Below are 285,694 nucleotides of genomic sequence, written 5' to 3' on the forward strand. Positions count from 1 at the left end.
GCAATCCTGGCAGGCTGGAAAACTTCACCACTCTTTTCTCCCTCTTTTCCACCTTCCTTGCTGTGGGTCCAAACCAATCTCTCTCCCAATTAATATTTGGGCAAGCACCCCCCTTGGTAGAGAGCTCTGGGCTGGGTTCAGCTCCATGCACGGGCGCAGCGGGAGGACAGGGGGGAACGTGTGGGAAGGGGCGAGGGGCTGCAGATCAGGGCTGATGTGGCCTGGCATTTTGGCAGAATTTTCTAGGACAGTTTGTACAGTGTCTTCCCCATACAATGGTTATGTCTAGCCGCCGCGCTGCAGCTCTCATTTCCATGAGCAAGGAATTCAACCGAAAAGTAAACAGGAAAAAACGTTACATCTCACAGTTTATAAATATATACGGAATTATTTAGGCAGTCAGGCCAATTTGCACAGATGCCACATATATGCTGTGACAGATCTCTGTGTTGTTTTGGAGCCACCCCTTGTGAATGGGAAACAGGGCTGGTTTCTCGCCATGTCTGCATGAAATATCAGTATCCTCCTGCAAGCTGGCTGCCAGCAGCGAGTGCTCGGGCTCTTGGGAACAGCTCTGTGAGCTGATCTGAGCTATTTGCACGTAGTGCTCACAGACTCGAGCCCCCACATTTCCAACTTGGGCTGCACAAGGCCTTGGGAAGAGGCAGGGGAGTTTTTCCTGGGGATTGCATTGGGGATTTCAGCCTGGGATCCGACAGGACAAACGGTGCTTTGGTGGGATGGGGGCAGGATTGCCCTGGCACACACATCTCCATGAGGGTGAGTCAGCATTCTGGAGCCCAGTTTCCCTGTGTCTGACAGGCTGGAGCTGTGGGTTCCCAGGGCCTGGGGGCAGAGATGGGCACAGGCAGGGCAGAATTGCCTCCAACTCCACACTGCCCAGGGGAACAAGGGACCTTAGCCTTCATCCCATCAACCCCCTCCGCAGGGAGCATCCCTGCCCCGAACCTGGAGCCACAGTTCAGGTCAAAATGATGGGACTGGGCTTTTTCACTTCCTCCCCCTCTCACAGGCAGCCTGAGCCCAGAGGTTTATTCAACCTGACAGCCGAGTGGCTTGATCATTCGAAGCAATGTCTTAATTACAGGACATCCTCCATGGCGTTTTCTGGCTACGGCCGGTACAAGAAACTTCTCTTTGCCGTCCTCCCTCTGCCCCCCCAGCACCACTGAGCCGTGCCGAGCCACGAGAGCTGCTCAGACAGTGGAGATATTGTTTTGGCCATTGCCTGAATGGCCCAGCCTCCTCAGCTGTAAAATTACCTAGAGGATAACTAAACAAACCCCAGACAAACACTTCTTTAAAGGCACTGCTTACTTTGCAGCAGCCACTTCCCCCTGCCCGCCACATGTGCTCATGCTGGGTTTTCTTTTCCTCCTTCTCTCAAGGGTGACAGGGTTGCAATTCCCTTGCAGGGCCTTGGATGGGGAAGGAGGGACAACGAGACATGGGAGGACCTGGGGGATGCCATGGGCTCTTCTGGACCAGGCTCTGCTCAACCCAAACCCAGGATTTGGAGACCTTGCAATGCCGAGGTACCGGGAGGAAACAGGGAGGCAGGGAGCAGCTCCTTGGGCTGGTACCTGTTGGAGCTGGGAGGAGGATGGTGTTTCTAAGGGTTCAGCTCTGACCCATTGCCTGCAGGGTCTGGGGTTTTTTGCCAAAATAGCACTGCTGGCTCACAGGAATACTGGTCCAAAGTCCACTGAATCCAATGGAATTGGATTGTCCCAGGCTCCAGCACCAGGCATGACCCAAGGGGGTTACTGAGCTCCTGGGGACAAACTCAAGAGTTAAGGAGTGCTAAAACCCCTCGGGACTGTACTGGTTAAACAGGGAGGTCAGGACAGGTCCCCTCTGGGAGGTTTTGCTGTTTTCCAACTATCCTTTATAAATAGGAGAAAAGTTCTGGCCAAATCCTCCTTCAGAGTCAATCTAAGCATTTCCTGAGTCGGTGTTGATTTCACAGATTAAAGCTGATCAAAAACAACCTGGTTGCAATCCAGACAGCATTAATTTTTGGAAAAAGACCTTGAGGAATTTCATTTGAGTTTGTTCTGAGGGTAGGGGCTGCGCTCTTCCCACCCAGAACCTTGTTTCCTTTTGGAATACGTGCAATAAACACAAGAACATCGAGCCCCAGCTACAAGCAGAAGGGCTGCCTTCTGCTGCAAAGGCATTATTTTTATATTTTGATAAAAATATGGGTTACTAGTTAAGCTGAGGTTATGCCTTTAATTCCAAGTCTGCCACGGAGCCACTAACCCAAAGTATTACAACTGCACCCAAGTTTCCATGTTCACGAGGGCTGCAATAAAAGCTGGGGTTTTGGCATGGGGAAGCAAGACAGGAATTTAGGACCAAAAATCCCATTGATCCCATAATTAAGGGATGTTAAATAAATCCCTCTGTATTCCTGCAGCTTGTCAGGGGGACACTTTCCTTTCTGTTGTAGCTGACCCATTCAGGGAGAGTGTGCCCTTGCAAAGTCAGGGGTGGAAACCTAAAACACAACACCACAGTGTGCGCTCTGGAAATATGCACAGCCCAAGTGAGGCAGATCCCAAATTTTGGCAGATTCCTGAGACCAGGAAATTCCTTGAGAGTTCGGGAAGTTCTCCAAGACTGAACCCAAGCTATTTCACTTGCAGAAGATATCAAGTTCTCCTCCTCTTTTATTTTTTTGTTGATGATGGGTCGGTGGGACCTTGGCGAGCGCACGTTGCTGTACAGTGAGACAGAGGATTAGCAAACACTGCCGCAGGCCAAGCGCAGATGCAGGGCCTGCAGGAACAGCTGCTTGCAAAGGGAAGAGGGTGAAGCCAAGTATCAGCCATGAGCTCCAAGCAGGTCTGGAGGGAGCTCAAGCTGGTATCAGTTACGCTTTCTTCCCCGTGCATAAATAACCACCTGTTATTTATGGCCATTCTCATCGCACCCGCGTGCCTGTGGTGTCACCTCAGAGGATGGGGCAGAGCTGGCTGCAGCAACAGGACATGAAGGGCCTCCCTCTGAACCCAAAAATAGCTGCCACTCATCCCCTTGCCTCAAGTGATGTGGATGATGGCAGGGTTTCAGCCCAGCTGTTCTCACATTTGGTATATCCAGAGTCACCCAGAGCTTGGGGACATGAGGGAGCCCTGCTGCCCATGGCTTGGAACAAGCAGGTCATGACCACAGCCAAGAAAAAGCAGACCTGAGGTATGGGAAAACTTCCTGCTGTCCCAGGACCCCTTCTCCAGGCAAAATGTTCATGGCTAGGCAAAAATAAGCACAAAACAGAGAATCAGATGTGCAGGAAAACTTATCCCAAGTGGGCTGCTCTCCATCATTCACCACAGAAATACTCATTTGCTGCTGGGACAATCCTCATCCAAGCAAGCTGTTGCTGCATCCTGGGAAGTTCTATGTGATTTGTGTCTCTAAAATGCAGGAGATGGAGGAGGGAGAACAAACCTCAGGCTGATTCTTCACAGAGCCCTGCAGCAGCCTCTGCACTTGGCCATTACCCCTGTGATACACCACCACGTACAGGGAAACCTGTATCCACAGCTGTCCCTCATGTCCCTGTCTCTTGATGAAGTCACCCCAGCAGACCTGGCTTCCTGTCCTTCCCTTGCCTGCATGAACCCAGGTGCCTGTGGGTGAATTAAAAAAAAAAAAAATCACCTAGGAAGTTTGTTTGTATTATTGTCCTTCAATATTCCCCACATCCGAAAAGAAAAGTATTTTCTTTCTGCTCCAATGGTGCTTTTCTTCCGCTGTGTGCAGCAGTGAGGTCACTGAGCAGAAGTTTTGTGACTCAGTTGCTGGGTGGCTGCCATCATCCTGTTCCCAGGAAAGGCAGAAAGTGACTCAGCTGGACACACAGCTAAGGAATAATATGGATCTTCCTAAAATCCAAAGGCACAGCTCTGCAAAGGACCAGGCTGAGCCACGGAGAAGCAATCAAACATGTCAGCGGGCTTGGGCTGGAAGGCACCTTAAAGATCATCTACACAGTTCTGGGGCATTTCTTTAACCCAAAAGCAATGAAATTGTTTCTTGCACCAGGGACAGTCCCTAGAGAGGAACACTGACACAGGAGCCCTGAAGCCCCAGGCCCTGCAGACAGCCTGTAGGATAATGTGTTTCTGCTGGAGGATGAGCTGGCACCAAGCCCCTCTCCCAGATCCATGGGGCAGGCATCTCAGACATCTCTTCCCTGTCAGGGCATTGCAGCAGGGACACCCATGGCCTCATGACCATGAGCAAGCCCATGTCCTGCTGCCAGAGCCCTCTCCAGAAAAGCCAGGATGGACAGGAATTGCCTTGCAAGGACCCCTCCAGCCAAAGCTCCCCAGCTGAACCTTCCCTCACAGCACGTGGCTTCAGTCCTGCTCCTGCCAGCACAGCTCTGTGCCTGACTCAGCCTCAGCCTGCACTCTGAAGACGTTTTCCTCTCCCACCACTTTCCTTTGGCTTCAGGGATATCCTTTCAGGTAAGCAGGAGCAGATCAACATTTTTCCTTGCCCTAGGGATCCCTCCCAGATCTTTATCTGCCCACAGAGCAGCCTCTTCTCTCATACCCTGGATGCTCTGGGAAACAAAACCCCTTCTCCTCCCTAGCCCTGGGCTTTTACAGCATCCCCAGACTCAGCTGAGATCAGGGTTGCTCCTCCTTGGGGCTCACAGGTTCCCAGCACCCCACCATCAGCATGCTGGGGTTTACTGGGGGGGTGTCATCTCCTCCTTTCCTCCTCTTCCTCCTGACCTATGTGCTGCTGAATCCTGGGACTGCTCCTGCTCCATCTCCATGGCTGTTGTCTGTTAATGCTCTCATCCCTGCAGTCCTGGCATAGCTGGGAAAAGTTTTTTAACCACATCGCCTCCTTCCTGCCCCTCATCCTTGCTAAATCTCCCACTGCCAGTCTCCCTGCACATTTTCCTGAAGGAAAGACACTAATGGATATATAAATAAAGCAACCTGTGTATTCTTTTCCCTGCTCAGAGCTTGTGTAACCTGTGGTTGACCCCTCCTAGTCCTCCCCAAACCACAACCCCAGTATGTGCTGCCGCCGCCGCTGCTGCTCTGGCATTTTTATGAATGGCCGTGAGCCCAGGGAAGAGATGTGAGCGAGGATTTGGAACAGCTCCATCCCTTCTACCGCACGCGCTAATCTTGACAAATGATCAGCGTGTGGCTTTCGAAACCAGAGATAAGGCTGTCTGACCACTTCAAGTCACTCTGCTTTCCCACGAAGAAAGGGATTTTGTTCTCAGCCCCTGGTCGCAGCTTCCTCCGGAGCCTGGGCAAGCCCAGGTGCCCCCAGCTCACGTTTGGGGGACACACACTCTCCAATCACACCCCTGGGACCGGGCCAGGGGCTAGTTCAGAGCAGAACCGTGGCAACCTCCAAACAAGGCCAATGCTGTGACCTTGCCTGGGTTTCTGATGCACCAGGGATGCCTCCTGCCTGCCCTCCTGCATCCCCTTCCCGCTGAGACCAGTGGGAGGAGTGATCCATGCCCAGCAAGCAGCAGGGCAAAAGCATGTTCTGGGAGCCAAAAGGAGCTTCCTGTCCTGTGGCTGAATCATGAGCATGGTGGATTTCCCTGAGCTCTGTTTTAGCTGGGAACTGGAGCACCTGCACAACTATCACTGTTGTCAAACTGCACTGCTGTGGCATTTAGGACACACGTCCTGCCTGACAGTTTGGGCAACACAGTGTCCCCATCGCTCCCCAGGGCTGGGGAAGCAGTGTGGGATAGCTGTGGGATCTTCCCAGGGATTATGACATGGGAGAATGAGCCCTGAGTGGGTCCTGATGGATGTGCACCTGGGAAATCCAGGCCGTCCAGAAGGTTCTCCCTCTCACACAGACACAGAACTGCTGCCAAGAGAAAAGGCCTCTGTGAGTGCCAATTCAAGGAATGCCTTTGATCCAGTGGGAATCACTAGGGAGAAACTCTGCCTCTAAATAGAGCTGCTCTCTTGCCTTGCCACTTTGGGAAATGAATTTGTACTTGGAAAAACTCAGGCTGGGAGAGCTCTTGGGAAGCCATCCAATCCATTTCCCTACCCCAAATTGGTCCTGACAGGTTTTTTTTTTAATCTAACCTTTCCTTTAAAATCTCCAGATGGCTCAATACAATCTCCACCAGGGCTATATTATTTTTACTAGCAGATACTGTTTTATTATTAATATTCAACTTAAATTTCCCTTGCTGCAATCTGCTCCTATCCCACGGCAACAGAGAGAGCAACTACCCTCTTATTGCCCAGCGTGGTGGGAGGTTTTCCACCAGTGGAACCTATTTAAAGCTCAGCATTAGGGTGGGCAAGGCTGGTCCTGGCCAAGATGAAGCTGAGTTGCAGAGTTCCTGGGCTGTGCTACAACTTTTGCTGTCACTGTGGGTCTGGCGGTACGAGAGAGCACTCCCACTGCGCCCTGTGCAGGCACCAAACCTCCTGCCCAGATGGGAACAGGAGGTCAGGGGCTGCTGGCTTGTTGACCCATGAAGGGAGGCAATTACTCAGCTGATGAGGCCATGCAAGTGTTAATTAAAAAGCATGGGAAGCAGAACAGGTCACTGTTTGGTGTCATCCGCTCGTGAAATTAGCCTTGTGGTGGTTCCCCCAGCCCTCCCCAGGAGCTGGAGCAGGGCAGTAGCTGTCTGCAGTGCCTCTGCTCTTGCTCTCATCTCTTCCTGCTCAGCTCCTGTTTCTGGGTGCCTCCTGTGTCCTGCATAATGGATCTGCTGGATCCTTGGTAAGGGAAAACTTCTACCTGCTCATTTCTGGACTGGCTTGGAGCATAGCTGTGCAGGAGAGAGAGGTGGAACCAAAATAATCAGCTCCTGACAATCCAAATGGAGAAAGAAGCTCCCTAGGCACATGGTGAGCCTTTGCAGGATGTGCTCACATGGAATCACTGATGGACACAACCCTTCTGGTTAGGCAACTCCTTTTCCCAGGATCCAGATTTGAGCAGCAGCAGCTCCAATCCAATCCCTTTACTCTCCAGGTGAAGCCAGGGGAGAAAGCAGATCTTTCCTCTGGGAAGCACCAAGGGCTTGTCCTCCCTGACCAGAGAGCAGCAGTTCAGTATAGCAAAGCCCTTCCATTCTACTCAGCATGTGCTTCACAGCTCTGGGAGATGGGGATTGGCACCTTCTCTGTCAGCCCTGGGACATGGCTGTGTGATTGTTGGGAGGATGCCCTGGGAGTAAGGAGTCTCCTGTTTGTTCTCCACATGTCCAAAGCCAGGTTGCCGAGCCAGGCTCCTCACGGGCACCCTCCTGTGCCTGGCCAGGGCTTGCAGTGTGGTGGGAACTGGCAGCAGCACAGCTGAGCACCAAAGAGTTCAACCTGAGCTGCCCCTTGAGAAGAGAACTTCACAAATCTCAGTTTCCTGCTGCTCTGTCTCATGGCTGGATTAGCTCACAGCTAATGAGAGTTTTCCCTGTGGTTTGGGGCACCCATAATGGCTCTCTCCTGTATGGATTCCTTGATGTCTTACAAAAGAGTTGATGATGAATCCATTTCCTCAGCTGGGACCTAAGTTTGGCGTTCTCTTGTCTACTCAGATGTCTTTTTTCATAAACAATTAGACGATAGAACAAGAAAATGGGATTCAGTCTCTCTGAGGATCCTTCCTCACTCTGAAATCTGGCAGAAAGGGATCTGGTGCTTCAAAGGTGTGTTTAGACAGCAGTGACTGACAGACAGACAGACACACCCACCCAATGCAATGACCCCCACCTCCCTCCCTTTCCCAGCCAAGCTGGTGAGAATGAAGGAGCACTTTTAACCCAGCCCCGTTGTACCCATCAGCACAGCACAGGCTCAAAGGCCGGGGCCAAGGGCTCTCTCTGAAACCGTGCAACACCAGATGTTTTTTTCCGGAGGCCTCAGACACACACGTGCAGCATGCTGTTATTAGAACTGGCTCACACTCCCTGCGCACAGGGAAAAAGAATTAAAGTTGTGCTCAGGCTTCGTTCTCCACTTTGGCATCCAGCGTCAAACCAGGCAGGCTCGGTCGGCTTTTGTTTGTTTTTATAGAGTTGCTTATGGATGGTCCCTCCTGCAGCATCCCAGCGGAGCGGAACAATTCAGTGCACCAGCTGGATGAGGATTGCTTCATGTGCTGCCAAATATTCCACGTACAAACCACGCTGCAGCACCTCTGGGGTGCAGCCTGACAGGCACATGGCGGCTCAGCAACACCCTGCAGCAGCTTGAACCAAAAGGATGCACTGCTTCAGTGCTCAGGCTCCCTCCTCCTGCTTTTCTGCCTGCTCTGTCCAGCCTGCCTCTCCCCCCTTGGCCTTCTGATGGATTTTTGTCCTCCTGATAATGTTTCCGTACTCACCTCAGACCGAGCCAAAGACTCATTTTAACTGAAAAAGGCTGTTTGTCTCAGTATCTTATCATCTCTGTCTCAGCCCAAGCCTTGATGTGTCAGTGTCAGCCCAAGCCTCGATGCCTACTTCCCTCAGCAGCAGGTTTCACTCCTTCATTTGGAATTTCATCCAGCCACCTTTTCTTAGCCACCTCTTGTTTTCCTCCAAGAGTTTTGAAAAAGCATAACACACCTTGTCATGGTGCTTCCCTGACCTAAAGTTGGCTTCTGCCAGCCAAGACAGGAGTCTCATCAAAAAACCTCTGGTGAGGTTTTGGTGGGATGCCCAAGGGTGTAACTGCATATATCACAAAATCTCCTGCTCCCTGGCATGGCTTCACCTCTGCAGGGCTTCAGTATGACCTCCACTGGGTAGCACTGGGGATGTTCTCCTCTCCCAAAGTGCCCAGTGCCCCACGTGGGGGTCCTTTCCCCCCTACCTAACAGCTGTGGCTCACACAAAGGGTCTTGAAGCGCTGTGGTTAATGGTGTGGAGGCTGGGGAGGGCTGGCAGGGCAGGGCAGGGTGCTCAGGGTGCACCCTGTAGTGGCTCACCCGTGGGTGGGGGTGTCGGGGTGCAGGTTAGCAGGGATCTCTGCAGGGCACGGCAGCAAGGACACACAAACATGCCTCCCAGAGCAGTGAAAGACGAAATGTGCTTGGCTATGGGCGATCCAGGGGTCTGCAGGGAAAGGCGAGGGATTCCCCCCTCTCTCCTGGGGCCTGGTTCCAAAGCCAAAATCTGGGGAGGGCTCCAAAATAGCACCGCTTCCCTCTCCCCCTTCCTGCAGGTGCTGGGTTCGCTGGGGGATGCTCGATGTGCCAGGTTGGTGCCAGCCATGTGATTGACAGCTGCCAATCTCCAGCAGCACCGATGCCCTCGGGGGCAGAGTGAGGGTCGCTTCAGCCTTTCTCTCGCTTGTGCTCCGGGATGAAGCAGGACAGAGCTGGGGACGGGGGAACCAGGAGCCGGAGGGCTCCAGAGCCCGCTGCACCTGCTACCCCGTGGGGGCAAACGCCCCGTGCGCAGGGAGGGGGCATCGGGAGAAGGGGAGAAGAGGGAACCGGGGCCGGGAGAGGGTGCGAGCCCCTTCCAGCCCCCGCCGGGGTCGGCAGCGCGCTCCGCCCGGGCTGCGGCACCGCTGGCGAGGGCTGCACGGGGGGAGAGTGGGGGTCGGGGGGCTTCGCTTTGTCTCCCCGCCCGCGGGGCCGGGGTCGGTGGCCGTGGGAGGGCGGGAGGAGGAGCGCGGCCCGCCCCCTCCCCGCCGTACAAAAGGGGACGGGCGGGCGGCGGAGCGGCGTGTGCCGCCGGGCAGGGGTTGGGACAGGGACAGGCACGGGCAGGGGCCGGGCAGGGCAGGGCGCTCCGGTCCCCTCCGCAGCGCTGTCCCGGCGGGGCCCCGCGGCCGCCCCGTCCCATCCCGCCCCATCCCGCTCCGCCGGGCCGGGACCATGCGGCGGGCGCGGGCGCTGCGCCGCCGCGGAGCGCTGCTCGCCTGCCTCTCCCTGGGGACGCTGCTGGCCCTCGCCGACGCCAAGGGTGCCTTCTACCCCCCCGCCGCCCCCCTGCCCTTCGGCGGCAGGTACAGCCTCTACACGGCCGGCTCCAGCCCGCAGCTCGGCAAGCCCGTGGGCAAGCACAAGTAAGCGACCCCCGGCCGCGGCCGCGCAGCCCACCCGGAGGGCACCGGGAGCCGCAGCCCCGGGAGCGAGCCGGGTCTCCCTCGGGCATCCCTTACCGGGAACAGACCGCGGCCACCGGGCGCCGGCCACGCGTCTGGGCTCTACGGGCAGCATCCCCGGGGGCCGGGCTGCCGCGGGCTCCCAAAGCCCGGTGCCGACCATGGGTACCTTCCCCAGGACTCGCCTGCGGGCATCCCTGGCCGGGCAGGAGTCCCTGGGTACCGGCCGCGGGCATCCCTTGCTCCGTATCGTCTGCCAGGTGCTGAGCAAGGGCTGGCGGCAGCGCAGCCGTGTCCGTACATCCCAGTGCCCCCCTCCATCTAGAGGAGGGTCCGGGAGTTGTATTTCCAGGAGGGAACGGGCTGCGTGCGGTGGGGACACGTGTGCTACGGTGCGGGACGGGGCTGGGGAGGTGGCGATGGGGGTGCCCGTGGGTTTGGGGTGGGTGCGTGTACCTGCTCTGCGAGCCATGGGCCCGGGGGTGGGGATGTGCGGGAGGGAGGATGGCAGCGCACAGACCTAAGCGTGAAAACAGGTTGGTTTGGAGGGAATTTGCTTGTAAAATACGTACATACTGGAGCTTAAATAGGTTTTCAAGAAACCTGGGAAGCTCAGGCAGTGAGGAATGTGGGTTTTACACATAATGTAGCCTTTTTCCGTTCAGTTGCATAAGAGTTGTTACACTGAGGGCGGAGAGGGGGGTGTTGCTTCGCTCTCAGCTTGCTTGGTAGAGCAGTTTCTGCCGGGCTCCTTTGAAAGAGGGAGGATGTGGGGTTATGAACAAGCTGAAATGAATAAAGTAACACTCGGGATGAACAATACTGGCAGTGCCAGTGAGAGCTTTCAAAAACCCATAACATTTTCCAGCTGCTCACTCTAAAAACATCAGGCTGGAGTTATAGAACTGCCTGCCACAGGTGTGTGAGAAGGGACGGGGTTCTGGGAGGGAGAGTGAGCCAGAACCACACTAACCCGAGCAGTCACAGACAGGCAGGCAGTGTTTATTAGCAGTGGCTAGTAGATGTGCCTGCATTGGCTACTAGCTGCCTTAGAGGCAGTAGGTGGTGTGTTTGTAAGCTGGATTTATGGATAGACGGTGATCCTAAGTTTCCACATACACACATGAACTCCTTTGCCTCCAGCTAGGAGAAGTGGCTGGCCTTCCTTCTCCTGTGGTCCTGTGCATGGATGAATGAGTCACTTGTGGAGGAGCAGGGAGCAGCACAGGGCCCTGCTCATACTCTGAGCCAGGGCAGAGCCACTCAGGTCTGGCCAGGCTGGAAGTGCCACTCACAAACGGGAGCTCTGTGCCCATCCCAGGGCATCAGAGGGAGCCCTGGGTGAGGGGCAGGGGTGGATGTGCTGGTGCAGCTCCTGGGGGGAGCAAGTGGGATGAGCTGGGGGTGTGGGATCAGGGGATCCTGGCTGGAAGAGAGCAGGGAGAGGCTTGGAGGGAGGATGACCCTGCTCACACCTTGGTGCTTCACAGAGGGAGCTCCTGCCCCATGTGGGCTGTTGCAGATCGCGTAGCCTACTCAGGGCCTCTGAATGGGGACACTGGGAGGCAGCTGGGGTTGCTGCAGCTCAGCTGCCTGGTCACAGGCTGGGATGCAGTTGGAGTTCCCTGGCATGGCCATCACACAGCCTGTGGAGCACAGCCTCAGGGCTGAGCACAGGAGCGAGCAGCAGGGCCTCAGCCCAGCTCTCGTGGGCTTGCCATGATGGTCTGGGTGGTGTTGAGACACCTTTGGCAGGTGGAGGCAGGGGAAAGTTACTGTCAGGATAGAGCAGAAGGGTTTGGTAAGAAGGGCTATGGTGTCTCCTGTTGGAGTGTGTGTGTGTGCTTGCACAGGGTGGGTGTGCACAGCCCTCCCCCAGCCCCACCATGTCACACCCAGGGGCCAGAGCAGCAGGGTTTTGGCTCCCCCTGAGTGGGGAAAGATTGATGAAGGAGGGACAAGCACTGATGGCAAACAGGTGAAGACAAAGCACTTTCCCTACCCATCCATACCAAGCTCCCCAGCTGGCACGGGGTAAGCCACGTCCTCCCGCCTCACTGAACACCTCTCTGCACCTGCAGCTTGCGCTGGCCCATCTGCTCCATCCCGCTGACCTCCTGCCTCAGCTCTGCTCTGCACTGTGGGCCTGTGCCCTCCTCTCCTCCCGCTCTGCCGTCTGCCACATCCCCCTGTCCTTAATCCCTGCCTCACCACACATCCCTGCTGTCTCTGCCCCTGTGGACCAAGTCCATCTGCTCCTGCCGGCAGCCCTGCCTTCAGCTGGAGCAGCCTTGGCCTCCATCTGTCCTACCAGCAGTCCTACATCCTTCCCACACACTGCCTTCCTCCCAGCCAGCTTATCCTCAGCACCTTTGCTGCTTGGCTCAGGAAAGCTGGCTGGTACCTGTGGCACGCAGCTGCAGGTGGCTGGCAGGAGGGGAGAGGCTCTCTGTACTAACTGCCCTAGAGATCTGAAGGGGTTTCCAGCCTCCCTCCCAGATCTACTCCGTGATGGAGGGACCCACGATGCTGCAGCCCTGCAGAGCAGCATCTCCTCCCTGTGCCTTGTCTGTGGCAGCACCCACAGCAAGGGCTGGAGGCTCTTGGGTTGGCCCCTGCACTGGCAGCGCTCCAGGAGCTGCAGCAGGACAGACCACCCCTGCCAGGCACTGCTGGAACTGTTTCTGGGATTCTGATTGTCCTCACAGCCTGTCTCACCACACAGTCCATGCTGTGCCAAGCACAGCCCAGCTCTGGGGACACCACCAGCACTGGTGGCAACGTGGCTGTGACTGTGACAGGAACCACGCTCCTGCAGCATGGTTGTGATGCACCTCCCCAGCAGCTGCCCAAGCTGGGGGGCTCCTTCCAGCTCCTGCCCCCCAGACCTCACTGGCAGTGTCCAGTGCTACAGGCACTGCTGTCTGCTGGGCAGGGGGTGACAGTGTCTCGCTGTGTTTCCCCCAGGAGCTACTGTGCCTACGTGGTGCAGCGCAATGTGACGTGCACGCTGCAGGACGGGGCCGAGAGCTACGTCAAGGCTGAGTACCACAAGTGCAGCTGGGGACCCAAATGCCCAGGGAAAGTGCTGTGAGTATGGGGGACACCAGGCATGGCTCCCTTCCCCTCCCAAAGACCTCTTTCTCCTGAGATCCTGTGCCACCTTCCTGACCATGAGCCCCCACTTTTCAGAGAGCAGTGAAAGGGGCTGAAGGACTTTTCCTGGACATGGCAGTCAGTGGCAGGGCCCTGGTGTTGGGAGGAGGCAAGGTGGGATCTGTCAGGAGGGCGAGGGAGCTCCATCCCTCCTCAGAAATTGTCAGGGGAGGCTTTGATTGGATGTCATGAAAAGGTTTTCACCCAGATGGTGGTTGAGCCCTGGAAAAGGCTCCCCAGGGAAATTGGTCATGCACCAAACCTGACAGAGTTGAAGAAGCATTTGGACAATGCTCTCAGGCCCATTGTGGGATTTTTGGGGGTGTTCTGTGCAGTTGCTGGGCACAGTGATTCTTATGGGTCCCTTCAAATTCAGGAAAATCCATGATTCAAAAATAAATCTGGAAATCATGGGAAGTGGGGAGGTGTCTGTGCATGTGTGTAGGAAAGCAGTTTGTCACGGACCTGCAATGAGGCAGAACGATGGCAGCTCAGTGAGAACCTGACCGAGAGGATGAGGAAATGGAGCCTATGGCTGGGGATGGCTCCGTGCTTCCTGCTCCAGGAAAATACTTGCAAAACTCTTTTCCACCTCATCAGTGCTGGAAGGAAACATTTCACTGCTCCACAGCTGGAGCTGCAGACATTGGGGCTTTGTGCTTCACCACCCTCCCGGGATGCCACCCCATGTGGAAAAGCTGTTCTGCATCCTCCTCAGGCTTGGGGAGCAGAGCTGAGCACAGAGGAAAACTGGGATAAGAGAAGTTCTTGTCAGAGCCTAGTACCCATTCTGTGGCAGCTGGCTGGGACTCTCCTTGTCCTGGTGGTGCCATGGGCCCTGCTCTCATCCTCTGCTGGCAGAGATGGGCAGCCAGACCCCCTCACTCACTTGTTCTTTCCATCACAAATGTCTGAGCAGCATCTGGGGACTTCAGGACATCCTGCAGCTGCTGGTACCCATGGAGGAGATCTCCAAGGCTTCTCCATTCTCCACAATGTCCTCTGTTTCCTTCAAACAAAACCAGGGTGAAAACAGGGTGCTTTCTGAGGGCAGATGGACCCACAGCCAAATTTTCTGCAGAGCTTCAGATGCTTCATCCATGGACAAAAGGGAAACATGGATTTTCCGCGTGCTTGACCATCAGCTAATATTTGTGCAGCTGGCTGCAAATACTTCTCCTTGCTTCTGTTTGGTGCAGGGGTGAAAGATTTGGAGGTGCCCAAGGCTTGGAGCTCCTCTGTGGAGGCTGAGATGACACACAGGAGGTGCTGGGATGACACAGAGAAGGTGCTCTGCCTTTTGGATGCCATCCTCCTCCTTTCTTCACCCCCTGACAGTGGCCGGAGCAGCAATCTCCCCTGGTACATCCAGGCAGGTTTCTACACACTACAACAGAAGGAAAGCTCATTGAAACTCAGCAGTGCCTGTGAAGAGGAGTAACAAGAAGAGCTTGTTTTGAAACTGTCCCTTTGGGAAATTGATGAGTTTTGAAGAGATTCAAAGAGCAGAGGATTTGGGTTTGGATTATCCCCCTGCCCTGTGGTGTGTATGGAGGTGGCTGTATCTCACTGGGAATCGTGTGGAAGCACTGCCAGGGGCTGCAGCCTGGGCTGGGATTCGGACAAGGACATGGATGGCAGGGAATCAGCCCCATGTGCTGCCCTGACTGATGGATAAGTGCCTTCTGCAGCCCCTCTGCAGCATGGATGGCTGTGCTGCTCCTCCAAGATCTTCTGCTGAACATGCTGGAGAAGAACAAGAGGCTGATCGTGTGTGTTGTTGCAAAACAGCATATTTCAGGATTTTCAGGCCCTGGTAAATTCAGATTGGAAATTTCCAAAAGGAAGGCTTAAAGCATTGGTACTTAGAGGTGTTGAGAAAAGTGCTGTGTTCAGCTCTGTGCAGCTCAGCTGGTGGGGGGACACAGGTGCCAGCAGGGTCCTGTCCCATCACTGCTGCCTCACAGGGAAGTGGCACAGAGGAGCAGGGAGCAGCTGAATCCTCCCCCATGGCTGGTGGGACCCCATCCAGAGTGAGAGCAGAGGGGGGAGGTGTGGGCTTGCACCTTGTGTTCTGGGTGTGGGAGGATCAGTGCTGCAGTACCCAAATTCATGATGGAGATGCTTCCCAGGGCATCCCAGCTGGGGCAGGAGGCAGCGTAAGGAGCCATCCCTCTGTGCACATCACAGCATCACTCTGGAGACCCTCACCAGGCCATCCCATTAGGCTGCCCAGCAAACTGATGCCTCCACACAGAGAGAAAACACCTTTCCAAAGGACCTGCCAGACAGGATCGCAGTTGAGAAGAAGACTTTTTTTGATCCCACTAGAAAATTATATAGGTCAATTCAAAGTGCAAACCACTTTTACATGCAGTCCACTTTCCTCTTGGAAGTGATGTGAGCTTGCAGGGCTTTTGAAATCAGTTGCATCATTTCATCTTGTGCTGTGCTGAAGTTGCCAAACAGTGTGGCATTGTCACAGTGGTCACCTATCAGGCCAGGGACTGCAGCAATACACTTGGAGCTGCAGTTGTAAATCAACACAGTATCCTAGGTCAAAAAATACTCTCCCTAAGCCCCACTGTAATGCTACACTGAGCTGTGGTGCAGCAAGATCTCTTGGAGAAGATGGGCCATGGTCTGCAGGTGCAGCACAAGGGTTTCAGCCAGGCTTTTCCATGTGCCCAGATCTTCCACCTCCAACAGGACCATGACCCTGCTCCATTGCTTGATGTTGAGGTTCCTTCTCTAAACTCTCTTCTCTCTCCCTCCTCTCTCCTGGAAAGGTACCGCACCTTCTTCAGGCCCAAATACAAGATTGGATACAAGACCGTGACCGAGCTGTCCTGGAGGTGCTGCCCAGGCTTCATGGGAGAAGGGTGCCATGACAGCCCGACAGACCAGCCTGGCCTTCTGCCCCAGCATCCCAGCCCTAAAATGCCTCCTGGGCAAAAGATGTTTCCAATGCCCAGACTTCCTCCCTATCCCAAAAGCCACCCTGACCTGTTTCCAGGACCAAAGAAGAATCAATATGGTGAGATCTTGCTCCTGCTTCATGTCCCCAGGTCACCACACCATTGTCATGCACTCAAACCTCCATGTTCTCTCTGTTCCAGTGCAGAGCATGAATCTGGCAAAAATTCAGTGGGTGACATGTTTTCTGTCAGAGATCTGACATTTGTTTGCTTTGAGGACCACTTGTTTTTTAAGTCTTGTTTCTTTCAAAATATGCAGCTTCAAAATTGCCTTTCCTCATTGATTTAGGGCATTTTTCCATTAATTATGGGGTTGATAGGGTGTCTCAAGATGAAGCTCTCCTGGGCTGTTATCATCACCTGCTGTTGAACTTGGGAATGGAGGGCTGGATTCCAAGAGGAAAGAGGGTTTCCTGATAGCATAAGGAGAGGTGTGGGCTGAGGTTTTGCTGAAATAACAGAGGGCAGGACACAAGGTTATTATGGGAAAGGATTTAAAGGAGGGAAGTTAAAGGAGCACCAGCCCTCATTGTGCCCTCTCACTTTCCTTCCCTGTGCAGGCAGGAAGCTGCCTGGCCTCTTCGGGGACCGCCTGGATCGGCTGGAGGAGGAGGTGAGGCGCCTTTCCCAGTCCTACGACAGCCTGCACACCATGGTGAGTGGGCTGGGTGACCGCCTGCGGTTGGCCATCCAGGAGGACACCACCAAGATGATCGGCTCCCTGATGAACAGCCCAGGCACGCCAGACTCATCCGTGGGCTTCGGCATCATTCCCGACGGCCTGGTGGACGTGGCAGACAAAGCCGACATCGCCACGTACCCTCCCGTAGGGGAGATCCTGACCAAAGTGACGGAGGTGAGCGATGTGCTGAAAACCAAGGCGGATCTGCTGCACGAGGTTCAGGGCATGGTCCTGGACCACGATGGGCAGATCAAGCACCTGCTGGAATCCGCCAGGCCCTCGCCCCTCACCTCCATTGACCTGCTGGAGGAGTACGTGGACACGAGGCTGAGCAACCTGCGTGGAGAACTGCTCGACGGCTTTGAGAAGAAGCTGGGTAAGATCCAGACCACGTGCGATTTCCGCATCCAAGAGGTGCGGCAGCAGTGTGAGGAGGAGAAAGCTGCCAACCTGCGGCTGCAGCAGACGCTGGATGGGAAGGAGCTGGAGATCAAGAAAGAGATCTCTCAGCTGGAAACCCAGATCCAAGGGCTGACAGTGGTGGAAAGCTGCTGCAGCAACCTGGACTACCTCACCGATCGCATGAACATCCTTGAGAAAGGCCTTCACAGCATCTCCGAGTCCCAGAAGAACCTGCACTCACGCCTGGATGGAGAAATCTCCACTGTCACCCTAGGGAACCTCTTTGAAGGGCGCTTTGAGGACCTGGAAGCCAGGCTCAATGCTACAGAGAGGGAAACAGGGAGCTGCTGCTCTGGTATAGAGGACAGCATGAAAGGCACAGTGGTGGCAGAGGTGGATGGCATGAGGACTGCCTTTGAAGACAAAATGCAGACCCTGGAGGACAGGTTCATGACCATTGTGGGGGAGCTGAACAATGTCAGTTCTCCTATGGCCATGGATGGAGCAGTGGTGCCTGTGCTGGAAGGGGAGCTTGCCAACATGAGGAAACGAACAGATGAGACACTGGAGGTGCTGCAGAATCGCCTCATCACACTGGAGAGCACCTGCTCCCTGGGCTGCACCTCTGCCTCCAAAGATGTGGAGACCTTTCGGACAGAGATCGAGGACTGCCAGAGTAAGAACCAGGACCTGCTCCTCAGGATGGATAGCAATTACGACCTCCTGCGCAAGCTGAACGCCACCATCCTGGAGATCCAGCGGCGAATCGAGGAGGAAGCATCGGGGGCTTTGCAAGGGGAGATCACCTTGCTAAAGATCAACCTGAACACTGTAAGCAAGTCTCTAACAGGGCTCAAGAACTCCGTCTCCCAGTACTCAGACACTGTGACACATGTCAACTCCTCACTAGATGAGCACGAGCGGAAGATTGAGGATGAGGTCCAGTCCATCCAGGAGAAAGTCAACGACCAAGGCTCCCAGCTTTTCTTCAGCAACCGCCGTGTCCTGAACCTCAAGGGAGACCTGGAGCGACTCAAAGCCAGGATTGTCAGCGACCTGAGCTCCTGCAAGAACGTGGCCCATGGCCTGCAGCAGGAGGTCTCTCACTTCGATGAGCGGGTGGCGCGGGTGGAGAGCGCCTGCGGCAGGCTGGGAGCCATCACTGGCAGCCTGGACAACATCAGGGAGGAACTGGAGAAACACACGGGCAGTCTGTGGGACTACATGGACCACATGAATGGGACACTGGCTGCCCACTCTCAGGAAATAACGGGACTGAAGGACAACTTGCTTGACTGCCAAGCCAAGGTGTCTGAGCTGGCGGAACAGGTTGGGCACTTAGAAGAGAAGGCAGAGAGGAGGCAGCATTAGCCACACTGCCAAGCCATGTGTCTTCCTTCTCCTGCTGTGAAGGACAGGATTAAATTATATTACACAGACTTACTCCAATGTGACAACAGTTTTTGGGTTAATTTTTTTTTATGAAAAGCTGCTACATTTTTTTTTCCCCCTAATCTTGTTGGCCCCACTTCTCTTTAACTCCACCATTCTGGTACTTCCCTCCTGATGCTCAGCAACTCTCTTGACCCTGGTGCAGCAGTGTCACTGCCTCCTGGCTGGGGGTGTTGCTTTGGTTCCTGGGCTGATGACCACAGAAGAAAAATTCAAGAGTAAGCTGGAGGCAGAAGCTTTTTTTTTTAATTCTATTTTTGTGGATTTATCATTTCTTGAAGAATAAAACCCTATAATTATCAGCTGAGGAATAATTCCTCTGACCTAAAGACCACCTGCATCTTAATCCAGAGACTGAGCAGAGCCTGGGCTCCTCGCAGGGAATAAAACTCACCACAGGAATTGTAGATTTCAAAGAACACACGTATTCACATGTTCCTCCAGGAACTGGCTTCCTTTCTCCGAGATGGCAGCCCTCCTTATGTATGGTAAATCCATTTATAATGTTCCCCTTCTGTGCAAATGCACATGCCTTATGGAGCATATGACGGTGTGCATTAGGAAAATACATATGCATATGTGTATATATATGTATAATATATATATGGTATGTGTATGTATATTTTTGAACAATCCTGTTATGGTGCTCATCTGATTCCAGTTTCCTAATGCTGCCCCTGTGTCCTTTGCCATATTCCAAAGACCCACGCTGAGGAGCTGAAAGCTGTGGCAGCAGTGTTTGGAGAGAGTCCCGTGGTCCCTGGGGCTGCTGTGCTTTGCAATCCCACTTTGCTGGGCTCTCTGGTTACACCTGGGACTGACATGATTGGTTATGGAAAACACGTGTCTTCCCCAAGGAGAGGTGTGTCCAGGGGTCTCTGCTGAGACCAAGCTGGGCACAGAGCAGTCCTGTCCTCCAGCTCTAGTTCTTTCTGTTTTAGTTCTTCAACTGTGAACTCCATCATCTGGTCCCAGGCAGGAGAGTTCCAGCTGCTCCAGGGTGGGAGTGCAGCAGTGGAGGAGCAGGAGCCTGCATCCTCCACATCCTCTTCTGATCCCACTGGGATGCCAGTAGCCCGCAACACTGATGTGGAACAAGGCAGGGCATCTGTGAGAACACTTTTGGAGACCTGTCCTCAGCTCAGAATGAAAAACCCATGTCATTTACCCAGCTTGACTCTAGTTTCCCATGAATAGGTAGGCTGGAGAACGTTGTCCACTTTCCTGAGAATCTCCAGTCTTGCCCTACAGAGCTGTTGCTCACAGAATCCACCTCGCCCTCGGAGCCCACCATGGGCACCCTCCACTGATCAGCCAATGGGGACTTCATTACTAGGATGAGGAGGAAATTACAGAGCCTCCATCCAAGCAACTCTGGCACTTTATAGCAGAGGAACATATTTTTCTCTCAGCATTGTAGCTCATGAACCTTTCCACACAAGCCAGCCTTTGGCTCGCACACAGTGCCTGTCACCCTCACCAGGCTGTCCCTGTTCCTCTGCACAATGATTTCCTCCCTGATCCCCCCTGATTGCATAAAGGAGCAGCTCTGTGCTCTGACCAGCACAAACCAGCAGCAGCAGAGATGCATCTGGGCACCTTTTGTCCCCCAGAAAATCTGTGGGAGCTCCCTTAAACATGCTCCAAGCTAGGGAGGACCACAGGGATCACTGAGACCAGTAGCCACAGCATGTTGCCCTTGTGTAAAACCTTGTTCCCCTGCCAGAGGAGCACGAGCCATCAGCTGTGAGAGCATAGAGAGGACACGTGGCTCCCTGCCAGGTGCTCACAGCACCAGAATCCACTCTCACTGCTCTGGGCTTTGCTGATTTGGAGCTACCCTCCAGCTGCTGAGACACTTCTCCAGGTGAGGAATGACCTCCTGCTGCCATTGGGCATCCTGCAAAACCTGCTCTTAGACAATAAAACCTATTTTTTTCTCCAGCCTAAGGAAGGAGTCTCAAGCCAACCCTCAGTACTTTGTGATGGGCCAGAGGAGCCCTCATCTTGCATGGGGAGCTTTCTGCCTAAGCCCCTTCTCCATCCCCTCACACCAGGGAGAAAACCAAAGAGAAAACCAAGCCAAGGGCCAGCCTCCCTGTTCCCCAGCCAGGGCTGGGTTAGAGTGGCTGAACAGGAACAGCTTCCCCAGAAAAGAGGGAGCAAGGACTGGCCATAACAAAACTAGGACAAGGAAGAAGTCTGACCTTCCGGAAAATGGTGCTATGTTTGGACTATTCCTGACTAGTCACTTGAAGCTATGGACAGTTTGTTATTTCAGTTCTCAGCTATTCATGTTTAAAAAGTGAAAGAAACTTTGTACAAAACTGGGCATTTTTTAAAAATTGCTTGCAGACTAAGGAAATGCTGTCCGTGGGGTTGTCCTTGCATGGGCAGCTTTCTGAGGCAGTTGATAACTGATCCTGTTAAAAGACTGTGTTCTATTGTTTTTAAAACCATGTCTATTTGTTCAGATTTTAAAAGCTAAAAAACTGTTTGTACTGGAAAGGAAAAAAATAAAGTATTTCTTGCTGAGGTTTCCAAGATCAAAATTATTTTTGTGTGGCTTCCAGAAGTGGCAGACAAGGAGATGGCTTACACACAGGGGTCAGGGAAGGAGAAGGTAGATGCCAGACTGGAGGAAGGAGCCCAGCAGTGCTTCTGCCTTTGTTCTACTTTATAACCTCCCGTGAAGAGAGAGTTGGGGATGCTCAGCCTGGAGAAGAGAGGGCCATGGGGAAGCCTCACTGCAGCCATGCGGGACTTGAAGGGTCCCATAGGAAAGATGGGTCTGTGGTGGGAGAAGGGGGGATGGCTTTCAACTGTAGGAGGTCAATTTAGGTTGTATTTAAGGAAACTGGTATTTTAAACTAAGGGTGGTCAGGCTGGGCACAGAGGCTGTGGAACATCCAAGGGATGGGGCATCCATAGCCTCTGTGATCCATTTCATCCAGAGCCAGGATGAGGCCCTGAGCAACCTGGTCTGGGGGGAGGTTGCTCAGGTTGGAACAAGGTGAACTTTAGGGTCCATTCCAAGCAAAATCATGGAAGGATTCTATCATTTAACGGTCGCCATTGCCCCACGCGGAGTGATCCTGTGAGTCATGATGTGTGTTATTACACCATGAGGTAGCATTATGTCTTATTATCAGCGCTGTAGTCGCCACACCCTGTTCACAGTGCACCTGCAACCGCCAGTGCGCGGGAAAAATTCTTGGCACCTCATGACGTAGCATTATGTCTTACTATCATTGGCCCTGTAGTCACCACGCCCTGCTCACAGGGCACCTGCACCTGCCAGTGCGCGGGAAAAATCGACACTGTCGTCAGTCCTGCCTTCTCCCTGCGATCTGGACCTTGCCATCCACCCCTGCAGCGTGCTCGCTTCTGTCCCAGTGAAGGTACAGTGCCATTCCATGGAGGTGGAGACCCCTGGGCTTCCTGGGTGGGCTGGAGCTCTGTGGGGATGTGTGGGACAGGGCCCCAGCTCTGAGGCTTTGCTCCCGACGCAGGCTGTCCCAGACAGAGCAGAGGAGATGGAAATCAATATGAAGATTGATAGAGAAGAGAGTATGGCTATAGATGGAGAGGAGAATGCAGAGGAAGAGATGGAGGTGGCTGTGGAGGAGACAGAGGAAGAGATGGAAGAGGAAATGGAAGATGATGTTGAAGACATGGAAGTGGATGAGAAAGGTGAGGAGGAGGAGATGTTCTTGGGATGAAGATGGATCCCAGCAGCAGGACAGGCAGAGTGGGTCCCCTGCTGCCAGGCTGGGGCTGGGCTGGGTGGCTCTGCTCAGGGACACGGTGCGGGGGGGGCCTGGGTTCTGGCACCACCCCCAGCCTGCCCTGTGCTTGCTTTGGGCCACGCTTTGGGTGCCACTGCCTGGGGCCCAGCCCTCAGCCCCAGCCAGGCTCAGTGCTGGGGGCAGAGTCACGCTCTGCCAGCGTGTCCCAGCCTGGGGGCACAGGGAACAGCCCTCTGTGCCTGACTGGAGTGACTGTGTCACTTGCTTTTCTTCCAGGACTGATGGAGATGGAGATGCTGGGCAAGGATGCAATACTTCTGTATATATATTTTAGAGTTTTTTGTTAACTTTTCATCTGTAAATATGTTTTAGTTTGTTATTCCCTTGTGTACCTATGTTTCATACATTCCTGTATAGGTTTTTGTAATTTTATAGATTGTTGTTGTTATAAAGATTCTTACATTTAAAATATGTTATGAAATTCATTTTTGTTGCTGCTCTTCTGTAAATAAACAATCTTTTGTGTGAATCTTTATTCTTCACACCCCAGCTCTATTTGCATTTGCTTTGGGTGCAGGGAGCTTTTGCAAGGCTATGGGTGCCTGGGGCTGGATGTCCCTGGTGCTGTTGGCATGGCCACCCTGGGGCTACTTGTGCACGGAGGGGTCTCACTCACAGGTCCCACTTTCCTTGCAGTTGCTTTGGAGTTGCATGGTAAATGCAGAGGCAAATCCCAGAGAGCCTGGGCCCATGGGATCGCATGAGGGAGCAGGGCTGAGCCTGCATGGTCCTGCAGAGCCTCATCCAGGGCTCTTCCCTGGGTGTCCCCAGTGCCAGGGAGGCTGTGCTGGGCTGTGGGCACCCCCTGCTCCCAGGGACCCCAAGGGGCTGGAGCCAACCCAGACTGAGCCTCGGCACATGGGCTTCTGGCTTTTGCAAGGTCTCCTGTCCATTCAGCCCCATGTACATGCAGAAGAAGTCTGGATTTGTTTTCTGGTTTTAATTAATTTTGCTACCTTAGCTAAATGTAGGAATTAAAAAAAAAAAAGAAAAAAAAAGTGCCATTTTCTAGAAGCTGGTCCCATCGCCCTCAGGACACACTTGGTAGGATGCTTGAGCAGAATAAACCCAGTTACATTTTAGAGAGGACTTGGAGCCTGGCTCCCACCTCCATGCACAGGGCTAGAGCAGACAAGAGACAGCCTCGATTAAGGCACTATTTATTATTGCTTTTAGTTCAGAACACTCAAAACCCCAGCATCTTCCACTGACCTTTACAAGTTAGTGGACAGTTTCAACTACCAAACTGCAGGTAGCTGGACTGTCTGAAACACCGGTCATACCAGAAGTAGTAATAGCTACATCAGAGATTCATCAATAAATACAACAGTGAACAACCACCACCTTTAAAAAAGAGCCAGACTTTAGAGGAGCTACAAACACCAGAAGAGACCCAGCTTTCAGGAATTTGTGTTTGGCAAATGGAGTTTTTGTAAAGTCGGAGCTCTTTCTTACCCCCTCTGGCTTCCTGCTAAGGGGTGTCATGACCTCTATTACAAGTGCAAAATGCCCAAGCAGCAAACAGAGAAGATGAGGTGCACCTGGAACACTTAGTCCTGGCAAAGAGCATGCAGGAGAGCTCTGGGTCAGGTCTCCACAGGGATGGGGTTAGGGCAAGCCATCCAAGCCAACATCAAGCAGCGGAGTAGGTAAAGTGGCTGTACTCTGGGGACACCAGACCAGTGCCTCTCCTCTGTCACACAGGAGGGAAGAAGACTTCCACCAGCTCTGACAGCTGCTCGTATCTGTGGGGGTAAGAAAGAAATTACACTGGGGTCATTGGATTTGATGCCTCTGTGCATCAAAGCAGGGTCAGCCCAAAGATGCTGAGGTATAAACACTTCACTTACGTTGACTTTTGGTTCTTTGCGAGCTCCTGGATCAGCTCTCCCTTGTGGTTTACTGTGAATATGTGGCTCTCTGGCAGCCCCACTTGCTTGTAAGCGTACACATCCTGCCCAAGGAAGGCCGGCACAGCATGAGAGCTGCAGGAAGGCACCACCACCCAGCCTGAGCCCTCCCTGCACACCTGGAGATCCACTCACATTGGGCCTGTTCCCAAAACCAGCGTAGAAGGGACACTTTGTAGCAAACAGTTTTCGGATGTCTGTCAAGCAGGTGACCTTGAACACCTCTGGCTTCTTCTCAATCACCTCCCTGCAGCACAAGAGACACAGTGGCATCAGCTGGCCAGGATGGTGGACAGCAAACCTGTCTGGGGCTCAGGGAAGTGATTTGAAGGGTAAGAGGTTTTGTGCATCAGAAGCTTCACTGTGAAGCTCCAAGATCAGGCAGCTCCCCTGCTGCCTCCCACAAAAGGCATTGTGCACCAAGGAGGGCAGAACAGTTTAAGGCTGGGACATCCCTCAGCGTCAAGCTGTGGAACAGGGTGCTGTCCCCAGGCATGTAGGAGGTGCAGGAAAAGACAGTACCTGTGGAAGGCAGACAAGAGGCTACTGGGGGAAAGCAGCATGGGGCCCATGGGAAGGCCACAGCCTTGCTCATTGACCCATTTGAGGTAGCCTTTGGTGATGTGGGCCATGCCAATAGCCCTGGCTGAGCAGTAGAGGAACTTGTAGCCATTCCTAGAGAGAACACAGGGAGCCCCTCTGAGCTGTGACCTGGGCAAGGCATTCTCCTGCTCTGAGGAGAAAGAGGTAGCCAAGTACCTGGCCTAAAATCTTATTCCAGTAAGCAAGGTGGTTCCACAAACATGAATCCCTTATCTGGAAACCCAGACTAAGCCAAATCCCCACCTCCCTCACATTGGGAATCCCTGCACCACCCTCCATGCTTATCCCAGCAGCCACACACGCACCCAGCCCAGCTGCACAGCACCCATTGCTGCCCAGCATCCTCACACAGCACTTTCACCCCACAGCACTGCCTGTCAGTTGTGGAGGGCTGTACCCAGCCCTCACAGACGCCCGGGCGGGGACAGAGCTCGGCAGAGGTGGTACTGGGTGGCCAGAGGCAGCCGAGTGCCATCTTTGAGTTCTTGCAATCCCCGCGAGTGCATCCCTCCCATGCTCCTCCCAGGGCCAGAACGAGCCATCCACGGGCCCACAGTGCCTCTCAGTGGCCACAGGGGCCAGGGACCAATCTAGATACTCCATAGGGACTCACTGCTGGTGTCACCCCTCGCAGGTGAGTCCCCTGGGCTGTGGGAAGCGATGGCTGGGTACCCAGAGAGGCACCAGCGCCACAGTGCTGGGGACACCCGTGCCACCACTCTCAGGTGTGACCTTAGGTGGTCTTGTCTCTGCTCAGCTGTATCTCCCCAGCAAAGCCTCCACTGACACACACTCTTTCCAGGGAAGGTAATGCCAGCATCTGCTCCCAGGGGACCTTCTACTTTCACCCCTCAACATCATGTAGGCAGCACAGCCAGCATCAGCCACCACTGACAGCAGATAGTGCAGCTATCTGGGCCTTCATCATCAAGTAAGAAGCCCTGACTCTGACTCCATCAGCTTCCCACCTCCCCTTAGCCTCAGCTGATCCAATACCTACAGATGGATTTTGTGGAAGAGTGTAACAATCCCACGGTGAGTCCAATCTTTACCCAGTTGTGGCAAAATGTGTCCAAGAGCATCCGATCTAAAAGGAAAGGAGGCCGGGTTAGTGTCATCCAAGGTGGTGAGTATCCATCCCCCACCCCAACGGGGTTTGTGCTCCCTTGTGCCTGCTTATGCAAGCCTTTAAAGGAGACTTTTCCCTAACAGTGGAAAACAAGGATTTTTGGGTAGGAGAAAGGCCTTTTACTTGGTGATGGTGCCATCAATGTCTGAGATCACCACTTTTTCATTCCAGTTCCACAGGTAGATGGTGGCCTCACAGCGGCACGTGCCCTGGTACTGAGTTGTCACGCTGAATGCCACCTCATTGGGGCCATCCTGTAGATTCAACCTTCCCTGGGGTAGAGGAGCAGCAAAAGTGTTACACCAGCACCAATTCACACCACTCCAAGGCTTGCCAGAGGCCAGACTGCCACCCAGCCAGGCCAGAGATCCCAAGACTCTACAGGGTGGCCAACAAGGGCAAAATATTTGGATGTCCCATGAAAACACAAGGTCAGGAGTAGAGAAATCCCCGTTTAAGGGTTGTCTCACCCCTACACACACGGACAGTGAAGATGGAGGAATAAATACATACAATTTGTTCGGAGGAGAGCCGCAGGGATTTCTTGTAGGTTGGTAAATGCTTCTGAGCAGGGGCTTCCACTGTCAACATGTCCCCAGGGTCCTGGGGCTCACTGTCACTGGATGACTCCTCTTCCTCTTGACTACACAAAGAAGGGAAGGGATCAGCCAGAGTCTTAATGAAAGCTTTCTACCCTCTTTTATTAGGCAAACATAGGAATAATTGGTCACACAGGAGAAAAGACCAGGAGTATTCAGGCTCCTGAAGATGACCTGGGAGGGAGGCACTCACCTCTGCTGAGCAGGGTCATGCTGCAGTGCTCCCACGCTGGCTTTCCTTGGCCTCGGCTGCCGCTGCAGACAGAGAGGGGTGTGCTGGTTTTGGTGAATTTTCTTCACAGTGACTGGTATGGGGCTGTGTTCTGGATTTGGGCTCAACAGTGTTGATAACAGAGATGTTTCTGTTATTGTTGAGCAGTACTTGCACAGAGCTAAGAGCAAGAGCAGGGGCTGCTTTGCTTCTCTTCTGCTTGGAACAGCAATGCCAAAAGAAGTACCACTGCAGTCCCTGCCTTCACAGGGACACTGCCGGTGGAAGAGGAAGCACAGCCTGGTGCTGTGGTGGAGCAGGGAGACCAGCAAGCACACCTGTTGCCCAGGGACTTGGCATGATGGGCACACAGCAGGAGGTCTCACCACTACAAGGTCCACATTACTGCATTACCAAGTGTTGCTCTGCTGCTCAGGCATTAACAGACCAAAGGGGACAGGCAGCAACCTTAAGAAGTCACCTCGTCAGGTCCTGGATGTCCTCACAGTCAACCTCAGGCCATCCCCAGGACCCTGCTCCCACCCCTTCCAGTCAGCAGAATGATGTCTGCCCCTGAGGACATGGTTGTCACAACCACTGCTGCCAACATACCCCCTCTGCTGGGAATTCTCTTCTCCTCCAGGAGAACCACCACCTTTTGTCTTTCTTGAGCATCTTCTCCTTCACCAATTCATCAATGACGCTCTGTGAACATGGCAGAACATGGAATGAGGTCAGTCCTCAGCCCAGGCCCTGCTGAGAATCATAGACAGTAAATGTGTTGTACTACTGACCTCAGGAATGTTCCTCTGGAAAGCCTGCAGGGCCAGGACTATGGGACCAGCCACTGCCCAGTTGTAATACCTGGAAAAAGCGAGAGGATGGACACATCACCATCCTGCAGCATGGCCAGGTCCCACAGCTGCTTCGGTACAGTCATGCTCTGGGATGGAGTCACAATCCTACAGGAGGGTCTCCACAAGGACAAAGGGGCCATGCTGTCCATTGTGGGACGAAGCAGAAGGAAGAGCAGGCCACTCACTTCTTGTTTATCATTATCACCAGGTTTGGGTCATCGACGAGCCTTGGATTCTCAGCAAATTGCTGGTAGGAAACCATGTGTTCCATGAACTTCTCTGATGGGACAGAGGCTGTGTCATGCCATTGGAGGATGGAAAGGATTTCAGGGCTGCAGATTCTCCCTCCCCTCCTACCTACCATGAGAGATCTGCCTGTTGCTCCTGAGGCCCCCACACAATGACAGGGCAACTGTGGGCATCAAGTCAGAGTCCATGGGGCTGTTGTCAGGCGAGGTGGATGGCAACTGGATACACAGCGGGTTGCTGGGGTCTGTCACAGGCCTCAAACTTGGCTTTGTGTCACTGCCAGCAAGGGAAGAAATGGTGGTGACATCAGAGAATAGCTTTAAACATACCTCCATCCTTTGTGCCAGGGAAATTGCCCAAAAATGTCTGAGCTTGGCCAGCTGGGCAACTCATACCTCCTGGAGCTATACAGAGCCACTGGTTCATGGTCTGTCTCGGAGAGGTCTTCAAGGTAAATGGCACTGGGACCCAAGTGAGGACTTCTGATGGATCCTCAATGCATAGACAGAATAGAGAGAGCTTAGCTGAATTACCTTTCCAATCACCCCAGCATCTATCAAGAAAGCCAAAAGCATTTTCCTCAATCATATCTATGTACCATACAAACAGGGTAGCCATTTTCCTACTGGAAAAACTGCTGTAAGTCAACAGCAACAGAAGTGCTTCGAGACACCTGCACTAGCATGATCCTTAAATACACTGTGAAGGGGGGAACATAAATGCTGCTCTGTGATTTTCCCTGACTTGGCAAGCTCAGGATGAAGACACAAGTCAGGCCAGGCGTTGTCAGACACTTGAAATTAAGGTATGGCCTGTATTGCTGAGAAATCTTCTAAGTATGCAAAAGCATAGACATCAAAGGATGGACTTCAGGGAACATAAGGTAAGAAAGCCTTCCTGGGAGGTGGGTGGTCACTGAAAGGTGGACACCTAAAGGATGTCTCTTCAAAGCAAAGGAGCTGGTAGCACACAGAGAAGGCAAAACAAACATACCACACCTGGAACTCATGGAGTTACACTGAAGGGACAACCCAGGTGCTCATCTGAGTCAGACACATCTGCAAGCTCAAACACCACTTCAAGCAGCACCACACTCTCACCTTGCCTCCCCTGCCTCTCCAGCTGGGACTCAGGGCCTTCTGAACCTGCCTGCCTTGGAGCAGTGGCTCCCTCAAGGAGCTCCACATCTGGCTGAACCTCTGGCACAACATTCTCATCTCCCTCCTGTTTCTCTTGTGGGACTGAGTAGGCCCCCAAAAATCTCTTTGCCGTGACAGTATGGAGGATGTCCTTCAGCCTGGAGATGCTGTTCCCAGCCTGAGGTTCAAGTGTTGGCTCAGTTACAGACACATCCAAGGAACAGGGTGTGTCCTGAGGCTCTGCTGGGATTGAAACCCCTCCCAGATGTTCAGAGGTGGCAACAAGAGGGGTCGCTTCATCCACTGGGACCAGTGTCGCAGAGATGGTGGTTGCTGCAGCAGCAGTCTTTGTGGACTTGGCTGGTTTAACTCGCACCAATTTATTCACCTCAAGGAAAGCAGAAGAACAGGTTTGAGGATAGGAAGTTGCCCAAATCATCACACAGAAGAGGACATTTTCCCTAAGGCTGCCTGGCTACAGCCTCCTCTGCTTTCTGCAGGTCTTTCGGACACCCATTCCCAATAAAAGAGCAAGAGCAGGGACTCACTTGAGGGAGCTTTCCCCAGGTCCACCTCATGAGGGATTCAGCCCCTAGAGCAAAACTTTCCTGTGGTTTGATGTCCAGTTCAGAATCACTTTTGGGAGAAGATTGATGGCTTAACACGAAGCTGCAGGAAGAGAAGGTGATGTGGGGCCTCACCTAGACTACAGCCCCATGTTCTCCTATCAGTGCAAGGACATTTAAGGCCAAGAACCCTGTAATGCTGGTTTCCCATAGTCACTTCTACCCTCTAAGAATGTCACTCCCAAAGAACCAAGACCTATGGAAGCTGAGGCCCCAGAAAACAAAGTGCTATGCCAGCAGTTGCCCAGAGCAGTTCATCAGCAGACAGCCCTATGCACACAGGCTTCTCACACCAGTGACCACGGCCGCAAGTGTCCCTTATGGTCTCTGAGCTTTCCTCCAGCCACACCATATCGGCTAGGAAAACTCTCCTCTCCTGACACCTTCAAGTCACTTTTCCATACCTCCTTCCCTGCCATGAGGCATGTACCCTTGCTCTCACCAGAGCTGAGCAGAATACCTTGGCTCTGCCCATTACCTGTCCTCTCCAAGCAGCTCCCCATCAGAGTATGGGTATATCTCTCGGGGCTGCAACAACGCAGTTTCTTCAGGGAGATCAGCAAAGGATGAACATGCTGCATCACTGCAAAGGAGGAAAGAGGAAATCTGTGCTATTCTCAAGCAGCAGCCTCCTCTCCAGAAAGCTGGAAATACACAGCTTCACCATTCCCCCTGGCTTTCTACTCCTCAGGAGACTGGGCTCCAACTTGCAAACGCTTTCCCCCTGTTTCAGTACTGCTGGGCATCACCAAATGAACCCACAGGCTTGACCTACTGCATCACCCTGCCCAGACCAAGCAGCTCACCTTGGGGCTGGCAGCTCGCTTTTGATCTCATCACAGGTGTCAGAATCAGAGTCCAACAACTCCATCTTGAGCCTTCTCTTGTGTTGCCTCCTCTTGCACACAATCACTCCAGCGCTGGTGGCCTCCTGCCCACACAGAAGGGTTGAACAGCATCCTTTGGGCTCTGCTTCTTGCAGATGGGGGATGTGCAGAGCAAGAAGGGGATGCTGCCCTGGAACAGGGATGGAGAGGAGCCCATCAGCTCCCTCCAGCACACTCTTTTTCAGCCTAGCAGCTCTTTGCTCTCTATGGAGCATACTATGGAACAGCACAACCAACACCACTGAGCCCTCAGCTCAGTGGTGGTTTTGTGGCCTGGACTAAAAGAAAAGGATTTATACCCACATCATGTGAATAAAAGACCATTAGGATGATCCAGCCACAAGCTAAAGACATCTTTAACACAGGCAAGGAGAGACAGGCAGGAGATGGCACCAAAGACCAGAATTACCAAGGCTACAAATGGGATTTGACTTCAAAGACCTTTCCGACTTCCAAACCCAGCCCAAGCCAGCAGTGACCATAAGTGTGCCTGAGAGAAGAGCTGACAGGATTTCTGGAAGTCACAACTAGTCTCATCTCACTTCCCACTGGAGCAGGCAGCCTGCCACAGTCTATCTGTCTCATTCTCATCCCTGTCACAAGATCCCCTGAGAGTCCAAGCTCCAAGATATCCACCTGTCTGGCCAGCAGCCATGCCCATTGATGGGGACCAGTCTGGGATGCAGATATTTGGTCTAATACTCCCTCAGAATGCTCCACCATGTGAGTTGCAAGGTCCTTTAAGCAGGAACATTTCCAGACACAGAAAACATCAGACAGGACAATGGAGTCTCTCTGGGGAAGAGCAGCATTCCACACCTGGTCATTCCACCTCAACCCTGCACTTCCAGGTAGTCACACTGGGACACAAACATGCAGCACCTCCTCATAACCAACCTCATGCTCCTGTGACTCCTCAACAAAGAAGGCCTCTCCATTGTCTCCCAGCTTCATGTGCAGATTCACAGGCTCTCCGTTGATTTCAATGTCAACCTAGCAAGGGACAGAAGCAGCTTGTCCATCTGATCATCCCTGGAGCACTTCCAGATGGTGGGGGTGGGTTGAAGTTGCTCATAGGGCTGTCAGCCACACAGAGGCAAGGGACCTCTCCAAATTTTTCCTGGAGATCACATTACTCCTTGGAAATGGATGGGCTCCACTTGGGGGACATCCCCTCAAAAACATGGCATGCACCCCTTTCAGTGGGCTCTCATTCCTTCCTTTACACAACTTGTGGGATTTAGAAGATACTGGGTCTGGAGACACTGGAAAGGAAGCACAGCCCCAGGGCAGGCACCACTTACCACCTTCTCCTTGGAGCGCAGCACTCCCAGCTTCCCAAAGCGCACATGAAACGGGGAGCACTTGAAGGAGTTGTCAGGCTGCCTCACCACGACCACATCGATGCAGCCCGACAGGTTGGCAGGGTTTATATCCTGGTACAGCTCCTTCATGGTGACAAAGACATTCTCAGCCAGCTGCCCCACATAGTTCATGGTTTTAGACTGCAAGTGAGAGACAGGAAGAGACCCAGGTAGGGGAAGAGAACTCCAGCAACTAAAGGCAAAGTGAGTTTACTGAGGAGACTCATGTCATGGCTGCAACACAGCCCCATCATGGGGACAGGTAAGCCTCTAGAGAAAAACACCTGAGGACCTTGATGAAAAGCTAAGGCCTCTGTGAGCACCAGAAAACAGGTCAGAAGCCAGAGCATGAGTTATTGCATCCAGCTTGGAGGAGAGATGCCCTTGCCATTACATACACCATCACATTTTCTCCTTGAGAGGGCAAATACAACCTCACAGCAACACTGCACAGTCAAGCTGTCAACATCCCATTCAAACAAGAACCGGGCTGGCAGGAGACCTACTGTCCTGCACTGTCTGTTGTTTGGGTAGAAATTCCCAAACAACTCATGGCAGAGGTAGGAAACCTGAGCTGTTCCATACACCACACACTCACTTTATTTAAAGTCCAAACCTAACATTTCCCACCCAGAGGGAAAGGCATCCCACTTAGGCATTGCAGAATTGCCCAGGCATGGCTCCTGTACAAGCCAGAAGTCTTGTGGTGGGCAGCACAGCCAGGTGGTGGTGTGGTGTCCCCAGCGACTCTCAGCACAGCCCCCAGTGCACACTCAACCCAAAGGGCAGCTGGGAGAAGTTGGTTCCTTACCCAAAGTGACGATGACAAGCGTGTGCCACATGACAAACCCTCTGCCCCAGCAGGTACCCAGCCTCTCCGATCCATTTTGCATAAGCTCAGCCCTGTCCCATTCCCAGACATCCCTCCTGGAAGGCAGTCTGAGTGGACAGACATGGTTCCCGCTCCATGCCCCGTCCCCCACCTCTCCCTGGCAGCCAGGAGTAAGCCCAAATCCCAGATCCTCTCTGGAAGATGACAGCAGGGAAGTGCTAGCCAGCTCCCGAAGCTTCGGTGGCTCCATCAGCTCTGCTGTGAGCAGGGCCTGGATCACGGGGCCACTCACCAACCTGCTGAGCCCAGCTTTCCCAGGCATTGCTGCTGGGGTGGGCAGCCCTCCAGCTGCCTTCCCTGCTGTGCTGCAGGGCCTGGCACCAACAGGAGACAGCTCCTCTCTGCACATGGGGGCAGCTTTGGAGAGGAGGAATGATCTCACTGACCCTGGTGCTCCTCAGGCAGCACTGATGAGCTTCCAGTTGAGATATACACTGAAACAGACCTGTAAAGTGCATAGGGAAAGTCCTGGGCAGAGAAATCCCATAGGATTTGGGGTGGGGGCTCGGAAATTGTCCCCAGATGTGATGAACTGAGCACCATCTTCAAGAGCTCAACATAACACTGCAGCCACACAGCAAAACAAGTGCCAGGGCCATGTCCCCCGTGCAGAGCCACTGTCCCCCCTGCCTCAATGGGCAGCTGTCCCCTCCCCAAGCATCTCATTGCTGGAGACTGCATGGCTATGGTACAGCTGTCAGCTCGCTGAAATTTAATTCCCTGTGGGCCTCACCTGGGATGGCTGGAGGAAAGCAGGGAATGGAGAGAAAGAGGCTTTTCCCTGCAGGCCTCAGCCCCACCGTGGATGGAGCAGGCCCGTTAGGGAGGTGAAGGGTAGGTTATAGTCTGGAGAGAGATTAATAGGCAGACAGGGCAAAAGAAATGGTATTCAAGTCATATTCAATAAATAAACCCTCTAGAGGAAAGGGGCATCTCCAGCCCTCAGCCCCCAAACCAGCCAGGATCACAGCCCTCCACCACACAGCTCTTGTGGAGGATGAAGGGGACAGTCCTCCCCTGCCGACAGCTCGCATCAACCTCCAGACCCAAAGAGCTGCCCAAAATAAACCAGGTGCTTTGCTGACACTCGTCTGCTTCGCTCCTGGGCCGCCCTGCCAGCAGCACACCCTGCCCACACTCACACCCACACCCGGGCTCCATCCATCACACACCGAAAACCAACAGGACCTTCCCCATTACCTGCGCAGCTGCTGAGCCTCAGCACCTCCTCGACGTCGGGGCAAAACTAAACCCCAGGCGTGGCTGTGCGCCGACAGCAGCACTCACCCTCAGCTCCTCCTCTCCCTGCTGCTTCCTTCCCCTCACCTGAGCCAGGGGAGGGCCTGCTCTCCCAAAGAGCCCCGGGCTGGCTCCCGGCCTCCCGCCGAGCCTCTGAGGGCCCCGGCAGGCCGGCGGTGGCCCTGGGCTGGCCCCTGGGGCTCATCCAACAGCCCCTTTGCTCCAGCAGCCCGGCCACAGCTGCCTTGTGCCCATGGAGACCCTTCCTTCTCCAAGCCGCCGTCCCGCTGATGTCTCAATGGGACATAAAGGGCGACCAAAGCATAGGGGCTCCTCTGCCCTGCATCATCTCCATGGGGATGGGAAAAGAGGACACAGTGGAAGGAAAGCACATAAAAGCAGACACTTCAAGAAAATGGATGCTCTCCAGGTCTCAGGGAGCCTGTGAGCAGTGGGGAATTGATGTGGGAATAGCTGGGTGGACTGGGTGAGAAACAGGTGGTGGGGCTTTTTTGTGGCATTGAATCCCACCATACTGTAACTCCAGGGCAGGGATGTGGCTGCTGTGGGCTCTGTCCTGTATTTACCCGACTTCTGTGCTGGTGATTCCCCCACAGCCTCTCTGCTGGGTTTTGGAGTGGTGGGGATTGAGTGGTGGCACTTCAGGGATGGAGGCTCTCACTCATGGAGCTGACATTGTGCTGTGAGGGCAGGGAAGCACTAAAGCTGGAGGGTGGCTGGTCAGTACATCTTTACTCCCTAAGGAGAAGTATCCAAAGCTTGTTGGCCCCAGCTGATAGGTTGAGCTGCAGAAATGCCACAGCTCATTACCAGACAAGCTCTGTTAGCACCCAATGCCTCAGTTTCCTGATGGCAGCTAGAGGCACAGAGATCCCCCCTGTGCCTGTCCAGTGCCAAGCATGGCCTGAGCACAAGATCCCAGTCCCAACATGGGAACTTTCCTGAAGGCTGTGACAAATCTGCTGAGGAATGAAGCTTATTTTCCAGCAGCTTACTCTTCTGGGAGCTCTGGCCCTTGGTGAAATTGGACTGAAAGCAGCTGCTGTGGGTGGCCAGCATGGATGCGGTCCCTGGGGAGGGTGGGCTGGCACTGCAGGGCAGGCAGCTGCCACCAAACCCCACAGCCCATGGCCAGGTCATTGGGCACTTCTGCCCAGCGGGGAAGGAATCTGCTGGAACCTCCATGAAGACATCTTGGGTGTGACACTTCAGGTGATGCCCTTAGACTGGTGCTCGCTGATGCCACTGGAGTGGGTGTCACCCAGGGCAGGGGGTTACATTCTGCATGTCCTGAGGGTGTAACACAAACCCCAGGGCTGGAACACAAAGGCAAGGACAGATCTGGGCTGCAGATGCCTCCTAACTTGTGAAAAATGCTGCAGAGGACATCCAACAAAGGACATTTGAGCGCAGGACGCCATTTCTTCCTCAGCCAGCTGTGTGCATCTGCAGATGAACACAGAGAAGGAACAAAATGCCAGCAGGAGCAAACAGGCATCTCAGCCTTGCTGTGGCTCCAAGCCCCCACCCTCTGGACACAGAGATGAGCTCCTGGCTCTTGGGCACCCTGCAGAAGTACAGACCCCATCACTTACCTCCAAGGTTCCTTGCCCAGCTGCCTTTCCCCACCAATCCATAGCCCTGGTTCCTGACACACCAACCTTTGCTTGTGCCCCCATGCCCCTGCAGAAGATCCCCAGCTGTGCCATGGCTCTTGTGAGTGGTGGCTGTTCCCCTCTGCATCCTCCCCTGCAATCCAGGCTTTTACTTCCCTCTTCTTTCCTTCTTTCTCCTTCAAAAAGCTTAGAGCACTTTTAATTGCCGTGGTAATTTTTTGCAAAGTCATAAAATCATCCTTGGTTCCTGCCACCTGCTTTTTATACTCCCTTTTACTCTTTCCTCTTTTTTGGAAGGTGAGCTTTGCAGATCCATCCCTCCCTGTGCTTGTAACCCTTCACCCCCCAATTTCTCTGTGAATCTTGTGCATCCTCCCCCAGGAGCTGCTTCAACAGGGAGAAATTTCTTCTCCCTTTTGGGAACTCCACAACCCACAGATGTTTGCAACGAGCCTTTGCATAACAAGACAGGTTTTTTTTATTAGTCAACTGAGATGCAATATTTTAAGCTCCTTGCATTCCAAAAAGCTCACAGCCACATCCAACTTGGCAGCTTTTTTCCTGCATCCCAGCACTCCCCATCCTTCCTGGATGGCAGCCTTCACCTCTAACAGGGCACTTCTGCCTTGTGGGCTCCTCACTGATTGTCGTGCTGAAAGCCCTACAGCCTGAGATCCTGGGCTTCTCTAGAAAAGCTCCATCCATCCATCCATCCATCCATCCATCCATCCATCCATCCATCCATCCATCCATCCATCCATCCATCCATCCATCCACTTGGCAGATGGGAGCACCCACAAACTTCCCAGGAGCCTCCTTAATTTTCCTCTCTTCCCAAAAGCAAATTATGTCTTCAGTCACAGGATGGGAGAGTGGACAAGCTATGTCAAAAAACAAGCTTCTTCTTCCCCCTCTTCACATTTTGACAGCCAGGCCACAGCCAATTCTCCAGCTGCCTCTAAGGTGGGAGTTCATGAGGAGTTTGCCTCCTCTCTTCACCAATACATTATTTCTCTGTGATTTTCCCAGCTGTTTGATTTAATATTTGAGCTGCCTGGGATGCACCTCCTTGGATCCTGCCTTGCTCCATGCCTCTTCACAGGCCTGAAATGTCTGCAGGGAGGTCAGAAGATCCAGCAGTGAGGCAGACTCAAGGAGCTGGCCAACCCACCTGCCTTCATGTTGGCTGAGACCTGACACAGCTCAACTCCCCAGAGATGCTGCAGAGAACAGGAGGGGAACCAAGCTGATTTAAAAAGGGTCTTACTTTGCTTTTCAGGCAGAAAATCTGGGGATGGAACAGGAGAAATCCCTCCAGCTGTGGGGCTCAGCCAGTAGCTGGGGACACCAGTAGTATTTGATGGCTGGAAGCCCACACTGCAAACCCCTGCAGCATCTGAATCCTCTTTTCACCCCAGAGTCAGGAAGCTGCGTTCTCCTGTTCCCTTGTGGCACAATCCTCTGATGACCACTAGCCTGGCTCCTTTCTACCTGCTTTCTACTTTCTATCTGCTCTTTCTTTACCTTCACCAGCATCCCCTTTACACGGGGGTTTCCTGAGATGCTGGCAAAATCCAGGCAGCAGCCAGGCAGGCTGAGGCACGGCTGGAAGGATGCCTTTTCCTGAATGCTGTGCACTGAGCAGGATGCTGCAGGCACCACATGTCTGGTGAGGGACAGCCAGAGCCGTCGAGCTGGGTGACAGCAGTCAATCCACCCATCAAGTCCGAGGTCCTTGTGCCAGGCAGCTCCCTGGAGCAGCTGCCTGCTGCTGGCAGGGCTGTCATTCCTGACTGACATTCCTCCGCTGTGACCCTCCAGGGAATCCTGCCAGACGCTGGGATGTGAAAGGGCTTTCTCATTATCATGGCCCCTTTTTCCAGCAGGGAGAATCAGCGTTTTAAGATGAGGGGAAGGTTGGCAGAGCTTCTTGACCCTCAGCTGACTGGGCTGGGGCTCCCATTTCCTTTCCTGGATCAACAAAGAGCTCCAGAGGCTTGTGAAAGGAGTGATTCAGCAAAACAGGATGAGAGGAGAGACAGAAACACCAAGTCAGCACAGCTGGATGGGGTCAAATTCCCATCCCGTGAAAGCCATGGGGAGCAAGGCTCAGGTGTCCTACTCCCTGAGGCATAGGGACAACTCCTGAAAGTCCAGCTGTTCTGCATACCAGCCCTGGAGTCAGGAATAAAACAGGAAAACAGTGTTGTTGGTTTTGTTTCTCTCCCATTCTCAGAAAGATCAAGTCAGACTGGCCTGGCATGTGAAGGAGTGGGTGGGAAAGCCATTTTGCCTGAAGAGGAGGAAATGCCATCCTCAGTCCCCAATCACAAGCATTGAAGAAGCTGAATTACAGCCGCAGGACTGGTTGAAACCATCCCTTCTGGTTTAAAAACATGCTCTGCTGATTTTGCTCCTAGTTTTTGACCTGTTGGAAGTTCACATTTCTTCTGTAAACACAAAGGCTTCAAGCTTACTTTAGAAAAAAACAAACCAGAAAGCTGCAATTGCCACGCAGTTGTGTGGCTCCAAGAGCCAGGACTTGCAGAGAAACCCAGCAATACTTTCAAACCGGGAGAGCTGGGAGCCCTGAGCAAAAACACGGTTCTGAAAATTAAAGTCTCTGAACTGAGAACCCTCAGCTTTTGTGTCCCAGCTCCTGACAATCCAGCTAGGACATGCGCTGTGTTGGGGGTTAGGTGTCCTTCCTTTTGTTCCATCTTACCTATGGAATTTTTACCCATTAGTGGCGGGGACATCTGACTGCTGATACTTAGTGGATGCTTGAGAAACACAAAGAGTTTGGCTGGGCCCAGGGGGAAAGGAGGACAGGAAAAAGGGAGGGCAGGGGCAGCTGGGGGCTGGCTGGTTTCTTCAGCTTCAGAGCAGGACACTCGCTGGGAGCTGCTGCGGCTGAGAGAAGGGAATTCACCATCACACACACGGAGCTGCTGCTTCTTCTTCCTTCTTCGTTGGTGGCCTGGCACCCCCTGTCCTGCCGGGACGTGCCAGTGCCAGGTATCGCCGCGGAGCTGCTGATCCACCTCAGCCACCGGCCCGGGATCTCTGCTCATCCCTGCTGTTCCAGCTGAGTGTTCCTCAGAGCCCTGCCGGAGCACCGGCACTGCCCGAGAGGTTTGTGAAGCAAAGCCTCTCCTCCATCCCTTCCCATCTCAGCCGAGAAGGCTGTCACGGGGTCCCTCGTTCTGTTTTGTTGCTAACGCTGTAGTTATTGTTGTTTGTTTGCCTTGTTATGCATACTAGTAAATAACTGTTCTTCCTATCCCCAAATCTCTGCCTGAGAGCCGCTTGATTTTCAAAATTATAGTAATTCGGAAGAAGAAGGTCTACCCGGGGGAGGAGCTCCTGCCCTCCCTAGTAGACACCTGTCTTCTAAACCGAGACACACTCTAAAGCCCATAGCTTTAGATAAGCGATATATTTACATCAATGTAACTGCGAACAGAGTCTGACCACCGGCTCCAAATCCAGAGAAAGTGGGATAATGTGCACATTTAGACAGCTGGAAAATCTTTTATTTTTTGTCCAAAGCTGGTGTCTGATTTCAAGACAAGATCTTTCCAAGACACATTTTATTTAAAGTAAATCTTTGGTGTTTGGTTCGATTCCTGACCTGCTCACAGCAGGCTGGGAATGACGCTGCCAAAGCCTTGGGGTGCAGCAGTGTGGGCACCCCAAGCCCCTCTTCAGTCAGTGCTAGACAGCAGCCCTGGGCTCCAGCCTGTGGCTGGACCCCGGAGCCCCCCGCCCGCAGCAGCCTCCGTCCCTCACCGCGTGGGACAGTCCCACCCGCCGGGGGACAGCGGCTGCCAAAGGGAAGGGGCTGGGGGTTCCAGCCACCCAGCCATGCGTGCCGGCTCCACCGCGCTGGGCGCCGTGCAGGGCCGCCCGCCCCGAGCCGCCCGCGGCTCCTGACAACGCTGATGGAGCTCGCGGACCGACCGGACTCGTCGCCCTGCTCCGCTTCCACCGGAGCCCGGCGCCACGGGCCGGTTCAGCTCCCTGCGCGGACAGCGGGGTCCGGTGTGCAGCGCTCCGTGCCCAGCCCCCGGCGGTGGCCGCACGCTCCTCATCACCCTCCCCGTGCCCGCTGCTGCTCCCCGGTACGCGCACCCCACGGGCGCTCGGGGCGCTGCTACGGGCAAAGCCCCGCTGCAGGCGCCTGCCGCACTCCCCGGTGCCCGGTCCAGATCCCAGTCCCGGTTCCCTGTCCCGGTGGCCGATGCGGGACCCCAGATCCCAGATCCCGGGGCCGGTCCCGGCACCGTCCCGACCCGCCCGGGTGTCCCCGCGCGCACGCGCGCTCCGGCCGGCCGCGGTGACGTCAGGGCCCCCCCGCCCGGCGATGGAGCCCGGCTGATGCCGGTGTTTGTCGCGCCCGCCCGCCCCGCGCTCCCCCCGCCGATGCCTGGGCTCGGCGGCGCCCGCCCGCCCCGCTGCGCCGCCCGCCCCGCGCTCGGGGCCGGGGCCTCCGCCGGACCGCACCGGACCGGACCGCCCCGCTCCGAGCCCCGCCGAGCCGCCACGGACCTGCCGCGGGTGAGTGCCCAGCGCCCGGCGCGGCGGGGAGGGTCCCGCGCCCCGCGCTTCGCTCCCGCCCGCAGCCGCTGCCGCCGGTACCGCAGAGCCCCGGCAGGTGCGGGGCAGCGGGGCCGAGGCGGTCGCACCCACCCCCGTCCCCGTGCGGGGCGCCCACCCGAGGATCGGGACACGCTGGACCCTCCCCGCCCCGGAGCGCCCAGCCCTGCCCTGCCGCTGGCCGGGAGCGGCGGGGCTGCGCTGCCGTGGGCTCGCCAGCAATTAAAATTGAAATAAATCCGGTTAAAAATCGGGTCCAGCCGCTGTGGGAGCTTTGCGGGGCGGCCCGGGACCCACCCGGCTGCGTGGGGCGGATCGGGACCCCTCTCCCCCGGGGTGCTCTGGGTTGTTTTTCTTTTACTCTGGGTTTTTAGAGGAAGAAAAGTGCTTTCTTCTAGCCCTCACTGGCTGCTGGCTGTACGGACAGCGGGGCAGCAGACCCCACTCGTGTCGCGGGTGGGGGCTTGGTCACAGTGGGGATTTTTGGAGCTGTTGGTGTTGCGGCAGTGCCGGGTTTAAAGTGCCGGTGCTTGGGTCGAACCGGGCTGTGAGCAGGCGGCATCTCCCCGTTCTCGCAGGTAGGAAAACTGAGCGGCCGCTAAGTGACGAGCCCGAGGCCGCACAGGAAATCTGTGGTGGAGCGGGACTAAACCCCACATTTCCCGTTCGGTGCTCTTCTTGCCTGGCTGGGGACAGTGGTTTAACCTCACGCTCTCGGGCTGCTGGGGTAAAGTCCTGCCGGGGTTATGCCAGCTCCTAGCCAGGGCTCCTGTGGTGGCAGCCGGGCTTGTGGCCAGGTGCCAGCAGACTGAGGCCCCTCCGCTGTGAGAGGTGGATTTGGAGAGCAGAGATGTCCCTTTGGACGGGATGTGGGTCCAGGATGGACACTGGGTGTGTGCTGCTCGGGTGTCACATTGGCTTGGCAAACTGGCCTGCGTGAGAAGTGGCCCCATGCTGCTGCTCGGGGCACACTTTGTCTGCACCCTCAAATCTCAGACAATACGGTTTTCCAAATGAGTTCTGTGCTATTCTGATTACGTGATGGGAAACTTTTGGGGGTGAGGTAGGTGATGTGTCTCTTCACGCCATGTGGTGTACCTCGAAAAGCTCATATACAAACCTTTCTTGATCTGTTTTTTCCCATTTCTGCCCACTAAAGGCATGTACTCTGCCCAGCCATGGGCTTTCTCTCTGCCCAGTGCTGCAGAATGGCTCCAGTTGAACAGGGAGGGTTTCCCTGCTTTTCCCCCTGACCACCTACTCTGGCTGCAGCCCCAAAGAAGGATCATAGTGTCCTGAGGAACACTTCTCCATGGATAGGAAGCCAGAAGTTTACTTCATTATCTGGAACAGCTTATTCTAAACTAATCTCTCTTTAAGAGATGAGGAGGAAGGGAAAACCACCCAGATGCTCAGATGCATTTTATTTACCATAAAAGAAAACAGCAATTTAACGATAACTTCTATTAACTAGGTTGGGTCTATGACCTTGATGTATTTTACAACATAGCTGAGAAGAGGGAGCAGACTGTTCCAGTCTGTTTATTGTTTCCTCTTAGTGCATCCCAGTAACTTGCAGCACACGGATGCCCACACAGTTCTGGAGTCCTGACCCACCTTTGGGGGTGGGAAAGAGGAGGCTGTTGGATCTGATTTGCTTCAGATACAGCCTAATCTGTAGCTGGTGTTAATTGTATTATAGATGGGTTGGGGTTTAGCATAGGTTTTTCTGACAGGGCTCAGCCTCCGCAATTCTTGCTACTGTAGAAAAGCTGTAGTAACTTGAAGCCCTGAAGTCACTCGTGGGAGCACATCCCTATCAATAAATTCCTTGTTGTAAAGCCAAGTGAAACCAGCCCCATGGGGCCGCTGGCTTTCCACAGAGAGGTGCAGGGATGGATGCAGGCAGTGCTGACAGCCTGGAGTGGGGTAGCCTGGAGCAGGTGAGCCAGGCTGGTACTGAGAGCCATCTGGGTTGTCAGTGTGGGGAGATTTAAACAGCAGTGTAGCTCCAGTTCTCGTTTATATAAATGTGTCTCCATGCTCTGCAGGGTTTTTCTTCAATTTAGACCTCCTGCTCCTCCTCTCCAAAAATGCTGTCCCTCTGTGTATGCGAGCTTTTCCCTCTGCTTTGGTTACTATGGTGTTACTACATAAAAACAGCTCATCTTGTAGCTCCTGGGTGTATCTGCAACTTGGATTTGCAGTCCAGCCCTGGGACACGGGCCTGTGTCCATCCCTTGTCCAGCCTTTCCGTGTCTGTGTGACGGGATGGGTCTGGAGGCACGGTTGTCTGCAGGGCACGGCTGTGCCTTGATCCCACGGGACCTCCTCCAGGTTTCTGGGCACCAGGATCCCACTGCTTTGTGCGAGGCTGTCACACTGATCATCTCTTGCTGTTCCTGAATGTGGGACAGCATCTGGGCTGTGATGAGACCTGCAAGACTCGCTCACATTCATCCCCTCCAGGGACTGGGCCAACTGCAGGCAGGGCATCAGCTCCCTCTAAAAACTGTTGGGAATGGAGACAAACAACTGAGAGTCTGTAGAAATCTGTGCAAACAAAAGGCAGAAGGTGGGAGCAGATACCTCCCCCCATCCTGCTCAGCACCCCCAGCTTTGTGCAAGTTAACCCCCATGGGCTGGCTTGTTGCTGCCTGCTCTGCTGCAATGGGTCCCTTGCTTCCCATCGCCTGATATTATTATTCCTTTCTGGTTTTTCCACCTGATTTGCATGTAAAAAAGCATGAGGGAGGTTCACCCCAAGGGAAGGTCCTTGGTTTGCTCACAGCCAATGTAAATTATTATCACCCTCATTCTTGTGGGGGCTGGGGTCATCCTGGAATAGAGGGATTTTGTTGGGAAAGGAGGAGCCCAGAGCCAGGTCCACATTCCCCCCTCCTTGCTCATGCTAAGGGTGATTTGCCCCATACAGACACAGAATCATGCTGAGTTGCCTATCTCTTTGCATTAACTACATAGGAGATCAGGAGGATGATCTTAGTAACTTAAACACCTGCTCCAGGTAGAATGAGTCTAGTCTTGCTATAGAGGCTATTTTGGAGAAGATCCTTCTTGCTGGTACCTGATGGTCTTTGTGATGAAGGTCAGCAGCCTCCCTCCTTCTGGCAGCTGTGGTGGCTCTTCTGCTTTGTTAAGTAGGAGCGGGGTGATGCTTCTAATTATAAAGGAAAAAGTCTTGTACTTCTCCCCTCCTTTGTTTGTTTGGTTTTTTGTTTTGTTTTTTGTTTTTGTTTTTGTTTTCTTCTCTTGACAAATGTTGTAAATAACAATGCTTAAAATGCAAACGGAGCAAGCTTCCATGAGGTGTCTGTGAAGGCCTGGCTGGGGTGGCTGTGGTGGAGTTCAGGAGCTGGTGACGATGACACATGGCACAAGAGCAGAGCTGGGATGTCACCAGAGCGGTCACAGCCATGGCAGCCATGGCTCATCTCCACTCTCATGTGCTCCAAAGGCTTTGTGGTTGCTCTTTGCTCTCCCCATTCAGAGGGACACTGTGAGGGTGCCCTCTCCTTGTTCTACAGGCACAATAAGGGGGGCATTTAACTGGACTCCCTTTTATCTGTGTGCTCTTCCCTCCTTATTCCCGCTTTTTTTAAAATTAGAAAAATTAGAGGATGAGCTTTCTAAGCTGTGTCCAGTTGCAGTCATGACATCTTAAGGTTCCTCCTACTGTGGGTGAGTGCTGCCCTTGCTGTTCCAGCCAGGTGCCTCATGTGTTTTAGCACTTGCTTGGGGAAAAAAATGAAATAAAATAACATGGTGTTGAGGTTGCAAAAGTTTCCATCATAGTTCCACCCAAACACTCCTGCCCAATAATGCTCAGAAAATTCAGTCTGGGTAATGGGGCTTTCCTGCCTGATTGGAGGGAAGTGGAACAGCTTTTGGTTTTGTTTTGGTTGTTTTCTTTTTTCCCCTTTTAATACAGAGATGCTTGAGAGTGTCAGGAATAGGGTGGGGAATGAGCTCTGGTGCCTGGCTCCTCAATAAAGAGCCTGGGTGGCACAGGTTTAAAGTGTGAGCACTGAAAAATTCACTGAGCAACAGGCAGATGGATCAGTAGAAAGGGCCTTCCAGGGGGGCAAGGTGGCTCTTTGCTGTTTGGCTCACTGTTGTTTAGCACTTCTTCTCCTGAAGAAGTGCCTTGATGTTGTTTTCAGGCTTATCTTGTCCCACTGGTGTAAAGACATCAGTTTGCTCCTCTGGGAAGGATAAGAAGGGAGTTAGCTGCTCCTGGAACATGGCTTGGTGTGCGGGATGCTTGCAAATGCTCTGCTCTCATGCCTCAGTAAATAAAGAGGTTTTCATGGGACTTATAAAAAACTTGTCTTTTGGAAATAGGTCAAGCAAATATTTATTTCCCTAAGGTGTCATGCCAGTGTTGCACAAATACTTGAATGGGTAGTCATTTTATTTTTCACTGCTTTGTTTCTTCCTAAGCACAGTCAGTTCTTTTTTTCCAGTGCTGTAGGGACATGCATTAATAATTGTATGTAATCAGTCCTGTCCCTCTCTCCATCTGGAAGTCTGTGCATCTTCTCTGGGCTTGTCCTCTGCAATTGCAGTGCTGTAAATCAGAAGCTGTGACACTTTTTTCTTTACATCCAGGTGCTTCTCAGCTGTGGGGATATATTTGTCGTCCAAAAGCATTTCAGGTCAGTGGTGGACCAGCTGCTGCAATGAATTGAAAAACAAAACTCCCAGAATACAGCAAAGTTCAACAAAATGGCCATACTGGTGTCTTGCTTTCCTGTCCCAAAGCCTCAGCTGTGCTATTGCTGGTGTCCTTTTGGAAAGTAAGTCCAATGCTTGGGTTATCCCACAGATGGAGAGTGTAGTTACTGCCAGAAGCTGTATCTGCCCTGCTGTCTGGTGGAGCTCCTGTCTTCCCCAAATAATCAGGGATCAGTTGACATTTGTCTTTAAAGAGGGATTGAAACTTCTTGTCTGCTCTTAAAATGGTAAAAATTAAGGGTTTAGTAAAGAGGGTCAAAATTAGGCTTGAAATCTTGGGTAACTGATCTTATAGCTCTTCATCTCCAGATGTCCTGGAGTGTAGGGGTAGCAAAGGTCTGTGCTGGAGAACACTGGAGTACTTGGAGTATACTTTGTGTAAGAGGATGTTTCAGATGGGGTTGTCTTGGATGCTTTTTGATGTGTAACATATTTAATGAACTGAAGTCTTGGGTGTCTGTGGGAAGGATCCAAATGTACTCCTGGCTCCTCATGCTTGTACTCAGGGCAGTCTGCAGTGGCTGGAGACCTTCCTGGTGGCTCCAGGTCCTACCTGGGGGTGTGCAAAGCACAACTATCATTCCAGCTTCCAATGATAGAAAGCACTGGGCTTTACAACCTGCACCCTTCAGCTCTAGTCAGCCTTGCAGAGGTGGTCACCTCTCAACCAGCACCTTGAGCAGGTGGCTTTGGAGACCTTGAAGGGTTGAATATGATGCCATTTTTCACAGGCCTGCTAAGACAGGTGTTTACACTTTGCATTAAAGGTTAATTGGCTCTTACATTGTTTCCTGGGTGTGGGGTGGCCCTTAGAGACAGATCACCCTGACACCTGTGTTGTGCAAGCCTGCTGTGTGTTGTGCTTTGATTTGTTAAACAGGATGTAAAAGCAATCTCCCCTTCTGAAATGTATCCTGCTCCTTCTTTCTTTGCTAGGAATCATTTCCATGTCAGAAAGCATTTAAGAGAGGGGGAGTGTCTCTGTTTTATAGAGACAGAGCTGACTTAAACCCAAAAATCTAAGCACAGACCCCCCCTCAGCTGTGCAGGCACAGGGGAGGCAGGCTGTGGTCTGGGCTGTGAACAAGCAAATAATGTGAATATTTCATAATCCACCTGTTGGGCTTTGCTCCCCCAGCCCTGCATGCACTGGGAAGTGTAGCAGATGTTTTAAATGGCAGCCAGCACTCCCTGCTCCAGTGTCTGGCATCTCCCTGTTGCTTTACAGGCAGGAAAGATGGAGACTGAGGATGATGTAGCCACCGCTGCAGGTTTGCAGGTCTTTTGTTTTTCGTTGTTTTCCCTCTGTTGTTCTGTCTGCCTTGGTGGTGTGGTGTTGTCCTGCTCTCCCAGCCTGTGCTGAGCTGTGGTGGTTCTGCCATGTGCCAGCATCATTCCTGGAGGCTGGAAATTTGGCCCTGGGAACACAGTAGTGCTTGTCAGTGCATTAGAAATGAAGGTGCTGTAGGGGAGATATCTTTAGAGTTGGTGTACTGGGGGTTGATCTTACAAAACCCCTCTCCTGTGAACAGTCACTGTGTGTCCACCTGCTCCTAACCCTTTTCCAAGCTCCTTTTGCTACTCTATGCTCTCCTGATTTTCCTGGCATCTCTCTTTCTTTGTCAGTCCTTCAGATGTGTTTTTTCAATCTTATTTTCTGCTGTGGGGTCACCTGTGTGTTTCCCTTTGCTGTTGCAGGACACTGCTTTTCATGTTACCTTCAGAGTAGGTCTCAGAGCAGCTTGTGGGTGCCCAGCAGTTTGTGGCATGCAGGAGACTGGGGTGTTTAAAGGAATTTTAAAGCCTTCATGTTCCTACTTTGATCTTTTCTGGCACCTAGAATAGGTTTTGATTGTTTGTTTGTTTTTTTATTGTAGTTTTCAAGGGGATGATTGGAATGGGGAGGGTGGGGGTGAGAAGCAACCCTAGCTTTGAGAGGTAACCACAAATAAACGTTGCATGGCAAACACTACATCCCTTGTGTGCTCAAAGCCCTGCTGATGACAGTATTGTTGTGCCTGTCCAGGTGAAAAGAGATGGTAAATGGGATTTGAGATGCAGTAGTGAAATTAGGGACCTCTCTGCTGAGCATCTCTGAGAAAAGGGTTTCCATCAGAAGACCTGATAGCAGGATAAGGTGGTCCTTGCTGCTGGGTGTTGTGGGCTGGTGTTGCTCTGTCCCTTGTGCTCTTCTGGTGTGAGGAAGAAGCCACCCCAGCCCACCAGAGCTTGTCATGGGCAGGGGACATCATTCCTGCCTCTGTGTGGGCATTTCAGCATTGCTGGAGCCTTGGCTTGGAAATGGGGGCTCATTTCCCACGTGTGGGGGGATTTCCCTTCTTAATTGCAAATGTCAGCCAAGTGGAAAAGGATATGGTTGGTGTGAGGCAGTGGAGGATGGGAGGAACAACAGAGGTGTTGATGAACATGGGAGGGTTGTATTGCCTCCCAAAATATCTGCTCTGTGGATTTCATTTCCAGTCCTTAAAGCTGGGAAACGCTGCCTTGTGCGTCTGCTCTGCTGGGGCTGAGTTTGTCAGGGCATTGTAGGCATGAGGCTGGGAACAAAATGGAAAACAAAAAAACATGTTGAATGTAAAATGTCATTGATTTCTTTCTCTATTTTTTGGTATTTTTCTTCTAATTTAATCAATTCCCTACTGTGTTGTAAATTCCAAATGTGAATGGGAAATAATCTCACCAGCACAATAATTAGCATGTAACCAGCAGATGAAGAAAACCCAAACTGCTGAGCTGATTGGTGAATGCTGACTGTTTTCCGAATTAATTTCAATAATCACATCTCCCATTAAAAAGAAGATGGGGTGGGGAGGAAGTCTTAAATTTTCGTCAAGCTCAATGTAGCAAAAAATGGTATGTGCAGTGTAGCTGTTCTGCATGTGATTAGAAAAAAGAGCTGAGGGAGGTTCTTGGAACTGAATTAGCAACAAAGTATTGCTAATTTTGCAACCAAGTAGCTCAATTTCATCTGCTTTTTCGGGAAGAGAAATGGAATTTTAAGTCAAATATCCATAATTTTATGTAGGTGTCTAGCAGTAAATAGTCTACTAGAAGAGGAAAACATTCCCTTGCAGTCGTGCTTTGCTGCAAGATGCAAAAACAAGTCCACTGGAGACCATTTGTAGTGAAATATGTTTACTGTGCATCCATCCAGCTCCCAAATATTTTGTTCTTGGGCTTTGGAGGGAGAGATGGAAATTGGTGTTTGGGAAGGGGCGATTTCAGAGCATCCAGGAGCTGCACACCCTCTTGGCACAGGAATCTGCAGCCCTGCTCTGCTCTGCCTTCCTCTTCTGCTTTTGTTTTTGGCTGGTTCTGCCCCAGAGGTGGGTGGTGTTTTGAGGAGGGAGAAATCTTCTCTCAGCCTTGCTGCCTCCATGGTGCCACATCCAGACAGCACCAGGAAAGGTCACCTCTGCAGAGCTGTACCTGGCAGCTGGTCTAATTCCACCTGAATTCACAGTCAGGATTAGCAGGGATGATTTTATCTCCTAATGATGTTTTTCCCCTCATGGCCATGGCCACCTCACCCTCAGGGTTTATTTTGCAACAGCCAAGCCCAGGTGATGCTGCTACCAGCTGTTGGACCAGAGCATCACTTTAGAGATGCTTTTTCATTCCAGTTTGAACTCAATTTTAGGAACATTTGTGAAGTTGTGATAGAACTTGGTACTTGTAGGCTTAATTTTTTCATTTAGAAGGGCAGGGATGGGCTGCTGAAACCCTAGGCATGCAAGAGGTGGATCCACGCTGTGCTGCAGTGGTGAGAAATCCTGGAGTGTGTGATGGAGCCACCTTTTAATTAATGCAAAATGCTCACTCTGCCATGAAGCTGGTGATCCCATGTGATCTCTGTTTTCAGTGTGGGGAATGAAACCTGCCCAGAGCCCCCTGGGGTGTGACAGCCAGGAGGGAGACCAGGTCCCACAGAGCATCTCTGGTGTGTGGCACTGGGCTCCTGTCCCTCCCAAAGCCTCAGGATATGATATTATTGTCATATATTATTTTAAAAACAGTTTGAAAAGGCCAGGCCAGCCCAAGTGCTTTGAAACAGAATTTGTTATTGTATCAATTTGAGCTTGGTGCGCTGTGGGAAGGTCTGCAAGTGGATCACTGTGGGATTTTCTTTGCATGTTTTCCTAATGTTAGACACTGTCTCAAAGAAGTATCACATGGTTTCATTTCCCCTCCACACTTCATTTTTTTTTTTTTTAATAAAAAACCAAATGCCAACAACCCTACAATCACCAGAGAGTGAATGTGCACATTCTGCACCCAGTTTTTTGGGGTTTGGTTTGGTTTTGGGGTTTTTTTTTTTGTTGTTTTTTGGTTTTTGTGAAAAGTAAGATTTAGCTGGCAACCATGTTATGAGCTATGGACAAAAATGTATGTTTTAAACCACCTCACTGATGGCTTTTGCTTTTTGACTCTTTAAAATGCCATTAATCAAGTTAGAGACGGAAAAAAAAAAACCCAACAAAGCAGAGACTGAGAAAAGTCATTTGAGGTGAGTAAACAAGCTGGCTTTTTTGTTTAATGAAAGCTCAAAAAATGGCCCACTGCCACTGTGTATGTTAAGAGTACCTTAAACACAGAGTGTCCTTCAGTGCTGACAGGCATCCCAAACACCTTTTATAATAAACCTCTAATTATAGCTTAGTGACTTTGTAGGTTCTCTGGATGAGCTTGGGAATATCGCAATGAAATCAGGGAGAATATTTCTATTTTTTGTGTCTTATGTGTGAACCAGATTTAGAGCTGGACTTGGTGAGTGTGGTACAGAGTGATGTATTTATGGTGTGTTAGAGAGTTGTGCTTGCTGCTTCATGATGTAATTTTGGGGTTAAGCTCTGCATTTTGGGAAGTACTTCCTGTATGCAGCAGTGTGGATTCCCAGCCCCAGCCCCCAGCTGAGCTGGTTGGAAAAGGGTCCGGCTGGTGGCCAGTGCCTGCAGCCCATCACTACCTCCTGATGTCTGGCTCTTGGGGCTCTTGGACTGCAGCCCAGCACTCAGAACCAGAGACTTCAGTGGAAATCTCTGCTTCTTAAAGGGAAACAAAACCCCCAGAGCTTTGTGGTTGTGGAGAAAAGCTGGAAAATGGGAATTCTTGGGCAGAGAGTGGTAGGGAGATGCAGTAGCCTGGTTGTTTCCCAGTATCCCAGACTGGGAACTGTGCCATGGGGTCCTGGGCTTGACTTTTGGCTTTAGAAGTTGGCATGGCAGACTGCTAGGTTGGTTCTTTTCTCCTCTGTTTATTTGTTTCTTCCCTCCTTCATTTTAATACTGTCTCCTGGGAGATTCCAGCTGAAGTCTATTAATTGCTGAGATGTTTCTTTTCCCCTGTGTCGTGGATGCTGCGTCCAGTTTGGCTGGATGGTTTCTGGCACAAAGGAAGGAGCAGCAGGACAGAAGAGCTGTGCTGGTGCTGGGTGTGTGTTTGTACATCCTGCAGAGGTGTCCTGGAGCTGTTACACACTCGTCTTTGTGCTCAGCCAGGCTTCCACAGCAGCAGCAGAGCCCCTGCTCTGTGCCACCAGGGCTTGTCCCCCATCAGGAGCTCTGTGTGTCCCCCAGCTTTTGATGGACTTTGCTGAGTCAGAGTGGGGTTTGATTTCAATTTATATTTCTCTTGCAAGCCTAAGTTGGAGGTCTGTGAAATGGCTGTTCTGATGCTAAGGGATGACTTTTCTGTTGGTCCAGAAACTCTTGGAGAGGGTCTGGGAAGTTCCCCTCAAAAAGTAGACACCAATGGGACACTGTAAAATCCTGAGCATGGATCAAATCAAGTGATAATTCATCAAAGCTTTCTTCTGCTTGGCCACGAGTCCTTGAAAATCTGTATGGCTTTGTCCTCCTACTTGAGAGATTTTCTCCAGAATTGTGTCTAGATGCTTGTGGGTTTTTTTGCCCCATCCTGATCAGTCTGAGGTGACCACAGGAGATGAAGCTTCTCTTATGCTGATGCTCCCTGCAAGGGCATCTTTTCTCTCTCCAAGTATTTTGGAGCTCATGATAAAATTGCAAGGCTTTGGCAGTGCCCGTGTGGGTGCTATTTGTGTGCCAAGCCCTGCTGAATACATCTTTTATCACAGATTTGTAACAGTAGCTGTTGGAGGGGAGCTTCACGGGAGAAGTGCTTTCAGAAGAATGCTTTTGTAAGGGAACACTGTCCTAAAAAAAAAAAAAAAAAACCAACAAAAAACCTTGCAGGCAAAAAAGAAAAAAACCCAACATTTTTCATGTCTTCATGTTGTAAAATTTGCCCATTAATTCGGGTGAATCAGGTTTTGCTTCCATTTCTAGACTATTTTGTCTGTCCTCTTTGTACAAACAAGCGCTGTTACGCTCCAGGCATTTTTTTGAGGGGGGAAAAAGACATTTAGGTTGAGCTAAGAAATGCCAGAATCCTTGTTTTGTGTAACTCTCCTCAGTCTGAGCCCCAGCCAGGTCCCTGCAGGAGCTGGGATTGGCACCCAGCATTTTGCTCAGGCTGGCCTCGTTCGTGGTGAGGAGAGCAAACTCAGGACATGGGTCTGTTCATCTGGTCCATCTTAATAGGAGAATTTAAGGAGGAGAAAAAGCAGGAGGGTTTCTGAGCAGTAAATGGAACAGTAATGGAGTGTGTGCAGCCTCTGGGACAGGGCTCTGGTGTGCTCAGCTCTTGTCTCTGCTCGGGTCCCACTGGTGGTTCCTTTGTGGCCACTGTTGAGTTGAGCTGTGTCTGGTCTCTGGTGTTTCTCCATGGCAGAAACATAAAGCTTGTCCTCCCACATGTTTGCCTCACAATTATCAGTGCTTTTCCTTTAATAAAAGGATTTTTCATGGGAAAACCTTGCTTTAAAATCACACCAGTGTCTGGAAGTGTTCTGGCTGCTGAGCATCCCGCCTCCAAGGAGGTGGATACAGCACTGTGCTCCATTTCCAGTTTTGGTTTGGATCATCATACATTGTTCTTAAGTAGCCATTTATTCTCCTTCCCATGTCTCTGGCACAGGAGCAAGAGAATAAAACATTAAAAGAGGAATGTGATTATAATCCTGTAAAAACTGTCAGAGGAATTTGGCAGTGGTTGCAGCCTGTGAGTGTAATACATAATATTATATTCATTTTTAAAAATTATTAGTTTTCAAGCTGACAGTTTAAATGACAAGTCACCTTAAAAAGATATTATGGACAGTGTAAAGACTGTCAGTGTGTTTTTTCCTTTGCTAACTGTGGAGTTTTCAAGGTCTGTGTACCCCCCCAAAAATAGGAGCCTTTGGCTTTTGGCAAGCTTCATGAAGCTGAGAGCAATGAGGTCCCTTGTATTAATAATTTGTATTATAATAGCATTGTCACTGCTGGCTCCCAGGCTTTTTTTTGTCCCTGAGTTAATGGCAGGGCTGCCTGTCAAAGGGAATTTTTGTTGGAAAAAACTTATTTTTGCTTTTGTTGTCTCTTTGCTCCCACAAAACTGTGTGAACGGCACCAGTAACTGCAGCTGGGAGAGGCTGGAGATGAGGGCAGAGGAACTGTTCAGCCATGTCATTGAATATATTGACAGTTTAAATATGGTATTCTGCATGGAAAGCAGATCCCGGGGGACTGACAGAGTTCCCCATCCCAGAATATCCCAGCTCACAGCAGCAGCTGAAGCTGAAGATGCCAAAACCTCCAGGCAGTGCAGGAACAGAGCCGCAGCTTCCCACGTCCTGCTGTAGTCCTGGGGTTTTTGGATAAAAGGGAAACCAGTGCTCTTCTCTTTCCTCGAACTGGATAATCACGTGGATGATCAGGGCCCCATCAGGCCTTGAATAAAACATGGAACAAAGTGATGATTACTGCTCTCAAATAATAGATACTTAAATTTAGCTCTTTGTGTCCCCTGTGGTCCTTAGAGCATCCTTTGGGCAGTGAGATGAAGATGGGAGGAGTGGGAGTCTGTTGTTTGCTTTTCTTGGATAGGAAGCTGACTATCATTCACTGACTTTTAAAGCTCCATGTTGTATATACCTGTTTAGTTGCTTTTAAACCCAACCTGAATAGGATTTGAAATTTTAAAAACTCTGCAATAGGAATTTTTAGCATCATGGGAATATTCCATAAGGAATAGTGGAATATTTCCTTCTTGCAATGGAAAAATTCATTCCAGTAGACATAGGTTGGACCACGATCTGCTTGTAAATTCTTGGAGATTGGACATAAAACTCAGCTGAAAATAAACATTAGCATCAGGAGTATAGTGCAGAAGGATGGGGAAAAGTGTCCTTGTCTGGCTCTGGCAGGAGAGAGGGGAAGAGTTTGGCTGGAGGAGATACAGAAAGTTGTAAAGAGATTGACTGGAGGTCTAGAAATCCTTGGTCTGATCAAACCTGAGCTGTCTGGTTCTAGATGGGAGAAGAGCAAGGCAGGAAATACATCTTCAGGTGCCTAAAAGGGAAGGGGATGGTTGCTCTCTGTTCACAGCAGGAAGAGTAAGAGGTCACAGTCCTAAAATTGCAGAGAAAAATGTTCAGGTTAAATACTGGGCAAAATTAGGGAAATACTTTCCCTGAAAGTAACAGTAGAATTTGGTGGTCTGAAGAGCTTGTGGAGCACCAGTTGTTGGAGGATAAAACAGCTTGGAAATATCTTTCTGGTATTTCTTGATGGACATTGTTGAGTTGTTGCTGTTGTTCTTTGCTCCCTTCCCTCCTGGCCTGAAGTGGTGAGGCTGGAGAGGGCTGGTTTTGGTCTAAAATAAGACAGAGATGAGAAATGCTGTTCTGTGGCTTAAATTTTCAGGCACTTAAAAAGATTGAAGTTATTAAACATAACGTAAGTTTGCATGTCTCCCTACAAAAGCAGATGTTGCTTAGAAATATTTTATGCTCTTTGGTTCTGAAATTGAATGTTATGGACATTAAATTGTACAACTTGCCCCTCTTAGTGATGAAGCTTTTCCGTAGGATGCTGGTTCACTTGAGTTGGAAGAGACACAGAGGGGAGTGAATGATGTTGCCTTTAGTATAGCTATTTCTCTTTAAAGAAATACCAGTGAAATCGAGTTCCCAGCTCTGTAAATACTGGAGAAATAAAAAAAAGCCTCTTTAGAGATTCTGAATGGTAACGTGTCAGTCCTTTAATTGTACCTTGGGGCATGGTAACTTTTTAAATCAGTGTTCCACAAGCAGCAGAGGCTGCAGGGCCAGACAGTCTCTGCTGGGCAGTGTCTGGTCTTCTCAGAATAAGTCTGAGAAGTTTCCTTCAGGTCCATGTGGACACCTCAGGAAGGTGCTCATCTCTGCCAAAGCCTGCAAAGTGCCTTCACAGCTCAGCTATTTCCTAGTTCTGAGAAATAGCAAGAAAAGGTAAAGAGTCCCTTTTGGAGACTGGTGAGCAGAGGAATTGTTTTTGTCTTTTTCTGTATCATTTTGTTCTTCCTCAGCCCACCCTCTGGACAGAGAGGTGGATTCGGGGCTGCTGTGTCTGCTTGTGTGAGTCTCAGGTCAAACCAGGCTTTGCTCTGCAAGGAGGATTTATTCTGGGACAGCCTAGTTCCCTTTTCAGCCACATTAAAAAAAAAATAAAAATCCCAAAGAAGAGCAAGAAGATCTGTTAAGGTCCCAAAAGAGAGCTAATGTCTGTTAAAAAAAATAAATCTGCAGTGGGGTTGTGAGGTAAAAGGAAAATAGAATAATCTCTATTTTTGAGCCTTTGCAGTGGATTTGATTTTGAAATGTTCAGTCCCTCGGTGGATCTCACACAGGGGTATAGTAAGATGGCTTACTCTGTATGTTGAATTTGCTGTTTGAGGAAGAAATTCTCCATTCTGGAACTTGTTTGCAGGTTTTGAGCTGCTCAGTCAAGCCTTGGGAAGCCGTAAGGACAGCAGTGGGATGGGAATGATGGCTGTGGTTCTGGCAGACAGTGCAAATAACTGAGACATAAGGACCTCAGTGTATCTTGGCTGTTGGATGCTGGGATTTTAATATCTGAAAGAAGTTAGGGGGAAAAAACATGCCTTGGTTGTCCTTGTTGCTGTTCCAGTTTCAGTGATAAGCAGCTGAGCTGTTCGCATGTTCTGCTTGGAGGAAACCCCAGTCCCTGCGCCCTCGCCCCAGCTCGCTCTGTTATTCTTCTTGAAGCAGCAATTCCAGGGAATTCAAGGAGGAGCTGCCAGGGTAATCATAGCTCATGGTGCCAAATTTGCAGGGGCTTTACTCCATATTTCAGAACAAGGTTTTGGGAGACTCAGATTTATCTCTGCCTCCAGCTTAAGTTTCTATTTAAGCCACCTTTAATTTCTAGAAGCGCGAAGCTGTTCTGACTGCTGTGATCGAGGTCACTCTTTAATTTAGGTACTCCAAGGAATGCAAAATCTTGTTTGTTAAAGTCTTTGGCATATGCTGAATCCCTAAAGGAGTGTGTGAAGGATATTAAATGTACCATGGCAAAATGGAGAGGAGCAGCAGTGTTACAGGAGGAGGAATGGCAGATAAGCAGTGGGGCCAGGCTGTTATCACTCTCTTTGGGAGGTGCTGGGGTTGTGCAAGTCAATATAGGACATTTATACAAGTTGCTGGAATAAAAACCACTCCATCAGCACTCTAGTATTTGTTTCTTATTATATGTTAAATTTTTTCTGGCGTAGCAAAGTTTGTCACCTGTTATGTCAAGGTCTCGGCATTCAATGCTGGGATCTTTCCAAGTGTGCTGAAACCTAATTGGTTAGGGGTAAGCCTTCCCTTCATTTTAGGGGAGGAAAAAAAGAAAAGTGAGTTAAAAAAGAAAAAGCTGTGGCATCTAGCAGGCATTTAAAGCATTTTTCTTGTTCTCTCGTCTTGTGATTTGCCAAACTTAGGCCTCCTGATTTCCTCCCCCCTGCCCCCCCACCCCAGTTCTGGGCTTGCTTTGCTTTTCCTGTGAATTAAATTGGGAGAATAACATACAGCAAGTAATGTATAACAAATAACATAGAGCTGCCAGCACTGCAGGTCTGGGGAAAGCTTTCTTCAAGCCTGGCTCTGCAGCAGGCAATGTCAAGACACCTGAGTGCTTAGGGAGGGAAAACCTTTGTGTCCTTCTACGCTTGTCCAATTGTTTTGCCTTTTTTTAATTATTCTCTTTCCTTTTTGAATCCTGCTGAATTTGGTCTGTGAAATTACAACCAGAGTGGAAACTTGTCTGCAGGATTTTGGGGAGCCCTTTCCTGAGTTGAAATGCATCTGTGCCAGTTACTTGGTGAAATCTTACTGTGCCACTTATTTAATCCAAGAAACTCAGCAGCTGTGTGCAAAGGATCCAACTTGGGAAGCAAATCGGTGGGGCTCAGGCAGGGAACTTTAGGGAACAGAGGTGGCTGAAGCACAGGGACACTTCATAGAATCACAGAATGATTTGGGTTGGAAGGGACCTTAAAGATCATCTAGTTCAGCCCTCCTGCCATTGAGCATGAGACACTTGGGACATGCTGCTGGGAGAGGAGGGCCTGTCACTGCTTGGGCAGGAGCAACAAACAAGTTTAAATTTTACTTTACTTGGGCAATCACAACCTAATTTTCCTGGTTTTCATCCTTGTTACATGCTCTGGCTCACCCTTTTCAAGGGTGACTCTTTGTTTTTCAATCTGCTGTTTTCTGCCCTGGTCTGAACTTAATCCCAGAAATCCACTTGGCTGGTTATCTCTTTAGACAGTAAGGTTTAGAAATTAGGAAATACATGGAGCTGGCTCTGTTGCTTCTCCAGTGGTGAGGGAGCAGGGATTGGATGGCAGTGGGGGGAAATGAAGGGGAGAAAAGAAGGCCACAGCTGCAAGCAGAGCTGAATGTTATATTTAGCTGCTGCTGTGGCAGTGGCAGTCAGGGTGCTGTGGTTGCTGCTCTAAATATGTTCTGGCCAGTTGAGGTTTCCAGCCCTGTAATGGAGCACAGGGAGCTGGGCAGCAGTGTCACTGGTTTCCAGCACACTGCAGCTGGGGGATTGCTTTCACTGGGTTGAGGCCTTGGTGATTAATTCAGCAAACTTGGTTAACTGATAAATAATGTCTTTACTTATTGAGAGGGGAAAAAAGCCCCAAAGATGGGTGTTTAGGGTGCTTCGGTGGGGATGTATTGTGGGAGCATGGCAGGGTGGGCGCCTCAAACTGAGCAGTGTTTTATTTTTGCTTTTAGCTTCTGCTACCCAAGAGCTGCCTTCTCCTTCGGGGGTAATCTCCTTCAGCAGTAATTTTTGGTGTAATGTCTTCTCTTCCAGCTCTGAATCCTGGTGCTGCTGGGGCAACTGCAGGCACTTTAAAGATGTGGGTGAGCACAGAGGAGGGGCAGGAGAACGACAGGCTCAGGACATGGTCCCTCATGCAGGTAGGACACTGCTGTCACCTCGGGCACTGTGTGTGATGTAACCTTTCTGTGCAGCCTGGACAGGGAAATGTGGTGTGTTCAGTGTATCACACAGATCTCTGTGCAGGCTGTTGCAGCCTGGTGGCTGAAGGAAATGATCCTGCAGTGACTGGCTCCATTGTCTAGAGATCAGGGGTTGCTCTATGGTCAGATCAAGCTTGGCTTATGCTTCCAGGTGTCCCTGAGAAGGGCGAGATTTTTATTTTCCTTGCTTTTGGATATCACTCCTTGAACAAAACAGAGTTCAGATAGCCTGTGTGTTTGTATTTTTCTCCTGGCTGGCTCCTCTATCTGTGTGCTAGTCGCTGATTTACTTTATTTCCATGTAACTTAATAAATATCCATCTGTCCCATGGTGTGGATGAGGGGTCAGGAGAGCGATGCTTTTTCCTTTTGGCTTCTCTGGATGGAAGAAGTGTGCTTGGAAATAACACTCCAGTTTTCCATTACACCCTTCCAGGCTTTTGAAGAAGAAATTGGGTCTCATAGCAGAGCCAAGCCATTTTATTTGTACAAAAAGTAAGCTCCATGGTTGAACATTAGTGAGTAGACTGGCAGGGAATTTGTTCACCCAATTCATGGCTGTGTGATAAATGACAGTGTCCCCGTGGAAATGGGGATTTTTCAAACCCTAGAGTGGTTTCTACCCAGCTTATGCCGCATCTGGAGACTGCTTGTTTCTAGACTTTATTGAATAATCAGTGTTGGGAGTACAGTGACTGGACTGATGCTGTTTGCTGCAGCTTTCCTGACACACTTCCAGTTCTGCAGCCTGTTAAACTGGTAGGAATAAACTAAGGCACCCTGCTGAAGCATGTGATGTGCTGGGATCCACGTGCACCCTCAGCCCCCTGAGAGCTGTCCTCCTTGAAGTTCTCTCCATTAATTGCATCTAGGTGGGTACTCAATTCCTTATGGCAGTAACTGTGCAAATGCAGTGAACATTGTGTCTCTCTACTTGTCTGACTATTATAAACAGAAAAATTTGCTGCAGGAAGAGGGTGAAGCTTTTGTAGCTTCGCTTTGCGTTTGTTAACAGAGTTGGTCTCCTAGGAGGGAAAGTAGGGAAAAGGGCATTAAATTTTATATCCCTTAGTATCTGCCACGGAAAGACAGCATAACTGATGTGGATGGTTTGTGTGGAAGGTGTCTGGGTAAGTAAGAATAATTCCTTTGTGTTCCATCTGCAGAAAAAGACTTTGTTCATTACTGAAGGGCCAGCACCCAGAGATGGACTGTGGCCTTGTAGCAAAGTGTGCCATCCTCCCTGCAACCCCACGGTCCTGTGCTGGCCCACAAAGGCTTTTCAGTATCTTCTGAGGGAGCTTTAAGAACCAAACTGAGGATTTTTGCTGCAGAAGTTGGTCCCTTTCTCTCTGCTCCTCCTTGTCCCCCACCCTCCTGTGGTGTCCTCTCCCTCCCAATTAATTTGTTTTTAAAACGATTGTGCCATTGTGTGCATCAATAATGCGCATGGCCTGTCTTGTTTTTCTCTTGGCCTGAAAGTGCAAAGCAAATCTGTTTATGGTTTTGGTGAGCTAATTCTTCCCCACCCTAGATTTTTAAATAGACTCTTTCTTTACCAAGCTTGCAGAGCTCGCAGGATGTATTGAAGTAATGGGAAAAATATGCTGTGTGTTAACCTTCCTTTTTTGTAAAACTTTATTTACAAGACCCTATTCCTGGCAGTGCTGGGAAGTGAATATCTGGATACTGGAGAAAGTCGAAGACTTTGAAATAGTAAAATGGGTGTTTAATGCATTCGGGGAGGAAATGTTTTGAGTTTTTCACATTCAGTGCTTGCATTGTGAAGCAAAGTCTAGTGAGCTGTGCTCAGTTGTCCCTTTAATTATTTAGCTGCTCCTGCAAATCCCAGTTTCTAGGCTTGGCTGTTCCCTGGGCTGTCTGTTACCTTCAAACAGGCTCCTCCAAGGCAGCTGCTGACCCAGACCTTGCAGCTGAAGGTAAGAGCAGCAAGGAATGCTCTTGGCCTGTAAATAGTGCCTTGGATTAAGGGCTTGCTATGTCACTGGTGTGTTGGAAATGTTATTTTTGCCTCTTGATTTCATCCTTCCTGAGAATCAATCTCAGACCTGTCTGTTTAGGTTAACAGCCTTCTCTGCATCCTTGTGGGGGTTGCAGAGCTCCGTGTGCAGCGTTTTCATGGGGTGTTTTGGCTGCTGGAGGCAGGGCTCAGCTCTGCCCTGGGAGCACTAGAGAAGCTCCAGGGACACCCCTGTCCATGATGCCTGGCTGCTGGCTTGCTTCCCAGCCCTTGTGCTGGCTGTCTCCTGTACCCTGCCCTGCCACAGCAGCTCCTCACCTCCAACCTGGCTCTGAGTTATTTCTAGTGAAAGCTCAGAGCTGCTCGTGGCTCTCTGTGGAGATGTGGGGCTTTGTGCAGCCTGGTGTAGTGATGGTCTCCCTGCCCATAGCAGCAGGGCTGGACTGGTGATCTTTAAGGTCCCTTCCAGTGCAAACCATTCTGTGATTCTATGGCCATTACATGTGCAAATGCACTTCTCCAGCCCCAGCTCTGTAGGGCTTGGCTGAGGCTCCTGGGTACTCCTGTAACATAAATAAGCAGGAGTAGGATTTCAAAGCAAGCAAATTTTTGACATAGTTGATGTCACGCCTCTTCAGCCCTGTGTTTAGGGCCCAAGGATCTGCAGGCCCACAGCTGCTAGTTTGGTCTTGTTGCTAATAACCCTCTGGAGGTGTTTCTGCTGAGCTGGTTCTTGCTGAGGGGTTCACCCTGATCTGACGGTGTTAGGGCAGACAGGACCTGTGGCAGGAAAAACATGAGGTGCTTTCACAAAACTGGATGTCCTGCATGAAGCTGCAGCACTGGACGTGCTCCTCGCTGGGATTTATGGTGTGGAGTGACAGCAAGGACTTGTGGTGAGTAGCCTAAAAGCAGAAAGGGCTGGGACAGGGTTATCCCACTTGTACAGCCCTTCCACCCAGAGCCTCTGCTCTGCCAGTGAAGAACAGAAGGGGAAAAGAGACTTCATTTCCTCACCCTGAGAGGTAAATGTTTCACAAGAGTTTCGTTCACCTGCAAGTCTGCAGCAGAGCTCAAAGCAAAGAATTCCCTACACAAAGGCTTTACAAAACAGGATTGTCCTTTGTCCATGTAATTTGGTAGCACATGGGATTTCTTTCTGTAGCAGAGCCTTAGAAGAGGTGAAGCTCTCTCTTTTTTCCTTTTCTCTCTTTCTGTTAAGCTGGCAGTGTTGGTGCTCCCCAGGAAGGTGATGGCTGGGGGCTGGCACTGACCAGTGCCCCTCAGTCCCTAGGCAGTGGCTGTAGCCCTGACCATGAGCTGTGAAGCCTTTCTTACCTGCCCTTTTCCTATCTCCCCAGTCAGTAATCATGTGTAACTGTAAAGATTCCCAACTTGCAGATCAGACAGTTTTCCAGATGCCCTTGCATCTTTTTCCCTCATTCTTCCCTTCCTACTCTTACTTCTTACTGACCTATTTGCTCAGGACATGTATACAATATCAGTGTGACAAATTAAATTGCTTGTACTCAGAAAGATGAGGCCACTGGATGCCTAAATGCTGCATAAACTTCTTGGCTAGCCCCACACTAACAGTTTTGACTCTTGCCCCCCATTATATTTTGTGAAAGGCAAATTCCATCCTGTGTGTCCCCTTCCAAACCTATTGCCCAACACTTCCACTATTTGTCATCAGCTGAAAAGGATCTGAGCACTGCAGATATCCACAGATGTGGTTCTGTTTGTTGTGTTATAAACCACATCTGTGTATCAGGAGAGTTTGGGTTTGCTGTTCCCCTTTGCAGGGCTTCTCCCCATGCTGGGGTTTGGGATGTGCAGTGGTGCTGCAGTGGCTCTGCTGTTCCTCTGCTGAGGTGAGGAACTCCTCCTCCTCTCCAAGAGCAGGAGACTCCCAGGAGCAGCCAGGCTGGAGGCCCCAGAGATGCCTTCAGCCAGCTCTGTCTGGCAGGGGTGCCCTGAGGCTGTGGAAGGCTCCAGTGGAGGCTGTGTCCAGTCTCTGTGAATGGACTGGGGTATGCTTGAACAGGTTTTCTTTATGAAGGGAAAGAACTGTGCCTGTGGTCTGTGGAAGTCTGGATAAAGTCCATTCTATTGTTTTGTACCAACACAAACTGGTGGCACATCAGGTTCAAGGAGAGGCCTGCTGCAAAGGGAGAGGCTTTGGGGTGTCTGGCTCAGAGCTAAGGCTGCAATATTCTGTGTTGTCAGAGGTATTTGTGAAAGAAGATGCAGAGCCAAGGTGAAATGGTGAGTTCTTACCACCCTTCAAACTGTGGACTGCAGGCTACCCTTAAAACAAAGTGATTCACTGCAGAGGAAAAACAGCTTATTTCCCAGCTTGATCTGGAGCCTTATAATCACTTTGGTGGTTCAGCTCTGTGCAGCGCTGAGGAGCTGTCTGTTCCAGCACGCTGAGCATGCTGCAAATTTTATTTCCAAAACAGCCCTTTAAGCATGTTGGGCTGTAAGGGAAACTTGTAATAATTCCCTCTGCCAGTACAATTCAGTGGCAGCGCAAAATAAGAGGGTGTCTGGCTAAAGGTGACCCATTAAACGGTGATTTCTGATAAATAACTAGACTGGGGACTCACAAGTCCTGAGTTCAATTACTGACTTTTCTATAAGCTTCCTGTGACCTTGGGCGAGTTATTTAGAATTGCTTTGTGCCTCATTTCCCTTTCTGTAACACACTGGTGACAGCATTTCCCTTCCAGCCAGGAGCTGTGTCAGTGGGAAGGTGTCCATACCCTTTTCCATAGCTGCTGTGTGAAGGACCTGGATGTGCTAGGAAGCATAACCATCTCATGGGCCTCTCTTCTGTTTTCCTGGGGAAAACATAACAGGATGATCCATTTAAAGGGTCTTACAGGTACCTAGAGAATGTGTTCCATGGGGTCCTGGGGCTCCTGGCATAACTGCACTGCAAAGTGGTTGCTCCTTGAGCTGTACAGTCTTCCTTAGCACTGCTCTCAGCTCTTGAGCTTTAAATTGATGGCCAGTTTGGGCAGAGCAGGTTTCTGGTGCTCCTGTGCTGCCTTTCTGCTTTAAACCCAGGTGAATGTTAAGGAGAGGCGATGGCTTTGGGGACAAAGATGATGGCATGTGGTCCTGCTCCTCATGGCAGTGTGTAGACAGACCTCAAGCAGATCATGTCACCTCTCCCTGCTTCTTCCCTGTCTGCTCCTTCCAAGTGTGGGGTAACAGCACTGACCACTCCCTAAATGTCAGGAGAAGCTTTCCATCATCCCTGAAATGTGCAAAAACCTCGTGGTTGGAATAGCAGACAGCTGGGGGGAACAAGGGGCTGGCTGGCTGCTGTGTGGTACTGTGAAGGCTCCCTGCCATTCCCATGGGATAAGCTATGGGAATCCCTCCCATGACAGCTGTCCAGGGGGGAGCTGCCTCTGTTTCAGGTACAACAGAGCTGAGGAGTGATGCTGAGCCTCCTTTGTCCTGGGGGCATGCAGCTTCTCTTCCCTTTGCCATATCCAGGGGTGGATCTGGGAGAGCCAGGGGCCTGACACCCCCACCCTGTGGCAGTGAGTGAGCTCCAGCTGCTGTGGGATGCTGTGCTTGGATGGAAATGATCATCTTTGGGAAGTGGCAGAAAATCAGGCCTTGTGGTGGTTGTGGGTGGGAAAATGCTCTTGGGGAGTATCTGACTATCCAGAAATGTTAAAAATACTGTCATCTCCCTCTGGTGACACAGATGGTCCAGTGGCTTGTGCAGGCTGTTGAGAACCAGCAGTGTGAATTGTGGCCACTCTTCCATCTTTGGTGTGGGTATATTGTATGAAATTTCTATCACCTGTGCAAGAGGCATGGCCCAGCAGCTGGAAAAATCCATCCATTTTGGACAGACACTTTGATTTCATCTCCATCCTTCTCTTCCCAAGAGCCAAAACCCCAGCCTCCTTCTCCTTCAAGGTATTCTGAGTTACTGACTGTTCTGCTGGCTGGGATGCTGCAAAGCTGCACAGCAGCATGTGGCCTCCAGGGCACAGCAACAGGCTGGGGCTGCTTCTAGACCAGGGTTTGTAAATCTCGGGCTACAGGTAGGTCTGGCTGTAACTAGGAGTAAAAACATCTTGAACAGCACTCCTGACACTAGTGAAAGGGAAGAAATTGAATTCTCAATGTACAGGATGTGGTATCATTAAGCACTTCTGCTGTCTAACCCACTTGTTTTTCCCTTTTGTGGTTTGTATGATCTTCCTGCTGGGACAAGAAACATTTAAGGCTGTGGATTTTCCCCCAAGTTGTGAGACTTTTAGTTGGTTCAAGCCACTTTATGTGTGGGGGAGGGTGAGCTCCAGACTGGTATGTGTGGAAGATCACATGGATGTGTGACTTCTAAAGGTCTTCAGGGTTGTCTGTTGGAGGATCTTGGAGCTCTGAGGAGAGGCTTTGCACACGTGTCTTGGGAACTTCTAAAAGGCCATGGAAATAACTACTGACCAAGGAAGGGAGGGATGTGGGGAAGATGCCAGGCGTCAAGGAGGAGGCTGGCAGCAATTTCTTAATAGAGCTGAACCCTGGTGAATGGTTTCAGAACACTGATGTACTCTGGGGGATGGCAAGTGACTGTAACCTGAAGATGGCACAGACAGGGAGCTGCCATCCCATGGGACTTGCCCAAGATTGCAGCTTGAGTCATTTAAACAGTGAGGGTGTCTCCTGCACTAGCAGCTTCTCAGCACTCACCAGCACTTGCAGGTGATGAGACTTGGGCCAGATTTTAGCAGGGTGGAGAGGATGAAGGGTATGGATAGGAGCAGCTGGCTGTGAATTTTGCGTGTTGCCCTTACGGTTGCTGATTGCTTTTGATGTGAAAACAGACGGTCCAGAAGAACCCCAGACGTGGTGGCAGTGCAGCTCTCCAGTGCTTTGGACAGTGCTGCCAACCACTTTCCCAGCTATCCCTGGAATGTATGTGCAGTGTTACAGCAGTAATCCATGGCCAGCTCAGTGAAGGAGCCCTGCTGCTCGCTGCTGTCCCTTTGGGAAGCAGCTCAATGTGACAGCTTGTGGAATTCATCACAAGGGTGCTGCTCTCTGGGGTTTCTCTGAGGAGCTGAGAAATTGGGTCTTTTGCAAAACATGTCTGCTCCTGACGGATCAGGGATGAGTCCTGCAGAGTGTGAGCACTGTCCCCTGGCTGTCCTGTCATGGACATCTATTCCCTTAATCCTCTGCTGGCGGGTGTTACGGGCTTGTGCACGGAGGGAGTTCCCGCTGTCCTTACCCAGTGTGACACGCTGTCATTTTGGTGCAGTATCATTAAGATGCTCCCAACTCTGTTCACTCCTAGCCCAAAGAAGAGTGCAGGTGCCTGGAGGACCATGTTCTCCTAAGCTGACTGTGATTTGGGCTGCTGGCCTAGAAATGAAATGCTCCATCAAGGCATTACCAGTCGGTCATCCCCATTCCTGTGTTTGCATGCTGCCTGCTGACACAGCATGGACATTTTCACCTTACTGTCCCCTGTGCTGACCCCTGCAGTTTACTTTATCCTGCTGTTTTCTTAGTGCTATGAAACAGACTTAATGATGTTTCTGTGCCCTTTACCCTAATGAGGATAATGAATGTTTTAGACTGGTATAATGAGATCACCCTTCATTTTTTCTGAAAAGCTAGGAAGGATTCTTGATTTGTCTTGGTGAAGTTATGACATAGTCTGTGATGCCTTTGGTATAAACCAGAAATATTTCTCTTATTCATGGGACACTTTGCAATGAGAACTTTTCCATGTTCATTTAAAGGACTAGGAAATTTTAAATTTGCAACAGATGTATTTTCTCCAAAGGCTTCAGGTAAAGTCACCTCTAAGGAAATGATAGTCTTCATATGACAAACTGATTTTTTTTTTTTTTTTTTTTTAATATTGACTCTCATTTCATTCCCTCATTTCCATGAAGGATGTTGTTCCCCTTTGCTACTTCTGCACCCCATCTAACATAAGTTCATGCAATTGTTTGTGAAGGGTAGGATGGTTTCAGGAGGCCAAAATGCAGCAGTCAGCTCTCCTGTGAGCACTGTAATGATAGAAAACAGGCACAAATCCTTTTTGTTTTCTCTCATCACTCCCCTTTGTCACCTGTCTGCAGCTCTGATTTGGCGAATAGAGCAGCTATTAGTGAGCTCCCCACTGTGAACTGGTGGTGAGGTGGTAACAAAGTCTCTTTGCACACTTATGAACATATAAAATACTTAGAAAAGTATCTAATACAGCTATTGGAGATGTACTAGTAGGTTCACACCCGGCTGCATGTGCAGAAAGTGAGGATTTCAGTAGGCTGTCATTTCCAGGGGTGGATTTTTGAAGCCTGTGGCCAAAACCTGAGGATAGGTTTGCTATCAGTTGGTGGTAATTGGGCTGTACTTGCATAATGATAGTAATTTCCTTCTTCTTGTATCTTAAATTTGATTTATAAGACCATGCTGCAGTGTGGCTTAAAGCTTTAAGTGTTTGTCTCTGTTGGCAGTTGGCAATGTATTAGCTGTGATTCTTTACAGAAATAAGTGTTCAGTGTTGGAGCTAAATTGAATAATATGGTGGTGTTTGTATCTTAATCTTCCAAATAGCTCTGTCAAGTTTGCTACATTGATGTCTGAAAGGATTAAAAATAATAAACTCCATTGTACAGAGCTTTGAATACAGAGTGGAAGCTTAGTAATTGCTGGCAGTTCATGTACAGACTCACGAAAACATGGCAAGGAGGCAATTCTCCCAGCACGCCTGAATTTTTTAAACGAATCTCCTTGTATCAAGGCCTTGTGCTCCACAAGGTACAAAGTACATCATCATGAATTCAGGCTTGCAGGACTCAGTCCAAAACCCCAAACCCTTTAGTTGCACTGTCATATCAATTTAAAACACCTTTTGTGTTCTTCATCAGTCTGCTGGGAGCTGTTTGCAACCCCAGCTTTTGGGCAGGGTAGGTGGAGTGGGCTCATCTTGGTTTTCAGCAGAGAGCTCAAGTCCTGAGCCCCCATCCCAGTTCCCAACCTTTTGCTCTTCATAGGAAGTGGGGAAAAAACCCTAAATACATGGTGGTATGTTTCTTTTTAATGAGGTTCTCAGGGAATCAAATGTCAAAGGGAAAGTTCTGAAATCAGGGATCTGGCTTTGCTGTTTTCTCTCAGAAGATGTCTGTAGTTCCCCTGCATCCTTGTGAATGAGTTTTTAAATAAGGATTTGCAAAGAGCAGCTAAGGAAAAGGCTGATTGAAAAAACAAACAACAACCAAAAAAAACCCAACCAACCAATTCCCACTCGCCCCACCCCCCAAAAAAACCCAATTAAAAAAACAAAAACAAAATAAAACAGGAGAGGGAAGGGAGGAGAATGTGATTTGTTTATCACGACTGAACTTGAAACTAATTTTAAATGTCTGTCTTCTGAGAGTAAGGAAATTCCTTTAGCTTCCAGCAGTAAATAACTGGGATGCTTTCAGCTCACAGCTGATCTAGAGAATGGTGAGTTTTCAACTGAAAAATAATTGACTCTCCAGTAACACAAATCTATTCCAAGTATCACTAAACAGCTGGAGGAAGAGGAGAGTCCTGACTGGCACGGTTCATATCACAAATAACCCTTGAACTTTGTTCTGTGTCTCTGAGTTCTGTCCAGACTGTCTTGACAAATGGTTTTGAACAAATACAGTTTCTAACCAGGGAGCAAATGACTGTGATCCAGATGTCCAGATTTTGCCCAGAGATAAATCAAGTCCGAAATCCATTTTTCTCTTGCTATTAATCCTAAAAGACATGGTGAGTGTTTCAGAGAAAGGGAGAAGGTTGTTGCGTGGGAACTCTTGGGGGTCAGTGAATGAGGGTGTGGTGCTAGGGACAGTGTTGTTCTCTATGCCAAGCTCTTCTTGGCAATTGAGTGGTGTAGGGTTTAATGCTGGCTGTGGTGAGCAGGATTTGTGAAATGCAGCTTCTCCCCAGGTTGCTCTCAGCAAAGGGTTTGGCTGTCAGAGATATGGAGCTCTCAATGGTCTGCCCTTCTCTATGCCAGCAGGGCCTGTCCCGTGCTGTCCAGTTGGGACTTCTGGAATTCTGTCACTTATGTAGGTGCTAAAAAGGAACTGAACTTATTTGGGAACTGGTTTTCCAGCTCAAGGAGCTGAGCACTTGCCAGTCTAACCATATGCTTCTGAAGTTCTTGTGGTTCAGTGCTTTAATCCAGGATATTGCCTATTTAAGGCAATGCAAGAATACCCTGTGCCACTCTTGCAGAGTAGGTATGTGAACTTTAAGTACCAGGACCAAATGGTAGTTCTAGAATTAGATGGTGTCCCTAATTTCCCTCTTCAGTTTTAAGTGGATGCAGCATTCTTCACTTACAGCCTCAACTGTTGTGTTGTATTGTTGTATGGGGTTGAACATCTGCCCCTTCCAGCCACAAAAGTGGCTGTGTTCCAGTGGTGGGTGGTTTCTTTCTATTCAGGGATCCTCTGAGGCCTGGAAAAGCTTGAGTATTAGGCATGACATACTGTCAACCTCTGCAGATCCCCTTGGCTCCCTCCTCCCAACATCTGCAAGGCCCGAGTTGTCCGTCTTGGCTTGTCCATGTACAGTGCACAGAGCAGAAAGACCCAATTCCTACCAGCTGCTGCTGCCAAGCAGGGGGTGAGGCCTCACCAGGAACCTGCCCATCCTATGCAGAAGACATTTGTAGCAGAAAAGAGGGAACATCCATCACCAGCTCCCTCAGGAGGGCTGTGTTGCTGGACCACAGTCCTGGGATGTTTCCCTGCTTGCAGCACCGTGGCTCGGGATGCTCATCCTCCATCCAGCAGCTCTGCTGTAGCCCTGCTGTCCTGTGGGGTGGCAGGGATGGAGCAGGCAGAGCAGCAGACCTGGCAGCAGCACCGTGCACCACATTAAAGGTTTGGATGCTAAAGCAGAGCCGTGGTGAGGAACAAGGTGCCTGTCTCACACAGGTCTCTCAGCCCAGGCGTTTTTTCCCCTGCAGCATTGTTTCCCTGATTGACTGGCGCTGGCTTGGCAAAAGCCTTTTGAATATTCATTTGGCTGACGGGAGATGAGAGTGCGGTAGCTCCTTGAAATCAGCTTGGGGAGGGGAAGCAAATAAGACTGCCTTTTTCTCACTCCTAGTGCTACTTGAACTCTCTCAAATGCATGCTTCACATGGATAAATGATTGTGGAGGCCTCAGCCTACCTAACAAGCCTGCTGTTGTACAGCAAAAATTACAGTGCCTGCATACTTGTCATCCTCATTTAAAAGCCCATTCCTCATTAATATCACTTTATACATATAATTGCAGCTCAAAGTGCCATTCCTTTTCTCCCCACCCATTTCCTTGTCTGGCTGTGACATACAGGAACTACACCCAGTGCTTGACTCGCCTCTCCTGACCTTTTGTAACTTGGCTCCAAACTCCTTTTTTTGGGTCTTTTGCAAAACACTGTCAGAAGGGAAAAATCCTTTGTTAAAACACAGCCAACTCCTGCCTCAACGTGGAACAGTTTGTTCTGCTGAAAGAATGAGCCAGTTCAGTGAGCAGAAAAACATTGCCATAAACCAGCGGGCTCAATAAGCTGCAAAAGCCATCGGCTGCGCGCAAGGTTTGAAAGGACGACTCTGAGGCAGAATCCATGGGGATGGAAAAAAATAATCCACGATCCCAACCTGTCAAACCCTGTTTCTTTGCTTTCAGACAAAGTATTTTGCAGTTTTCTTTTTGATTATAGCAACTGTGAGTGGAGGAATGGGAGATGAGGCTGAGCCAGGACGTAACGCAGCTCTCGAAGCTGCATATTGCAAAAGGGCACGGGGATGAAGTAATCCAAAAATGCTCAGCTGGGAAGGGGCTGCAGCACTTGTAGTCATCAGGCTGTGCTGCAGATGATCAGCTCCAGCGCCTCTGGTACTGTTTAGTAGCTTGGTTTAGTCCTTCCCACCCACATCTTGTTTTAAAGCTCTGGGCACTCTTTACTTCCCTGGAATTGCTGCGGGTCTGTCCCTTATGCGGCTGCTCGGTAACTGGTGATCAGCCTGGCTTCAGCAAGCGGTTCTCCATTCCACAGGGGACTTGGATGCTCGGTGAGAAACCTGTGTGACAGGCTTTTGGGTTTGTGTCTGCAGTGGGATCATTTTGGTGCTGGTATAAAAGCTGACACTGGTTCTCTTTTAACAGTAAGTGTTGTGCTGGCATTAGGGCTGTGGTTCCCAAATTTGGGGTGATGGCCCCTCGATTAAGGTCACCCGTATAGAGGTGATATTCAATCCTTGGCAGTGGGGTTGGGAGCAGGGGTACATCAGAAAGGTGGGCTCCCCAAGATGATTCCTTGGGAAGGGGCAGGCTGTAGCAGCACTGAGAGCACAGTGGGGCTGTGGCTCTGTGGGTGCTCACAGCCTGTGGGCTCCTCACCAGCTCAGCGTTCCCTGCTGATTTAAAAGTCTCAAATATCCTTGTTGGAAATTTGACATGGACAAAGTTCTACCTCTGGTATTCATTGTTCTGAGCTCCCCAGTAGATTTTTGTCTTTGAGCCAGTTCAGCAATTTCAGATAATAAAAACACAAAGTGTATTTTAGGTGTAACCTATTCATCTTCACATACATTCTGAAGGGCTGCATCTGCCAGAGCTGGGCTTGTCCTACAGAAATGGTGGTGCTTGACAAGGAGCTCTGAGGGTGGGATCATGAGGCATGTGGCACATTTGAAGGTGGTGTGGCAGGATAAAACAGATGTGTGAGGGGCTGTTTGAGGTGCCTGTGTTTCAGATCAAATCACAAACAAAGCCCTGACAATGCAAGCAAAGACTAAACATCCTAGAGAAAGCATGAGGGGCTGAAATGGGGACTGCCAGTGTGTGTTTACAAGCATGGTCATACTGTCCTGTCCAGGCACAAAACAAGCTGCTGGCAGTCACCAGCTGAGTGTGAGGTGATGGGACACCCAGATACTGATGAGCTGAGGGACTTCTTGAAGCTCCATTAATGCTGTCTGGTGTCCTCTGCTGGTAGTGCTAACCTCAGAGCTGGCTCTGTCGAGATGTGCTTATCTGTCTGTTGGGCCTTTTGCTCTGGGGGAATGCTGAGAATGATTTGCAGCCTGGACAAAATGTGAGGATTGAAGTTATGGAGGTGGGTCCCTGGGATGTTGCAACTGTGAACCCTGCTAAGGTAGTGCAATGCGGAGCAAATCTGTAATGAAGCCTCTGTGCCAAAAGAGATTATTACTTTTTTGGAAGATGTTAATGGTATGATTACATAACATTTATTTTGTGCTCAATCAAATGGATGAGGGCAGAGGAAAAGGAGTGAATTAATGTTAGTGATGTTCAAACAGAAGCACGCAAAGCTCCGAGGGATGATCAGTGGTTTTGTTTTGATGTGTGTCGTGGTGGTTGTTTTTTATTCCTCACATTCTCCTGAAATATAGCACACAGGCTTGTCTCTAAGGGGGGCACATTGCCAATAGTCTAAAGGTTATATTATCCCAGTGACCTATTTTTATACTCTAATCGTGTTCTGTTTCAGCTGGCTCTTTCTAACCTTCCATCTTGCTCAGTTTTGTGCTTGTCTGGGGAAAAAAAAAAAATAAAAGGAAAGCAGAGATAATTGCCCTTAGTCCCCAAGTGCTGAGGCAGCCTCTGCCCAGATACCAACACACAGGAGAGGTGCTGCTGTTACAGTACAAGAGAAATCCAAAGACACAGCTTGGAAATGGGTGGCTACTTGAGACAGGGGGATGAGGAGCCCTGTGGGGCAGAAGGGAGGAGAGGGCTTCTCTTAAAGGCAGGTTTTAAATGGAGAAGTCCAGCAGTTCGGAGAAGGGTGAAATTTTAATGAATAGCTCTGTTTAACTGGTCTAAATGGAAAAGACGCTTTTCTGCTCTAGGCCTGCCAAGGAATGGAGAATGAATACGATTGTTCGGTCAACCGGCTCCCACTGCATTTAGACTGTACCCGCGGTTTCAAAGCCAGGCTTAAGCTACAAAGCACCCTGACCAGTTGGCATAAAGAGAAATTGTTCCTTAGTACAAACGTTGACTGTGATGCTGCTTGAAGCTCAAAACTGCTGAAGTTTGTGCGTGCGTTTGTACATTTGTGCAGCGTGAAATAATAAGATGTGAAGAGCTTTTCTTGCCAGCGTGGCCTCTCTGGGGCTGTGGTTATTGTATTGCTGGTGGCTCTGCTTGTTCGTGTTAGGATCACCTGAGGATTGAGTGCTTGCAGAGTTAGTGTAGTATCAGTCTGCTCTGGAAAATCTCACTAATTGCTCATTGATGAGTTTGCAGTCCTGAATGGGGTTAAACCCCAAAAGAATTGTGTCACGACTTTGGTCTGGGTTATGAACCAGGCTTTGGGTGGCAGATGCTACTTCCAGGTGCAAGGGCATGGCATGGGGATGTGTGCCAGCAGCCAGGGTGATGCTCTGCTGCTGGCATTTTTAGGCTGCTGGAGATGTTCCCATCCTGTGACTTCCTCACAGCTGCAGCCTTTGCAGAGTTACTCGGGGAGGATGCTGGACTCAGCTGGCTGGGATGGGATGCACAACTGCAGAGCGGGAACAGAGGAGCTCAGCCCTGCCAAATCTTACCCTTTCTCCTCCTTCAGCGCCATGCTGGTACAGCTGGCAGAGAGGTCCCACCCACACCTTGGAAGTTCCTCTGGAGAGGTGATGTGTCCCTGCTGGCTGTGCCTGTCTATATTGAATTACAGGGATATGACCTGGAGAGGTCTTTGCTGGGATGTCCCAGGGATGGATTAGCAGCAGCTCCCACTGGGCATGTTTCAGCCATAAATAATTCAAAGTGGTGAAACTCTTGCATGACCTCTCATGAATGGACTGCAAAAGCAGAAGGAAGGTTAATGCCCAGCCAAAGAGGAAGAATCCCAGGACTGCCCTGGCTGACAACACAGTGGCCATGGGTCTTTACCCCAAATACATGGACCTGCTTATCCTCCCTTGCCCAGCACCACGGTAAATGCACCCAGTCCCAGGTGGCTGAGCTGGCTCCAAGGGCAAACTGGGTGCCTGTCATGCTGGGGGCATCTGCTGTCAAACACAGTGGGATGTTTGTGGGGGCTCAGCCCTTAGGTTTGGGTTGATGGTGCTGGCTACAGGGATCATTTATTTAATGGCCTGGTTAATTACAGTGTGACTGGGAAGTCATCTGGAACTCCCAAAGACAGCACTGCAGCTTCTGACCCTGGCTGGAGGTAGAGCCTGAAGGGGAGAGGCAAAAACTCAAGAACATCAACTTTTTTTCCTCCTTTGATTTCTTCTTCTCTTTCCCTTCAGATGATGCTATCAGCTGGGGCCTGCAGAGCTTCAACTTAACAACAAACCGCTTTTATTTAAAGTGCCAATATTGTGCTTGGCTCCATATGAGACAGAAACATTAACTTTGACCTGGGGAGCCTGTCTGCCTGCCTAGCAGGCACTGAAAGTGTTGAGAAAACTGTTATTTTACTTCTATTTTGGTGCTGATTTTTCAAAATCTAATTTTTTATTAATTTAATTTTATTTTAACGGAGCATTCCCTCTTCAGCAGAGCCCAGAGAACATGCAGCCATCCTTTGTGTCCCCATGGAGTTTTGTCCCTGGTGTCAGCGTTGGCACCCAGGAGCTGGCAGGGCTGGGGGCAGGGGAGGGCAGCTGTCCCTGTATTCCTGTGCCTGGGCAGTGGGGCTGGAGCTGCTGTGTCCTGGCTGGTGCTGCTGCCTGCTGGGTTTTCTGGTTGCTGTTTCTAGGCGAGGTTTGCAAAAGGTCACAAAAAATTAATCTTCTAACTGGGGACCTTGGCACTGCACGCAGTGAATGTTTTGTATTAACAACCCAACTCGTTAATTCAGTGAAACATTTAAAACCAAACCAGTTATATCCAGCCAAGCTGGAAAAAGCTGAAAGTTCATACTCAGCAGTGCAGATTTCGAAACCTCCCTTTGTTAATCGCTGCAGAAGTAAATTTTCTGCTATTGCAGAGCTCACTGTGACTGGTCTGGGCATTGTTTCCCTCAGCAGAGGCAAAGCTGCTCTGCAGAGGGTTGGTTTTGTACCTGGAACTGCCACCTTTCCCTCCAGCCTCAGTTTCTGTGAGCATCACTGGGAAAAAAATTGGTTTACTCTGCTTTAAGTCAGTTTACCCTCAAATTTCCAGCAGCAGGGATGGTTTAGGTGTATTGGGCATTTGACCTGCTTACTCTGCTGCCTCACAATGAAATTAACAGATACAAATGAAATAGGAACCATTAATTTAAGTACAATAACTTTGTCTTCCTGGCTCCAGGTAGCTCTTCCATTTAGCTTTGTCTCTTTGTTCCAGTTAATCATAAAATAATACATAGGAAATAGAGTTCTTCACTCATGGCTGTGCAGATGGGTGTGAGGCATCTGCAGTGCTGATATATGCACTGAGATCAGTTGTAAGGGTCTTTTTCAATTGATTATTTTTGCTGCCATTAATTTACCCTATCCATTAGAACAGTCTCACTTACTTTAATGAGGGAGAAACCAGTGAATTATCCATTTTGTTATATATTAGTGGTGTATTAAAGTATTAAGTGCATTCCAGAAGGTGAGCAGTGAATAAAACATGCTCCCAACATGTGGTTATGCAACTGTTCCATGGAAATGAAATGGACAAACAGTACACTTGATTAATTTTTTTTTTTTCCCCCAGTAAATTGCCACTGTGATTCACTTCCAGCTAAAATTTGCAATCTGTGTTCTCAGGTGGCATTAATATTGGAGCCCCGCAGGAGAGCTGTGGTGGCTGGGGCTGCTTTGATTGCATTTTTAAGGCAAGTTGTTGGAGAGAGCACAGAGTTTGATGCAAATGTGCTGGTAAATGAAATGCAGAGCTTTTAGGTTCTCTGTAGGTGGGTCAGGCCATTCACATTTACCCAAAATAATAGCGATGGAGTGCTCGGGAGAGGCACTTTGTTAACGTGGCACAATGGGGGTCTTTGTGTGTCGCCGTTGCTTTGTATCAAATTTACTCTGCTGAGAGATAAAAATCATCTTTTTGATATCTGGAGACTCCATAAACACTGGGTCAGATCTGTTAGGGACTGGAGCTGTCTCAGTAATGGACACTCTGGGGTTTGCTGGAAAGAAAAAAGCTCACAGAGGGCCCAGCAGCTTCTCCCTGTGTTAAAGCTGCAGGATAAAATGAAAAAAAGTATTCCCTTTTAGCATTGCTTTCCTGACATGAAACTCCTCTCAGCCTTTAAAGCTGTATTTTGTAGCCTTCAGGCTGATCTTATGCTTTTTCCCTAATTGACTCGACTTGGAAAGGTCATCACAGCCTGCTAGACTGTGTAATGTTTAACTTAGCATCAAAAATGAGGATCTCGGGATTGGTGTCAAATGGATGCTGTTCCCCTCTGAATAGCACAGCCCATTCATAATCATCCAAATATTCCACTTGCTAATGTTAATGAATAACTTTCTGGCCCTCTGCAGAGGGCAGGGCTAACCATGAGAAGGTGGGATGAGAGTGACATAAAGCAGGTATTGAGATGTGCAGTCCACACTGTCTAAATCCAGCTCACTTTCAAACCCGTTTTATTTACATTTTTTTTTTTTTTAAAGTTATACCTTCTAGCTCTTCATGATGCCTTAGCATAGCAAGCAGTCTTTTCTGATGCCAAGTTCAGTGATGACTAACACTGTTTACAGGACTGTTTTGTAATCTCAGATCAGCCCACATTAACGGGAAGTTACGTTTTCCCGTCAGTCTTTCAAACGGTGCCTGAGAGTTGCTGAGGCCAGAGCCAGCCATCCAGGCTCTCCTGTTTGGAAAAAATGATGTCAGCTTTCAGAACAAGCTTTTTTAAAAAACATTTAATAAAGTTAGGGAGGTCATTTGAAATTGAACTTCCTTCATTTGAATTTTTTTTCTTTTTTTTTGCATGAGGATCTTTCATTCCTCTGTTCTAAAAACTACCAAGAAAACTAAGCACAGGAGGTATTGCATAAGCACCACTAAACCATTTGCCTGATCTGCATTTCTCAGTGCATGAGATCAGCTCCAAATATCTGATCTGAGAAAGCTGCTGGTGCACAACTGCTGTAACTGATAGGAATTACCTCTGTGAGTCATCTCATAGGATGGTAAGTCTTTTTTTTTTTTTTTTTTTTTTTTTTTTTTTTTTTTAAAGTTCAAGTTTTTATGAGTGTTTTTATAAAGCTCAGTTGCTGTTACTGTAAATCTCAGTGAAATCTGGCACAGAATCTTTGTAATATGAATCAGTGCATCCATATGCTTCCAAGTGACCTTGCAGTCTGGAAAAATACCATTTTATCCCTCTGCTGAAGAGGAAAAAAAAAAGCAGAGTTGCTGTAAAAAAGGTTGACAGAGGAGTGTCACCAGGCAAATGACTGCTGGTGCCAGCTACAGCAGCTTTACTGCCCTGGGGTCATGATCTCAGGCACAGAGCATTTGCTGTGCAAGTGGGAAAGCTCCATCAGGCCAGGAATAAGGTTGTGGCTAATGCCTCAGCCAGCCCTGGCCTTCCAGGGGCTGGAGCACTTCAAGCTCTGCTTTAGCTTCAGAGGAGGAAAAAAAAAATAAAGCAAAAAAGTCATTGTCGATAACTTGGTTGGTTTTGCTTATTTTTGTTCGGTTTTGGTTTTAAATGTAACAAATCTCTGGCTAGAGCAACCCCAGCGAGATGGGCTCGCACTGAGCAGAAATTACACTTTGTTAGGGAATACCCCAGTGCACTGGGTGGTGTGGCTGCCAAAAGCTGCCGAGTGGTGGGAGGGAAAGGCTGGGAGCCAGGAACATTGTGATGCTGCTCTTGAGCCTTGGGGCCTTTACCTTGTCTTGTGGCTCCAGACAAGGACTCACAGATGTTGTTGGAACAGTGATGAAGTGTCCACAGGATGGGAAGGGCATCTCCCAAATGCTTTGCAGGCTTGCTGAGCACGAAGGGCTAAAATACCTCAGCCTCCTCGCCCCCTGCAGCAGCTCTGGGTGTCTGCAGAGGCTCTTGGCACGGGCACAGTGCTCTGAGCTGGCGAGAAACTTCCCAATGGTATGGATGGAGAATGCTGATTTTGAAGAAATTGAAATGATCTGTGAGGAATATGTGGATTTTTCATCCTTTTTTTTGTGATGGAAAGCAGGCAGCTTTCCCAGGTGACCCTGCCTGGTGTCACCTCCTGCATGAGGCTGAGCTGGGACCTGGGCACACAGGGAGCCTAGGGACTGCTCTCCCTGCTGAAACACCAAGGATTGGTCTTGACAGGACAGAATGAGGGGCAATTTCCTCCTTAAATGAGAATTTGATGTGGGCTGTAAAAGTGGCATGTTTGTGTGTTGGGTTTGAAACAGACAGTTCACAGGTCTAGGTGTGAAAATACAGTAAATCTAAGGTCAAGTTAGATTTTTTTTCAATGAAAAAAGAAAAATTATTTTTTGAATGAAATAGTTATAATATATATGTATATTATATATAATACTAGAGCAGTCGTGCTTTGTCTAATACCAAGGGAACTAACCCCTCTTCCCTCTCCTTATCCTCAGGTTCAGTGGCAAATATGAACATTTGTCAACAGCTCCTCGGGACATCATGAGCTTGCTGGAATCTGGACCACAGAGCACTTGCAATAGCGCTTTCTAAATTTGAATTTCATTTAAATGAAAGAAAAATAGTCCTCTGGATCAATTGTAGCAATGGCTAGCAAAAGGAAATCCACAACTCCCTGCATGATACCAGTAAAAACACTGGTGCTTCAGGAGACCGAACAGGATGCTGGAGAAGATGATCATGAAGGAACACAACCAGAGGCTCCTGCAGAAGGACCAGCAGCGAGCGATGCTGGGGCCAGCACCAGTAACAATGGAGCTTTGTCCAACGGGCACCGCGGCATTGCCGACGGTGACACTTTTATCTGCAAGCCTTGTGACTTTGGATCTCAAGACCTTCACCAGTTCTTCGGGCACTTGGACTCTGAGCACTCAGACTTTAGCAAAGACCCCGCGTTCGCGTGTGTCGGGTGCAGCTTCCTGGCCAACAGCCACGAAGGGCTCTCACACCACAACGCCGAGTCGCACGCCGGCGAGACCAGCTTTGTCTGGAGGCTGGTGAAGCAGGACAGTCGTACAACCGTGGAGCAAAGTCTCTGTGAGGCCACCAGCAGCCATGAGCTGCCGGGAGAGGTCCCTGAGGAAGGGGCAGACGGCCAGTCTGAAATTATCATTACCAAAACCCCTATCATGAAGATAATGAAGGGTAAACCTGAGGCCAAAAAAATTCACACACTGAAGGAGAATGTGTCGAGTCAGTTGGGTGGTGAGTCAGAGGTGAAGGATGGAGAACATTCATTCCCAAATGGGTCCGTGCCAGTCAGCCAGCCCACTGCAAGTTCAACAAAGTCATCCCACATAGTGAATGGCTCCATCATAGGAAACGTGCCTGTTCTGCAGGCAGGTGTTGCACAACTTGTGTCGCTGCAGCAGCAGCCCCCCTTGCATCAGCAGCTTCCTACATCCAAGTCCCTTCCCAAGGTGATGATCCCACTGAGCAGCATTCCCACATACAATGCTGCCATGGACTCCAACAGCTTCCTGAAAAACTCTTTCAACAAGTTCCCCTACCCCACCAAAGCTGAGCTCTGCTACTTGACTGTGGTGACCAAGTACCCAGAAGAGCAGCTGAAGATCTGGTTCACTGCCCAGAGGCTGAAGCAGGGCATCAGCTGGTCACCAGAGGAGATTGAAGATGCCAGGAAGAAGATGTTCAACACTGTTATTCAGTCTGTGCCACAACCCACCATTACAGTGTTGAACACACCCCTGGTTGCAAATCCTGGGACTGTTCCCCATCTTATCCAGGCAACTTTACCAGGCCACGTGGTGGGGCAGCCAGAGGGGACAGGGGGGCTGCTGGTCACACAGCCCATCATGGCAAACGGGCTGAAGGGCACCAGCTCCTCCTTCACCTTGGCAGTGACTTCTGTCCCCAAGCCACAGCCAGCAGCACAGCACAGCACCGTGAGCTCCAGCAACACATCAGGGGTCAAGGTGGTCAACAGCGCCCAGTCCCTGCTCACCGCCTGCCCTGCCATCTCCTCACAGACCTTCCTGGATCCCAACGTCTACAAAAACAAGAAGTCCCACGAGCAGCTCTCAGCCCTCAAAGGCAGCTTCTGCAGAAACCAGTTCCCTGGCCAGGCTGAAGTCGAGCGGCTCACAAAGATCACGGGCTTGTCCACCAAGGAGATCCGAAAATGGTTCAGCGACAGGAGGTACCACTACAGGAACGTAAGAGGCGGCCGGGCCATCTTCCCTGGAGACAGTGCTCTCGATTCCCTGCCCGAAATGACCTTTGACGTCCCACCCAGAGGAGCTGAGCTGGGTCCCGCGGCGGCGGCGGCCACGCCGGCTCCTCACCACCCACCACGGCGACAGTCGTGGCACCAGGCGCCCGACTTCACCCCAACCAAGTACAAGGAGCGAGCGCCCGAGCAGCTGAAGGCCCTGGAGAGCAGTTTTGCCCAAAATCCCCTTCCTGCGGAGGAAGAGGTGAACCGCCTGAGGGGGGAAACGAAGATGACACGGAGGGAGATCGACAGCTGGTTCTCGGAGAGGAGGAAGAAGAAGGTGACGGAGGAGAATAAGAAACTGGAGGAGGTGGCTCAACAGGAGGAGGAAGAGGCAGAGAATGGCGGCGGGGAAGGGGAAGACTCCTCGGATGAGCAGAGGGCCACGAGTGAAAACGGCTCAGTGGATGCCTCCGGCAGCAACCCCAACTCGGCGGAGCGGAAGGTGAGTCCCATCAAAATCAACCTGAAAAACCTGCGAGTGACCGAGTCCAACGGCAAAATCGAGGTACCGGGGACCGGCGCAAATGAAAAGGGGGACGGCAGCTCCAGCCGGCCGCCCACCCCTCCCAAAACCAAACTGAACTTCAAAAAAACGGCCCAGCAGCGGCATCTGCTGAAGCAAATGTTCGTGCAGACCCAGCGCCCCACGAACCAGGAGTATGACGCCATCGTGTCCCAGACGGGCCTGCCGCGGGCCGAGGTCATTCGCTGGTTCGGGGACAGCCGCTATGGCTACAAGAACGGGCAGCTGAAGTGGTATGAGAACTACCGGCGGGGGGTTTTCCCCCCGGGGCTGGTGGAGGTCAGCCCCGCCGGCCGGGAGGTGCTCGAGGACTACTACGAGAAGCACAAGGGGCTGCGGGAGGAGGACGTGCCCGGCCTCTGCGAGCGCGCCCGCCTCGGCGCCCAGCAGCTCAAGGTGTGGTTTGCGGTGAAGGCTGAGGAGGAGGGCAGGGGCTGCGGCCCCGAGGCGGCCGGCAGCCGGAAAGGGCCGTGCGAAGCCGGCGCGGAGGCGTCGGAGAGCAGCGAGGCGTGGGAGCCGGGCGGCCGGGAGGGCAGCGCCGGGACCCCCGACGCCCCCGGCCCACCGCCCGCCACAGGGCTGGGTAAGGCCCCTGCCTCGGCGTGGGAGGGCTCGGGGTGGCACGGGGCGCTGGGCCTCTCCTGTTTCGGAAGCAGAGAAGGGGTCGGTGTTTGAGCTTTAACTGAGGAAGTGGTGAGGAGCTCGGTCTGTGAAAGAGAGGCACGAAGGAAGGAGAGTGAGGAGGGTCTGGCAGGATGACACGAGTGCTACTGCCTGCCTGCCCTTTCCTGCCTTGGTCACTGTGTGCTGGCATCTCTCAGAAGCCAAATCCGGGCTTTTTTTCAAGCTGGAGTAAAACTTTAGGAGTGTCCGGTCATTCTACCTGCCCTGTGGGAAGATGACCCATGGATTGATTTATTTATTTGGGAAGAAAGGGGCCTGGCTTCTTGTCCTGTGCTGCTGGTTCCTTCCATGTCCTTGCCTGACCTCCAGCAGCAGACACAGCCCTGCCTGCCTCTCTCCTGCATTCCAGATGTGCACATCCTTCTTTGGTGTGGAGAAAGGCTCAGGTGGTGAAGGTGGAGGCTGCAAAGGCAGGAGGAGACATGGAAGGAACTCCTCTTCCAAAACTCACTCTTGGAAGATGTGTGTCTGTGTGTGCATGGTGGAGAGGAGAGGTGCTTTCCAAGCCCTTTGTGGGTTTTTCTGCAGTGCAGCTGGGGGTTGTTTCCTGCCTGATAGAGATGGCCAAGTGCTGGCCCTGTCCCATGGTGGTCCACATACACAGCTCCTTACTGGCCAGCTGGGATCTTCTTCAACCCCACTGCGTTGCTTTGGACCTTCCCACATATCTCTACCATGGCTGCAGGCCTTAAAAAATAATTATAAAAATCTAGTAAAATTCATTGCTTCCATTCCCATCTAATTTGAAGAAGGTAGAGCATAGGTTTGGATGGATCCTGCCTTTGCTGCACATCCTGTGTGCTTTGCAGGGGAATGGTGGGTTTGGGGACTGACTGGTGGGGGGACAGCTTGTGTGTGGAGGAGGAGGTGGCTGTGCCCCTGCTAGTGCCCTCTGAGCATGTCTTTCTGCCAGCCAGAGCGAGGGATTCCTGTCAACCCTCATGGCACAGAGACAGGAGGTGCTTAGCAAAGGTGCATCCCTAGGGGTGCAAAGCCAGCTCCATTCCCTCAAGGATTTTGGGCTTCCTGGCCCCTCTGAATGTTGCTAGCTCTTCTTTGCAGCTGACTATCAAGGCTCCTGACCTTGCCTATCCTGAGGCACTCCCTTCCTCCCTACCCAGCACCCCACCTGGATCAAGGCCAGGAGCATCTCTGACAACTCTGTTCTTTTTCAGAAACAGACTGAACTCAAACCACCAGCCCCGGAGGATCCGCTCTTACCCTTGAGAAGAAATTTGTGATCTTTAAGAAACCCATGGGCCGGCCTGCTGCAAGCCTGAGGCGCAGGACGTAGTGATGAAGCACTGCCATACATGAGACCTTTGAGCACAGCACACGAGACAGCACAGGCACAAACTGGGTGCTCGGTGCTGAGCTCTCGGTGGCCCAGCTGAGGAGACAGCTGGGAGCTCACACCCAGGAAATAGGATGCTCCTGTTTGCTTTCCAGTGACAGACTTTCAGATTTCATATTCATATACCGATGCCTACAGCTGCCTATACAAGCATAACAAATCTCAGACATTGTGTAAACAAAGTCATTGTTTAGATATGGACTATCATGGCATAGTACTTGTTTCTTTTTCCTTTTTTTTTTTCATCTGTCTGTTAAGGTGTTTGTTCTCTAAAGGTTGGCATGGTTGCATATATCCTCTCTGCCTTTTCTGGTCCTTAAGCCCTGGCAGTAAAGGGCTTTGTGGGCACACAAGTGTGAGTGTATTATGAAAGGGAAGGGATTTGAGAAGAAAACTGCCAATCTTGAATTTGAGTGAGATTCTTATCCCTCCAGATGAAGTTAGTGTGAGCACTGCATACTCTCTGATAAGCAGCAGGTTCCCAGGCCTGGGCAGCCCAGGAGATGGAGTTTGGTGTCATTTGTCCCTTGCTGACTAGAACACTTTCCCTTGTGCTCCTGGAGACTGACTTTAAGTCTCTCTTTAATCTCAGAACTAGCACATAATAATTTTTGCATCCTGACCTGGAATCCTTTTCATTGTTTGGAGAGAACAGTCTGTTCTTCAGAGAACAAATGCAGAGTCACAGTGTGGCTGTGAGTGGTTCAAGTCATTGTTGTCTCCAAGGCAGCGGCTCTGCTGCCATTGGGAAGTTTCTTTCTTGCAGCCCTACATGGCAGATCCTCCTACAGCACTGCTGGTGATTTCAAGTGTTTGATCCAGTTCTTTTTGTTATTCTTTTCTTATTTTTTCCCCCTTTTTTTTACCCCAGGCCATGTGCAATAGTTCTGGCAAAAGAGCAAAATAAATTCCCAGTTATCCTGCCTGGTACCTGTCCATTTTTAATGCGTGTTGTCTTGGGTGGTTGCTGTGCGATGCAACTGCTTGAACATTTTTGCTTTAAATATTCTTTTCTAATAGGAAACAAAGTCTAGAAGGGAAACTCTTGAGCTGAATAGTCCAGCTAAATGCTGTGTCAGATGATTCTGTCACAAACTAATCAAATCCCAGCTCCAAATTGGTTCCATGTTTTGCCTTCACTTTTGCTCTTGCAAGGCTATTCTAGAAATTGACTGCCTTTGAGTGGTTAGAAACTGTATTTAAATTTCTAGTTTGAATTAATTCATGGCTGGTTCATTCCTGGTTTGTTTTGGAGCCAACATTGTCCTTTAACTTAAATAGTTTTTGGTGTTTATCTGCTGATGTATTTATGGAGAGTAGTCACAGCTCCTTATTTTTTGCCAAGCCAAGTCAGCCAAACTTTTTCAGTAGAAGGTTTTTATTTAGTGAGAGCTTTTTAATGTGGGAGACTTTATTGTTAGTGGTAAATGATATTTATTAGGAGGGTGGGTAGCAAACCCCAAAGGATCGGATCCAGAGATTTACAAAAAATCTGGTTTAAAACCAAAAAAGCTCTTTCAGAACCTCTTCCAAAGATGGTGTCTGATTTCTACCTTTAATTGTGCTTGCTTTTGCAATTCTTTCTTTGCCTTCTCTTCAAGAGGCCGCCTTGCTCAGCTGCTGGAAGGGGCTGTGGCTGCTCAGTGCTTTGGCAGAGGCTTCCCCTCGCCTGGTGGGATGTGCTGGATGCCTGTGCCTGAGGTCACAAGGTTCCCTGGCACACGCTGTGAGACCCTGGCCAGGTGTGACCATGTGCTCCAGATGGAGGTGACCACACCCACAGAGAGTGAGGTGACGCCTTGGATGGGGCCACTGTGCATCCCATAGCCAGCCCAACCGTCCCACCACACTGTGAGCAGGGGTGGCACTGACCTGGAGCGGCCTGTGTGGCACCAGGCTCCCTAAATTTGCCCTGTGGAAGCACTGCTGATGGTCATGACACAGTTGGAGGCATGACCAGCAGCCATCCCACCTTGGCTGGTGAAGGCTCAGCCAGTGGCCTCCCCGTGGCTCTCTTTGGGGACTGGGGACAGCTGCCCCGTGGTGACAGCCCCAGGGCAATCCTGTGCACCCCAAAATACCAGAGAGGGTGGGAGAATCTGTGTGGTTCTAGAGCTGAAAGCAGATCTGGGAGTCGTGCAGCCTGAGAATATGGATGTATGTACAGTGTCACCTTCAGAGAACAAATACAGGTAGGTCAATTTACTCTGTAGTGTCTATGTACATGCAGGTTTATTTAACTACACATATATACAGTTCAAATATGCCATTGATTCTTTATTTCATTAAGATGTACATTAAAAATGTACACTTTTACTAACTACTTGCTATATAAATACGTTGGAAGTGTAGTTTGCCCATTCAAGGTGATTTTCTGTGGGATTTTTGGTGTACACTTAAGGGCCTATGGCTGATTGGAAGAGTGATCCCCGCTCCATCTACAGGAATGCTTAAGGACTATGGTATGAACTGGTCCCTTCAAACCATGTTTTGATGCACTAGCTGAAATATTTTGCACTTGGATTGTGTTCAGCCAGTTTTCCAGAAAAATTGAAAAGAAGTCTTGTGAGCTAGAGGGAGAATTTCCCGGTGTACACAGAAAAACCAGCCTTGAGGGTTGGAAGCTGCTGAGGTTTTTGAGCTTTGTTTCCATGCATTCATACAAGCACAGCAGGAGTTTTCTTTCTTTTGGGTCGGAGGAATTTTAAAAAGTGGTTCCATGCAGACTCCCCTCGGACATGGCAACGGGGCTGGCAAATGCCTTTGCGTGGGGAGGGTAAGATTTAGAGACAAAAAAGAAATCAAAAAATGATCGAGTTCCCTTTCTAACTCCTACATTCCTTGTTATCTGCATTTTTTAGTTGACTTGAAATCTCCATAAAAGTATAAGCTGAAGATTTTTGAGGGTTTAGCTCTGTGGTCTTCTGTTCCTCTGCTGAGGAGGAGAAACAGGTGCCATCTCCGAAGAGACTCTGGTTTTGGTGCAGGACATTGGAAAAATGTCTGCATCCAAAACTGAAAAGAAAAATCGAGAGGTGGCTTTACAGTCCCAACAGCAGCTCTTGTGGTGTTGAGAGGCTTAAGTGTCACCACAATTCTTCACAGTGTGTGAATATTTATCATCATCTAATCAAAGATGACTATTTTGACTTGAAAGGGGTGTAAGATCAAGGTGATGTAGCCAGCATCAGTAAGGAAGGGAAATTAAATTCTCCACCTCCATCCGCTACGCCTTAGCTTGGGCTTGGCAGGCACAGCAGAAACCATCAGTTTTAATCCATGTGAATCTTGTTACTTATGTCTCCGAGGCTGCTTAGATTAAGGGCACAATCCAATTGCTTAATAACCCGAAACCCTGATTTGTGCTGGCCTGGCTTGCTCATGGAAAGGGCTGCTGGTTCTCCTGGTGCAGGGAACTGAGTTTCTTTATTCACTGATATCAGCAGCCCCTGTCATGAGATTTCTAGACATTGCTCCACATTTCATTTGGGTACCTTATTTTTCAGCTCTGTAGTTAGCATCCTTGGAATTTTGTGGGTTTTTTTGTTTTTAGCAGAACACTAAACAAACCGTGATCTACAGGCTCCTATCTCCACTTGTCTGGGAGCTGAGTGATGCTGCACATCAGGCCTGCAGTGTGCTGGGAAGATGGGCACAGGTGCTTGCAGGTACTTAATGTGACTTCATGTCCCCTCTCTGAGTTGGTCACCAGAAGCCACCAGCAAAAGCAGTAGCTGCTGGCAAAGAAACACTGTAGTCCTTCACTTGGATGGAGGATGCTCACAGGGGAGCTGGAAGATACCTGCTGGGTTATTTTTTGTTACATGTACCCTGACAGTTCAACAGAAGGAAGCTGGTAGAAATAGGCTGGTTTTTCAATTAGGGTTTGGGGTATTTTATTTTAATTGGAAAGCAATACATTTTGGTTACCTGCAGAAGTGTTGTATTATTTTACCTGTAGCCCCTCTCTTACAGATATAACAGAGGCAACCTGATCAGAAGCTGGCTCATTGGGAATCAGAAGAAAAAGATTATTTTCAGCACTTGGGCACAAAGTGGATGTGATGCTGCACATTCTCATCAGGGTGACAGAATTTAACATGCTTGTAAACTTCTTTCCCCTGTTGCCCAGACAATTTTGGTTTTGTTCTCTTCAAATCAATGTCTTGATGTGATTCAGCTGACCTGTAAACCTCTGGTGTCACTTTTCAGCTGATCCCAAAACCAGCAGGGTAAGATTAGGCAACACAACACATGGAGGGGAACAAGGCACTTGCAGGCTATCCCTGTTCTTCTTTTTATTGGGAAATTTAGTTTATGCTGTGTGCTTTATTGGCAGTGGTGTGTGCCAGGAATGTTGGATTGGCATCACAAAACTTTAAAGCAGAGCAAGGGAGCTCTGTTATGTAAGCAGTGAATTTTTTGGAATTTTTTTCTTTAAATTTTGGGTTTTCTTGTTATGGCCCAAGTGTTCTGTTGGCTGACATTTGACACATTCTGGTGGCACAATTAAAGCCCATTTTTCCCTGGACTGATGGGAGGTGGTGTTAGGAGGATTCTTGCTTACTGGTGCTAGTGAAGGTTGGGCTAGGAATCCATGGCATAGAAAATTTCTAGCTAAAATTGCACTTTCTCTCTGCCCCATCTGGCTCGTGGTGGTGTTATGGGTACGTGGCTGTGATTCCCCTTGCACATACTAACATTGCACTAAAAGAGAGACTTTGGGAACAGCGTGTTGATCACTTTGTTTCTAAGCAGACCACAAAGTCAGCCTAACGGGGTCTCTTTTTTTTTTTTTTTTTTTTTTAATTATTGTTATTTAGAAATCATGCTGGTGCTGAATGACCTGGAATTTTTGCTTGGATTTATCCAAAGGAAAATGTAATTGTAGCTGCAACGGGACCTTTCATAAGGGTGGCCGGTGCAGTGAGGGAGCAGGGTGAGAGCTCTGCTGTGTAAAGCTGTCTTTGTACCCGGGGAGGTGTGGGGGGTTCCAGGGGGTTGTTACTTTGGTTTTTGGTTTTTGGTTTTTTTTTCAAGACCACAATTTTAAATGGTCACCTTGGCAATCGTGTGAAACAGGAAATAGTTTTTACTTTTGGTAAAGGTTTTAAAGAGGAAACAAAAAAAGAAGCTGCCTGTGATTGTGGGCTGTAGCTATTATTAGGGCTAGGGTAGCTTGTATGTGCTATGGACTTTACCTGCTCTTATTCTGAGGGCAAGAACTCCCTGTAGCAACAATGCCACTTCTGAGAAGTGAACGGCAAGATTCCCTTCCTTTTGTATATGTGGATGTGAGGGTGGGCGAGGGGAAGAGCTTGCTTGTACAGTTTGTTGAAATGAAACCAGACATTTTTGGTTGTTCCTAAATAAAGAGTGTAAAAGACAAACATGAGTCCACTGCTGCTTGTACTGGCATTGGGGAGAGCCCGGGGTGGTGCCCTTAAGCCCAGGAATGGCTGTGCCTGCCTTCCAGCTGCTGGGTTGGGAGTGCTCCAGCACAACCTCCTTGTTTATTTTAAAAGAATGACAACTTTTCCATGGGGTAAGGCCATGAGTGAGTGTTCCAGCAGGATGCTGAGTCCAGACACCTCTGCCCTAGGGGTGCTTCTTCATCCCAGAGTTCTGTCCCCAGGCTGCCCCAGAAAAGCACGGGCAGCTGGAGCACATAACTTTGTTTTACACTTTTGAGTGAACAGCATAAAACCTGGGGCTGTTCCTGGTTATTTTTCCTCCACTAAAGCCAGGAGGGAGCAGTGCAACCTCCCCTGAGGAACAGCTGCACCTCAGCTCTGCCCTGATCTGCAGGGCACAGACCACCAGACACCTGAGCCAGCACACATGTAATACTGACACTTTTATTGTCGTTTAAAGCTAGAGCGGCCCTGTAAATGTAGAGTTTCACTACTGGACCCTTCGGCAGTGGCTATACAGGTCAGATCTGGTGTCACCAGGACAGACAGAGGGGCTGCTGTGGTCACTGCAGTCACGCCTGGCTCAGAGCCCTGGGACTGGACACAGCACGAGCTGGCTGCAAACAGGCTCCAGCAGCTGCACACGATTGGATTACAGGCAGAGCAGAGGCTGGATGGGGATGTTTTAGGTCTCTTCTTGTGATTATAGACAGTTTGGTCTCTTCCCTCTGGCAGCCTGTCCGCACCGACGCGCTTCTTAAGGGCTTCGTGGTGAAGGTTGGTGGGTGCTTGGGGTTGGTTAGGGGTGGGGTCTATTTCCAATATTTTTAATTTTTTTTAGTTCTCCACTTGAACACACTTCAGCAGAGAAACTGGAAAAGCTGCCTGAAAGTAGGCCATAGCAGTGCCGTTTCCATAGAAACCAGTTCACAGCGTGCTGTGAGATTCACAAGCACTGGAGGTGCTTTCGCCCGCCGGGGTGGGCTACAGCCGGTTGTCCCCGTTGACCCGGGTCCTCCGCAGTACCCTGGAAGGGGGCACAGACAGGGGACACAGCTCAGCCTCACCCTGGGATGGCCAAGGACAATGCTCTGCTGGTCTCAAGTTGCCCACTGGAGGGAAGTGGGGGCTCAGCCACATCCCCCATGACTGGGGATAATGCCACCAGCTGTGGTGTCCCACCCTACTCCCACAACAGTGACACTCCCACAAGCACAGGCGCGACTTGCAGCTCGAATTTAGGGTTTCCAGGCAGCAAACGAGGCTGCAGCTCCACTTTGGGTTAGGGGGAGGCTGCATTCATCTGCAGGGAGAATTGTGCTGCAGGAGAAGAGCTGAAGGAGCACTGGCCTCACCTTCGCTCCCGGCTCTCGAAGTGGTCAGCGAGCTGCTCTGGGGACACACGGAAATCCTCAAAAGGCTGCTGGTACCGCAACTCAAAGGACCCCTCTCTGCCTCTGCTTGCCAGCAGCTGGCTGGAGCCATCCCCTGCTCGTTCCCGTAGGGATGAAGCATTGAAGAGGTTTATTTCTCCATTTTCCTGCTTGGATGAGGAAAAAATCCTGTAGTCAAGGGCTTGTGATATCAAAGCGTACATCCTGAAGTAAGGGCAGTTTTGGTGCAGGGCCCAGGCTGCCCTGCAGGCTGTCCAGGGCTCATGAGGGCTTGGGTTTTGCAATGTGCAGCTGCTCTAACAGCCATTGCTGGCTCCCACCAGCACCATTTTAAATGAAGAAATAAAAGAACCATCTGTCTCAGAAGGAGCCCTGCCCTCCATTTATGCCAGCAGGGACAGCCCCAGGCCAGCCAGCTCTGTGATCCTGAGCTCAAATGTCCCTGGAGCAGACAGGAACTGTGGCAAACCACCTCCTCCAGCTTTTGCTGAAGGGATTTCCAGGCAAGTCAAACACAGTGCAGGCAGGACCATGCCTGAAACACCCTGACTGCTGCAGGAGGCAGACCCAGTGCTTGCTTTCCTGCTGGGCATCATTATGGAGCAGCACTGGGAATTCAGCCATCCACAGGCACTCAGAGCAGGCAGCACTGAGCCTCACTGCCCCAACTAGAGCAGAACAGGGGGCAGGGCCAGGCTGGGCTCACTGGCTCTCAGCCCTGCAGTGCAGTCACCTTCTTGTGTGGGCAGCTGGTCTCACCTTGCAAGGGAAAATGTCTATCTTGACAAGCAGAGAAGCCAGCTCCAGGTTCTCACTGTAGTTGTTCTTCAGGGGAACAGCTCGGAAACCTATGGCGAGACAGCCCTGGTGTCACTCACTGCACAGGTCAGGTGTCAGTGCCCTGGCACAGAGCTGAAGGGGTCCTTCTCCCACAAGACCCTTTTTCTCTTCTGCCAAGAGAAGCTGTGGCTGCCCCATTCCTGGAAGTGGCCAAGGTCAGGTTGGACAGGGCTCAGAGCCACCTGGGGTAGTGGAAGGTGTCCCTGCCCATGGTAGTGGGGCTGAAACAAGATGGCCTTTAGGGTCCCTTCTAATCCCAAGCAGTCTATGATTCTGTGATCCTCCAAACCCCCAGATTTCCTTCAAAGTGCCAGGTGGCCCCAAGGGATCTTAGCAAATGGCTCTGCCTTCCTTTGACTGGCTGGGGATGTGACCTGTCATGGGGACAGGAGGGACTGAGCCAGCCTGGGGCCCAACAACACCCTCCCATGAAATGCAGCATCCCCCTGGCTAACAGTGTGAATGGGTGAGAACCACCATGACCCCTCCCTGCTGTCCCAAGTGCTTCACCTGTCTTCAAGCCTTTCACCAGGAAGGTGGCCTGTGCCAGGAAGTTCTCATCGCTGAACATGTCCTCCTCATAGACCACAAAGCGGAGGAAGGCAAAGTCAGGGTTGCTGACCTGAAAGTGGAACTGCTTCGGGGTCCAGAGAGGGTTCAGGCCGTTGTCAGCTGCTCACAAAACAGAGCTGTCAGTGGGCAGCCCCACTGAGTCCTCCCACTGCCCCCATGGCTGATGTTGGGCTCGGGGGCAGCATGAGGGCAGCTCCCAGCTCAGTGCCAGGCTTTGCTGCAGAGCCCAGGGCTCACACCAGGATCAGGAGTGCTGGTGCATCCCTCTCCCTTCCCTTCACCACCCCACTCACCCACAATCTCTGTTTTCTGCTTGGCATTGTCGTACTCAGCACCAGACACCTCCACCTCCACAAAAGGACAAACGATTCCCCTTCCATTTTTGGGAAGGTGCCGGGCCCCCAGGACCTGAGCAGAGAGCAGGAGAGACTTGGTAAGAGACAGGAACAAAGGGGGAAAAAATGTGTTTGCATACCAAGACATTTTCTTCCCAAATAAATCACCCTGGCTCTGCTAATTGGAGAAAGAAGCAGCAGAGCCAGCCAGCCCAGCCCAGCATCTTGGAGAGAAACAGCTCCCACCCCTGGAAGCTGCTATAGTGTTCTTGAGCCCCAGTTTGACTTGCAAGCCATAAAAAAAAAGCAGTTGAACTGCTCCAGGTTCCTGCCTGCTGCCAGCACAGCCAGGCCTGGGCCACAGCATCCCTCCCCCAGCTTGCCAAGCTGGAGCTGGGCTCCCAGCCGAGCGCTGTTCCCTGCCAGGAGCGCTGCGCTGGACCCCCGCATCCTTGCTGAAACTTCTCAGCCCTCCTGCCTTGCTGCAAGGAGGAAAAGGAGCTGCTCTCCACCACTGCTCTGCCTCGTGTCTGCAGCACAGTCTGTGCTCCACTCAAATGACAACCTGCTTCCTCACAGGAGAAAGCAATCGCAGCTCCCTCTTGCCCGTGGCCATATGTCGCTCCAGCGTGCTGTCGGCACGCTGCTGCTGCAGGGGAAGGACCTGCTGCCAACACTGGATCATGTGCTTTGAGTCATGCTGAGCTCGAGATGGCTTCTCCATCCATGAGAGCTGGCTTTGGTGGGGACAGCAGGCAGTTTTGCCAGAGAACAAGAGGCTGAGCCTGTCTCTTAAAGGCGACAGTGACTGCATATGGCACAATGACTCTTGACGCTTGGTGGTAGCAGCCACATCCTGAGGTGCAGGAAGAGCTTGGAAAACAGAGGGGACAGGGAATTTTTAGGGAGACAATGGGCATGAGGTCAGTTGTGCAGAGGGCACATGATGGGGTGTCCTCATGGAGAAGGGCTGCAGCTTTTTTAGGTGGGGTCACCCCAAAACAGAGGTGGCTGCAGAGGAAACTTGTGAGCACCTAAAGGCAGGATCTCCACTTCATCCTCTCCAAGGTCTACACCAGCTGAGGGGACTGCCAAGGGAGACTTGACCCATAGCTTGGTTCCAAGACCACAGAGAATACCTGTACAGGCTACTGGACCCCTCTGATCCAAACATGAGAGCCAGCTGGTTTGGCACAGCCCTCCAAGAACTTTGCCTGGTGAGCTGTCCCATGTCCCTGCAGAGCCTCTGCTGTGCAGCTCTGAGAGCTGACAGGAACAATCCAGCCTCAGTTCCACCATTAGGGAAGTAATAAAAACTCATCAAGCATCTACAGCCCATCCTTTGGCACCCCCCCATCCTCAGCACAACACAGAAATGGCCTGAAAAATTTGCCCTGACCTCCAGCATCCCTCCAAGAGGGGCCATGAGCAAGGGGAAATGGAAACATCGAGCCTGGAGCAAGTGAGTGACAAGGACGGGACAAGGCACGGCTCTTGTGTTGTTAGCCTGTGGATGCAGTCCCAGCCAGGCTCAGGGGACAGGGTTGCCACCTCTATGGCTCATGGATGCCATCTGCTGGCACTGGGACCTGGACAGGAGGAGTCCTGGGGGGAGCATCCAGGGATGCTCCTGCTGCTCCTCTCCAGGGACCCTGAGCAGCACTTGTGGGTGCCCCTCTTCAGCAAAGGCTTTCCCAGTCTGTGCTGTGGGACAGGGGCTGAGGGGGTTTGCTGAGGAGCCCAGAAAAACTGTTCTCTCACCCCAAATCTGGTATAAGCACTGGGGTCTGACCCTGCATTCCCCCACACCAGGAGGAGGTACTGACCTCAATGGAGATGGAGAGCGGTTCTGTGCCCCGCAACGTGCTCTTGTCAAAGGGGTCAAAGACGTCGTCCCTCATGTTGGTTGGCTGCAGGACATACCCACACTGGCCACTGGACATGAACAAAGCCTGGTTCATCTGCATGGGCTTGTCTGGAGAGCACAGGCAGGAGATACAGGACATGAAGGAGGCACTTTTCACAAGCTAGACCATCACCCCCATCATAGATGCTTCACAGGAAGCCCTTGGCAATGCTGAGCAATGTGTCCCCACTGCAGCCTGTGCATGTGTCAGGGCCATGAGGTGACTTCTCATGCACAATCTACTCAGTACTCCATGGGTCATCCCCCTCTTTTCCTCCTGCTTTTTGCAGCTTTCCTTGTGCTGACTGTAGGGTTTGCCAAACCCCCTGTGAGATGCTTGAATTCACAGAAGGAATGAAAAAGCCGGCAGGAGAAGAGGCAGGTAGATTGCTGGTGTGCCGGTGAGCTGAACAGGCTCACAGCAGGGCTTGGCAAAGGCCAGGGAAAGGAAGGCTGGACTGCACGGCAGGAGCAGGAATGGAAGCTGGGGAAAGGCAAGAAGAGCAGCCAGCTGGACTCAGACCATGCAAGCAGCTGGTGTCCCAAGCCTGAGGCTGCACCATCCCCTTTGGCACCTTCCCTGCCTGCCCTGCTTGTCACCAGGGACCTGGGAGAACTCCCTGCCTCCTCTCCATTTCCTCTCATCCTCATGGCACAATTCCCAGCCTCAGCCCAGCTCCTTGGCTCAGTCCAGCCCTCTGGAGCATATTAACCCAGGTCTCACTGCCTGCAGAGCCCTTCCAAGACCCAGAGCCCCTCCCAGCGCCCCAGTTGTCAGGAGCAGGTGGCTTGGAGGGGGCACAGGGCACTCCCAGGAGCCAGCCTCCCCTCCCGGCCTGCTGCCCTCACCTGGGGTCTGGAAGTTGAGTGCCACCAGCTGGCTGCCACAGATCCACATGGGCAGGGGGTCGTAGTTGGAGGAGTCGAGGCGCTGGCCCTTGGGGTAGATGCGGGAGAGCTGCAGGCGGTTGTACTGCAGGAACTTCTTGCCCTTGATCTTGTTGACGTACTTCTCTGCCTTGGTCTCGGGAAAGGAGGACATGTCTCGGTAACAGGCCCTCTCTGTGCCGATCTCTGGGAGGGGACAGCACTGTGTAAGCCAGCAGCACACTCCCTTTGCTGACACCTAACCCCCAGCTCCTTCCTCACACCATCCTCTCACCCTGGCACAGCCACCAGCACTGTGCAGACCCTGCTCTGCCCCAGTGGGTGTTTGCCAGGTGCCCAACACCAGTGACTGAGAGCACCAACACAGCTCCCACTGACCAGGCACGATGCTCCCCAGCCCCACTCTCTCAGCAGCTGCTCTGGGTGCTGACAGACACCAGCAACAGAGGGACAGGGAAGGGAACTTGGACTCTCTGGAGCTACCCAGAGCTCCAAGGTAAACTGGTGATTTGGACACCTTGGGCATCTAGCCTCTGCTGAGACCTAGCCAAAGCAGCCCCTTGGGGCACACCACAGGGTCTGCAATGCCACAGTGACTGCCTGTGATGGCCACCAGCTCAGCAGATGCTCACTCTCTTCATCAAAGGGTACAGGCCGGCAATAGACCACCAGTTCTGAAAGCTCCAGGGCAATCTTCTTTCTCCTCTCCATCATCTTCCCTTCAGAGAGCTGCCAAGAGAGGGTGAGAGAGGTGTCAGGCCAGGTAGGAGCAGTGGTGATAGATGACCCAACTCAGAAACTGACCCTCACTGCGGGGTGTGGCTCCTACCCACACTGTGGGGACCACCAGCAGATCTGCCAGGTCTGCATGGGGGACATCTCACAGGTAGGGCCTGGGTAGTCCTACATCCTGCCCAGAGCAGGACTAGCATTGGTACCAGCACAGGGCATCTGTGGCCTTGCCACCCTCCACAGATGGAGATTCCCCACTTCCTGAGGCTGTAGCACCCACCCAGTTGTCCGATTTTCCCAAATATCCAGCCTGAACCTCCCAAGCCGTGTGGTCACCACCCTTTGCCACACTGTCCAAGGTCACAGGCTGTCACCTCTCCGCCCCCCACCAGCCTCCAGCTGCTCCTTGGCTCCTGGAAAATGCAGCACTCAGCCAGAAGATGCCTCCTCCCCTGCCCCAGACTCCCCAGGCTCACCCTGGCATCAGCTGTCTGAGCTGCCTCCCGGATCTTCTTCACCCAGTCCAGCAGGTCCTCGTGCGTGTCGGCTGCCACGTCCAGGGACAGGCGTGACACCGAGGACATGCTGATGGAGAAGACGAAGAGGCGATTGTTCTTGCCCTCAGGGCGGATGGCTGTGTGGGACAGGGAGCAGAGGGCAAGGTCACAGCAGGTGCTGAGCCAAGCCCTTCACAGGGAGGAAGGGAGAAGACAGACTCCTGGCTACCCTGGCACCCTGCAGCTACAGCAAACTCCCATTTCTGGCCACTGGAGGCAACCAATGGAGGAGCCCAGGAAGCAATCAGTGAGGGGCTGAGAAGCCTCAAGGGGCCTTTGCAATGCTCCCTCCCTGGCACTCACCGATCTGGCAGGAGGGCACGTCCAGGACTCCTCCGAGCAGGTCTCCCAGGGGGCTGTTCTCATCCAGCTGCTGCTGGAAGGAAGCACAGCAGGATGGTGCTGGGCACGGTGGGCAGAGCAGCCAAGCTCAGGGGGCACAAACCCTCCCTGCTGCACTCATGGCCATACTCACCTCCCGCTCTGGCTCCAGGCTAGTGGGACTTGTAATTTCCTCTACATAGTTGGAAGGGAACCACAGCTGCTTTTTGCCACCATAATCTCCTCTCCACCTGGAAGGGAGGGAAGGGGCAATGTCAGCATCTGCCACGGGACCCCAGAGTATTCTGAGTGGGGGTGAGGGGAACAGGCAGCTCTTTCATCATCTGCTTTTAGGGTTTGTGGGGCTCTGGAACTGTGCAGCTCATGGGTAATCCCCAGACAGACCCACTCCTAGAGTGGACACACCTTTGTGTGGATGGTGACAGCAAGGTTTGACCGTATCCCCCAGGAAAAAGGAAGGCTCAGGACCAACTCACCAGCCTCCTTCCTGCTTCTCCACATTCTGGATGATGGCATTTTTGGTGAAGGTGAGCTCATCCTCCCTCTGTGCCTTGTAGTCAAACAGGGCTTTGACTGCACACTGCAATGAGGAGGGGTCCCATGAGGCTGGGCAGGGAATGGACATGTGGACAACGAGCCCACAGGATGAGAGATCAGCTCCCACCACAGATGTGTTTGCTGAGGGGCTGTGAGGCACATCATGTGCAGGCAGGCAGCATCCAGCCCTGCTGCCAGACGCTGCCAGACCCTAGTGACACCTTGCTGAGCAAATCAAGGCCCTCATTTATGCCAAAGCAGAGCTCACAGTCTGGTATGGCCCCATACAGGCACTCTCTTCTGTCCCAAGAGCCTCTGATGGGCTTACTTTGGAGAGCTGAGAACAAGACGCAGCCCAGACTGGGAACCTGGAGGTTCAACCCCACTGTATCTCTCCTCATGGTCTAGAAACAAGTGTGCAAATTAATACAGCTCTTGGAAAATAAAAAGGCCCTTGCTAAACCTGCCATCCCCACAATTTGTTTTGTGCCAAACAGTGAGAGTGTACCTTGAAGGTGGGCATGGGGTTGGCTTCCACATAGAACCCAGGATGGCGTCCCTCGTACAGGGCTCCATAGTCAGGCTCCTGAGGAAGCAAAGGGACAGTGGTTACAGCAGTGACTGCAGGAGAAAAGGTTCCCTGCCTTGGGATAGGTGGGAGAATGCCCCAGGAAGGCACAAGACCAAAGATGATGCTGCAGACAGCAAACAGCAGCCCAAGCCTGGCGCAGAGGGGCAGCACCAAACTCTGCTCAAGTGTCAGGAAACCCCAAGATGAGTGGGCTGCAAACCACCGAGATGGCTCACACACCACTACCCTCAAGGTACCAGCTCAAAAATGACCTGTTCATCATCCTTTGGCTCCTGAACTCACCGCTGTCCCGATCTTCTCCAGGGTCTCCTCGTTGATGGGGTAGCGCAGCTTCATCTTGCGGTACAGCGGGTGCTTCTCGTAGTAGCTGATCAAGTCCACCAGGCTCTCGAACTCAGAGTTGCCCAGCAGCACAGTCTGGCCCTCCTGCTGCACCCGGCAGTGCTTGATCTTCCCTTCTGCCCTGGAGGGAGGAAACACGGGGAGAAGCCACTGAGCACCTGGCAAGAGAAGGTCTCTGCCAAAATAAAGACACCAAGGAGAAGGTGCCCCTAGTGCGTGGCTGAGCACAGCCATGTCCCACTGGAAGATGGGAGGAAGGGCAGGATTTCAAGGATTTATTCAAGGGCCATCCCAGAGCAAGAGGAGTTCTGGGGGGGCTCAAGTCTGGCTGATGGCACCTCTCCTGCTCTCTCACACACTGCAGCATCCCAGCATCCCACGCTGCACACATCTCCAGCAACACCACCCCTGTACCAGGGACACACCTGAAGGAGATGGCGTAGGAGCTGGGCTCGCTCCTCTTGCGCACCAGGAAGGCTCCGTCGCGGGGCACCCGCATCAGCATGTGCTCGGCTTGGGCCCGTGTGAGGTTGGCGTGGTACCACCTGGCAGGGGAAACACAGCTGTGCACAGGTCACACACACCCAGCCCACCCCACAGCTTGGCCACAGCACATGGCTTCCCCTCCAGCCCCTAAAATGCATCTTGAATCCTTCAGAGGAAGACAGGGACTGCAATGGGACAGGCAGGATCAAAGCCCTTTGGTGAGGTGTGGCATGGGCAAGGGCACCCCAACCAAACCCAGCAGCTCTGTGCTCTGCACTGAGCCTCCATGACACTCAGCTCGATGAGCAACAAAGCTGGCCAGCATGGCTGCTGTGACAGAGCTCTGTGGGGAGCAAGTGAGGACCAGAAAGCTCCAGCAAGGGAGGAATGGCTGAGGAGAGATCTGGGAGAGCTTCCTCCAGTGTCCCAGCTGCCCAATGGACACATGCACTCACTCTTTGCTCTCGTGGGCATTGGTCTGCGGCACTGGCTCTGTCAGCCTCATCTCAAACTCATTGCACCTCAGTGGCACCTCCTGGTAGTGTGTGATGAGGTCGTAGAGGCTGTCGAACACCAGGTTGTCCGTCAGGAAGAACTTGGGGCTGCCGGCGTCCTGCCGCGAGTGGATCCGGCAGTGCTGCACCTTCCCATTGCGCCTGCAGAACAGGCAGGGAGGGGAGGGCTAAGCCATGGCTGTTTAGCACCTGCCTCAGGCACAGCTCCAGCCTGATCATGGCATTCCTGCCCCACAGGAGAGTGATGCATAAGGATCCCAAGAAACTTGACCCTTCTGCACTGGGACAGGGAGCTGACGTGATGCTGGGGCACAGAAACAGGGGAGAAACTGCTCACAGGCCACCCAGGAACGGGACCCCACCACTGAAGAAAAAGTCAAGAGCAAACAAGCCCTAGAGCAACAGAGCAGTGGACTGGTGCTGGGGCCCTCACCAGAAGGAGAGGGTGTAGTCTCCCACAAAGGTCTCGCTCTCCCTGACGAGGAAGGAGCCATCGGGGGCCCCTGTCTCGATGCAATATTCCGTCAGCAGCCGCTCCGCGATGTGCCGCCCGTCACGTCCTGCTCCCAGCTTCCCGTGGAACCACTTCTCCGTGGAGTGAAGCTCGGTGCTGTTGCTCACCTGGCAGGGGGAAAAAGCCATCATTGTGGGTTACCGAGGGCAGGCTCATGGTGCTGGATTCTGCTTTGCTCAGGGGTCTTCCAGCTGGGAGCAGGGAGCTCCTGAAGCAGCTCCATCCTTCCCACCACAGGATCTCCCCCTGAAGTCAGCTGGCAATGGCAATGCTCAGCCCCTTGGGCAGTCAAGTCCTTTCCTTAGGGAACAACTCACAATCACACAGGAGAGCCCTCACCTCCTTTTGCTCTTCCTCATCCTCGTTTCCTTGGTCACTGGTTGTCTCCCCAGAATAATAGATCTTGCTGCTGGTCAGCACAAAGTAATGTGGGTTCCACTCCTGCAAGGAAACAAACTCTGGCAAAGAGACCCCTGGGGAAGCACCAAGCTGCCCACCACCCACCCATGGGATCATCTCCTCCTGACCAGCACAGGCAGGGAGGGATGATCAGGTTTGTGAAGGACAGCCACCAGCACTGATTCCAGTGAGTCACAGGAGCTTCCAAGACATCCCCCAGATCTGAGGCATGGATTTATCAGTAACAAAAAACCCAGCATGTGACAAATCACACTGCAAACACTCCAATACTTAATAAAAGGAGATGACCAAATGAAGAGCAAATCAATGCAAAAAGGAAACAGTGTGCATGGACTCAGCCCAGGGGCAATCTGAAGTGAAGATACCAGAGATAGTTATGTGGATTTACCATTGCACTTCACTGTTTTTTAACAAAAACATGTTCCATTTGCATGTGGCTTTGTCAGATAGATCCTCAGCAGAGTAAAGCTGCTGAAGGTGGGCTGTGAGTAAATGCACACCGCAGTGAACACTTGGTGCTTTATAAAGCTAAACCCTTGCTTAGGTGTATCAAATGTGCACTTGGCAGGAGACAGGGCTGGAAGCACAGCCATCCCCAGAAATTCCTGCAGCACAAATCACAGGCTGCAGTGCCTTGGCCCAGAGCTCCCTCTAGCTCAGGCTTCTGCCTCTAGCAAAGGCCCACAGGAGATTCCTAGGGAAGACCATAAAACATCCCCAGCCTTCAAGGACACCTGAGAAACCAGACAGACCAACAGCCTCTTCAATCACTTGCACCACAGCCCTTCCTTCCAACACACACAGAGCATGTGACAGAGCCACCACGTCACTGAGGGAGCCCTCAGAGCAGGGACTGGGTCACCATGGCACAGACATACGTGATTGATGGGGTCTTCCAGGTAGAGGATCCCATTCTTGATGGAGTTGCTGATGTCATTCTCTGAGTACATCACGGACGTGGGCAGCTCCTCGTAAGCGCTGCCCTCTGCCAGCTTCTTGTGCTGTGGGATGAGAGAGGGGGACAGGCACCTTGAGGGGAGCAGGCACCCAAAAAGCAGCATAGCTTTCCCAGTGGACAGCCCTGAAAGTCCAGGTCTGCTGCAGTGGGATCCTCCAGATTAGAATAAACAAGACCCATGCCACAGGGATCACCAAACAGCACTGAAGTCCCACACCTGCTTCCCAAAGGTGCTCTCTGAAACAGAAATACCAGCCTCCCCCATGCCCTCAAAGGAAGGCAGCACCCAGCTGCTCATTTCCCACTAGATTCTCTGAAGCAAGAGAGCTTTTTAGAGCTTTTTTGTGTCCAGTTGTTCTTAGCATCAGCTCTCCACTTCCACCCCTGCACTGCCAACCATCCCCTTCCAAAGGCAGCTGCCTTCAGTCCCACACTCTCACCCTATTCCCTCACTTAGGAGCCTTGCTGGGAAAAGGAATTCACCTTGATGAGAATCTTCCTCTTGAGCTGGTTTGGAGATGGAAGGCCATCAGCAGAAATATCAACTGGTTTGGTCAAGAGCATGTCCCCAAAGACCTTCTTGAAATTCTGAGCCATGTTCCTCTGCTGAGCAATGCTGCAGTGGTCCTCAATGGACAGAATGACGGGGAAACTAGGAGAAGGAGCAGAGCCATCAAAGCCAGCCATGGGATCTGGATGGAACCAAGGATTTCTGAGCTCTGTCTCAAAGCCTGGCCTCTGTGCCTCCAGGAGCAGCTCACATCAACAGCCATCTGTGCTGCCATGAGCACCCAGTGTAGCCACTCTCCAGGAATGCACAGGGTGGAGAAGGACTGGCAAACCACTGGGGTTTACCCAAAGCCCTCCCTGCCACAACATTTTTCTGGGAAAAATCTCCCTTTGGCTGGGAGACATGACATGCTTTCTTCCCACCACATCCAGGCCTTGTGCTGCAGCTCTGGATAAAGTGAGCTTCACTTTGCTACAGCCCTGGCTCCACCCTCTCTCTGCTCTGCCAGCTGAAGTCCTGCTGTACTCACTCAGAGGTGACAAAGGCATGCTCCTTGATAGTGACCAAGACATCAGAGAACTTGATCTTGGTGGTTAAGGTGTGTCCGTGGTAGATGACCGGCATGCCATCGGGACCATCCCAGCAATCCACTGAAAGAAACCCACAGGGGAAACTCAGCCCAAAGGTTGGAATAGAGGCAAGACATGGACCTGAGATGGACTGAGCCAGGTGCTGCTGAGAAATGTACTGGAAGGCAATAAAGGAGCAAGGTGATCAGTGAAAGTTCTGATCTTTCTGTGGGACCTTGGGCACAGATCACCCAGTCCCACAAAGCAAACAACCTCAGCTCTTTCTGCCCATCACAGTGTTAACATTGCCACTGACCACGCCAACCTTCAGCTCTGCCTTCCTTGCAAAGCCTCCCCTGAGCACCACAAGCTGTGGTGATGGCAGAGACAGTGCTGGGTACTCACGTTCGATGCAGCGGCAGCCCATGCGCAGGCAGCGGGCGTAGGCCTCCAGCGAGGACTCGCTCGAGAACTGATCCCCCGTCAGGTACCTTCCAGGTGAGACAACACATCAGCACAGTGACAGGCCCACTGGGGCCACAGCTGTCTGCTGGGACACTGCAGACCTGCCTCTGCCACGTGGGAATGGCAGGAGAGGAGTCTCTCCACACCTGCCACTTTCCCCAGGTGAGGGGTTCAGCCCTGCCCCAGCTGCAAGAAGCTGCCAGCACTCCTCTGAGGTGCTGCCCCAGCTCCTGAGATAAACCTCAGATAGCAATATCAGCACTGGTGCCACAAAGAGCCCCCTGCAGCCTGAGAGCAGGGCTAGACGAGCTCTCACAGGCAGACAGGATCTCACTGCCTGCCCTCAGGGCTGCTCAGATGGCTTTGGCTCTCAGTCCTTTAAATTTGGGTTAGCATGAGCACAGAGCACAGACAGCCTGTGCATGGGAAGCAGTTCCTGCAAAATTATTCTAGCAGCAGAGAGCAGAAAATGGGCAATTTCATCCTGACAGGGTTTATGACATCTGTCCTGAGAGGCTCTGGAGAATGACATTGTTAATGGTGAGAAATCACCAGAGTGACAGCTCAGGACGGGAAGGCACCTGAAGGCCTGTGCAGATGTGTGCTGCTGACAATGTCTGAGCAAAACATCTATGGCTAAATGACAGAAGGGAGTGGGGCACCAGGAGGAAGGTCTCTGATATACTGGCCTTGGTTTGGAAAAGCCTGCTTGACCCATCACTGTAATCAGGCAAAATCAGGACACTCTCACCTTGGCATGAGAAAAGCTGGGTGGAGAGAGCCCTCCCCTCATCCTTACGTGTTGTGTGAGGAGGAGATCCAGTAATGGGAGAGAGGGTTGTTCATGTTCTCCAGACACACCATGTCCAGTTGTGAGTTCCAGATGCTGTTCTCTTTGGAAAACAGGAAGGTGAGAAACTGCTCAGGAAGAAAGAGAAACGTGTTAATGATGCAGAGGAGCTGGCTGCTGTGGTTTAGCTTCAGACACATCTCCCCTTCTGTGCCAGCAGACATCCAGCACAGACTGACCAGGGCTGCCCCACAGCTACCTGAGCCAGGGTGCCTGAGTGACCCCAGCTTGGGGACTGCCACCTACCCACTGAGCTCTGCCAGATATATCTGCCAGATATTTGTGTGCCAGACCCTTTGACCCAGCTGGAGACAATTAATGGCTCTGCATTTTATTTTGCAGCTCACATGGCAGGCAATAGTTTACTAAGGCCATGTGGGTCAAGGGACCTTGGCTTAGTCCAGAGTGCCAGTGACATGGTCATCTCTAGTTGTTTTTATTCTTTATTCGGCTCTTCTTTGCTTTGAAGAGATCCTTACATAGCCCAAGGCAGCCTTAAGCCAAAGGCAGCCCCTCTCCTCCTCCAGATGAACTGCCTGGTGAGTACTCCCAGCTGCACACACTCAGCACAAAAGGACACAAAGCCATTCCCTTTACCAACCACATCCATCTCCCAGGGCCACGCAGCTCACAGGAGCTGTGACCCTTCCAGCACCCCCAGCCTGCAGCAAAGGCACAGACAGCAGAGCTGTCACACCACAGCACACATCGCACCAGGGATGTCATCCCCCACCTCACCCCACTCCACACACGCCACCTTCACGGTGCCTTACTTCATCCAGGGAGAAATAAGGCTCGTCAATCTCCCTCAAAGGGTCTCTCAGGAAGTTGAACATGAATTCCTGTACCTGAAGGGTATCTGCAGCCCAGAGCTCCTGCAAAGCCCAGGGGAGACATAAAGAAGCCATTTCAGAATGTATTACTGCAAACCACATGCAGTTCGAAGCTTTAACCATTAAGGAGGTGGTTTTTGATGCAAGATCATCTCTGCCAGGAACTCAACTGTCAGCACAAATGCTGGAGAGCACACAAGGAGGAAATCTGCCTTGCTTCTGAGTGGGCTTCATTTTCTCAATGCCGTGCATTTTCCTATCTGATGGCTCCTTCAAACACATCTGCCATCCCTCTTCCATTGGCAGCAAAACCAACCCAGCTTCCTTTGGCCCTCTGTCCCTGGGTTTATTTCATTAGCCACCAAAATACTGCATCTCCCCACTGGTTAACTCCCTGAGGGCTGCAGACCACAGGCAGGCAGGTGGCAGTGAGGGTCAGGGCAGAGCAGGAGCCACGAGCCACAGCAGTGCTTCTGCCAGCCAGCTCTGCCCTCCTGGAGGAAACCAGCAATGAGCCAAGGAGTCTGTGCTGCCCACAAATGCACTGCTGGTGCCTGTGTGTGTCTGCACATGCATACCATGCTTCTGAGTGACCCAAGATTGCTTTTAATTGAAGAATCAGCAGCTGAATCCATCAGCTACTCCTCAGGAATGCTGACACCTCCTGAGCCACAGGATGGACATGACCTCTTGGCTGCAGCAAACCTTTGGTAACCAGCTGAGGTCATGGGGACTGGGCCAACCTCCACTGATCAATTCCTGCTTCCTGAGACCCCCATTCCTCCCACATCTCCTGGTTCCTTTTCTGGACAGGGTGCCTGGCTGAGTTCAGGTTTGCCCTCCCCAGTGCTTCCCCTACAACACCTCCTGCTCCAGAAGGATGTGCTGTGCCAGGCAGAGCAGCCCACAGCCAAATGCTCCCAGCTCCACAGCAAGGCTATCCTCTGAGCACTGGACCCCTAACACCATCAGTGCCCACCCCACTGTCCCTCCCCACTGCCTGTGTTGAGCTCACCCTCTGGTACTCCAGCAGAAACTTCTGCAGCTCCAGCAGTGACACCTTGAAGTGCTCAGACCTTTCTCCACCCCTGACAAGCAGAGAGAGAGAAGCTCCAGTCAGTAGTGCAGCACATCATGTGAGATGCCATCTGCCACCCCCCTGGCCCTACAGCCAGACGTGCCCTGAGCATGCAGCACCGCAGGAGCAGAGTGGGGTGAGCAGAGAGCTGAGCAGAGCAAACACGTGTCCCCATCTCAGAAACAGGTACTACTGCAGGAGCAGTACAGGGTTCACACTGTCAAGGGCATGGTAACGTGAAACTCTGGTGAAGGGCAACAAAAACCATTAGAGGGAATGGAATAGCAAAGAAAAAAAAAAAAAAAAAAGAAAAAAAAAGAAAGAGGGTCCGGCTTGTACCTGAGTGTAAAGAACTAAACAGGTGAAGGGCAGTTGAGGGGTGACTGCAGACAGGACAGACCTACAGGTATGCAGAGAACATGGACTCGTGGGGGCAAGACACAGGGAATGAAGAAGGGAACTGTTTGTAGCTGATAATCTCAAAAGACTGGTCCATGACTGCTGTAAATCACAATGGACAGCCAAGGGCCATGCTGGGCATAAACACAACAAAATCCAAAGTGGACTGGGCAGTGCTGGCTGCCCTGGGCAGAGGGATGAGCCAGATGGTCTGCTGAGGATCCTGACATCTTTTTTCTATGGTTATAGGAAAAAAAGGAAGGAAACCATTGGGAATTACCTGGACAAGTCAGTAAGTATTTCACTCTTTAGCTCCTGTGTTTAAATTCAAGCTCCTTCTATCAAGGCCAAGGTGAGCAGAGGGCAGGGAAGGGCACAGCTGGTAATGGCACCAGGGGCACTGCCTGGGTGGGGAGGGCTCTGCAGCCACCACAAACATAATCCCTGGGAGATGACTCGAGGTCTGATCCCTTCACATCAACTAGCTGACGGGAGCTGGATCCCACTGGGTTGTCTGGGAGGGAGAGAGCCCTCCCTGCCCCGAGCTAAAGCGTCTACAGCAACGATGCTTGTTCAGAGCACAGAACCACAGGCAGCACAGGAGCAGGAGGAGTGCATAATGCCTCATCCCAACATGCTGCTGCAGCCTCCAAAGCACATTATGGAGCAAAAACCCCAGCCCCTTCCCCAGAGAATAGAGAATTATCCACCTTTCCAGGAACGGCACATCCATCTGCAAAAGAAGAAGCACAAGCATTTGGTTTGCACTCAGTAACTTCTTTACTCCCAAGAGACGAGCTCACCCCGAGGGCAGCAGGGTTAAAAAGTCAGTTAAGTGGGAAAGCCCAGTAACAAATAAGGTTTTTCCCTTCCCTTTCCTCCCCTGGAGAATTCAGCTCTTACTGTTTTCTGAGCACTGAACATCAGGCTGCGGTAGAGTTGCGCAAACTGCCCGTACGTGATATCCCCGTTCCTCTGCTCCACGTCCTGAAAAAGAAACCAAACCCAGAGGTCTTACAGAGACCACAGGTAACTCTGCATGGCTTAGGGAATGTCTCTTCCCACCAATATCCCTGGAGTAAAAAGGAGAGAAAGGCCAAAACCCATCCAGATTTTGCCTCCTGCACAATGGACTCAAGTTGTGCCAGGGGAGGATTAGATTGGATATTTTGAAAAATTCATGAAAACAGTGGTCAGGCATTGGAACAGGCTGCCCAGGCAGTGGTGGAGTCACCATCCCTGCATGTGTTCTAAAAACATGTGGCTGTGGCACTTGGGGACATGGTTTAGTGGGCATAGCGGTGCTGGGTAATGGTTGGACTCGATTTTAGAGGGCTTTTCCAACCTTAACAGATCTGCCACAGTCTCTGCTGTGACCAGGCACAGACCCTGCAGTGCCCAGGGCACAGGCACATCCTAAAATGAGTTCCACAATTCCCCAAACTCACCCATACGAAGGCATCACCATGCTGATAAAGTGTCACCACTTACTTGAATACTTACAAAAGGATAATTTGATTTTTCGTTTGCCCAGAGTACCTGAGGTGTCTGGAAACTGTGAGACCCAAAGTGTGTGCTCTCCTTGGGATACATCACTCTTTGGCCTCGAAGTTCTGTGCTGGTGGGAACAGCTGGTCACCAGGAGATGACCCTTCATCCCTGGTCAGTGGTGATGCTGGCAGAGCATCACTCGGTGGCAGGGCGTTGCAAGAGCAAGGATGCAGGACCTGGTAGCTGGTCTGCACTCTACCCCAGCAGCACCAGCCCATGACTGGAGCCAGGAGCAATGAGGGGAATGTGGGAGGCAGGGTGGGGTAAGGAGAGGGTGCTGGCCACAAATTGGCCAGGGTGCGGCACCCAGTGGGAGCTGGCACCTCTTCAGTCACCACCGTGGGTGGGGGCCCTCCCAGGAAAGGCTGGGAGGCTCTGCAATATGCAAACACTCCCTGGGAGTTTAACCACCACCAGGTTTTGCTCAAAGGCAGGCAATGGACTGCTGAGGGTCCCTAGTGCTGAGGGGGAGAGCGGAGGGGTCACACACTCACCGTGAGTCTCTCCCGCAGGAACCTCATGTTGGGGACCCGGTAGTTGACCTGAGACAGCATGTTCTTCAGATCCTTGGCAGAGATCCTGGCTCGGCAGGGGAAAGAGGGGAGATGTGTTCAGGAGGTCTGGGATGGAGGGGCCTCCCCCTGGGGCAGGATGATGCACAGAGAGGCTGTCCCCAGAGGGACATCAGCTGTGACACAAGGATGGACACCTGACCCCAGAACGATGCTGAGGGAACAGTGGGGAAGATGTGAGGAGCAGAGAGAGATATCTACACATCAGTGGGGACTGCAAATACTGCTCCTACAACTCCTGACAGAGCAGGGTGAGCCCAGCACCCTCTGCCCCCTCGAGCTGATGCCACAGCTGGCAGGCAGCACCCCCTGCTTCAAATGAATGACTGGGAAGAAGCATTTTTCAAGTATTTGTGCCCCAACATGGATGCTGAGTGACCAACTCCCTCCCAAAACCCCCTCCCCAGCCTGCTGGAGGAGGACAGGCTCTCTTAAGTGGTTAGGACTCAGCTAATTTTATCTTCAGCAGAGGAAAAAAGCAATTTTGGTCCCCAGCCACAGCACTGCCACTTGGTGCCCAGCTGTGCTCTCCAGCCACACAAGCTGCAGGCAGGGAGCAGCCAGCGTGGCTGTGCTTCCCAAAGCCCTCCACACCAAAGGTGCTGGTTCCTGGACCAGGGAAAGCTCCACTGCCAACCCTGAGCAGGATCCCACACCCCAGCAGGCAGAGACAGGCAGGAAGAAGCTCTGGGCTACCCTTGCCTGTTCCAGAGCTGTCCCCCCATGGGGTAGCAGCCCTACAGCAAGGAAAAATGAGGATGCCTCCCATCTGCAGGATTTAGAAGCTGAGGGGTCTGTGTCCAATCATTTTCTGGCAGCTCCTGCCTTAAAAGCAAGTCCTGGGAGTCCACCCCTGCAAACACAGATGGTGCTTCTGTCCCCCACTGAGCACGTGGGAACACAGGATTCTACAGGATGCTCCCCCATCCCACAAAGTATAGGGCAAATCTGGAAATCCTTATGGCTTTGGGGCGAAATATAAAAAAAACAGGGAGGATGTCCTGCACAGGGGATTTAACCTGGGTGCATGCTGGCATTTACATGTGACCCACATCTTTTTTACGCTTTTCCCTGAAAGCAGGGTGATCTCAAACACCACAGGAAGGAGGAGGGATGGAGAGAGCTCCATGGAGAGGGAGAAACCGGCTGGTGTCAGGCGCTGCAGAGATGAGGGCTGGGCAGCCTCGGGACACAGAGAGCCCTTGTTCCTGGGCTCAGAGCCCTGGGGATGGACACACACGGCCAGAGCAGGACCTGCCCCAGCTCCTGTGCCCTGCCCAAGGCCAGCACCCGGCCATCCAAGGACTCTGCAGTGTCCCGCTGCTCACTGGCAGAACAGAAAAAGAAGTAAAAAAAAAAAAAGCTGGGAAATGGCCCCAGGTTCCCCTTCTCTCACGGCTGTACAGTCAGCAACACACACCCAGCACTAGTACCTCCCCCTGCACCTCTATCTCCCTGGGCAGGTGAGGTTACCCTGGGGGCTCAGAGTGAGTGTTCTGGGAGGAGATCCCTGCTCCAGCACACCCAGCACCCCTCATCATGTGCAGGGTCCTGTGTGACCCCCCTGGGGTCCTGGCTGAGAGCGAAATGCGTGGAGCAAGCCAGGAGTGCAACGAGAGATCCCTCACACGTCAGGAACCACAGCATCTAACAGCAGTCATGGGACCCCCAACAGGACACACAGAGTCCCCAGGGCTGCCCAGCAGCAATCCCTCCTTGGTGAGAGCATGAGACTGCAAAACAGCTCAAGCAAAAAGAGCAGGAGGGGCTGGAAGAGCAGAACCAGCAGCAGCCATCCCTGGAGACTCCCTGGAGCCGACACTCAGCTCTGGTGATGCTGAGCTGTTTCACAGGAGCTGCTGGACCACAGCCCTGCTCGCTGATGTGACAAGAGCAAGCCCTGTCAAAGCTGCGACCAGCATTTCCCTCTTGGCTACAGGAGGACAGGGTATGAAAGGATTTATATATTATGTGTTATTCATCATGTTAAAGTGCTGGAGACCTTGGATAAACAGCTTGGTAGTATTTTCAGACTAGAAAGTAAAAACAAAATAAACTAATTTTTTCTGTGGAACTTTTTGAAGGTTTCATGACAAACAGGCCAGAGGCCCAGCCCTCTCACAGGGGATGGAAACATTCCCCTGCCAGCCCTCAGTGCTGTAAAACGCTTCCCCCAGCCATGGGCAGCTCTCCTGGCCAGAGGTGAAACAGTCTCCTCCACAGCAGTTAGAAAAAAAAACCCCAGCATCCTGTTATCCTCCTCTTTCCACCTAACCTCCTGTGGAAAAACAAATACCCAAAGGCCCAGCAGCCAGTGGAAACAGCCACGGTCTGCCGGTGTGCTGGGAGGGACGTGCACCCAGCCAGGGATGGAGGAAAGGAGAGAGAAGAAAGGGCACAACAGGCTGGGCATGGGGTACACAAATGCTGGGAATGATTTCTGTAGCTGCCAAAACCCCGTCTGTTCTGGAAAGGATCAAGGACGGTGTGAAAGTGGTTTTTTTTTGTTTTTTTTTTAAATAAATAAAAAATCACAACTCACTGTTCCCTTTGAAAATCCACTTCCAGGCTGAGAAGCAAAAGCAAAGAGCTCAGTGACATTAAATTTAATGCTGAAATGCCTCACAAGGGCCAAGACTTAATCCAGGAGATGTGTATGTCCCATAACTGTAGCCTCTACCTTGCAGAAAACACATGGATGCTTGTAACATGTTTGTAAAATGGGAAGAACCCAAATCTTTCCACCTCTGTTGCTGTTTCTCTCCTTTCTCTGCCTGGGCTGGGACAGCAGCTCTCCTAATTAAGGGTTTTGCACTGAAACCTTTCCCTGTGGTTGACAGGTAATATATTGGATTTTGCTGCCTTAATTCTAAATGCTAATAGAAAGATGATATCAATAGAAACAACAGGGATGCAACAGGCTCCACTGACCTGCCTTGGGCAGACAGATCTATACATGCAATCTCTTTCTGTACTGTTGGGATGTCATTTCATCAGTTATACTGCATCACCAGAGGGGAAAAAGGACCAATTATTTCCACTTTTCCTGCAATCCTCCTCCAAAACCTCCACACAGCTACCCCTGCACCTACCTCTGCTCTCCATTGCAGAATTAGGAAATACTGTGCCCAGTCATCACTGTGTCTACAACCCAAGCCTGGATTCAAAAGGTGTGTGGCTTATACAGAGCAGCTGCACCAGATTAAAGCTCCTCTTCTTCCCTTTCTGCCTCTGTGAGGATTTATCCCTCCTCCACAAAATCCCCGTGCACCCAGCAGTGCTTTTGTCATGCCACAGGATAAATCACTGCAAAGGCAAAAATGTCCAGTGCTGCAGGATCTTCCCCATGCAACACAATCCTGCCCTGCTCCTGGACAGGCTGAATTTATCCCCTGGCTGGCTGTCCTGGGAAGGACACAACAAGGACAAAGCAGAGGATGCTCTGGACCCCAGTGTTCTGCAGCCAGTCCTCTCTGGATATCAGAGCATGGAAAGGGGGCAGGTGGGCCCCACGTGCTCCACAGCAGCTGGGGGGCACGGGCTGATGCCCCCAGGGGAGCACATGAACATGGGAATCAATGCTGAGAGGTTAATGGGCTCAGTTAACATCACAGGGGAGAAGCATGTCCAACAGCAGCTCAGTGGGAGCACGCTGGCAGCCAGCACTGGGACTGCAAACTGCTGATGGCAGTGGGACAGAGAGCAGAGCACGGTGGAACTCACCTCCCCAGAAGGAAAACCCTCCCTTATCTCATGGTGAATCATGACCCAATTCCCTTCCCTTACCTCCTCATGACAAATGTGACATTTTACTTGCTAGGGCAACACTGAGTATTCACCCAAGAGCCCCACCAGCCAGGCAGTGGGATGATCCACAGCCTCATGGGCCTCAGAAAAGGAGAACAGAACAAACAGGGTGGAGAGTAATAATCACAACCCTGATGGGGTGCCCTGAACTGCCTCTTGGCTCTTTGATGGCTGCTTCCTTGGGTGGTGCCAGGTGGGGGGAAGGTGTTTCTCAGCTGTGGGCTCTCAAGGTGTTACTGGGTCTAAACACCTGAGAAATAGGTCAGGAAAACAAGACAGGTTTTTTTTATGGTTTGTTTTTTGTTTTTTTTTTAATTCAGTGAAAATCAGCCAGGGAAGTTTGGGACTTAGATTAAGGCTCCTTGGACATTAAAAGCCTAAAGAACCCAACAAAAAATCCAAAGGCTGGGGTTTCAAGTCAAAGGTGAACCCTTCCAGCTCAAACCCTTCCCTGAGGATGACTGCAGGTTTCTCCCTCCTTACCTGTCTTCCCGGTTGCGATCCAGGGAGTAGAACTGCTTCCGGAGCCACCTAGGTGGGAAGGCACAAACAGGCACACACCCTCAGCCCCAGCTCCTCAACAACCAGCCCAGTCCCAGTCTCTCTCTGGAAGATGCTCAGTGCCACACCATCCACTCCCACATCCCTCCTTCCCACCAGAGAACCCGGCTCTGCCCCCTCTCAGAGGCAGCTCACCCTGTTTTTGTGCATGTGACAAGTTCTGCTTTAAAAATGCCTCTGCAGCGAAGTGCTACAGACAATACAGGCTGTGCACACACAGAAACATCAATTTGTGGTAAAACTCCTTCTCCCTGATGCATGAGATCAAAGTCTGGGTCAGCAGGATGAAGCCTCTGGAGTGCAGAGGCAGAAGCGCTGGGTCAGCAGGGCTCAGAGAAGGAATGAGATGTCACTGCACTCACCTTTTTCTGTCAAAACAGACAGAAAGGGGAAAACAGAAAGCAAGTGCAGGAAAAGGATGGTTTTTCCTCACCTTTCAATCTGCAGAGGAGTGGGTGCCCTCAGAGTGTCTGCCACCAGCCAGCTCAGCCCCTTGATCCACATATTGACCTCATCCTCGGAAGTGGCTGTGGAAAATTCAGAGGAGAGGTGGGAAGAAGGGACTCACAGGTTTGATCACCAAACCAAACCTCTTGGGACCATCTCCAGCACCTTATATGCCTTATTCCTTGCTTCATCCCCTTTCTGGTAACATTTCAGCCCCATGCAAGTGCTCTGGCTGGCTCCTCTCCCATGGGATGGATGTGGCTGGCTGGACCTCTTGCCCTGCATGTCCCACTCCCTCCTCCTTCAGCTCCCGAGAGCTGGGAGTTATCTTTGTCCCCAAGCAGCGAATCTGTTTGGCTCCTGTGAGGATGAAGTTCTGGCTCAACCCCAGGGCCACGAGAGCTTTACCTTGCAAGCTGAGGGTCTTCAGCCGGAATTCTGTGCCATAGAGGACAACAAAGCAGTGAGAGTGGTCTGGTCGGAAACACGGATCCTCCTGGTACCGGTCGAAATCACGGGAGTTCTTTCCTGGACGAATCTCTTTGATTTCACGAATATCCACTAAGAAAAAAGAAAAACAAAGGGGATGTTCAGTGAATAGCTTGGAATTCCCACGGTATTGGAGAGGGAAGGGCACAGATGAAGTGGATTTAGTCATCTGAAGAGCTGGGTTTGCACCTATTACATGCTGGCAGCCCCAGGCCTGCAGCCTGTAAACACAGCCCCCTCTTACTAATTCCCTAGGAGGTTTCACCAGCCAGCACACCCCTATTTATCGCTGTAAATAGGTAATAAATTCCTCAAAAACGTCTGAATGTCTCTCCCACAGGGATCCCCTGGAAGGGACAGTTGTGAGCATGCTGCAGCACTAGCACCAGGCAAGGAGAAGAAGCTGAAGAGACAGTGGTAAGGGATCATCTCACAGCCTCCCTCCCTAGAGGAAATTCTGGGAAAGGACTCCTATTGCCGTAGAACAAAGAAAAAACAACAGCAGCAGCAAGGCAAAAAAAAAAAAAAAAAAGAAACCCAACCCAAACCCAAGAATTTTTGCTTCCTGGAAAAATAGTTTCTTAAATGCTCGTGGGAATCAAATAACAACATTTCTGAGTCACGTTTCCAAAGCAGATGATGCTTCTGAGCAATGCAGGATGGAGATTACTGCAAACCTGGCATGTAATTCATCCCAATTAAACTCCATTTACAGCACTCACTGTGGATCGTCTTGCCTTTCATTCCTACTTACTGCAGCTCAAAACTAGACAGAAATGTGACCTGCTCATCACCCACCGACAGCACTAAACCGCATCATGAGAGATGATGCTCTCTCCAAACCCCACAGCAAGGCAGACACAGGGATTGACTTTGGGAGGACTTGTAAAGCACAAAGAACCTGGGATCCTCTCTTGGATCTGCACTGTGGGTGCATCTGGAGACAGTGGCAGCCTGCTCATTGCCTTGCACAGGACATATCCAGACTGACCACTTTGTGAATTTTGGGGGTGTCCTGTGCAGAGCCAGGAGCTGGACTTTATAATCCTTGTGGGTCCCTCCCAACTCAGGATATTCTATGAATCTAATAACCCTCCAAAGCTCATCAAGTTGTGACAAGAGCACAGAAAGACCCTGTTCCTTGGGGCTGCAAAGGAAGGACAGACAAGCTTCCTAAAATAAGCAGGAGTGTGACTTTTTGAGGCATCATCCACCTTTTGGAAAGGAGCTGTCTGGCAGTTCAAATGTTAGCATAACCTTACCCATGTGCTCATATCCTTAGTGACACAGCAGGTTATTTTAGCCTGTAAAAACCCCTATCACAGTTCAGCTCTTTGCATCCAGGACACGCACAGTGGGGTTGAAGGCTAATCCTGTCCTTGGAGGATGCAGGGTTTGACCAACACAGTGGGGGGGAAACCTGTCAGATGGGTTTTCATGGTAATTTACCAAGCAATAACCACCAAAGGAAGGTGCTGGAATATTCCTGGCCTGCCTTTGCACCACGCTGCAAGCAGAGCTGCCCTGTGCTCACCCACTCCCTGCACAGAGCACCAGCAGGTCACTACCTAGTGAGGCAGAGCTGTTGTCATGAAGTGCACACCTAAAATCTGCGCAGTGGAGAGAGCCCCGGAGCAGGTGAGGTGCTTATCAAGGACAAAAGCACGCAGGGAATTCCTAGGGCAAAGGGCAGCCTCCGTGAGGATCAGGCAGGAACCTCCAGCCCACGCATGCTTGCAGCTGCTTGCTCCTCTCTGTCGTCCTCCCCGACCTGCCCAAGTGTGCCGGGGTTTGGTTAGTGCAGCCCTCTTCTCACCACAGAGCAGCAGAGCAGCCTCTCCCAGCCACTGCCTCCAGCACCTTCCCGGCCCCCTGGCAGCTGGAAGGAAGTGACTCTGAGCAGGAAGCACAACGAGCACAAATGCCACCATCCCCAAGCAGCAAGGGCTGCAAGGAGGCTTGCCTGCACCAGTCCTCTCCCTCTGGAGAGTGGGACCGTGGCAGCAGGGAGAGGAGGGGTGGAGGGGTTCTGCTCTAGCCCAGCTCTCACAGAGACACTCTGGGGGCTCTGCCACACTCAGCACCAGCGAGTTTCCCACTCAGTGGTGGCACAGGCTCCGTGACATGACCCACGTGTCCCACCATGGGGCTGCACCTTGAGTCCTGGGAAAGTCCTACCAGGGATGTGGGCAAAGACACAGGGTTAAGCTCCTGGTGGGATCCCAGCTCCACAGGCCACATGCACACCTGGGCAGGGGAACGAGGGCAGGTGACCTGGGTAAGCCCTCCAAAGACAAGTCCTCTGTCACCAAGGCGAGCCACATTTCCTCCTGCCCGAGCTGCCCGCTCCCAGGGCGTGCTGGGGGAGGCAGAGTGTACAAACCAATCCCTATCCCATCTGGGATTGGCAAGAGATGAAGAACTTGGTCCCTCAGCGATGGCAGAGGGAAGCTCTGACGGCACATGAACCCTGCTGCAGCCTGGCAGAGCTGGATGCCCCAAGGAACCAGCAGCAAGCAGGGATGGATGAGCAGCAGATGAGATGGGAGGCCAGGAGCAGGCTGGCTCCTCTCCAGCCCTCCCAGGCGGGTGTGCAGACAGGAGCCAGGAGAGGCTCCGGGAAGGAGGCAGCAAAGCCCATCCAGCCAGAGATGCTCTGAGCTCCCCACATGGTTCCATGCTCCACACTGAGCCTTCCCATGGCTGTACAAACACTTGTGCCCTTCACAACCTCCCAAACATCCACTGCCAGAAGAAACAGCCTGGCCCTCCCTTTGCCTCCAGCACTGGGGAAAAAAAAAAACAAAAAAAGAAGAAAAAAAAAGAAGGGTAACATTTCTGGGCAAAGAGCCCTCCTTTCAGCAGGAGTGGGTTGCATCAGAAAGAAAAAGCTGACCCCAGATCCACCTCCCTCACCATGTAAGAAAAAAACCCACCAAATTACCCTCTGGTTATGAGAAAACCAGATCCACCCTTGAAGTCATTTAAAACTGAAACTTCATCCAAGCCTCATTTACCCGCTGATGGATAGGGTGTTGTAACGTGTAAGGATAAGGACAGTCTGGAACAGGCTCTGAGGGTTGCAAAATCACCACCTCCAGAGGATTTTTGGAATGATGGAAAACTGATTTTTTTAAAAAAAAAAAATTTAGAAAAAGCTGACCAAAAGAACATTTAGCCAGATTACTTTCCAGGATGGGTTTATCAAGGACAGCCTCCAAACAAACACCCACCCCCTCAACTGGCATTGCTGGGTCTATGTTTCCCTGTGGAGAAATGGTGCAGCGAGAGCCACAGGGTCACTGCCAGCCCAGCCTGACCTCAGCTGGCTGACATGGACTGATCCTGCCCAGGGGCAGCAGAAAAGCCTCCAGCCTGCTCATTCTGGCAAAGAAAAAGAGGTTTAAAAAGCCAGAGTCTTCCTGCTCTTTAGCACTGTGGATCCCCCTGAGCACAGCCATGTGGTCATCCCCAGGCTTCCCATCACTGGAAGGGGCACCGGAGGGTCAGGCGGCCCCCAGGGAGAAAGAGGAAGAAGACAGGTACGTGCATGTGAGTAAAATACAAGAAAAATCTATTATGCAACAGCGTGGACAGTAAAGCAGTGCCACTTCCCTTGTAATATTTCAGTGGAAGCCCCCTGGATATTGGGGCCTGCAGGGGGATCGCGGCTCACCTGCTCCTGCTGGCACCCACCAGCCGGGTGATGCCCCCCGAGCAGCCCCGGCCCTGCTCAGCACCTGCAACCCAGCACCGCCTGCCAGGAGAACAAAAACCCCACCACAACTCCCGGGTGAGCTCGGGAGAGCTCTAAGTGCTTGGCTGGCCGGGGGCCAGAGCCCTCAGCACCTCGCAGTCTGGAGCCTGTCGCCTGCCCTTCGCTGCTCTGCTTTGCCCCTGCACGGCCCCATCCCGTGTGGGGCTGAGGGGGAGTCGGGCAGGCCCAGCCGGGCCGGGATCTGCTGTGGGGTGGAAATGGAGGCAGCTCTTAGGCCACGCGTGTCACACCCGCAATGAGGACACCAAACCCTGCCCTTCGCCAGAAGCCAAGCAGTCAGCCCCACCAATTAGGGGTACATCTCACATTAGTGCTGGTGTTCAGAGTGACAACAGCTCAACCTCTCAAGGCCACAGGCTTCCCTTCAGCGACAAGCCCAAGGCAGACAGGGAAATGGTGAATCGAGCATCCTTGCTCGGTTACCGCATCCCCCTCGCGCTGCTCAGCATCGGCTATCGGGTTTCCAGAGGAAGAGCTGGGGCCATTAACAGATGGCTTATCCAGACAGGACAACAAGAAACCAGCTGAGGCCTCTCATTTGACCTTAACTTGTTTTTCAGAGGGCAGGGAGCATGGCTGAGGCATCCACGGAGGCCAACAATCACCAAACCAGCAGCACCCTGTGCCCCAGAGCATCCTCACCCCCTATGAACTAAAAAGGCGACTCAGCCCTTTCAATTAAGCACTCAAATTCCCCTAAAATGTTCTCTCACTTCCCTTGTTGTTCCAGGGAGGAGCCATCCTAGTGCCCAGGGGTCCAGTGGGTGCCACTGCTCTTGTTGCTACAACATGCAGGTGGTACTTCTGCCTCAGGAAAAGATGCAGGTAAAGCTCTTTTCCCCTCCAGACTCAGCTCAGGCTGTCTCCGGTTGTTCTAAAAATGTGCTTCATCTCATCTGCATCAGCAAACTGGATTTTTTGCTCCAAGCCACTGGATTTTGCTATGAAGCAACTGTCTCAATATCACTACCCCAGAGCCAGCACATCCATGCAGAAAGCACCTTGGGAAAGGAGATGCTGGGGGGGAAAAGACCTTGATGGGCTAGAGATGGGACAACGAGGAGTTCCAGATTAGCCAGGGTGACTGGGGCTAGCCTAGGCCCCGACTCAGATCCTGCCTCACCTCTCAGCAATCCCTGTCACTCAGTGTGGAGTGAGAGGATCTGGCAGAGAGCTTAAACACCACCTGGGCAGTGGCACCTCAGCAGCCCATGCGGGGCACATGGGAACATGCTGCCTGCTCTGTGGGCACCGGGGCTTCCTGCCTGAGCCTCTGCTGTGCCCCCCGGTCACATGTCCTGTGGCTGCTGAGCTCCTGCTCCTCCCTCCCCTGTTCCCACCTCCAAAATCCTTATCACCTGCAGAGGAAGCTGCAGGAGATGCGCAGGGAGATTAGGGGATGCTGCGCTGCCGCATCGCTCCGCGGGCTGGGGGAGAGGATGTGAGGAAGAGACCTTCCCTCCTCCACCCCACACATATCCCACATTAGGGGCCAGAGCAGGGAGGCAGAGGTCAGGCCTAGACTTTGCTTCTACAAGGCATGGTGGCCTCTTCCCAGGCTGCCTTGCCAGCATCAGCCTCACACAGGTGGCCTTCAAGAGCTCTTGAACATCCTCTTGATGTGAGAACCAGAGGCAGCTGTGGGCTGGCAGCTGCCTGACCTCTTATCGTCAGCACATCTCTCCCACTCACCCCCAGCTGCAAGAAAACACGAATAAAAAAACAGAGCTGATCCTCCAAGTGAGCAAAGCAGGATGCTGTTACCTCACAGTCTCTGCCTACAGCCAGCGGTGGGGAGCTCAAGGAGACAGGCAGCAGATGGCAAATGCCAGGCAAGGGCTCCAGAAACCCTCCTCCTCGAATGTGCTGGGGCTCCCTTTTGTCCTCCATGGAAATTTTGTCTTTGTGGAGCTGTGGGGTTTTGTCCCAAACCCCAAGCTGCTGGTTGTACCCACTCCCACATGCAAGGCTGGCACCTCTGAGAGCCCTGGACTTGCTGCGCTGTCACCATACAGGACATGGGAGCACATTTCCACCCCAGAGAGAGGCAGAGCTGCTCCAGCTGAGGCAAAGCCCCAGTTTTTGCTTGCACAGATGCTGCTCTGAAGATGTTGGTGTCCCTGTCCCAGATGAAATCAGGCCAGTGGCAGCAAGCAGAGAGACCCTTCAGTCATCGCCCTGTCTGAGAGGCACAAAGTTCCACTGACTCATCTGGAAATGGGAAGCTCAGCTCTGGTGCTCGGGACAGCCTGTCTTGGGAAGGCTCCACAATCCACCCCCAAGGTGACCTTTCTTCTGCATGGCATTGCAGGCTCCATCCCCCGCAGCCCTGGGTGAGAAATGTAATGACCTTAAAGGAGCAGAATAAACCAGAGGGAGGATGGGATGAAGCTGTGAGCACAGCTCCTGCCTCTGCCACTCTTCCTCCCTCCAGGGAAGGAGATCCACAGGTGGGCAGGGGCAGATTGATGCTGTGTCTCAGCATGGAAGAGGGTGAGAGGCTCAAGGAAGCTGCAGGTGTCCTTCATGGAAGGGCTGAACAGGGAACCCTTCTGTGCAACATCTCCGCATCCCTCTCCTGGGCCTTACAGGGTCACTGATGCCCCCAGGCTCTCAGCCAGCCAGAGTGCTCACTGCCAGTGAGGAGAAGGGATGGGACCAAGCAGACTGGCAGAAACCAAGCAGGACAGAAGGGCAGAGGTGGCAATCCAGCAGTTGTGAATGCACAGCTCACAGCCTGACAGCCAGGAGCCTGGCAGGGACAGTGAGGAAGCCCTGGCAGAGGAAGATCTGGGGACCCGAGTGTCCAACAGCAGCAAGCTCTCCTTGGGGATTTTGGGGATTTCTGCACTCAGCAAAGGTGCCCTCCCAGCCCATGCCCAGGGGTCATGCCCTGTCACAAAGCAACTGGAGACAAGAGTGACCACACATTGTCCCCAGGACAGGGCACAAAGGCGAGGAGTGAAAACCAAAGGACAGAAAAGATTTGTCACTGTCAGTGATGTTCAAATGCTGTGACTCAGTTGTCATCCACCCCACCAGACGATACAATCGAGTTTCCGTGACAGCAATTTACAGCAGAGGTGCCTGCTGGCCAGGACCCTCAGTGGGCAGCAGGGAAGTGGCTTGTCCCTGTCCCTGTCCCTCTCAGGGCTTGAACTCTGCAGTGTGAGGGCAACACTGGGGAGAGAAGGATGGGATAAAGATTCCATCTGCTGCTGAGCTGTTCATGGTCATCACAACAGCCTGACCCCTTCCTATCCCATGCTCAGCTCAAAAGCTATTCTGAGACTGGCAGGGTTGAGTATTTGCCAGAGCACAGCTGTGACTTACAGATGTGTGCCTTCCCCTCCATCTCCCTCTGTGCCACTCTCTGCAGAGAGCCCCAGGGGCTGGACCACCTCAACCAATAAATGCAGGGAGGCACCTCCTCCTGTCACCTCCTCCTCCCTGGGTTCTCCACCTGAGTCACTTCTACCCACCCCAGCATAAGCCAGACACAGTTACCAGAGCAGCTGCTGGTGAAATCAAACTGTCCCAATGTGGTTAGAGATGGAAACAGTGACTCTCCCCACCAGATTTGCTTTTGCTGCACTAACCATGATGGGACCCCCCCAGGGCTGGCATCACCTTCCAATGCCAAGGCAAGATTTTGGGGGATAACCAGCCAGCAGCTCTTCCTTACAGCACCATCCAACTGAAGATGTCCAGGCACTGAGCAGACACTATCCAAGCCACACACTGCCCTGGCAGGTAACAGCATTTTCAGTTTATGGGGGAGAAACAGAAGCTCTTGGTGATGGTGTGAAACCACTTGGGATTGTTTGTTGTTTTTTTTTTTTAAATGACCTCACCTGGGATTTATTTGGTCCCCAGAACTGGAGACCTCTTCCTGTTTGTACTCCAGCCTGCTGCATGGTTCATATCAAACCTGATGTATCAATGCTCCAAAAATTTCATTCCCTCACCTCTAGACCTCTTCATAACACAGCCCAGAGCCTGAGCTGCTGGAGATTACAGGGACAATAGTCCAACTTGAGGCAAGACCTTGAGAACAGACAGACACAAAGCACTACTGGACATGTGAGACATGGAAGAGGAGAAAAAAAAACCAAAACAACAAAAATCAATTTCTGCTGCTTTGCTGGGACACAGAGACAAGCAGAGCCAACTCCCCACTGCCCTGGCACTGGATGGAGTCTGCTCAGGAACCAGGGACACGGCTTTTTGGTCTTCTGAAGCTGAGGAGGGCAGTGAGCTGGCAGGGATTAAAAGGACTGCAAGCTCAGGAGAGATGGAGGGTATCCAAAGTGCCCTGGAATCCTGGCAAGAGAAGCCAGAGGTGGATGAGTGATGTCTAGGGGACAAGTGTGCAAGCACAGGAGCTTGGAGAGATGAGGCAGCAGGCTCTGTGTTCTGCTCTGATGAGCCCAGGGGCACGAGAGCCTCACACCAAGAAGGATTTTGACAGGCAGTGTCCAAATGCTCAGCAAACAAACCCAGCCAGTCCCCGCCCCACCTCCCGCCAGCTGGGAAGCAGATTTATGGGGCACACATTTCCAGGGCAGGGAGCCAAGGGGGTGAAAGTCCTCTCGGACATTCCCTGCTCCCAACATGGCCAAGCCCCCACCTGCAACCAGCCCCCTTTTCTGACCTAGGCTGAGGATTACACTGGCAGCGGTGAGGAGGAGGAGGAGGAGGAGGAATGAAGGATGCACCGGCACATGCAGGGGGGGATGTCCTTTAATCACCACACCATCAGCACTTCTGGGAGCAAGTAAACAGGAAAAAGACTCTCAAGCAGCTGCTGTGCCCAGCGTCCCGCGGAGCACAGCCCACAGTGACAGCTTTCCTTGATGTGGCGATTTCCAGCTCTGGCTCCTGCAGCCCTACCACGGGCTGATCCTCAAAGGGATGGGGCTCTGCACGGGGCAATCCCAGGAGGAGAGGAGCACAGGATACCACACAGGGAATCAGAGGAGCTCCAGCAAAGATGGAGAGCAGGACAGCTGGAGCAGCTCCCAGAGCCAGGAGGCAGCAGAGCATCCACAGCATTGCTGTGTCACCCAGAGCACAGCTACCCTCTGCAGCCATGCCTCCAGCACCGGGATCCTGGCTGTGCAGGGGACACCCCACACATCCAGCTCATGGGGATGGAGCTTGGAGCTGGCAGAAAAGGCAACTCTTGTCCCTAAGGCAATTCCCAGTAGGTCACTTCCCAAAGGAGCATGACTGGGAAGGCAGGAGTTCTGCACACCCCCTGTATGGAACAAAGGCTGGGGGTGAGCTGCAGACACAAGGCAGCACAGCTCTGGGACTCCATATGTCAAGGCAGGAAAAAAAGAGAAATATTCTAAGAAAAATAAAATAAATGCTTTTGTAATGGGTTGAGGAGAAAACACAACCTGTAAATCACAGTCCTGCCCCTTCTGCTGTGGCTTTTGGCCACAGCATCCTTAAGGCCAGTGGGCAAGCAGCTCAGCACAACATCCCACATCACAGGAGATCATGTCCTGGACCATGAGCTTCCCTGGGATGATTTTAAACCAGTACCATGGGATTGCCTGGCTTGGGCAGCCAGGAATGCTCTGGGGAGATGGGACTGACCAAAACCTCAGAGCAGAAGGGAGGACCTGCAGAGGAAAACAAGGGAGACATCCATCCAGATTCTGGAAGGCTTCCCATGGCTCCTCATCCAGTCAAATTCAGGACCCCAGATCAGGCTAAAGAGCCACCAGACCACAGGGACAGCAGAGATGGAGCTAAAAAGCAGTTTGAAAATCACAGAGACTTTCAGAGCATGGGCTGGCAGCATCCTAAAGCTCTGCTGACTTGTTCAGGTTTAGAGTGGCCAGCTTCTGCTAGAGACATCAGCCCATGGCTGTTTGGGTGCACGATCCTGAATCCACCTGCCATCCAGTGTTTCAAGGTGTTCAATAAACACCTTGACAAGGACAGATCAAGAGGCAGCAAGGTGCTCAGAGATAAGGACACCTGGGATAGCAGGGGTGAGCCTGGAAGATCAGAAGCAGACAGCCCTGGCTTAGAGTTCCAGGTGCTGGGGGATCTTCAGAAAGGCTGAAAATTCTCAGAAATGAGGATGTTTCTCATTGGAATCAATGTCAAAAAGCTTCTTCCAGAACTACAGAGTCCCTTTAGGAATGGCTGCTGTCACCAAGTCCCTTCCTGAGGGATCTCCCTGGTCTGGAAGATGCCCTCCCACCACTGTCTGATGTAACACCTCCAGCAGCAAAACCACGCTGGGTGGAACAGATGAGCAGGGAAAAGCCATGAGCTCACCCACCCACCCCACGTGGGCAGGACATGGTCACTGGCAGAGGATGTGCCCCACTGGTCTCACATGGGACAGCAGCAGCAGCAACCACCACGGCCAAGTGCCCTGAGGAGCCTCACAGGTTTGCTGGGGTGGTCACAGGTTTCTGTGAGCATCCCCAGATGTCAGGCACCACACAGCTCTTGCCACACAGCCGCTGTACATCTGTTGAACACCCAGAGCTGCTGTCTCCTTTTATCCTTCTCTAGACAGGGATCCCTTTAGTTGCTCTATTCCAGCATCATCTTCCACCATCCACTCACCAAGCCTGTTTGGCCAAGGAGAAGAAGGGAGGTTGTGGGGGGGAACTTTTCAAAAGCATTGTAAGAGCTTCAGAATTTTCTGATTTCTACTGCCCTTAAACCTCAGAGAACACTAGTAAGTAAAAATTCTTCTCCCCTGACTTCCCCCATTTCCTTCTACAGCATAGTAAGGTGCAGCCAATGGTTTTTAAACCCAGAGCTGCTTGGGTTTTCTGTGCTCAAAGGCCCACACCTCCTCACCACAGCCTGCAAGTTCTTCCTGGACTCCCCACACCCTCCTTCACTGTGAGCTTCTCGCTGGGTCTCACAAAACCTGCAGCAGCTCAGGAGCAGGGACACAGCCTGAGGGCTGGCTGCAGCTCCTGGAGCCACTGTCACACACCTCTGAGCCCAAACCCAGCAGCCCAGCTCTTGGCTGAGCCAGCATTAAGCACAGACTGTCACTGTTGGTCTCTTCATCTCCCAGAGCACAGCCCACCACCAGAGTAGTGCTGGGGTACTCCTACAGCCCTGCAGAACAGCAACCACTGGCTGATCTCAGAGATATCACAGCTCCTGCCAGCCAGTCCCACAGCCTGGAGGAGATGCTCAGCACATACTGTCTATCAGGCCAACCCCGACAGGATCCCACTTTGGCAGAGACAAAGAAGCTGGACACACAAACATGTTCCACTTCCAGCAGCTTCTGAAGCTGCCATCCACAGCTGAGCTGCTGCAGCTCATCGATGAGCCTGCAACTCAAGCAGAAGTTTGTGTGATGTAGCCAAAACTGTAAGGCAGTCACAAGTGAGGGTCTGTTCTGAGAGCTCCTGCTCCATTCCAAGTGTTCCCAAGTTTTACATCCTGGCCAGGCTGCCCATCACAGCCTACTTTGATGTGGGTCAGCTCCAAAAGGACACAACAGCCCCAGTGCTCTCTGGAGGAGAAGGTCCCAGCCAAAGAGCAGTGCCCAGGTTCCCAGGAACACAGAATTTACACCAAGTCTGCACTCCTGGGCACTTGAGTGGCCAAGCCTGCTCTGCCATACACAGCACTTGGGGACTGGGACCTCAGGACTGCTCAGGGCTAGGGACTTTAGCCCTGACTCCCACCAAGGCTGCAGAGCCTCTCCTCCTGCGTCTGGAATCTGTAAGATATGCAGGAGGTCACAGGGCTGCTCACGTGGGGACAGGACAGGCATCAGTGACAGTCAGCACGTCCTGGGGATGTTCACAGTGCAGCCACTGCCATCAGATAACGGAGCCGAGCAAATGCTCTCAGATAAGGAAAACCCTGTGCAGGCAAGGCAGCTCAAACAGAGCAGCAGAGAGATCCCAGACTGGGCTGGAGAACTGCTGGCTCAGCTTGGAGATGGGGCACATTAAAGTCCTGTATAAAATCCCACAACAGAACAGCCCCCGGTGACGGGAGGTGACGGAGCTGAGCGTGGCACCCCTTGGCACGCACTCTGCAAGGCCAGATGTTCACACCCAGCTCACTCAGGTGCTCCTGCCACCACACATGGTGTCCAGCCAACAGGCAATGAGAAAGCCAAGCCCTGAAAAACTCAGCCCCTTGATGTTGGTGAGAAATAATCAGTCCAACACTTTGCAAAACCTCTCCAGCACATTCTAATTAGTGGGCTTGAGCCCCACGAGCTGATTCCTTCCATGTGGCTGACTGGCAGAGGAAGGAACCAGATGGATGGATGACGTGGGTGCAGGTACTAGAGGAAATCACTGGCCTCCCAGCCAGCCAACTTCCAGCTGCTCTCCAGGTTGCAGAGAAGCTTCTGAGATGCCACAGGAGGAGGTAACATGTCTTACTGCATGGGGAGGGGTTTTCTAACCTGCTCCTCCTGGAAGACGCTACCAAGAGTAAAAATGGGATGACAAAGGGATGTGAAGTGAGAGGCTGACTCAGTTTGGAGGTGAAGGCAGAGCAGAGCTACACTTGCTTTGTGTGTAGCAGAAACACCCTCATAAGCAGAAAGGAGGACACAAAAAACCTGCCCTCGAGAAACTCCCACAGCAGAGCATCAGCAGGGGAAACTCCAACGATCCCGACAGTCACAAGCCACGCTCTCCCCTTCCCACCCCAGCCCTTCTGCAGCCCCCTGCTCCAGGCACCTCAGGAAAGCTCCCTCCTCCCGTTCCTGCCCATGGCTGGGGCTGCATCCTGCATCCGTGGGAGGTGGAGCAGGAGGGGACCCTCCAGTGCAGGTGCTGTCCTGCACCCCAAGAGGAGCTCACTCTGAAGCTATTTCATCCTTGAAAACCATTTCTGGCTCACTCACTTCTTAAGAGCTCCAAGCTCCTCAGCTTAAGCAAATGGCCCCAAAAAAAGCTGTGCCCCAGTGGACTAATGAAAGAGGTTGGCGCTTGAAATGGCTGAGGCAAGTACGAGCCACACTTCAGAGCCACTTTGCATTAATATTTTACAGATCATTTCTTTTCTTTTACACAGGCAATGGCTTTTCTCCACCTCCAAGGGACTGAGCTCATTTCACTGAAAGCAAGAATGCAACCAGGGTTTTTTGAGGTAGTTTTTTTTTCCTCCTCTCTCTCCTCTATAAAACAAACATCTGCTCCAAATTTTCAGCTCACTCTCTGAGCAAACTCTCTGAATTTTCTGACGTGTTTCAAGGCAAACAGTTCAATTTGAAGCTGGCCTATAACCCCCTCAGCATGAGAAGGTAAGAATGCGAGACCCTTTTTTATTAAAAATAAAGAATCAGTTAACACAGGAAGTTTAAAAGAAAATAAATGCATAAAAGACAATTGACTTGAGGGATTAGCTCTACTTTGCTCTGGTTGCTTAACAAAAAGAATAGAAAATTATTAGCACTCTTCCTATTGTAGCAGGCAGGCCCTCTGCAGAGTTGATTAGCAAGAAAGCAATGCGTTGGTAATTAAACCTGGCTGGAACCCTATGGATAAAAACAAGTATTAATTGAAAAAAAATGTTGGTTTTTTTTTTTTTCCTTTGGCACAAACCAGGATTGCATTTTGCATGGTTTTGAAGAAATAAAGGAGAAGGAGGCAACTGCTTTGGAAAGGGAAAGGCTCCCTGCTCAGGGGAGCTTACCCCTCCTCCCCAGTCCTCGGCTCATGGAGTCTCATCACTCTGGAGTGAGCTGAAGAGCTCAGCGAAGAGCGGGGTCCTGTCCAAGAGAAGAGGCTCTTCATGTGTCCAAGAGAAGAGGCTCTTCACGGGGCAGCCCAGCTGTCTGGAGGCCCTGCTCTGCTGCCCAGCCAGAGCTGCCCACGGAGGGGAGATGTGGGGGACACACACAGTGTCTTTATGCAGCGCTCACAAAGCGCTACACAAGGGTCACAAAGCAGGGCACCAGGAGAGGGCTGTCACACCAGCCAGGGCTCCCTGCTCGCAGTCCCCCAGCACCTCCTGGCTCATGGGCAGGCAAGGCTGGTTCCCTGTTCACCTGTGGTGATGCCACCCAACCCTTCACAGAATCACAAGGGTAGGAAAAGTCCTCTAAGACCATCCAGTCCAAGCATTAACCCAGCCCTGCCAGGTCCACCACTGAACCATGTCCTGGTGCCACACCTACACAGCCTCCTCCCCAGCCAGGTGCCCGTGGTCCAGCCTCCCTGCTGTTAGGAGATGCTGGAGCACAGAGAGGCCTTCGTCCTTAAGTGCCAAAAGTTCCTTGCAGAGGCCAGTCAGGCCCTGCTGGCTTCAGTAGCTTGAAATAAAGGGTGGCACATCACCTCTGGGCACGGCAGCATGGCAGAGTGAGGGAACGCAGACCAGCACCATGCTGTCGAGGCACCAAAGGCACAGAGGACAGGGGGTCCCTGGACCTCTCTCCAGCAGTAGAGTGACCTTCAGCCTGCTCAGGCTCTGCTCCCATCTAAGCTCCACATCAGTGTGCACACAAAGCCAAGCACCACACAAACATTTTTTTTAAGGCAAAGAACTGGTTGCCTGTTGCAGCCCTCCAGAGTTCAGCAGAGATCAGAAGTACTGACAGACGAGCCCCCGCAGATCCTGGGGCTGCAGCTGCTCCACGACACCTCTGACAGTGATGGCAAAGCTCCAAAATGAGCACCACCACACCAAGGGATGATGGCAATGGCTGTGCCCAGTGCAGTGCTCTCCTCCAGCCCAGTGCTCTCCTCCTGGCACACTGCAGCTTTAGCCCACGTGCTTGAGGCCACCTGCAGATGAGCCAGCTGAGCCTCTGTGCCTTCATGCACTGGCCACCATGCAACAGGAGCTGCCCAGGCTGCAGCCACTTCCCAGCACTGTCAGCCACGGAGCCAGGTACCATCCTCACACACCCCTCCCTGGGACAAATACACATCTCCCTTCTGCACAACCCACCAGGAGCAGAGAAAGGAGCTCAGATCCTCTGTACTTGGTGTCCATGGAGACAGACCTCTCCAAGACATGGCCATTCACACAGACATGCCCTGAGCCCAGAACCTCTACGTGTGATACACTGTGGATATTCACCTGTTCTGAAATGGATAAAAACCCAGAATCATTCCTACTTAGATAATTAGCATGTATCCAGGGTGGTTTAAAACTCCATGGTGGTCTCCAGCTCTCAAGAAACACAAGAACATCCATTACTGACCCATGAGCACAGCAATCTTTGACCTGTAAGTCCTCAGACACTGTTTGGTGGAGATGCTGTTCCATGGGAAGGAACACCTCACCTCCTGACAGCTGGCTACTCTCCTCATAGTGCAAGCTGGGGCCAAACCAGTACCACCACAAAAATCAAGACCCAGTCTTCCTACCAGACCCAACCTACCTCTCGCTGTGCTGGCGTGGCTTGTCTTCATGTGAAGAACTGGATCAATCATTGCCCATGGTTGAAACTACCCTGCACTGAAAGTGATGAGCTCAACTCCAGATTACTTCACCCTCTGGTTCAAACCATGGCCATGGCAATCTTGGCCTTAAAGGGATGAGCCAGGAGGGGAATAGATTGGTGTATTTGCCACATGAAGTGGAGCTGTCACACACCTGGCTTTTCCCAGGCATCCTCTTTCTGCCCAGAAAGCACATCCAGATAAAAATAGGGAAGCTAGCCAAGAACCTAGTACTGCTGGCCATCGATCCTGTGGCTTTGCCTTGCCTGCCTAGAAACCCAGTCACTATTTGTGTACACAGGCTGGTATTTCCACCTGGAGCCTCACAGCTCTGTCCAGGAAGTATTAAAGCAAAACTCTGCTCCTCAGCCCTGCAAGCTCAGGGTGCTGGGTGACACCAGAGGAGGGGACTGAGGACAGGAGAGATGCTCTGGTGAGAGAGGATGCCGTGGGGAAAGCATCTGGCATCAGAGAGATGGGGCTGAAGATACAGCAGCTCCTCAGCCTGATATCCTCTGTGTCCAGCAATGATGTCCTTGCCCCTTGGGAGGGTCACACGTAATGTGGGAACACCATGAGCTTTGGGAGGCACATGTGGGGAACCCAGAGCCCAAAACCACCAGCCAGACAACCTGCCTGTGGCACAGTAGAGAAGCCCCAAGGAATTTTCCCCAGTGACATTAAAAGAAACACAATCATCTCGGTCCCTGGGACACTCTCTTTGCTTTCACTGGTCTGCTCAGTACAAGAATTCCTTGCAGGCTTTATCACTGTTAGGCCCACAGTTCTGGTACAGAAGCTGAAGTTCTCCAGATGTCCCCCAAGTTCAGCTCCCAGGTTACAGTGACACACCTAGGTCTGTCCCCAGGAACAATTGCCCATGCAGACACCAGTGGGGACCTCTGTCCACCACGGGCACACATGGTCTGGAGGCTCTGCCCGAGACCAGAATCTCCCCAGAAAAACCAACATTTGCTGTGCCTTAGTTTAAGAACAACTTAAGCCCAGGGTCAGTAGAATCCTGCTCTTTCCTCCCTCTCACACTGCCTCATCATTCCAGAGGCCATTCTAGGAAAGAGATGGGGGAGCTTCACATCCTCATGATGCTAAAGGACCCCAAGGCTGCCTCCACATCTGCCTGGAGACACCAGGGCAGGAGGTCTTGAAGGGACTTGAAGGGTCTTAAGGCAAACCAAAGCCCCAAACTGGCATTTTGTGGACCTGCCACAGAGATGTGGCCACCATCTCCATGCCCTTTCCTCATCTAAGCTCCTGGTACTAACAGCATCCCACCTTTCAACCCTGGACCAGCAGCACTTGCCAGGAGAGATGACAAGCCCTCCCTGGCCTTGCTGGGCCTCAGTCGCACCCCTGAGGATGGGGAAGGCCAGTGCCATGGCCAGTACCAGCTCTCCCACCACTTGGCCTTCGTGCACGTCCCCTCTTCCTTGCGTCCAGCACAAACAGAGACCCCGTCCTCGTGCTGGTGCACACGGGGAAGGGAAGGATAATTTGAGAAAGCCTGGGAAACCAACACCAAGAGTAAGAGAGCAGAGCGTGCCAGATCTCACCCCCTTCCCACCCCATCTTTCTGGCTTTACACTCAGGTTCCTTATGTATCCTTTCCTCTGTCCTCCTTGACCCCATCCAGCACAGGACCCCAGGGCTCGCCTGACCCTGTGCTATCACCCTCGGGCCGACGTGCAGAGGGCAATGGGGAAGACGACGGAACTACAGTACAACATTTTGGGTTGGTTTTCCTACTTTATAACCTTTTCCGTTTGGTCTCATCTGCTGCTCCGAGGTGCAACCGCAGAAGGGCTCACGCTAATCCTGCCTCCTTCTGAGGCTCCCTACAGCCCTTAGGTGCTGCTTGCCAAGGCACCACCCGGGAAAACACCTCGTTTATCCCAGGGGAAGTTTGGTGCCGAACAGGGATGCGGAAAGTTGGGAGGCGGCGCTGTGCGGGCGCAGTGGCGGTACCGGCCCGCGCATCCCCCGCGCATCCCCCGAGCACAGGGCGATCCGGGCCGGCCCCACGCTGGGACCCGCACCCCTCTCCGCCCCGCAGGCTGCCCGCGAGGAGATGCCGGCCACGGAGAGCGTGGAGGTTCATTATTTTTCTTTTTTTTTTTCTCCTTCCTCCTCGCCACCGAGCCCCCGGCGCTCCCGGGAGGGCTCCGGCCCCGCACCCCCGCCCGGGGAAGCGCAGCCCCTCGGCCGCCCCTTCCCGCGGGCTCCCCGCACTCACCGGCCCCCTCGACCTTCTCGGAGCCGCGGCTCCAGGTGACCTGCCGCGTCTCCAGCTTCACCTGGAAAGTTTTCCGCTCGGGTCGCTGCGACTTTTTGGAGTAGAAGAGGGTCATGACGGTGCCCACCTCCAGGCTGCGGCAGAGCTGCGCCGCCTCCGCCTCGCTGGGCGCCCCGGGGCCGCCGCCCGGCCCGGCCGCCATCGGAGCGGCGAACAAAGGGGAGCGGGAGCGCCCGAGCCCCGCCGCGCCCCGCGCCGCCGCCGCGGGAGGGGAGCAGAGGAGGAGGAGGAGGAGAGCGAGGAGGAGGAGGAGCGAGGAAGGAGGAGGGAGGAGGGAGGGGAAGGGGCGGAGCGTGGCCGGGGCGGGGGGCGGGCGCGGGGCGCGCAGCGCGGGGGCTCCGCGGGGGGAACCCGCACCCGGTGCTGCGGTTCGGGGACTCGGAGCATCCCTGCCCAGTGTCCCGCGGGGGGAACCTGCACCCGGTGCTGCGGTTCGGGAGCTCGGAGCATCCCTGCCCAGTGTCCCGCGGGGGGAACCCGCACCCGGTGCTGCGGTTCGGGGTCTCGGAGCATCCGTGCCCAGCGGGGCAGGGGCAGGTGGAGCCTTGCGTGGTGCGGGATGGCGGTACCGCAGCCCACCCAGCACGCCTGGGAACCGCGCCACCCCTCCGCGAACCACGGCTTACCGGGGGGGACAGGGGGACTCTGCACCCCATGGCTCTCCTGGGAGACCACCCTAAACCCCACAGGTCCCCACACACCCCACAGGATACTTCAGGGCCCCGGCATACACAGCAGGGTTTGCGTGAGATGCTGGCGCAATACATATGGGGTCCCAACGCTGCGTCCCACGGTGGCTTTTCCTGGGGATAGACCCCTCCTTACTGCTGCCGCTGGCACCATGGTGTGGCCAGCTCTGCGTTTGCTGTAGGTGCCTCCACACGGATGCCAGCTGGATCCGTGCTGGCACGGATGGGACTTGCAGGGTGGCCTGTGGCATCCTGCCCCTGGGGGATGTGTAGGGAGCCGGGGGTCACTGGACACTCTCCAGCTGCTCTCCGGCCCCACAAAAAAACAGGGTTAGAGACCACACAAAAGGAGAGTTAGCGAGGGGATAAGTGCTTGAATTGAGAAGCCTTTCAGTGCAGTTTGCTCCATTCATGTGGTTAAAGCCTGCAATTTCCCTTTCTGTGTGCCACTGAGCTTCTTCCCCGTGCTCTCCTTTCCATCAAGGCACTCCATGGCCCACTGGCTGCTCAGGCTATCCCATTTATATGTATAAATGTATACATACATATATATGTGTGTATAAATATACACACATGTATAAAATATGGGTTAATGCTTGGACCTGATGGCCTTAGAGGACTTTTCCAACTTCATTGATCCTACGATTTTTTTTCTCTTTCCCAAACTTCACGATTCTGTGAATACACACACGTACATACACACAGGCCCATGGCAAGGCAGCCTGTGCTCAGCAGTTCTTATCTCACCCCCCAGCTCATGGCTGGGACTGGGAGGGGCATCATTTTCTAAGTGAGGGGCCCATCCCTGAGTGGATCCCACATGTGAGCAGCTCCCTCTGTCCTACTGCTTCGCCTGCCTCCACAGGGACATTCCCCAGCACACACAGTAGGAGCCCTAAAAGGTTGTTTAGGATCCTACCTGGCATCTGGATATCAAACAGGCAAGGACAGACACACCGGAGCGAGAGCCTGCCGTGGTAGAAATGAGCAGTGTACAACGGCACTGTAAGGATGCTGGGGATGTGCTCAGCTGAGCCAGAGCTTCTGGAGCCTGTGCTTGGTGCGGGCACAGCCCTCTGGGCCTCACTCTCTCCGGGGTGAGCCACCGTGGCCTCTGGGGAAGTTGCTCCTGGGTTGTGGAATGGCCTCGCTTGGGACCGGCAGGAAGCAGCCGGCTCCCAGTGGTCCTAAAATAGCTGAGCATTATGGGCACACCCTTGTTTTTTGAGGGCAAAACCTGAGAAGGGAGTGTGGCCATCGAAGGAGCAGAGAAGGTTACTCCGTCTGTCCCAAGCACTGCCTGTTCCTGCTGATGGGGAGCACCCGGCAAGGTGTGTCCTCAGCTCCGGAGCTCAGGGCGGCTGGGGCCAGCATGTGGAGGATGTGGTTCACAATGAGCTGTTTGTGATGGATATTTTTTATTTTCCAAGTTTGACTGATCACCTTTTAACCTTGCATTAGCTCTCTAAGATGCTACATGCCAAGGAATTCCACTGTTAAATTTGACAGCACAGGAAATTCGACAGCCTTTGTGTGCCTGCTGCCTGACAGCCCCATTTGGTGGTCCCAGCTCCTGTACCAGCCAGGCTGTGAACAATCACCCCCATCCCTCAGGTCAGCAAAACTTCCATTTATATTCCTGTTTTGCTTTTGAAGAAATTCCCTGGATTGTGTTTATCATGTGGCTGTGAAAACCTGGGGGTTCTGCAATATCCCCTTGCAAACACCTCAAGGAAAAGGGGGATTTTCCCCTCGGAGTGGCCCCAGCACCTCCCCCTTCACATTTCCTAAGCACGGGATGCTATCTCCCATATCCTGCAGGATTCATGGAGCAGCTGCATCCTCCCACCAGGAACAGGCCAATGGCCAGGTGACCTCCGGCTTAAGGACATGCTCAAGGCCTGGGGAACAAAATCCAGGGAAAATCTGAGACCACCCCACAGGCAAGTTCAGGGGGTCCCTGCAGCCCAGCAGCCTCTGGCACCACGGTCTGGGGATGGATACATCCCTGTCCTGCCCTGGGATCACACACTGACAGGAGGTGCCGATACTCATCCAAAACAGCAGTGCAGTCCCTGGGAGAGATGCCCCTCTCGGGTTATTTATTCATTCCTGCTTGCTCTGCGCTACCTGGGGTGGGAAAAGACAACAGCAGCTGAGAAAATCCCCACGGGGGAAGAGCTTCCCTGGCGCTGCAGGAGCAGGATCTGGAGGGCCCTGAGGGAAGGTGCTGGGAGCTGCCCGGGCTGGTGCTGGCAGATGCGGTGTTGTGTCGGGGATGGAAAGCAGAGCCGCCCGGGGCTCGGGAGCTGCTGCGGATGCTGGCGCGGTGCCGGCCCCGTGCCGCACGCTCTCCGGGGAGCTGGGCAAAGCCGTGCCCGCAGGCTGCCTCCCCACACAGCCCCTGCCCCTTCCAGGCATTGTGAGATCCCTCTGGATGGCACCTGCTGAGAAACCCACTGCAGCTCCGGGTTCCCTGTCCCCACTCCCCAGCGCTGCGTGGGGAGCATGCGCTTTTTTAATATCGAATTCACCTGGTTTCAATTTTCAACCCTGGAATCCTTAAGATTTCAAGGGGGATGGGGCTGCATCCTGCAGGGCTTTGCACCTCCCCTTGGCTGCCAGGCCCTGTCCATGGGCTTGATGCACCAGATCCAGTTCAAACCCATTTTACCTTCCTTCTCCACCAGTCATATCACTGCTGCCTCAGTTTCCCTGGCTGCCAAACACAGGCCTTGTTGTGGGACAGGAAAGCCCAAGTGGGGTGGTGGCAGTGGGGCAGGCGAGCACAGGCGCTGCAGTGGAGGGATGCAAGACAGGATGTGGCACGTTTGTGGCCATTTCTCTGTTTGCACAGTGAGTCAGTGGGGTCTGGGGATTCTCCATGGAAAGCGTGGGGTGTGTGGTCCTCACCCTGCTGTGCCACAGGGAAAAACACCCGATTAAACCCTTCTCAGCTCCCTGAGGGACAGAGCCTGTGCTCCCCAGGACTAGGAGGGAGCTGAGTGCATTTCCAAGGGTGGATTTGCACCAACATCCTTCTCCTTCTTGCAGACACACAACACACACTCCAGCCTTGGACACCAGCCTGGCCTTGCACTTCCAGACAGAGCAGAGCTCTCCCAGCCTGGCCAGAGCAGCCCTCCATGCCCAGGGAGAAGGTGGATCTGCCACCAGCAATGCTCAGCTGGGGGATCCCCTCTGTGGGAAAGCATCTCTTCCCACTGCATTCCACAATTCCCCGTTCAGTGGTGTAAGATACTGGAATTTGTAAGATGTGGGATAATTGGGCCAGGTCTGCAGGCGGGAAGGAGGGCTGTATAAATAGAAATGATATTTTTACAGGCTGCATTGTTCAGGCACGGGCAGGTCGGGAGCACAATGAGCCCCTTTCCCTCTCTGCTGGCATTTTCACCACTGCACCTTGGAAAGGCCCCAGAGAGCGAACGGCAACTCCTGCCAAATTCCAAGTCTGTGCAGCCACAACAAAGTGCCTGGAAGATCGCAGGGAGCAGCAGGAAGCCCTGCTCAGGGCTGGCTGCCCAGAGGCTCCTCAGCTGGCTGAGCCTGACCCCACAGCCACCCTCGGGGGTCGGGGAGCCCACCCCAGCTCTGGGGTCACGGGGAGGTGCTTGCAGAGGAGCCAGGGCTGTGTCTGCTCCACAATCCCCAAGGACACCAGGGCTGCTCCCAATGCTTGGGAGGAGAATGCATCCATCACCCATGTCCCTGCCCAGCCACGAAGGGGAAGGGAGCTGCTGTCCCTCCATCCTGCTCTGGGCAGAGGGCTGGGGCTGAATAAAAGGCAGCAGAGAAACCAGAAAAGCAGCTCTGGTGTCACTGCATCCCCCTGCTCTCTGCTGTGCTGGGCAGAGCTTTTCCCAGGACAAAGCAAACCGTGACCTGTGCCTGCCTGGAAACCACAGTGACCACCACAGAGGGTGCAGCACAATCACAGCAAGGCAGGGATGGGCCACATCCTTCAGGGAATTCCTGCTGGGGCTGAGAACAGGAACTGCACCCCACCATCTCCCCCAGCCCAGCGACCACGGGGGCCCCGCGTCCAGGGCCGGAGGTGAAAGAACACAGAGACACCAACACTCAGTTAAGTTGTAGGAATTTATTTTAAATAACCTACAGTTGATTAAAAGGGAATTCATGATAAAAATAGAAGATACTTGTTGAGGAAAGGCTGCAGGAAATGGTCTTGCACACACACTACGCTAACAATGCCTCTAAGACTAATGATTATAGCAAAAAAAGGTTTCACATTAAAATTCTGCTTTTTAATTTTTTAAAATTTTTTTACACAATTACAAAAGAAAAAAATAAAAGCCCTAAAATCTTGATTATTTTCCTTTTTTGGACCAATGCTCATTTCCCTCGAAATTTATTGACCTGTGAAACTTCTTTTTACACAATAAAATCTTTCAAGTAAAAGAGGGGAGTTGGGCTTAGAAAAAAAGGTGGGGGGGAAAGGTAAAACAGTCTGACAAACCTAAAAAGTAGATAATTGATGGAAGTGTACAGAGCATGTTCAGAACAAAGGGTGATGGGAATGTCATTTGTTTCAAATTTCACTTGTCCTCAAATTCCACACACATCTTTCCATCACACGGCCCCCTCCCCCCACCCGCTCCCCAAACCTACACGATCTTTAAGATCATAAAGAAAGAAAACTGTTTAAATATTTTAAAATAATTAAAAAGAAATAAAAATTCACATTTAAAATAGGAACACTCAAGTCAGGAGGCCGATTTCCCATCATGATTTGCTCTGAACAATTGTGGTGGATATTTGTAATTCATGTTCCAATGCCACGACTGTTTCAAGTGACAAATTGAAAAAATTTGGGTATTTCCATGACTATAGTGACAGCTGTAACAGGTGCGTTGGGTTCCTTAAGTTTTGTTTATTTGTTAAATTCTGAAATGGGGCGGGAGGGGGAGGGGAAGGGCAGGGGTTAAGGAGTCCATTTTCTATTAAAATATAGAAGTTATTGCAAAACCCTAACTGTAAAAACGCACCAATATAATTGGATTTTGTATACAGTAGCTAAAGATTCCCACGCTCTCAGTGTGATGGTGAATTTGCCTGGCGGAAGGTTGACAAATCCCCCATCCACTTGCCCTGCCTCAAGAGAAAAACCACACAAACCAGACAGCTAGAATTTGGATCTCTGAAACATTTTTTAAATAAGTTGTCCATAGGACAACTGGCTCAGCTCCTTTAAGATATTTCCAGGTTATGCTTTCTGCAAGATGTTGGCTGTTTTATCTGATGCTCACTTGCCCCTTTCTTCCCCCTTCCCCAGCATCCAAGGACAAGTAAGGCTCACAGTTTATCAATCTCCCTAAAAACCAGGCTACTCCCTTTTCCCATAAAATTCAGCTCAATAAAAACAGGTTAAAACTCATAGTCTTCCTCTGCCATGTCGATAGCCCAGGCAAATTTCTCTCGCTGGGTTTTGTTATAAATCTTCTCTATAGGAATTCCCCACTTCTTACACCTGCAGGAGAGGAGATGCTGTTAGAGTTAGGGATAAAAGCAAGGCCAGAGACCCTGCCCTTGTTGCTATGTGGGGGGACAAGACAGAGGTGAAGGGGTGGGGTGGATCACCCCAGCACAGCCCAGGCAGGTGCTTACCAAGCAACAGAGATCCTGGGATCCAGATAGTTGAGTTTGGAGGTGCCCAAAGCAATCTGCTTGTTCTCCTCCCTATCTGTAGCCTGAACCTCCAGCTTCATCAGTTGCTCCTCGATCCTCTGCACTGCTTTCTTCTTGCTCTCCACTGTCCTGGGGTGGCAAAGAACAAAGCACTGAACTGATGCCCTACCAGCAGTGTGAGAACCCAAAGGGATTCTGCTCGAGGTAAGCAATGCCACCAGCCACACAGGGCAGCTGTGTCAGCACAGATGGTGGCAACACAGTCAGCACATGCAATTAAGAACTGACATTTTCCAAGAGGCAGAGCAGGAATCTTAAGCAGCAGTTTTGTTTTAAAGGGTTGGAAGCAACAGCCTGAACTGTTCTGATGCTACACCCACTCCCAGAGCAGCCCATCTATCCCTCAGTAAGTCATGCTGTGATCCTGCTCCCAGAGCTCCTGTAACTCAGCTCCCCCGTGCAGAACTCACGGAGGTGCCTGTGCAGTAATTATTTGTGCAGCCCTGGCTCCCCAGGAAGACAGCAATGCTGCACACTGGTCCTGGGCAGCAGCAGGGTGGGTGAGCACTGGCAGAGGCTCAGCTCTGAGGGCTGGGCATGAGTGACCACATCAGGAACTGCAGGGTCAGACCACTCCACAGGGGGCCATTTCTCCATGCACAGAATGAAAAGGGCAAAAGAAAGCCTTCCAAATCACAGGCCAGGAAAGTGGAATATGGGGTGAAGGACCCCTTCTGGGGGTATTGCACAGCCCAGTAACAACAGCCTTACTTTTTAGACTTCTCATCCCTCCGGACCTTGGCATCAGCTTTGGCGCTTTTCAGTTCCCTCCTGGCATCAGCTAATTGCTCCTTCTTGGCATCAATCTAGGAGAGGCAAAACCAGATGGCAGCGCTGAGAACAAGCTGCTGACAGCTGTGTCAGTCACCCCTGGGCAGCATGACCCAGGAAGCCACTTTGTGACCATGTTCAGAATCTATCAGCAGTAAGACCCACTCCTGCAAAGCAATCCAGCCAGTGGCCACTGCACAGCCAAGTGTGGTGAGATACCACCCTCAGAAAACAGGACCTCACTCATTTCCAAAGACAAGCTCTGCTGGGTGCTTTCTCACACAGCTACAACCATGCAGGCCAAGGAATTGGCTTGCTCTGGCCTGGCCAACAAACCCCTCCTGGCAGCGTGTTTGCCTTCACTGCAACCCAACACTACCAGCTCTCTGATGGCTACATGGAAGGATGATGATCCCTAATTCCTCAGCAGGAATCAGCCCCAAATCTTACACGCTGAAAGGTGTTAATGCTTCAGGCAGCTCTTCAGTAAGCTTGGGATTCAGGGAGATTCAGTACTTGCGGCCCCTGTTCAATCACTCCCCTTAAACATCCCCAAGCTCTAGGATCTAGGGTGAAGGCAGCCATGTTAGGGGTTATGGAAGCAGGGAACACTGCAGTGCCAAAACAGAACTCTTTATTGTGAGGGTCACTCTAAAGCCAGACCAGGAACTGACCTAACCCCTTTGGACCTCATGGCCTTCACCAGAAACAATCTGCAAAGAGGTCAGGCCAGAGGGGCATCATGTACTATGTACACACAGACAGTGGCCTGGGATTCACACAACAGCGGTGGATGCCCACTCCAGGTTCTTTAGGGGACACAGATCAGAGCCAGAGACTGCTGCTCTCAAGTTTCAAATGCAGCAGAACACACAGCTATAGGATGAAGGCAGAAAAAGGGCCTGGTGTTGTTCTTTACAGGTAAAAAACAACTCAAGAGAAGCCCCTTCCAGCTCAGCACTCATCTCCGAGCAGGTCCATCTCTGATGCACACCACTGATTCCTGACAGGGAAAAGCAGGCCCTGCTTTCACCCCAAGGGAAAGGACTGACTGAGATGCAGCACTTGGAGCCCTGCTGCCCCAGAGCTGGGCAGGGGGAGGTACCTTGCTCTGCAGATTCATCATGGACTTCTCGAAGGTTTTGGGTGGAGCTCTCTGGTGGTTACACAGAATGGCCACCGCTCTGTTGGCACGGTTGTAGGAGAGGATCTTTGCTGGGATGTTGTCATCCGCTGTGAAGGACAGGAGAGTGGTGAACAAGTGAGTTCTCCAGGGTGTGGTGCCCCAGCCAGTGTCCCACAGCCACTGCAGAACCAGCCTTCCCCTCCTATGGCCTGTCTCAGCACCACTCCAACTACAGTCCCAAGCCTGGCCACTTCACCCCAGCCCCTAACCCTTTCTGGATGTTTTTCATCACTGCTGACACCATCTCAACAGAGGGGAAGCAGAGCCAGAGCAGGGGACAGTGGGACCACCCTGCCCAGGACACCGTAGGGCTTCACAGGTCCAACGTGGCCACTTGGTAAAGCTGCAAAGTGCAAGGCAGCACAGGGGCTGAGGATGAGCAGCCAAGAAACATGGGGCAGTTACACATGCATCTGTCTTGCCTGTCATCAACAGAAAGCAAACAGATTTGGTAAAGGATAGGCATAACCTGGAAAGCACACCCTGCTGTGCTCACAAGTCAGTTCTGTTCTGCCCCAGTGCTGAGCTGCTCAACTACCCCGAAAGTCTGTCTGACAACAGATTTTTGGTCAGACCTCAGCTGCCTGACATTTGCACTGGGAGAACTGTAACAAGGAAGTGGTGAACAGATATAAAACTTGGGGCTCAGCCAAGGAAGCCAGGTCGGTATCACAGGGTAAGATCTGTTCCCCTCACAGCTTCAGGGGCAAGACTTACGATTAGTGAGCTCCTTGAGCTGCTGCTGTAGCGTGATGGAGGCATTGTAAGTACGGAATACCTTGGCTGTCAATCCCTCCATAAGGTCTTGAAGGTGTTTATTTAAGATACTGGTCTAAAGAAGCAGAAAGGAGATGACAGTGAGCATTAGGAATGACTACAGTGTTTGTGAAACCCCTGGATCCATGGCTGACACAGATGTGCAGCTCATGGCTGAGGCCTGGTGTACTCAGATCTGACCACAACAAAATAGCCACAGCTTTACTGAAACCACAGTAAAAGTGAACAAAGAACCAACAAGTATTAGATTGGTAACAAGTACCACAAGTGGCCAAAAAGGATGTCTTTGGTGGGGAGGTTTTGGTTTCCAGCAACAATAAACATGCCTGGACCACCACAGTGCTCCCACAGAGCCAAGTGTGCAAACAGGGAAGGCATGTGAAAATCTGTCACCTCACACATTCATCATCTCTCAACTCTGATAAAACCTCTCCAGGTCAGAGCCAGGCAGGCTCACCAGGACCAAGGCCCATCGCTTTGGGAACCTGTGGGCACAGTGGATAGTTCAGACACCAGACTGAGACAGACTCTCACTGCTTTGAGGCTGCTCTGGAAGAAAAGTTCCACTGAAACCATTTCTGGAACGGAGCAGCTGTTACTGCCTGGTGCAGAGCAAGCCCGTTCAGGGTCCTCCACCTCCCTCAGCATGAACTATGTGCTTACATTGAGGCGGTCAAAGAGGTCATCCTCAGGCTGCTTGTTCTCCATGAACAGCTGAAGATTCTTAAACACCTGCAGGAAAAGAAAACCAGGAACATCAGGCACACAGACCAGACAGCACTGGGCAGTACCAAGTTGTATGAGAGCAGTCTGCCAGGGAAGTCATCACTGCTTCCAGGGAACAGTGCTGGATGTACTTGCCATCAGGCAAAGACCCATCTCTCAATGCCATGCTTGTGCTGCAGGTTCCTCCCCAGCAACAGGAGTTCTAAGCCTTCAATGCCCTCTCATCCTTTCAGCCAAAATTACAGTCAGGAGACTTGACTGCTCTGCTGTACCTGCCTAACAGAGAAAGAGACCCTAAAGCTGCTGTCTTTTCCTTACTCTCCCACTATTACTTGAGCATTTCCCATGGACTGAAGCTCCAAGAAACCAACCCTCCTCACTGCTGCATTGTTTCATACAATTTCATCCCAAACATATTCCACTGGGGTAGGGAGAATAATCAAAGCATCTTTGATTATAACAGAGACCACAAATCCCAGCTCTGCCTGCTCCAATTCTCCAGCTTCTCAACAACACACGTTCTTCTACAGATACCCAATATACAAAGATTTCTAGTTCCACAATAATCAACTCCCCATTTTAAGCACTGAAAAAATACCAAGAGATACCAATAAATTTAAATAGAAAAATGTTTTCTTCTTTACACAGGGAGACAAGAATTCCAGCACACATTAATTTCCAGAGCAACAGTAGTTTGATTTTTTTTTTAGTTGTTTTGTTCCTCAAGGGGCCAACATTTACTGCTGACTGTCATGACAATTACCACAGTATTATACACAGGGTATCTAACTCAGACCACAGAGCTGTGGGCCAGATGCAAAGCTGTTACACCCACAAAAACATTTTGGATAGTGCCCTCCAGGTTCATGCTGCTGGACAGGGATTGATTCTGAAATGAGGCCAAAATCACAGCAAATTTGAAACTGGTGGATGACAGAAATAAAGGAATTGACATGGCATAAGAAGTCTTGGCTGGCAGACACCCAAGTTCATGGGCCAGAGGTATCAGGCACCTTCTCCATATGCTCTGGAGACAGAGGTGCCTATTATCAAAGCCCCAATCAAACTGCAGCTCTGCCAGTGCCAGCAGTATTTCAGAACCATTTATGGTGTTACTTGTCACATGGGCCTGCAACTCCACCATCTATAGGTGACAAAACCAACTCTGACAATGAGACTGAGACCCAGGAAGCTTCTCTAACACAGCTGTTACAGTTATGTCAACTCTTCACACTGAGACCACAGGGAAGAGCTGCAAGATGTCTGAACATTTCATCTGCTGGGCTGTGTTACACCACAAGGATGTCACATTAACTGACTTATTTTCTGGCTCGGTATCTGAGCAGTGATAAAGCAACCTGTTAATGCCACCCAGACTGTGCTGATCACATCTCTGTGCTATTCAGTCTGTGTATGTGCTTGTGGAGGTGCCTTACCCTCTTCTCCACAGGGACTTTGTTGTAGTATCGGATGGAGTCCTTCCCGAGGAAGTCGAACTCAACCACGTATTCCTGCCCATCCAGCTCAGGATGCAGCTTGATGTGCTCTACTCTCAGAGAGCAGCAGCCCACGGTGTCAGCTGTCTCTCCTTCTTCTTTTTCATTACCAGCTCTCAGGGCAAGCTACATTTATATCAAGACAAGAGAGGTAAGGAATTCAAACTGTCCCCAGAAAAGAGAGATGCTGCAAACCTTCAGATACAGGCCTAGAACCAGCAGTGTCCAAAGGAGTGTATCTCCTTTTTTTTAATAAGTTTAAGCCAGGATCCTCTACCAACTTTTGCTCATTGAGTAACTCAAACTGATTTACTGAGTGAGACAGTTCTGACTAAAGAAAATTTATTTCAAGAAGTGTGGCAGTTTTTAAAAATCAAATTGACTTCCACGTGAACTCTACTTGAAACAATTCATATGGTTCAGTTGTTCATCTTCTATGATTCTACCTATTCACTGCACACTAAATACATTTCAAATAGCATACAGGTTATATAAATATTGACTTGTATAAATTATCTAAAGGCTACATTTGGCTGCATAAAAACACATATTTTAACAGTGCTGGCTAAAACAATTTCTAACTTTTGAAATCTTCAGTGGTCATATGAAACCACAATTTTTCACATCAAAGTTCCCTTGTTTACATCAAACCATTTGGAACAAAACCTGTTAATTTAGTTAGTCAAGACACCTACTATGCTACTAGGGAACAGCTCTCTGGGAACTGGTTTTATGTTGCTTTAAATGCATCAACACAACTGCAGTTTTCTTTATGCTGTGGTGAAAAAATTAACATAATTGCAAAACCTCACAACTGTGACCACATACTGAAGAGGTGACAAACCAGCAGAAATTCCCAGCAGGAAAAGTGGAACAGCTGGAGACAAAAGGCCTACACAAATTTCCCAGTAATCCAACTGGGTGATTCTGGAACCAGGCTGTGAGCCTTGCCTGAACTAAACAATGCTGCCTGAAATAGCCGTGTTTAGTACAATAGTTCATTGCTCTGGATTGCAGGTAATGGGAAGGAAAAGGAGCCTGCCTGCCCACCAGGAAGTCTCAGGATACCTTAGTAAATGGGCTCAATTCTGCCTTCAAGACAAACACACAGCATTCCCAAGCACTCCCAGCAGGACAGGGAAGGTGGGAGGGCCAAGGAAGGAGGCTCACCTTATCGATGAAGTACAGCGCCACAGCCCTCTGCCGTACTTTCATCTCTTTGGATTTCCAGTCTTCTCGGTATTGATTCCGGATTTTATCTACACACTTCTTCAACCTCCGAGCTGTCTCGTACTTCTGCCAGTCCTTCTCGCCCTGCAGGGAAATTGGAACAGAGTCAGCACTACAGAGCAGGCAGAGGACTGGCTCCAATCTGCATCTCAAGGCTTTGCAAGCCTGTGTGTGGCAAATGGCCTCGCTGTACAAAAGTGCTGAGATGCTGCTGCTGCTGCACAGCTCAGCTTCACACTGTGCTGCCACACAGCTGCAGGTCATTCAGATTTCCATGATGTTAAATACTTCCATGGAAGGAACTAGAGAGAGACACAAAAGATACATCTTCCCTGCTTCTCAAAATACAAATGGTTTCCTTTGCTTTATTCAGATGGCACTTATGTTCTTTCAGCTGTGTAATTAACTACCCATAAAAGGCAAAAGCAACATCAACAGTTCATCATCATTGTTATACATCCAAGACAGAGCAAAAAGAGGGTAGGAATTCACAAGGAATATAGATATTTTTCCTCCTCTATTTGTAGGACAAACTCCTTGTTTCCAATCCAGGAAAAAATCTCTCAAAAAAGACTTCATGAAAGGAGCTTAAATTCTTGCTTTTATGGACTTGATCCACAGACTGAGTATTTGCTCCCACAGCAGGAGTTTGTTTTCCTTCAGTCATGAGCTCTTTACCAGCCTTCTCAGCCAGGAGCCTGGCTGGGCTTTTAATTTTACAAACAACTAATTAACAACCCATGGTTAGAACTTCACTACAATAGCAGGCAGGGGAAGTTAAGACCAAATGTATGTGAAATATCCACCAGAGCAAGACTGTTCTTGGATAAATCGTTTCATTTTAGGTTTACAGAGGTTACAAGATTTCTTCTAGAAATGACACAATGATGCTTTTCGGGAGACACTTTCCAGATTCCACCTGCTCTGCTGGACAGAAACTGTATCCCCTCTTTCCAAGGGGGAACAGAAGCACAGAAGCTTCCCTATGTTTTTCAACCACTATAGGATGGAACAATCAGGCAGCTTTACCTCCTATCTCTTTCCTAACCCAAGAGCTCCATTTGCTTCCTGGAAACATGACCAGGAAGATTGCTTCAGTTTTGTTTTTTTAACTGGATCTTTACCTTAATTCTTGAGCTAGGGTTCAACATGATGTATTTGATAGAGCCTTGGATGTTCTCAGTCCATGACACCAGCCAGGTCACCTTGTTATCATGCCGGACCTCCTTCCACTTGTGTCCTGGTGGAGGGGCAGGGATTTTGGAATCCCTACAGAGAATTAGGAAACAGACAATAAAAGCTATTTAAAGAAAATCTCACCAACATCAAAAAAAGAGAAGGTAATGAAGTGCATTACACAAAGGAAGTGTAGGGAAAGGAACAGAGGCAACAGAAGTGCATTATCTCCACAAGCAGGAAACCAAGTAAATCAAAATGAACAAAGATCAGGGATGTAACTGTTACCAGCAAGTACTTGCTGAAGAATTATACTGTAGGTGGCACACATTGCTAGGACCAGTTTTTATCTGTGAACACTGTAATAGTGTGGACACTTATGAGGACTAGAGAGAGTGGTGAGAAGCCCACCAACCCTAGCCTTCAACATCAAGCAAGGGCAACCTATGTAGAAGAAAATGATTTTCTGGAAATACTAGCAGGGAAGGCAGTTTAAGCAGATGTAGGCTGTAGGCGTGAGGAGGAAAATATGTTGTAAAAGTTCTACATGAAACCCATGATTGCCTTGCTCAGTCTTTGCTTTTATGACTCAGTTTCTTATCCATATGAGAACAAGATAAGCTGCATCACTAGTTCTACATATTTGAGTATCAGCTTATACAGGGTTTTAAAAAATGAGCTCTAGAAAGCAAAGGCAAGGTGTGAAGCATGCACTGCTCACTTGCTGCAGTTAATGATGATGTCTTCAGGCATGATGCGTCTCTTCAACATTCCCATTTTGGGATGGTTCCCACGACCTCGGAAGAGACCTGGGGGTTCAATCTTAAAGTTGGCAATCCTCTCCTTGTGGTTGTCCATCACACAGTAACCATACTCCTTCAATAGCCGCTCGTTCTCCTCTTTGATTTTCTGGGAAAAGCCAAAAGCAAAGATGACATGGCACACGCAGCACCACACGCACCTTTATATGCCAAGGCTTGAAAAATTTTTATACTTGTGACACACTAATGCTTAAGACCCAACCAAAAACCAGATCCCATCATGGCAAGTGTATCAGACTGGCCAGAAAAAGAATTCATAAAACACACACAGCACAAATAAACTGGAGAAAAGAAAGAATGTGTAAAAACTCTCTGAAAAGTTTTATTTCAGGAGAACAGATCAGTGCTGATGAAGGCAGCTACAGTGCCACAATAGAGGTGGGTATCTCTATCCATATGTCTCAGCTTCAAGGGTATCCCCAGCACAGTACTGCTATTTTCTATTTTATACTGAGCATTTGACGTCCACTGGACTTCCTATCTTGTTGTTTATATATAAAAATTCTTTGTATAAAAGACTTCTATGTTTGAAGTCAGCATCGGAAAGCAGGCAAAGGAATGTCTCCAGGCTGCTGCATGTCAAGCCTGTGTCAGCAAATGGTTTCACAAGGAGAACACAGTCTTCTAAGAAAGAATGTGCTGAGATTTCACTGCATACTTCTGTGCCTGAACTCTAATTATATAGAAGGAAAAATAAAAACATTGCAGCTCAAAATAAAACATCTGACCCACAGACAGCACTGCTGCACTGGCTAAGAAACAGAAAAGGCCACTTCTGCTCCATTTTAAGAGCTACCATGGACAGGAACTGAAGGGCTCACCCACATTTATCAAATGGAAATAGCAGGAAGACAAGGGTTCTCCATTTTGATGGGATCCCTCTGATCCCAAAGGCTGTAATTCCAAGCTGCCAGGCCCTTCACTCAAAGGATCACTACTAGAGCATTGCAGAAGATCAACTGAGAACGTGGGGAGTTTTCAACTTCCAACACCCACTGCAGTTAATTCTTAACCTATGAAACACTGTAGCCATGCTACTGGATAATAAAGTTCATTTTGTATTAAAAAAAACCAGCATTACTTGATGTTTAATATTTATTTTCTCATTTTATTCACTAATGCCATTGCTGCATTCTTTCCACCATCCTGATTTATTCCATCTTTAACTGAGAATCCACTGCTCATTATTTCCCAGGGACCAAAGAACCCAGAAGCAGCACCTCTGATTCTCTTTATTAACTTAAGCAGTTACTTAACTTTACTTAAGCAGCTACTTACTTAACTTTACTTCCTTAATCAGGATCAGCCCTATCAATATCATTTCAAGTCAGGATGAAGATTCAGCTGTAAACACAGTGCTTTGCCCTACCTGAGCTGCACAGTGCAGACTCCTACAGTTCACATGAAAGCTATCATCTGAAAGCTGGTGAAAAACACTGACGTACGCACAGCAAGGAGAATGACTGCACAAAGATGTTTACAACCACAAAGTCTCCTAGAATTCCCACTGGTACCTGTTTCTCCTCCTTGGACATCTGTTTCCTAGCTTCCGACTGAGCTTTGAAATACTGGCTCATGTGGGTGAAGTCACACTTGCTGAGGTTGGTGATAGTGCTCTTCTCTTCAGAGGTCATTTCCTTGCAGAAAGAAAGCAGTGCTTTAAGTTTACACACACAAAGTTTTCATGCATAGCAGAGCATACCCTACTCCAGGCAGCCTAAACAGAAACAACAGGCAGGTTCTCACAATAAACCCCTCAAGAATCCCCAAATTCTTGTACAGGCTCACTCCAGCTGAGGTCAAAGAGGAAAGGACAAGCAGCAGATCCTATGCAGGGTTCTAATCTCCCTGGGCAATGCTGCACCCCTTTCCAAAGAACTCCCACACCCTGACTGGTGTGACACCACACTCCCTCCCCTGCTGAGGGATGGGGGGAAAACCCAGAAACATATCCAGAAAAACTGTATCAAACTAATCTAAAGGTTTGCTGCCATGGCTGATGACTGAGGTGAACATCTCCATTTTAGTTCTTTGGAATGAGTTTCCTTCTAGTACATCTGGCTTTACACAAGGCATGTAACAGGCAAGTCAGCTACACCCCATCGTGCTGCAACAGAGAAACCTGACTTTGTTGGTTCAGAAAGGCATTTATCACAGGGTCCTTCCTGGTGAAACTACAGGAAAAATGGGAAACTTTACAGCTAGTCTGAGACAGCTTTTATTTGCCTCAAGGCAACTTTTGTGTGCATAGAACAGCAGCCCCTTTTCACTGGTCAGTGCTGAGGAGACACTCGCCATGTCCATAGTGCAGCCCAGGACTATGTGTATACCTTTCTCCAATCCTTGAAGAAGTTTTTCCTGAAGATCTCCTTCGTAGTGTACTCATGATCAAGCATTTTTGCAAAGAATGTGGCAACTTCTTCTGCTTTGGTACTCAGCTTCATGACTTTACCTACAAAGAAAGGTTTTCTTCTTAAAGAAAATGGTAAACAGGAATCAAAGTCATAAGGAGAACATAGTAACTACCCTAAAGGATTATATTTTTACTACATAGAAGTTTGTCTTAAAATGTTACATAATACAGCAACTTGAATGGACAAAGGAAACAGAGAAGCACAATTGCTTGACTTCCACCACAAACATTTCGAAAAAAGTTTCCTCTGGAATCTAAACATTAAAGAAAGCAACAGCAATCTGATGTGAGGCAGGTCTGGGCTGCAGGGCAGGAAAGGGAAAAGGCCTACTGCAGGAAACCTTCTGCTGAGCCACCCCCGTGCTGGGTGTGCTCCTGGGGAGACACTGCTGTTTGATGTCAAAGAGGCAGGGATTTTATTAAATTTCATATTCCAGCACTCAGACATATGGGAAATACAGTCCCTGTATTCCTTTTCAATGCACAGACAGACTCCACCTTGGAACACCCCTTCCAGCCTTTAGCTATTTCTAGGCAGGAAGAGCCCTTCCTCTGGATACACTACAAATAAGCTGGAAAGAGATGCCAAATATTGAACTCTCCTTCACTGCAGGGAAATGTGTCAGGGTTCTGCTAATTGTTCCCTCTGCTGTGGGAATGCACTCCTGCATCTCCAAAGCAGCCTCAAAAGCCAGTCATTTTTAAGGAAGACTGAGCTGTCAGTGAATGGAGGAGTCACATTCCAGCTTCTCTGCATGACTGCAGCACAAAGTGGAATTGCTGCAAGGGAAGACTGAAACACAAGGGAACAGAGGCTGCTGCAGCATCGAGACTGTGGATTCCACATCTAACATTCCTTTCGAGTATTTTTTGGTCCTGACTGCATTCCTGATGAAACATGGGGTGCCAGTGATCCCTCTGAAGGATTCTGCATGCAGCTCACATCTCCAGCTAGTTTAGCTGCAAGAAATAAAGTTCCAGGGTTGGCAAACATTCAATACCTGGGGATTTTTAACAACCATTTTACCGCACAAAAGTGAACACAAGAAACTGTTCAATCTGTGCTCTCAGGGAAAAAAAATACCACGCTTTGGATTTACTACATATTTTCAAAAGTTGCATCATCTCTAAAATTAAAGCATGGGAGTCAGCTATAAAACCTTAAGATCTATAAATCCTCGTAAACCAGGACTTAGCAAAAGGCCCTCCCAATGATCTGAGAATATTCCACAATTAAATTAAGCCAACAGTAACTCTGCCAATTTTTAAGCTGTAACCTAAAATACAGCATTTGTTTGCTTGTAACAGGAAATGGGGGAAGGGAGAGACAGCAAGGGAAACTGTTTTTCCAGGCTGCAATTTTAGCTTGACAGAGGCTATCGAGTTAGTAACATGTTATGGAGCTAAAATCTCTGATATTTTTCCCAGCTAGCTGAAGGCTCAGTCACCTTTATCTAACCACTTTAGAATGTATTTCATTGGACACTATTTCCTTTTTTTTTTCATAAAGGTTTGAAAAGGCTGTCAGTGACAGAGCTGGTAGAAAGAAAGGATTTATTGAAGAGTCATGAATATTAGTTATTTCAAAACAGAAAACCAGAGAGCAACCAAGAGACGTAATGAGCAGAAGAAACCCCATGGCCACGACTGCAACTGCCACCACCTACACTCTTACCTTGCCCCATCTAGAGAAAAATAATGTGCAAGTTTGAGTCACCTCTGGACTATGAGCAGTGACTGGTTAACCCACAGGCACTGAAAAAGGATGGCTTTGGCATTTCAAGCTCCTTCCCCGAGTCGGTATTGCAGACACTTCCAAGAGCCCCAGCAGTTGTTACGTGAGATGAAAGCAGGCAGTGAATCCCTAGGCCAGGGACAGATCCCTCCAGTGTGAGCCGGCTGCTGGCCAGCCACAGCCTCATTACTGGGCTCTACAAATCACCCTGGGATAATCTTGAAATGAGACAATGCCTTGTGAGCACAGACAGAGGCTCTCAGCAGCTGCTGTGTAAATCAGACATCTGATTTTTTGCCTAGTTTCTCAAGGAAGACTTATGGGATGTCTTTATTTGCCAGACCCCCTCCCTGCCCAGTCCACGGCTGTTGAGCTTATTGATGAATTTCTGTGATGACAGAGGCAGAGGTTGCAAAAATCCCTGCAGAGGCTCCATGAAACAGATAGCTGGAGAGACAAGGAGTTTATTGCTGTCTGCACTAAGGGATAGCACAGTGCAATCTGCCCCTCCCCTTCTCTAGACAACAGGAGAGATCATGCATTTTTCAATACAGGGAAACAATTTCCAACTTTGTATCAAGTTCTTTGTATCAAACCCTAAGAAAGAAGGCTGTTGACATCAGACATCCTTGATCATTTGTGCTACTTGCTTGAAGATGGCCTTTAATAGCATATTTATTTCACTACATTGCTGCTGAAAATGTAATGCCACCTATTCCTCAGTATTTAAAAACACTGTGTCATGTCACATGAAAACAGCACGTTGCTCCTGGACGAGTTCCATGTGCAGATGTCCCCATCACCAAAAATTACAATTTCATCCATTCAAATACTTCCCACTTATTTCAATCCTGGGTTAATTTGATCCTTCATTTAACATGATCACAGACTAAAAGGAAACACACAGGTCATAAAGTCTAGGCTCCAACAGGCATCACATCATATAATCCCTTCCACATGAGCCTCCACCAGCCAGGCAGCCCAGGAGACTTGAATCTCACACCAATTAGTTCTACCACACGCAGTGGTCAGGGAATGGGACCATGACTTACATTAGAGGGCTGTGTCCTTGAGACCAGGGTCATCCTATTCATTCCTACAAGATCCTAATCATCTGTACCCAAATTCAATCATCTTTTATATTACTCACATCACCAAATGATGATGAATTTCACCACAGATGATGGAATTTGCAGTTCTTGAGGTTAAAGAAAACAAGAGCAAGCCTAAAGGTGACCAGTGATGAGGCAGCTACAATTACATACTCCACTGGTCACTGCTACTCTGAGGCACCAGACCCCTCATTCTGCAAAGGAACCTGAGAGATTCAGGGACTGAGAGCAGGTTCATGCCTGTGTCACTTCAGTGAGCAGAATTCAGCAGGCTCAGGTAAATTCCTCTCCTTCCATGGATCTCACTTCACTGCTGAGGAGCTGATTTAAGTGAACCACTAAAACACAACCACCTCCTCAGCTCTTCAGTCCCCAGAAGAACACCGCAATGCCCTGAGATGTTTATTTCTCTTCCTAGCAAGTAGGAACACAGATTAACTCACCATCATAATAAAACTTGACATTTTCAGGCAGAGGTTCATATGGTGGAGCAAATACAGGACCTTTGTGCTCTAGGAACTTCCATTTAATGCCTTCAGGGTAGCGCTCTTCTTCCCACCTTCAAGAGAGAAATATGAACCAATACAATTTTAAGCTCTCAATCTTCATTTTATTACTGTGTGGGTATGAGAGTATGCTAAACCAGCAAGAAATCACTGCTTTGTCAGGTACAGACCAGCAACAAATACTCAGTGTACTATCACCATTTAATTCCTTTTTGTTTTTCTCCTTTTTCCAAAAGCACAGTCATATCCATGAGCAGAACACCTTGGGCTGCAGATTATCTGATGCCATCCTATTCCTCACCTCCCATTTGCTCCTCTTTTCACAAAATCACACAGCTGAAATTGCTTAGATCTTAAGAAAATAAGACTTGGACCCTGTAAACTAGCTAGGATCATGCCAAATTAGTTTCAGCTGTGATCTAACATCAGGTCCAGGATGCCTGCTCAGCAAAGTCAAACAATTGTGGTATATTATGCAGCTGCTTTCAGATGTGGACAATATGCCGTTAAGGGAAGAGATAAAGAAACAGATGTTCATTTATGACCTAAATGAGAACAAACCTGCTTGGACAAGAAAGACCAAAACCTGCTCTGTCATTTTAAATTCACTCCAATTCTCTGGGTAAGAAAAGCATATTTGAAGAAAAACAGAGCAGCCCAGAAAACTGCATGTCTGCCTTAAAGACGATCTATAAAAATGCTCTGCAAGTGATGCATTTGGTATCACAACACACCAAGGCAGGCACCACCAATCCCACATTCCAAGGGAACAGGGTCAGCAATTCATCTGCAGAGAAAAGGGTCCTGCCAGTCCAGGATCCTCCCTCTCCCCAGTTCCCAGTGCCCAGGCCACTGATTCCACACTCCTCCCCTCCGAGCTCCTTTCATGATTACCACAACATTACTGCTACATGCTGCTGGCACAGGATTCCCTGCTGGGAAAGGCTATTTCACCTCAGTGATCAATCAACTGCAAGACCATTAACCTGTCACAGCACTCAGTCTCTGAATTGCCCAGACAACTTTTTTGAGCAGCCATGACAAAAAAAAAAACAACCCAGGAGTTTAAGCTTCAGTCTGGTGTCAGCCCTAAGGAGCAGCATTCCCATTCCAGGTGCCACAGCAGATGAGGAAAGATGTGCATGTACTGCTTGCATCTCAGGAGTTGTGATGCACTGGCAGATTGTTTCATCTCTACCGAGATAAAAGTCACAGCATGGAAGATAAACACTGTACAGAGACAAGAGTTTCTGCTAGAAGACACTCAAAATCCTTCACTTGTGTCTGTGCATCAACAATTTAGTAACAGCAGCAACACAGCAGCTGGCTGGAGTTTGAAAGGCACTGTCTTTGACCACACCACTGGACCTGACTTCTGATGAGAAGCAACAGCTTGAAGAGCAAAGCACCCAAACCCAGCTATCAGTACAGAACTGCATGTCAGACTTCAGGCTGGGAAGAAGGCTCGAGTAAACTATGTTGATATAAGAAACCAATATTGACACAGATTCCAAATATTTACATTCCTAATGATTGTTGTTTTTTGTTTATTTAATTAATTAGAAGCTAGAAATAGAAATATTTTGTCAAACATAGGCCTAGGTTCTTCCACCCAGAAGCTCCTTTCAGCAAAATAAACCTAAACCACTCTCAGCCAGAATAAGCTTCGTCTCTCTGACAATGAGCAATTTTATTCCAGTAAGAACAAAATAAGGGCATCATTCACAGCAGTTACTGCTTTTCAGGACAGGTTTGTCATTCTAGTTTTTTAAAATTTATTCCTCTGGTATTTACTTGGTGAGAAATTCAGTACCTCTATCCCTTCCTGTTCTTTAACAAAGGACACCTATAAAAGCAGTACTAGAAAGGCAGCAGTTTAAATAGCTAGCAGAAGGACACTGTGTCTTCTGGGAAGGCTACAAGGAAACATGGGATTCATGGGGTAGTTTCTAACCTTGAAACTACCAAAAAGTGTAGCACAAAAAGACCACAAACCATCCCCAATCCCACTTCCATCTTCCTAAATATCACACATAAGCTTTAAGACAAAAGGTAAAAGTGACTCTCCTGAGTATAGCTGATTTTTCAGCCTCATTTAGTTTCAAACAGAAAAAGCATTACAGCACCACTGCCCTTGGCAGCTTCTGGTTCTAAAGCAATGTTCTACACATGATTTTGTGGAGAATGCTGCCTATTAGCAAAGCTGCCTCACTGATTCCAGCAACAACTCATCAGTCATACAGGCTTCTTAATTAAATCCCACATCTAACTTGTCTAAATATGCCAGGGTGGCTCAGGAAGGAAAAGTTGGGGAAGATCTTTCAAGAGGAATGAAAAGAGAGAACATTCTTGGGAAAAAACCCAGAATATACCTCAGGGATATGTTATTTCAAGGAAATGGACTTGCTGTAACACAAGGTGGGGGAAGTGCTGGTAAGGTGCACCTCTGGATCACATTCTTCACACACTGATGGGGCGTGAAAATGACCTCTGCAAGAGCTCTGCTCGGTGATGAATGAGGCCAGTGCCTTGGGGATGTCTGCATCAAGCACTCACACAAGTGAGGATGAAAATGCTCAAGGCAGCAAGCACTTGAGGAAGCAGCCAAAAAAAGGTATCAGACGCTCAGAAAATTGACTCAGATGGAACATAAAATGCCCTTAAGAGAAACAAGTGAAGTGCAGATGAAACCTCGTCCAGCAAAGACACGATACACAAAGCTGCAGATGGATGACAGGAACATCAAGCAGAAGGATGCAGCTACCTCATGCCAAATTCTGCAAAACATGCTTTCCAAGGCACTTTTCCTCAGCAGTAAGCACAAACTGCAGAGCTTAACACTGCTACAAGGGCCTGTGCTGCCCAGGCAGGTGAGGGGAGAACAGCACAGCTCTTCAGTAAAGGTCTGCTGTTCAAGGATGTAGCCCACAATAAAAGAGAGCTGGGATGACAGAATTTTAAGTTAGACAGAACCAGTAAGGGGAGCTGAGACAAAGCCAAAAAGACAACAGATCGTTAAGGCTTAAAAAGACCTTCCATAGCTTCCTACTGTATCGTGTCCCTGTAGTTTGGTAATGGTACAGCACATTAAAAATACACTGTCAAAATATCTGAGAAAAAAGAGGATTGCTCAGGAAAAAGGAAAGTTTTGGGGAGGGGCTGGAAACCCACGTTTCTAAGGGAGTATTCAAGTATGAAAAAGATTTGCAAGTGCTGATGTTCTGAGGAAGTTGTGACAGTCAAAGAGAATAATGTAGACTATAAACACACAGAAGATGTTTTTCTTTTTAAAGATGAATCAATAATAGTGTCAATAAAGGGTAAAGGACTGAAGCTGAAAGGATTGAAGAAGATTGGAAAGACTTTCCCCAACTCTACACATCTAGTAAAAAAAGACAAATGATCTGAGAAAAGATCAAGGAAACCTCCCTGGAAGGTCATAAAAATACATATAGGTGGGGAGAAAACACACATGCTTTTGAGAAGTACATGTGCACTAAATGAGGGAAGTACTAAGGCCAAAACTTCAAAACACACAAATGGTAGCTCCCTCAAATCTAGGAATAACAGCTTAAATTACTATGGACAGTTAAAAAAAATCCAGCAGGTTTCTTATACAGAGCACTACTGATCCATCACCGGTCTGTCTTCCAAATGAACCACAAAGGTCAGACTTATTTAAAAAAGGTTCTAAAAAAATGTAAGACTGGGGGGTACAACTTCAGTGATGTTACTTAAGGATCCTGGGCAAGACAGAAAGTTTTTAATTTAAAACTCATTTTCAGAAATCATTTGTCGAACAGGCTGAGCTAACTCGTCATTTGATCAAGTGTCATTTCTGTGCCAGAGGCAGGAGCAGTTCTGAGCTGACACCCAGTTAGAATGAAAAGGCAGACTCTCACTCATGCTGGATCTCTATGTGACACATGTAAATTCTACTAGAATACTGCTTAACACATCTGCACTCATTAATATATATTCCTTAATCCATTTACACCTATTAATATATTCCTGCTGACACCCCCAAGCCTACAAGCTTTCGTCCTGCTCTGAAGAGTGTGAGCACAGAGCAGCTTCTGGGCACAAGTATATTGGTACCTGATCAGTATAGGAAGCCTCTACACGACACAGATTGGGGGAAAAAAAACCCAAACCAGACAACTCCACAAAACACTTATTTCCTGTTTTAGGGATATTACTCCTGCTTCAGAGGATGAACACAGTGAATGAGGTATTTATTTAGAGCTTACCAGAAAGTAAGCCAATTATTCAGAACAAATCCTCATGAATCAACAGAAGAGAAAGCCAGATGTGCTTATTCAGCCAGCATGGGAGGTACAGGCAAGTCCAGGTGCAGATGGGAGCCCACAGCACTGACTATATATAGTTACCATTTCCATTTTTGCTCCTCTTCTTTTTTCGGCTTCTTTCTTTTGTCTGCTTCAGGGACTTTCTTATCTTTGCTCTTGACTTTCTTTGCTTTGCTCTCCTGCAAAATGAGTAAGAATCTGTTAGAACAAGCTATGGAGTTTTCCCCTCCCCTGAAAAGATGTGTTAAAAGTAAAAGATTCTCTCTTGCAGTATACAAGAGCTGAAACTCCTATGGCTTCACCACATAAATGTGCTCCTAGATCATGCCATTAAGTCAAAGGCTGCTGATGGTCCCAGTCAAGTTTTCAGCCACATTCTTTTACTTTACACTGGGGACATGCTAAATGCACACAGCCAGTTATCACCTGGTAAGGGGCAGGTGTGGGCCATGGGAAGGGAATTGCTGCTTTACAGAACCTCCTCCCTGGCCTGCACTGGTGTGTCCGGTGTGGCAAATACTACAGAGCACAACCACCAGTCAGGTGGCTTCCAGGATTATCCTGGTGTTTGCTGAGCATAGAGACATTTCCTTTGAAGGGAAGAATCAACCCTGTTGCTTGGAGGTGCTGCACCATGTGCCTCACAAGGCTGTCTTTGCTAAATGTGTAGTTTGTCAGTCTCAAATTATGGCTAACCTTTTCCAAATCCCTCTCCAAAGAAATTTCCACCTAGGCTCCTTCTAAATGCATTAAGCTTCCTTCTAGCATCTAATCTCTTTTTCATCTCCCCTGCCTCTGAACCCTGCTACATCATCTGTGCAATTACCACATGTCATGAGCAAGGCTCCCCTGCCCCCTGCCAGCTCCTTAGCAGAAGGACTGTGAATTGCCTGGAACAGCCTGGAAGTTCCATGTCCTGAAGGCATCTTCACCCATTGTTTTAAGGGTAAAAAAGAAAGTTTCCCTGACCTATTATACATTATAGTTCAGATAAGTTGGTATCTGCACCCTAAGTGTGGATCTATCACACACAGCTGTTCCAGACAAAATCAGATTCCCCCTGCTCTGCATAATCCCACACCAAATAGCCTGGCTCTCCTTTATCATAAAAATAAACTTGTCTGTCACATTACCTCTTCTTCCTCTTGTTTCCTTTTCTTTGCTTTCTTGATGTCTTCTGTTTTGATTTTCTTGGGTTTGTAGTCAGCACTAAGAACAAAAAGACTTGCTGATGAAAGTGATCCATTTTCCAGTACAAATAAAGTGAAATCATAGACATACACAGTTTGTGTGCTCAAACTTGCAGCATAGCTGGCATTTTTAATTTCTAAAGAGTATAATTCATATCCTGCTCTCTCAGAAGACTCAATAATCCCAATCCAGCACAACAGCCTACAAAACCTACAAGATGTTATTATCTATACCTCTCCACAAGTTTCACTGCTGAAACAAACACCTTCCTCGATGAAGAAACGATTCAAAAGCATCAGTAGCCATGCAGTGATTCCATGGGATGGGAAAAATGGGTAAAACCTTATTGGCATGTTCTATCCCAACTCTCTTTCCAACCATCAGTCTGGGATCTTGCCCACAAGGCTCACTTTTTCCACCCCCCACTAGTTCAAACAATAGTGAAATTGAGCACTGGCCAATTACAGAAACACAACCTCGTTTCCAGTGAGGCTGGAAAAGACCTCTGACATCATCCAGTGCAACCTATGACTCAACAGCACCTTGTCAACCAGACCACGACACTGAGTTCCACTTCCAGTCTTTCCTTAAACACCTCCAGGGAAGGTGATTCCACCACCTCTCTGAGCAGCCCATTCCAATGTCTAATCACCCTTTCTGTGAAGAAATTCCTCCTAATGCTCAACCTAAACCTCCCCCTGGTGCAGCTGAAGGCCATGTCCTCTTGTCCTACCCCTTGTTTCCTGGGAGCAAAACCCAACCCCTAGCTGGCTGCATCCTCCCGTCAGGGAGTTCTGGAGAGTGATAAGGTCATCCCTGAGCTTTCTCTTCTCCAGCCTGAGCCCCCCCAGCCACTCCTCATCAGACTTGGGCTCCAGACCCTTCTCAAGCTCCACTGCCTTCTTCTGGGCTTGCTCCCACACCTCAAAGTCCTTCCTGAATTGCCAGGCCCAGAAGTTGAGGTGCCTCTCACCAGTGCCCAGTAAAGGGCAGAATCATCTCCCTGGTCCTGATATAGGCCAGGTGCCACTGGCCTTCTTGGCCACCTGAGCTCATGTTCAGCTGTTCTTGACCACCATGCCCAGGGCCTTTTCTGCTGGGCACTTTCCAGCACAGCAGCACAGGCTGCTCCTGTGCCTTCAAGATTTCTTTCATAAAGTATGTCCAGCCTTCCTGGGCCCCTTTGTTTTTAAGGGCTGTTTCCCAAGGGACACTCTGAATCAGCATCCCAATTAGGCCAAAGTCTGCCTTTTGGAAGTCCAGGCTAAGGGTTTGTTGACACCCCTCCTTCACCAAGTATTGAAAAATCCATAATTTCCTGATTGTTATACCCACGACAGCCTCCAACCACCACATCTCCCACCTGCCCTTCTGTGTGTAAACAGCAGGTCCAGCAGGGTAGTACCCCTGGAAGGCCACAGCTGTCCTTACCAGCTGAGACAGAAAATTCTTTTCCACACACTCCAGGAACCTCCCAGCCTGCCTCCTCTCTGCTGTGCTGAGTTTCCAGTAGGTATCTGGCAGGTTAAAGTCTCCCACAAGAACAAGGGCTGGCAATGGTGAAACGTCACCCAGCCACTCACAGCGTAGTTCATCCACCTCTTCATTGTGGTTGGGTGGTCTGGAACAAGGCTTCCAACAGGATATCTGCCTTACCAGCCTTCCCCTCCCCTCAATGCTCATCCATAGGCACTCAACCTTATTGTCACTACTCCTGAGCTCTATAAAACACAAAACACTCCCTAACGTATGGAAACACCCCAATTTTTAATCTTTCCACTGCAGATGTGAGAGGGGGTCATACAAACCTAGCAGAAGGCAGCAAGTGATTACACAAAAGAAAAGATATCCCACCCATGTCTCTTGGAAACTGAGACATGTAGGAATGGAGTGCCACCATGGTGAAACCCTTCCAACCCTTTGACTCCTGACTGCTGGTAAGGACAGGCTACCTGAAGAGCTGGATGGGCACAGCGGCAGATCACAGCCAGATGGAGCTGAGCTTGTATTTCAGTGGCTTCTGTGTCAGGCAAACATCATGGGTGTTTCTCTTTGAGACAACAACCCTCAGCATAGCTTATGACACACTGAGACTCCAGGCAAACCACGCCAGGCAGTGCAGGCAAACCTCCCTCTGCCTCCAAACAGGCTGACAGTGCATTTTCTGCCTCTTGTGCAGTCATTTCCTTGCCCAACAGAAACCACTGCGGCCACTTAGCTACGTTAATACCTCACGTGCTCACGTTTCTGTTTCATAGTCTTCATCAGTCTTTACCTGCCTTCTGGGGTTTTTCTTTTTTATTTACTAGTTCTGCAACATTTCACAGCACCATCTGTAGAGGCAGGTAATGACATTTTGCCTTGCACAGCACAAATACTATCCCTGCCCCACTCAGCAAAAGGAGTCTGGGCTCAGATCTCCAGTACCCATCTCAAAAAGTCTGTGCTGATCACTTGGAATTCCACCTGCTCCCTCAATGTTCTCCTTTTAAAATTAAAAGCAAACATCCAAGTCACCAGCACCCAAGCTACTTACTCATCATCCTCTCGAGGTCTCTTCAGGGGCTTGGAGTCCTCTTTAGGAGATGCATAAAACCCATCATCATCTGGTTCATCTTTAATACGTGGCGGACTACAAGAAGAAGCAAAGAAACACAGTTCTACTTTCAAAGAAGGAGTTTCTTGGAAACCAGCAACAGCTGAGTTTTAAGAAAGAATCATCTGCAAAATGGGCACGTCTTCCACAGAATGTGCTGCCACCACAAGACCCCAAAACCTTGAGATGTGTCATCTTCTGAATACTCACAGACAGTGTAAGGAGAGCAATTCAATATCTAAGCATTTGCCATTTCTCAAACAGCATCAAGTTCAATTTCAACAGCTTAAAGTTTGTTTTGTTTCTCTGAGGTTTTGAGTAAAAACAACTGTAGCTTCCAGCACTTTCAAATACACTTAAAAACTAAAATGTCTGTGTGGAGTCAAATACAGGATGTTATTTAGTTTCAACTCAATATTCTTATTGAGGCTTTTAAGAGAGAAAAAGATTATCAACAAAGATTTGAAAGCTATTCCCTGGAATATTTTGCCAACTAAATACTGAGGCATGTGAAAACCAGAAAAGGAAACAAAAATTTGGCAAAGTTAAACAGATCAGTCTCTTTTCACTGTCCAAACTGCAGGAAGCAAACAATCCTGTCTCTTTCAACAGACCACAAAGTTAGGCTCAATGTTTTCAGCCATAACATCCCAAGGCATTAGCAATAAGAAAAAAAGAGTGAGACTATTCTGTTAGACAAACTCATTATTTCTAGATTTCAGAGAAGCATTTCACTGATCTTCATAAAGAAAAAGATGACTCAAAGAGTCCAAAATGACATTTTGAAGCACTTAGTGCCATCTTGGGCTTCCTTATTCATGTCCCACCAACAATTTCTTTATCAAATTGACTCAGTTTCCAAGCCAACATGCAGATTTTACATTCAGATGAAGTAGGAGTTAAAATAAGCAGCATTCAGCTTTGTAGACCACAGTCAGCAGGAGACATCAGGGAGTCTCGTGTTAGCTGGCAGTGTGTCCATGAAGCAGAACAAGCAGTTTGCTCCTTCACAGCTCTAAAGCCACTGCAGTGCTGGAAGATGCAGCTCAGGGGAGATACAAACAAGCTGCTCTGTGAAGCCATTTCTGTTGCATGGCCTGGAATTGACTAAGACACAAGTCTGCAGCACAGAGACAGTTGCAAAACACCTACAGAAAAAAAAGGGTAATTGTCCCACTTAATATATTCTTCCTTTCAGGCAGAAATGCAGAACTACAGTGTGTAAAGTCACCAGGAATTTTATCTATTTTAACACTGAAATATTTCACAATGTTTTGTAATGGAAGAAATAACGTGTGCGACTGTGAAAAGAAAGAAGCTGTATTGCCAAGCTGAACCTTGACTTGCATTGTTTCCAAGACTGTAATGCTGCTCATCGTACCAACTCCTAAGGAAGAAAATCAAAACCATTTGAGTGAGGACATTTTTTTCTGCAGAACTTGTAAAAGAATATTTCAGCAGGGGAAAAAAAAAAAAAATAAAATAATTACTTTACTCTTAACCAGCACTTGGGCCCTGAAGAAGACACAAATGCAATGGCTCCTCCAGGCTTTTCTCAAACACATGAAAAAATGCTCTTGGACCTAAGGAGGATTTGGTTATCTTGATATGAGAGCATCCAACATCTCTGGTGAGATTAGCACGTCATGCAATTCTGCTGAACAGCAGAGGCTAGAGACAGTTATTGACTGTCTGCTACACCATCAAACACCTGACCATCACTGCTTTCTACTTCCAGAGTATTCCCCAAAGGGCCTGGAGATGGCGCCTCTGCCCTGCGCCAAGCCTGACTCCTTCCTCTGCATTTTTAAGTAAGAGCAGGGAAATGAAACAGATGGAAAAACTCATCTCAGAAGGACACATTCAAAACAAACAATACCTAAAAGGCACGAGCCAGGCAGGTGCCTTCTTCCCAACCTCTCTGTATCCACATAACATGGCGAGATTGGAAAGATTTGTTTTGATTTTTAAGTAGACTCATAAAGTGAAAGAATTCATGAACCAAGTGCTGTTCTTGACTAACAGAAATGGATGCATGCATCCACCAGACCACACACCTTCAGAAAGTTAGTGGACTGAATTTAGCACCTTAAAAATAATCAATGGCTGGACTGTAAACAAGTCACAAGAGATCTTGGTTGACTATTAACAAAAAGTACTCTTCTATCAATTGCTCACTTCAGGTTTTTAATAAGACTACTTAGCAATGACTGATACAACACTCAAGTCCAGGAGGTTCTGTTATAAGCAGGAATTTAGTACTAGAGTAGGATATCTATGCATTTCCTGAAGGTACTTCTGATTTTACATGTCGCTGTTGTCAGTCCTCTGCAAAGGCTTCAGGCTGCAGTCACAATACAGGAGAGACACACAGAGGCAATCTGGACTTGCTTTGCTGGGTCCTGTCTCCAGCAGACTGTCTGCAGGGTTCAACTTCCAATTTTACAACAGAGGTTCTTTCAAATCCAGCTACCAATGTTCCCATAGTTCAATCTGTTCTCAGCTGAATCCAGCTCCTGAATACTTAGACAAACCCAGCATGTGCAGGCAGACACCAGGTACTCAACAGCTCCCATCTCCAATTACTGAGTACACAGATCTACCCATTCTCATAATTGAGAAGAATTTATCTTCTGAAGAGCTTAAGAGTGCCCCAATTTTTTCTCAAGACCAAGTGAGAGGATTCAAACACTGAGCACCCATGAAAATCAAACTGCAGCTTTTTCCAAATCATAGACCTGATTTTCTTACCTGGAGAAACCATTTTCCTTTTCCTTCTTTATTTTTATATCACTAGAAGATGACTTCATCTGAAAAACATAAAGAGTAGGAGCGGATTAGCATTTTCCAACATACAACATGAAGTATTTAACTTGCAGAAGGAACTGTGACTATCTCCATCCCCTGTAGTCTTTAGTGACCTACATGACAGAAAGGCAATATCTTCTCCAAGTCTTAAGTCAATTCAGTACTTTTTGGCCCTCCAATTTCCTCAGCAAATTGGAATTAAGTATGTAGTTTGTTCTTGCATGGACTGAATGTGATATGACTGATTTTTCTCCCCTGTCTCTGAACCCAGGCTTGGCAAAGTGAAATGTAATGGGAGAAAATGTGGAGCCAGTGGACACAGCTCCACAGTGGAACTGTTTGTATTCACATACCTGCAGATAAAGCCCTTATGAGTTCATATCTAACACTCCACAAACAAAGTGTCTGGGTTAGCATGGGGATAATTCTCTCCAAGCTTATAAAGGCTTGGAAGTACAAGCTACATCTAACCCACTGAGTTTGTACTATTCAGTACTGTAAGACAGACCCATCCTCTTGTCTCTCCCACAGGAGACACCCACCTTCTCTTCCTTTCTCTTCTCCTTGTCTTTATCTTTGTGTTTGTCTTTGTGTTTCTCTGAGCTGCCATCTTTGTGTTTGGTTTTCTCCTTGTCTTTGTGTTTCTTTTCCGAGGAATCTTTGTGCTCACTGCAAGACAAGAGAGTGTGTTTGCAGAGGAGAACACAAGGAGATTTGACTAATACAATTTCCAGTGGTAAAGAGTCACAGGTTTAGATGATTACAAACCTTAAAAAATAAGGGATCACCTTAACAGGAAGATCCCCCACAGTCTCCTGTCAGGCATGACCCATTCTCCTTAGGAGGAAGAAGAACAGGAGGGATACCACAAAATCCCACTTGCCAAGCCTCCACTTCAGGGAACCCATCAGCCTGGATTGCTGAGGAAATCCACAGCTGCTACACTTAAAGCTCAACACTTTAGGATGAATTCCCACTGTCTCTGCTTTTCCTCTTTTTCCTAGTCCACATAAAAGGTCACTGGAACAGAGCCGCCAGCCCTGTCAATGCCCATGTCAGCTTTTGCTCAGACAACAGTTTGTCATTGTAGCAGCTCTCATCTCTGGAACTTAAAGAGAAAACCGCTGATCTCTATTATTCCCAAACAGATGGGAAAACCAGAGCAAACAGGATATGTGATGTCCTTGTGTTTATGCAAAGTCAAACAGAAAAGGCAGGAATAATGCTGCAGTCCCCAGCTGGAGCTGTTGATTCCACCAGAGCCAGCCCAGCTCTGCTGAAACAGCCCCATCCTGTGGGGCAAGAACCCAACAAAGGTGTTTCCAAGTGAGAGTCTGGTCTGTGACTACTCTGGTGTTATGAATAGCAGTACTTGGAGTTTAGATACCTAGAATCTTTAGTCAGAACACGAGAAAATGCATATGAGGAGAAGAAAATCAACCTTTATTATTCTCTTTCTACCCACTTCTGCTTTCTGAGACATTAGGATAAATTTGTATCACATTTTCAAGTTTTTCCTATCCACTAGGAGGACACATGCCTATTTTCAAATGAAAATTAGGTTTCTTATGGAATGACAAACCTTGAAGCCAAAAGTGAGGCAATACTCTCAGGAGACTCAGAATAGAAACATCAAGAACTGGCCACAAGGATTAGCAGCAATGGTGTGGAAGCCAAGCAACAAGCCTGGCAATTCTACAGGCCTTCAATACACACTTATAAGGTTGTGTGGACTCTGTGAGGTCACCCAGGGCTTTAGCAAGTCAAAGGCATGGTGTAAATCAGCATGATAGGCACCAAGCAAGCTGCCTTCCTCATGCTGGCTGTTCACACTCTCCCTTCTCAGCACTTGACTCTCATCACTGCTGTTCTCTGGGACACACTGTGCTCCTTATGATTACAAAATGCACTACAAAGCTTCACTAGAAAAAGGCACTTTCCTTATTTCAGTTATTTCAACACTCAGGTGCAAGCCCAAACCAATCTGGCTGAACACAACTCTGAAAACCAAGCCAGGAATGCTGGGAAAGAGCATCATTTTGAAAAATTACAGATTCTTTGAGACTTCTTTCTGTCACAGAAACAGATTGCAAAAAGGTTGATGGCTACAGAGAGCGAGCAGCACATTAACCAGTTCCCACAGTCTGGGTGTGATTAGGAGCAAGGCAATCAGAGTCACAAACACACCAAGCCACACCACCCAGCTTACAACTGCAGACACCAGCGTAGACAAATGCATGTGAACCTGCTGAAGATCTAAATAATTCAAGCCCAGAGTAGCTTGAGTAATAACACTCCAATAAATATACATTGAATAAATTCAATAAACACACACCAGCCATCCAAGCTCAAGCAGCTAAAGCATGAAAATGCATCTCCGAAGGAAATCAGCATATTCACATACTGTGTGACACTAAGAGATCAGCAGCAAGAGAAACCAGTTTCATTTTAACTCTCTAGCAACCTCTTCATACAAAGCAATGAAGGCCTATCTGAACATCAAAAGGCACTAGGCGCTCTAGGAATGCTTGTAGTTAGACACACAGCACCACATGTTGCCTGTGAGCAGACTCAACAACTGCAGACTATTCTTACCCAGCAGATCATGTTTGTACAGTGTGCTCAGGACATGAGAGTACAGACACGGAACATCCTGACACTGGATCCTGGAAATCCACGACATGCCTGCTGCTCCTGCTCAGATCTCTCATCCCAGCTCCTGTACCCTGTTTACTCATCAGTATTCCAAGATCAAGACACCTACTTCATTTTCCATTGCTCCAATCAGATTCATTGACTGTCTGAAAGCAAAAACCTCACACATTACTAATAATTTTTAAACTCATGAAGGTCTAGAAACTCTGACTTAATATCTTGCACTGGTACCTCTATGCCAGGTACCCCATTTGCCAAAGATTTAAGGTTGACAATTTAAGAGGTATCTGAACCTTCATATATTTAAACCAATACTCATAACAACATTCAATATCAATAATCAATATTCAACCTCCCTATATCAATCCAAGTTGTGGATGCTCCATCCCTGTATTCAAGGCCAGGCTGGACACAGCTTGGATAACCTGGTCTGGTGGAAGGCATGGAATGAAATGAGCCTTAAGGTCCCTTTCAACCCAAACCATTCTGTGATTCCACTATTCTAACATACAAAAAAAAATAATAACAAACACACACAAGACTCAGACCCATCTTGTTCTTTCTGAGTATACCTGTGTTTATTTTCTGACTCCTTCTTGTTCTTATTTGATATTTAAATCCTACCTGAAATAACATGTTTTACTCAGACATTAATTTGTATCGTTACAGCGTGGTACACACTGCAACCACTGCAATTAGTGCTCTGAGGTAAAGTTCATGGCAGTGGCTGTTACTCTGGAGTTTGGAATAGTGAAAAAGAACCCAAAAAACAAAAAATGAGAAACATTTGGTTTTCCAAAGCACCATCCTCAATTTCACTAGCAGCCAAAAACACTAGAGCTTTCAGTATGTGACTGGAAGAGCCCTGGGATGTACAAAAAGCATGATTAAAAGCAAACTTATGGATAACAATCTAGATCTGCAAAGCTAAGACTGAAACAGAAACATCATCCCATTGGCCTAGAGAGGCAGAGACAATATTTGTGTGTGCTGAATGCTTACAGACTACCAGCTGGAATAAAAAAAAGTGCTAAAACCTCTAAAAACTTAGGCTTGTTTAAGTAGAAGCTCAAGTGACATCTCTCTTGAAAGAGAGTAAGTGGCCAGCATTGAAAAGCTGTCATGCAATCTCATCTAAATTTTTCAGCGTACTTTCCCAGATTTTTCAGCATCAGAGCCAGAATCAAGAAGTCTGGCTTCCTGACTCAGTCTTAATTTAATATTTTTATCATAAGACTATCCTTCCCCTTTGCTCTGCAATGAGCAGTAAATTTCTCACCCAAGCAATGTGGGCTCAGATAACCTAAGGAAACTCTGTCTCCAGTTTCACTCTGCAGCTTCATTTTCCAAAGATCAGCACTGGTGGCTTGGCCCCGAGGTCCTGCTTGCTGCTGCTCCTGGTGGCTGGAAGGAATTCCCTAGATAAAAATCTGATATTGTGTACTTTTCACTCCAATGTTAAAGGAGAGCATAAATTTCTTTTCCTTGTTTGTAAGTAGCCTGCTTGCCAGCCCTATGTGTTTCCAGACACTGGACCACAGCTCTTCAACAGCTCAGCACAAAACTTTTGACATGTGCATCAAAGAAGGTTTGTGCCCCTCTTCTCTTGGAGGGATGGAAATCTCCATCTCCCAGAAAAGCTCCCTTGGAAATGATCCAATAACAAAAGCCTCAAGCAACAATCCTTAGAAGAAGAACTCCTTTTTTTCTCTCAAAGCAAAGTAAGTTGCTTGCATATTAACTGCAGTCAAGCTGAGCTGCTGTGGTCTTTCATTTGGCTCAGATACACATGTGAGCCTACAGGGAACGCAATTTAATCACCACACTAATCTCAAAAGAAAAGAGAAGGCAACAGGATGCCATCCTTCCCTGAAGATGGAGTTTCAGCCTTCTATCAGAAAGCTATTTCAGACAATCCCAAAGCTATTATTAGGAGGGACTGGGAACAATTTAAAGATCAGAAGTCTATCTTCCTGGTCAATTCAAAACTGGGAAAAAAAAATCACTTTTCTTTAAAGAAACCAAGCAAAATGGTCTCAAGATCACATGCACACTGCTAATTTTATCTTGAATACATTGTTCAGAGCACTGTGAATCCTTTGTTACCTCTTCTGCACATACCTCCCTGCCAACAAGCCAGCTTGGAGTCATGGAAGTAGGACAGCAAAACCCCCCCTAAGATAGAGGGGAGCTCCAGGGGAAGCTAGCCTGAAAACAGGACAACTGGATCATAGCAATTGCTCATACCCAGCCCTGCTGACAAAGTTAGGTCTTCCTTCTCAGCCAGACCACTGCAGTTGCATCACTGCCACAGAACTCAGTTATGCCTCTTGAAGGTGTTTAATGCTGACAAACCTGCACTGTTTGTGGTTTTTAAGGAACTCAAGTGCAGCAGGAGATCACATTAACACACGCAGAACAAGGGATTACATCATCTACAGGTGTATCATGGTACTACTGGCTTAGTTCAGACAAAGGCCAGGTGAGTACACACATCTGAAGCACTCCATTCTTTGTGCCAGCTTGCTTACTGTCTTCCATTTACAGTTTTACGGTAAACAAGGACATCCAAAGGCTGTGGAGATCTCAGGCTGAGGCACAAGAAGCAGAAAATGCATCAGGAAAAGCGATTTCCCTTGTAAGCATGGATGTATTTCCCGATGAAGATGCCTGCAGGAGAAAGGAGAGGGAGAGGAAGGGAGCCCAGGCACCTGGCAGCAGCTGCTCAGGCCGAGATCACATGGGAAAGTCACAAGTGGAAAGTGTTTCCAAAGAACAGCAGATGTGCAGATCACGGCTTCCTCCTTCAAACTGCAACAGCTTCGCAGTAATTTAACACTGCATTCTTCAGGTGCCATTTATGTACGTTAATAATCCCTTCCCAGGCCCTTTCCATTCCAGCTTCAAAACCACAAGCTGGGAAGGATGCTTTATCTAAAGTGTCTCTTATTTCCTCTCTCTGCTGTAATTAGCTCGTGGCAGGGAATCTGCTACTAGCGAGTGCCAGAGCTGGTTGCCATCGGAGCTGTGCCTACTCGGGAGCTGCCGCAGCACAACTGAAGCGTAAAATAACAGGGAGCTGTGATTTCAGTGCAGCCTGAAAACACGATGGGGACAGGGCACAGGTGACACAGCCCGTGTCTCATTTGACGCAATACAGTATTAATGGAAACCTGTGACCACATCCAGGCTAATGCACACCCAGGGGGAGCTGCCTGTGCAGGGAGCACTTCCAAAGCAGCAGCACCCCAGGGAAGGACAGGTTTTAAGCTGGCTTGCAGGATATTATGCTGTTAGAGGGTTATCATGTGGAATATTACAGGGAATAAATATGTGAGCCCCAAAGGTTTTGCTGGGTTTCTGGCAATGCAATAAAACAACCTGAAACCACTCTTCCCAGTGGTGAAAAGTCTTTTCATAGATAACAGATCAAGCCTTCAGCAAGAGGAACAAGATAAAAAAGCTGGACTAATCAACAGCTGATAAAGATTTTAGGAATAAGAACAATATTCACACATTGAAATGAGGATGATACTTAGCACATGCTTTCTATGGACATATGAGAATTAAGGAGACTACTAAATAAAAAGCAAAAATTTTCACTATTGGAAAGCAGTGTCATATTAGAAAACTGTTCAAGGTGAGCTGTGCACTAAAATGGGGTAGAACACCAGACCGTGCTAGCAAACAGCAGGTGTGAAGTCTTTTTTAAAGATTGCCTTTACCCCTACATCGGGTATCCCTGTCTCTTCTTGCCCCCAAAACACACCATTCCAAGCAGATCAGGATCACATAATAAACCAGAGGAGGTGTGCAAGACATCTGAACTGAAATTTATCTTCATCCATGGCTAGCATATGCCTGGAATCTGTGTTTTTCCTAGTAAAACCGTAAAATTAGAAGATGCCAGTGAAGATTAGGTCTGCGAATCCCTTTTGTGTTCCGTGCCTTGCTTCATCCCAAGCTGTGATCACAAGAGATTCAGTAAATGGAGGAAATATGCAATCTGACAGAAGATTTTCTTCCTGCGGCTGCGGTGCTTGTCAGGCTGACAGCACGGCTCAGCGCTGCAGAGCAGCCTCTCTGCTCCCATCCCTGTCACAGCCAGCCCTGCCCTCCTCAGGCTCCTGGCATCCCACTCTCCCTGCAGAGAGCCCAGGACACCTGGCACAGACACACCTGTTACTGCCAACACTTCCAACCCGCTCCCTAACAAGCCCTGGCTTCAAAGGACCTGTTATTTCCATTATTTTATTCTACTTGTCTGAAACACTCAACTCCCACAGATCAGAAACCTATTGCCACATGGGATTTGTTTCATTTTATTTTTATAACCACTGACATTTATATTTAATGGATGTGTATTAGATTTTTGTTTGGAGACCAAGAAGTAAAAGGCTGAGAAAATGAGCAAAAAACCACAGTTTGCTGGATAGTGATGTGGATCTATTCTTTGATACAGACTATTCTTAAGTGGGCTTTGCATTTTCTTTCCTTGAGGGGTGATGGGGAGGTCTGAGGAACACAAATGTTCTCTCCCAGTTTACTACAGCTGTAAATGAGTGGTTAAGACACAAAAGTGTCATCTTGTGAGTGGGAGAGGAGGAAAGCAAGAACCAAAATTAAGAAGTTTTACATACCACTCCACACACTTCTGTCATATGAAATCAAAATTGCCTATTTTAGTTATTTCGGAGACTTATCTTGGCAGTTTAGATCCTTCAAAGTCTGGATACAGGAAACATTTATTCTCCTGCATTGGAGCTGTTCTGTCTTCTTGATGCAGGTTTTATTTTAAAAGCCTTTTTAAAGTACAGGACAGGAAATGAAACTGTCAAACTATTATAGACAGACACAAAAATGATCTGCTTCAAACACAACCACACATTGCTCTTAACTGTGCCCAGTGTGCACTGTGCTTCTCAGAATGCAATCAGGGGCTCTTCACACACCACAGATAAAATGTCACAGAGGTACCAATCCAAGTCTCCCAGAAAACAATGGCTTCGATTTCTGCTAAAGCACCATTCCACCTCTTTTGATAGCTACCAAAGATACAGCACAGTTTTTGCAGTAACACAGCAGCTTTTCTGAAATACAGAATGGATATTGTGAAGATTTACATGCAATTCAATAAATCTGAGATAAACTTCCCCAAAGGATTTACAACCTCTTATCAAATGCTTTAAATTTTTTTTCATATGGGTAAAAACCATTGAAAACCCCACAATCCTGTTCTTGTTTCCTGGATAATTTTTTCTTTAATTTCTACCAGATTCATGGCTATTTTTCACTTGTTTCTCATTGCCAAAGGAGAAACTCCAGTACAAACAGCCAGACTTTTTTCCTTCAAACAACAATCACCTAAAATCTGATTCTCACAGCAACTTACATTTATGGAATTGCATGGGTGACAGCTGAAGCAAAGCATTTAGGGAAGAAATGTTTAAATTTCAATTATTTCTACTAAATTCTGTTACAAGTCTGTGTTTTTTACACAGCAAGCAGCCAGGTAGGTACTCTGTGCATGGCTGAGCATGAATGGAATAGTGAAGATTCTGGAGCACTTCTAAAGGAGTGATCCTAAGAGAATCACAGGCGTGTCCATATATGTTAACTTCCCAGAGAACCACCCTCAAAACCAAATCTCAAGATTCAGCACTATAATACATTCATTTTTAAGGTGGCCGCTTTGAAAGGCAGAATGTGCAATCAGCCTGGGAGAGTGAAGCCCTCCCTTGTGAGGGAACCTAAAGGGCAAAGCATTATTGTGTAATCTCTCCCCAAAAATGCCTTGAACACACCCCCAGAACATGCATGCACTCAGTCACATCATCCACAGAGAGGAACCTTGTTTTGGGACCCCAGGATGCAGCAGATACTGTGCTCACAGGACACACAAGCATTTAACAGAGACACAAAAACAACTGGGAGCATTAGGCACAGTGCCTAGGAAACATGATGCTTTTCCCAGAGACATTTCAAGACATCATGGTAGGGAGGAAGGAAGTACTTCAAGAGAGGACATGATTACATATCAGCTCCCGAGCTACACCTTGCAAAACATCACAGCCATTCTGTCTTCTTTCCACTGCTTTGGTATTTATTGCTTGCAAAGTTAGCTTCAAGTTATGACCCATAATTAGTTCTTCCAGTTAAAAACACTCTGACCATTTCCAGCTCCTACACAAATGAAGTCAAAGCATTAATGAATTTGGGAATTTAAGGACAGAGCTTACATTACTCCTTACAAAAGAATGTGCTCTGGTAAGACTTTGGGAGAATGAATTTTCAAGCGAAGCAATGAACATTTGGAAATGTGAGGCATTCAGTTTTGGGGTGCATGATGATCAGGAAAATGAAAACTAGAAATCAAGGCAATATAGATGCGTGAACAAAGGCAAAGAACATGTCTAAAGCATTTCATCCTGGTTGTGAAAGCCAGCAAATGCAAGTTATTTGGCCTAAGGTTTTTTCCCCAAAGACACATTACAGAACAGTAGGCTTGTGTAACTTCTTGTAAGATCACAGAAAATTCAAATCAAGTGTGAGCACAATAAAACAAACCCACTGCTCTGCACAGACTCCCTACTTCTCATGCTTTTTCTTAATAGAAATCATTGTTAACACAAACTTTTTTGTTCCTTTTCAGATAGTGCTATCACAGTTGCACAGCAATTAGTACACTCTCTTGCCCACAGCATAGACTATCTGTCATTCTCCAAGTGTCACACCAGAAAACTTTCCCTCCAGGGACTAGTTTTTGCAAGTTTTGGTGGCAATTTAGGCTCCATGACACTTCTGTGTCAGGAGCTACAACAAGGAAAATTCCCAAGTAACATCCTAGCTGTGATGTACTTTGCCCCATGCTCCACCACACCAAATCATCACACAGACCTCCACATCCTGGTTCCTGCAGCTCACAGCCCAGGCTAGGGAGCAACTGCAACAAGGAATTCAGCAACTGAAGAGCTACAGGACATCACATCAATGTGGGTGACCTGGCAAGTGACTGGCATCAAACACCTTCCCCATCCAGTGGCAGTGTAGTGTGTAAATCACATTGGACAAAACAGCACACGATCCTTTGGGATCCATCTAACCCAGCAGTTTCCCAGGGCTGCCTCACACAGCTGAGATATTCAGCCACTGTGGTGGCAGGCCAAGGACACCACCATTGTTCTGGGGGACCATCTTTCCAGGTACTTTGAATTATGAGAAGGCTTAATAGCCACATGGGGGTCTCACTATGCTAAAGCAGCGGGGGTTTATACCAGCATGAAGACAACTCCACATTTCTGACAAACAACTGCAACCACACACAGAAGATTATGAACAAAACCCATTGATCTGCATGAAGGTGAGGCTGAGCTAGTTTTCTACACCTAAACTACAATAATCTGTGACAGCTGTAGCTGCCCAGATAATTTGGCTTGACAGACACCAACTTGACCAGCTTAGCTCCTTACAGAACTAAGTAACCAAGTCCCCAGGTATGGAAGTAATTGGCTGAATTCAAGCTGGAATAAGGGGACCCCAGCCAATCCCTCAGAACCAGGGATGCACATGTATCACAGGTCAGTGAGCTGGGTGGTGCTAAGATCCATCCAATTGGGTGTGTAAGAGTGGGAAATTTGAAAGCCCTATAAAAAGGGGGCACCCAAGAAGAAAATCTGGCTGTTGCTGCACAATCTCCATGTGTTTATGTCACAGTCTTGTCTCCAACAAGAGGGACAAAAATCTTTTTATACATTAGTATCAGCTCACATTTGCAAGATACATAGCTTCAGCCACCCACATGGAAATGCAGGCAATGACAAAAATCAGGCTTAAAGCACCTACACTTAGAAAAACCACACTCAAAATTTCATACTCATTTATTACATAGGAATTCTTGTAAGACTGCACATTCAATGGTGTTTTAGCCTACAAAGACTTCATCCACTTTTTCCTCACCTATTACTGTGCTTGGACTTTTCCCGGTCTTTTTCCTTGTCCTTCTTGTGCTCTTTGTGCCGGTGTTCTCGGTCTTTGTGTTTATCTTTGTGTTTGTGAGAATCTGTAAGCAGAGAGGCAAAACAGAAGAAATTAAATTGGGAGAAAACTCCGCAGCTCCCTCGTGAACCTCTGCATTTTTCCCCACCGCATTCTAGTATTTCTGTGATTCAAAAATTTGTAACAAAAATCTTGGTTTCAGAGGTCCTAAATGGATTCATTGTTCCTGCAGTGCAAGTTCATTCATCTTGGCAACAGCTGCATTTACATGGTCTTTAGTTCAATGACCTTTAAATGCTTTATAGACCCCGAAGAAATGCAACCCTTCCATTAACTAGGTACCTATTGATACAGCAAGTTCAACCTTATTTGGCAGATGGGCAGCCTGGCTTCCTATGCCTCCAAATATTCATGTTCAATATGCAGAAGGGATATAGGAACAAAGTATAAAGCTGAGGCATCAGGCCTGTTGAACCCCAAAATTTATACTTCTACTTCCACAAGTATTTAATCTTTACAAAGCATCCTTCCTTTCTCCCTGCTCCGAATTAAAAGCATTTCATTCTTGTCCCCAGCAGTACATAGCATGACAGGCAGAAAGCAAGGAAAATGGGGAGTAATGGCAGAAAATGAAAAGAAAGGGTGAAAAGGAGAAAGAATTCTCTCCTCCTGCTTCTCTACTGCAGGACACATTTACTTTCCTCCAATAACAGCCCCACCAAGAAAATTCAACCTGACAGCTGTAATGAGCTGTGTTGGTGGTCACCCACCTACACAGGTCAAGGCTGGTCCCAATTATGTGACAGGTCAGAAATGGGAGTTGGCACTCAAGTGAATCTATGGGAACAGAGTAATTTTATTGCTATCGGCTTCTACTCTGAGTGACACTTCCCATCCTCAGTGACAACTGTGCTGTACAATGAAGTCCTTCAGAGCACCAAAGAAATGAATTCAGCAGAGAAAAAGAACAACACAGTTGAATTGTAAATAAATGCATTTACAAGCATTTTTTTTTACAAGTATATTAAAAAGGAGATGAGGATGAACCTCAAAAGGCTATTTACAGTCAAGGTCAGTGTGATGGGAGGAATATATGCAATATCCAAAGACTCCCCCCAGGTTTTGTTTTGAACATCCTATTCAAAGTAACAAAAATTAAGCAGGCTCTTCAGGAAGCCTAAAAGCTGTGCTGACTTTGGCAGTTCTAGAATTTCCAGAGATCTTGGATGTAAGGTTTTAATGCTTAATTAATTGTAAAGATGCTACCATGCCTCTAAAAAGACTCCTACCCCTGTAGTAAGAATAGGAAACTGCAACAGAAAGATTTTGTGACTTTCACAGTCACATGGAAAATGCACTGCAGAGCCAGGAACAAGCCTCATCCTCCTGACTCCAAGCCTTTTGCCACAAATTCATTTTTTTCCTTAACTGACACCAGCTCTTAAAACCTCAAAACATTCAAATGGATTTAGAAGAAACATACCCACAGAACATGATTTTAACCTATTGCTTTCTGTAACTTCAGGGTTTGCTTTCAGACACCTGCAGAAAGACAACATAAACCAACAGTGGAATACTGACATTCAAGCCTCCAAATTGCCTTCTGCACCTTTCCTCCATCCCCCTGAACTCAGCAATGCTTCCTAGGGCTCTGCTGCATACAGTGCACATTAAATCACAGGGCTTAAGTTCTCCATATTTTGATATACAGGCACGTGGCAGGTTATGTGGAACATTTGGTGTTACAGCATAAAGCACCCAAGAGTTTTCGAGTACCTAAAGAGCAGAATCTCTTTCTCAGCAGGCAGAGTCTGCAGGCATCTCTTGCAAACTGTGTGGGGACCGGACACCCACACACTCTGAACTGCAGAGAAGCAATTTCTCTGAGCCCTTCTTCCCACCAGGACAACACACATTTCACTGGCAAAAATGTTTTCGCAGTGCGTATCACACTTGTGATTCTTCAGTTCAGCCAGGAGCTGGAAGCTCTGGCTGTTTGCAAACTGCCTGGGGTTTATTCCACAGAGGGTTTACTCACTGATTCCCACAGCCCTGGCTGCAGCAAACAGCAGCTATTTACACTTGATGAATAGGTAAATTGCGAGAGAAACCAGCGTGATGCTGTACACAGAGCTATGTACAGTCACTGTATAGCACACACACAATCAATTCTTCCTATCAACCAATCAATGGAAAACGTGTGTGACTGTGCTCAGTGCTATTATCTCTAGAACTAAGAGCCACACCATGACCTGTCACCAAGAAAAGCAGAAAACTGAACAGTTTACCTGGATCACCAGATTTCCTTGCAGCTGACTTGTGCTTTACAGCTTAAATGAATATTTATTCTTCAAAAGCAATTCCAGGGATATACCCTAAAACTGATGGTGTTGGGTATCTGTTTCCTCAACCCTTGGCTTTACTGACAATGATTTGCTATTTTCCGACAATTAAAGCCTGGTACTGCAGGGGGAAAAAGAAAAAAAAAAAATTGACCAGTTAAACTAGCTCTGCTTGCTAGGACTTGTTGCCAGACAGCTTTCCTTTGCTGTCTACCAAAGAACTGCTAACAGGAAGGTCTTCCATAGAGTTATTCTGGCTCAAAGGCCACAGTGGTTGGGGAACAATGGGTCCTGTGCGTGGTCTCAAATCAAAAGTGAAAAGATGTCAAGGCAAAGCCACCTGGTGTCTCTCACTATGAACACTTTAAACGTAGTACTTCCATGGAGGTCTGCCTCCCAGGCATATCACTCAAGGATTAAATTATTCTGCAATATTTGCCTAGCATTCAAACTCCATGGTGTTGCTTTCTGACACAATGCCATAAGGTAGGTTAAGAATGTAGACTTCAAAAGAGTTTATTAAGTAGTCTTGAACTGACATATGTATGTCCTCAGAAAGCATTAAAGCTCTCAGTCTTTTTTTGTTAAGGGTGGAGCTGGATGAAGTTCAGGAGACTGGTTCATTAAAAAGCACAGGATTTTTTTTTTTTTTTTTTGGCATTCTACACAAAAATGCTTTGTTCCAGACTGGCTTTATCTAGGAGTCCATACCAATGGTTATTTGATGGCTGACATGAAACAAGTTGAAGGCATTTCACTTCCATTTGTGTACCCATTTGCCAGGAACCAGTGCAGAACCACCTCCGACTGAACTACACAGGCAACAGATGAGTTGGGAATGTGGCCACCTCACGCCAAGCCTCATCAGCACACAGGCAATCATCAGGAGTGTTCCTGTCTGTAACGTACCTTCCTCGATATATTTAGCATATTGATTCCTAGAAGAATCTTCCAGCCTCCAGTAACTCTCTCCCAGCTTGCAGCTGATTAGTAGTTGACTAAGTACAGCTTCACATCAGCTACACAAAGAGCTCTGACATTATCACACATTCAGATTTGTTTCCTGCCTTTTATGTCTTCCAGTAAGTATGTCTGCTCCCTCTAAGCAAGGAGATAGGTACTATTCCTTCTCCAAGAGCACTAGCAAAATCCATCATCTACTGTGAGCCAAGCTTAAACCCCCAAAAGCTTATGTGACATTTAAATATTTCTGAAAATGCAAAGTCTCTCTTCAGCACAAGGTTACAGCAGGGACAGGGGTTATGCTCACTGGGCAAGGATCCATTACCCCTGAGGCTTTCCCTTCAGAATCCTCTAACCCAAACAGAGCTTTTGGCATCTCTTCTGTTCTAGAAAGCTTGATGTCTCTGGCACTGGATCTCTGTCTGTTAATGCTGAGCCTGGTATGTCTCCAAAAGATTACCACAGTCCCTGTACTATTCCTGCCATTCCCCTGTACCTCCAACAAATCACAAGCAGCTCCACATTTTTGTAGGGTTGATTCATCTTTTAACTCTATTAGATTACAAGGATGCTGATTTAAGGATGGGACATTCTAAGCACTTTTGGTCTGTTCCCCGCTCCGCCTTCGCTCCAGCGCCGAGTCCCTGGGGAAAGGCTGAGTCATAACCCTATTTGCAATACTTGTATATATATCTGCCTGGAACAGCGAAGTTTTACTCTTTATCCAGGGACAGAGCTGTAAAAGGTCAGGCTCTGCAGCATGGCAAGAACAGGATGAAGGCAAAGAAAGCCTCTCTTCCAGCAGGCAGTCGTCACCTGGAGAGGAAGAGTCCCAACAGATGGCAGAGGTGAGCGGTCCCCTTTCATAACAAGGACAACCCTTGGCTTAATTAGTCTGGTGACAAAACAATTATGTGGGACTGTGATGTTTTAATTCATGAGCCAAATTCATTTGCTTCAAAACCACTTCTGAACACCTGTCTCTGCACACCTTCCAAAATACTACTTACATGTCAAAATCAAGGCAAGTCAGGCTACTTCCTACATTAATATTTCAGTTTTGACAGCAACTTTTCTAATAAGATACTGAAATCAGATAGGGGCATAAGCTCTTGTATGCCCAATCAGTACAGCTGTCAAGAGAGTAGTGCTGGCACATGATACAGGATGCTACAGATGCTATTTTATCCCACTCCCCCCACCCACTTTTATTTCTCTTCCATCATTTTGCACTAGAATTTTTTTTTTTTAAAGAACTGAGAAAAACAGTGTGAGCACAATCTGGTTCCTTCTAATTTTTCTCCAATTAAGTGAGGTAGCCAGCAAATTAACACCTGGTAACCTCAATTTCTGGTCAACAGTATCTTTTCCAGATAAATATTAGCCTTTCAGATTTGCTGTCTTTCTGTTCACCTTTTCATAAGTTTTTGTGGGCACAATTTGAATAGCTCATTAACCTGCTTACAGAGAGGTTTCTTTGTTCTTTAAAATGTCTTACTAGATTCTATGGACAAGGACTTCTTGTATTTTCTTTCTGGTTCCAGAAACATCCCAATTTCTTTTCCTCTTGCTAGAAATACTTCTAATGCTGAACATGCTTGAGTTTAATCTGTTTGAAGCATCATCTCAATACTTCTCACACTGATATCCAGAAAGGTGATTTAAGCTTTCTGGACTCTTTGCAATCTGTGCTCAAAATCTGAGGACACAGCATGAGAAACCCATCTTGTTACCAACATTTTTAACTTCTTGTTATTCCAGTAACACTTCTGCTTCAGATGAGTGGCTGAAATTTCTTCCCCGAGTTCAATCCAATGCCTCAGTGTTAGTTGTGTGTTACAAGAGAAGCAAACAAGCTCTCAAGGCTTTCAGGATCACTGGTGTGTATGAGCACAGGGCTCTCTCTTGTACTCGAAGCATGAGCAAGAAACCCTCTGTTATTGGCAGAGATGAAACCAGCAGAGGCTTTTCATCCTCTCTGGAAAGGAGAAGAGAGTCTTAAAAAAGACTTCTCCAGTTCCACTGCTAAATTATGCAGCTGAAAGCGAGGTAACTCTAACACTGGATTAAGTTCAAAAGCTGGTCAAGTTCAAAAACTTCCTGTCACTGCAGAAATGGTCAGTCCCTTCTCAGCTGGAACATCACCTTCATGTAAGGCCACGTACTCCACAGCAGCCTCTTCACTAGTTAGGCTGAATTCTTCTCACTGGTTGTGATGCAATAGCAAGCAAAGCTTAAAGTCTCTTTGTTATTGCATAAATGAAAGAATTTTACTTATTTTTCCCCTCCCCCACAGGCTCTTCTTTTAAGCATTCATCCTAAAATGCAGATTATCAGAAAAAGACTTCTTACTTTCAAGAGGGTTTTTTTTTTTTTCATTTATTTTGACAAATCATATTACTTTTCAAGTTTTAATTTCCTACATTTTGGATATAAAGACTACTAGTGAAGTTACCACAGTTTAGTTGATGAAATGATGCCAGGAAGGGTTATGAGTGTTCAAACATGTGAATGTAGTCCAAGGTGTCTAAAATATTATTCATGTTCCTGGCAAAGAACACATACTTTTGCCCTTGGCATCTGACCAGAATGGTCTAGTGTTGCACTAACTTTTACAATACACAGATACCAGCCAGTAGAAAGAGTGTAACACTCAGACATTACCCAAGATCTTTAACACAGATAGTGATGGGGTTATAGTACATTACCTAAACAGGCAATGTAATCCCACGTGTAAAGGTCACTCTGTGAGGTGCTGGTCAATTTATAAATCTTGCCTGAGAAAGCAAACATGGTGCAGAGTTAAAAAATCCTATTTGCAGGCCCTGTGTGGCTCAGAAAAACCACCATATAGCAAACATGGCATGGTCTGAGGCACAGGGAGCCTCACTCTTAAACAGGTTTTATCTCTGGACAAGTCATCTGACTTTACACGTTTCAATTCAACAATTTTAAACTGATATACAATAATCCCACCTGAGTAATCTGGAAGAGGTATAAACTTTTCTAGAATAATAGTATTCCAGTTAGAGGAAGTAATTGTGGTCATGGTGTTCCAGGAATTGATTAAACAGCACTTCTGGAATTTATTGAAATGGATTGACATTGCTGTAGCCCAGGAAAGAGAGAAGAGAAGCTCCTGGGCAGAAAACAGAACTGCATTTAGGTATGGGAGACAACACCTTTCCCAATAAAGCAAGGCAGACAAAGAAAACCAAAGTGTACATGTGAAAGGTACAGAAATTGGAAAACCTCTCTACACAGCTACACATGCCAAGAGCAGAAAACCATACCCAGAAGGCATTGTTCAGAGAGATGATGGTATTGTGGATGATACACTGGAGTAGAAAACCATAATCTAAAATAAACTTCCCAAGTGAAACTGGCTATGTCACTTACTGGCTCTATTTACACAACTGCAGAATCCACATAAAACATTTACCCTGAGAAAGTATTGCAGGTCTGTTTGCTGTGCTGGTTTATTTCTTCAATAACTCACTGCAGAACATTTGGAATACTGAAATGAGAGTGACTGAAACAGTGAAACCATCACTTGATTCTCCTATAACCTAAGCCTGAAATTCAATAGCAGAAGTAGAAGCTGGGTTTTCAGTCAGAAAAGAAAAGAAACTACAATGATTATGAAGCAAGACTGTCTGGCTTCTGCTTCCTCATTTCATAATGCCATACTTAATGGCAAAGATATCCATTCCAAAAGCAACTTGATACAAAACCTTTTACCAGTTTTTATAAAGATACCTCCATAACCCACATTGCTACAGAAATCTAAATCCTTAAAACCTTTCTTGAAGTAAAAATTACATGAAGTAAGTTACTGTGCTATCACAAGCATATTTCACTTCAGGTACCTTGCTGGGTCAGGTGCAGCAGTTCAGGGATGCTGGCACTTCAACACTTCACTGTTTCCCTCCATAAACCAGATAAAATCTGAATTTTATAGTATACTGCAAAGCAACTAAACTAACTGTGACTAAGAACAAGTGGAATACACAATGCAGCACTTTACTGTGAAGTTTAGATCTGAAATCATTCATTTTCCAATCTTATGAGAAATAGAAGAAAAAAAGTTGTGAAAACTCAGAAAGGGAGCCTGGAGAAGTACAGCAGAACAACCCAACAGTTTCTCCTTTCTAGGCAGGAACTTTATTGCTAAAAGTAAAACTGCTCCAGAGAGCATTCTTCCTGTTTCTAAGGGCTCAAATGAAGGAATATAGCACAACTGGATAGATTTGAGGCTATTCATTTCCAGACTATATTGACTCTGAGACAAAGCCTGTTTAGGGCTGAGCCAGAATTGACCACACCACATTATAAACAGTTCTGCCAAAGCTTGAAAACTTAGTACTTCTGATAGAAACAGAGTAAAAGCAATGACCTCACAACTCTCCACACTTCAGCAGTTACTCGAGGCAAAAGATACTCCAGGGCCAGACAGATATTATGTCTTTTTCCTTAAAAGGACCGGTCTGGGAAACTTGGCTTCAGAACAAGACAGACCCCTTAGATACCGCATTCTTCATTAATCTTGTCATTTGAAGGCCTAGTATTTCTTGCTATTGAATAGAGGGAAAAGAAGGAACTAATGGAATGATTTGGTGATTAATCTTCACAGGAGAATAGAGGCAGGTGGATAGAGAACTGTCTCCAGCCATTCTCAGTCCTTTAGAACAGCTCCACCAACTTCTCAAGAAGCTCCCCTGTGCTCCAGTTTTAGTATGCTAGCAAAGATATTACATAGTTTGTTTAAAACAAAGTTTGCAAAACAAGATCAATGCACCTTTTGCTCCACCAAAACCTCAGGACAATTTAACCTAAGGAAGAGAGGTAAAGGAACGTGACAGCACTGCTAACAGGGACAGCACATGGTGGCCACAGGACAGGACAGGCTGGTGTGTACACTTGTCCATACCCCAAATATGAAAAGCTTATCAGGGAGACATTAAGGATGCCAGAAAAAAAACTGACTGATCACTTCTATCTTGTGTGACTGGAGCCTCTGGGAGATGAAGTTAACCTGAAGCAAATGTCACTGCTGGCATTTCATCAATCTCACCCAGACTGCAGAGGCTCAGGAGGCAAAGCAAGACATGCCTTAAGATCCTCTTCAGAAAGAGGACAGACACTCTTAATGCACATGTTTTGAGCCAGTCTTCAAGTTTTTTTCCAGCATCACTGGATTAATTGCTTATTTTCTGTGCACGTCATTTTTTCACCTGCTGGGGAAGTAGCTAATACTCTGTGGGTAATTAATGCTTAAGTAATTGAGATAGCTGTGTGGCATACAGGGCTGCTGACCTTAAGAAACTGCTACACTACAGTCATCTTGCAACAAAACAACTAATGGTGTAGACAGAAGCAGCAAGTTTAATGACTTGTCAGCACCTTTTACATGGCCTCTTCTCAAAGAGGTGGCACGTTCACATATGCCCGTTCTACAGCAGATCTTAGTTGTTGTAACAAATGCATAAAATCACTGCAAGTAAAATTGCAGCAGACAATATTACACAAAGAACAAGTCCAAGGAAGCCTTATAAAGCATGAAAATACATGTTTGATCAGTACAGAAAGGCTAAATTAATAGCTGCTTCTTACACATGCCAAAGGGCTCCCAACCGAGAGGCAACAATGAAGTTTCAATCCATTATTTGCATTCAAAACCAAAAAAGTTCCATGTGAACAGAAGCATGTGTTTCCAGGGATTCCCAAGATGTAAAACATTCTCCTGTAATTGTATAAATAAGAGTCAGAGACTGAAACCCATTAGTATATTTCCACTAACAAAGCAGAATAAAACAGAACAGCAAATTAAAACTTCAGGGAAATGACCAGCGTCAGTGAACAGCTTAAAATGCTGCTGTGTTGGCATGAAGAAAGAAGAGTCCACAGTAGTCTCCTAAGGAACCAAGAGCAAACCCATTCTTGTCCCTAGTGATATTTATTCTTAAAAGGCCACACTCTTATGAGTGGAAGTACTTATTTTCCATTGACTCCTCCATTCAAAACTGGAGTTCCTTGCCTTCCTTTACTGGGGTAGAAATAGTTTCAACAATTTTTTCCCAATGAGTCTACAACCACATGAATAAACAAAGTTCTGCACTGCACGTCCATCTTTAAAAAAGAAGCAAAACTTAGGACATACTTTTGCCTCAAAACAAAGCAGCCATAGCTATTAAACATAGCAGTTAACTCCTGCACTTCAGGAGGCTGTGATGAGGCAGAGTGGGATCTAAAGAGCACAAGCAGATCTAGGAGAAACAAGTTTGATCATAGTTACCTCTGAGGTTTCAAAAGGCTTACACTCATTGTAGCTCCATCTGCATGCCCATTTGCTAATACACAACCATTCAGGGCTGGGATCCCGAAGGACTTACAGGTACATAAAGTGACTGTGGCTGAGCACAGACAGCTGTTACAAATTGACAGGAGGGGGGGAAAAGTTCTAATAATGTAGTTGTTAAAAGCAGGTTCCTAGTGGAATTCAGCTCTACTAATACTAAAAACTTTTACTACACCATCTAATCTCAGGCTTTTCCAAATTCTCCCCCGCTTCTTCCCTATTGCGCAAAACACAGTTAACATAACCAGCACGGCAGGACAGGCAGACTCGCCAGGAAAGCCTGGACAACTGTTCACAAACCAGTCTGGCATCCAGGGGTGTAAAACTAGCTTAAAATTATGAAAGAAGGTAAAATTTCAGGGCATTCAAATAGATAATGTAAGGGGGACTAATCCTATTTTCACAGTGAGAAAGAAACCAACCTTTAGCACAGATCCACAGCTTAGTGCACAAACTGTCACGCGGTGCTGTCACACAAAATCTTTTCTCAGGAAGAGACAAAGGGAGGATGTACCCACCGCACTGAGGGATGTATGTGCCAGGAGACAGAGACAAAAAGAACTGCCCAGGGTCACCCACGAGGCGCTGAGGAGAAAGAACCAGGGGCACTCACTTCTGGAGAACCAGGGCAGAAGGCGAGCAAACAGGGCAATCCCATTTACAGCCCTGTTTAGACTTCGGAGCTATCAGGGACTGCAGGAGATAACCTATCCCTCACTTCAACATTATCTAAAGCAAACTCCTTGCTTTATTAACCCTATTTTTCTGGTTTGCAGGAATCTTTTCCTTTAGGAGCTCTTGACAAGCCATTTGGGCTGTAGAATTTTGGGGGGCAACACATTCCTTATCATGAATCCTTCTCAAGAAGAATGTGCAAGCCAGATGGACTGAAACACCAAGTGCACCTACACCAGAGGAACTTTAATTCTTTGGTCGCTTCCAACCTCAAAGTACCTCAGCCAGTGCTCAGCTGCAGCACAAGAATCAAGCCCAGACCTCCAGTGTGGCACACAGCGACAGCAGTGGCTTCACTGCAGATGCAGGTAGGCAAGAGCTAAATCACCTTTGGGAGATTTTTGGCAAAGAACTGCCCTGGGAACAGCCCTGAGAGTTATTTCAACGGACTGGGTCAAGAGCAAAGAGAATTTTTTGGTGCAATCTGTCACAAATTCGCACTGCAGACAAGAGAACTTCATGTTCTGTACACCATCCGCAGACTGAGTCAGTGCCCCCAGCACAAGCTCTTTCCGCCTCCAAATGCTCTTGATACCATCATTAGACTGGAAAGGTGCAAACAGCACAATTTGTGATGCAAAGGCAACAGCTGATTACTGCATGCAAACTTACAAGGTGAACCCAGAGAAAACGGGCAAACAACAACAAATCCTAGTCCTTACAGATGATAACAGACTTCAGTCATATTTAAAAAAAGGCTAATATTATTTTGGGGTTTAAGTGTAAAAACTAGTAGATTACAAGAAAACTGCTGTGTTGTCAGAAGTAATTACCCTGCCATGATGTCAATTAGAAAAACATTTTCTCTTGCTGGCTGTGTAAATCACTACTGTACTTGGTTTCATGGAAAAGAAATTTTCTGTCAAGACTGCCTGAAATCCTGACACCTCCTTAGCACAAGAGTGATGTCCCAAGAGCAGCTCACACAGAGCCTGTATTCACACCTACACCACACAAGGACAGGCCTGGTGTGTTTGACTGTCCTGGGTTTAATCCAGAAAAAGGGCTCCCCACAAGGAAAAAATTAACAAATCAGGGAAAAAAAAAAAAAAAAAAAGCAGTCATGTTGAACTGCCTTTCCTGCAGCAGTGGATACCCAGGCTGTGTCAGCAGCCAGGATCACACAGTTTATACACATGGGAGTGGTACATGCTCAGCGTCCTCAGGGAGAGGCTCTAATGGCATTTGCTCAAAGCCTTTTATTAACCATCCCCTGACAACTCCGAGTGGCTTTGGCCAGTGCCGGTCTCCTGCTTGCTGTAAGGAGGAAAGACTTGAGAGGCAGCACCCTTGGGAACAAGCCTCTGCAATGCTCAGTTTGAGAGCTTAAATTTAATGCAAAAGACAAAAAAAATAATGGCTGTTAGAAACTTTAAATGACCTCTACCAAGCAATACCACTGCTTTATGCACTGGAGTCAGATTATTCTCCTGCTACTTAATATCACTCTTACTAAGCTGCCTGGTGGGGTAGCATGGCCAAAGTCCTTGAAGAAGTTTGCTTCAGAAGACTGAGAACTTATCTTTATTACACTTGAGCTGGTTCCTCACTATAAGAGCAACTCCCACACTGATCCTAGACAGGTGTTTTGGTTGGGTGTGGGGTTTTTTTTTGTTTGTTTGGTTTTTCTTTTGCTTGTATCTACAATGATTCCTTTGAAGTGTAGGGCTGCACTGGATGGATGCAGCCTGATTTCACCTCTGTCCCCATTGTGGGTGAATTAATTGATCACTCACCCACAAGAGGCCAATTCCAGCAAGTGTCTAGAAGCATTTTATCAGTCTGCCTTGCCACAAGTCCCATTCTCAAGTCAAGGGAGGGAATGCAATTCCCCTGCCTTAAGGGGATTTTACCACAATTAGCATACAAGAAGAAATCTGATTCCAGCTAAAACACACAAGAAAGTAAACAAAAGGTAAATGTTTAATGACAGTTGAGATTTCTGCACCTCTGTACTCCTGAGTCTTCTGAAGGAAGGGAAAGAGGACATAGAAAGAAGGACCAGCAGAGCAGTTTAGGGCACGGTAGTTTCAAAGTAAAACTATGACTGCAATATTTTAATAAGTACAGCTCCCAGATATGGTGCACCAAATTACACTGGAAGTCTTCAATTTACAAAATGTTACTTTAAGTCACTGTTTTTAATCTCTTCATGCAGCTGTAATCTGTTTATTATGTTAAATCCAGGCCAAATCTCACTAGTTGACAACTGTTACATCACACCACTACAAATACCTGAATATAAAACATAACCTATTGACACAGGATAAAAGGCTGTGGCTACATTATTATGCAAGATACACTCCTAACTTCTTCAATTAAAAAACTCCACGCTCCAATGTATTATCAGTTTGGTGACGTTGTTTTTGGTTGGGTTTTGTTTGCTGGTTGGTGGTTTTTTTTTTTCTTTTTCTCTTAAACCAATAGCTTGCATCTCTTCATAGAACACACAGCCGACATTTTCAGATTCCACCTCATGAAAAACTCAAACCTGCCTTGAATAAGACATGAAGGGGAAAAAATGTTTATGTAATTTGTTTCCCATCTAAAAGAACGCAAGCATAGTCCTCAAAAACTGAACTGAATCAATTCTGGTTATCTTGTGCCTCAATTTTATGAGTATTTCTTTCTTTACCTATGCAGAAATAACAAGGTATAGAAACAGCATTTTCTTTTTAGCTTTCAAATGCCCTCCATTTCCAGAGTCATTAAATGAGCTGTTTAAACCAAAGGAAATAGGTTGCAGGTGCAGTGTGTCATCAAAAGTTCATTTATCACTACACTTCAAACTCCAAGTGCTTAGCTAAAGGCCCCCATCATATCAGAGCCTCTGCTTTACAGCTACTACAACATAATCACAGTCTCTACTTTTCAGTTTTCTGAACATGGAACCTGATATTTTTAAAAGGTTGACTGGTGAGAGAGGTAGAAACATGCTTGAAAAACTATGAGCACTACAGAAGTGACCATAAAGATTCAAAGCTCTGTTATTTCTCTTTAATATAACCTTAAGTGAGAAACCCAAGTCATACACCTTCTTTTCAGGGGTATTCCAATGTATTAGGAAATACTTATTTCCACTTACATATTTGACAGGAGAAATAGGGAAAGCTAACAAGATGAACATCTAAGACTATTTACAATCTCATAATTTATTCCTGAATGAATCAGCTGTAATGCTATGAAATATTTTGAAGTTTCTTGGCTGCCAGTTTTATATATGTTGAGGCAAATTTTTTAAAGTTATTATAATTCTTACTAGAGTCAAAGTTAAATCAATACATCTATTAAAATTTATTATCAATTTTACATGAAAGACTAATACCAGTGTGGAAGCTGCAGCCACTCCAGCTGATTTAGCAGTTTGCTCTCACACAAAGAGCCTAGAGCAGCAGCTGCACCATTCCCTCCTATCCTGATCTCCCAAGTGTTTCAAGCCTGTGTTAGACAAAACCCCATCTGGGAGTGAGAGCACTACCCAGGTATCCAGCAGAGAGCAAGGCTCACTCTCCTCTGAGCAAGTTCAGCTTTACCCAGGAGTGCACAGCAGCCCCAGCAGTTTCTGAAACTGCAATACCCAAATACATTTAATCTGTTTGAGTTTCCATGCACTTCAGTGGCATTATTCTGCAAGTTTTAAAGTGTACCATGTTATTTTTGAACTAGCAATTATCTTATTTCCTGTACTCCAGTCTCCAGCAGACCAGGGAAAATTTGCTCTTTTTCCTGTGGTCATAACTGCGACCTGTGATCACCTTTTACTTGATCCTATCAGAAGTAAAAAGGCTCCAACAGTGAAAGCCTGGAGCCTTCTGCTTTCATTAATGGGCTGTGTAATACTAAACAGGGCCCATAAGTGGGGAAAGCTACATGACAGGTAGCCCTAATACCAGAAGAAAGAATAATTGTGAATAACCTATTCTGAAAACTAGCAAACAACGTGAGATACTTAACTTCACATGCCACTCTCAACACTACACAGCTGCTCCAACAGATCAAGACACTCCTGAGGAAAGGGTTTTAATAAAACTGAAAATTAAGTAACAGCTTGTAACAGGAACACCTTTCTTCTGGTGATGCTATACTAAATACCCCAAATTTGATGGATACAATGTAAGTTCAACCTGGTTTCCTAAGGACATGTTCATGTCTCTACAAGGTAAAGCAGTGCAGTAGTCTCTGCTCAAGAAAATATCTATGACCAGAGAAACAGTTTGGTATTAGGGTTTCACAACAAGAGACTCTGGAGTATGAGTTACTTGAGATTAAAACATAAAACAAGACACTTTCTGTCACTGCAGTCACTGTGACAAGCAGTGGGATTTTGTCACACTTCAAAGTAAGACAGTGACCCCGATACAGAAATGCCAATTTACTTTTTTAGGTGAAAGCCATAAGCACAAAAAAGTAAAACAAGGAGGTAATTTGCTAATACCAAGCATGATATGCTTAAAAAAAAAATAAATCTAACTTTGCTACTATGAAAAGTCTACAGTTAAGATCAAGCCCAGCATTTGTTTCTTAAGAGAGTGTTTTATGACCTACATGCACATCAGATGTACAAGGGTAATTCTGGGTGGATTAAGTGCAAGGGAAAACTGCAGTGACCTACAGGGAAGAAACATCTTCCGACTCCTGGTGTACAAAGATGCCTGACAATCTAAGTCTGAGCCTTTTTGAAGTACCAATCTCCCCAGGTAATTTGATCTGAATGTAACTAAACCCTTCAGATGACAGGATCTGGGAAATCACAAACCTGTAGTTAGCAAAGTGCTAACCACACCACCTAGTAGTAATATACACACTGCACGTAAGAATAGCTGGCAGTGATGGGGAAAGAGACAGTAAAGATTCAAGAAAGAGCTTGAGCTTACAGGATGAGGAACTGAACAAGCGTCCCTGACACTTGCTAACCAAATGACACCACCTTCAGAAGTAACAGACCTGTGACAAACCTAGAAATGACACAAATCTGCATTAATACTTGGGTCTTCAAACACTTCATTAATGCTTAGAAGAAAGCCCTCCTGAACATTTTCCTGAACTGAAAACTAAGTGGAAAACTTACTTGTCCGGCCTCTGGAGCTACTATGATAAAAATTACCATTATACTTGTTTGTAGCCCATGTACTACAATAATTTTTAAATACTTTTCTTAGTACTAGGGAAAAACAGTTAAAGTCAGGGCATGCTTAACTCTGGTTACCTATGGAGCTAATTGTCAAAGACTAATTCCAGAGCTTTGCTGAGATTAAATGTTAATACACACAAAAAGACAATACAAAAATTCATCTTAGGGGAAAAAAAAAAAAATCACACACTAACAAATTCCCTTTGGAATTCAAGTTTTCTAACTCTGGATTAGAATCTGAGCATGAGGCTCCTGTGCTAGGGTGAATGGATGGGGTATTTACAAAGAGGGAGAAAAAACACAAAAACTTAAATTAAAACCAAACTATTTCTGCCCTTAATAAATGAGGCTCACATCTGTTTTGAACACTATTTCATGTTATTGTGAAATACAGCTACAGGGGACTTATTTCACAAAACAATGCTGCACAGCTTCATTCCCTACAAAGGAAACCATTTAAAAATACACCCTAACTTCAGTACACGAAGACTTAGCAAAGCTCCTGATCCCTCAGAGACGTGGCCATGGTGTCAGCATCGTTCCTCATTCTCAGCAAGCACATTGAGCAGTGATGGGCACAGCCCAAGCACAGATCAGCTCCGGGGAGATGCAGTGCCCCTGCTGTCAGCACCCGTGTACCCAGCCTGCTGAAGTGCACACAGAGCACATTTAGCTAGTGTGCAAAGACAAGGCTGCCAGCTTGGAAGAAAAACGTATCAGATTCCTGAAAGAGGCAAATATTGCCCAGGATGAGTGTTGGAGGAGAAGCCCACTCACAAACACAGGGAAGGAGAATTTTAACTCAGGCTGTGATTCAAATGTAAATTCATGTTTTGCTGTGCAGACAAGCTCATGTTTTGACAGTGATGTGGAATAAAACCATAAACTGATGATTATGCATCAGTGGACAGAAGTCACAACAACAGGGCAGGACAGGAAGGAAGGGCAAAATGTGGTAGACAGAAAGCAGTGCTTCCAGAACAACAGCTCTACACCTTCACTTGTGAAACAAGAAAATTGTTTTTTTTACTTGCCAATTCAACTGCTTCTGCCTTTTGCCCAGGATTCAATTTAAGAATTAAATTACTGGGATAGCCATTTTATTGCCAGCTGCAGTCTCCATCTACTGCAAGACCAGCTACAGTCTGGGGCAAATAAAACTACACTGTGCTGGGCTCTCTCAAGACCTCATGCTGACAACTAAAGCTGCCAAGCACAGAGCATCAAGGGCCAAGCTGTACTTTTTATATCTATACGATTACAACAGCCTAAAACCCAGAAAGCAGCTTCCTTTAGACACAGGTGATGCTGAATAAGCCCACTTGATGATAAAAGAAAAACATTGTTTATGACAGCTACCAAAATCCAGAGAGCAGCATATTTTAAATTAGAAGACTCTATCTACTCATAAAAACAGGTATTTCAAGGACAGCCTGCTCCTGCTCCCTAATGAAGTGCAGGTGACATACACAGCTATGATAACATGACTCAGACGAGATGACGGCTCCTCTGACAGTATTCCAGGTTTTGGAGTAGGAAGGAGGCAGCAGGATAGGAGATTGTAAAAGTAAAAATGCAAATGTTCACGTCCAAAGGTATCCTGGACAGCTGGGGAGCTGTCCCATCTGATGGAGCAAGACGAAGTAACCCAAACACCTACACACTTCTAGGATGACAACTTGTGAGTATCAGAGTTAACTGCACTGACATCCAGACTCTGATTTGTGCCAGTGCTTGCTTACTGCAAAGATGGATGGAGATGACACCTACAGAGGGAGCACTGCAGAAGTTAATCAAGGTCACTGTTATGAGTTCATCTTGCTCATCTTGCACTGCATTTCTGTCCACATGAACCTACTGCCCCTGGGTGTCTGGCTATTTACACTGAGTATGGGAACACAACCTTGCACCCTCATTTTTCTACTGCTGAAGACTTTTCCTCTGTAAAAAACTGTGGCACTGTAAACCACACTGCAAGAATCTCATCTTCAGCCAAAACCCATGCTAAAACCTAAGTGTTGAGGGGAAACACCAGCAAGGAAAGCTAACTCTGATCCACACATCAAAGGGTTTGCTGTGCACAAGCAGCATTACCACAGATACAGCACATTTTAACAGCCTCAATGACATTCCCGGTCCTCAAAAGAAAAGCAGGCAGCCTTTTATTCCCCATCTGGTGGTCATTAACTCTAGAGAACAAACCTCAGAGTACGTCACTATCTCTACTTCATCCCTCCATTTTGTACATGCTGCTTGTGTTGCAATGAATCATCCCCTTCACATGGATCTCCAAAGAGCTCCAGCTTCCCGTTTCCCAAAAGGCTGGATTAAACTGGAGAGTGCTCGTCTAACTTGTAAGGTGCCTTCCTAAGGCAAGTTTAAACCAGTACCTGCCCATCCCAGCTATTTTATCTTTCCAAAAACTGATCTTACTCACACACTCACCAGCATTCACAAACTGGGAGAAGACATAATTTGCTCTTCCTGTTGCTCCAGGCCCAGTTAGGAGACACTTGTAGCAAGGTGGCCGGTATGGTGCAAGAGACTGACGTACCTGACACCAGAACCCTGCAGACAAACCAGGGAGACACTGTCTCCCTACTGCAAATCCAATGATTTCATTAATTGCAGAACCTTCCACACAACATTCTAATTTGTATTGTATCGTAAGTATTTGTAAAATAACAGTACCACAGAAAAAAATGCCCACCTTAGCTCCTGAGATGAGATTTGCATATAAAAATACGCTAAAACTGTGGAAGCTCCTTTCTTCTTTTTCTTTGTGCTGCCCTTTGATAAGCACCTCGGTCTTAAGATGGAGAAGGAATTAAAAGTCAGAAGCAAATGTCCAAGATGGAACTGAATCTCAATTCTAGCCAGACAGCTTTACATCTATTTCTCCGCTGAAAAAATCACTCCCACTATGTTCTGGTTTCTCCAGCTCTGAGAAGAGCAGAGTACTCCCTCTTTCCCCACGCTGTTGCCTATTTAAACAATGTGGCCTTAGGACAAGATAACAAGGTACAGCACAAAGGACCTTAAACTCAGACATAGCATTCAGGAGTAAGAAAATAAAAATGTCTCTCCACAGTGCTTCCTTCAGCTTCAAGAGTTTCTCTTCACATTCAACCCTTCACCCTCATGTCCTGAGCAGAGCACCAGGCACTCCAGACAAGCTGACAGCTGGCAAGGCAGCACTGCACCAAACCACAAGCTGGAATAAGATTTTCCAATTTATCAGTGACCAATCTCCCTAAGGACAGCACAGACTCCATCCACTTGCATCTGCTGCAGAGCAGATGAAGGCAGATAGCCTTCCCACCTGGCTATCAGGTCTCCAAAGAGACTGTATGGAACAGGGTGTCTGTCTCCTGCCACTACCTGTACTTTTCTCCTCCTAAAACTCTGCTTACTGACCACAAAAACACCAAGCTGTGCTTAAACCCAAATTCCAGAAATCTCTGCCTTTTAGTTAGATCATCACGTTTCTCAATTCTACCTCCAGTTATTGAAAAGTCTGCGACACTATAGTTCAAAGGGGGAAAAAACACTGAGGTGTCTTCTCTCCTCAAAGGTCTTTATAAGCCACCTCTGCAAAACAAGAAAGTGCAACCTCAGAGGAAGAGGAGCAACTGTTTTGACAAGTCTGGCCCTTGTTCAAATACCAGGACAAGCCTTGAGTAGTAGAATATTGCCATCAATAAAAAGTTCAACTGAAGTACATTGCCCTGGCCCTAAAGTACAGGTCATCTATTCCATGCTACATACACAGGAAAAGCTGCTGCAATGTTGTTCAACTGCAAATGTGTACAAAAGTGACAAATGAAAGAAAAAATGTTCTGGGTAACACTCTACAAGTTCATGATCTCGTGTGTCAGAAGCTGTGTTAGGCAACAGAGCAGAGTATGTGACAAATGCCAGGAAAAAAAAAATTAAAAAGCTATCTGCACTTGGGAATTGCTCCATCCCTAGGAATTACTTTCTTGACTTTTTAACTATGAAGCCATGTCTCTGGCCAATGCCTAAAAAAAATTGTACTTACAGTTATTCCCTTTAGATACTACCACATATCTAGCTGCACCAAACTGACAAGACATTTGGATGGAAACAAGACAACTTCCAATTTCCTGCTGCATACACTGAGTAGTAGAGTGAGCTCAACGCTTCAGAAATTCCAAAGCATTTGGTAAAACTTATTTCAGGGCAGCCAAACAGTGGGATTTAGACAGAAAAGCTGTATGCAGTTTACGCATGTTCAACACCAGATCTCTCATTTCTTTTCTTCTTATAATTTATTCTTAAATACAGCAAAATACTCAACTACTGAGGTCCTGGATGCTTGCTGCAAAAATTAGTAACACTATGCAAATCAATGTCTGGGATTACAAAATGAGCAATAAGGAATAAAAGCCACCAGAGTCTTATTTTTAGAAAATCATTGAAAAATAGCATTACGGAAGAAAAATGGACATCTTGAAGAACCAGAACTATGCGTTCATTGAGAATGTAAGAGTATTTCTCCCCCAAATAAAGCTGCACTATATGCTGAATGCTGCGTGTGTGAAAGAGACTGTCAGCTGTACACTGCAGCTGATGAAACTGAGCAGGCACTTAGCTAGTTGTCCAAACAACTAAAACATCAGTGTGTTATCAACATTACTCTCCTACTAAATCCACAGCACTGTACCAGCTACTACAAAGAAACTTAACTCTACCCTGCCCAAAACCAGGAGGCAAGCACATGCCTACCATGGAACCTGTATTTAATGGACACAGCCACAGATGAGTTATACAGACTGATCAAAATGTTTTAGTGAAGCTACAAGTACACTCCAAGCTTTCCTGAGGCAGAAATCAATCTCTCTCCAGTGATGGAAAGATACAGGCAGCTGCAGAATTATTCTGCTGCAAAGCTGAATTCCATGAATGCCCATCTCTCTGTAACATGTCTACGCTAGGCAGAATTATGAAGGAAAATCTCCATCTTTTGGTGGGCACCATGAAGCTCAGTATTCTGCAACACTGATAGAGTAGGAAGCCATTGTCTTGCTAACACTCCTTAAAAAGCTCCTTCTCTGACGAAGGTATAAGATAAAAATACATACAGGGACACCCACACAGCTCACAACTGCACAAAGCATATGGCAAGCTTGTGAGCATGAACAAATACACTCACGTCAAAAATATCGATAAGGAATCCAAAAACATCTACTGATCGGAAGCTCTGTGGGAGGCAACTTTTGTCTCTTTGAGACTGACAGGAGCCTCCAGTTAAAACCATTTCCCAACAGTCTGATGCTGTCCCTCTTTACCCTGCCAGCATCCCAATTTCAGAAGTCAACACCTTCAAACTTAGAAAGGGATTTAAGTACTCCAGGTGGAGATGCAGTGTTTTTCTTGAGGAGACACTGTCTGCTGAGGCTGAGTGATAAGCACCTACACTAACTTTCCTGCTGTGCCTCCAGTGAGCCTGCACTGCCCCCATCCCATCAAGATAAGCATTTCAGACATTTTCCAGCCCCCGCCTCCAAAGCCTCCCAAGACAGGAGTAAGGCATGCTCACTGCTGCCCGTCCTTGGGACTCCTTCATATTGGGAACAGGCAGATCCCAAACCCAGAGCAGCTGTCAGTGCAAGTCATTCTTCCAAACTGAACTACTGCTGCAACCACCTTCGAGAGAAGCTGTTGAGATTCAAGCAACAGCCAGGAAACAACGGGAACTTCCCCAGGGTGAAGCAGCAGTAGAATGTTTTATTCTAGCAGAGAAACAGGCCTTGAAGACATCACCAGAACTCTGTGACAACACTAGACAGTTAGCAAGGCAATTCTTACTTGAACTACTGTCCCTCTCCTACTCACCTTCCCTCATTACAGAACTCCATCTCTATCATTAGTATTAATAGAGAATTAATTGCCAAGGTCTCCCACGTCTCCAAAAACATCAAGTCTGATCTCCACCAGTTGTGTTGGAGGATCTCCCAGACTGTTTGTTGGGACTGGCACAAAACTGTATTTCCTGACACCACTCCTGCTGACACAGAGAGGGATTTAAAAAAAACTCCTAATTTTGTCTTAAAGAAGTTTGAGAATCTTTGATGCTAAGTACATGTTACAAAAGAACAAATTTCAGGAAGACTGACTACCGCTCCATATTCTCCACTTTCATTCTCAACTCTGGAGCTCTCACTTGTTCATCAGCTGAGCAGCTACAGAAGTCAAATTTAGAAACCAAATTTCCACTTGAAAACATGCAGGTATGCTCATATTTCTGAAGCCAAAACCAATTTTTTAATCCTCCTTTTACCATGCAGGTCACAAGAATTCAAAATTAACTTAACTTCACCCTTTCTTTTCACATCGCCATCCAAATGTCCTAACTCTTGCTGTGACATTGCAATATATTACTGCAGTTGACCAAGATCATTAGTTTAAAAATCAAGCATTCAAGGTGAAAATATTTCTAACTATAAACCTCATTAAATCCACTGGAACTATTTAGCATTTATGTCAGCCAGGACATTTTGAACAAATGCTGTGCTAAAAATACTGTAGTCTCATACACACCGGGAAACCACTACTACAACGTGTTCAGCTGAGCTAGGAAATAGCAGGAGCCTGCAGCAGAAAAGGCTCTCTCTGCTCTGCCTGGAACAGCACTTCCATGCTGTAGTAATTCCAGTGTTCAACCAGTGATGGACAGTGGAAGCCACCAGAGTGCACACAGAGGAACTCCCTGGAGCAGGCAGCTGCTGGCAGAGTAAGGACAGCACTAACTGGGAAAACTGTTTAAAAGGAATAATCCCACTGCAGCTATGAACTGGGTTTTAAATTCATTTTCTACTGTTTTTTTCAGAAGAGCAGAACTCACTGCTGAAACCACAGCAAGCCCATACCCTTCTCCCGTTCCCTTACCAGGAGGAACCATTCTGAAATCTAAAGATGATCCACATTTAAACGCTGACAGTGCTGAACAGCTCAGAACAGAGAGTCCTGCAGGGAGAAGGTACAGGCAAATGTGTCATATGCTCTGTCAGAAGGGACAGTCCCAGAGCAGCAAGCTGATAAACACTGATTTCTACATCAAATATCTTCTCTCAGATTTGGAAAGCTAAGACACAGACCTTCAAAAACCCAGGTAGAAGCAGAATACATAACACTAAATAGATTTTGCCCCCATGTTTCAGAGCGTGAGGTCTCCTAAAAAATGGGGAGCAGTACCTATAAAGCTGGAAGCCACAAAACCAATTAAATTTAATGAGCCAATAAATATTTGTGAATGACTACATGTCCTACAAGGATATGAGAAACTGTATCAGCACAACCAGCTCAAGCGGACTTGAAAGAGAAACTGTCCCATCTTGAAAAGCCACAGGAAAAATCTGCACTGATTTCCTAGGTTAAACTGTATTTCTCTTAAATAGTCACTGTGACATTAAAGCAGACCAGTAACAAAAAAGCAGATACACTGTCAGTGCTCCACTGATTTTAGCAGAACTACAGCAATTTACATCACCAGGAAGAATCTGACCTGGAGCCTCCCTCTAACAGGGCAGTAGCTTGTGCTATTTCAGCAGGTATTACTTTAACAGGAATCCAGTGAAATCATTAACAGAGGAATTTGAGTCAATGAGATGTTAAGTACTTGCTATAATTACATATTATTGCAGTTTCTGCTGACAGTGCAACTAAGGAGGCTGGAATTCAATGAACTATCTAACGAATATCTGAAATCACAGTTGTAAATGAAATTAAATCTGATTTGTGCTTGATCACATTTATGAGCTGTGTGTCTAATTTACATGAAGCCATGTAAAACAAGCACACTTTTACACAGGTCCCCTGGTTCAAAATTTTTCATGTTTCACAAAGTAAACAAAGAAGCCCTGATAACACATTATTAACAGAGAGTGCTTAACACTGGAGTAAAAGGAAAAACATCTTAAGAAAACCTGCTAGAGGAAGAAACACACGGGCCATTAACCCCCGAAACACATCTTCCAGCACATTTAAGTAATTCTGCTGAGTTTTAACAAAAACACAAGTTGGCTGCAGCTCCCACAAACGCACTCAACTCCCCACTCCCACCAGACACCCATTAAGTTTTAACCTAAATGCTGAATGTGTCAGAACAATTAACACAACAGACCTCAAGGTCTTTAGCAAAGCCCTTCTGAGGCTTCTGCTGGGGAAAATAAATGCAATCAACTTATGCAGCACACGATAGTGAAGAGCAGCTTACCAACAATATGTTTATTTACATTTCTGGGAAGTGTCATGAATGACAAATTTACTTCAGAGTACTCTCACCTATCACAATCTGAAGATTCCCATAGTGAAGCTACACTGTCATATCCTAACAAGCCCTACGAGAGATTGCTGTGAACATATTGAAAATCAATGCAAAAACAAAATTAAGAAATTTTGCAGAGATTGGCGTCTTATGTAAAATATTTCTGAAATAATAAAAAAAAACAACCCTAAGTGGTTGCAGACTTAAAACTACCCAAGTATTGTTCTGAGGCTGTGGGCAGCACTTCCCACAATGCAGGCTCACCACCAGCACTGCAGTCTGGAGAGAAGGCAAGGAGCCATGCAAGGAAGGAACAAGCTAAATTCTTCTAGATTCTCATCTCTGTGTATCACAGAAAAGGCAAAGGAAATTTTCAAGAGAGATATCAATCTGCACCTAAATACCATTAACTACCTTTTGTACTTTGGATCCCTTGCCAAACGTTTGACATTTAAAGCGTTCGTGAGACATGTTCCCAGGGAACTCAAAAGACAGTTTCTCCCTGACATGTCACACACACACAGCACAGGCAGTGCCTCCATGCTTCCTAAACCCGTGCAGTTTGTTTAGCACAGTGGCTCTAACAGCAGTGCTAAGGTACACACAGCCCTATGCCAGAAGTGGCCCTGCTCTCCTTCAAAAAACTCTCACCCATCCAGAAGGCGCCAGCAAAGGCAGCAGCAAGGAAGCACAAATCTGCTCTCCAACAGACTGTTTCACAACCACTGAGAAATCCTAAAGATCTCTGCTATGTTGCTCTACAGTTTGTTAGCATTTAAATCACCCACACCTCTTATTGCACAGCTCTGTCATACATGAAACATGAATTTAATGCAAAACACAGAACGTGCTGAAATTCCTTAACTTGTACGGCATTTGGTTCAGCACTCCTGTTATTTAATTTGAATTTCCCTCCTGCTCATTCCTGCATGTTGCCAGCCCGATAAATACACAGATGCCCCATGAGTGCTTGGGCCAACATAAAAAAATCTGCCAGCTCCTGATAAGGTGCTGCAGCAGTAAAGGCTTCGTTTTTTTCCCCCAAAAAATACTCACTGTTAAAGTAAGCCCCTCCTTCAACCATTTGAATTCCAGAAGCCACCTCTGTGATGCTGGACAAATTCACACTTGACTCCTGTTAATGCACTGTAATGGTTACTCCAGTGATACTTGACCTCAAACTGCATCTTAACATTACTGGCTAAATCAACTGGAAGCAAAAAGCACTGCTTGGGGTGATGTCTTCAGTCTCCACACTGAGCAGTTCTGGATTTCACACAAGTTCTGATCAGAGGCTGCTGAGCAGCCAAGGCACTAATAGCAGTTAGTTGAATTTAGTAGTTTTGGAATGCAATTTGATTATTTTGCAAACAAAAGTGATTTTTATCTACTGCACTCTGCAAACACAATAGGGGAGCTGAAAGTCAAGATAAATTGCTTTTAGTCTCAACATTTTCCTCAGTAGTAAGAGGTTGTTACATCCAACCTGAGTAACAAAGCTCTTAATGGCAAAACCCAATAGAATCAAAATCTGTGGAGGTGGGGACATTTTCAGCATCCAAGCTGTAGCTGGAAACAACAGTTTTGGACTCCATTTCCCTTCTGAATGCTGAAGACTGCAAGGATGTTACTTGCAGAAAAGGCTGGCTGTTTCAGCACAATACTGCTCTCAGCATGGTCTGCAAACAGACACTGCTAGGACTGAACACGGAAAATTCTTTGCAATGCGCACAGATACTAAAAATACAGCTAAGGTGAAAAAAATACCCACTATGGCCAAACAGGAGGGAGAACCTGGATACCGAAACGGAATGCAATTACTCAAGTTGGAATTTGCCCAGGACACTCTTGCTTAGAGTGATCTGGCTATTTAATGACAAGAAATAGCCAGGAACACGTATTTGCTGCTGGCACCCCCTCTCACAGCCATCACTACCCTGCTATCAATGAAACGGGTGTGTAACCAGATCCAGGCTCCCAGCTACAACCGGGCTGTGCCGTGGTGACCTGCAACGAGCAGATCCACCCAACCTATTGCAGCTGCAACAACTCGTGTGACCACAACCCGAGCTAGTGTGTCCACTGACCCAGATAGGAACATTAATAACAACAGGAAGCTTCAAAGTGCTTCAGCTGCCCTATTACTGATACATTAGTTAAAAGTCACCCAAAACATTCTCTATTAACAAAAATGTTTACTGCTGCTACACTCAACATTTACAATGAGTCAGTACCAGCCCCCAGAAAAACTTCCCTTCCCCCAAAAGTGAAATACAGGAGGCCTCAAAGGAGAGTTTGGCTCTACTGTTTAGTGCTGCCTGACAATAATCAAAGTCCAAACCAATTCTAAACATCTGGGGGGGAAAAAAGCCGGCTCTTGGGATTCCTACCACCCACTCCTAATGTTTGCCACTAAATAGGATCAAAACAAGAAAATAAGAGCAAGAACCTCAGTGCTCAGCCTGAGGAGAACCGCTGTTCTCTCATCTGCGTGTGACAATTCCCGACGCAAGAGTGCAAAGAGCTCCTGTACAGAGGAAACAAGGCTCGGAGCAAGCGAAGGTTTTCAGGGAGATCTGGGGTGGTCCCAAGGTCAGAGAGTGCAGTGTCTATTCAGCATTATTCCCTTAGCAAGACTAACAGGGTTACATGTACCTTCCAGTGCTGAAAAGGGTTTTGGGGTTTAGGGGGCTCTGATCAATGACAATGATGTTACATGACCACCACAAATAATTACAATAGGACTGAAAGGGTGATAATCCTACACTGGTATGGATTTGTTGGGTGTGCTTGATTTACCAGGAATTCAGTTTTTCCGTCAAGGTGTCTTATTCTGAATTTCTGCATTGAATTCCTTAAACACATGGTAGAAATAAAAACCACAGGAGTTTTAAGAGCTGTATGACTAAAACTCTTAGAAGAATAAAACAGCACATGGTCACAATAGAAGAGAAAAATCTGTCCGAAAGGTTCATTGGAAGATGGAGTCGAAAGGTCAAATATACATCACTTCCTCTATGTACAACAGTACTAAATAATTAAAGCTTACCAGCGAGTATTTTTGCCTAAATAAAGATGATCCTTAGATTAAGCAAGTGTTTTCCAGCATAAGAAGACTACAAACATTCCTACATAAGCTTATATTTAAATTGCTTCAAGAGTTACACCCGTACTTCTTGGGAGATCCACTGCACCCTTTTTCCCTGATAAGAATTATTCATAGAGCCCCGCTATAAATTCAGAATGGAAATGAAGACTTCAAAACCTGCATATTTGATACTGTCTGCTCCTGCTGCACACACACAATCACATTCCAATGAACTGACAGAAAGAAAGGTACTCGCAAGCGTAGATCTGTAAATATTTACATGCACTAGAGTCTACAAAGCAACCAGGCACGTGGACATCATCCAAAAAAGCATTCTAAAAATTAGTGTAACTATAAGTCAAGCAGATATTTTCAACCATCTTTTTTGTCCTCTACCACCTCAGCAGTCAGGGGACAGCTCAGAGCTCCTCACACATCCCAAAAAGTGACAGTAACACAAACACACACAAAGGTTGTATGTCCTCAACTCCCCTTCATCCTACTTAAGCCCTTCAATTTGACACCTATCAAAATGGGCAGGCTTGCAATCAGCTTGCTTCCTATAAAAATGAATAAATTTTCAGAAAAAGTTAGCAGTCATCAGGCTGATTAGAAAAGATAATATTGTATGCCTGTATATATAATGGAATATATATATACACATACAGACAGGTAAGCATATAGATTCATATATAAATATATACATATACAAAAATTTATATATATATAAGTGTATATATATATTTATGTAATTACAGGACGCCTGCAAATGTTTCTGAACCAAATTAAGTTAGCTTGCAAAGTCCCTGAAGTGATGCTGTCTACCTTTCTGGAATTGTCTACACTATGGTCTGCTGGGGTTTTTTAAAGTAGGTTTTTATTTGAATTTAAAAAAACCTCCTCTAACAAGGTAAAGTCACATCATTTAAATAGCAAGGAAGAAAATAAGACTGATCTTAAAATGGATGATGCAGCTTCTTTTAAAGAGCAACATGTTGCAATCACCTTTCATTTTAGGGGAAGGGAGAGATTCCCTCAAAGGAACAGAGACGGGGAGCAGTGGGGGGAGGGAACCTGCGATAAAAAAAAAAAAAAAAAAAAAAAAGCGACTTGAGATTTTTAATTTTTTTTTTTTTTTTTAAGCTAAAAAACTTTGCTTTCCCCTCGGTTACGAAGGGCTGGTGCCGGGGATGGCGGCCCGGTGCCTCTGCAGAGGCGGCTCGGCGGCAGCTCGGGGAGGAGGAGAAGGAGAGAAAAGCCACAGAGAGAGAGAGAAAAAGAAAATGGCGCAGAGACTAAGTCCCGACCGTCGACAAGGCGACTTTCCAGGGAGGAATCGGGGCCCAAAGGCGACCCCGGCAGAGCCGCTGCGCTCGGATCGGGGGCCTGCGGTGCCCCCACTCGGGGCGGCGGGGGTCGGGAGGGCCCGATCCCGCCGGGAAAGGGGGGCTTTTGGCAGCTCGATGGGAACAATGGGGCCGGTGAGCGCGGAGCCGGGACTTAGTCTCTGGGACGCCATGTCTGTGCGAGGGGCGCGCCGGGGCCGCACTCACCGTTCGCTCGGAAATCCGCCTCGATCTGCGGGGAGAGCACACAGGGACACACCGTCAGCACGCCCGGGTCCGCGGCGCTCCGGGGGACCCCCACCCCCGCCCTCACCCTCATTTTTAGGGGAATTAAATACCAAATGAGAAAAGCCCAGCGCGATGCGGAAGGTGATGGGGGAACGGGTGAAGCGCCCCCCGGCCCCGACACAGCTCATGGGGGGATCCCTCCCGAGCCCCCCAAAGGGGAGCGAGCCGGGGGAGCGCGGCAGCCGCCCCCTCCCCTTCTCCGGCCAGCCAGGGGGTCACACGCGGGGCCCCGCTCCCACAGCCCCCCATCCCACCGCGGGGGGACAGCTGGGCTGACAGGGCTCTGCCCGGACGAACGGGGGCGGCCGCAGGGCACGGTCCCCCCGCTGGGGCTACAGGGGGTGGCGAGGCGGCCAGCTCAGGGCCGGCACGGGGGGATGAGAGCACCGCGGCGGGGGTCCCCCGGGAGCGCGCCCCGAGGGCGGGCACGGGGCACTCACCTGGGAATCGTTGTGCAGCTGGTCCCCGCTCATGCCGGAGGCGCGGGCGGCCGGGCGGAGCGGGAGGAGCGGCGGGCAGAGGAGCGCCGGGCGGAGCGGGACGCGGGGAGCGCAGCGCGGTTGTGTAACAGACTAAGTCCCGGTTTCGACCTTCTGCGCAGGCGCGGCGCCTTTTAAAGCGGCGGGGAGAGGCCTGACGGGCCGGGGGTGGGAAGCGGCCGCGCGCCTATTTGCATCCGAGCCACGCCCCCCGGAGCCGGCATGATTTGCATGTGAGCCACGCCCCGCCGGCATGACCGCTCCGACCCGCCGCTCCCCCCCGCCGTGCGCTACGCCGGCTCTCTGCTTTACATATCCGGTCCCGCCCCTTCCTCTTCCTCCTCCAATAGACGCGCCAAAACTCTGCCCTCATTTACATGCGAGGCCACGCCCTCTCCTCGCGGCTGCCGGGCCCGGTGCATTGTGTAAGAACCGTGCTGCTCCGTGAGCCCAGCGCGCATGCGCCGCCTCCCCGCCCCGCCGGTTGTATTTGCATAAAAGCCCCGCCCCTGCGCTGAGGCCCCGCCCCCAGGGCCGCATGGCGGGAGGGCGGCTCTGAGGGGAGGCGTTTCCGCTGCCTCCCCGCGATAGCCCCACAGTGACACCCTCGCACCCCACGGGCTGTGAGGCCCTCGGGGCTTCCCCTGAAGTCCCGGCGCGCCAGACCCCCCCAACAGGCACCAGCTCATGGGCAATTTGAGCATTTCCAAGTGAGAGGAGGCGAGCGGTGTGTGCGCACCTGTCCCGCGGACCCCTCGTTATCAGCCTCTGTTATCTTGTGGCTGACCCCTCACTGTCGGTCTCTGTACGCCACCGCAGCAGGCTGGAGTGCCGAGGCCGCAGGAAGCACCGGGAGATGCTGAGGGGGGATGCAGACCAGGCAGGTTTGGACTCACTTGACTCGTTTAAGTCAAGGACGGCACTGGTGCATTGCATACAAGAGCATTAAAAAGGGATCAGCCCGCAAGGTTTTTCTCCTGGCATAAGCAGGCTCTTAAAATTTCTCCTACAACGAAATGGAGGGTAAAAGGGGGCCAAAGCTTTATTTTCTTTTAGCTAATGTGATAATGAAGCACGTGCCTGCCTAGAAAAACACTCCTCCTTCTTCAACCCAGACCTGAAGACATTTATTTCTGTTCCGCAGCAGCTCTTATAAACGGGTTTTCTTGTCGGTGTACTAAATGGCAGGTTTAGTATGCATGGCTGGTACGTGTCTCACAGGACTGCCTCCAGTCTTCTTGGAGCTTCCATCCTCTGCTGCAACACAGACTGTACCTTTCCTCAGCTTCTTTACACAACCAGAGCTTTGATTTGACACTAAAATAACCTGGCGCTGCCAGGCTATCTGAAGAGATACATCAAAATGTAAGCAGTGACAGCAGCCACCTATTTGCACTGCATATTTATATCCTGCAAAGGGAAAACTCTGTCACTTTCTTACCGTCTTCAGAAGAGGATCTGAGGACTTCCTTTTTTTACCGAGAGCAGGCAAATATTTCTGGCTCTGGAGCTGTTTATTATGCAAACTGCTTTAGTCACTGTTAGATTTTTAAATATAAACATAATGAAAGGGCTGTTTCAGACACCGGGAGGAGGTGTGTGCCCCTGGCTCACGAGGTGAAAGCAGGCTTTGCCCTGGGTTTGAGCCCCTCCTCGCTGCCATCCAGGGCTGCAGGGCTGTGTCTTTTGGGACAGCCTGGGAGCGGGCTGGCACCTCCTGCCAACATTAGAAATTCCTGAAAGCTCTTCCTTTGAAGCAGCAATTTCGCTTTAAACCTCACACCTTTGTCTCCCCAAGAAGCCCTACTCAGGTGGCTGTGCCTGCCGCAGGAAAGGGACCCGCCACCACCCCCGGCACGCTGCAGCTGCAGCCAGCCCTGCGCAGGGGAAGGCAGCACGGCCCCTTCCAGCAGCTGCCACCTTCACCGGCGTTTGCAAGCACGTCTGGTTGCAAAGCAGAGCCCCCGACACCGGCACACGAGAGCTTTAGTGCTGTGCTGCCAGCAGGAGCCTGCTGACAGCCGGCTGGGAGAGCTCCGCAGGAACAGGGAGCTTCCCAGTTTGGTATCTCAGGTCCTGACAAGCAGCGCTCCCGCGGCAGCAGTGCCAGAGCCATTAGTGACAAGCAAAACCTTGTGCTCTGCTGGCAAACACTTCACGCACCATGGAGGGAACCTGCAGCTGAGCCAGCCGTGCTCCAGCCAGAGCAAGCTGTCTCCCAGAAATCGCTTCCCATCTGCTGCTGTATCGCCTCCCTCTCTGGAGCTATATGGAACCCCACCTGGACACAAACCTGTGCAACCTGCTGTAGGTGAGCCTGCTTTAGAGAAGTCTGGACTAGGTATTCTCCAGAGGTGCCTCCCAAACCCAGCCATTCTGTGTGATCTGTTTTGTCCCCAGTTTTCCATAGGGTCATCCTTGAGCCTTCAGGGAGCCCCTGCTCTGTTGTTAGAACCCAAGAGGCAGGGAAATATACAGCTGGTTCAAAACACATTAAAGCGGAACACCTGTGTGGCCCCATCTGTTGCAATGAGCTGTACGATGAAAAACCTTCTGATCCCCAAACCTATAACCTGCAGCACCACCATCCAGGAGGTTGAACATCTCTCACCCCCTTCCATGCTGGCATCCCTTGGGACATGGAGGAAGGCTCGTAGAAGACACACCACTGTACAACCCAGGGAAGTGGTTGTGGGCCCAAGCCTGCCAGAGTTAGAGAAGCATTTGGACAATGCTCTCAAGCACATGGGATTGTTGGGGCTGTCCTACGTGGGAGTTGGACGCGGTGATCCTTGTGCATCCCTTCCAGCTTGAGAGATTCTGATTCTAACCAACCCTTTCCACGGTGGAGGCTGGCAGTGAAGGGGTTAACGTGCTGGGACCTGCTTCCCTGGCGAAGCTGTGCACGCCCCATCAAGATAAATGGGGGAAGTTCACACCTCTGAGAGCTGTGGTCTCAGTCCGGGGCTCCCTGGGACCAGTACATCACCATCGGGTTAATGCAACCTAGGTGATTGCCTGCAAAAAGAAACAGCTGGAAACTATGTGTTTAAATTAAATCATAAATCATCCAGGCTACAAAACCATGGAAAAGCCTCCAGTTCTTGATCCTGGTGAATTGTGAGATTTGATTTATCCGGTGCACTGGGGGCCTCATGCTGTGCTCAGAGTGCATGGTTTGGGTGAGGGAGGTGGGTGCTGCTGTCCTGGCCAGCGTTGCAGGATGTATCAGGATGGGATCCTACACCGTGCTCCAGCCTGAGTCCCCACTCTTCTGCACGGACCAACACAAGACAAGAAACCTCGACATCCAAACTCCTAAACCCTCCACAGCCCACTTCCCAAGCCTTGCTGGCCTTAGGTGAAGCCATCTACATTGTGCTCCTTCAGTTAATTCTCCTTTACTGCCAGCTCTTCCAATTTTATTAGCAGTCCCACAGATCCAAGTTCACTTGTTTAGCTTTCCTTGATTTTGTAAAAATCCCTACTTTTGTCAGAGGCAGCAGCCAGTTTCTAGTATTTATGTTTTAGGAGAAATAAAAAGCAACAAACTCTCTCCATATGAATATGAAACAAGTGCATTTTGCTTGTGAAGAGGTAACAAAGAACCAGTTACAAAACACAATTAAACCCAAAAGTCCAATTTTTAAAGGCCTCTAATTATTTTTTTTAGTCTCAGCCCATTTTAAGAGCTACGGTTTGGATATTTCTATTGCTACTGTACATTTTTTTCACAGCCAGAGACCTGCCTGATGTGCAGGATTCCCAACTGGCGTCATCCTATAAACCTGCTATCTCTAGAACCGAGTGACACTGGTACAAAATAGGAACAGTCAGATACACGACTCCCCACTCATTTTTCATTAGCATGACCTGCTCAAAACACTCATACTTATTATGTACTGTCGGATGCATTGAAACTAAATGATCTCAGTGCTCTGAAAGAAATGCACTTTAATAAACTGCAGCAATTATTCACAGTTTTATATGTAAGGCAAGGGAACAAATTAAGCAGAACCAGCACATACGATTGTAAGTGGGAGCTTTCAAAGGTCAGTCTTAATTACTGAGTTTCACCTGGGATGGGAGAAGCTTGCAGAAGTCCTGGGAAATTACCAGTTAGAAAACAATAGCTGATATCACTTGAACTTTATTGTGTCCTCATTTGCCTTGGTTAAGGGAGCCAGCAGTAGTAGAGAGGTTGGTGTAATGGAAAGGAGAACATTCAGATAATAATCCAAAGAGCATGTTCCTGAGTTTTCAGCTAACATTCCCCAGCACATGCACACACATCTGCCGTGATGGTTTGTGGCTGCTGCACGGCCACTGTGTAACACCAAACGCAATCAGGCACACATATCCCTCTGTGCCTCATTGCCTTCCTGCTCCTAGCAAATAAAATTACTCTCCTGCTTGAGAAAACAATGAGAATCCCATAAACAACACCTTGCTTCAGCCTGGCCGCTCCATTTTGCTGTGCAGAACACTCAGTGCCCAGTATTTGGAGATTACCCCACCGCGGGGCTCCCAGCAGCAAAGCGTGGGTGCCTTGGGAGCCCCAGAGCACGTGAGAAAAGCCACCCTTGCATAACGTGGCAGGCGTGGGAGGCAATAGGATGGCTCTTTTAGAGCATTCACATGTTGCAAATACAGCTGAGATAAGGAGCCATTTCATATCATCTGTGCCCCTGGAATGAATTTCTCATGAATTTAGGCTAGCTGGTTTCACTTTTATCTCCTGTAGTTGATTTCAGTGGCTGTTTCTCACAACATGACATAATTCTGTGATGCAGATTCCTGACATTGCAAGGAAAGTGTCCAAGCATTTCTATTCACATCAGAACTGCTATTTAAAAATACCCAGAGTTAAATTCGGTACCCACAGTTAATAAATGGCTCTCCTTCAGAGTACAATGAGATAATATTTCCCTTGTCTCTACTGTTTTCCATCCAAAGGAGAGAAGAATCCCCATTTTGGGAAAGAAACTGCTCACTTGAGAGTGTTTCCATTTCTGGAGTTGCGCCACGTGGAGAATGCTGGGCCCAACTCCAGGAGATCCAAGCAGCCTAAACCCATCCAAAATCCACGGGAGCTCTGATACTCGTCACTCTGAGTGCCAGTCCAGACGTATCCCAGAGACTGGCCCTGCTGAACTCGGGAACGCTTTAGAAAAGGAGCCTTTAAAGACTTTGCTCAAGTCAGTGGCAAGCACTGGAAATTCAGCAGAGACTCTTGGCACAGCTTCCCTCTGACGTGTCAGTGTGCCATCGCCCTCCTGTCCCATGCCAAAAACCTGCTTTTAGCTGGAGGGCTTTGGGACAGTCTAGCCTGGAAAATTCGGTGGAAGAGAGCCCTAAAATGTGGGGAACTAACCTTAAGCTGGCTTGCCCTCCAGGCTGGAGAGGAATCCGGCCAAACGTGGGGGCATTACTGAGGTGTGAATTGTGCACGCCTTAGTCAGGAGGCGACATGTGGCCCCATTAACAGCTTTATTAGCTTTGGTGGCCCCATGCATTTGGGGCCAGTGGGAAGGAGAGCGCTGGGCTCACAGGGCTACGAGGGCTGCTCGGTTCCTGCTCTGGCACAGCTTTCTCTTGGTGTCTGTGCTCATTGAACTGCTGCTTTCTCATGGCAGGGATGGCCCCAGGCGTGCTGTGTCCTTCTTGGTGCACCCAGCTGTCTGGGGGTCCCATCCTGCACTCCTTCCAGCACAGTCCTTGGATAGCCAGAAAGGCACTGGCAGCTCTCCCTGAGTGCCTCAGCTCTCTTCTGTGGCTCTTCCCAGCCTCTGGATAGACCTGGCCCCCTCTTGGCAGAAGAATAAAATAATCCAGAAGGTCTTTTGCGGGTTGACGTTTGGTAAAGGCGAGTTAGAGAACCAGCCCTTCCTTTGGGGCTGCAAACTCCCTACTCCAAGGAGGGTCTGTTGTAGGTTACCCTCCTTTTGGGCTCTCTGTGCTTCAACTTATCATCTGGCAGATGAGGCTCAAGGTTCCTCCCTGCCAGTGTAGGTAACAGGGTGAGAAATGCAGGTCTGGGGTCTTCTGCTGATCAGGAGAGATCCAAAGCAGTGAGGACATTTTCAGGTCTGAGCTAATCAGCCTGGTTAATGCTGCCATTACTGAGCACTTGTAGCTCAAGGTGGGGTCTGTCAAGGTCCCTCCTCTCCCTGGAGGTGTGTTAGCTCTTAGCATCCCCTCCCAGGCCATCACACTGTGCCTGAGTCCAGCCTGGGTGCAGATCCTTGGATTAATATCAGGATGTGGTGAACATTGGCAGAGGCAAGTGCAGAACACGCCAGGGCTGTTCATCCAGGGCAGGACTGCCATGGCTCACCCCACAGAGCAAACCCACGAGCCAGCAGCAGCTGCAGCCTGGGTGATAACCATGAATTCCGTGTCACAGCTGGATGCAATGTCCACAGGCAGCATCACAACAGGCTGGAAATGTTTTGGGGAGATGTTTGTGTCTGAGCCTAGGGCTGTCCTGCTGTCAGGCTAAGGCTGCTGGCTCTGAAAATCCAATGATCAAATCTGTACATTAAATAGCCCTGCTTAAAAATGTCCATATCACTGGCTTTAAATATATTTGTCATGGTTTTTTGCTGGAACATAAATCTTTCCTAAAATAACTTGAAATGTTAGTATTGTAACAGAGCTACAAAAACCAAAGCATGAACCCTTGATCAGGAAATCCACCAAAACCTCAAGTGGAAATAACTACTTTAATGTAATTTTGTCAAGGAGGAAGTAATGAAGATACTTCATAAGGAAACAATAATAAATCTCAAATAATGAATGAAAATAGTGATGAACTTGATTTTTAAAATAATGAGGTTTTTGGCATGCCTTTTTTCCTTTATTTTTAAAAGAGGGTTGTTATCTTCATTGGAATTTAGATTTTTAAACTCTCTAAACCCTTCTGGAACATTAAGAAATATTTTCATGTTCTGTAGAGCTCTTGATAATGTGTGAGATGAATATTGTCAAGGCCAAGGATTTCATACCTCCTTTCAAAAATCCCTATCCTAGAAATAATGAGACTAGATATAAAATAATAAATGTAACTTTCTGTTTAAATTTTTCACACTGATTTCTTGAAGGTGCTTTTTATTATCATTTATTAAGATGAGGTGGAATAGAAACATAGACCTGATCTGCTCAATATAGCTGCACTGATTTAACACAGCAGCAAATCAGTTTAATTAGATCAGTGATTAGACCTTATGTGAGCACTCCTCCATGCTAAGGAGAACTTACACTGCGGGTGAATTACAACTTTGGGTCAGAGAAACAAACTGCTGGCTTAATAATAACAATAACAACAATAATAATAACAACAACAACAACATTTTTCCTTTAATAAAGATTTTTTTTCTTGATGAGGCCAGGAAATGGGGCAGGTAAGTGGTCAGGAGGGTAGATGCAATCACCTCCTGTGCCAAGGTTCTGGGATAAACTTCTTATGGTGGGTGATAACCTCTAAACCCTGTTCAACATGTCCACATCTGGATGGGCAAGATGGAGCAAGGCAAAGCACACAAACCATAACTAGAAAAATAATTGTCCAGCAGATCCAGTCCTTGGTCTGCACCATCTATGTCATTCAACATTTGTGTCACCAGAGAGAGAGCTAGGCAAAAACCATCACTGCTTTAGAAAGCTCAGATCCTGTGAAGACAGCTCAGAGATGTGGACAACCAGCTATCTAAAATGGTATTTTAACCTTACCTAAGGCCTCTGTCTGATGCTGATGAGGATGCTTATCTTTTGCTACTATTCCTAGAACAACAGCTCTGTGCAAGCCCCTGGTGTCTGCTTGGAAAAGGGGGTAGAGCTGCTCTGGGCACACACACAGGCAGCTGGCAGCAGGATCAGCCCTCCTCAAGACCCAGAGCTTTTAGTGTGTCTGAGGGTTTCTTGCATGCAGCCCCCAGACCTCCTGGCAGCAGGCTGTGACACAGACAGCAGATGACTTCCTAGGGCTTTTATCAGGCTAGTGCACCTCTGAATTCATCATGGAGATATGTGAGTATTAACTCTAGGTAATAAGTAAGGGTGTGCAGATGCAATTATAAGGAGAGGCTTAGCCAGGTCTAAGTAGGTGGTTTGAAATATAGGCTTAAATATCTTTCTGTAGGGTTGGTATAAGCGGTGTGTTTGCAGGAAAGCAGCCTGGTGGCAAAACAAAGCATAGCTCCTATCACAGCCCAGCCATGTGGATGTGAAGAAGCCTTAAAAAATAAAAAAAAGTAACAAGGAGCCCATGGAAAAGTGTCACTTCAGAGCCTGGAGCTGGAGGGGGAAGACAGCAATAGTGGTTTTGTCCAGCTCTTGGTCTCCCTGAGTTCCTGCTGCTGTGGACTGGGGCACATATTTCCCCCCAGGCACACAGGAGAGGCTCCACCAGCCCATTGCAGCTGCCGGACTCTGGCTCCGAGGGGAGCAGCCAGCAGGGACATTGTGGGGGTGATAGGAGGAGGAAGAAAGGTTCTGGAAAGGATGGGGATACAACTGCTGCCTGCTTCCAGGCACCAAGTGAGATCCCACCCAGGTGGGACCAGCTCCTTTCTCACCTCCAAGCCAGGCATCAGCTCTGGTGGCTGCTGCCCCTCTTTCCTTTTCCAAGACCTTCCAGATGCAGCAGAAGGAAGAGTCAGAGTGGCTGTACACCATGAAATGCCACAGAGCAGCAATTTCCATTCATTCTGCCCATGAAGACCACAGCCCCTGGAGTGCTGGGAACTGTGTTTTGATGATCATACTTAGAGCAATCAGGATGCAGAAGAAATAAATGCAAATACAGTGGGCCAGCTGCTGGCACAACGCTGAGCCAAAGCCACTCTGAAAGCAGCAAGAAAGATTTGTTATGGTTCACAGAGCTCCAGGAAGGGTCCCAAGCCAGACATGCAGAGGGGAGGAGACACATGACACCCGAGCAGTTACTCACTGTGGAAGCACAGGGTGAAATCCTGGCTCCTGGGAAGCTGTGGGTGCTGAGCATCAACACCAGCAGAAAATGAGATGTAAGAGAGCTCAGTGTCTGAGTGACAGGATCCTGATGAGCCCTGACCTGGCTCAGAGAGGTGCTGGAAGGGTTTTCCCAGGAGTATGGGAAGAGCTCTTGGGCACACAAGGTGTTGGGCAAGTGAACAAGCTGTCACTGTCAGGTTTACACGATGTGCCTCGAGCGTGTGATGCTGCTGAGAGCTTTGCCAGCTCCATGTCTTCATTTTGCATGGAGTGTGTTGAAATCAGCCATCCTTCATCTGCATTGTGTTAGCTGCTGGTAAAAACACAGAGTGCTGAGCGTGGCGATGCAGAATGGCTGCAGGACAGCTGCTTGGATTGCCTGCCTGCCCGAGGTCCCAGCGTAGCAGTGGGGATGCCTCTCTCCCAGGAAAACCCTTGGATGGTTGGAGTTCCCAGCCCAGAGTAGCAGAGGGAAGCAGCACCAACACAGCCTGTGCTGCTGTGCCAGGACGGGAGGACTCAGGAGCTGTTTCCCATGCAGTGGTGCCAGCTGGCAACCTGGCACAGGCAGCTCAGGAGCTGTAATCCAAAACAGTTCCCAACAAGTGGGCATGGGGCCAGGCTGCGGCTGGGAGGGGAGCATGGCACTCTGCCCTCTGTGGGGTGCAGGATGGGCACCCCAAAGCTCTGCCATTCCCATCCTGTGCTGCTCCTGATGTCAGCGAAATCCCGCTGTGCCTCCTGGAGTGAGACACCCCAGGCTGGCACCAGAGCAGGGCACTCATTCATAAATCCAGCACTGGCAGGGCTGGGGCTTAGGGGAGGAGCTGGGAATGGAGCAGGGAACAGGGACTGCTTTGTTGGGATGGAGCTGGCATGGAGAGCATGTGTGCATGGATGGGGCCGGGGGAAGAGGATCGGTGGCTTTGTGGTTGAAAGCTCATGGTCAGCTGCTGCTCTGCAGTGCTCATGGCATGGCTCAGCCCATCCCAGCAGCACCCTGAGCCCTGCCTGGGGTCAGCCCAACCCAGCCCCTGCCCTGCTGCTCCCCGAGCAGGCCTGGCAGAAGGGCTCACACCAGGGAATGGTGTTGGGAAAACCCCCTCATGCCAGCACACAGGACATGCCCCAAACACTGCAGGCTCTGCTGGCTGCTCTCATGCTTGGGAGTGCTCCTGCAAGGATCTAATCCACATCACACATGGTGCTGGGACACCTGCAAGGTGTGAGTGGAGTCACTGGGGTCCTGTACGGCTCCTGGATGCAGCGCCTGGCTCAGGCATTCCAGCATCATCCTCTTCCTCACTGAGATGGGCTAGGTAGCTGTGATTTCATCAAGGATGGACTCCAGGATCTTCCCAAACCTCACCACACCACTGTTGTACCCTGCCTCTCTGCCTCACCCTGCTCTGCTCACACTGCTCCAGCAGCCCTGGAGTTACTCCTGATTTACACCTCATCTGGCCTCATTTTTTCCCCCTTCATACCAAATTGCTGGCGTGTGTCTGAGATCCAATTATTTTCATGACCCTTATAAAAACTAATAAACTTCAGCAAAGCCTCTGGAAGCCCCATTGCTCTGTTTGTGCATCTGTATGGTCACCAGGGCAGGAAGCATTAGAGCTGTCAGCACATCCAGGCCCATCCAGGCACCCCTGGGGCAGTCAGACATGGTCATAGTGCTTAGGACTGTGTTCTGCAACTGCTTGATACGTAACTTAAATTTAATGAAGTTGATCAGCACCAACCCCAATTGCTGTGAGCAAGAGAACAGAGGGAAAGGACTCTGGGAAGGGTTTTCTGCTTCAATCAGAGAAGAATTACTGCTGCTCCCTGAGCATAAATCCACATCTGTGGGTGAGAAGGTGATTTTGCCCTTTCTGTTCAGTCTACTCCTGTTTCAGGTACCAGTGTCAGCCTGACTGTGTCCCATCACACCCCTGTCCTTAGGCAGGGATGGGGACGTGGCCCTGGGAGCAGCTGATGGTCACAGTCACCAACAAAGGCAGGAGATGCCCCAAATACAAGTGCAGCGGATTGGAAATCTCCTCAGCCCTCAGTTCCGTGACCTTTGGGGCCTCCAGTCTCTGATTAGCATGGGCTTTGTGCTGCAAGGCGCTTTGCAGGGTCCTAGTGCTGCTGCCCAGCAGAGCCCCCGAGCCTGGCTGTCTCCCCCTGCCATGGGGTGGGTGCTGCCCTTCCACCAGTGCTGGACCAGCTCCTTCTTGCCATGGATGGCACCATGAGCTGGCTCAGCCACGAGTGATGTGCACTCACAGGTCCTGCCCTCCATCCTCCACCCACCCATGCATATCCCATGGTGGCACTACACACTAGAAAGGGAATTTTCAGGGCAACACCTTGAAATAGGCAGCTCAGATTTGTTTCTGGATTACTGTTGCATGGCTTTGTCTCTTGAATTGGGGTGGGGGCTTTGGGAGGGGATGGTGGTTCTGGAGAGTAGAAATCTCAAGGTTTTATTACACTGATGAGGCTGTCTGGCTGTCCTCACAGCCCCATCACCCTGATCATCTCTCCCTGCCTCATGCTGAGGTAAACGACAGGAAAAGTCCCAGAACAAGGGAGCAGCTGGAAGACCCTTGATGGGGCTGTGGGAGAGGGCACAAGGCTGAGCTGCATTGCCTTCTCTCCCTTGATGCATTACTCCTTTTCTGCTGCTCTCTGCTGCACCCTCCTGTGGCAGGCTTGCAGATCCAACCTCCCCTGTTAGCAGCTCCATCAGCAGCCTCCAGCCTTGGGAACCAGGAATAAGGAGCAACAGCAAAGCATTAACATGTCTCAGGTCTCCCCTGATAATTAAAGAGCCCTGCAGATGAGCGGGTTTGAGTTGTCCCATGTGTGCCTGCTGAAATCTTCCACTACTTGCCAGCAGAGGATCCTGCCTCATCAGTGCTTGCAGCTGACGGCACCTGCTTGGATTTTCATGTTTTCAGACTGGTTGTTTTTAGAATTCAAAAGTTGCAGCCCATTTAATTTTTTTACGTTTCATTCATCTTGGAGACTGAAAATAGCCTGAGCGGTTTCAGATCCTTTTTTTGCTCTTCTTTGTTTTTTAAATCATCAGTTTCATTCTCAGACAATCTCTTTGCTGCAAAAAATAATAAAATAAATGTATCTTCAGATTAAGAGATTTGTCTTGGCTGAAAAGCTACTGGTAGAATGGCCCAAATAAGTGCCACCTCCATGTGCTCTGTGACCATAAATCCTGCCTGGGCTCCTTGGCTGCCAGATTATTCCACTGGTAACCCAAACTGATCCTGAGTGATCAATGGCAAAGGGCTTATTTTTACAATTCAGAAATGGATCAGATGTTTTGCTTCTGAATTTTCAGAGGAGTCACCACAGGACCAGGGTGTGGGGCTGTGCATGTTTGGGGTTACCTTGAGCATGGGCCAGAGGCAGCCCTGTGGCTCTGGGCTCACACAAACCCAAACCACTGCACCCCAGTCCCCCTCCTCTTCCCAGCACACACACAAACTGCATGAAGTGTCCAACTAAAAATGGAAACTGACTGATACCGTCAGATTTCAGATTAGAATGTATATATCCATGTGCATTTGTGCAAAGGCCACAAAACACAACAGCAAATGCTCAGGACTGGGAGGGGAGGGGAGGGGAGGGGAGGGGAGGGGAGGGGAGGGGAGGGGAGGCGAGGCGGGGCGAGGCAAGGCAAGGCAAGGCAAGGCAAGGCAAGGCAAGGCAAGGCACTGTCTGTTAATGCAGGAAGAGTGAAGGGATGCCATTGGATATTGCAGGTGAACCTCCAAATCCAAACTGCAAGCAATCTTTCTTGCTGGGCCCACTCCACAAGCATTTCTCATCCTAGGGCTGGAGTGCATTACAGTTTTTGGAAAGACAAAGCCCCTGGTGCCCAGCCAGGGCAGGTTCAGAGGCTCACTGCAGGGCTCTGCTGAGCTCTCAGGGTGCTGGGTGAGTTATTAGGCACACCATACAGAGCTGCTGTCACTCTTTTCATGCCTGAGATGGGATTAACATCTGGCAAGTGCCACAACGAGACTGTCTGGTCAGCCCCAGCTCCTCACCCTGTTCCTCAGCTCGTGGCTGAGTTCTCGTCCACTTGGGTTGGGGGAATGAAAATAAACAGACTTGTAGCTCTGCTGCCAGTCAGGCAGAGGGGATGGCTTTGAGCCTTCATTTGGATTGGTTACAGCAGCAACAAAGTTATAACAGGAACTGATATTTTTATTCTTTTCATTTGCATTTGAAATGTCACTCTGGGGACTTTACTATTATTGTTACTGCAAATGCATGCCTTGATTTTTCCAGTCCTGACCATGCTTCAGACACGGATACTGGGACTGATCTGCCCTGCAGAGACCACCCATCTAAATTTCACTGCCAGGCAGAAATTATTTGGAGTAGGAGGCAAGCAGAAATTAATGGGGTGGGAGAGAAGCATAAACTCTTCACCTGAGGAGTGTGTTACAGATCTGCTGCTTCTGTACTCATGTCCAGTTTGGCAAAGTGATAAAATCAGCTTGGGAACAATAAAGTTCCTCCTGAGTGTTGTGATTTATTTGTGATTAATTCCTACATAGCCCAGAGCAGAAGGTTGTATTTTAAAGATGTTTTTATTGCTAGCAATTTTGGAATAACACTCATGGGAGGGCTGCTGTGGGACCCTCTCTCTTTAGGTGCTGTACAAACACGGGAGCTGTATTGCAGCTGTACCCCAGAGGAGCTGAGCGAGAAGATAAATCCTGTTTTATTTCTAGGAGATCTCACCAGACCCCTGCACCCAAACCCCTTATTGCAGCAATGAGAGTCTCATGTGAGCAATGCGTGTGGCCAGAGTAGGTGCAGTTGTTGCACATGAAAGGAGTCTGGGTCCTGGAAACGAACCCTTGGATTTTTTCCCAGTGCAATGCGCTTGTAGGAGAATAACAAACAGAAGATCACAGGGGGCTTTACCAGGTCAAGCACCATCTGGTCTCTCATTCTTGGCTCCAGCAAGACTGAAGGGCTTGTCTCAGCCCACCATCACTCCTGGAAATGGTTAGCATATGTCAGGGCTCTCGGCAGTCCCCGGTGCTGGCCAGGGAGAACAGGGCTTTGGGAGGGAACTGAGGTGAGCTGGCCTCCTCTGACCCTCCTGGTTTCACCAGAAATATTTGGGTGCTCAGCTCTAACCAAACTGAGCTGGAGTCCCTCTCGCTGTGTCAGGTGATGCTGTGATGTGAAGGACTTGTGTTGGTGGGGCAGCAAGAGGACAAGAACCTGTTGCTCCCTGTGGTTGTGACCACCAGACTGGGAGCTGCTCCCCTTGCCAAGTGCCACTGCTCTGCATCCAGATGCTGATGGCTGGTGCCATCTGTGTCACCCTGCCAGCAGGGTTGTCCTCTCCTGGGCAAACCTACTTGCCTTCCTCAGCCTTTGGTGTGGCTGGAACTCTCTCAGCTGTGCTGTGACAAGCAACAGAGGCCTGCTGCCGGAAGGGGCTGGGATCTGCCCTGGTGCTTTTATTTCAGATGTTCACATTCTTTTCTCCTAGAAAACACTCCAGTTCGTCCTACTGAAAAAAAAAAAAGAAAAAAAACACTCCAGTTCGTCCAGGAAAAAAAAAGAAAAAAAAGAAAAAAGAAAAGAAAAAAAAGAAAAAAAAAAGAAAAGAAGAAAAAGAAAAAGAAAAAGAAAAGAAGAAAAAGAAAAAGAAAAAGAGAAAAAGAAAAAGAAAAAGAAAAAGAAAAAGAAAAAGAAAAAGAAAAAGAAAAAGAAAAAGAAAAAGAAAAAGAAAAAGAAAAAGAAAAAGAAAAAGAAAAAGAAAAAGAAAAAGAAAAAGAAAAAGAAAAAGAAAAAGAAAAAGAAAAAAAAAACAGGAAAAGAAAAGGCTGCAAGAAAGGATCTGGAACATGCTAATAACTGCACCCGCCTCTCGGGGCACATATCAATCTTTCCACGATGTTCCCATGGAGATGACCCACTCCTCCTTCTCTTCCAGAGCTCTTGAACCTGCTTCACAGGCAGGGAAAGTTCGTTAAAACCAAATCTTTTAACATCCATCTTGCAAAAAATTCTTTTTTGGAAGGGAGATCTCGAGCTGCAGCAGGGCCACCCTCTGCTCCACCCCAGGGGAGGGAAGCAGTGCCCGGCAGGGAGTTCAGCCCTTGGAAGGAAGGGAAAGATCAAAGCAGGGGGAACACCCGTCTGATGCCTGAGGTGACCCAGGGAAGTCAGGGCATGACCCACACCCATGTTTAACCCAGTGTGATGCTGCTGCCTGCCCAGCTGCTTCCCTGCAGGATCTGGAGTGTAAAGGAATGATCCTGGAGGGATTGCTGCTCCAGCCTTGGGGGAAAACATCATGCAAAAGTCATGGCTGCATCTGCTGAGGGGCTGATAACTAGTGACCAGCTCTGCTTGTGGTTAGGACAGGCCATGTGCTACTTCATAAGGACAAAACATGAGAGGAATGACAGAAAAATACAGCTGTTGGATCTTTAATCCATGAATTCCTCACTTTTTCAAGTCGACTTGGAAACTTTGAGGAAGAAAAAGGGTTTGGAATACACTAGCACAGATTCCCAGTGATCTCACTGTGCAGCTGGAATTGAGTAAGAAGACTCTCTTTTTTAAACATGACCAACCAGCCTATGGCTTCCCAATTTCTGATGGATGCACCCTGTCATTGATAAAAGTTTTAGGAAGAACCCCGTAATCCACATAAACTGCAGCTTTTATACAACCCAGGGACCATGAGAATCACAACAGAAATGAACCAAATTCCTGGATAAGCCAGGTCAGATTTGAGCAATTCACAGTGACAAATTTACTGATCATACCCTGCATCAAGGCAGAACCTGTCAGTGCCAGTGTGACAGTCCCACAGAGATAACACAGCCATGGGTACCCAAATGAACTCTGGAGCACCTTCAAGTACAGCTGGGTGAGGGCAAGGAGCAGAGGAGAGTGTAGACACCATGGCAAGGGCTCTTTGGGTTTGTTTGTGAGACCTGACATCTCCAAGGGCCAGATCTGCCATGGCTTTCCCATGGGAGCCTCTTCCCACACTTTTTCTGCACTGTGCCCCCTGCTTTGATCTTTGCCTCTCCCCCTAAATCTGTCAGCTGGTGACCCTGCCATAACTCCCCTGCACAGGCTGAAACCTTTCTGGGCTAAAAAAACACAAAACAACAAAGTGCAAAAATACCCTCTCTATCACCCTAGACCCCTGACACCACCATCACTCTCCTTAAGTGTGTGCTAAATATGCTATATAAAAATAAAATGTATCTTTTCTGGTGACACAGAATCCTAGTCTTATAATGTAATTTATGAGGGAGGCAGGAATCACCAATAACCAGCATTGCTTCTGCTAACTCATGAGAAAAAGGCTATGCTCTGAAATCTTGCCTATGGTGTTATTGGTAGTGATTATTCTTACAAAGACCTCACCAGGCTTATCCAAAGTCCCTTGCAGACATCCCTGGAGTCACTATTTCACAGAGACCACTGCCAGCTTCCCCACAGTGTTGGGTAAATTGGGGTTTGGGCCACAAGTGGACTGGATTGGGCTGTTTCCCCTTTTTCCAGCAGAGATTGCACAGGGCTCCAGTTTTACTCCAAACCCACCCCAAGTTCACGTGTTGGGATCAAATGTCAGCACGGACACTGGCACATTTAGCAGGATTTTTTCACATGCTTCTTCTCCCACCCCAGCAAAGAGCTGAGTGATGAGTGTTAAGAGAGGGTGAGATTTAGCTTTAAAAATAATGAATTTTCATCACATAAAAGGAAGTTTGCAGTTTAATAAGTCAGATATTGAAATCTGACAGGAAGGGCTCTGAACACCTGACACTTGCTTTTTCCTTTGAAAAAAAAAGGAAAAACCCTGCTGAAGCCATCCCAGCTCTGTTCCAGCATTAACCAAATCCCCCACCCCCTGTAGCCACGAGCATCATTACACGCGTTTGTCCCAAACGCGCAGCTGGGATGTGCTGGTGGCTGTCACCATGCGGTGGGTGACAGCAGAGGCTGTCACCCTGCCGGGACACTCCTGTGCCACAGACACTGCCACACGGCAGCTTCACCCTGCTCTGGGCCGTGCTGGGAGCCGTGGCCAGGGCTCTCCCCTTGCTGCTCCCGGGGCTGGCCCAGCAGGGCTCGGGAGAAATCCCTGAGCAGGCGGGAGAGCCGCACTGAGGCAGCGCTGGCCTGTGGGGAAAGCAGCAGCGAGAGCTCGGAGCACCATCGTGTGGCACGGACTGTGCTGAGTGTGCTCCACACACAGCACCGGGCTGTGCTCACTGCTGCTGCTGCACATCTGCACTGCTGCACATCTGCACATCTGCCACTGCACATCTGCACTGCTGCACATCTGCCACTGCACATCTGCCCTGCTGCACATCTGCCACTGCTGCACATCCGCCACTGCACATCTGCACTGCTGCACATCTGCCCTGCTGCACATCTACCCTGCTGCACATCTGCACATCTGCCACTGCACATCTGCCACTGCCCTGCTGCACATCTGCACTGCTGCACATCTGCCCTGCTGCACATATCCCACTGTACATCTGCACTGCTGCACATCTGCCTTGCTGCACATCTGCCCTGCTGCACATCTGCCATTACTGCACTTCTGCCACTGCTGCACGTCTGCCCTGCTGCACATCTGCCACGGCACATCTGCCCTGCTGCACATCTGCACTGCTGCACGTCTGCACATCTGCCCATCTGCCATTGCTTCACATCTGCACTGCTGCACATCTGCCCTGCTGCACATCCCTCACTGCACATCTGCCCTGCTGCACATCTGCCCTGCTGCACATCCCTCACTGCACATCTTCACATCCCACACCGCTGATGGGCTGCACACACAAGGTGCTGCATGGGCTGCAGGCTGCCCCACAGCCTGCCCTGTGCCCTGCTCTGGGGGCTGCAATAACCAGCAGCAGTGTTTCTCACATCCCCACACTAGTGCCAGGCACCAGGGGAGTGCTCGCCCCACCTTTAACCACGGGAATCACTGTCCAAGGGTCAAACAGATGCACACTCACTGAAAAGGCCAGTCCTTTGGCTTCTCGTGGCCATGGTTGCTCTGGGCCAGTCTGGCAGCTCCCTCTGTGCCACCACCACTGCTGGCTCATGTGCCTGGGCACTTCCATCGCCATAAATCACACCTGAAGAAAATGCTCTGCCAAGTTCTACAGAAAAAGAAACAAAAGCCTTTGTAAACCTTGCAAGAGGGGCACTGTCCCCACATTATGGGCTCTGTCTCCTTTCCTGGGGTGCTTTGGCCACCCTCTCTCTGCAGCCTCACTGCCTTGTGCTCCAGCTCAGGCAATTCCTTCATTTTAAGCAAAAAGTTTCATTCCAACGTTGCCTTTCATTGGGATTTGGTTAGGTGCAGGTGATACTCCAAGAACATCCTACAGTGCACAGTTCTGGAGCTAAATCTTGGTGCACACAAAGGAAATTATCTCTCCTTAATAGAATATTAACAGAGAAAGGAGGTTTGGGTTTGTTACTTGGGTTTGTTACAGGAGCCCCAAATTGAGACCGAACCTGGGGCACAACAGCCCCTCCTGATCCTGAGCATCGGGTGTGTCAGAGAGCAGGGAACACCCCAGAGCCCTCTGTGCACCTGAGGGTTGCACAGCAGCTCTGCCTCAGTTTCCCCACAGGACAGCGAGGGGCCCCGTGTTGCCCTGCAGCTGGCGATGCCCTGGTACCCAGCGGTGAAAAACCCACGGGTGAGGCTCAGTGTAGAGAAACTTTTTGCTCTGCAGTGGAGATTTATGGCACAGTTGGGGGATGCTGCGGGGATGCGGCTGCAGGCTCCCAGAAGATGGCACTCGTGGTCTGCAGATCGAGCCGCGCTCTCTGAAGATGGTTCGGCCGGGGAACCCATAAATAGCCCCGGATAGGCTGTCAGGCGGCCTGATTTAAGCACCAGAAATAGTGAAACTGTGGAGGTTTCTCAAAAATTAATTTTTCTCAAATGGGAGAAAGATGAAGCCAAGCCATTTTTTACCTGCTTCCCTTGCAAGCCTCTTCCCCGAGAGGAAATCAAATTTAAGTCCTTTGCAGCTGCCCCAGCAGCATCCAGGTGGCCTTTGGTGGGGCTGGATCCCACCTGTCCTGTCCCTGCATGTGGTGGCTGTCACACTGCTCGGGCACCCTCACCTTTCCCGTCCCCTCTGCTTCCACAGGGCAGAGCTGGCTGATGCAGCCGTGGGATGGGGCAGGCAGCAAAGTTTCTATCCCTTGCCATCATTTACAGGAGGTATTAGGAAAAAAAAATCTACACTGCAAGGGGTGGTCAACATCGGAACGAGCTGCCCAGAAAAGTGGTGGAATAGTGGAATATTATATAGTGGAATAGAATAATTAATATCATATTATTAATAATTAATATCATATCATTAATATTAATGATAATTGATGTAATAATTAATTAGTGGAATTGCTGTCCCTGGCAGTGTTCCAAAAGGGTGTGGATGTGGTGCCTGGGGACAGGGGTTACTGAGGGGCCTGGCACTGCTGGGTTAATGGCTACACTCGATGGGTCTGGAGGTCTTTTCCAACCTTAATGATTTAGTGATCAGGGCAGGGCTAATTTAGGAAGGAAAAGGTGATTTCAATCCCACTCCCTCTCACTTTTAGGTCTGCAGGTCCTTAGTTTTGTTTACACATCACCTCTAGAGACACACTTTTGTTTTAAGTTTAAGCATAAATACTGGGCTCCTGTTATTCCTCACACTGACAGCTTGGGCACAGATTTACTGAGAACTCTGCAGGGTGATCTCCTTCCTCACACACATCAGGAAACACCTACCCCAAAACTCCCAGGACTTATTCAGCTTCTGCTGTGTTACATTAAGGCTTTTTCCTCCTGAGATGTCCCTTGAGTCCTACAGAGCTGAGTCCCTCAGCAGGAGTGGATTAGCTTGGTTCTAAACAGCCATGTCCTGGCAGGGAAAGCATCCCTGAGGGCCAGATTTACCTGTAAACAGGCAAAGGTGGCTGATCCCAACCCCTGCAAGCCCTGGCAGGGCAGGGGAGGAAGGCAGCAGCCATGAGGACAGATGAACTGCAGCCTGGCTGCAGGGCAGCTTCATAGCTAAAAGACAGAACAAGAATTGCATTATATTTCCCACTGATCCAGGCTTGAGGATGGTGATGGGTTTGAGGTACCAAGCCCCTCACAGGGCACAGATGTGCTCAGGCCACTGGGACAGGCTGCTACCATGCATGGGTTGAGTACAGGCTTGTGGGGATCCCTGGAGCCTCAGCTGTAGGAGGGATGATATGGATTAAACACCAAGGAGGGAAGAGCTGTGCCAAGGATCAGAGCAGAAAAATTTGCCTTCTCCATCTGAAAAACCAGCAAAATGGTCACTGTGAGCTCACACCCCTGCTGGAGAGATGGGAGGGATGTACCCAGCTCTGCCTGCAGGAGCATCCTTCCCTCCAGCTCTGGGACAGACACCCAGGAAAGGAACAGGAGAGCAAACAAAACTGCCTCTCTCCTCCCTGCACCAAACCCACTCAGTGTAAATTATTCCCTAATTATTGAGCACTGACTGCCCCCTATAAATTATGGCTCTGTCACTGTGTGTTGTTCCCCCAGGAGGGGCTGGGTAATTTTTGCTGTGCCTCTGCAGCTGCAAACCTGTCTGGGCCCATCAGCCCTGCAAAAGAATTCTCAAAAAAGGATATTTTTTTTTTTTTTTAAATTGGTATATTATCCTGCTTTTCTTTTAAATGACTATTATGTAATAATTTAACAATTATTTACTGCTGACTTGAGTGTTCCCTCTTGGTTATGGATCCTGTTTGTTAATGTACCAATCACACCTCCATCCCCTCAATTCTCTGCACTCCTGTAATCTGTTATTGTTTGGCCTCCTGTAGTCCAGGGTGGTGCTCAGCCACTGCTGCTCTGTGCCAGCTGTGCAAGCCATAGTCAAAAAGCAGAGACATAGTACTGGAGTGGAAACAGAGAGATTTAATTTAAGGTTTTATAGACCATGCCCAAACTGAGAATGAGATACTCCCCCAAAGAACACTTGTGCTCCACCTAGTATTTTCAGAGTAGTAGAGCAATGAGATCTGGACAAGTTAGCAAAGTGAATAACAGGGCTGGGAGCAAAGTACCAGCATGATGGGAAAATAGCCATTATATACTGCATTTACATGGGAGTTTTAATTACAGATATCAATCAATAAAAAAACAAAATTCATATGATCTATAGCCATGTAAAACCAAGAGACAAGGGAGTCCAGACCCAGAATATTCACTGCAGAGTTAGGCCAGTGATGGATAAAGAAGATCAAAGAATCTTCTTTAAGGTAATGGAACATTGCTCTTGCTAAGATACACCATTTTAACAAGAGATCATGAGAAAGAATGGACTCTAAATGCATTTTTTTGGCAGACATCAAGGTGAAGAAGTTAGGGACGTTTTTTTTTCCAAGCTCAGAAGGTTGGAAACTGTATTGAGTTTATTTGAATTTACTGCACAATGACAGCAGGAGTGAGGGACACCCCTGCACTCAGAGCCACCCTGGCTTTGCCCAAATTATCCTCTTTGCCCTTCCTGCTGTGGGATGCAACTGGAACTTCACCCCATCCTCAGATACTCAAGGAAAAAGCTGGGACTGCCTCTGCCTGAATTGAGGCTGAGGAGAGCTGCAGTCTGCCAGAGGAGACTTGATGCCCCAGCACCTGCACCCCAGCAGGAGAATAAGGATGTACAAGAGAAAAAAGGGAAAATGGGGATTCCTGCTGCACTCTTGTGATCCAGCATAGGAAGCATCAGGCCCAGCCATGGGGCTTTAGAGATTCTTTGCCTTTTTTGTAGTTGCTTTCCAAGCAGAAAGGAGTCTTAGAAGTTTAAGGCTGGGATTTGCAGAGTACTTCCCAGCTGATTTTAGGAGGAGAAATATGACATTGAAGCTGAGCAGCCCTGGGGTGTCTTGCATTGCTCTTTAATGCAAGTGTGAAAATGCCTGTCAGTTCTGTAGGATTTCTTAGGGAAAGACCCCAAAAGACACAGCCAGTCCAGTGAGTGCAGAGCTGCTTTGGCAGTGCCATCACCTCAGTGACACTTTGATAGCATCTCTTCTGTGCAGGGAGAGGGGATTGTACAGATCTCCTCAGCTGCACAGCCTGGCAAGGCAGCACTGAGCTGCCTCATGTGTCATTTGAGACTCTGCTTTCTCCTTGAGATTACACAATTACTGGGTGTAATTATTTAATAGAGTCACATCATTGTCCTCTTGTGAGAGGCAAGGGAACTGACCACATCTCTTTCAATGCAGAAATCCTAGGAGTCTAGATTAGCCAATTACCATAACCTACAAGTGTTGTGCAAGGTACTTTTGATGGGTGAAACTGATTTAGGGGCCTGATAATTTGTCAATTCAAAACAAACAAACCAAAAAATTTCCCTTGTATGATGGCTAGAGAAATTCTGATTTTTGTCAGCTGCTCAGGTCAGTTTTACAATCACAGTGGAGCCCCTTTTTCTTATCTTTGTGGTTGCTTCTTACTCTGCAGAGCTCAATCCTGAGCACCACACTGCTGCTCAGTCTCAGGGTGCTGTGAGGTCTGGGTGCCCATGGAAAAACAGCCACTCTGGGCATGTTTCTCCTGATCTGGATTACATGGTTGAGACATTTGTGTGATGTCCAGTGCTGAAAACATGAGAAATGGACTTGTTTCCTTGATGTGCAATTTCAGGACCATTCCTGACAAACGAAGCCATCTGCTTACCTTAATCAAGGCATCTTGTTATGGGCTGGTCCTAGGAGTGAGTATTAAACATACTGTTCTCCAGCATTATTTATGACTTGCACTGACACCGCATCACTCTGTTATCCATACTTATAGAAAAAGACCCACTGTAAGTATAATTAGTTAATAAATCACCATGAGTGATAAACAGAATGATGGATGCAGGTTTCAGTTGATCACTTTTTTATTAAGGAGAGATAAATCAGCATCATATTGTTGCTGTAAACCTTTCAAATTGGTCAAAAATCTCGCAATGCTGAAATGCAGCAGGGAGGTGATTAACGTGTCAATTGTGCAGCAACAAATTGCACCTGATAATTGATATCAATCAATCCTTTTAATTTCTCTCCAATGTAATGGGTGTTATACATCATCCTGCTCTCCTGCCTCTTCACCATGGCTTTTGCAACCTTTCCTCCACCCCGAGGCACCTCTCCAGGCATCTCCTCCAGCCTCAGCTCATGTCTTGTGCCTGGCTGCTGCAAAGCCTGTCAGCCTTCAACTGACCCAGCAATGCTCTTGGTCTTTTGGACTCTGACCACACCTGATATAAGAAAAGGCCAGCACAGCCCCCACACAGCCTTCTGGTTTCATTTTTGCTAAGAACACCACTCTGTCAGAGCTGCAAGCCTCACTAATGAAGGTTGGGTAAAACTTGGAGAGGCAGAGGCTGTGGAGCAGCGATGGTAACAGATTAAGTTGGGTGCTGCCGTCCATCCAGGTGTTCACACCAGATTGAAGCAAAGCCTGGCAGCTCTGACCTGTTTTATGTAATAAGATGAGAAATTGGCAGTAAGGGGACAACACCCCTTCCTCCCAAGGAACAGATGGGTCAGGCATAGGGGGGAAGCACTGCAGTGCTCAGAGGATGGGGCTGAACCAGACATGCAGTGAAACCCTCTGGCTTTGCACAAGCTTTTTTGGTCCCTTAGTGATTAGCCACTGCTTTAAAAAGTAAATAATTTTTTTCTTAAGGCAGGGCTCACAGCACTTTCTGGTGTCTTCAATATACCAAAGGAGAAAACCCAGAATTTAACCCCTTTTCCTGCACATAATGAGCAGAGAGGATTACCTACAGAGATCGAGAGCCATCTGCAGTGGTTGCATCCCTGGCACCAGGGAAAGGGCTTTCTCCTGCATCATTTACTGTAGGATTTGGCCACACCAGTGTCTCCTGTTGCTACAGCCTGTGCTCATACGATGTAAAGGGAGACCAGGAGGTGGCCCACACACCTTCCTTGAGTGCCTGGGGTCAGACACCACAGGGACAGGGCTTGCACCAAGGATGCTGCTTTAACACACAGCTCCACTTACAGTGCTTTGATGCCCTTTAAGTCAAACAGTTTCTAGTGCAAAATTCTGCCTGAAGCTTAATGCAGAGGTGCTAAAAAAGGGCTTAGGAATTACTTCCAGCTACAGTTTTGCCAGACTAAAACAGGGAAGCTTACTTGGAGCAGGCTGAGAGCTTGGCCTGTGCTGCACGTTCCGAGGAGTCAGATGTGCAGACAGGAGCTGTGTGCTTTGCCAGCTGGAGAGAGCTCTGCGAGGACCCAGCTATATTTAGCCAAGAGTGAAATATGTGCCTTTCTGCCCTGCTCCCAAGGGAGTCTGCTACTTCCTCCAAAAGACCACAGCACCTTTTATAGCCCATGTGCTTGCACGGCAGAGTCCAGCTAATAGGCAGGATATTATTGGAAACAATCATTTTTCTCTTTGCAACAGGGCCAGACATTCACAGCTTGTTCCTGGTGGTCAAAGCCCTTGATGCCACATGTACAATTCCACTGGAATTACCAGGCACATTAATGGCCTGGATTTCACTTGTCCACAGAAGAAAAACCAAAGCTGAGCACTCTTAAAATGGAGTTGGTAGAGAGTGGGGCTTGATCTTGAGTCACAAGTGGATCTTCAGGGCTGTAATCAGCTGATCATGTCCTCAGCTAGTGAGTGTACACATGGCTCCATGGGAATGATGGAGCTTCCACAGGTGGAGGAGAGGAATGGCATCTCCCACTCTCACAAAAGCCTCTTTCCTGCCCTATCAACATTCAGCCTGGCTCTGGCTCTTCCTTCCTTTTTCTGTTTCATCATGGTTTCCCCTCTGTGTACATCGTATCTGTCAGGTCTCATATCCCCATGACATAGCATCCTCTCATATTATACTTGCCATAACACAGGGAAGATGAATATTGCCCCATAAATGCCTCTTAAGTTAATGTGAAACTACATCTCGCTACATCATGTATTCAACAAGCCATCATTTTCCTCATAAATTTTGAGGAGCATTTTACCTTCTTGAAACGATTGGCTTGTGTGTCCAGCCGGGAAATAATCGCAACCCGTGGCCTGGGCTGGCTGCAGGGGCTGTAAATCACACCAGGGCTGAGCAGCCATCCTGCCCTCCCCTCCCCAGCCCCCAGTGCTGCTGATTGGCTTTATGGCATCAGCTCAGCACGAGTGACCCTGCTCAACTGCCAGCCCTTAAATCAGCACCAGACAGGTGCCACTCCCTATGGAGGAGCCTCACTTCTTCCTTGGGATGGAAAGAGAAGATTTCTGATGCTGTAGCATTGATCCACTAACAGCAATCAGCGCTCAGGTGCACATCTGACACTAACAGCCTATCACTTTTTATTTTACTGGGTTATTTCTGACACTTCCCTTTCTGCAGTGGTGAGTACACAGCACTAGAACCACTCAATTTCTGAATAGTCACCAGATTTTCCATTTTGTTGTGGGCCCATGGAGCCCAGAGACCTTCCTGCACCCAAGAATCACACTCCAAGCTGCAAACTGTGCTACCCCTTTTCAGTGGGCAGGGACCAAAAGGAAGGGCTCTTATTTGGGATGCCCAGCTTGAAGGAGATGTGAATTTACTCACAGAATAGGGACCACTGACCATTTTAATTGCTCTGTGCAGGAGCACCACAAGCTATAAAGGTGCCCAACCACATCCATGGACTTTTCTTATTAAAATTAAGCAGGTGACTGCTCTCTCTGGTATTATTCAGGACAGAATAGAGACCAGGAAAGCAAAAGCAGCCACTTCCCCCCCACCAGCTCACACGAGACCCTTTTTTTCTGGTAGCCACTGTGACCTTTAAACCACAACTGTGGGCTGAACACTGCAGCAAATGAGTTTCCAGGCCTCCCTTGGCAGCCATTCCCCTTGACAAAATCCATCATGCACTTTGGCCTGAACAGGCAGTTCCAGCATTTGGTTTTGGGGAGGCTTGTCAGGAACGACACCAGATAACGCACACTGTATATGCCTGGAGTACACTGAGATACATCTTGGTATTAAATCCCTTATTTTTCCATACACAGCTTTTGCTGCCAGAGGCAGCCCAGCTAAAGCCAAGTGATAGCAGTTTAAATGCTGTTTTCATCACATTTTTCCCACTTGACAAAAGATTCCCCTTTCCACAAGCGGGGTCAGACTCGCCCTGGAGCTGGACATGCCCGTGGTCCTCAGGCAGCACCTCCCAGTGAAGCCCAGCCTGCCCTGGCTGTGGTGTTCATGCCGTGTTTTCCCTGGACAGCTGAACTGCCTGGAGCCTTCCTTGGAAAAGGAAATGAATTTCCACTTCTCTGCAGATTTGCCTTTTGGGAAGCTTCAATAACACCAATTCCCTCCTGCATTCAAGTACCCCTGAACGAATGACCCTGCTAGTGGTGCAGTTTTTCCCTGTGCCCGCCTCCCCCCTTCTCCCTCTCCCCCAACTTTGATTTGATCAGGCCAAATCTGAAATGATGTGTGAAAGTAATGATATTTTGTAATTAAATCTCTGGTGATGGCGCCTCTAATTTGTGGTACATGCATTGTTCATAAGGAAAAAGGCATCAATTCATTTTCTGACTGGCTACTCCAGGGACTCGTAATTAGACCCAGTTCATCTCTTGCTGCCTTGCATATTAAAGAGCTACTGAAATGCAAAGGGAATTTGGGAAAGGGCTTTTTTTAAAAAAAAAAACAACAAAAAACTTCTAATAATGTTAGCTCAATTAGAAACACTCAGGAATTAAAAAAAAAAAAAAAAAAAAGGGAAAGTTCTGGATCATCCAGAAAATAGAGGCAAAATTTTGAACAAGTGGACCAGGGCAGGGCTTTCACTGACCTGCTGCAAAGACCAGGGACCAGTTTTATTTATTCCCTGAGAAACTGTGATGTTCTCAGCATTATTTGTAAAAGCAAAACATGTGGCAATACTTGTCACAGAATCCTGTCTTCAGATGTTACTCTCTTGCTCAGCCTCTGAAATAAAGGGGAGAAAACTTTGATTTTCTACAATTTGAAGAGAAACATCAAGGAAACACATGAAACAGCACAGCATTGTGGAAAGGGAAACAAGGCAGCAGAGACAAAGGTTATTTTGTAGGGTCAATGCTATAACTGTGTATTTACATACCACAATGCTATAACTGTATTTACATACCACATTATTGTACATTCACAGAATTTGCTGGGAATATTTTAAACAAGTCTCAGATGGAAAATACTTGGTTCTGTCATAGTTACCAAGTAACAAAATGAAAGCAAATTCAGTAGGTACTGGCTGTAATGAGCAACAGCCCCCAAAGATTCCCTGAGCTTCCCACTTGCAGCAGCATGAGAAACTACATTCCCATCCCACAAGGATTTTAAGGGAACAAATTCCCTCCCTCAACTAGTACAAAGTTGAAGTCTCAAAAGCACTTATGTCCTGGTTACCCAGCAAAAAAAGCCACCGGGGTCAGAAGAGTTTGGGTTTGACCTTTTTAACACTTTAAATGAATCAATTCTGTCAGCGGTTGCTTCCCAATGAGAAGTTGCTTCAACACGAGAGTCAAACACTAACAAAGATGCTGAAACCAAACACTGACATTTTCAAAACTTCTTCCTGCCTTTGTATTCACTCCCCAAGAAAAAAAAAAAAGATTCCAGAAAAAGATGCACATCTGGAGAATCTGTGTTTCCTGACAAAACACAGCTTTTGAGATCCCTTCCCAGTGCTCTGGGCCCCAGAACAAGGCTGGCAATTTCTTGCCCGCTATGGATGATGGCTGTTCTGGCAGCTCCAGCAGGTCCCTTATGCTGGGGGCCATTCAATCCATGCAAACGAGGCACAATAACAGCTATTTCAGGCCCCAAACATCCTTGTCACCCCAACAGCCACCTTTTGGTCTCCTGGTGCACCCAGACACAGGCTCTTAACCACAGCAGCTCCCCCAGCCCAGCACAGGGGATCAGAAACAGCTCCAGCTCAAAGTGGGTGTTTGTGCCCATCCTCAGACTTTCACAGGAGGCAATTTATTTTTCCAACAGCAACAAATCCTTGGGTGGAGGGATGGGAAGGGGCAGCTGCAGAAACACCTAAAGGGGGGTTTCACTGCACATCCAGCTCTGAAACATTCCCTGCCAAAACTAGCCCAGGGAAAGGAGCAAGTGATGAAGAAGCAGATGAGGAACGTGCAGGAGTGACGATCATCTCTGTCAAAAGCAGCCAGGCAGGCACACACAGCACAGACACCAGCCTGGAACACTCATTCTGCATCTTGACTGTGGCACCTTTCTGGGTGCAGTTTCTGCTCTTTCTGCTCATGGAAAAAGTGACAGAAAAGCAGTGAGCAGGTTTCACCTGGGAATGCACCCTGACCCTTCAGTTCACTGCGTGCTGCAGGGATGAGCAAATATCTTAACAAAAGCCACACACTTTTAAAGACAGCTATTTTCAGTTAATTCCTCTGCTTTTATGGGGAGTCCCAGCATCTGGCAGAGCCTCCCAGCCCTGTGCCATGCTGAGTTCAGCTCCTCGGGCTGGGCAATCCTGCTTTTTCAAGGGAGGCTGCAAAGACCCTGCTTCATGGCAGGGTAAAGCAGCCCCAGGGTGGGAATCCTCCTCCCCTGCCCACCCCAACCCCACACTCATCCAGCCAGGGCCATGCCCGGGGCTCCCTCTGTGCCAGGCCATGGCTATAATTTTGAACAGGGAAAGGTATCAACATCTCAAAACAGTTTAATTATTCTGAGAATGCTTAGCTATTAGCAAAGACAAGAGAGCTCAGGGCTATTTTTCAGCATTAATTTTCCATTTGAAATGAATTCCTTTTGGTTACACTTTTTAAATGTTTCTTTTAATTAGACGCAATTACTTCAGAAGAATTGCTTTTATTTCTAAGCCTGAGATCTCAATGATAAAGCTGTTAACTGGCTGAGCTGAATGCTGTGTATGGCTCATTTAGCTGGTACACTAAAGTATATTGAACTAGGAAATTATACAGTGAATCAGCTATTAATTCATTTTATGATCCTTTCACTCTAACATCCTGAATGAGATCTTTGGGGGAAATTTAGTCACAATACATATAATTGTTCAACTATATATATGCCACTGGTTTACTGCTCTGAGGTTACAGGCGCTGCAGGGATAATCAGAGTGAACTGTGCAAACAGCATTGACTCCTGACTCCAGTGCTGCAGGGAGCATCCTCAGAGCAGGGAGAAGCAAAGCACAAGTCATGCACACATCTCCTGGCCACAGCTGGGAAAAATAAACCTGAAATTCTGCTGTTTGACAGTTCACACACCGGTGCTGCCAAAGGAAAACCTGTGCTTTCCCTCCTGGCCCCAGCTGTGTTATCACAGTGTTTGGGGCAGGCAGGAGCTCGGGGCTGGCTGAACATCAAACCTCTGCCAACCACCTGAGAATTGTGAACTTTTCTCCAAGGGTTCTGTTTGTTTAAGCAGCTTCTGCAGGACCAGCCCTGGTGTGTAAAAATACCAATGGATATGGCAACCCTGGATCTCCTTCCTGCGTGTCTATCACCTCACCCTGCAGCCCTGCCTTTCCTTTGGGTGTCTTGATCCTGCTGTGTGGGGAAAAAGATGTCACAGTGGCAACACACATATCCCACCAGGGAGCAGGAGATGGGCTCTGACCCTTCACCAGCTCCTCAGAGCCTGCCTGGGAAATCCAGGCCTGGGCTCAGCCCTTTTGGTTTAGTCTAATACTTGCCCATGTCACTGCTGGATTTCACTCCACTGATGGTCTGTAATGCTGATTTAAACTCATCCTCACAGCTCAAAGGGTTATTTAAAACCCCTGGTGGCCTAAAACAAATAAGGATTTGTGTTTCAATTTCCAGGAACTTTCCTGTGGGGAGCACCTAAACGCCACTCCCATTCCACAAGCAGTGTGGGAACCCAGCAAGAGCCCCATATCCCAAAAGGGATTTTCCAGCAGATTACAAGCCCTTCTAGCATTGCAGCAGGGCTTGGATGCATGTTAGCAGTTGTACATACTGCAGAGTCACCATATGGATATCTCTGTAATTGAAAATGTAATGTAAACCTTGGCATCCAGAGTTTTCTTCTGGAGAAATCATTGTGGAAATGTCATATAATTAATGAATTGCATCAGCTATCAGGGAAAAAGACATTTTAACCATGGGATCATGGGACTTTATTACTGTAGATGGACTAAATCTATATCTTCCAGCATAGATCAGTCCTGACAAAAGTCTGAGGTTGCCAGCTGGCCAGGTTTGTTTTTACTAACTTAGCTCTCTTATTATTTTAATGAAGTTCAACTGATGCTGCATAGAAGCCAATTTCTTTAAATGTTGCCAATAAATTAAAATAAAGATGGTGCGTGTGAAGATTGGCAGGTGTCTCCCTGCAGATTTTATAAAGCTTCCTAGCAGAGCCCCCACCTCAGCAAAAGCTGTGGCCAAATGTTGCCTGTGGAAAGCAGCAAGGCAGTGGAGCTTGGAGCAATTAGCAGAATTGTAATTAGTGCCAGCTCAGCAGCTATCGGTGGGGGTGTGCTCAGAGAGGGTCCCTTTGGGATGCAGGTCTGGGGTTTGTAGCAAACAAACCCTGGTTTGGGGCTTTGTGCTGGTGCTGCAGCCTCTGTGGGAACAGGGGATGGATCTCCTGCCCCGGGACTTGGCCCACACCAGTGTGGAGGTGCCCATATTCAAACCTGCCCCGTGGCTGTGGGCAGCTCTCTGTAAAATGCAGGATTCAGCAAAACCCCTCTCCCCGAGGGACTGATCCCCTTGTGAGCCAGGGCAGAGGAGGGCTCTGGAGCTGGGGCACAGCCAGGCTGCAGAAGCAATGCAGTTTGTGTTTCCTCTGCAGGAGGGGAACCAGCCCAGACCTGCTTGGTTTGGGAGCTCAAAGTGCCACTGCCCCAGCCTGCACGGGGGGAAGTGTTTGGGTAAACACTCACTGCAATCTGGGCTTTCCCAAGCACACAGCTCTTCTTCAAAGCGTCTACAAGAGGCCAGAGCACCCACACATCCTCCTGGATTAGGCTGCTGTGTCTGGAGAAGAGCAGCCATCCTTCCTCCCCCCACAGCAGGGGAACAGCCCAGATCCTCAGGTGGGAGCCACATTATCCTGTCTACACAACTGTGACAGCCAAATGTCTCCAAATCACCTCTGCTGACCTGTCTTGCAGCTCCAAGGGACTTGGTACTTAGCTGTTCACAAGTGTTTGCTTAATCCATACAGGGTTAGTATCCAAAAATGTCCTGTCCAAGAAGCAGAGCTACCAGGGTTATAACAAAACTATGCATTAGTATAAATTGCTTCAGCTAATTAGCCATATAAATTCATACTAATGTGGTACCCTTAATTATATTTATCAATTAACAAAGCAGCTTTCTAGTATTGCCATTTTCCACGTTTTCATACATTTAGTTTGTGACAAGTTTCAGTAAAATTCTTTGAAAATTCAGAAAGGCACCTGTGCTCAAGCACTCCTGCCACTTCCAGGAATCCATCCCAGGCTGGATAGTTATCCATAAGCTTTTTGCTTTGCACTTTTGTTACATTTGCACTTGTAAACTCAAGCTTATTTCGGCAACTAAAACCACTTGAAAAGTTCTTTCCTACTTAAAAAAAAAATGAAGTTACCAGAATTTTTGCAGCTGAATAGGCCCCATCCACCTCTGGTGTGACAAAGTCTTTGGCTACTCTATCCCATAATTGTCACCAAAGGCTTGTCCATCTTATCACTCTTTTCAGAAGACAGAAGGGATGGGAAAAATTTCACAGCTTCAGCTGGAAGCTCAGCCTGCACTGTCCCTTCCCTCCAGAATCTGCTGAGCCCTGCCTGGCCTGCACCTGCCAAGGACACACTCATGGGGATGCTCAGACCTTTCAAACACCTCTTCTCCCTAGAGCAGGGTTGAGTCAGCCTGGACCAGCTCTTTGGACTCTGCTCCTGCATGCCAGCTGGAGCTGCACACGGACACTTGTGTCCTTACAGCTCACACAGTTTATTTGCAATGTCCCATGTTCCCTCCTCTCCCTCCAGCAGTCCAGGCTTCATCTCCACTGGCACTTTCCTCCTGATTCATGGTGCTGCTTGACTTCATATCAAGCAGAGGATGGATATCTCTTTATCAAGAGAAATAAACCTCTCTCCAAAGGGGAAGGTGAACAACCTATTGAAACACACAGCCCCGCTCTCCTTCCTTGCATTGCTGCTGCCCAGAAACATACAGCAACAAACAATATGATTCAGTAAAGTTATTGAGTGCCAGGCCTTCACATTTGTCTTCCAGTGACTCTTAAGTCTTCCTTTTCTCTATTGAGTTCCATCTCATTGACTTCCTATAAACACTAATACGGAGCCACAGACCTGCAGACATGCCTGGAATACAACCCACACCTTACAGACACTGCCAAGGGCTGGGCTCACAAAGTCCAGACTAATGCAGAACAACTACTACAGCATTCAAAACCCTGAGCCTTCTCCATACCTCCAACAAAGCCAAGCTTATTTTCTATTTGTCTCCTTTTCACCTGTGAAATTCAGGAACTTGTTCTGCTTTCTGGGATTTTTCCTTTTCTTATATTTTTGCCTCAAATGGAAACTGATATTTACATGTACTCTCTCAATTCCCAAAGTTTTTTTTTTTTTGGAGAAAACCACTCCCTGCCCCAGACAACGAAACCACCAAGCAAGACAACTCACTGCATGACACAGAAATGCTGTTAATGCTAAACCAGGCTCAGAATTCAAAGCGTGCCTCTAATTAATCACCAGTTACCCGGCGTCGTTGGGTGGCATCTTCCATCTTGTTTCCCACACAATGGGCTTCCTCCCCTTTTGTAGTCACACACGTTCCTCTTCCTCCTGGGCTTGATGACTTCCAGCCTCCTCACCCACCTTCCTGCCATCCCACCCTCCCATCCATCCACCCTGTTGAAATATTAACCTGGGGTGGAGAATGGCTTTGCTGACTGATACATAAACAAGTGTCGTGTAGCTACCGGTCTGCCACAGCATCAGCCCTGTTTACATCTGAATGTCATCCCCCCTCAGAGATTGCTGGGACAACAGGGAAATGGACAGATCTGCCAGGGAAGAGAAGCAAAATTAAGAGCAGGAGATGAAGCAAAGCTGAGGAAATGGCCAAGGGTAGCCTGTCTTCAGCAGCCCACCCTGCTACTGCACTTACTGCCCTCTCAGCTTTGCTGGATAAAACATCATTAATGACTCCTCTTCCCGTATTCCCTGAAAATTACTGCCCCTCACCTCCCAGCTGCCCTCCCTTGAGTCCATCAGTTAGGGGTTGTTACACTTTAGCATTTATTTTACTCACTAACTTTAGTATTTATTCTGCTCACAGCTGCTGCTGCTGGGCTCTGGTGCAGGTCTTCTACAGAAAGGACATTAAAAGCTCCTCTGTTGGACTGGTTTGCTCTTTGGGTTTGTGCAGTGCACCTACCAAGAAAATAAATACTCTGTCTCCTTCAGACCCAAGAGCCAGCCCTTTTGCTGCTCATAGGTTGGATTTTTAGCAGATTTAATCACAAGTGTCAACCTTCTTTGGGATCTGATTAGGAAGAGGTGTCCAGGCTGGTCATGGCAGATGTGAAGCTACAAGTTTGCCCATGATCCAAACCTGCCTGGAGCTTTACTTTGGATCCTGATCCAAAAGTATCCTGTCCAAGGGGATAGCCAGTTTGCTCCAAAGCCTTGTGCCTCTCAAATGCAGTCTTGCAGACTCAAGCACAGGTGGGCACAGACCTTCTCATAAGCACAAGCACTTTCTTAACCCAGCACTGAGGGAAACAGCAGCCTGGCAGGGAAGCAGTGCAGCTACCTGTGATTCTTCACACCTTCACAACCCACACCAGCTCCCACGCTCTCCTCTACTTTCCAGGCACTCTTTGTGGGATGAAAGAGAATGTGATAAAACATCTGATGATGCAGGTGGCACCATCTGCTCCCTCTGCAGCTGCTGCTGCTGCCACTTAACCATGTTTCTCTATGAAATATTAGAAAACCAAGGTGACCACGTAAGAAGCAGTTTAAGGATGGTTGCAGCACAGGAGAGAGCACTTGTCTTGTTAGGAAGTCCTGAACCTACTGCCACCAATTGTCATTCCTCTAAGCCAGGTGAGGTTCTGGTGTGATATAAAACTCGACACCATCAGAATCTAACCAGTTCCCAGAGTGTCCAGGGTGTCTCTTCCCACAGATTTATTGCAGAGCTGAACACCAGGCCTCCCATATAAATCATGAGACTGTGCAATGCACAGGCTGGAGTGACCACACTGAGGAGCACTTCAGCTTCTGTTCCATGAGTACTTTGAGGAGACAGAACAGGTCTATTCCCCATGCAGGCTCTGTCAGATTGGTGCGTGGTGTCTGGGCACAGAGCCTGCTCAGAGTGATGCACTCACCAGCCAGCTCTGCTCCCTCTGCAGCCACCAGCCAAACCTAGCAGGGTGCATGCAGGAGAAGTGCCTGCACTGCTTTGGTTTGCAGACCACAGCTGTGATTGTTTCTGGAGAAGAGGATCCAACCCCATCCTCTAAACCCTGCTCTACTCCCATCTTTCCTGGCTCTATCCAGGGACTTGCTCAGAGTAACCCATGCAGCACCTAAGGGGAAGTGCCAGCATGGCCCACGGTCTCCCTCAGGAGTGTTAAGACACCTTTTTATTTCATTAAGGGTCACATCCAGCTGAAATGCATCCTTTACTCTTGTTTGAGAAATAGCTCCAAACAAAGCCACTTCAGAAAGCATCCTTGGGTGTTGCAGTGACAGTTCTACATGAAGCTCTGGTGATGTTTTCCTTCTGCAGGAACAAGTGTGAAGCAAGTGAGTCATACTTTACCCATCACCTGAATTTGTTGTTCCTGTGGAGGCCAGCTGGAGTTAGATTCTACTGCTTAAGACAAAAAAATTGAAAACTGAAAAAGTAGCAAAAGCTGTTAAAATGACTAACAAACTAGAGTCTTAAAATTTAGGGGCCCAGTGACATAGCTGCAGTTTCTAAGCATAAAAAAGATGGTGGTACTGTGGTATCCAAAGTGCAGAAACTGCAGTGGACCTTGGGTTTTTCCTGCTGCCTGCATATCCAGGATATTTCATATCAAGGCAGGAATAGCTGAAACAGTGATCAATCATTATTCACATAAGACACCGATGCTATCATGCATCATTTGGTGGTTATTTCAAATGTGTCTGGTCTTAAGGGCAGATACAGGAATTTCTCAATAGAACAGCAATGGCTGGACCCTGACAGCCCATCAGTGCAGAGTCATGTGCTTTCCTCTGTTAAAAGGAAGGAAGTTGGTGTGTAGCTTCCCCTCCTTATTTGCAATTTTTCTTTCCTTTAAAATGGCCTGGCTTTGATCCCACCTCAGCCAGCATCTCCATTTTGCTGATTCTTCTCCAGGTGTGCTGGAAAGGGAGGCTGAGCTGCAAAGACTGCTTACAGTTAGGTTTGCTCAAATTTGTCAACCAGAGTTCAACCACACAAACATCTACCAAGCCCAAACCACACTCTGTTAATGCAGCTCACTCAAAATCAAAACAGAAGTATGTCTTTGAGTCTATCAGAGTGAAGCTGGTTTATGACAATTTGCAGAGCCTTGTAATTTTGATTGTTGCTTAAAAACATCAGCACTTCAAGTAAGGACACAAAGACAGTTCAAACCCATTGCATCTCACCAGTGCTCCTTCCACAACTGTGGCAAGCAGAAGTTGCTTATAGAATATAAAGTTAACAATCCTTCCAGGCTCCAGCTCTGCAGCTCAGGGACTCCTCCCTGAGCCAGAAAGAATCATTTTGTTTAATGGAGATGGCTGGCTATTTCTCCCATGCATTTGTCTAATTGCATTTAGAAGCTTCCTAAGTGGCCACTGTGGTTATGGAGCTGAGCTGGGATGAGCTCCAGCAGCCCCAGCTCAGTCCTTGTAGGGATGCAGCACCCCACATGTCATCCCCCCAACCTTCAGGGGCTGGAGACATGGCTGGAACTTCACTTACTAAAGGCTAAGAGGGTGCCAGAGCTGCCAGGTCTCGCTCAGGAACAGCTTTGCAAGAGCAATGTGGTGCCTGGAGCAAACATTCCACACACTGGGATTGGAAATGCTGCTCTCCAACAATTAATCCTGCCCTCCTCACTAACTCTGCAATTCAGGGCCAGGACAGATCAATGGACAGCATGTTTTGTCTTCCCTGTAACAAACAGCCCAGCCAAAGGTAAAAGATCAGTCACATCCCTAGGCTAGAAAAAATTGTCTCACTTTTGAAACAAAGGCACAAAATTGTGAGTCACTGCTGAATTTTTATGTTGAAAGGCTTTTCTTTGATATGTGAAGTGTAATAGATAAAAGTAAATAATGGGACAAATGCCTTTCCTTCCCCCCTCAGTGCCAGGCTGTCCCCTGGCAGACTAACAGGAGCTCTGCCCATCTGGGTACCACTGCTCCCACTTTCAGGGAGACAACTCAAAATGACAGCTTTTAAAAACTCCTATTCCACTCTCACAGGGGGCAGGGGATGTAGCAGAGTCTGTGCTCAGGGGGATGAGGGTCTCAGCCCACACTTTGGTAGTTTCAAAACCTCCTGCTCTGAGCACTGGGACAAGCCCAGGGCTGAGCTGCTGCAGCCACAAACCCCATCTTGCTCCTCCAGCACCAGTCCAGTCCTGAGCCCCACCACAGCAGCCTCCCATGCCCAGGAGAAGTGTTCCAGCCCCTTGATTTCTCAGACAGGGGATTTGGGATATGGGACTCCCCGTATCCATCTGAGCCCCTCCAGAGCAGGGCTGATGAGGAGGCACCAAACACCCCATGGGCAGAGCCCTTCAAGGTGAGAGAAGAAAATCCTGTCTGCCTGGTGAGGGTGTCCTCCTGCAGAGCAGAGTGACCCCAAGGCTCAGCCACATTTGAAAGATGTGCCTTTGGCAGCAAAACACCTTTAGGGTCTGCCTAACAACCTAACACAGGGCTGCTAATCACCTTCCCAGGCAGAGAGCAGAGGCTGGATAGCACCTGGATTTACCACCTTTTCCAAATAGCTGCCAAACTCATCACTCAGGAGTTTGCTTGTGATGTATTATTTAAAAATATCTAGAAAATACATTATAGATGCAAAGCCTTTTCTTTGCCAGTTCATTTTATTGTTATTGATTATTCTTTAAATCACTTATTTTGATTTTGCTCTGAAGCATTTAGTCTTTGGGCAAAGGTACCAAAAGCAGCTTCTCAATTTATGACTGCAATTTTTGCTTAAGTAATTCATAGTCTGAACAACCCCTGCCTTTTGTGTACACCAGTAAAAGCAATTTTTACATGCAAAAATTCCAGGAAATTTGAAGTGTTTTAGAAATTGTCCTTTACACGTCCCATACATTGATTAATCCTTCCCTTTTTTGGAAGGATTCACCTTTTCATTAATTTTTAAATTCACCTTGTGTGTAAAACTGATGGAGAAACCTTGTCAACCATGGGCTTCTCTTTTGAAACACTAGCAAGTTATTTAATAGCTTAGTGTATTTTCCCTTTTATTCACTAGAACACTATTGAATTTTCTAATGCTAGCACCCAAGCACTCAGAGCTGCACACAGAAGAGCCCATGTCCTAACCATGACTCATTTCTCCTCCTGGAAGACAGTTTTGGCAGGTTACCTTAAAGTAACAAGCTGCTTTCACCAAAGGGCCTAGTGACAAAGCAAATTATTACCTCTGAAAAGCTAGGGCAAAACAGATGCTGTTGAAAGCAAACAAAATCTTAATATACAGCACAGCCAGGCTGTACAGTTTCCCACTGTAGGACTGCAGAAGTGACTGGTTTTAAATAAACTCTCTCTTCACACCTTGGCTTTTCCAATCTTTGAGGTATTTGCAATCTTTTTCTGCCTGTCCTAAGAGTTTCAGCTCCACAAGGGCAGAAGGAAAAGAGGCTTTAAGCTGAAAAGCACTTCTAGCTCACACTCCAAGAACAAGATCTGTGTCCCAAGTGCCTCTGCATTTGCTTCCCATGCTGGAGAAGGCAGATGTGCTCCTGCAAGGGCAGCCTGGAGCATCTCCAAAACCATTTGGAGATCTGTGCCCCAAAACTCAGCACTGAAAACACCACCTTGGGGTGCCCAAGTCACACCCAGAGCTCTGGAAGCTCTGGCATTGCCAGCAGCCTCTCAGCTGCTTTGCTTTGTCTGAAGCTCCTTCCCTTCCCCTGGCAGCAGGATGCTCAGGGATCAGCCTGTGCAAAGCTGTGGTCTGCTGACAGCTGAGCTGGGAATTTCCTCAGCTGCAGCTCTGGGCAGCTCTTTGCAGAAGTTAACAACACGTGGCTGCTCCAGCAGCCTCCTGCAATGCCTTCCTCAGAGCATCTCTCCCCTGTCCCTGTCTCCTGGATATCAAATCTCAGTGTGAGCTGCCCGAACAAACTTTGGGCTTCCAGCTCCTGCTTGCCACGGTCACAGCACACAGCCTGCAGTGCTGCACACCCCTGTGCACACCAGCTTCCCCTGCACAGGGCTGCCCACAGCCAGCAGCACCAGGACAGGTTTCCCAGCCATGGCAAGGGAAGGGAACAGGCTCTGGGGGTCAGCAGAGGGAGGCGGTCCAAGCCCTGTTCTTTCCAGCTGTACCTCTTTGAGTACCAGGCTAATAAATTATTCCAGGAGTGCTCCCTTGAAGAAATGCACCCCATCCTTGTTCTCTGCATTGAGAGGTGCTCTCAGGGGGAAGGGGTCTTCATTCCTGGGAGTGCCTTTCCCCTCTAATTCTTGCTGTGTCAAGCTGAGCTGGCATAACCTAACCCGAGCAGGTAACGCCGCTGCACACCACGTACCGTGACACACTTCTCAGAATGGTCTCTGCTAGACTGAGCCTTGATGATCCCTGCTGTGATACCCCCTCCTAGCATCCTCTCCTGACTGAGCACAAAGCTTCATGGCTCATCTGTTTTGACTGGGGAGTCAAACTGCAAGGCCAGCACTGACGCAACAGTCCCGCCATTGTCCAGACACCCGCGCTCCCTCTTCCCCCTCTCCCCAAATAACACCTTCTTCCCACTGCCCTGCCCACACGGGGCCTCTGGACCTGCTGTTCTTTACATGTGCACCCTGAGCATCTCCATCCTGCCTGTTCAGTGATTAACTCCTGGAGCTGCAGTTGTGGGAGCTGGGAGTTACCCCCGTCCTGTAGTAAATAACCAGGAGGAGAGCAGGATGCTCTTAGCCATCAGCATAAGAGAAATGCTACTCTCTCAAGACTGGATAAAATGCTTTCTATTTTAAAAAAACAACAAGACCAATGGATACTGCCCAAATATTAAGCAGATCCAGGGATCAGGCTCAGCTCTGGAAAAAAAGCCCTGTTTTGGTGATTCAAAACTCCAGTTTATGTGGCTACCATCACCTACACTGAGCACTGTACCTTTGGAACATGCCCTCATGGTCTGAAAATCAATTCCTAGCACAGGGAAGCTAAGTGGCAATTTCTACTGGTGTTGCTCTGCCAAATTTCTGGCAAGGGCAGACTCTTGCCACTGCCAAGTGTATTGCACTGCCAGCAAAATTTATTCATAGTGATGGGGCTGAATGGGGGCTTGAGCACGCCCCCAGCATCCCCGTGCCATGGGGTCTGCTGCAGGGAGCCCTGCAGCTCCCCCGGCAGAACCTCAGCTCAGGGACCTCAGCTTCTCCCAGGTACAAATCACCCCCTGACACCCTCTCCCCAACCCCAGGATTTTGTTCCAGGCCTGGGAAAAAGTGAGAAGCAATCAAACAAACATTTCAGAGTCAGAAAAGGTGTCTGCAGTGGATGTAAATTTGCAGGGTTGCTGGAGCTGTTGCCTCATAAGAACCAGCTCACCCATCTTTAGCTGATTCACTCTCCCACTCCTATCCCTGATAATCTATAGTTCTTGCCTCTCCAAGCCTCTGGAGAAAAGAGTTAGACAAGACTTCAGATTTGTCCCTAGAGATAATCTCCAGGAACATTTTTTTAATCCCTAGAGCACTTTGCAAAACAGCATGAGTGTTGTACTGCGATTACAACCGAGGCACTGGAATGAGAGGGTGAGGAGGCTTGGGTACTTGGGAAAGTTTAAATATTGTTTCAGTCTCGTGCATAGGGTATTAAGGCAGTTCTGGTGAAGCCAGTGAACTCCCAGGGCACAGCCACAGCACAGGAACACTTTCAGTCCTAGGGCAGAGCTGCTTCTTCAGCCAGGGCTCTGCTGCAGTGAGTTCTGCCAGGGGGAAGTGGACCTGCTGGTTTCTAGAGGCTGTTTCTGGAGATACCACCAAGCCCTTTCCACAGCAGCATACAGGTGATGCCTTGAGAAGGCTGACCCAGAACAGATTCTAGACAGACTTTAGAATAAAGGAGGTATTTGTTGAAAGGCTTTAAAGGACACCTTGGGCAGTACAACAGCCTGGCCAGGGCTACACCCAAGACAGACCTAAGAAAATGGTCACAAAATCTCACATTTTTATAATTTTTGGTCCATCTGCATATCAGGGTTAAATTTTCCAATCACAGCTTCAGATTATGAAGTCCCATCCTTCTTGTTTTCTCTCTTCAGCCCACCCTTGTTTATGCTTTTGGGCCTGAAACTTGTAACAACTGTCCTTGGTATCAAGCTAGAAAAGAAATTGTTTTGTCTGCCTGCTCTGTGAAGAGAGCTCACTAACTCTTCATATGAAGCTCAGAGCTACACACCCAGGCAGCACAGAATATGAAAAATATCAAAGCTAGAACTTAAGGCATCACAGGGGGACACACTTCCACCAGCCCACAGAGTGCCCCTGGCTTCTGTGCAAGAGGCCAGAACCCGACCTGAGCAACAGGGAAGAGCCACCCCCTCCCCAGTAAAGTGCCAGCTAAATTACCACATGCTCATCTCCTTTGGATCCCAGTGCCTGTCTCCCATCAGCAGCTGCCCTGGGAAGCCTCCCAGCAGCGGGGCAGTGCAGGCACTGCATTCCACTGGCATGCCTGTGCACAGGCCAGGGCAGCGCTCAAATCTCAGGTCAGTGGGAGCTGCAGGGATCCTCTGCCTCTGGGAAAATATAATCAGGCTAAAAACAACTTCAAAAAACACATGTTTAACCTGAACTTTTATCTTTTATCCCTTTAAATATCCAAGCGGCCACTTTTGCAAGCCTGAAGCCTGGACTCCAGCTACATTTATTTCCCTCTTTCATCCCAGCTGCAGCTCCTCAGAATTTATCTCTATGGTTAACTTCCCCTTTCATAATATTAGCACAGTTGAAGCACTTGCTTTCCTGTTGCAGGCAGTGATTATATAGCAAATTAACCACAAGCTGTTCAGTCCAAGTCCAGCAGTTGGAAAGATGCTCCTCTGAGTAATGGTTTGTGTAGTTGATGCTTTCATCTGTAATTTGCATTTGTAATAAATGCAGGAATAAAAAATGGGGGCCATATTTTAAAGAATAGCCTGGTATGGCAGGGGCAGGCAGGCGAGCTAATGGGGAGGGAGAGCCCTCTGGGGTCTGAGGGCTGCACCCCAGGGCACCACATTCTCCTGCACAGGGAGAGAAAACACACACAGGCTTCTGCACAGACCGTGGGCTGCCTGCCCAGGCAGATTTCACACCAGGAGAAGGGGCACAAGAGATTCCAGCAGAAGTGCTTGCACCAACAAGGGCATCCCCACAGCCCCTGCCAGCACACAGGCTGCTTGCACCCCCAGGGATGCAGGGACCAGGAGCCCAGCTGACATCCTGCGTGCCCTGTGGCCTCTCTGCCACGATGGGGGCACAACATCCCCTCTGCAAGCCCCATGCAGGCTGTGTCCATCCTGCTGAGTGGCAGGGGAGCACCTGAGCCAGCTCTGCCAAGCTCCAGCCCACGGGATCACTTCAAGGGTGTGAAGCTCAGCTGGGACAAGCTGACTACACAAGGAACAAAACCCCCAAGCTGCAGGTTAATTGCTGCATGGCCTTGACAAGGCTGCCCAGCAGAGCTGCCACCTCACCACACACCCAGGGACACCTGAGCACGGTGACATTTAACCAGAGACCGAGCTGAGTGTAAGGGTAAAACACTGAGCAAGTGCTGATGCCTGGAAACAGGAATGCTGCACCAGTGTCCTGGCAAAGGGGCAGTACTGGAGGAGAGAATCTTCAGAGTGCCTTGCTGAGCCACCAAGGTGCCACATCACTTGTGGAAAGGCATTTGGAAGGAAAGAGGCTCTGCTGTGACAGCACTGATTCTGTCCTTGCCTCTCACCTGCCTCCTCAGTTACTGTTTATCATTCCTTTGATCCCAATTTCTCAAGTGTAAACAAGGTCACAGTTCCTGTCCAGCCCTGAAAAGCTCACCAGGACATGAATAGACACCTGTGCCAGTGATTCCTGCCATCACAGCAGCCACAAAGCCTTAGGCAGTCCCATCCCCTGCATCCCTCCCTCCCAGAGCTTTAGAGAGATCTGCCCTCTCCCAGGTTACCCCAAACACTGGGGCTCAGCCTGCACACTCTGCCTGGGTGCTCCCTGTCTGTATTTCCCAGCCAGCCCCTGCCTGTGCACCTGGCCCAGGGACCTGAGCTCTGCCAGCCGGGGAGGGGGTCCCTGGGAGGTGACAACCGATACCTCCTGGGAGATGCTCCTGTTTACCTCCCTCACAAATCCCAGGTTTAGTGACACAGCCCCTGGAGACTGAGAGACCAGCAGGCAGCAGATTACATCCTCCTCCCCACAGACAGCAGCAGACAGGCAGCCACAAGCAGTTTCCCATCCCCGGGCTGCAGGTGTGCTCAGCCCACGCAGGTGAACACACACAGCCCTGGGGCTGCTCCAGGGGACTGTTCCCACTGCTCAGGACGTGCCACGCCTGCTCTCTTGCTCAGGTGGCCCAAGGGAAGCATCTCTGCTTCCTAGAGAGAACACCAGAGTGAAGGCAAGGTGGCTGCCTGCAACTTGTTCCAGAAAAAAAGCTCAATGTTTAATTAAATAAGAAGGGCAGACCAGAAGAGCCAGTTCCTTAATAGGATTTGGTAATTAATTATTTGCTACAATTAGGAACCAACTGAAAAGGTTCCTTGCTAACACTTTGGAAAAGCCCAGCATTTTAAAGTTGACTTGTCTGATGCCAGGGACCAATGTTATCTTTGCTTCTGTGCAGCAGCAAGCACATTTTTCAACACTAGACTGTAGTTACTACTTTAAAATCACACACACATGCTGTGGAGCTAGAAAAATATATATATCAGCCTTCCTAGATGGGCAACCCCAGACCCAGGACTTAAGCCTCCCTTGTAAAACAAAATTGTCTTCTCACAGTGGTGCTGAAATTCAGCCAGCACTGGCACATGCTCTGCCCTCTCCCCACACCCAGCCATGACAGGGCAGTTTTCAATGCTGAAATATCTCGTCTTTCTGAGCCCTCCATAGCCAAACACACGAATCCCCGGGTTCAAAGGGTCCTACAGCTTTTAAAGACTTTCATCTGAGTTGATATGAACTGAGCTGGGACAGGCAGAGCCCTCCAGCTGCAAGGAATCCAGAGCAAAGCAGGTATTTGTGGGCAGGTAGGAGCCACAGCCCCCTGCACGGGGAAACAGGGGCTCCTCATTTTTCAGTTCTCCAGCAAGGTATCACAGATAACCCTCCTTCCTCCTGCTCTGCAGCTTGGCAGGCCTCGTGCTGGGGAGCTCCTGCTTTGCCTGGGGCCTCAACAAGTCAGAGGGCACTAACTAGCAAGGAGGTACCTGGGCAGAGGGACAGGGGAAGGGAACTGTCCTGAGAGGCCTCTTTATTCCTAAAAGAATAAAGGTAAGAGATGGATGAACAGCATATGCACAGGAGGGAAGTTACACACATTGCACAGAGGGGAGAGGGGGAAAAAGAAGATTGAATCTTCCTGGAGACCAGTGAGATTCTATAAACATAATCAAAATGTAATAGAAACTTTTTGGCAATGCTGTTAGAAGGAGAAAGCATCAATCTTCATGGAACTCCACTCAACAGGCTTTCTCCAGCTAATCAATCACGGTCAAGACATGGGCCGTCCCATCTGTCTGTGCAAGGGACCAGGAGGAGATTGCTGAGTGCCTGGGCTGGAGCTACCAGCTCAGTACCAGGCAATTCATCATGCAGGAAGGGAAGGGGGGAGAAGGCAGAGAAGGAAAATAATGTATAACACTAATAAAGTTTCTCCCCCCCTCCTTCATTCCCCACCAATTTTTAGTGAAGGAGCCCAATCCGGAGGGGCTGTCAGTGGGGAGATGCACTGGGGAGGACTCTGGGTACAAGATGCACTCCAGTAAACAGAGACAAAGCCATCATCTGCAGGCAGCCCCTGGGCACAGCCCACGCTGCCACCCTGGCTGTCAGCAGCTGCACAGGAGCTGCTCTGCAGGGCTGGTGTCCCCTGGAGCTGGGGAGGGCACCACAGGGACAGCAGGGTGGGGACATGCAGAGGAGAGCCCAGGGCAGCCTGAGCAGCTGGTGCTGGGAGAAGATGCCAAGCCTCTGTGTGCAGACAGCGTGTATTTCCCCCTAAATGCTGCCATAGCACTTGTGGGGGGACCTGAGGACGGACTGGAGAGGAGTAGAGGGACTTGCAGCCTGTCCCAGCTGCAGCAGAGGGGTTTTCACGTCACCACAACACGTGCATGCACAGCTTGGGACTGGCACTGCCCACAGGAGTCCTGCACTTCACTCACATCCCTGCTGACTTTCAGCTGTTGTCCCAGCCCTCCCTGTGCCCCAGTCCCTTCCCTCCCCAGCTGCTCAGCCCTGGCCAGAGGAGCTGGCAGCCAGGAGCTGGTGCCTTACACCTGAGCCAGGTGTGCATGAGCAGGGCTCACCTGGCCTGCTGCACACAGCCTGCAGTGCTGCAGTGCAACACCCCTCCCTCCCTGGCCACCCTTTCCAACCTGGAGGCTTTCTCCCTGCCACCTGATTTTTTGAAGACAAAAAGCAAGTGGCAGCATCCTTTGCCAGTGCTTTAAGGTACCACTAAGAGATCCAAAACCCAGGTTTGAAACACTCTACTTTTCTCATCAGACCTCAGAGGACTTGACAAAATTCCCCTCACATTTACAAACAAGTAGAAAACCACCACAGACTTTCCTTCAAGGACTCCTTTGACCTCATTGCAGACTCAAGCCCAACTCTGCCATTTCCAGTTCTTACTCTAACACCTTAATTGCCCTGGTGTGCATCCAAACACGGTACTGATTTCTGTGTAAAGGACCTTTTCTTCCTCATTTTTATTGCACAAATATTCTTCCCACTAGCATTTTGGCCAACTTTTGTAGAAATTCTTGCATATTCAGCACCAGGTGAGTGGGGAACCAGCAAAATGTGCTCCCATCAACTTCTTAGAATAAAAGGTCATTTGACATAGAAAACCAATAGAAATTTATGCCCTAAACATTTTTTTTTTTTTTTTTCTAGTGCTAAATTTAATCTAGGGAATTGCCTGGGCTCTACAAGTGAAATTCAAAGAGTGTCAATAAGTAGATAAGAGATTTATTTTTCCTGAATATTTATTCTTCCAGAGCTATGATGACCCCACACCTTCCAGTAAATATCAAATCCCCCCCTTCCTTTGTGGATAAAAATAGATGCCACATAAACACAGAGCAACACAGGATTTTGGCCTCTACTGTAAGTGTAAATATAGTAACAAATTAAGTAGAACTACCTATTAAATAATGATGACACCCTGAAAGTGAAATTGCTTCATGTTTAAGTCCTACAGGCTGCTTTGTGACCAGTGACAGGAAGATGTAGTTTAACCATTATAATTGATTTTCTTCTGGTGTCAGTCCCATCTGGTGACACTATTTGTCCTCTTCTGCCAAAGCTCCCTTCTCCCTTTTCCAGCCCCCTACAGTAAAAATGCCAGGACAAAAAATTCCTGGGGTTTATTACCATGAGAAAACAGTGCAAAACTCTGCTCAGGCTACACACACAGCAACAGAGAAATTATAAACAGCTCAAAAACTTGAAGTTGCTTAAAACGTACCAATCTATCAGTTATTAGGAACTTGAAGAACTAAGAAATGGTTTGTAGCCACCTCACCTATCCTGTGCTTTTAAGCACAGATAATCACTTATTCCTTAAGCCCTAAGGTAGTAATTTATTAACCCTGTACTGCCAGAGTCTGAACAGAAGGCACAGCACAGCAAAAACCAAGTAGGGAGAGCACCAGCCCATGAAGGAGGTCCACTATTCTTTACTAAATTCAGGTCACATTCCCCCCAAATCTCACAGCAAAATTTTAGAAGAGCTGCCACCATCAAAGTTTTGCACAAGGACAAGGCAGGGATCATTGCTTGAGCCCTCTCAGACAGCAGAGACTTCCTTTCCTGACCCCAAAGCCAGGCACAATTCTCTGGGAAAGCCATCAACTAGCATGGCCATAGCTCTGCTCAGGTGTCCTCCCCTTCTCCTCCTCTCAGCCAACAAGAGAGGGCACCCCATGGCACAGAAACCACAGAAACACGGCCCTCAGACCCCTTCACCCTTTCAGAGTGCAGCACCCCCAAACCCTGTACCTCTCCTGAGGATCTGTCCTTCCACCAGCTGCTCCCCGAGGCAAACCAGCTCCTCCTGCTCCATTAACTCCTTTATCTATCATGTCTTTGTTCACCTGGAAGGGGCAGGAATCCTCCTGCCATCCTGGAGAACTGGGGACAGCTGCTCTGGGGTGTCTGCAGGAGCTCTCCCCAGCCCAGGAGAGCACAATTCCTGCCTGGCATGGCCAGTCTAGGTGGCAGCATTAGGGACAGGTTTTCTGCACAGAAACTCTAGTTGATATGCCCTTATTCTCAAACCACAACCTCCCTCCCTAATTACTGTGAATGTAAATGACCTCTGGTGTAAGGTTTATTGTAATGATAATTGAGCTGTGGGTTTTTAATAACAACCTCCTGGATTTTCCACTTGATTTCTTGATTTGCTTTATATTTCCAGGAACACATATAAGGGTCTGAGACTTCACCAGGCTATTTATATCAAGTCTGACCATGACCTTCACTGACTCTTCAGGCCAGAGTGTTTTCAATTGTTAGATGCATCGAAGCTTTTGGGTTTTCAAGGGCTCTTAGGGATTTTGGCTGTGTGACACAACTTTCACATACTTGCTGTGGGATGGGGACAGCTGAATCCCAGTGTCAAACACAGGCATTTTACTTTTCATTTCAACATGGGCAGCTGAAGTGCAGATCTCATCCTGGTGGAAGGAGGGAATGCATCCAAAGAGTGACGTGAAGTAACAGGGAAGGAGCTCAGTATTGAGAGTCAGGAAATTTAATGCTTCAAAGAAAGCTGAGAAAAGAAAATCCATTCTGTAAACTGCTGGAAGAACTTAAGTAGTCAAAGCAGTGGAGAGAGGGTGGATCTCCAGGCAGGGGTGGACTTGGGTGTTGAAGGAAACTTTCAAGGCAAGAGAGGGAGATGCACTTTTCAGCCCAGTCCAAGGGCTGAACATTCCCATTCCCGTACCCATTCCCATTCCCATACCCATACCCATGCAGAGACATGAAGGGGAAGACTTGTCTTGTTTTTTCAAGAACATAATCAGCAAACAAAATCCCTTCTAAAAGATTACTCTTAATCTTAAAGATTATTCAGTTTAAGTGGGAGGTTGTGTTTTTACATTATTGCTAATAAAGCACACCAATAATTAATAAATGTTAACTAGTCCCCAGGGCTTTCCTTTTCTCACATGTTTATTTTTGTGTTATAAATGACATCCATTTTCCACAACTCACTAAGCTGGTGCATGAGGAAAAGGATCCAAAAGAGGAGCCATAATCCTCAAGGGGAAGAGCAAGCTGTTGTTCCAATCAAGATGTATCCTGACAAGTCAAGTTGTTGAAACCCATTAATTAGCACTTTTGGAAACAGTTGCAAAGTTAATTATTCTTCTCTGAGATGAAAGAAAGCTAATTTCTGGCATTTGCTTTGACAGTGACACGCGCTAACATTTTTAGAGCTGACATCCCTCAAGATAAATGATGCTCTGAAGTGTGCGTGCAAACATTTTGACTGGGAGCTACTGTGGCGGGCTGACGGCACTGGCACCTCTTACTGCAAATATTTTGCATCTGTTGGGATTGTGATCAAAGTCTGGAGGCTGAGAGGAGGGTGGGGAAACTTTTTCAGCTTCAGGGAGGGTGTGGGTGACTGGCTTTGGATGGGAGGCAATAACATTGCGCAGGCAACACAATCTATTCTATTTAGATAACCCTACCAGGGAATGTAAACCTTTCTAGCTAACTGCTGGCAAAAAGAAATCCATTTTTATACCATTGGAATTGCCCTACTGGAGAATCATCTTATCTTCTTGGGTTGGTAGCAGCAGGTGAAACAGAAGGTCTCCAAAATGAAGTTCTCTCTTGAGATCAGTCCTCAGTATCAGCTCATGTGTATTTGAAAAGGCAGGATTTGGGATGTGGAAACTCAATAAAACTCTTCTGCCAAACCCCAATGTCCTCACCGGGAAGAACATTGGTGTGGTTTGGGATTTAGTCCCAAAAGCCCTTTTGCAGTTTTGGAAGATGCCTTGATCACATCCTGCATGTAAAAAGGCAGTGAGGGGAAGGTTTTATCTGTAAATAGAAGCTATTTAAGTGTCCTCTTAAGAATGCATTTCATTCCAGGATTGCACCACTCCAATAAAATTCAAGTATATGCCTGAAATCTTGCCTTCCTCTTGCAATTGTTTGGGTGTTACGGATCCTCCTTTTTTTGCTTCAGGCCTTTGCATCACTGGCATGACTCCATGGTGGATCCAGGTTGAATTCTAGGACCCTGGCTCAGCAGTTTTTGTCCTCATCTCTGGAAGTCTGGAGGGTCAGTGCCAGATGAGTGAGGACAATACCTAAAACACAGGGACTGCTTCACACAGAAGCTGCACTGCCAGGAGAACACATTAACCAGAGCTGCTCTTTGGAGAATCCCAGGCTGACAAGCAGGACAGCTGAATCTCTGATCTGAGAAGGCCAAAATCTTCTGAACCTGCTGCTCTGAGCCATGCCTGTTTTGGGGGCACCCTGGGCTGGGCTGGCAGGGGAGGATGCTCCCTGCTCCATCCCCTCCAGTGCTCAGCTCAAAGCACTTCCAAACAATCTTCCTCTAACAGACAACCCTTAATAAATTATCAGCCCACTGTATCATCTGGGGGCCAAGCAACCACTTTAGCAACCTGTTGCTCCTTTGATAAGATTCTTCAGAAATAATAAGTGCAGGCAGGTACATGAAGACAGGAAATTTGTGGTAGAAAAAGTATTTCATTTGCTTTTCAATCAGCATGTGGGGGAAAAAAATCGAGCTGGGAAGGTGATCTAAAGGACTCCTTGGTTGGTATGCGATTCACACACAGCAGGGCAATCAGGAATGTGGAAACACCGGGTTCAGAGGGCTCGATCCAACCTGGGAGGCAAACACTGCCTTTTCCTTCAGGGAGCCAAAAAAATGATGTGTGCTAGCGAGTCCTTGCAGGCAGGCTCACCATGCTGAGGCTGTTCAGTAAGGAAAGAAGGGAGAAGACAGAAAATAAAGAAATTAAATAAAGAGATTGCCTGGGAGCAGCTCTCTGCCTTGTGAGGAGCAGGGAGGTGGCAGTCCTGAGCTGAGGCTCGTCCTCTGGCACATCCACGCGTTGCTCTTTGCATATTCCTTCATCGTACAGAACACTTATTGCTGCACAAATTGCAGGGATTATTTTCTCTTAACTGCTAATGGATTTAGAGACTCTAACTGGGGGTAGTGCTCAGTAATTTAGTGCCCGAGGGGAAGGTACCTGTGTGGGAGATGAACTTTCCTCTGTGAGCACACAGAGTTATGGCAGGAATACAGGCAGAAGAGGAGATCACTTAGCAGCTCCCCACTTTTCTGTGCTGTGGGAGGTTTAAGAGCATTTTTCAGTCAATGTAAGCAAGGAGAGATTTTTTCATTTATCAATAAATCAACCATATACCATCTCCTTTTGCAACATTTGTGATAATACCAGGATTCACTTAACAGCTGTAGAAGAAAAGATTTCACTCTATATAGCACAGAAAAATCAAAGATTAAAACAATTTGCTAATTATGGCTGCTGATGTGCTGAGTTATGCCCTGAAATGATAACTTTTAAACCCCCTGTCTGATAATTTGCCCCATTTATTTAAGTATGATTTCAATCAGGATATTTATCAGTGTTGCATTAGGACATTAGTGGCTGATTTATTTAGCAATACATATATTTATTTACATTTCAGCTTCCAAGTGAGTAATTCTTCTGACTTTGCTCTCAAAGGTTAAACAGTTTGATCCATCCTGGGGCAGACACAAAATGTGGAATAAACAAGTCCAGGGAAAGTGCAGGCCTTGAAAGGCAGGATTAACTCTGTGTTTACACCCCTAGCAGGCAACACTCATTCTGTGTTGCAAAACCAGTCTGTACTGTAACAGAATTTTTGTACCCCCAGATAAGCACATTACGTATTGTAATTCTTGTGGCAGAGTAAGAAAAGAAAATACTTGTGAAATTTGAGTGGAAAACCAAAGGTAGGAGAAGGAAATAGTGGCTGGAAACCCTTGGGAATGTGAAGTCATGTCCAGAATATGGAAAGAAAATAAACCCACTTTCAGATATATTGTGGCTATTTATTTTCTCAGGCCTCTGAAGTCCATGTCCCAGTGTTTGGAGAGAATTTTTGGGATTTCTTCACACGTTTTGGGCTGTGAGGAGCTGAGTTGGGCCAGCAGCAGCAAGTGCTGACAGGCAGCACATGTTCAGCTGCCTCCATCCCCAGCACAACGCAGCAGCACCTGAAAACAGCCAGCATGGAGCATCCTGCTCATTCCAGCCTGCTGCCCAGCTCCCTGCTGCCCTCTCCCCAGGTAAGATGCAGCAGGGATTTTGTTTAAAATCCCATTTAAGATTCCCAGAGCCCATTTAGGATTCCCTGTTAAAGGGGGACAAACACCTGAGTGCAGTGCAGGAAGTGGCTGCACACACCCCTGCTCACCCAGGGATCATCCTCTCTCTTCAAATGACAAAACAGTGAGAGGGCAGCAGACACCCAAGGACCACATGGACATCGTAGGACCATGTTCCCAGTGTTTTCTTCTCCATTTGGTGCTGTCCTGGATGTGTCTGTGTTTATGGTAGGGGATACCAGAGAGCAAAGCTGTGAGTCAAAGTGCTGAGGGTCAACTGTGCTGAACAGCTTGAAGGAAGCCCAGATAAACTTGATGATCTTAAGAGTTCTTTTCCAACCTTAATGATTCTGTGACAGCCCTGCTGTCCCCAAATCTTAGCTGGGGGACAACCTGGCTCCTACAGATTTTGGCTGTAAATGAGAGGTTTGGGAAAGTGGGTGGGTGGGTGCTCTCCAGAAATTGAACTGGAGCTGTGCAGGCAGGAATGGAGAATGAGGCTCCTGAGCTCCTGCCTGGCACTGCTGTATCATGATGATAGTGGTTCCCTTTGGGAATACATCAAGGCCTATTTGTCAATGTTTGCCGAACGCTTTGGGATCTTTGAACAAGGTGTTCTGAGGCTTGTGATAAATGGCCTTCCTCACACTGGGATGTGGTCTCAAACACGTTCCTGTTCTGAAGTTCTAGAAATAAAACTCAATATTCTGTTAATTTGGAATAGAGTTTTTACTTTATATATGCATGTATTCCTCAATATACTTGCAGTAATTAACTATTAGCTAACGTGTATATATTTTTTTCTCTCCCATTTATTTCTAATTAACATAGATAAAGGATTGTATTCCTTATTAGTGCAGATGGTTACTTATTTCTACTTGTATAATTACAGTCATGTCCTGGCTTTGATCTGGATCCTGCTCTGTTGGATAAAAGGTAAAGCACAGAGAAGCACAAATCCCTCTCACTGATCTCCCATGCACAGAACTCAGTGTTTTGGAGTGATAGTTTTTCTGCTAAAATCACCTTATTGGGGTGTGTGTGACTGAGCAGAACCTGTCCTTATTGCAGAATCACAGAATGGTTTAGGTTGGGAGGGACCTTAAAGCTCATCTGGTTCTAATTCCTGTCCTTGCATAGGGACACCTTCCACCAGCCCAGACATGGTGACTGCAGCCCATCCTCTCTGGTTGTTGGGGATGTTGAAACCAGCCCATATGTGCCAAGAAAATGAGGATTTCTTGGGCCTGGCCCCTCCAGGTGTTTATCAGCCCATCTGGGCAGGTACAAGGATCAAATCTTGCCCAGAAGGGATTACAAATGATTTTCTTTGGAAGGCTGTTTCAATCCGTTTAGGAGCCCAGTCACTTCTCCGTGTTGGGGCATGAGCCCAGCTGCAGGGATGAGCTCTAGATGCTGATGGGGGCAGCCAGGCAGCTCCACATCCTGCTCCTTCCCTCACATCCACAGGGAGCAGCGCGGGGGGAGCGGCCACAATTGGCAGGGGATGAAAAAATTCCAAATGAGCAAATTTACCCAAAGAATCTGGAGTGGCCACACTCATGATACTGAGCTGGGAACCTGATAGTAGCATCAACAGGGACTGATTCCATCAGCCACAATGGATGCACCGAGGTGTAAATCAGGAATTACCTCACCAGAATGAAGGGGAAATCAGTACTGGCCAACACTGGAATTGATGTGCTGAGTGACGGACGTCCTTCGCTTTTGGTCCTCTCTTTAAAGATCATTTTGCATTATATTGCAACTCCTTTCACAAGGGGAAAAAGAAAAGGCCTCCCTGATTTTCTTGAAGGGACTCAGAGATAAAGACTGATCACATTACGCAGTAATTGGACCTTCATATCTATAATTGCATTGATTTCTCCTAAGTTTCAGGCATTGACTCTGGTGAGTGAGAGAGCATTGCAGCAGGGCATGGCTGCCAAGAATCCTCCTGCATTTGGGAGGTGTCAGGCTGGGAGGCTCACCACAGTTTGGTAACTGGCATTGCAAATTGCTTTATGAACAGTTTAATGCATTTAAGAGGGTAATAATTTCAGATACTACCACACAATTTGTTGCAGTGGTGCAGAAGCATATCTAAAAACTTCCAGGGCGGAGGGAGGCAGGGAAAGGAGGGGAAAGAAGAAAGGAAAGCAGAGGGAGGGAGGCATTGCAAAGGGGTGGAAAACCTAATTGTTTTAATCATGCTTGATATTACACTGTGAAATCATAATTAACTTAAGAAGTCAGTCAAAACCAGTTAATAACTGTAGTGCAACGTGGCTGATTTGAAGTGCTACATGGAGGGGAGAGGAGCCGATGGCAGCAAAGCTGCTGGGCTTGACCCTCGCAAGCTGAAGCAGTGCAGGGGCCCCCCAGGCAGCTCTGCACAAGCAGGGACCAGCACACACAGCATCAGCAAGGCTGATAGCACGAGCACTCAGTCCCTCCAATCCTCCTGATGGTGGATTGGGATGCCCTCTCCAAAGGAGGATCATCAGCAAGCTTCCCAGCACATGGATAGGAGAAACTGAGGCAGTGAGAGAGAAAATGATTTATGACATGTCAGCAGACCACTTCCAGAGTCAGGGAAAGGGAGGGCAGCTGGGAGGAGGAAGGATCAGGCCTGACTTTCAGCCTGTGCTGATATGGTACTTAAGCAGGAGCCTCTGGAGAGTACTCAGTTTGTTCTTTAAACATCCCTTTTCTTTTGCTTAATGAAGGGAAAATCTTTTCTGGTTTCTCTGCTGCAGCCAGAAGAAATGCAGCCCTTAAAATGTTTTGCACATATGGGAAAATCTCAATCTTCTTCAGCCACACAGCTTTATTAAAATATCTGGGAGTATAGGTAAGTGGAAACAGAGCTGTGCAGTCTTCCTTGCCTGTATACCGTGTGTGTGTCGTGTAACAAGGGTTAATGAGTGGGAGAACAAGAGTGCCCTGACAGTATTAATATCCCAAAATACAAATATAGATGTGGACAGTGCTGAACCCTACGGGAGGCTGATAGTGATAAGGGCAGTGACACTGCAACCAGCTACCACGACTGCAGCAGAAATATTTGTCACTGGGAGGATGGACCTGGGGAAGCTCCGTGTGTGTGTGCCAGATACTGCTGTCACTGGCTGCTGTGGCAGGGCAGAAACACTGATTTTACAGTCTGCAGGATATATTGGGAGCACTGGGCAGTGGCTGGATATCAGCACGGACAGAAAAACAGGAGAGAGAGGAATTAGAGGGGAGTGTGGGAACAGGTCTGAAATCTCTTCTTGGGAGATGTGCATTAAATGCCTGCAGCTGATTTGTGGGGAGCTTTTACCATGTAGTGCTGTGGAGGAGGCACAAATGTTCTGAAATGGGAGCAGCACTCAAAGTTTTGGGTATTTCCTGCAGCCAGGCTGGGTGAAGCACAGTACCCAGGGTGTGCTGAGTGTCCCATGCCCTCAGACTTTGGGCTTTGGCCAGGGACAGGAATGAGAGCAGCACAGCTGGGGACAGGACAGGGTCCTGCCAGGCCCACCCCTGCCAGCAAACTTACAGGGAAGGGATGAGGAGCTTGTGACCCTAACATGTGCAAATATGGCACCAACGCATGCTCATGGTGCTCTGGGTGGGTACTCAGATCAATTTTCCACATATTGGACTTCGGTGCCTCTTCTGGAGGTGCAGCTCTGAGGGACTTGAGTGTCTGGCCAGGCTGGACTGAGCTGGCTTGCTCCTCACCAGGCACCCTAAACCCATCTTCCCCATCATCTCAAACCCAAGAATAGACAATTTGTTCACAGGATTTTTGTGGTGACAACCGTTCCATGCTCCCATCCATTCCCCTCTGACCAGTGTACCTGGTTTAGGGGCTCCATGACCACGGCAGCCATGGGACCAGCCTCAGCAGAGATCTGCAACAGGGCTGGGAGACTGACAAAACCAGGCAATTTTGGATGAAGCAGGGGTAATTCCTTGACCAAAGCACCTGGCCTTGATTTTACCAGCCATGGCTCTTGCCCTGGGGCACCCATGGAGTGAAAGTCCCCAATGACAGGTGGGGAAGGGTCTTCAGACTGTGTTAAGAGCTGGGCAGGTTCTGTCTCCCTGGAGCTTCTGCAGCATGTTTTGGCCTTGCTGCTCAACTGCTGGAGAGGAGTGGATTGTTTTGTATTATGTGGTAATTTTCACCTTTGGAAAATAATACAAACTATAGCTATTCTATTAAATTAGAAAATATCAACAACTGGAAACTTCCTAGAAAGACATCTGTCTGTCCACCTCCATCCTATAACTGCTTTGGTTAGGAGCTGCTGGTAGAATGACCTGACTGAAATCAAAAGCCCTAAAAACACTAAAGGGTTTCTTCCTTACCCTGTTTTTTTTTTTTTTTTTTTTTTTTTTTTTTTATTTTATTCACCATCAGTATTTCTGTGACAACTCAGCCCCAGCAGCCCCAGGGGACAGGACAGAGAGACGAGGAGTGGAAGTGCCCTTTGACTAAGCGGGCATTAAATGTTGGCTAACAACCGAGAGACACCGTGAGACTGGAGAGGGGGGAAAGTTAAAAAGAAAGAAAGAAGAGCTTTTCAATATGAGCATTCATGTAGTTTTGACAGGAGCAATTTATCACGGCTATGAAAGGCGGCTCTGCCTCCAGCACTGAAAGACAGCCTGGTTAAACTTTTACCTGCCCCTCTGAAAAGGGAGCTGTGCCGCAGCGAGAGGGGACTGCTCCCTGCTCCGGTGATGCATCTTTCCATGGGGCTGGGGGAGGGAAGGGAGGTGGTTCCCAAACAGCTTGTGCCCATCTGTTCTGCACAGAAAGAAACCCTGACAAGGAAGGGGGAAGGGAGCGTGTGAGGCAGCAGGCTGGGGGCTCCTGGATGCCCGCGTCGCGTGGGGAATGCAGCGATGGGATGGGATGGGAGCTGCCCCCCAGGAGAGGCTGTAAAATCAGCACTGAGGATCTCACCAGCCACCCTAAGCTGCCCTAGAAGGATGGAAGTCCATGGAGCAATGCTCCCAAGCTGGACAGAGAGGTGTCCTGACACTCTGGGGTGCACACGGTGCGTGGGGGCAAGTGCAGCGGCACAGCCAGAGGTGGTGTTGGCACCCCTGGAAATTGTCTGGAAGGAGCAGAGGAAATTATGATAAGGAAAAAAAAACCATGAAAAATATCCCCCAACAATATTCAGCTGAGATATTCTTTTGTCCCCGGGTTTGTCATGGGGAAAGGTTCTGGTTCTGCAGCAGCTCATATCAGGCAGGAGCCCAGGCTGGCCGGGATCCCGTGCACAGGTTGTTTTTTGCCATACTCTTGTGTGGATTGACAATTCCCTGAAAAAACAATTTTCTGCTGAGAATAATGATCTCTTTAAATGAAAGTATTTCAGCACAAAGAGTGGATTTCATTGAAATTTTCAATGGAATGGTTAACAACTTCCACAACCATGTTTTCTTCCCAATAACTGGCTGGTATTAGGCTAAATTGTACTGTATTTTCAATATTTTACATGCTAAAATGCTATTTAAGTGGCTGTATTTTACATTGTGTGAAAGAATACAACCAATATCATAACGAAACCTTTTCTTCCCATCAAAAACTTCAGGTTTTCTCATTTCCTCCCCTCCCTTGATGAAGATAGGATATTTTGAAATCTCAGATGAGCAACCACATCTAACTTTTCCCTGCCCATGCGTCCATCAGCACTTGTCCCTGTTGAAGCATGAGTGGAACAATTTGTATTATTAAAAAGAGGAATGTGCTAAAATATTTCCCACGTTTTAGGACAAAATCCAGCAGTGCTGTTTCACTGGAACAAAATCCAGCCACCCCTGTTTGACAGCTAAACAATTCCCTGAGTGTGACACAGCACACTGAGCTGTCAGGGATGTGGAATCACATACCAAAGAGCTGAACTCACCTATCTTCAACCATTTCAAATGTAAGCTTCTTTTTTAAGCCAGCAATCTGATTTCTCTTTGGACATAAGGGAGGGAAAGAGGGAGATACAACAGCAAAATAGACTTTATCCCCCTCTGAAATGCAAGGCCTAAGGCATGGCTGAAGCCAGCTGAGAATTAAATTAACCTTATTTCTTACCCTCTGTATGTTTAAGTCAAAGCTGTTGATCACTTTGAGACAGCCCAAAGAAACACAAGTTGTTCTAAGGACTATTCTGAGAGCCCTCACACCATGACAGTGACTGCGTAGAACTGGAAGCAGAAAGGGCATTAAGTGTACAGATATTCCCACCAGGCTTTTCATGTCATTAATGGGTGATCTTCCGACTCTGAAATAACATTTTTCCCCCCTCACATTTCTTATTTCATTATCCCCAGTTCAATACACATCAGTGCAGGATGAGGCAAACTAGTTAGATATATCAGGAATTATTTAAATTAGGGAGAGATGTATGGGTAGTTAAATACTCTGTCTTCTATTCTACCCTAATTACATATCAAATTACACTCAAATTATGCCCAAAAATAGATGTAGGGAGGTAGTCCTGAAATCTCCAGGAGATATCAGTGGGAGAAAAGTGAAATGAAGCAGGTGTTGCAAGTAGATCTGAACTAATGTAATATGAAAACCGTGCAGGACCATCATTTTCCATTGTGTCCTGTTATTACGAACATTTGCTTAAAATTTCTTTGCAAACAAGACCTGGTAATGAATGAGTATTCTTTGGGCCTGGAGGAAGCAGTTTATTTTACTAATGCAAGAGAATTTTGCTCTTGATTTTAGTGCTGTTCTGATTCTCATTTGTCTTTGTGACAACAAGAGTGTTCCGGTAATGGAGCAGGTTTGTCACACGGTCCAGCCACTGGGAAGGTGATGGGGTGGTGCCTCTTGAACTGGAAAGAGCTCAGGCTGCTTTTATGAATGTTGCTTTCATGGCAATGTTGTAAATCTGCACTGTCCCTGGCACATTACACTGGTTAAGCTAAGCTGTTGCTACGCCCCCATCCTGATTCACTTGGTAAAATGGTTTTCATACCCCTAAACTGCTTCCTAGAGGATTACAAAACTAACTGAGCTCTGAAAAGTATTGCCCAGACTGGGATTTCTTTGGAATCCTCTTTAGGAGGTGGACAAAAGCAGGAGGTGTGCAGAGCAGCAGAGTGCCAGCTGGGTTTGGAGAATCTCCAGAGCCTGTGGCCGTCCCCTCATTCCCCAGAAAGGTTGAGTGTCCTCAGTTCCCTGGGAAAGGACAGGACTGTGCTCCTGCACACCACTCAAAGATGCCAGCAGTTGTACCTGGCCCATGTCCTGACTCTTTACCTGCAGGCTGAGCTCAGACACCCACCCACTTCTCAGCTGGAGAGATATTTCTGGCATCAGCTTTGGAAAAAGCAGCAGATGGTCCCTGGAACCAGATGTCCATCCAGGAGGAATGAGCAGCAAACTCTACAGCTGAGGGGAACATCAACTTACAGAAGTTCTGTTACTTCTGTAAGAGGAAAAACCTTCTGCAACCTGAAATAAAAACCCAAACAACCCCCCAAACCTGCCAGTATATTTATGGCCTTTGCAGAGCTCAGCATCCAGCATCCCCACTGTTATGATGCTAAGAATATCTCGGTGTTGGGGAGCAGTAACAGCAGGTCTGTGAGTGAGATGAGCAGATTCTCACTTCCCATCTGAAGTGTCTCTCCCCATCAGCTGCTGCTGGAGAGACACACGAAAATATATCATAAACAGGGGGATGGTCCCTACCTCTTTATTGCTTCTGGATCCAACATCAGGAGGAAGTGGAGAGTGGCCTATAAATAACAGCTGCTCTTCGCTTGGCTGAGGTTGCAGCAAGCCAGAGCTCAGCACATGGTGGAACGTGTCACAGACACTTGTTTGCCATGCTGACAGAAGCACAGACTGGCTTCTGGGTAGAGCCCACATCTATGGACTGCAGGGCATTCCTCTGGAGCATTAACAGATGGAACACTGATTTTAGACTGGATCAATGTCTGCTGAGAGCAGCAGAGGCGGAACTGACAGCGTGGCACAGAGGAAAGGACTGCAGGACCTTTGGTGATGCCTTCCAGGTTACTTTCTGTGACTCCAGGACTCTGTTCAGCTTGCACCTATTAATTAGGCTCAGTTCAAAGCCCTGAGGAGCAGGTGGTGAGGGACCAGCCCAGGGCCTGAGATGCAAAGCTGCACTCTGGAGTGAGGGCAGGGAGGCTGGCTGGGGAGCATCTCCATCTGCCACTCACCATGGAAGATTTGAAAAGATATTTTTTCCATGAAGAAGCCAAAATCCCATTTATGAAGCTAGGTAGATAGCAAGGCTCAAGTCCTCCAGAGCATCTGATTACCTGTGAGAATGATATCCAAAATAAAAGCAGCTGATTGCTTAGATCTCAGAAATATTCAGGAAGCAGAGCTGATGTTAATATTACTGAGGCTGATTCAGAGCTGGAAGCTCATCTGGGCACTTTGGATCTTCCTGAATCTGTTTTTCCTTCACTTGTATAAGCACTCAGAGAGATCAGCCCATTTGGTGATGGACCATGACCTGACCTCCCTGGAAGCTCCACAGGGAAGCCAAAGAGGAGGTCACAGTGAGCTGAAGTTTTCTGCCCCACATTGCCTCTGAAAAGAGAGCATCAGAAAGGACACAGATACTTAATGCAATCTAGAAAACCCATGCTCTATTTCCAGCATCTCTTTCATAGGCTAATTGCCACTAATCAGAAGTAAACATGCATAGATATATTTATACATTCCTGTGCAAATTATATATTTACATGGAACTGACGGACTTAGACATCACCATTTTTCACGTCATTATGGAGCAACTCAGTTAGCAAATGCTAATAAATATTTGGCTTTCGCAAATGAAACATTTTTTATGTGCTGCACCAATAGGCAGGGTAAGAAATGCCTGCTGGCAGGAAACAGGCCCCGCCTTGGCTTTTTAATCTGGCTCCCGTTGGGCTGCATGGCTGGTGGGATGTGCTGTGTGGCTGTAGGACAAGCAGCAGTGGTGTGGCATAAATATTCTCATCAAAGCCAGGTTTATTGGCTGTTCCAGTCTGCACTAAGATGAGAAAGATCACAGTGGCATGAATATATTGATGGGCAGAGCACTAGCCTTGGACAGTGTGCTATATAGAAACATGACCCTGAAATTGGACTGATCAGCTGTGTCACTCTCCTCTTGCTGGGGGGGTCTGAAATGAGCACAGTGAGGTCATGTTTCACTCCGTGTTGTAGAGCCTTTTTGTTTGTTTATTTTGCACATGGCTCCTGGTCCATCTGCAGCAGCTTGTGGCTTGACATTTGAAATTCAACCTCTAAGTGGCAATGGTTGGGTTGATGGGATACTTAGGTCACATATGACAGCCTTATTTTCTTGTTGGGCACACTTGGCTCCTAGAATTAGAGGCTTGCTTGGTCCACATAGTTCCATTTTTATTTTTAGCATTTACCAGTACGATTTTAGGATGGGAGCTCCAGCTTCTGTTGTGTTTGTACAGTGCACAGCAAAGTGTCCTAATATGGCTTGGACTAATTTTTTGTGCTATAATTCTAAAAAGAAAGAGCTAATATACTGGTTCACTTGTATATTATTTTAAAATACATGATTAAGAAGAAAAGGGATCTGAACTCAAGTTATAGCAAATTTGTTCAGAATCTAAATTTTTACTAAAACCCCATTTTCTTTCCTAATAGAGTATTTTTCCAGCTCCTGCTATTTGTCCTTCTGCTGTGCCTGTCTCTCTCATTCTAAGCAGCAGCAGGAACTGGACACGTATACCATGTCCTGACATGCCAGGCCTGACTTTTCACACTGATGTCCCCTTGTACACCACAGAGGCACTGCTCCAGAGGGGAAGGAAAAAATCTATTTGCATCCAATCGACTGAGCTCTTTAAGTGCTGAAACTAGTAGACCAAATGAGTTTATTAGATTATCATTGCGGAAGTTAATAAAGAATTAATTTCTCTTCATGTGACATCCAAAGGCAGTTATTTCAGTGGCCTGTCCATTTACACAAAGCCAAGTATTTGTCAAGTGTCAAACTCAATTCCCATGACCCAGGCCTCCTCAATAATTCTGGATTAGGAATACCCTTAAATGACATTACAAAAATTTTATTCCAAGATGCATTGAGCTCCTGGGACTACTCAGGAATTTCAGGTTAGTGAAGGTTATGTAGTCAGCAAAAGCTTGTTGGATATAAGATCTGGAATGGAAGGATAGGGTGTGCAATGTTTTTGTGACAGTGGGAAGCAGCATGAAAGAGAGAAGAAGCCGATTTCCAAAAGGGGATCTTCTATTCTCTTCCTTTCCCCTGGAAATAATGCAAAGAGGCTTTATCTGCATTGCAAAATAAGTGGCCAGTGTGATCTCCAGCCCAGGAAATGCTGCAGTGCTGCTGTAGAAAGATCAGTGTGGGTGCCATGAGGGGGAGGAGGAGGGGGCAGAATTGAGCCATCAGTTGCTGCTCTGGGAATTCAGGGCTATAAAACATCTTCATTCAGAGGAGTTGAGAGTTTTGCACATTCCCGACTACCAAGTCAGACATAACATCAAAGAAAGAGGAATCGCTTTTATGTTTTCCTGTTCTCATTAGATTTAGACTAGAGATAGACTAGATGGAGACTAGGAATAGGGATAGTCTGGATATAAGGATAATCAGGAGGTGGGGTGGAAGATATCCCAATAGATAGACTAAATATAAGGAAGTAATTTTTTGCAGTGAGCTTGGTAGAACACTGGAGCAAATTTCCCAGAGTGCTGTGGATGCCCCATGCCTGGGAACATTCAAGGTCAGGCTGAATGGGGATCTGAGCAGCCTGGTCTGGTGGGAGACATTGCTACTCACTGCAGGTTGGACTGGGTGACCCTTAAATGTCTCTTCCAAACCATGTTCTCTAATTATGTGATTTACCTCTGGTGACCAGATACACAAAGCACACAGGGAGGACACACAGCCTCCCATCTTCCTCTAAAAGGGAAATCATGTAGGATGGGACTTAGATTATAAGTAAAGGATGGTAAAGAGATAAAATCCATTTGCATCACTTGAGCCACCAGAAAAAGAGAATCCCTGCGCATACATTGACTTTATTGCATTTCAAGGTTATATGAAAATAGAAAGCTAGACAGTAATCAGTAGGAAGAGGTGCTGAGCACTGGACCCCTCCAGTTGGGATAATGCACCTTTAAAATGTAAATAGACAGTCTCAAACATTGTTTTAATCATTAGTAATTTTTTGTTTGAAGGAGTCACTCCATCATCCCTATAAATGAATTTCCCTCCCTCCCCTCCATCTCCTCCACTTCTCCTTATGCCAGGACATTGTGAATGCTTCCACCCAACCTTCTGATTAATGCTGGAATAAATCTGCCTGAGAGTTGGGGTACAGGACCTTCAGCTGGAAATCTGTCCCTGCAAGTTTCTGCCTGGTCTCTGGGGAAACAAGGACCTGATAGTGTATTTCTTCTAATTCCACAGCTGTGTCTTTAGTGATGTGTAAATGTCTGTGAGCAGAGCTTGGCTACAAGGGTGGGCACTTCCCATCCTTGTTCTTGGGAAAAAACTGTCTAATAACTCACTGCAAGGCTTGTGTGGCTCTGAGAGTGAGACCTGGATCATCTCACCTGACCTTATGGTCTGAAAAATATTGAGAGTGCAATGTTTTTTGCTGCTGAGAACTGACTAATCCAAGCTTATAGTCTAGACTTCCTCAGCTGCCCTGGGAAAAAGGCAAGGTTCTCCACAAACTGATTCATCTGCCCTAAAATTCTTGCCCCAGACAGAAAGGATGAATCCTCCTTCAGAGGTGGCCATTTCTGATCCTGATTACAGAAGAAACTGGAGCTACCAACTTAGACAAGGTGCCCAGCCTGGACATGTTATGTGGGGTGAGTTGAACCTGCTCAAAGGAGCTTGGCAATGTGAGTAAGACTGACCTAAATCTTCCTTCTCAAAACTTCTGGGTATTGTCACAAAATGGTCTTAGGTAAAGCAAAAAAGAAAACACAGACACAACATTCATAAACATTTGAAACATAGATTTAAATGACCACTCAAGTCTCACTTATTCATTAGTGTTGGGCTTAACAGGGTGCCTGTTTGTGATGAAAACTAAGCACGTGTTTGATTGCTTCGATGAACTGTGACACTTTATAAATCCTCTTGTTGGAGTCATTGCACCTTCAAAATTTAACCTGTTTATTTGATATACACCTCAAACTTCACTCCCCCAGGTGAAATCCCAGGCCATGAACCCTCTGGCAGCACCTGAGCTCCACCACTTTATCCTCTTGTGACCCAGGCAGAGGGAGGGACATGGGTGCCCTGGCGTTTCTGCCGTGCCCGCTGTCCCTGGCAGCAGCCCCTGGGCTGGGTGATGAAAGGTTTGTGTGGCAGCTGGGCCTGGGTTGGGTTTAATCAGCTCAGCTCCGCGTCCCACGGCGCTGTGACGTCGCAGTGACACAAAGGGCAGGGAGAGGACACGCATGTGACACGGAAACAGGGGTTGTGCATGAGGAAAAGGGTTTGGAATGGCAATGCTTTCTTTTCTATGGCTGATTGACTCTGGAAATGTGACTGTTCTGGAGGCATATTTCCAGGACAGAAGTAGGGATCTGAGGTATAACCTTTTCCTTTCTCTCAGGAGAGCCTCAAGAGGTGACTTTGATTTAGAGCTTGGCCAGCCTCCTCCTATTGAAAACCCTTTAATAATCTACTTTCTTTTCTTAGCAGAAAGCCTTCTTGTCTTTTAACAGCCAATGAAGATGTTCAGGCAGCGCAAATTCTGAAATTCCTCCTAGCCAGGAGCCTCCAGGATGAAAGTGTGGCTTGGAGTCTTGGGGCTGGAAATTAGCCTCAGGGTTTGCTTTGTTGCTTTGGGCTACTAATGCCCAGAGCCTGGGCAATAACTCTGGGCACTGTTTGCAAGGACATTTGCATTGCCCACTAATGGCCACTGTGAGGTTCAGGAACAAGACTCTGTTCTTGGAGCATCTAAAACAACTATCTGGATAACCAGAGACAAAACTGCTTCCACAGGAGTTAATTTCTTGCTTCATTTTTCTTCCTTTTCATGCTGCTTCCTGCTGGATTTGAGCACTGTGTCCCTTATCACCCCTCTCCAGCCTGGCGGGGCAGCAAGGAGGGGTGAGCTGGGAGCTGTCAGGAGAGTGATGCACATGGGAGAAGGAGGAGCAGCTCGTGTTCCCAAGGCACAGGGGAGGCTGACACAGCTGGGGAGATGTTAAACTTTAACCAGCAGGGCTCAGACCCTTCCCGGGGCCAGCCAGCGCCTGCAGAGCCAAAGCGGAGTGGAGCAAGGAAGATGCTGAGCTGCTGCATGGTGTGTGGGTGAGAACAAGAAGGAGATGCTTTTCCACATCTCTCCCCCTGTCCTGCTGTGGTGTTGCCTGCTGGGACAGCAGGAGCCCCCGGGAGGGTTTCTGCCCCATCCTGCCTGCCTGGGTGTGGTGCAGAGCTTCCCTGGAGAATGGCTTTGTGTCCGGCTCCTTTCTCTCCCTCCTGTCTCTGGGAGCTGCAGGACCCTGATGAATGACTCCCATATTCTGATCAAAAAGTCTCCCTAACAGTTTTAGTGTGTTTGTGTCCCCCTAGTTAAGATAAATTAGACAGACTAATGAGACTGATTAGTCTTTAGCTGCGACCCTTGGCCTTTAGGATGTACTTTGAGCTAATAGAGAGAATGGGGATTAGAGGCTGTGATAATGTGCTTGTGTTGGCCTTTTAAAGGAAAACACGTTTATTGCTGCTTAGAGGAAATTGATCTAACTGTGCTGGAAGCATTTCTATGGGCTGAATATGGAATTTTTATTAAGTAGGTGACTCCAGCTCAGCCAAGATTGCGAGATTGGAAATGAGCAGGAGATATTTTAGGAAGATTCCACCTGCTGGCTGCCTCTCCAACTGATAACAAGTTTCACTCATCCCAACTGTGATCTGCTGCTCTGCATGTCAGCTGTGGAGCTCTAGGAACTTGGGCTGCAATCCCCAGGTCTCCTGGCTCGGGTCCAAGCTAACAAATCATCAAAGACAACCAGTTGTGTTTGCATGTTTACTAAGAGTTCAACTATTTGATTCCCTTCTCAGTCTGCAAAGCCAAATGGCTCCCTGAGTTATACTGGGATGCTGAGGCAAACAATGAACCATCACACAGCCAGTTCAGAGCACAGCAGGGTGCTCAGGGGCCCAATCCTGCCCTAAGGATAAGGTTTGATTCCACAGCCTAAAGCCTCACATTTTCTGCTTCATGCACAATAGAAGCAGTTGTTGTGTTCCTGAAAGTTTTCTCTGATAATATCAGCCAGACTTATGAAAAATACTTGTTTTTCCTGCAAGCCCTCATGGGCTCATGATCCAGGTGGGTCTGTTCCTCCCTTCAAATACATTTGGAGAGTTTAACTGGTTTCCAACAAGCTCTGACCAAGTACTGCTCCCACATCCCCTCTGACAAGTCCCCAGGTTTGGGTTTGGGTGGGTGAAACTGTAAAACGCGTTGTGCACCCTCACAAAGGATGATGCAAAATGCTGCTGCACCACCCCAGTGGTCCAGGTGCAAATGGCAGCGGGAACAGCAGGGAAACCAAGGCAAGGCCAGCTCAAACATCACTTCTCACTGGGGCTGGGGAGAGCAGGCCTGCAAATCTTCTTGCAGAGGAAGCACCCAGCTGAGCTGCACTGTAGCCAGTGCCAGCCTGGGCTCCCAGCAGTAATGCCCTGCTTGCTTTGCATCTGGACCACAGCTGATTTTTGTAAAAGCTGTTTGACCTGACTCACATCTCATCTCCACCCTCTGTTTGCTGACCCAGGCTGAGCTGGTTGCCTGCTTTTCCAAAGCTTCATCTCTCAGTCACTGGGAGTTGTTCTCTGTCCATCTGACTCCTCAAGGAACCAAAGGGGATTAGGTGTGCAAACCCCTGGGCAGTCTCCTGCCACATCTGACATTCTGATATTCTTTTCTCCATTTCAGTGGAGCAGCGACTGAGCACCTGTTCTATAAAGCTCAGCAGCTCAATGTGCACTTCCAGTCCTGTAAAATCACAAAAGGGCTCTGGGCAAGTTGTGACTTGTAACCCAAGTGAACCCATGCAAAAAATCTGATTTATTATATGCAGTGATATCCCCTCTGACATCACCTTGTCATTAATCAGGGTGATCCTTGACACTTTCCATATTCAAGCACCTTGCAGTAAATAGTCTTATCAGTCTTTTACAGCCATCACAACTGAGGTCTGACTCTGACAAGGTCAATGTGGACCCACAGGATGGAGCACTGGAGCTGCCACCTTCCCCAGCTCTGCACCAGGCCCTCTGCTCTCAGAAGTGATACAGCTGATCAAAGGTTTCAGCCACAGCCCTGAAATCCTGGAAGGGCTCCCCAGCAGCCACAAATCACTTTATAATGCTCTGTCACAGGTGATAAGTCCTGTACTTTGCCACCTTTCCATGAAATGCTTTAGGATGCTGAGAAACCAGAGAGCAGATGTAGGAGCAGATCCTCAGCCAGCACCACACCAGCTGAGCTCTGACCATTAACCCAGCTGTCCTGGTGTTGTCCAAATGAAACAGAAAGAGAAGCCAACTTCCAAATGCTACTCTTTCAGTGAGGACAATGCTGAGATTCCTCAAACAGGATGGAAAATCACTGCATCACCCCTGGTTGTTGTCTCTCTTACAGACACCCAAGGAAAACGAGTCCTGCAAAGTGTTCTGCAGGTTTACCTGGGGGAAAAAAAGCAGGAACAATACTTAGTAACAAATCTGTACTACTTCAGCACTGATCCCACCAGAAACCATTGGAAAATGGCTGTGTGAACACTGAACTGGGAAGGGATGATCATGAGTAAGGTGATTTGTGAAAGGGAGTTTCAAGGAGCAAGCCTGTTAGCAGGTAAACCAGAGCATTTTAAGTGGAAATATTCTTGTCTTTAATTAAGGATGTTCCTTTTCTCCCTTAAATGTGGACTTTTATATTTGGTCAAAATGTATGCTAAGTTTTAGTAACTTTTACTAAATGAGTACTGTTATTTACTGAAATCCAGTCCAGGCTAAATGTGCCTGGTGTCCTTACTGTTAAAATTCAAGGGGAACTTTCTCGATTCTTCTCCCTGGTGACACGCTCTTGTGTCTAAAGGTCTCTAATACCTTTATTTTAACCTTAGATTTGTCAAGGCAGGAACAGAACCTTCATAACATCTGCCATTCAGATGATGGCAGGCAAAGAATAGCCTCAAGCTGCCAGTAAATCAAATGGGGTTGCACCAGGGTTGATGTTGCTTGAAATTCTTGCATCAGTGCTCAAGACCGAGAGAAGGGGAAAAAAAAAAAGGCAAAAAAGGAGTTGGGGAAAGAGAGGAGAGAGGATGTGCTGCTGATCTGAGTGAGAACAGGTCACTTCCCTGCCCTTCATTGGCAGCACTGATCTAGAGGCTGTTTTGGGGTGAAATGGAGAAGAATGCTTATTTGTGACAGAATCATGGAAGGGTTGGAAAAGACCTCAAAGTTCATCTTCTTCCACCCCCTGCCATGGGCAGGGACACCTCCCACTGTCCCAGGCTGCTCCAAGCCCCGTCCAGCCTGGTCTTGGGCACTGCCAGGGATCCAGGGGCATCCCCAGCTGCTCTGGGCACCCTGTGCCAGGGCCTCACACCCTCACAGGGAAGGATTCTGTTCTAATATCCCATCTAACCCTGCCCTCTGTCTGTTTAAAGTCACTTCCCCTTTTCCTGTCACTCCAAGCCTTTGTCCAAAGTCCCTCTCCATCTCTCTTGGAGCCCCTTTAGGCACTGGAAGAGGCTCGAAGGTCTCCCTGGAGCCTTTTCTTCTCCAGGCTGAACAATCTCTACTCTCTCATGCTGTTTCAATAAGATAAGAAGCTTTTTCACTACTGTTTCCCTCTAAGCACTGAGTGAAAAGCAATGGAAGCCCAGCAGACTCTCCACCAGCAGAAGGTTCCCTTTAGGAGCCATTTTCAGTTGCACACATTCAAATTCACTGCATCTTATTATTGACTGGAGAAAGAAATGGCCAAATCCACATAAATAAATAAAACTGAACGGCTGCCATGACGTGCACTAATTTGGGTGGCTCTGTGTTGTTGTCTCTCTGTATACAGTCACTGGAGCGAGAAGGAGATATTTTAAGTCAGAAACTGAGTATCTATGGCAGACAATTTGGGTACATGGAAGAGAAAAGCTCTCTGCTAAGGGGCTGGGGGAGAAAAAGCCATCATCTGAAAAGATGAATATTTGAAAATGCCAACTGCTACAGCTACTGCAGGCTTATTTACCAGCACTCTGAGCCTGGCTGGAATCGATCTGTGGGGATAGGTTTGCTGAAAAGGAAACAAAAACAAATGGGGCTTCTGCTTCTGGGATGACACTGCTCAGTTGTCAGGAACAACTGGTTGTGTCCTCCCTTGGCAGGGGCAGCAGGAGATGCTGTTAAACACAGACCCAGAGCCTGTGGCTGTAAGAAGCTAAATGCTTGTGCGGCACAAGGGCTCAGGAGAAAATGTGTGGCATTTCACTGGGATTCCTGGTGCAGGAACTAAAACAATGTTAATTGTGGAGAAGTGATTTATTCAGCATAAAGCCACACAGGGAATTTGAGTTTTGTGAATTTGGGAGCAGAAAGCACGTACAAGAAAGTTTGGAAATAAACTTTAAATTTACTTTGCTCTCCTATGAACCTGTCATTTGTGCCTTCAGTACTAAGTTATACTTTCCCCTCATCACTGTTCATAGTCCATTGGTGGGGAAACTACACAGAGAAGAGCAGAAGGACTGTGCACTTGTTCAAACTTCCATTGGCACATGGAGGCAGGACAAGAGCAGCCTAGAAATGGCTGTACTGCCATACCCGTTCCTGTCCAAGTTTGTTTGACTCTTTTAAACAGCCCAAATTTAAAGGCAGAATGGTCAGAAACCCGACCCAAGGCACTTCTGTAATGGGCAGTTTGTTGCATTAAGATGCTGCTACCAATGCACAGTGTAGCTTTTCCTACAGGGTGAATCCCTGATGTGAGGGATGCTCAGGGTTGTGCTGCTGTGACTGTGCTCATACTGGGCAGAGCAACTGTAAAAAAAAAACCAAAAAACAAGAATTAAAAATAACACTTCTGAAAGCTCATTAGCAAAGAGCCCCAACCTGAACCCAGGATCTGAGCCTGGAATGAAGACTGGGATGACATGGAAAGGTCACTGTGGAGAGCCCTGGCCATGAGCTGAGCCGAGCTTTGGCTTTGAGCGAGGATGTAGCTTTGAGTAATTCTGGCATCCTAAGGCCTCAAGTAATTCCCACTTGTGTTTGCTTGTATTTTTACTGGCTGTCTTTTGCACTTCTGCCTCTCAGATTACTAGGGCTGGTGACAAGGAAATATGGGAATAGCCACCCAATCAAATTAAAAAACATTAGAAAGGTCAAGCGCATACAGGTTGCTTTCACACCATGAGTGGGAATCAGATTTCCTGGTATCTCAGTAAAAGTGCCAGATAGTATTAACCAGATAAGGAAATGGGAGCTTGTAAGTCTAAAACCAGGAGTAATTTTCCAGGGGATCTCTTTTCAAGGAAAAGTGTGTGGTGGTTAGATTTCTTTGACATTTCTACCCTGGGGATGAAAATAGCCTGACTGTGCTTTTGTGTCTTTCACTGCCCAGTGTGGTCCTGGTACCACAGGCATGAGAGTTTCTGCAGACCTGCTGATGAAATATTTGTCCTGGAAAAATATTACCTGTAAATACCTTTATCTGGGAGGGAGTCAAGGTGCTGAAGCCTCACCTCGCAGCTGAAGCCCTGACAGATGCCACCTTGATGGACCCTTCCACACATAACTGAATCTCCAGCACCTGTAGACATCATATCCATACAGTTTTCTGCTTAGACTTTTCCTTTTTGGGAAAAGGGGAGGTGGGATAACGAGTCCTAGGTGTTGAAACTACCAGAGCTATCTAATGAAAACTTCACAGAGCAGCATGTCCTCAGTAGACAGACATCTTCTCCTCTTGAAGCACTAAGGAAACTTTTTAACATGGATTTTTGGAGACATCATTGAAAGTTTAGACATTGTAAGGTATAGACATCCTAGGGGAGTTCTGCTACCAAGCAAGACCAACTTTTTCCTTGCTTGACCAGATGGGCAGTAACCACCATACACTAATGGGAACATCCTGCTCTACTTTTCTGGGTGATCTGTTTTAGATTTGTAATGACTGTGGGCCATTTCTCAAAGGTCTTGCTTCCACTTTATCCCAGGATCAGTTGTTCATTCAGGATTTTGAAGACTGTAGCACAGGAGCAACCTTCATTTTTGAAGACAGCAGCTCCCGAAATAATGAGTAAATAAACCCTGTCACCTTGACAGGCTAACATTTCCATCTCCCCCTTCATTATTTATTTATGTATGGTTCCTGAAACCTATTTCCCAAATTCTCCACCCTCACCCTCCTCCCCATACTTTGTTTTAATGAATTGAGGATTGAATTCTAGAGCACATGCCTGAGTCAGAGATGATAAAGCACCCAGTCTTTCGGCAGTCCTGTAAATGCTACGGTGGCTCCCAAAGAGTTAATTCATTATGGTCCATTGTCCAGTCAACTTTATAGCTAGCAGCAGATTGGAGCCAACTTGAAATGCTGAAGTGGGAATGAAAAATGAGCAGAGCCTTGGTGTGCATTAAATATTTAATATTCTCTCAGTGGGAGGTGTCAGGAAAAGGACCATATAATAAATACTACAAGAGACAATTCCATCACTGAACTCGTCTGTTAATGACCTCATTTGCTTTGACAGAAACATTACAGATGCAGCCTCTTCGCTTCTGTGGCCCTAATAAGCAACCACATTCCAGTTGGAAAGCAAATTCCTGCTTCTGCAGAGGAGTGGGTTGGAGCTATGAGTGTCTCCTTCTCCCTCTCTCTGTCTCACCCCACTCCATAGATCTGGGACATTTAGAAAGAATTTTGTGTGGCATGAAAGGTATTTGTGGCAGCTGTGTGATTTTGGCAGGAAAAATGACAATTTTATCAAACTACCTGGAAAACATGAACTCAAAAAAATGTTCCCACTCCTCAGAGGAGAAAAGTGCCTCCCATCTCCTGTCTTAAAATCACCAGCTTGTAAATTGTGGGAGCTTGAGAATGGTGTTTGAGGATGTGCCGCTGACCACCTCCAGTTTAACTCCCTGGAGGATTCTTGTGCCAGGAATGAAAGGATTGTCAGGAGGATCTATCCAGAGTGAGTTTCCCACTTCAGCAGGCACGGAGATCATGGATCCCATTGCATTCCTGGACCACATGTTGGCCAGATCACAGGATTTCCCTTGCAGCACTGTGACCTGCAGCCCTGCAGGTCCCACAGAGGGATGTTCTGCCTGAGCCCCAGTATTACAGGGGCTTTGGCTTCAAACTAAGTGTGAGCAGCATGTTTTCTCTCTTCCACTATTTATGTTTGAAAGGTCTTCAAAAGCATCCCTGCTCTGATGGCTGGGAGCCAGCTCTACATGTATTCATATCCAGCTCCTGTGGAGCTGATCTTTGCCAGGTTTCCCCTTCAACTTAATTAATTCTTTTCCTGCCTGGGCAGATAGATCCTGGGATGTTTGTATCACTTCTCAGCGTCTTTTTTTAAATCCTGGTTGAGCAAATCAACCTCCTTGTGTTTGTCTAGAAAGGTTCCTGATGGCTCTCAGCACCCCAGTAAACTTTTATTCTGTCCCTGCTTCAGTTTCTCTCCTTGAACAGCAATAACTGTTGAGTTTTGAAATGCTGTGTAAAATGATGTGCATTCCAGCTTTTCTCTAGTGGGAATTCCTCCCATTCAGTCTCTGCATTACCCTGAAGGGCCAGCTTGAGAGCCCAGCTCTCCCCTCCATGGACAACTGCTGGGTTAGATTTGAAGCTCTCACTATTAGTAGTCCTGGAATCCATCCAAATTCTAACACATTTCCTTTCCTTCTTACTGCAGCGTAAAATCATGTTAATTTTCTCTGAACTTCTCATTTACTTCCAGTATTAATTTGTTTTCTTCTCCAAACTTTCTTCTAAGGCCTTGCATGGCTGCAAAATTTCAACCACTTTCCTGTATTTGTCTAGGTTCTTTTATTCCTTCTCTTTTTTTTAAAAAAAAATACTCAATTTCCTCAGAGAACTACAGTAGTTTTTGTAGGACAGTATGAATAGTAAACAAAACTCAGATTGTAAAAACTAAGATATAAAATATCTATTTGTCTTCTGCTCAGGTATGTACTGGGAGGCTCAGACTCTGCTTCGGACAGCTGGAGTTTACAATACTCTTCCCCTCTGTTTCAAGCTATCAGTTTTCTGCCTCAAAGTGAAACTTGAATGTAGGCATATTAAAAATTGTAAAGATGATGAGGTGGTGACAGGGGCCTTAGAGACACCTTATTCAGTGCTAGAGGCCTGGACAGCTAAGCTGCTAGGGTAGGACTCCAGAGTCCAAGCTCAAATGTCAGCATTTTTGATTAGAATCTGCTTTTAGGGATGGATGATAAGCTTGTCATCTCCCTCCTTCCCTAATGCTGCCTGAGCTGAGGCCAGTGATGTGGGCAGAGATGTCCATTCTGCTCCCTGCTGGGCCCAGGGTGGAAGGGGATGTTTGCTGTGCATGCCATGGGATAAGAGGAGGTTTGGCAGAGTGAGAGATGCGGCTCCTTCACTGCTGCTGCCCGCACGGACCGTGGGTGCAGGGGAGGATGCTGAACGCAAACCAGCTCACTGCAGGCTCCAGGAGGAAGAGGGAGCAGGAATGAAAATAAGAAGCTGGTCAGAGAGAGGAAGGGAATGTGGCTCCCGCTCAGTCTGGCTCTGTGTGGGCTGCCTCAGATGCCACACATTCTGCGCATCACAACAAGGCGCTTGTTTGTAGCGCTGGATCGTGCGGCGGGGAGATAAGGTTCTGCCTTTGTGTCAGAAGCAGCTGCAAAGGGGCAAAAAGGTCTTAGAACAAGAAATTAGTTCATTTGAATTCTGCCTCTCTCTCTCTTTTCCTTGTTCAAGCCAGACAGCAGCAGCATCTCCCTCCTCTGGTAGCGTGCAGGCGGCTTTGCACGGGCTTGGGGAGCCAGCAGGAATTTGTCTCTCTGCCTCTGTGCAGGGTGGGAGCTTGGCTGGGATCCTCTCCCTGGGGACCTGGCCCCAGCCTGGGCTCACAGGGCAGCAGTGGTGCTGCTGACAGAGGAGAAGCTGTGAAGGTTTGGAAGTAGCACAGACATTCACAGCAGCCAGGGCTGGAGCTGCTGCTGGGCTGTGGTTGGAGTCGACAGAAGCAGGCTAGAGAAAGCTCTAAGATGGCACAAATCATCCATTCCATGTGCAGCATGGGGAGAAGGAAAAAATACTGAACAATATACTATTAACCTGTGCTATGACACGTTCATGGGCTGGGGGATTCAAGTGAAGCCTTGAACATGACATAGCTACTGTCTGAGTGCTTGGCCCTGCAGCCTTAATGATGTTCTTTTAATGTAGCTTTTAAAAGTGCATAATATAATATACATTGTCTGTCCTGTCTGTCTTTTATAGCTTTAAAAAATGGATCAGGTATATGCTCTGACATATGGATCCATTCCACCCCGACACACAGACAGACACTCTGCCACCCCCCTGCACTTGCTGAAACACCCTGTAGGGTTTTCATTTGCTCTTGAATAATTATTGCCAATGCAATAAAGAAATAACCCTTTTTGCCTTCAAAACTTTGCACTAATCATTTCTCAATCTTTGTTTCTCAGGAGCTGGGCAGTTCCCTGGCTGCTTCTCTGCAGTTCATTTCTTGCCACTCAGGCTGGAAACCTGTGAGTAAATCTGGACAGGGCTGCAGAATCCGCTCAGTGCTGCTCCTGCCTGTGTGTGAGGGGTATAAAAGGATGAAACTCACAGTTCAGGTGGAGGAAGAAGGAGGATACAAGGCAGAGAGGAGATGAAATATCCCTCAGAGCCCTGCCTGGGACTCCAGAGATGTTCCCCAGCCTGAACTGCCCATGAGTTACAGTCTCTGAGCTGGCAGTGCTGCTGCAGAGCGTACGGAGGCTCCAGCCCTCCTGGCAAGCTCAGGTCTCACCAGGGCTGATTTACAGAGGTCACCTGTCACTCGTGTAAAGGTCACCAGAGGTCTGTGCTGTGGACAGTCCCCACATTCTCAGGATGTCACATAATCATTTTATTTTACGTCGCCTGGGCCCTGCCAGGGGAGGGGAGGGGGAGGGATGAGACTGCGAGGTCAGCAGCATCTTTATGGATGGCAGAGTGAATGTGAGGCGAAAGGGATCGTTGCTTTTGCCTCCCCAATAAACCCCTTTTCTCTGCCTGAACGGAAGCAGCGAGGAGCTGTTCGCCTAATTTATATTAATTCAACTCCATTAATGATGAGATATCATCTCTTCTCTCAGCAGGAGAACCATCAAAAGGATTTAATACTGAGCTGCTCTTCTGACAGCCCCACGTTACAGCCTGCAGCCACTCCATGGCCGGACTGAGCCTCTCCCCAGACACCAGCTTTTCCCAGGCCCTCATTAAGAAGGGCAGTCTCACGCTATTATGATTATTTTTGGGTGAGTCCTCACATGCCTCAGCACTGCTCAGGCACAGAGGAGCAGGAGAGCTCTGTGGGGAGGAAAGGACATGACACCTATGCCGTGGCTTTCCCGGGGACATTTCAAATGCTATGAAGCCACAACCAGCATCAGTTGCCATCTCCTCTCCTGGGCTGCTGCACAGTAGAAAAATCCCATTTTTTGGAGCCAGCAGTGGCTGGTGGTTGTGGGAACCTCCTGCCCTGCTCCTGGGCAGCAATGGCAGCAGTGTCTTGTGATGCAGAACACTTCCCCTCAGATGTAGAGAGTCCATTGCCCTCACCAGGGATGTGCCAGAAGAACAAGCAGCTGGGCCATCAGAAATGTTTTATGGAGCTCCATGAAGTCAGTTATCTGGGGTTTCTTGCTCATTTGCCACAGGGATTCTGAGGGATGGGCAGTCTGGCATCAGGCTGGTGGAAATCAGTTTGTGGTGTTAGGAGGGACTGAGATTCCCACTGGGATCAGAGGGTCTGGGGTGTTGCACAGTAGAGAACAGCACTTTGGGATCCCTGCAGAGAGGGGAAACTGAGGCAGAGTGGGGGAGGCTCACGACCCCTCAGAGTGGGCAGCTTTGGGACCCAGGCACTGGCCCAAAGCAAGGACCAGCTGTCAGTTTTGTCCCATGGAGGGCTGCACGGTGTCCCATGGATGGCCATGGCAGGACACGGTGCCCAGAGTGGTTTTCCAGTGGCCACAGGGTCTGGATCCAGCAGGGCTGCAGAGGAGTCTCTTCCCCCATCCATGTCCTGGCAGCAGGAGACAAGACTTGGTGCTAGTCATGTAATTTAATTTCTCTCTTTGCTTCTGGCTGATAGTATTAAACTCCTGGCCTCCAAAACACACATACAAATCTCTTTTTTTTCCCTTTTTTTAAAAAAAATATTTTTATATTAACATATTTCCTTTTGAAACTGTGTGAGGCTTTTCTCAAAACTAATGGATTTTTTTTTCTCCCCTTGTCTGGGCCAAATGTATTCAAATCTTAACTCAGTTAAGTCAGAAGATTCCTATCGTCTCAGCAGGGAATCCCACCCTTTATTCCACAAATCAGCATCCTTTTTATTTGACTTTCTGATCTCCAAAGGAAAAGGGATGCTTTTTTTTAGAGGTTCTTTTTTTTTTTTTTAGTTTAACTCTGACGTTGATGTTGCAATGCTCTTTGATAGCTGAGAACACAAGGACTGACTTCAGGAGCAGCTGAAACTTCATCAGGAACCAAAATATAAGAAGAAGGGATTCAGAGTGGGAAATGGTAGAAAGTGATACTGTTGAAACAACCCTTTGAAATTTCCCAAATGATGTTTGATCTGTGAGTCCCTTAAAGCTGCTGCAATACCTTTAATATCAAAATGATCTCTTTTTTATTAGGGGGGGCAGGAAGGAGAGGTATTTAAATTTTTTTTAGTGACACTCAGAAGAAATAAGTTTAATTTTAACCTGTAATGGTTCCACCTGGAATTATTTTTTTATATATGTTTATCTGGGACTTAGTAGGATTCTTTCATAATTTTTTTTTTTTCTCTTCTGCTTGAATAATACTTTATTTCAAAGGACCAGCAGAAGAGACACGAGGGACTGAATGCTGAGGAATAGATTACTCCTGAAACATGCTATAGTCCTCCCTTATCCTCCCCCAAAATACCAAGCCACTGGAAACGAAAACATGAAATAGAAACTCTTTGAGGTGAAGGAAGGAAGGGCCCAAGAGCAAAATCAGTGCTGTGGCATGGAGCTGCTGGCAGGATTCTGTGAGCCCTGAGGCTCCAGCCCCGTGCTGCCCCAGCCCTCCCACTGCCCCAGGAAAAGGAACAGAAACTGCTGAAAATCCCTAGGGAGAAATAGGTCTTGAGGGAATGATGTGGGGCATGTCCAGGCTGTAGAGAAAACAAGCCTGGAGGGAAAAGTGCCTGCCTTGGTTGGTGGGATAAACCTGGGAGATAATCACTTCGTAGTTTTTTCTGTGTGAAGAGCTCAGCTATAGGTTTGGGTGGTCAGAAAAAATATAAAATACCTCATTAATGTCAATCTTCTACATAGCAAGGGCATAGCAGGATTTCTGTCAGATCCATCCAGGTCAACAGGCCACATATCTGTGCCATGATCTTCCCTGGGTTATCATTTCCCCACGTTATTTTTGCACATGTACTTAGGAGCTGTTCAGCCAAGTATCTGCATAACTCCAGGTCATGCTGAGGAAAAGACACACATTTTTCTGATGCAGTAGAAAAACCTGCTAAAGTGAGCCAAAAAGCAGGGCACTGGGTGCAATTAGCATAGTTTCATTTCAGAAAGCAACAATTTCAGCAGGTCACCTCCTTTGCAGATTGCTCAGGGAATGGGTTGCACCTACACTATTCATGCCAGCTCCTTACTCTTGTAGGAAAACAGCACATAAAAAACCGTGTGGATTAGATGGGAAGGAGCACGCCTGTTTCTTCTGCAATTAATATCATATGCAAATGAAATGTTTCCACTGGAAGTCTGCAGAAAGGGAAATGCTGCCACTTACTACCATCTCTGCTGAGCTAAAAGGTTTCTTGCAGATAGCATTTTTCATGCAGTGCTGGTGTGCTTTACAGTTATTGAGCCCTGGCAAAATGTCTGTAAATCAACCCTGTATGGATCCGGCATACATCCAGTTTGCAGGAACCAGCAAGTCACAGGGATTAATGGAATAGTGTGGGACCTGTTTGACTGGCAGCATGGGAGAGGTGGATGCTGGTTCTGCTCTCCCTGTGGCTCACACTCAGTGCAGCGGGTTTTTTTCCCTCCATTTGGTGTCTCCAAAAGTACCAGGCTGCTGCTCTGGGATGCTGAAGGGCTGCTGTGGCCCTGCAGAGAAGGGCACATTTCATGGGAGGTGGAGAACTGCAAGTGCAGCGAGTGCAGAGAGGACACAGCATCCCTGAAAACCAGAGAAGTTCTCTTTCTAATGTGGGATGCTGTTAAAATTTGGTGAAGACCCTGCAGACCAGTTCTTCTCACAGTGTTTTCAACTCCAGAGGACACTGATCCCCAGGACAGTGAAACCCTCAGTGCAGCTGAAGGTCTGTGACCCTCGGGTTCTTTTCCAGAAGCTGGCAGCTTGCCCAGGGCATTCACAGTGTGCTAAAAGAGCCTGAGGAGGAAGGGGCAAAGCTGTTCTCTGCCTGTCTCCTGCGAGCTGTCACCCTCCAACACCACACACACACTGCAGGCAACTTTTCATGGCACTTGAGTAGAATAAAAATGATTGAAACCATCTGCCCTCTCTAGCAGCAGGGTCTTGCACCCAGGTTACTTTCTATTAGACTTTACCAGGAGAGAGTTATCGCCAGGGCACTAAAAATTAATATTAAAATGGAAATCTGCATTTCTAAATTGGGACCTCATGCCCTCCTTTGGAGAAGAAGCATTTTCCCTGCTCCTGTCTCCAGCAGTAATGTATCCTTTGAGGTTCCCATTTCTAAGCTGTATCTTTGCTAATTTTGGTTCTTCTAGAGAACACCAGACATTTAAGAAAAACTGGTTGTTGTGAACAGCACACTGAGAGTGCAGTAAGGGAGATGGGTAACTCTCCTAAGCACAGTTATGTGCAAGAAGCAGAAAACTGTTCAAGAGCTCATTCTAGCTGAGAATCAAAATGCATGGCATCCACAGATGTTATAAAGTAGGAAGGGAATTGCTGGGCTCAGCCCGAAGCTACAATATTAGGAAGATGATTTAATATCTTAAATCAGTACCAGGGGAGGCAGACATTGAAACTGGGCATTTCCTAAAGAAGTGCCACAATTAAGAGCCATTGCATAACCCCTCAGAGTGTCAGAGTGGGGCTTGTTTCTCAATCCTCAGTGGCTGTGAAAAGATGCTCACACAGTTATGGTAGTCCTGGGGCGGTCAAGTGGGGCTGGATGAATGGGTGGGAATGAGCCTTGCTGGAAGTTTGAGCAGAGATCCCTTTGTTCAGGATTTGAAGATCAGTGCTATGACAAGTTTACTTACAGCTGCTCTGGTTTTGCCCATGGAGGCCACGGGAGCTGTAATGTCAATAAAACATCCTTAGTTCATATCCATCCATCCTCTCGTAATGAGGGCTCACCCCAGGTCCCTCTTGTCTACCAAAACCTTGGGCAATAGTATCAGAGAGAGACATTATGATAAAGAAATAAATAAAGAAGTCTAATTTATGAAGCAAACCTTTCAAAGCGTTATACCATTCATAGCTTTATGACTACATATTAATCTGCTCTCATTTATTGCTTTGTAAGGCTATTTTGACAAAAGTTCATTATCAAGACTGCTAAATGCTTTTAAAGCATTGATTGGGGGAATTATTACATCACAGTGATAGACACAGTGTGTTAAGATGGATTGTAAGACTCGGACCATCTGAAATTTCCCCCCTTTTAATTGGATCGATCCCCAGAATAAACGAAGTTTAATTGCATTTTCAGGAAAATTGAGCAGTTGTTTTCAAGTCCCTGTCAATACACGTTATTTCAATTACATGATGATAAGCATAGGGAGAGTTTGCAAACAGCCTGAACGGAGGCTGCACACCAGACAGGCTCCCTGCACATGCTTGGCTTTTACTTTCCCTCTCCAGGATGAGCTCCATTTCCCAAAAGCACATCAGCAAGGGCAGGGGCCCTGCTCCTGCTATTTGGATTTCAGAGGATGATTACTGCTTGTCCCTGCTTTTCCCAGTTCTGCTCGTCTCCTGTCTAGAACTCATTCCCCAGGGTTCCAATAGCCTCTTCCTTACAATCCAAACAATTTTTGGTACAAAACCCAGGCTTTTTGGTCCAAGACCTCAAAATTACTTGGAAGCATTGACCAAGATGTGCTGCTTCAGGAAGCTTTGCTGAAGTGAGGTTAAGAAGCTGTTGTCCCTTGCTGCCTGTCCTGCTCCACTTCCAAGCAGCAGACACTTGTCTCTCAATCCCTGCAGCTTCCCTGCTGTTGTGGTTTTAATGGGAAGTGAAAGTGCTGCTGAAGGTATGTTGGAGCTCATGTCAGGAATGTGTTCCCTTTTGAGGACAGGGGCCATTATTTAGGGAGTGGGGCAGAAATCTGGAGGCAAGGGCACAAGTTCACCTACCAGGTTTCATCACCTTGACCTGTAAGGCTGCCCCAAGCCCAGAGGGGCAGGGAGGCTGAGCACTTTTCTCCTTACACAGGGACACCTCTTTTAAAAGGAACAAAGGCCATTAACTTGAGACCTTTGGTAAATTTCTGGGCTCCTTGGAAATCTTTCCTCAATTCAGAAATGTTCCTTCCTTCTCACAACATCTCTGCAAAAATATGGGAACCTTGACCAGAGGAAGAAGAATTCAGCATCCCTTGGGGATAAACAGCATTGATGTAGCAATGCAGAATAAAATGTTCCCCTGGTTCTCTGTGCGTTTCTTTGAGCATCCAATTAGCAGAAATTCTTCAGTACAGTGTTTTCCTCTTTCTTGTTGGTAGAAACCTGGTGATGGTTTGGTATCATCTGCAGTGTCCTGAGATGCTCCCTGGCAGGGTGGTCTTCACGTCTTCCTGCTCCAAGGCTCCCTTCCCTGACACAGCTGCAGTGGTTTGAGAGGCCACTTAGCTGAGTCATTGTCTTTTGTATTTTCTTTCATTGAATAGCCACCCAAAAAATTAACATCCTCTGCTAAGGAAGACAATACCATATAAAACCTCTCCATAGTAATAAAAGCTTCTTTTCCCACTTCTTTCACAATCCCAACTCAGTGAATTCTGTATGAGTTATGGTGAGCCCTGCCAGGGAAACACAAGGTGCAAACTCCTTGCATATGAAGGTGTTTCTTTTCTTTTTTCCCTCCTTCAACAACACCTTTCTGTGTTCACCAGGGACACTCTGCCCCCAGAGCACAGATAGGAACAGTCCAGACCATCGTGAGACACTTGAATGCTCTGGGGTGGATCGGAGTGCATGTGATGCAGCAGTTATGGGTGATAATAGATGGGTTTCACTCTGATAATACCCTCAGAAGGGCAGGACTCAGCAGCAGCAATGCTGGGATACCCTGGAACAAGTGACAAGGTGTGGCTCAAGCTGCATCTTGGCCCTGTGGAGTCCAGGCAGGATGCTCTGAAGCTCAGGGGTTGGTGGCTGTGCCTCACTCCTGCAATGTCCTGTTTGATTCCCCTTCTCCACCCACCTACCCACCCTGCTCCCTAACCCCAGCAATCCAGGTGACACCTGTTTCCCTTAGAGCTGCAATCAGAGGCTGGCATGGGGCAAAGTGTGCTGGCCCCAGGGTCAGGATAGCTCCCCCCAGGGCTCCCTGCTGCAGAGGCAGAAAGGATATAGCTGTTGTTATGGATTCGTTAGTTATTCATTGTAACAGCCTTGATCCTAATGAATTCATTTGGTATTCATTGGCTGTCACGCACAGTTTTGTAAGTCTTCAGCTCTAATTTAGGACAATTAAAATGAAGTGTTAGCAAGCAATGTTTCCCCTGCATTGCACAATCTATAATATTTTCTTTTCAGGGGAGGGATGCAGACTAACCCTGCTCACACTGCTGATGTTATCAGGGAGTGAGATCTTACAGCTTGATCCTGCAATGCTTAATGAATTAATACAGCAGATATAATTTTCATGGGTCAGTGTGTTGTGCTGGCCTGCAGATCTGTCTAGATTAGGCCTAGGGAAAGACTAATTGAAAAATACATGTCTTGGTTTGCTTAAAAACAATAAGCAGATATCTACCCGGGAGAAACGTACAAACAAGATGCATAAAAGCAAGCCAGCGATTTGTCATATGCTTCATAGTTCATGTTGTAAATTAGACAATCTTTCATAATCACAGGGCTGGGGGAGGGGGAGAAGCGAATCAATTTGCCTGTAAAATTCTAAGTCCTTTTGAAAACACAATTGAAATATAATTCCTCTGTGTTTCCCAGTTAATTATCATTTACAATATTTCTGGCATCAAAGCTTTACTAGCATGGAGGGATCATTTCTTCATCACAATACCACTTTCAGGATTCATTTATCTTGTCTTTTAGACTAATTATCCCCAAATTCACCAATAGACTGTCACACTTACATGCTCCAATAAATGTAGTTTTAAATCAGCAGCTTACTTTGCTGCAGCGGTACAAGCTTTCCTGAATTGTGTCTAACTAGAGTCATTCATCTGTGATCACAACACTAAAGGGAGAACAACAACATTAAGGTTTGTATGAATGATCATGCTTATTTATATGCAAATACGTCTGACAAATCAATAATGTATGATTTAGCTGTTCACTGTGCATTAGTAGAAGTGCCGCCAGTCCCAGGTGGCGGCCTCAAAAGGATCCTCAGCTCTTCCCCCTCCCCATCTCGGCCCAATTCAACCAACATCTCTGGTCAAGTGGCTGCAAAATCAGCTGCTGCCTCCTCCCTGTGTGCTGGTGGCACTGGCAGCCACCGCTGCTGCTGGGGGGACCCCGAGATGGGAGAGGCTGAAGGGGAGAGGAGGGAACCACCATGGGGACCCCGAGATGGGAGAGGCTGAAGGGGAGAGGAGGGAACCATTGTGGGGATCCTGAGATGGGAGAGGCTGAAGGGGAGAGGAGGGAACCATTGTGGGGATCCTGAGATGGGAGGCAGTGGGAATGGAGATGGCAGCGTCTCGCTGTCCACAGGCTGGGGCTACACAGGCTCGTTCCTCCAGTTTCCAAGCTGCTGTGGAGCATAAGAACACCCCAAGTGGAGGCAGTCCTGCCTGTCAGCCTGTCAGTGCTCTGTCCTGCTCCCTTTTCCCATCCAGAGAGCAGCTGTCCGTATGATCCACCTCCATTTGCTGCAGAGGGTCTGTCACCCTCTCCAGAGTGGGTCCAGCCTTTCTGCACAGCCCTACCTGGGCCTGTTCCACTCACCTCCTCACTCAGCCCAGCCTCATCCCCTCTGCTGCCCGTGGCTTTCCTTTCTGCCCTGCCACCCCCAACAGTGAGCAACACCAAGCCATGGGGTTTTCTGCACCATCATTCCTCTCAGAGAGGTGCCTTTCCTCTTTTCCCAAGGTCTCAAAAACTCTCTTTTGGGGGCAGGAACACTTGTGGGTGTATGGAGCTGCCTTGTCCATGCCTTACACTGCTTGTGCACACTGTGACATATCTGAACCTGCCTTGGGGACCAGCTGTCAGGGTCTAAGTGATAACCAAAATAAGTGAATATTTAATATCTCTATCTTGTACCTGCGTAAGTGTGGATACTGGGATAACATGGTGTGGACTCCTGCATTTCTTCTGAGCTGTGCTTATGGCTGTGGTGAGTTGGGCTTTCAGCTCAGGCCAGAACTGGGTTATGAGTCCAAAAACCCCAACCCTGTGCTCAGCTATTGTTACTCTTCTTGCTGTGCATTTCAGGCAAAGATGTCATCATGTCCTCCTGACAAGGCAGACTGAAATCCCCCTTATTCAGTCAGCCAGAAACATCTTGGTGCTGTGGAGAAATGGAAATGTTCTTGTTCCCCCTGTAGACCCCCCCAGAACTCCTCAAGAAAAGAGTGAGGCTGGGTGCAGAAGGCTGTGTGTATGTTCCCATGAAAAGGAAAAGGGCAGCACCACCTGCACTGGGCAACTGTCCAGGACAGGGGGGTGATTTATATCTGCTTTACAGGACTCCTGTCTCATCCTGGCACCACTTGATGTCCATCTCCATTTTCTCTCTGCCCTGGGTAAGGATACCCACATCTGACAGAGACCAGTGCAGGCAGTCTGTCCTGGAGCTCTCATCAGCCACCACAGGTGAAGACAAGTACAGCTTGAACAAATGCTGTGCCGTACACTCCGTCCCAGGGATAAATTGCTCAGTTGTTGCCAGCTTCGGAGGAGCTACTCAAAGCTGTGAAAGGAAGCAAGAAATCCCAGCATACACAATGCTGGGTGGACGAGGGGAGGAGTAAGTTTAATGGCCTACATGAATTGTCAAGCAAACCCTCTGCAGACTTCAGCATCTTCAGCGGCACATCCTCATCCTGACACAGAAGCGACATTTATAGGTCGTAACTCTTAGGAGCAGTTGGTCTCTCTGGCACTATTACACTTAAATGTGAAGGGCTTCATCTGCTGACTATCACAGTGGAAAAGGCAAGTTGTGCAGTTAAAGTAACAGTTCAGGAAGATCCCCCAGGGATGGAGTGAGCAGAAGAGAATAATCAGGCATTTCCACAACTTGCCCCAGTAGTGTATTAGTTTCTGGCGACTAAGCTGCTTTTAGCTTTCCCAGTTTATTTTTAATCGTGTCTATACAATACACTGCTGGTATTCCCATTGCATTTATAATTATAATTGGCTATCTAACTAAATAGCCCGTGGGTCTGTGTGCTGGGAAACACGCTGTGCAGATGTGTTGGGCTGTGTGCACACACACACACAAACCTGCACATCCTCACTCCCCTGCCCTCACACATCCCTCCTTAAAAAAACACTCAGAGATTGAATTAGCTTAGAAATGGAGCATCTGCACAACCAATAATTTCATTACTGGGGAAAGCAGGAAACTGTGTTTCTCAATGAAGCCTAGATTATGAATCCGGTCATTTGCATTGGAATTTTAATAGGTTTGTACAAAAAAGGGCTGGTACACATCAGTTCCTCTCTGAATGAGACATAATGTGAGGAAGATCCTGCACGCTGTCACCAGATGCTGGGCAGAGAAGGAAGTTGTGGTGGGCAGACACATCCCCACCAGTCCTGCAGAAAAACAAATGAAGAATTGGTACCTGTGCTCTGCTGGGCCATTCTTTCCATGGAGGGTGCAGATTGCTGCTTGAAAAAATTTAATATCCTTGCCATGTTTGGTCACTGGAGCTCTCTGCTATGAGGGGAGTTGATGATAAACATCCAAGGGCTTGGGCCAGTCCCCTGGGCAGGGCCTTTTTGGGATGAGATCTGAGGGGCTTTCATTAAGGACAAAGGATTTGGGGTTCAAGTGTGAATGTCTGGGTAATCTGCTTCAGAAAAGGATTCATACCCTGAGGTACAGCCCCATATAGACTATGATGTGCAAGACACACTATTCATAGGGAAGAAGTAATTCTTGCTTTCATATATTATTTTTCCCTTCCATCAACCCAGACTTGTTGACATAGGAAGTATCATCAGCTGTTGCAATAGGCTGCATTTTGGATGATGTTTTTTCTCTGAGGTCGGGGCCTCCTTGCAGTCCTAGCAGGATGATGAGGCTTTGTGGATAACCTCCCTGTAAGAAGAAATATCCTGCAGCTCTCTCCAGAGTGCTAGAGAGGAAGACTACATCTCCCAGCAGCCCCAGGAAGGAACAGGATGAGATTTTAAGGGTGGGTTTGATTCTCTTCCCAAACAAATGGCACCTGGAAAGTCAATCTCTGGTTAGCAGTCTGCACCTGTTGTTTTCAATAGTGCTGAAGAAGTTCACAAGAATGGGAAAAGACATTTGTTGCATCAGTTTTGCAAGAGATTTTCTCAGAGACATGCACACACAGAAATCAGGCAGATAAGCTCTCATCTCAGCCTGACGAGCCTCTTCCTGCAGGGTGCTTGCTAATATGAAATATTAAAAGTGCCATGTTCTTTCCTTCACATATTTCTTCATATTCAGCCTGGCCACTCAGTTGATATGTAAATAAAGTGTACCACCACTCTATAAAATGCAGATACTCTGCATTATTTAAGCTGTGAAGGTGATGCATCATCCGTTATGTGGCTCATTGGGGGAGCCCCGCTGTGTATTTGGCAATAAAGCCTCAGAGCGCCTCATCAGAAACAGCAGTTGGTCCAGGGGAAGTTCATTTATGCATGAAATATTCACAGAGCAACAATGCAAACCTTAAACATCAGTAATTGTTAGATTTCTATTGCCTCTAACTAGTGTCTCTAAATTATTGCAAAAGACCAGCCAATTTGCAAATTACATATATTTGTCATGCTCTTGTACCTTTAGTGAAGAGCCCATAATGGTGATAGCATTTTTAATGTACACAGTCACTGAGAGCTAGCCAAAGACTAGTTCTGTAATGGGAAGGGCTGGCCAGGTTTCTGGAGAAAGGCCCTGCTACCTTAACTGACTCACTGCGTGCAACTTTTCCCCCAAATATTTATCTCCAGCTTTCAGACTAAGAGGAAGCTCCATCCAAGATGGTCCTTCCACTGTCTGTGCACTTTGGAGAAATTCTGTCTGATCATGACACCAGTACCACATCGGGTCATGACATGAACAAGGCCAGCTCAGGCTTTTTCAAGGTTTCTGGAAACCTTCCACTCAGTTCTTGCCACAGGACAATGGCTTTGTCCATGGCCTAAGTGGTCTCACAATTAGCGAGCAGGATCTCTGGAAAACAGCCTGAGGTTCTATGTTGAAAACAAGGCAAAACAATGGCCTGGTATAACCCTTTTGAAGGGTACAGAGCTGCTCCAGATACAGGGATACAGATAGCTGGGGAAATTTGGCCAGGTCTGTTTGCACCACCCTCCTGGTGGGCTCTGGAGGGTGATAAACAGATCCCCTGGCTTTGAGCTGCGCTGGAATTAGGAGTGACACTGATCTAAGAGTTTGTGACATGCTCTCGATTTCAAGCTGGGGAGTTTTCAACTCCCTTTAGTCATGTAGGGCATGAAGACTGCCTGGAAACTACAGCTGGGTGCTCTCCTCCTGCCTGGCATGCAGTACCTGTCTGTCTGTCTGTCTGTCTGTCTCCACCCCTCCCAGAACCCCAGCCAGAGCAGGGCCAGCCCAAAGG

The 285,694-nt window shown here is 48.5% G+C and overlaps 5 protein-coding genes across 15 annotated transcripts; 2 read left to right on the top strand and 3 right to left on the bottom strand.

Moving 5' to 3' along the window:
• Positions 1-9,861: 9,861 nt before the first annotated feature.
• Positions 9,862-18,680, top strand: EMILIN3 (elastin microfibril interfacer 3). Its single transcript, XM_058850999.1, has 4 exons — positions 9,862-10,052; positions 13,059-13,181; positions 16,037-16,284; positions 16,786-18,680. The coding sequence occupies exons 1-4, from the start codon at positions 9,862-9,864 to the stop codon at positions 18,678-18,680; spliced, it is 2,457 nt and encodes an 818-aa protein (XP_058706982.1).
• A 5,586-nt stretch (positions 18,681-24,266) lies between these two features.
• On the bottom strand, positions 24,267-32,276 carry LPIN3 (lipin 3). The gene is given in 20 exon segments (XM_058851000.1): positions 24,267-24,315; positions 24,421-24,524; positions 24,616-24,727; positions 25,003-25,155; positions 26,084-26,170; positions 26,336-26,484; positions 26,726-26,855; positions 27,005-27,066; positions 27,635-27,727; positions 27,817-27,886; positions 28,065-28,158; positions 28,241-28,404; positions 28,524-28,620; positions 29,229-29,655; positions 29,816-29,936; positions 30,372-30,476; positions 30,700-30,836; positions 30,839-30,910; positions 31,678-31,773; positions 32,085-32,276. Coding segments are annotated over 20 exon segments (2,514 nt in total).
• An 8,056-nt stretch (positions 32,277-40,332) lies between these two features.
• ZHX3 (zinc fingers and homeoboxes 3) lies at positions 40,333-86,941 on the top strand. 6 transcript variants are annotated; one of them, XM_058850238.1, is made up of 5 exons: positions 40,333-40,472; positions 57,503-57,609; positions 75,581-75,777; positions 77,195-80,102; positions 81,379-86,941. In XM_058850238.1, the coding sequence occupies exons 4-5, from the start codon at positions 77,345-77,347 to the stop codon at positions 81,387-81,389; spliced, it is 2,769 nt and encodes a 922-aa protein (XP_058706221.1). In that variant the 5' UTR covers positions 40,333-40,472; positions 57,503-57,609; positions 75,581-75,777; positions 77,195-77,344; the 3' UTR covers positions 81,390-86,941. The 6 variants fall into 6 exon arrangements, with proteins under 6 accessions (XP_058706221.1, XP_058706220.1, XP_058706225.1 ...); XM_058850237.1 differs by lacking the exon at positions 75,581-75,777; XM_058850239.1 differs by lacking the exons at positions 40,333-40,472; positions 75,581-75,777 and adding an exon at positions 41,073-41,089.
• On the bottom strand, positions 86,343-128,771 carry PLCG1 (phospholipase C gamma 1). 4 transcript variants are annotated; one of them, XM_058850232.1, is made up of 32 exons: positions 128,484-128,771; positions 110,954-111,106; positions 110,532-110,625; positions 110,021-110,068; positions 105,653-105,737; positions 104,511-104,594; positions 104,318-104,340; positions 103,146-103,218; positions 102,071-102,172; positions 101,247-101,365; positions 100,388-100,473; positions 99,943-100,063; positions 99,386-99,554; positions 98,823-98,945; positions 97,864-97,965; positions 97,444-97,631; positions 96,951-97,151; positions 96,435-96,554; positions 95,950-96,130; positions 95,584-95,661; positions 95,015-95,118; positions 94,672-94,768; positions 94,500-94,572; positions 94,116-94,273; positions 93,540-93,636; positions 92,869-93,093; positions 91,940-92,088; positions 90,072-90,186; positions 89,716-89,877; positions 89,125-89,213; positions 88,327-88,514; positions 86,343-87,998 (listed from the first exon to the last, which is right to left on the bottom strand). In XM_058850232.1, the coding sequence occupies exons 1-32, from the start codon at positions 128,683-128,685 to the stop codon at positions 87,956-87,958; spliced, it is 3,852 nt and encodes a 1,283-aa protein (XP_058706215.1). In that variant the 5' UTR covers positions 128,686-128,771; the 3' UTR covers positions 86,343-87,955. The 4 variants fall into 4 exon arrangements, with proteins under 4 accessions (XP_058706215.1, XP_058706218.1, XP_058706216.1 ...); XM_058850235.1 differs by having other exon boundaries at positions 88,327-88,511; positions 94,500-94,569; positions 128,484-128,770; XM_058850233.1 differs by having other exon boundaries at positions 94,500-94,569; positions 128,484-128,770.
• A 4,561-nt stretch (positions 128,772-133,332) lies between these two features.
• Positions 133,333-199,608, bottom strand: TOP1 (DNA topoisomerase I). Of its 3 annotated transcripts, XM_058850318.1 has the most exons (22): positions 199,445-199,608; positions 198,924-198,948; positions 198,376-198,444; positions 170,425-170,527; positions 160,356-160,482; positions 159,757-159,815; positions 156,946-157,041; positions 154,352-154,427; positions 153,300-153,397; positions 148,846-148,961; positions 145,473-145,594; positions 144,657-144,779; positions 143,043-143,230; positions 142,270-142,414; positions 141,086-141,229; positions 139,856-140,041; positions 138,357-138,425; positions 137,634-137,748; positions 136,836-136,963; positions 135,671-135,765; positions 134,879-135,028; positions 133,333-134,741 (listed from the first exon to the last, which is right to left on the bottom strand). In XM_058850318.1, the coding sequence occupies exons 1-22, from the start codon at positions 199,475-199,477 to the stop codon at positions 134,639-134,641; spliced, it is 2,370 nt and encodes a 789-aa protein (XP_058706301.1). In that variant the 5' UTR covers positions 199,478-199,608; the 3' UTR covers positions 133,333-134,638. The 3 variants fall into 3 exon arrangements, with proteins under 3 accessions (XP_058706301.1, XP_058706303.1, XP_058706304.1); XM_058850320.1 differs by lacking the exon at positions 198,376-198,444 and having other exon boundaries at positions 199,445-199,607; XM_058850321.1 differs by lacking the exons at positions 148,846-148,961; positions 160,356-160,482; positions 170,425-170,527; ... (1 more) ...; positions 198,924-198,948; positions 199,445-199,608 and having other exon boundaries at positions 159,757-159,801.
• Positions 199,609-285,694: the final 86,086 nt, after the last annotated feature.

Source organism: Poecile atricapillus, chromosome 15 (assembly GCF_030490865.1).
Source record: "Poecile atricapillus isolate bPoeAtr1 chromosome 15, bPoeAtr1.hap1, whole genome shotgun sequence".
Lineage (NCBI taxonomy): Eukaryota > Metazoa > Chordata > Aves > Passeriformes > Paridae > Poecile > Poecile atricapillus.

What these genes read in the sequence shown, in the direction of transcription:
- EMILIN3 (XM_058850999.1), top strand. Translation starts at nt 9,862, where the DNA reads ATGCGGCGGGCGCGGGCGCTGCGCCGCCGCGGAGCGCTGCTCGCCTGC. An exon ending in AAGCCCGTGGGCAAGCACAA is followed by an intron (nt 10,053 to 13,058) that starts GTAAGCGACCCC and finishes TGTTTCCCCCAG; the next exon opens with GAGCTACTGTGCCTACGTGG. An exon ending in AAATGCCCAGGGAAAGTGCT is followed by an intron (nt 13,182 to 16,036) that starts GTGAGTATGGGG and finishes TCTCCTGGAAAG; the next exon opens with GTACCGCACCTTCTTCAGGC.
- TOP1 (XM_058850318.1), bottom strand. Translation starts at nt 199,477, where the DNA reads ATGAGCGGGGACCAGCTGCACAACGATTCCCAG. An exon ending in ATCATCATTAACTGCAGCAA is followed by an intron (nt 142,415 to 143,042) that starts GTGAGCAGTGCA and finishes AATTCTCTGTAG; the next exon opens with GGATTCCAAAATCCCTGCCC. An exon ending in TGATGAATCTGCAGAGCAAG is followed by an intron (nt 135,766 to 136,835) that starts GTACCTCCCCCT and finishes TGCCTCTCCTAG; the next exon opens with ATTGATGCCAAGAAGGAGCA.
- PLCG1 (XM_058850232.1), bottom strand. Translation starts at nt 128,685, where the DNA reads ATGGCGGCCGGGCCGGGCGGCGGCCCCGGGGCGCCCAGCGAGGCGGAG. An exon ending in TCCTACGCCATCTCCTTCAG is followed by an intron (nt 96,131 to 96,434) that starts GTGTGTCCCTGG and finishes TCCTCCCTCCAG; the next exon opens with GGCAGAAGGGAAGATCAAGC. An exon ending in TGGAGAAGATCGGGACAGCG is followed by an intron (nt 95,662 to 95,949) that starts GTGAGTTCAGGA and finishes TTGCTTCCTCAG; the next exon opens with GAGCCTGACTATGGAGCCCT.
- ZHX3 (XM_058850238.1), top strand. Translation starts at nt 77,345, where the DNA reads ATGGCTAGCAAAAGGAAATCCACAACTCCCTGCATGATACCAGTAAAA.